The sequence below is a fragment of the Oncorhynchus clarkii genome, chromosome 9 (genome assembly GCF_045791955.1).
Source record: "Oncorhynchus clarkii lewisi isolate Uvic-CL-2024 chromosome 9, UVic_Ocla_1.0, whole genome shotgun sequence".
In the NCBI taxonomy this organism is placed as follows: domain Eukaryota; kingdom Metazoa; phylum Chordata; class Actinopteri; order Salmoniformes; family Salmonidae; genus Oncorhynchus; species Oncorhynchus clarkii.
Genome location: NC_092155.1, coordinates 52,914,906 through 53,203,263, shown reverse-complemented (window position 1 = coordinate 53,203,263; position 288,358 = coordinate 52,914,906). Strand labels below are relative to the sequence as shown.

Below are 288,358 nucleotides of genomic sequence, written 5' to 3'. Positions count from 1 at the left end.
TCTGATTCACAGGACATTCTCTGAGGCTAACCAGCCACACTGTGATTCCTAGGCTGGCGTTTAAGCACAGTATTATTGGTTATATCACTTCTGAGAATGTTATACCAGTGCCAAATTCCAATCCTAGAGTAGAAATGGACAGCAATGTGATGCTGTTTCTAAAAGCAGAACTATCTATGCTCTTTTCCTATTATCAGTCCTCCAGTATCTCTTTCCCTCACTCTACTAAGCCTCTAAGTTCGATAGATATTAGCACAGAATAAACTGCCAGTTCAGTCCAGTTGCTCTTGCTAAACAGGTGGGCCTCCTGCGTGCCTGTGTTCTTGGTAACATTCTAAGGGGTATTCAGTCCATTCTGTCCCTAGCTAGGCTAAATGCCTCAGATTTGGGCGAAGAGGGCCTTCGAACCAGTTGTCACCTGTCATAAAGTTGGAGAGTTATGGGAGCAGTGGAGCAGTTGCTCGTCTCTCCTGAGGTGAGAAATGTTCCAGCAGCTGCCCTCAACTCCCTCCTCCGCCTCCTGTTTTTTTAAGGGGAGGATATTTTTTTTGTCATTTCCAATAAAGCAATAAATGAATGTTTGTGGCAACTGGGGCTGTAAGGGAGTGAATTCCAGCGTCGCACACTGTCACTCATAACCCTGTCCATCACCAGTCATAAAAACACACAAGGATTATTCCTTTTTTAGGAACGATTGGTCCATGCAGCTTCTTTTAGTTCCTGCTCCTTTTTACTTGTTTACCTAGCTGAAAATGACTTATTCCGTTCGTGCCACTAGCCTTGTTGTCTTTTCTTTTCTCTAACGTAGTGACACACCTCTGTGTATGTAGCCACTCTTCTGCTTCTCTGCTGCCTCTCTCTTTCCATCTCTCTCTCTCTCTCTCTCTCTCTCTCTCTCAATCCATCTGCATCATGTCAATCTGTCAGACTGCCAGTGTCTGTTCCAATTAGATTCCACTTAATACATGTAACCTCGATTAACATGCAATCAAGCCCAGATAAATCACGTCCTTTAAGTCCCCCCCCCCCCCCCCCCCATCCTCTCCTGTGTTGCTTTGCATCATTCTGTTTTCATCAACTAGCTTTACAGCCCACAATGTTTTGTCACACTGTATAAGATCACATGTTGACAATACGAATAGCTAAAGCTTAGTCAACATTGAAAGAAGGTAGGAGAAAAGGAGGTACAGTATATTTCTCCTCCGTGGTGGTTGTTCATTTTGTTTTGCCCCGGCATGCAATCATTTCACACCTCTGTTTGCAGTAATGTAAAAACTTCCTCTTGTGGTTCAAACTCTTTTTTTTTGTGCCATTTCGGGCTTCAGTGGGTGTAAGTTTCTTGATTTCATCACTTAGTTCAAGCATACAACACACACTCGCTGGAGTTCTACGATGCTTGAGGATGCAGAGGCAGCACTGTACTATAGTCTAATCAGTGATCCCCGTAGCCTGAGAGTGTTAGCATCCCTAGATTGCTGGTCAGGGTACAACACAAACAAGGCCATAGTATCAATCCCCCCCAAAAATCACACGAATGAATGCAAAATAAATCAGGCAACTAAATGAAGAGATGCATGTTCTTTCTCTGCTGACAACTGAAATACTTATCTGCCTCTGTATTAGCAGTAAACAAATACACAAAAACGAACATTCACCAGGGGATTGGGTGGATAGATAATAATAATGTATCTAAGTTAATAATTCACACTGTTTATGCTAATACCGTGGGGGACTGTTGAATTAACAAAGACAGAAACCTAAAAATACAAACTGATGCAAAACAACCTGGGGCAGTAAACAAGCACACACAGCACTCTGGGGTCTTGTTTTATTAACCGGCGGCTAAAAGGGCTAACATTGACACGTGGAACAGATTAGTCCTTTAATAACCGGGGAGGGTCAAGATGGCGGTAGGATCGGTGAGAATATCCTTGTCTGAGACTAGCGGCCTCTGTGTTTTATATCCCCGACTCCTGCCTCCAGGGGCTAGCCTCATGCTAACTATAAACAATGACCTATCTTTTAGCTTTAGTCTGAGGAGACTTGAACCAGAGATTATAGCTTCACCTCAGCAATAGTTTTTTTGCAAGCAGTGGGATGGTTCCAAGCTTACAAATGTTGGTTCCCAGAACATTGTGGGGAAGTAATTTTTCAAATAACCGAAGGAGAACCTTTAGGGAACATTCTGTGCTAGCTGGGTTTACTATGTTAACTCCAACAATCATGACTTTAGAGTTTCAATGTACCAACACTATTCAGGATGGTCTGCCTGCCTGTTTCCTAATGATACAGTAAACTACATTTAGAGTGATGTATTATTATTGCGTCTCGGCTGTGTCCCGCTCTGTTGTATTTAAAGTAGAAGCTATAGTCTAGTTCGAGAAAAACAGCTTTGTTTCATTCATCCGGCCCTACATGCTCAGGGTGAAGCTGTATGCCATTAATCGTTTTAAATATCTCAATGCTCCTCCATAGTCGACACGGATTGCCAGTTTGCAGAGTGTAAATAGGGCTGGGATTTAAATTAAGCTATGAGAAAGGCTCAGGTTGATCCATTTCTTATCTGCTGAGTTGTCAGCCCCAAGCCTTTTATGGGACTTTGGTAAATCTTACATGGACAAGGAAATTCACCAGTCCTGGCAATGTATTAGTAGCCTTTACACTTGTTCCCTTATAAAGGGTGTATCTTGTTACGCCCAGAATTGTGTACTATCTACTTTTCAACTTTTGTCAGAAAACATGATGAACTACCATTTTAGTCTTTAATTTCATGTACTACATTTATGAACTTTTGGTAAGAACAGAAGTCGTTCTTTGTCTGATTGAGTATTCAGTGTTCACCCAATAACCTCTGTCTCTCTTTCTTTTTCTAGCTCACCACTACATCCATAACAATGTTGCACTGTCCCTTTAAAGGGGATGACATTTTTGACAAAAATTTTGGATTTTTTTTCTTTCTTCTTCTCGTTCCCAGAGAAAAATAGCAAATAACGCTGATGAGTTTTAGCAGCTTCAGCCAGGCGATGGGCAAATATAATAAGTGTTTTCGTAGACGTCACCCGTGATTATCTCATCTTGGCATTTTGGGTGAATGTGGTGGATTTAGAGGCTCGCTTCCCATTGTGCTGACATCACCCTTTAACAAACGAAATTAAATCATGGCTAAAATCATTTGAAACTCTCCCAGAGTCTGTCTCAAATGGCTAAACAATGAGTGTCTGGGACATTTTTAAGGGAAGTGTGTGTGTGTATTTAGGCATGGGGGGATGGGGTATACTGTGGAAATGGGGGCAAATTTAGCCTCACACTGAATAATTGGATGAGGGGGAGCCAATATTTAACCATTTCTGGGCTGTCGCAAGAGCATTTAGAGGACAGTGTTCTGGCGCAGTACTTTGTGCTTTGTGTGTGTGTGTGTATCTCTTTCTCTACTTATTATATTTATACTCATATAAATAGTTAACACTTACAGACATTTTATCAAAATAATTCAACTATAAAGACTACAAACTACCTTAGACTTAGTGTTGTAACAAATGTTGCTTTGCTATCCATCTGTGAGAAATATACATTATGCTAATATATAGAATTTTACATTGAAAGAAAAACAGTCGAACTTGATCCTACATCAATCAAATTGTCATAGACAATTTTAGCCTATGTAATGATTTTCATGAGAGTATATTATCACACATAAAAATGTGGTTTCTTGATACCGTACAGCTAGACATTTATAGATTCCTCAAATTAAAGGGCAATTTTCCAGTTGCTCGACCCAGTCTAAGGGCCCGACCCAGACTAATTAGTTAAATATTTGTTGCTGGGACATTTTTAGCTCTGATGAAACAATAATAGTGTCTTAGGCTATGCTATGCTATTAGCCTGTGCTAGCCTGGCTGAGGTACAAGCAGGCCAGTGGACTGTCCAGCCATCCATTCTCTCCCCTCGCATGCCGTGACTTGCCACCCGTGACCCAGGGAAGTGAGCGAGGAAGTAAGGGAGAAAAAAGGAGCCGGTGAAGGAGTGCAGTGGTGGAGTGTGGAGGTGCACCGGGCCGCTGTTCGAGGCCTCAGGCCGGCTGGCGTGGGCCAATGTGACAGGATTAGCCAAGCCCCGGTGAGCATGGCTGGTAGTGTGAACGTGTGTGTGTGTGTGTGTGTGCGTGGCCCAGGCAGACAGGCAGGCAGGCAGCGTGTACAGCAGAACAGGATCCAGAACTGCTGCTTGCCACCAGCATAGCAAAGACAAGAGAGAGCAACAGTGTATCCTTCCCTCACTGCCAATCCTACCACTCATTCTCACCCGCCCGCCCTCGACCAATGGCAGACTCCCAGCCCATGAGATAGGGGGTGGAAAGTGGGTGTGTGTGTGGGGGGGGGGGGTAAAGTGAATGTGAGTTGGGAAATTATCCTATTAAATTGAATTAAAGAGGCAGTCTTCATTTACCCCAAGAATGATGGATTTGGATAATTAACAGTGTTAATGGGGAATGGTTAAAAAGGGCAGGGGAAGTGGTTAGTGCAGACATGGAAATAGTGTGGGGTAAACCCCTGTATTGTATCTCTACTTGGGCCAGGCAGGACAACGGGTCCTTTTACGAGGAGCCAGCCAGTGGTCACTTGCGGGGATTGTTTTACAACGATTAAGCGTTGAGAGAGTGTCACGTACCATTAAGGGGTGAAACGCTACAAATCTAAGTTCCTCCGTTTTCCAAGGTGTTCCTTTCTCACCCTCTACTTTTCAAAGGACGAGATGGGGAAACTGTAAGGTGATCTTATCCCTTAGTCAGACAATAGGAGACCACATCAAAGCCAATTAGAGTTGTTGTGGTTTTACACAGGCCCTACAGTATATACAGTATTCATGTGTACAGGAAACCATAACACGCTCAGTAGGAGAACGGTCAGCAGCACTGCGTGTGTAGGCCTATGGGAGTGTTTTGCATGGCGGGCCAGCTATTGGTTTAAGTGTTGGTACTCTTTAGTAGTAGTGAAATACATCAGTGAGTGCATACACACACCCCACTCAAATCCACCATCACCGTCTCGGGACCTAGTTAAACGGCTAGGGGGTGGGTCCATGGTCAGTCAGCGCACAACACTGTATCTCTGTATCTGCATGTCCTTAATTCTTGATGATGTGCAGGCCTTGGGCAGTGTGTGTGATGGAGAGGGAGAACGCCCGCCTTCCGAGTTGAAATTATCGTGCGGGCCAGGGCCTCTAAAATGAAAAAAGATAAAAATCACGTTGTGTCCCCAGCAGCAGCTGACGAGCTCTGGCGCTACCACTGAGCCGAGGTGACACTACGGTGACACCCAGCCACAAAGAGGGGCCAGATGTATAGGCCACAATGTGTCATGGGTAATCGGCAGCTTTTCTACTGCCCGGTAAAGTAATAGCTAATCCCATGCTGAGGAACTAGTTAGCATGCGTTGACATTTACCTATTGGCTTGCTTCAGTCAAGCTTGGCAATTCTGGTCATCTTTCATAAACACATGGAATATACAATGTACTTAGATAGATGCCTTTTAAGGGGAGGGCAGTGAAAACTCTCTGTTACCCTGGATGCATTGCACCTATTTGCACACCTGAACTCCTTTTAGATGCGGAACATCTTAAGTGAGGGATCAAATCATTTTATGCTACTTTTCTCCTTTAAAAAAAAGTGAGAGAGAGAGTGGGAGAGAGAGAGAGAGAGACTAAAAAAAACAATCTCATCAAGCAGGAGGCCGTTTGCTTAGCAAGAGCTGACAGTCTTTGTGTATGTAAATGAAGAATTTAGACTAATGGAGTTGAACCATTTCTAATTTTGTGATGGCAAGAGGATTTTGATTGAAAGTAATTAAGCAAGCTAGCTGTAAAATTAATTAAAGCAAAAGGAGGGGGGGGGGACTTTTATTGGATTGGATAGCGATATAGCTGCTGTCAGGCAGGGGGACAAATGGGGGTGACCTGGATTCTCTGCCCTCCCTCCTCCCACACAAGACTTTTATGTCACTTTAATCTCCTGAGAGCGGCTGGTGTGCATTTGTTCGAAATAATCAAGGAAATATGGTCAGAAATTGTCAGCTTTCAGATCTAATTTACCTGACAGCCTCGCAAGTGAGTGGGTGTGTGTGCGTGTGTGCGCGCGCATGGCAGATCTTCCTCTTGTTTTTACCCCTCTCAGCTCTCTGGAAAATGCGTTTGACAGTCTTGAAACGTCTTGGTTTGTTGTCGGGGAAGAAAAGGAGGCAAGGCACTTGGTGTGGTTAACATGGACGTTTCAATGAAGCAAATTCATCCCAGCTTAACACCTCTGTCGTTTATACACATGCACACACACACACACACACACACACACACACACTCACACACACACACACACACACACGCATCATTGTTTCAGTGCCATCCTTGCCTCGCACCTCCAAACTTTCCTCTTGGGCTACCTACCATGGTGGCTCTGCTTTCCTTTGAGTTTCCAAGTAGCAAAGGAGCAGTAGATGCATGCTCTGATAAAGCTTGCTACATTCTACTGTAGTTTATATGCTACTTACATATATCATACAATAACCCTACTAATATCCTACGGCATCAATCTGACTGTGCTCTGTGTGAGAGTGATATTAAATAAAAAAGCACTACAGGGCACCTTGGCTTCCAGAGTGGATGAGAGTCACACTTCTTCCTCTCCTGGGTTGGAGATTTTAAGTGGCGTTTGTGACACGGGGCCTGCGCCCCACATGGCACTCTATTCCCTACGTAGCGCACTACCTTTGACCAGAGCCCTATGGGTCCCGTACCAAAAGTAGTGCACTACATAGGGAATAGGGTGCCATTTGGGACGGAGAGGGTCTCGGCATGGTCCTCCACACCCCCTAAAGAGACACTTAATTACAGACTAGCCCAGCCGGTGCTGCTAGGACTCCCCACCCACCGTTACTGCTGCTACCGCTACCACCATGCACCGCTAGAGCCACTCTCCAGGCACAAGGGCCTCTGGGAAGCCGAAATGCCGTAGGGCGACCGGGGGCCCCCCTAACAGGATTAAAACGCCCTCTAAAATAGGGCCTGAGCGCCTTTCTCCCCCTCTCCACCAGGCTCATCTGCCCTGAGGATCCTTCCTCCACCCCTTCCCCCCTAAAGCTGGCCCCACCCGGATCCCGTTTTATCAATCCATGTAATAAAAGGTGGAACAAAGAGCTTTCTCTCCCCCTTTCTGTAATTAGAAGTGGGGCTCTCCAGAGGACTGACATTCCTTGGGCCCTAAAACATGGTTCCCCCACCTCCCCCTCATCTCGCCACCGCTCATCCATAACACGGCTTGTGCCGATAATGTAAATGCAGTCTGCTAAGGGCTAACCAGCCCTTAGCAGACATTTGCTATAGTGTTATCAGAGTGCTACAAATGAAGGTTACATTTAAAGTGATACATTATTAACCCTAATTGATTACTTATAACACGTATATGTTCACTGTCACCTCCAGTTTCACTCCTTACTGGTGTGTGTGCCAAATCGCTTCTGTCACTGGCCCCCAGTCTAAAACGTTAAGTGTCAACCTATACTGTTAACAAAACCGTCGAAACCACCTGAATTGAGAATATCAGGTATATCCTGGTGTGTATGGCTGTTGAAGTGAGATTGAGAGAGAGACGCGCGAGAGAGAGAGAGAGAGAGAGAGAGAGAGAGAGAGAGAGAGAAAGCCGCGTTCACAGCCAGTCACGCTTTAAAGAAAAATGTGTTTTATACAATATGCAAATTTCCGGGTCTTTAAGTGACAGGTTGATATGTGATTAAAGGACAATTAGAGTGCTGGAAATAAGCGACGGCAGACGGGTCAAGTGCTGAGCTGCCGAGCTAAAAGGTAGCAGACTATTGAGGAAAAACATTCATGGGGGACGCTAGGAACAGGACCCAAAACAAATTAGATGCAAGAAAATGGTTAGCATAGTCTGCCAATAAACCCAGAGAAAGAGGGAGGGGGAGAAAGGGAGACAGAAATGGAGAGAGGAAGATCGAAGTCCATTCGGGTCCATATACCATATGAAAGTGATGCGTCAATTTTACTTCCGTATTCCTCGTTGGCTAAGAATGCATCATCAAAGTCATAAAAATGTGGTCATTTAATATATACGCTCAGTGGCCAGTTTATTAGGTAAACCCATCTAGTAACAGGTCGGACCCTCTTTGCCTCCAGAACAGACTGAATTCTTTGGGGAATGGATTCTACAAGGTGTGGCATTCAAACCTTGTTCAATTGATATCAAGGGACCTAATGTGTGCCAGGAAGACATTCCCCACACAATTACTCCACCGCCACCAGCCTGTACCGTTGACACCAGGCAGGATGGGGCCATGGGCTGCTCACACCAAATCCTGACTCTGCCATCAGCATGACTCAACAGGAACCGGGATTTGTCGGACCAGACAATGTTTTTCCACTCCTCAATTGTCCAGTGTTTGTGATCGCGTACCCACTGGAGCCGCTTCTTCTTATTTTTAGCTGATAGGAGTGGAACCCGGTGTGGTTGTCTGCTGCAATAGCCCATCCGTGGCAAGCACTGACTAGTTCCGAGATGCCATTCTGGACACCACTGTTGTACTGGGCCATTATTTGCCTGTTTGTGGCCCGCTGTTAGCTTGCACGATTCTTGACATTCTCCTTCGACCTCTCTCATCAACAAGCTGTTTTCACGCACAGGACTGCCGCTGACTGGATGTTTTTTATTTGTCGCACCATTCTCGGTAAACCCTACACAATGTCGTGCGTGAAAAGCCCAAGGAGGCCGGCCATTTCGGAGATACTGGAACCGCCGCGCTTGGCACCAACGATCATACCACGCTCAAAGTCGTTTACAGTTGAAGTCGGAAGTTTACATACACTTACATACCCAGTTTTAATGACTCCACAAATCCACAAACCCGAAACGTTTGGCCCAAATTAAACAATTTAAAGGCAATGCTAACAAATACTAATTGAGTGTATGTAAACTTCTGACCCACTGGGAATGTGATGAAAGAAATAAAAGCGGAAATAAATCATTCTCTCCACTATTATTCTGACATCCTAACTGACCTAAGACGACATTTTTACTAGGATTAAATGTCAGGAATTGTGAATAACTGAGTTTAAATGTATTTGGCTAAGGTGTATGTAAACTTCCTACTAAATTGTTTAACTTGGGTCAAACGTTTCGGGTAGCCTTCCACAAGCTTCCCACAATAAATGACAGAGCTGGTGTAACTGAGTCAGGTTTGTAGGCCTCCTTGCTCGCACAGGCTTTTTCAGTTCTGCTCACAATTTTTCTATGGGATTGAGGTCAGGGCTTTGTGATGGCCACTCCAATACCTTGATTTTGTTGTCCTTAAGCCATTTTGACACCACTTTCAAAGTATGTTTGTGGTCATTGTCCATTCTGGAGACCCATTTGCATCCAACTGATGTCTTGAGATGTTGCTTCAATATATCCACATAATTTTCTTGCCTCATGATGCCATCTATTTTGTGAAGTGCATCAGTCCCTCCTGCAACAAAGCACCCCCACAACATGATGCTGCCACCCCCGTGCTTCACGGTAAGGATGGTGTTCTTTGGCTCGCAAGCCTCCCTCTTTTTCCTCCAAACATAACGATGGGCATTATGGCCAAACAGTTCTATTTTTGTTTCATCAGACCAGAGGACATTTCTCCAAAAAGTACGATCTTTGTCCCCATGTGCAGTTGCAAACCGTAGTCTGGCTTTTTTATGACAGTGGCTGGAGCAGTGGCTTCTTCCTTGCTTAGCAGCCTTTCAGGTTATGTCGATATAGGACTTGTTTTACTGTTGATATAGATAATTTTGTACCTGTTTCCTTCTGTATCTTCACATTGTCCTTTGCTGTTGTTCTGGGATTGATTTGCACTTTTCGCACCAAAGTACGTTAATCTCTAGGAGACACAACGCGTCTCCTTCCTGAGCAGTATGACGGCTGCGTGGTCCCATGGTGTTTATACTTGCGTACTATTGTTTGTACAGATGAACGTGGTACCATCAGGCGTTTGGAAATTGCTCCCAAGGATGAACCGAACATGTGGAGGTCTACAATTGTTTTTCTGAGGCTTTGGCTGATTTATTTTGATTTTCCCATGATGTCAAGCAAAGAGGCACTGAGTTTGAAGGTAGGCCTTGAAATACATCCACAGGTACACCTCCAATTGATGTCAATTAGCCTATCAGAAGCTTCTAAAGCCATTACATCTTTTTCTGGAATTTTCCAAGCTGTTTAAAGACAGTCAACTTAGTGTATGTAAACTTCTGACCCACTAGATTTGTGATACAGTGAATTATAAGTGAAATAATCTGTCTGTAAACAATTGTTGAAAAAATGACTTGTGTCATGCACAAAGTAGATGTCCTAACCGACTTGCCAAAACTATAGTTTGTTAACAAGAAATTTGTGGAGTGGTTGAGTCCAACCTAAATGTATGTAAACTCAATTCAACTGTAGTTCAAATTAGATTTTTTAACTTTTTTGTCTTACTTCTTTTGTGTCAAATATTTAAATTGAATTCATTGGTTATGAGAAAATCAATACACTAATAGAAATATCATTTTCTATATCTTAAATGACGTGTTTTCATGAATTTGATGATAATGATAATAATCTTGAAGCGTATTCAAAATACCTGGGACATGACCCAGGAAGTACAGTATGACGTAAGATGAGGTCACTTGCACATCGTATTGCAATACCACGTGCAATACCATGTGATCTATTTGTTTCCAGTGCTTTCACTCGATTTCATTGGGCACATTTTCAACGTTCACTCAGCCTATTCATGACATCACCTTGTCCTAGTACGAGTAATGTCCTTAACCCCTTCATCTGAGGCCAACACGTGGTCCTGACCCAGCCCTGGTTCACTCCACTCTTACTTCTACAACTTAGGGAGGTATTGCTTGTGTCCCAAATGGCACCCTATTCCCTATGTAGTGCACTACTTTTGACCAGCCTGGTTAAAGGTAGTGCACTTCACAGGGATAAGGGTGCCATTTGGGATGGAGCCATGGTCTTGAGGTATTGTCTCTCTCTCACTCTCTGTGCACACGAGCCGAGACATAAAAGGGCTTGCGCCGGTTCTGGCAACAGATGGCCTTGTCCCCATAATCCCCTTTGATGCTGCGGTGGGCAGTTGCTCCTGAACATCTCGTGGAGCCAAATCTCCCCTGCAAACTTGAGCTACTTTTCCTTTAACTGACCCCAATTGTCAAGGAGCTGGCAGCTGTCAGAGTTGGTTAAGTGCGTCTTTGCTGGGAGACTGAAGGCCACAGGTTCCTCTCTCTCTCTCTCTATTGGCGAGCGGCAAGAGAGAGAGGCTTCCTTTTTGTTGTCAGTTGTGTCGGGTACATTCCACGGTTAAGGCCTGACTGCGAAAGCACGTTGACCTGGGGATTCCTACTTAAAGTCCATTTCTCCGTCCCTCTTTTGGAGAGTAAGTGATAGACAGTAGGAAGGTTCCCAGGGTGCAATATTGTGGGCACAGATGGCACGTGTTCAGCTAAGAGGCTTAGATTTCATCAGGGCTAACCTTCATTATTGTCATTTGTAAGAAATCAGAGTTGTTGTTTCTCTAATTCATGTCTTGGTTACTGTAATGTACGGTGTTTCAAGGGACAAACATAATGTTTGGCTATGTATTTTCAACATACATTCTGTGGTTTGAGAATTAAGTAACACAACTGTGGAAAGAGAATATGTGTATGAGTAAAAGGCAATATCCGTAAAGAAATATGTAGGTTTTCTATTTTCGTACCTGTTGTCTCTTTTGTCCTTTTCCAGTATTTCCTGTCCTCTTAGCCATCTAAATGGGTGCTTAAGTTTAGAGAGCTGTCCATTTGCAGCCTATGCTGATGAAATAAGTTTGGTTGCTCTAAAGAAAGTGGTTCTCCGATAAAATCCCACGTTAGCAAAGAGCTCACTAATGGAATTTTTAAAAGAATTTAACGAGTTCTCTTAACCTTCCTCTCCACATCTTCACTTAAAAGTAGATCGGTGCTGTCAGGATTCTGTATTCCGTTCTAAACACAGATATTGGAATATTGGGGGACCAGTATGAAAATGTACTAGTGTAAGTCGCTCTGAGTAACAGCATCTGCTAAATTACTGACATATAAATGTAATATACTTGGGTATTTAGGCAGTTATATGGATCGTGAGAAAGAGCAGTCCATTGCTTGATGTGACCTTAGATTTGTATTTTTTTTCAAAGCATTGGAAAAGATACAGGAAACACAGGTCCCTTTTGATTGCAATGCCTGGGTACAGACTTGTCCCTTTGATTCAATAAAAAATCACTCAGCCTTAATGTTTGAGTGTGCTAGCACCATTATCACCTTTAGCTCTTATTAATTCTCCTCTGTAAATAGAATCAGGGATGAACTTTGTCTTAACCCGTGACGTTTGCAATTTCCCTCTCCCCCTTGCTTGAAGCCCGATTCACAGCCTTCTAATCAGTGGACAACTGTTAAACTTCTACTTTGTAAGTAGAGACGATTGATTGTGATCCCGTATTCCGCCATGAAATGCCAGTGTTCGAAAACCAACAGGATGCAAAAATGTGCCCTTGCAGGCTGTACGATTTTGGAAGACTACCTTTCAATCATGTATTATTTTATCATGTATTGTTGTATTGAACACACAGGGTAATCATCGGTGAAATTTGCTCACGTTTCAGTAGGACTGCCTTCCAAAGTGCACCCTATTCCCTTCATAGTGCACTACTTTTGATCAGAGCAAAAGTAAAAAAGGTCCCTGGTCAAAAGTAGTGCACTATATTGGGAATAGGGTGCAATTTGGGGCGTAGATTAGGTCTTCTGAGATGCAAATACGTAATAGCTAATGGGATTCTGGGATTTTTTTCTCCCAAGGCGTTATGGGGCTGGCAGCTGAACTTGAACAGGACTCAGCGCATGATGCTGAGTCGTGTGCAGGACTATTTCAAGACTGAAATGCGATTGTTTTAATACTTTAATCCACCTGTCCTTGGCATTCGGGATGTTGCAGAACTCGCCTAATTATTCCAGTGCCCTCTATCCATACTGTGGAATATCATTCAGTAGGGCACCCCCCCTCCCTCTGAAATGCTTATTATTTCAGGCATTGTAATGAAATAGGGTTTTTTCTTCAGAAAACAGGCACAGGATGATTGTCCTCCTTCAGATAAAATGAAGTATTGTCTGTTTGCTTCTTTGAGAGTTTCTAACTGTTAATAAACTTGGTTCCCCATTTCTCTACATGAGCCTAATGGAAATGTTAAAAATGCATGCTAACGTAGAAGCCCTGAATTATTCCCAGAGCAAGTGATTAAACATCAAGAATGTGCTCAATCCTCCCAGGTTTCAGCCACGGTAGTATGCAAACACAAATATTTTATTTTCATTAAAAAGCCCTCCTCTCCCCATATCCACCAACTGCCCCACCCTTTCACACAAAACCCCAAATTCACAAAAGTGATTATTTTAATTGTTGCCCAGGAATGGATTTGTCTTGACTGGATGCTAATCTGTCAGGGCCTGGTTGTCAATTGCGAGTCGGGGACACCAGCAGTGATGGCTGCCCAGTGCAGTGATAGCCCCCTAAGGGACAGTTAACCCTCAAATCTCCTCCCTCTCTCCTTTCCTCTCCACACCATCCCAACCCCCTGTCTAGCCCAGCTGCCTGAACCCATGGTGGCACTGAGAGGTGTGGGAGGGGGGCTCGGGTTGGTGGTGTGTGTGTATTGGAGGGGAGGGTTATGAGATCAGGGGGCAGGAGCTTGATAGTAATGCTTGTTGATGGTTTCAGAGATACTTCATTTCAGAAACAGGGGCCTCATTAACTGCAGTCTTCATCAGCCGGCGAGCGGGCACATTAGGGGTCCACAGGAAGTCAGAGTACAGCAGGAGAGTGCATTAGGGAAGCATGGAGAGAGAGAGAGACGCTCTTTTCCCCACTGCGTTCCTTCCACGTTTCTATATCTTAATGTACCTTTCAGAGGAATTCAAACAAGGGTCAATAATGATGCATTATTCAAGCAGTGTCCCTCCCTTAATTGTGCTTTTTAAAGCCTTGGACATTGACAGCATCATGGTTTACTGCCCAGTACATCTGGGGCACAGATCGGCCGGATGATGGTTCACTTTTTGTGTGTGTGTGTGTGTTTCAGTGGATACTTGACTCTCGTCATTGTAATTAGCTGGTGCATAGATTGACAGACAGGCAAGTGAGGGGTTAAGAAAGAGGCCCAACTGGACATCTATCCCAGTCGTCTGTCCTGATGACCCCATTTCCGGAGACATTAGTCTCGGAGACCAACCTTAGCACTTTTCACAACAATGGATGTTAGAATGCTCTTCGTTTCAATTGAAATTGCAAATAATATGCTAATATGTATTTGTGTGACATTATATTGTCATATACTGCATATGGCATATTAACATGTATTATTTATATGAAACTCTTACATTTATTGTGAAATCTTTTGTTAAAGCTGCTGCCTTTGGGGATCCATAATAAGTACAATATAAATACAAAGGTCTGGCTGAGTTCAAAAGCCAAGTCCAAATGCCCAAACTAAAGCAAACAGTGCCTTTTCAAGCAGGAAGTGTTGGGCCCTGATCAGTGCAGTGTGAGCGTATTGCTATTAGAGATCTAGCCAAACGCAGGCTATAGTGTGGGAATGTTTAGTTTGGGACAGAAGCCTGTTATTTTTGCCACATTGATGAGGGGGGAGGACAAACTGCAAGGATAGCAAAAAAGTTCCCAACTTTTATTCAAAGCCGCCATGCAATGTTTTGCATCACACGATACATACCATCCAATCGTATTAGTCTTATTTTAGCTTCAAATGATAAACACATAAACCCTGTTTGTCTGTCATCAGGTGGTAATATTTATATTTATCGGCTTAGGGGAAGCATCGACAAACATGTTACACACCTGCAATTTTACAGTACATGGCTCTGCAGTGTGGTGTCAAGGAGGTGAGCCTGTACAGTACCGTTTTGCCGGGAGACAGAGAGAAACACTGTAATTACTGTCTTGCGATTCATCTAGTCTACTGCATAAAATAGTGTTTATCCAGTCTACCATGTTTCTGTCTTTGGCCGAGGGAGGGAGGGAGGGCCGTGTTTTGCACAATAGACAGCCAGGGCAATCAGGAGAAGAATCGTGACTCCGAAACGTTCAATCTATCTGCTCTCAGTTCGGTTATACGACGCCTGGAAAATGAGCTGCCCCCAACCCCCCCTTTTCCGACACACCCACACACAAATAAACATAAAAGGCTAATTTGTTAGCGCCCTCATTTCGGAGGCCCAAGCAGCGGAATATTGTGGTGGAAAAGTAATGCTTTGTCAAATGTTGACATGTGTACCAAACACAGGGCCCTCAGTGCTAGTGGCAGCCCTGCATTGGGAGAGAGGAGAGGGGTCCAGGCGAGGCACGCTGTCTGTCTGTCTGCCGGCACATGAAGTGAAAATGCTTTGAAATGAGATTAGCCTTCCAACCAACTCAGCCTCCCCTTATGCTACTGTGCATAATTGGAGATGAGTGCGTGTGTGTGTCTGTGTGCAGGGATGAACTGGGACCAAAAATCGGCCAGGGCATTTCTGACACACCAGCCCATTTTTCACCTGAAGGCCCCTTTTGCGTAAAACCCTCAATTTAGACAGGCCCACTGGGCTAAAAATGGACCAGCCCATCTGGCATTCACTAGAATTGCTCTATGACCAGTTCTTCCCTGTCTGTGTGTTAACACGTATGTGCGCGTGTACAACAGACCCATTGAAACGGTGGACATATTTAGTATAAACATTTGAAGTGTGGAAGTTACTCTCGTAGGGTGACAGGTCTCGTAGGGCAGTCATATGATGAAGACTGAGAACATTTTTTTTTGTTTTTAATTGATGTTGTCTCTTTTGGTGAGGGACCATGTCTCTCTCTTCTCATCCATATAGCTCCACCTTTTGTCCTCCTCAATGTCCATAAGGGCCCTCACCACAGTGTCTGTGACATATGTATAGAAAGACCTTTGTAGGCCCCTTCAGAAGCCATACTTCCTGCCACTAAACCTCCACTTACCTTGGTACAGGTCAGGGTGACACTGGACAAGGGGAGGGTAAAGTCCCCCCCCCCCCCTCCAAAAGAATACAAATTGAGAAACAACAAGCAAGGTCCTCCTAATACACGAGCACTGTGCAATATGCTGATGTTTTCTTTTGCACACTGTGTTTGCTAAATTGCCTTTGACTGTGTGCATCGTTAATGAAACTTTATGTCCTTGTAGAGAGGGCAGCAAGTCCGTTCCAGTTAGGACCGGGACCATCTTCCCCTGTCTGGCTTTTGTAAGACATTTTTATTATTTTTTTATACCCGTCCTTATGAATAAATGAAGCACACAAAGCCATTTTTTTCCATATTTGTGTAAATTGCTTTAAAAGCATTTTATCATGTCATAAAAGAGAGCAATTGATCTGCCGAGCTTAGCCCATTGGACAGCTGTGTGTTTTGTTAATGGCCACTTTGCTCCGAGCAGCTTATTAAAACATTTATATATAAATGCTAAAATTGCATAAATTATTTAAGCACAAAGTAAGCATTTTTTTTTGTTTTGGTCAGGTTACGGGTGGCGGGGGGGTATTAGTATGGAGATTTGCTTTACTTTATTATCTCCTGAAATATATTGTAAAATGTCTGCCCAGACACATATAGTGCCTTCAGAAAGTATTCATACCCCTTGACTTTTTCCACATTTTGTTGGGTTACAGCCTGAATTTTTTTATTCATTAAATTGAGATTTATTTTGTCACTGCCCTAAACACAATACCCAATACCCAATAATGTCAAAGTGGAATTATGTTTTTCCAAATGAATTAAAAATGAAAAGCTGAAATGTATTGAGTCAATAAGTATTCAACCCCTTTATTAAGGCAAGCCTAAAAAAGTTCAGGAGTAAACATTTGCTTAACAAGTCACATAACAAGTTGCACGGACACAGTCTGTTTGCAATAATAGTGTTTAACATGATTTTTTAGTGACTACCTCATCTTTGTACCCCACACATACAATTATCTGTAAGGTCCCTCAGTCAAGCAGTGAATTTCAAACACAGATTCAACCATAGACCAGGAATGTTTTCCAACGGCTCGAAAAGAAGGACACCTATTGGTAGATGGGTAAAAAAATAAATATTTGGTAGATGGGTATTTTTTTTAATTAAAAAGCAGACATTGAATATCCCTTTGAGCATGGTGAAGTTATTAATTACACTTTGGATGGTGTATCAATACACTCAGTCGCTGCAAGATACAGGCATCCTTCCTAACTCAGTTGCCGGAGAGGAAGGAAACAGCTCAGGGATTTCACCATGAGGTCAATGGTGACTTTAAAACAGAGTTTAATGGCTGTGATAGGAGAAAACTTAGGATGGATCAGCAACATTATAGTTACTCCACAATACCAACCTAATTGACAGAGTGAAAAGAAGGAAGCCAAAAACATGCATCCTGTTTGTAACAAGGCACTTAAGTAGAACTTAAACAAATGTGTTACAGCAATTAACTTAATTTATACAAAGGGTTATGTTTGGGGCAAATACAACACATTACTGAGTACCATTCTCCATATTTTCAAGCATAGTGGTGGCTGCATCATGTTATGGTTATGCTTGTAATCGTTAAGGACTGGGGAGTTTTTCAGGATAAAAAATACATGGAATGGAGCTAAGCACAGGCAAAATCCTGGAGGAAAACCTGGTTCAGTCTGCTTTCCACCAGACACTGGGAGATTAATTCACCTTTCAGCAGGACAATAACCTAAAACACAAGGCCAAATCTACACTGGAGTTGCTTTCTAAGAAGACAGTGAATGTTCCTGAGTGGCCAAGTTATAGTTTTGACTTAAATATACTTAAAAATCTATGGCAAAACCTGAAAATGGTTGTCTAGCAATGATCAACAACCAATTTGACAGAGCTTGAAGGATTTTGAAAGTAATTATGGGAAAATGTTGCACAATCCAGGTGTGGAAAGCTGTTAGAGACTTACCTAGAAAGACTCACAGCTGTAATCGCTGCCAAAGGTGCTTCTACAAAGTATTGAGTCAGGGGTGTGAATACTTATATGAATTGAACATTTTTGTATAAAAATACATTTAAAAAAGCAATAATTTCAGATAATACGTTTTCACTTTGGAGTATTGTGTTTAGATGGGTGAGAAAACAACAACAATTGAATCCATTTTGAATTCAGGCTGTAACAGAACAAAATGTAGAATAAGTCAAGAGGTAAGAATACGTTCTGAAGGCATTGTATGTGTCCTCCTCAGCACACTCACACATGCAGAGGGAAAAAAGTATATATTTTTTGATGACTTCGTTTCAGCAACCACGGAATGTCACCCATATCCTGGTTGATTGTACTTTCGAGTTTTATGATGTTTTTTCATTGATTTGTTTCCCCGGCGCAGCTGCCGACCTCTATTGAGGGACGAACGTAATCAGCGCTGACGCAAATTAGATGGTTATTCGTTTCGAAAATTGACAGAAAAACAATAAAAAAGATGAAATGCTCCCAAATCAATAGATATAATGAAATTCAAATAATCCGAGAGATGAGGTCTCCATGGCAACTGATAATGTGGAAAAGAAAACAATTTAATAAAGGACAGACACGCTTTGAAAACAGATTGGGGGGATAGCTGTAAAGCGGGGAGAAGAGAGCAGAGGAGAGAGGGAGGGAGGGGGCGAATGGAGAGACGGAGGGAGAGGGGGGATGTTTGTGGCTGTAGTGGTCGGTCCATAGCTTGTTTCCCCTCCCGCGTGTGAAGGATCTGTGTCTGTCCCAAGGACACGGGAATAATTAGAAAAGCTTTCAGGCCAGAAAGTGCAGATTCAGGTTTTAATACACAAAATTATTTCATGGGCAGTGAATCGGAAAACCATTTGTTGGTGACCTTCCTGAGAGCCCCCCCCCCCCCCCCCCCTTCAACCCCCGGTACAGGGCAAGATGGAGGCTGCGTGGCAGTGCAGCCTGAGTTATTGCATATTTGTATTTTTATAGTGGCAGGGGGAATGGAGTTGGTGGGGGGGTGTGTGTGTGTGTTTTGGTGGGGTGGGGGCCAGGGGGGTGGGAAGGTGTCAGATAGAGCTTCACTGAGGTGGGGGCATTGTGTGTGTCTGTGTTTGTGTGTGGCTGTTGGGTCCGGGTTGCTGGCAAGGGAGAGACAGAGCATAGGAGAAAGAGAGAGAGAGGGGGAGAAAAGGGGAAGTTGCAGATTTGGCTGTATTTACAGATCAGTTGTCAAAAGAGCCATTTAAGGGGAATGCAACCATCCTTGCATAATGGCAGGAGAGGTGTCTGTTTATTAAAAGGGAAAGACAACGGTAAAACACAGAGAGTCAAACAGGGTTTTTTATTATTGAAGACAGAGCAGCCAGGGAGGGGGTGTCAAGGGAAAGGAGTGGGTGTGGAGGGACTTCATTCTAGTCTATGGAAGGTATGTTTTAGGTGCCTTTTCACTCTGTTCACTTGTTACAGGGAGAATCATGAGATGACTATGGTGGCATTTTATTTATTTGAAAACATTGTTGTTTGGTTGTTGTTGCTTTCTCTATTTAAGCAGGAGGGTTGCAACTTATTTGTCTGTTGCAACCGGTAATTCAAACGCAAACAATGATAAGGATCGATAGTCTCCTGAAAGTACGATAAGGATCGATAGTCTCCTGAAAGTACGATAAGGATCGATAGCCTACTGAATATACAATAAGGATCGATAGCCTACTGAATGTACAATAAGGATCGATAGCCTACTGAATATACAATAAGGATTGATAGCCTACTGAATGTACAATAAGGATCGATAGCCTACTGAATATACAATAAGGATTGATAGCCTACTGAATGTACAATAAGGATCGATAGCCTACTGAATGTACAATAAGGATCGATAGCCTACTGAATGTACAATAAGGATCGATAGCCTACTGAATGTACAATAAGGATCGATAGCCTACTGAATGTACAATAAGGATCGATAGCCTACTGAATATACAATAAGGATCGATAGCCTACTGAATGTACAATAAGGATTGATAGCCTACTGAATATACAATAAGGATTGATAGCCTACTGAATATACAATAAGGATCGATAGCCTACTGAATGTACAATAAGGATCGATAGCCTACTGAATGTACAATAAGGATTGATAGCCTACTGAATGTACAATAAGGATCGATAGCCTACTGAATATACAATAAGGATTGATAGCCTACTGAATATACAATAAGGATCGATAGCCTACTGAATGTACAATAAGGATCGATAGCCTACTGAATGTACAATAAGGATTGATAGCCTACTGAATGTACAATAAGGATTGATAGCCTACTGAATGTACAATAAGGATCGATAGCCTACTGAATGTACAATAAGGATCGATAGCCTACTGAATGTACAATAAGGATCGATAGCCTACTGAATGTACAATAAGGATCGATAGCCTACTGAATATACAATAAGGATTGATAGCCTACTGAATGTACAATAAGGATTGATAGCCTACTGAATGTACAATAAGGATCGATAGCCTACTGAATGTACAATAAGGATTGATAGCCTACTGAATGTACAATAAGGATCGATAGCCTACTGAAAGTACAGCGTTTCTTTTCTTTTCAAAGTGCCAAACCAAATTCACTCCTATATTACCTTATCAACAAAAGTGTCTCGACCTTCGACCTCTTAGTTTAACATCCGTATCCCATTATTTAACATCCTATTTCTCTAATTGCTCATTGTCAATGTATTGGAGACTCCCTGAAAGGGCGGTGCGCAAGCTTGTCTGTCAAATGTGCTTACCTTCCATTTTTGTGTCATTAAAAGCGTTTGTTTGAGTCAAATAAAGGGCGATACACCCTCTGTTTAAACAATGCCAACCGCACGTCGTCCAGGATATCGTATCTTAACAACAGATAATCTTATCCTGTTCCACCCGAGCAATAAAAGAAAAGACGCCTGCATCATAAGGCTTTGGCTGATAATCCCCCCCCCCCCCCCCCCATTATTTGAATGACAGATGAGCTTAATTGGGACCTTTGTATTGCCTCAATACACGCTCGTAAAAATAGTTGAGCAATATTTCATATAAACTTGTAGGATCAGATTCTGTTGTTGTCAGCAACGTCCCTTCCCTTAATGAGAATTGGGCTGAAATCACACTAAAGATATAAACTGCCTGGCGCTCATATAGGACATCGTTCGTCTCATATCATATCATTAAGGGCCTTGTTTATGGTTCAATTGCAAGCACGTCGATTAACAATAGCGTGTCTAACTTATCTTTTTAGTTTTAGACTTATGTTAATGGTCAGTTGTAGTCCAGTGCTTGGTGTTGGGGATAGTTCCCAAAAAAGTATCATCATCACAGTTTTCTCTCTTTCTTGAAAACTTGACTGCTGACGTACCATGTTTTGGGATTTTATTAACAGTGGACTAATTAACAAAATACTAAAAGATCGTTTTTTCTGTGAACTATCGCATTAATTTGGGCCTAAGATTGTTAATTCCAGACTTTGACTTTCTTGTAGTTTACTTTGTCTCTTGCTTTTCTGTAGCAAAGCAACAGCAGCCCTCATTGTAATGAGTGAGTACTGGGGATTTGGCATTCTCTAGTGGGCCACCTAATATTCTCCCAGTGCTAGAAGTGCCCCACAAGTAAGAGAGAAACTAGAAATTCCCCACTGTAGAATTACAGAGAGCTTTCAGATTTAGCGTGCCTGTGTCAATGAAGGGTGTTTTCTTTTCTGTGTTTTTTTCCTAAATCAATCTCCCGGGGACATAAAATGGATTGAGACCTGAAACGTGAGACCTGATAGACGTCAACTTTCACTGTAGGGGAGAGTGTGTGTGTGTGTGTGTGTGTGTGTGTGTGTGTTTGTGTGTTTGTGTGTGTGTGTGGCACATGCGATCAGTATCAACAACAGCCGTAGCAGCAGTAGTCGCTGTGAGTCTGTGTTTCTGTCTGTGTGTGTGTGTGTGTGTGCGCGCGCGCCTGCCTGCTTCCTCCCTCCTCCGGCTGTTGGCTCTCACTGATACAGTGTAACTCAATCTGTGCCACCACACACACACACACACACACACACACACACACACACACACACACACACACACACACACACACACACACACCACTATGGGGGCTGTGCCAGGACTGAGCCGGGCCAAATAGGGCTGAACAGGGCCAGGGAGCAGGCCATGAGTTCACCACCCACTACCCACCTGCCACACACACACACACACACACACACACACACACACACACACACACACACACACACACACACACACACACACACACACACACACACACACACACACACACACACATACTCTGCACGGCACAGGCTCTCATTGTAAGCAGTGACAAGATGACGCTGGTTAAGTGGCTCCTCTCTCTTCCCTGGGCCTGCTTTTCCCACTGTAACTGTGGGGTGGAGAGGGTGGTGAAGGACCCCTACTGGTTAAGTGGGTAAACTCGCACAGCCTTGACATCTGTGCTGAGGGAGGGAGGGGGGAGGGGGAGGGGAAGGTGGAGAGGGGAATGAGAGCGAGAGAGAGACAGAGAGAGTGTGAGAGAGGAAGATAGAGAAAGAGAGAGGGGAGTGAGAGAGTACAGCCCATGCAGGCATTGAGCTGGTTGAGGAGAAGGAGGGAAAATGCCTTGCTTTGTGGAGAGAATTCTTCCAGAGCAGGAGGGAGAGGTGAGACATAACACAGAGGGCGGTCTCCTGCCAGGTCTCCTGCCAGGTAAGACACTCTCTCTCTTTCTCTCTCACACACAACACTCTCTCACAGACACTGGGGGTAAAGATATGTTGAGGTACACAGGTCTGGTACTGGTGGCTGTCAGTGTGAGGCACTCATGTGTAGTGACGGGAGGGGGGAGGGTGCGGGTGCGTGTGCGCGCGCGCGCGTGTGTGTGTGTATATTTGTTTTCAAGTTGTTATAAAGATTCTTAGTGTATAAGTTAGACTATGTAAGACCTGTATATTTCACCAACAAAGAGTATTTTCAGAATTGGCCAAAAGTGATTGAAGTTATGGAATGTGACTGGGTTCAATTCTTTTTGGGGATAGATGTTTGATGTTTAGTTAGTGTTACCTCTGTATTCCACAGGTGTACTTCTAACTAGATTACACTGTTTAACTTTTTAAAGGATTACATACAGTTTACATAGCCAATGGTTATCATTTACATTCATTAATAATGATAGAATGTTTGCAGTTTTCAGCAACATTCACAGGCTGTTGGGACACAATAACCAAAAAATCTAGAATTTCAATGTTTGCTGAGCTAAAGTGAGTGACTTGTGCTGTTGGGCTAGATGTATCACTGTGTTTACTGATGTACGGAGGAAAGTTTGTCAGCGGAGGGATTTTCTACAGCTTCGGGTGCAAACAGTGTCTGTGGAGAGGGTGAAGGACTCCTTTCTTTCTGTCCCTGCAGACAAGTATATCCTCCTCTAGTACAATAAAATGTTCCCCTTTTGGTTAAATAAATACTGGGTCTGTGAACCTAAACAGATTTGCATGTGGCCCTCTCTCTCTATCTCTTTCTCTCTCTCTCTTTCTTTCCTCCTTCTCCCCCTCTCTCTCCCCCTCTCTCTCTGTCGCTTTCTCTCTCTTTCTCTCTTTCCCTCTCTCTCTTTACACACACACTACATGGGCCTGACATCCCTCGACGAGGCCCTCACTCGACGAGGCCCTCAGAAAAGAAACAAGAGACAGAAGTTTGTTGGCTTTTATTTTCCCAATGGTTGTTTATTTGTTTTGATAACAAAGCAAACAGGCTGAAGGTGAAGTCACACAATTTAATTTGTCTTGCGTTACCGTGGCGATGTGGCAACCGTTCTTGCATCCCAGGAGGACTGCTATGGTTGCAGCTTGTGTGTGTGTGTGTGTGTGTGTGTGTGTGTGTGTGTGTGTGTGTGTGTGTGTGTGTGTGTGTGTGTGTGTGTGTGTGTGTGTGTGTGTGTGTGTGTGTGTGTGTGTGTGTGTGTGTGTGTGTGTGTGTGTGTGTGTGATTTTACTAAGCAGATATTTCCCCCTCTGTTTTCACTCTGACCCGGTAGGAGGTTGATGACTGAATTGTGGAGTACATGTTAACAGTAACTGGTGATTTATAGAAATACTTAGGGGAAGTGAGGCCGCACAGACTGGAAGGAAAAGCATAAAGCCTTTTAAGTTAATGCAAAAATACAGCCTTTTAAGTAATAATTGTTGTTACTACTGGTGAGCTAGGGTGGGCTAGAAGTTTGAGGTGAAGTATGTGTGTGAAGACCGATCTCTAAGGCTACTCTATTGAACAGAAGTCTCATTTTGGTCCTTTCTTATTTGACAATTATACCTAATTTTCACTTTTTAATACCTGTTTCTGAGCAATTTGCTTCAAACTAAAACCATTCCATTTTTGGTGTACCGGTCAACTACAGTGCTACAAAGCTTTTGGATGAAATACTGTCCTGCAACAAGTGTGCTCCTATTGATGTGCAGAAAGCTGCATAGCTACAATCCGTCACAAAACCTGCATGCAATTTCAGAGGAATCAGGCTCTTTCCTCCTTTTGGCTCTTGAATCCCCCAGATATGATCTACTTGGGGAAATATGCTACTATTCAAGTACTGTTTAAAGATTCAGGCCACTTGAATGTGCGCTACAGTTTTTTTATTCTTCCTTTTGTGGAGTAAGGAAAAGTGCTTACCTAGGAAGAGGGATGTCTTTTATTTTTTCAAGCCACCTTTTAGACTGAGTGAAATGTTTCCCCCAGTTCGCTCACGGACAACTTTATTTCTTACCAGGGATTTAACACTCACTCAGTCCCCCCATAAATACAGCGTCCCTCGGCTCTTAGCTAACCATAACTCATCCCGCTAACTCTCTGGCTAACTAAACTCAAATAGCAGAGCGGAGCTTGTTTGTATTTTTCTGTCTGTCTCCCCCTCTCTCTCTCTCTCTCTCTCTCTCTCTCTCTCTCTCTCTCTCTCTCTCTCTCTCTCTCTCTCTCTCTCTCTCACCTGATTAGTAAGGGATGCTGAGGTGCAGAATCTCCCTGACTACTATCGTCTCAACAGTTGGCCTTCTGTTGCTCCTCTGATATCTTTGGCCCCACTTGTGGACCAGGTTTTTTGGGGAAAATGCACATTTGAACAAGAGCCAATGCAATCTCCTGGAGGCTATTTAGAGTGAACCTAATGCTCAGGGAATGAACGTGACAACACAGGAGAAATATGGACGTCGTCTTTACATGTCGTGACCCAGCTCAGACCTAAAAAAGCCAGAGGAAAATCTTTGATATCTCTCAATGAAGATCTCTTTGTATGAAGCAAAGTTGAGTTGAGAGCCTAGCACCTGTTGAAGGCCCCAGTCCATGGAGTGGGGGAGACAGTTGAGAAACATATGCTTAGCTGCCAGTTGCTATTTAGGCCTGTCTTCCTGACAGTCTTCCTGAATATAAGTTGAAATCATAGGAGCGGAGAAATTCAGAGGACAATAGAAATGTTTACTGATCTCGTGCTGATCGACAGGTTGGAAGAGACATAGTTTTTCGCCGAGCTGCTGAATTGGTTATGATCTTCTCTGCCTGTATCTTCTGTTCTCAGCCGTTAGTCCCACTGGTTGGCAAGAGCTGACACTGACAACTCCTCATGCATCTGAAGGCCTCTTTAAAGTCAACATCGCACATTTTGATGTCTCGTGGCGGCTCCTCGTGTTTTGTTGTATTTGCGTCTGAAAACAGGGGCTTGCTTGGAGAAATCCCCTCCTCAGCGGCACGGGGAGGCAGATCCCTTTCTGTCTCACTCTCCTCCTCTCCTCCGCACTGTCCTTCTCTTTTTGATCTCACCATCAAATCTTTCTTATGACTGACACTCGCCGGAGAGCGGCTTGGGAAATGTGCTCGGGGAAGAAGACGTTTGAGAAAATGAGCCCAAGCAAGCCATCACCTTTGATAAAGACGCGGGTTCCAACAGGGGAGAAAAAAAATTAACATTGTTAGTAATGAAAATGCCATCCAAGAAGGCAGCAATCCTCTCATCTCAACCGATTACATTAACCGTGTACACACATAGTCAGTTGCATTTTGACAACATTTGGAAAATAATCAATTGAAGTATAGGCCTAGATATACATAAGAAATCATTTATAATGTTGAAATAGTTTAAAATCAAAATGTTCATTATATAATATTTAATATGACTCGTAGTTGATATGTCTGTGTTTTGGAGCATTGAGCGAATGGCTCCTAGGCAGTGCAGTGAGGTAACTCTGGGCCATGCTTACCGGCTCCACAGTTTGGCGGAGACCCCGGGGATTGATGTCTGTGGACCTGAGGGATCCTACTGTACCTTTATTACACATCAGCTGGGTACCAAACTAATTTGATAAAATGCCACTTAATCGCTGGCACACCGTCAACTGTGTCACTGGCTGGTAAACTGACTGGCACGGCATTAGAGTGTGTATCGCACAAGAAGGAGGAAAAGAATGGAGGGGGGGGGGGTGCAGGAGGAAAAGTGGAGAGCACCAGAGATGTTAGCTTTAGTAATTGCTACCTCCATGGAGGAGCAGGGGAGAGGACAGTGAGGCAAGCTTACAGAGAGGGCCCTGTGTACAGATAATAATGGGGTAGTATTGCAGCTCTGACAGTGTTAATATTAGAGCGTGCAGAGCGTTTCTCTCTCTCTGTGCGTGCGTGCGTGCATGCGTGCGTGTGTGTGTGTGTGTGTGTGTGTGTGTGTGTGTGTGTGTGTGTGTGTGAGTGAGTGTGTGGAGATAGGGTGCCTCTGATATTTACCCTGCTGGTAAGACTGTCAAGCCCACCTGACAACACAGTTTACCCACCCGGCTGTCACCCCCGCCTCTCCCTGCCACTGTAAGACACTCTCTCGAGCGCTCCAGTACGTCCTCGCCCTCCTTCCACACAACGCAACTGTGCTGGGATCAGCTATCAGCACCCATACTCATCTTCCTCTCTTCCAGAGGGGGGAAGAAAGAAGAAAAGGGAGCACGGGCCAACTTCTTTGGCTTTTTCTTTCTTCTCTCTTTCTTTTCGTCTTCTATTTGAAGTTTGCGAGGCACTTGTTAAAGCCTGGCTGCATCCCGACACACTGAGAAAGGTTATGAATATGCATCAAGGCACCATATGGCTCCCCTAGCGCTGGGACTAGGTGTGTCCAGAAGGTAGAGCGGGCGTTGATGCATTATTCGCCATTCAAATTACAGATGCCGGTGAGAATCCTGCAGGAAGTTAGAAGTACTAGTTCGACACCACTTTAGACAGGGTAGAGCGACTACAGTACCTATGGTACTAAATGGCGTGAAGCAACAGTAACGTAAAGCTGTGGATGAGCACAGTGGAGGGCCTAGGCTGCAATTCGGTTCCTTTTTAACAGAGTTCCGACCTGTACCCTGCCACCTGACACGAGTGTGATTAAAAGTGATATTTCTGACACGTTAGGATACGCACGGGAAGTAACCTTCTCTAAAGCGTTCATTATTAGATGCATGACAGACCTGAATATTTATAAAATAGGCTTTAATAATTAATAACAGCAATCTGCTACCGTAATTCATCAGATTTTCACTTCAACGGAGTATCCGTTTTCACTTTAAAATAATAATAAGAGGAATATTAATGCTGCAGAAATGTAAAATGGGCAGCTGTATAGCATTCAAACATGCAAGCTTCAATGTTCAGTTTTGTGGTGTTTTACATTTTTTTTGGTATCTATAATTATTTATTCAACATTACGTTACAACCAACAACACTATCCTTTCTCAAGACCTATGTGTTTGATGCTTGACATTTTGTCAGTTGTTTCTGGTGAAAGAAGCAGATGATGTTGAGAAAATTCAGGAAACCAGGTGGGTTTTGGTGTAGAATGCAAAAGGAGTTGTTGTGGTTTTTATCAAAAGCATATTATTTGTTTGAGTCAGCTAGCAACACTTCCTTTTGTAGCCTATTCTGTGTCTTGGACCAAAATAGAAGGCTCTTTTTCTCTGTAAAGCAGCTTTATACCCGCCTCATGGTTTCACAGTCACTTTTTGTTTCAATGCGACTTTCAAATCCAACCAAGACACATTGTTCTTTCAACAAAACTCTCAAAGACATGACTTTTCTGTTTTAGGTGAAATAGAAACATTTAGTTCTTCCTTTACTTCCACCTCTAGTTTAGTTTTAACCTGTGTTTAACTATACAGCATGTTGTGTTGTTGAATTGTTTTACTCTACCCATTTGAGCTGAACTGTGTAAACATGTTTCATGTGTGTAGAAGTGTCACTGTACATATTTGAGAGTGTGTGTGTCAGAGCCTGTGACGTGACCTACAGCCAGTAGTCAGAGGAGCAATGTGATTGGAGGGTACCATGTTGTCTAAGGGCATGCAGCCACCTCAGACTCTCTCTCTCTCTCTCTCTCTCTCTCTCTCTCTCTCTCTCTCTCTCTCTCTCTCTCTCTCTCTCTCTCTCTCTCTCTCTCTCTCTCTCTCCCTGCCAACTGAAACGTACACTATCGAACCCTGTTGTCTTTCTAACAACTGACAAACCCTAGCTGTGACTACACTCACCTCAGCCCCGTGCTGTCAGAGGTAAATAAGAGTCAACATACTGCAGTGTTCACTGAGGGGACCCGTCTCTCTTTAATATGCTCTCTGCATCCACACCCCAGGCCCCAGATTGGGACCTTCCACCAGTGTTCACTGAGGGAACCCGTCTCTCTTTAATATGCTCTCTGCATCCACACCCCAGGCCCCAGATTGGGACCTTCCACCAGTGTTCACTGAGGGGACCCGTCTCTCTTTAATATGCTCTCTGCATCCACACCCCAGGCCCCAGATTGGGACCTTCCACCAGTGTTCACTGAGGGGACCCGTCTCTCTTTAATATGCTCTCTGCATCCACACCCCAGGCCACAGATTGGGACCTTCCACCAGTGTTCACTGAGGGGACCCGTCTCTCTTTAATATGCTCTCTGCATCCACACCCCAGGCCCCAGATTGGGACCTTCCACCAGTGTTCACTGAGGGGACCCGTCTCTCTTTAATATGCTCTCTGCATCCACACCCCAGGCCCCAGATTGGGACCTTCCACCAGTGTTTGGTCTACTGGCTCAGACTTTTGTGTTTCGTTAGTGAGGCCCAGAAAAGAGACTTAGGCAAGCTTAAATGACAGGAATATCAATTCCCTTCAACCAAATATGATACTCATGGTCTTACAAAGAAGGCTATCTTTCTTTCCCTAAATATCTTTGACTGCACTGTATGCGAAGGGAAAAAATTAAAAATATTTTTTACTGAAAGCGTAAATGATAAATACCTTTCGCAGGCTTTCTTTTTACACAGCTTTCGCCTTTCAGATAGAGGCTACAGTAAAGCTACAGTAAAGGTCTTATCGTATATTTAGCTAGCTACCTGTGCTAGATGACATTTAGGGGGCACCTGTGATTCATTCCGCCGCACTTAAAATCCAAAAGAGGAAAAATCTGTCAAGCAGAGCAAATGCTTTAATGGTGGCCAGGGATCAATGTTGTCAGCGCAGGCATCCTATCTGGAAATGTACGCTTTTTGGTTAATGTCGCCTCCTCCCTCTCTCACAGTCTCTCGTCTCAAGGAGATCGGCAGGAAATCTGATGTGAACAATCCGAAGTAGGCCGAATTTGAGGAAATTGCTTGAAAAACATTGACTTGCTCTCTCTCGAACACTCACATACACACACTCACATAAACGAGGCCCCTTGTATCTGAAAAACAAATTTGAAAAGTAACCTTGGAAATCAATTAAGCCGTCCCGGGAGCTGTAACGTTTCCTTGAGAAAGACCACCTCCCATTTCTCTCCTCCCCCCACACTCACACTGAGTTGGTACCGGCCATTAAAATGCTGCCATATGCAACGAAGAAGCTTTGTCAGGCTCACTCGGTGTGGGCCTTTATTCATATTATTTTTTTAGCTGCAAAGTGCCTTATAGGCTGTCAAAATGTCTTAACAGTCTTGTTAAAGAAATGCCACAACTCATTTCAATGTAATGTTATTCATATGGCTGGTGTGAGAGGGGGCATGTCTGAACATCTAAACAGGCCTGCTTTTTAGGTTTCACATTAGGGGGTTATCTTGGAGGCCTTGTCATTGATTGACATTATCTGGCCTGACAGGGCCTCATATCAAGGTTAACCTCATGGACAAAAGCAAAGCGCCACCCGGACACACACACACACACACACACACACACACACACACAAGGCCCTCTCCCCTCCGACTTCCTGTCCAATGGGTGTGTGAGAGAAAGAGAGCGAAGGTGTCCAGGCCTCATCTGCGTGTGCGCGTGCGTATGTCCGTGCACCCGCAGTGGAGATTTCCGCACTCTTAATTGATAACTAATGGAGCGTCTTGCGCTGGGTTTCCCCTAGAGGACAGGCCCTCCTGATGGCAGTGGTAGGGGTGGGGAGGGGGAAGAGACTGACTTACTCAGCAGTGTGGTGCCGGAACCCGGTAAATTAAATATATCCCCAAAGATAATGACTTGGAGTGACAGACACCAGTCTGTCTGGGGGGCCTCCCTCTCTCCCGACCTCTCCAGCCGTGTGCCCTCGCCGTGGAGAAGAGTCTGCACTAACCCCCACACGCTTTCACACACACACACACACACACACACACACACACACACACACACACACACACTCACACTCACACTTTCCCTTCCCACAAGCCTTTGCAACAAAAGCAAAAAAAGATCCCCGTGACTAAAATACAACTCAAGCAGTTAATCTGTACAGATATTAGCTCAAGGGCCCTCAAGTGGCGCACTGAGCTCGAGCCCCCTTCTTCCAGCATATTACCCACACTGCCCCGGTGCGGCTCGCCGTGGTGTCAACCGTCACACACTGCCGCCATCAGGGAGAGCCAGAGTCGTCGCCTCGCCCACGCTAATTTTGACTTCTTATTCGGTTGTTGGTTTTTATTTAGAGACTCCCGATTTGTGGTCTAGCTACCTGGAATACAGAGAAATTGTCTTTATTTTAAACTACAGTGCCGGCTGCTAGGACAAATGTTATGTGCAATTTTAGAAAGGTACTGTAGATGTCAGTCTGCTACGCCACTAGCTGAGGAATCACCCTCTGCGGCAAACTGAATATAAAGTTAGCTGTTTTGGTTCTTCTTGCCTGTCAGAATGGCTCACGTCACCCACGTTATTTTCCTTGTCTGATAAACCGTTTGGCTCGTCTGTTTTTTGTTCTAGAAAATGTCTGTAATTACCGTTTGTGATCGAGCCAGGGGGCATATTTGTCCTCCCAAAAATGCAACGTTACTGCCTGATTGCACCCAAGTTCAGCGTCTTTCCCCTTCCGTTTGCACTCAAGATATACATTGTTTTCTGTATCCCTTGTCCTGTTTCCCGAGAGAGTGTGTGGGTGTGTCAAGACTCGTGTGTGTGTGTGTGTGTGTGTGTGTGTGTGTGTGTGTGTGTGTGTGTGTGTGTGTGTGTGTGTGTGTGTGTGTGTGTGTGTGTGTGGGTGGGTGGGTGGGTGGGTGGGTGGGTGTGTGTGTGTGCGCTTCTGTGTGTGTGCGTTTCTGTCTGCGTGCATACATGTGTGTATGTGTCTTTGTTTATGTTTGCGGCAGGCTGGCGATACAGGGTGAGTATTGGGCGCATGGCTGGAGGGCTGCAGTGTGATATCAGCCCAGGGGTAGTGCTGCTGTGAAGTCCAAACGGGTCCCTCAAGGTCAGTCCCTAAAAGACATCATGCAACATGCAAGGTCACATCCTAGACTAAAAGCAATAAGTGCTTTATTGATAGAAAAAAAGACAGCAAGCAAGCAGATGTGCAACCAACTGATTAATAATAAAATAGATTTGTGAGAGAGCGGTACCGACAAAAAGAGAAAGAGAGAGAGGAAGAGCGAGAGACAGGGCGGGAGGGAGAGCTTTGTCCTGCGTGTGTATGTGTGAGTGCATGTGTTTGTGTGTGTGAGACTAGTATGTGCTTGTGCTTTGTTCATTTTGCTCTAAAATAGCATTTAGTAAACTCTGGGTGGTTATTGTATTGACCTGGCGTGTATCTTTGAAGTAAAAGATTGATCCTGCACTGGAATCTAAACAAGAAAAAAATCCATTTCAATCCACTGGTAAAAAAGAACAGAATGTGACAATGTGACACATTAGTGCTCATGGCAGTTTTCCTGGTGCACGACCTTTCCTTTTTAAGGTCATCGCAATGTTTTGCGTCATTTTTTGCTAAGTGAGTGCTGCTTGAAAGGCCATTGGGAGGCACAGACCTTGTGTTTTCCGTTTACACATAGTTTTGTTTGACAAGGGAGACAAATCTCATGGAGTTTTTCCATGTATCTGCCTCTTGGAACAAAAGTGTGTTTTGTGCTGGCTAACTATTGTTGAATTATGAAAATGAGCTGAGGACAGTAGTGCATACAAGTCATCTCCTTTACGTCCTTTTATCTTTTATTTTCTCTCACTCCCTCTAACACAGCCTGGCAAACCTGCCTAGTGAGTAACGTTCTTGGCTAGCTGAGTGACTGCCTGAATAAATGAGTGGTAGATATCAGGTGGTGGGGAAAGCTCAGCCCAACCAACCTGTTTCTTCTACGCCAGGACCCCAGAGGAGAAGAATGCTGGGAAAATTCTGTCTGCCCTCCCCCTCTCTTCCTCTTCCCCCAGAGCAATCACCCTGTGATCCCCCATCCCCGCCTCACCCCCTCAACCCCTCTGGTACAGTACATCCCCTTCATCCACCTATATCCCCTCCTACATAAACTTCTCTCTCTCTCTCTCTCTCTCTCTCTCTCTCTCTCTCTCCTATCCCCCCCCCCTCTCTCTCTCTCTCTCTCTCTCTCTCTCTCTCTCTCTCTCTCTCTCTCTCTCTCTCCCGCTCTCTTGAATAGTTGGCAATGGCATTGTTTTTAATCATCAGAACCTCCGAAATTATTATTATCGCTTCTGATGCGGCAATTAAAACTTCAGGTCAGAGGCACAACGAGCGGTGATCAGCAGCCGAGCCGAGAAGTTTTAATTAGACGATCAGAACCATTAATGCACAAAAAAAAGGTGTGCGCTGGGAAATTAACGGGAACGTCTTAATCAGGGTTAGTGACTCCGAAGAGGAGTCAAGTGAACAGAGAGCAAAAAACAAATCATTTCCGCACCACTGGGACAAAACTCAATTAAATATGCATGCAGAAAATGGAAATTTGGAGCTTCGGCAGCACTGCACTGTTGGGGAAACTGTGGCAAAATCTCGCGGCGGAGGTCGCAGACCTGCTTATTGTTATTCTTGTGTAATAAAAATTAAAGAGGGGCCAGATGCAGGGGCCAGGTCTGGGTGCTGTGGCGTGTTTGTCCATCAGTGGCTTCTTTCTGCCTGGCTTCCCTGGGCTGCGGCAGCTCACCTTCGGCCGTGCGAAGGAGAGAGAGAGAGAGAGAGAGACAGCGGGGGGAAACGCTCTCTTCCTGAAAGCTGTAAATTAGCAAAAATAAAAACCAGAGGACTGTTTTCGTGTTAAGGTGCGTGTGTGTGTTTGTGACTGTGTGTGTGTATCGCACAATGCATTCAGACCCCCCCCCCCCCCCCCCCCCCACACACCACCCTGGAGAAACAGAGACACAAAAGGCTCACTCAGCCACACACCGGGAGTTCGGGCCTTGTCGATTAATCTGCCTGAGGTTTGCAAAGTTAGAACTGGTCTTTTTTTCCCAGGAGCTAAAAAACTGGGTTACATATTGAAAAATAATCCCGAGCTGTTCAGTCTTTTCCCAGGCCAGTTTTGGATTAATTAAATTCAAATATTACCAAGGTTTTTGTCCCTGTGTCAGTCAAGATGTTGGAACCCAGCAGGAACCTACCAAAACTCCTTTGCCAATGTTTGATTATACCTAAGGAGATAAGCTCCCGTTTTACAGGTCATATCTACTCTTCTCAGACTGGTTCTTAAGTATATCCTCCATAGAAATGTACAAGGCAGCATGTAATCCTTTACTTTGCAATACAATACATAGTTGGAGTGAGCTATATTCTTACCTAGACTTCCTATTGACCCTTTATAGAACATATTAGCTGTACAGTAGTTAGATATCTTCCAGTACTATAGATAAGAAATAAGCCAACATTTTGGTCAGCTCCCCCTGTGTAATGTGTACCCCCCCCCCCCCTCTTGTCTGTGTGGCAGAAAGGGGCCCTGCTTGACCCTGCCAATCCAGGCACCCATGTCCACATCTCTCTCTCTCTCTCTCTCTCTCTGTCTCCTCTCTGTCTACTCTCTCTGTCTCCTCTCTCTCTGTCTCCTCTCTGTCTCTCTGTCTCCTCTCTCTCTCTTCTCTCTCTCCTCTCTCTCTGTCTCCTCTCTCTCTCCTCTCTCTCTCCCCCTCTCTCTCTGTCTCTGTCTCCTCTCTCTCTTGCTGTCTCCTCTCTCTCTGTCTCCTCTCTGTCTCCTCTCTCTGTCTCCTCTCTCTCCCTCTCTCTGTCTCCTCTCTCTCTCTCTCCCTCTCTCTCTTCCTCTCTCTGTCTCCTTTCTCTCTCTGTGTCTCCTCTCTCCCTCTGTCTCCTCTCTCTCTCTTTCTATATCCTCCCTCTCTCGCTCCCTCTCTCTGTCTCCTCTCTCTCTGTCTCATCTCTCTCTCTGTCTCCTCTCTCTCTCTTTCTATCTCCTCCCTCTCTCGCTCCCTCTCTCTGTCTCCTCTCTCTCTGTCTCCTCTCTCTCTCTCTTGCGCTCTGGCAGCCTTTTTTACAGTCGTTGCACGTACATGCAAATAATGCACTTCCAACAGCGTTATTAGGATTTGAAACACCACTTGATTGGGCATGATATCATTCTGGCACGTAAACAGAGGGGCTCGGCATCAAAAAGACACAACAAGACACGCCGGGGTTCGGAAAGCTCAGTGCCGAGAGTAGATTTGAACGTGAGCCCTGTGTTGCATGTAGTCATCCAGTTCTGAGAAGAAACAGGGCTTACAAATTGCTTTGATGCACATCTTCTTGACTTGAAAAAGATCCCCTGTCCCAGTACAAATAAGTGGATGCGTTCAAAAATAGTTTCTTGACTTTTTCGTCAGGTTTTGGCCTTATACAGTCAACGTAGCCCCGCTGTCTCAGCCCTGCACAGTTTCCAGTAAAAAAATCTTGTCACAGTTACAGTAAACAGTAGGAAACATACGTTTCATTTGGTAGTGCTCCGATTCAACTCTTATTTGTCTTCCCGAGCTCTTAGTGTTTTGTGCGACCGAGGTGTGTGGCTTTGACAATTAGTAGTCTATTCTAAAACAGAGGAGCGATGCATCCAGTCTTGTTTTTCTCCCTGATATTCATTAATGGCTGAGATTGCTTACTGGACTCTTGGGAAGGGGGAGTTGGCCCCAAAGGAAAAAGTTGTTCTTTCATGTAGGTCCCCACTGATTTTATCTCATTGTATGCTGTCATGCACACAAATGACGTGAGGCCAGTGTAACCATAGCAATCCCTGTTGTAAGCAGTGGCAAAAGCTGCTGCGTGTGGACAAGCGTTCTCTACACTGAAAACAGCAAGTTGTACTGTAAAGTCCCCAGGCCACTCCAATCCACAAAGACTCTTAATTTCCAGTTGGATTCCCAATCTCTTCCCGTAGATATTTCGGTCTTTTAATAAAGGTCTCCATATGTATTGTATTAACCACATAGTTTTTTAGAGCATATCTAGTAATTAAAACATTCAGAAGATTTAGTGTGAAGCCTATTGTGCTTCTCAATCAGTAGGAGTTTACCCCAGGAGTCGAGCTCTATGTTGTTGGGGAAAAATGTACATAAATAGTCACTAATGGAAAGAAACAACTCGGCAGGGGTCATTTCCTACAAGGAGCAGGAGATTGCGATGCAAAGGAAATCGGTAGTTAAAGCATGAAATACTGAGCACAGTAAACAGAAAAATGACCTCCACTGCAACGCCCAAATGACCTCAATCTTCCTTCGGAGGGGTGTTTCTGAAAAAATACCCGAACATTTATGTCTTCCACTTCCTAATAGTTTTTCCAGCTGATTTTTTCAAAATTGCTGTCCTCTAAAAATGTGACCTTTTCACCCCAGCCCGCAATTGTCTAACACAAAATTGTACAGTAATGTGCCACTGATATACGGCGAGCTCGAGACTGCACATAATTCCACAAGTCATTGTTTCAAATGAGGAAGTCCACAATGTAAATAAAGTAACTGAGAAAGCATGTGTGGTGGGCAGCACTGGGTGCATTGTATACTGGCGAGGTAATATCTGTAAACTCACTCACACTAGGGCTGTGTTCCAAATGGCTCCCTATTCCCTATATAGTGCACTACTTTTGACCAGGAAACTGGTGCCATTTGGGAGGTAGCCACAATGTATCTTCGAATGAAAAAAATGAAAAAAGGATTTTAAGCGCTGTCTGTGATTTACATAATGCCAGCAATGGCTCACGCATAATTGTGCTTGATCTTCGCTTTATGGTCTAGATGTAATGAAGAAGCCTATACTAGCTCTGACTTTGCTGATAAATACTTTATTGAGGGAAAATGTACTTCTTACGACTGTGATATGTGGTTGTCTCACCTAGCAATCGTAAGATGAATGCACTAACTGTACGTCGCTCGGGATAAGAGCGTCTGCTAAATGACTCAAATGTCAATGTAATTATACACATTTTTATACAAAGTCAATTGAAATAGAACTTTGTTTCCTCTCCCATAGTAATATCTTATTTTTTCCTCAACAAAAATAGCATACCCAGTAAAGTACAATGTATTGATAATGATAGTGACAGACTTTTGAGTAAAGAGAAATACAGTTTCAGTATTTGGTACAAAGAATACAACTTAAAGTGGACGACACTGCAGAAGATTTGACCTTCTCCTTGTTTATGTCAATTGAAACATTGACAACTTTGAAGAGTTGGGCACCAAACTAGCCCTGGTGGTCTTTTTAAAATGGCAGGAAATAATTCCAAAAGTGGTTAAGATGATGGACAGCATATTATTCACTAACGTCTAAGCTTTGCCCGTGATATAAGTTATTTACAACATGATAAAGATCTGGACATGATTTTTTTGCCTGGAACATCTGCTCAAGGTGAACTTTGGTGGCTCTTTTCATCAAGTGAAAGGTAACAGTGTGCAGTTTCTGCCCTAAAAAGGCAGCTCTTAATATGGAATGCTAGAGGCAGCTGCACTTGCTTTAGCCGAGGACATGTTTTAAAGATTGCCTGGGCTAGGTGAAATAATGCCACCCACTCCTACCCCTAACAGTCACTCTGTCACTGTTATTGTTCAGTGGAGCTTCTTTAGAGAAATAGAGATTATACTGTATCTCTCAGTTTACAATGTGTATTTTCACTACGGAAACAATGACAAACAATTTTGGTAAACATACAGTGCATTCGGAAATCATTCAGACCCCTTGACTTTTCCCCAAAAAAATGTACATTACAGCCTTATTCTAAAATGTATTCATTGTTTTTTCCCCCTCATCAATCTATACACAATATCCAAAAATGACAAAGCAAAAATGGGTTTATAGAATTTTTTGCAAATGTATTAAAAATAAACTGAAATATAACATTTCCATAAGTATTCAGACCCTTTACTTTGTTGAAGCACCTTTGGCAGTGATTACAGCATCAAGTCTTCTTGGGTATGACGCTACAAGCTTGGCGCATCTGTATTTGGGGAGTGTCTCCTATTCTCTGCAGATCTTCTCAAGCTCTGTTAGATATGATGGGAAGCGTCGCTGCACAGCTATTTTCAGGTCTCTCCAGAGATGTTGTTTCTCATGGTCTGAGTCCTTTAGGTGCCTTTTGGCAAACTCCAAGCGGGCTGTCATGTGCCCTTTACTGAGGAATGGCTTCCTTCTGGCCACTCTACCATAAAGGCCTGATTGGTAGAGTGCTGCAGGGAATGTTGTCCTTCTGGAAGGTTCTCCCATCTCCACAGAGGAACTCTGGAGCTTTGTCAGAGTGACCATGAGGTTATTGGTCACCTCCCTGACCAAGGCCCTTCTGCCCCGATTGCTTAGTTTGGCCAGGCGGCCAGCTCTAGGAAGAGTCTTGGTGTTTCCAAACTTCTGCCATTGTGTTCTTGGGGACCTTCAAAGCTGCAGACATGTTTTGGTACCCTTCCCCAGATCTGTGCCTCGACACAATCCTGTCTCTGAGCTCAACGGACAATTGCTTCAACCTCATGGCTTGATTTTTGCTCTGACATGCACTGTCAACTGTGGGACCTTATATAGACAGGAGTGTGTCTTTCCAAATCATGTCCAATCAATTTAATTCAGCACAGGTGGACTCCAATCAAGTTGTAGAAACATCTCAAGTGTGATTATTGGAAACTTGATGCACCTGAGTTGAATTTCGAGTCTCAGAGCAAAGGGTCTGAATACTTATGTCAAAAAAATCTAAAAAATTCGAAAAACTTGTTTTTGCTTTGTCATTATTTGTTATGTTTTTTTTATTTTACCTTTATTTAACTAGGCAAGTCAGTTAAAAACAAATTCTTATTTTCAATGACGGCCTAGGAACAGTGGGTTAACTGCCTGTTCAGGGGCAGAACGACAGATTTTTACCTTGTCAGCTCAGGGGTTTGAGCTTGCAACGTTCCGGTTACTAGTCCAAAGCTCTAACCACTAGGCTACCCTGCCGCCCATTATGCGGTATTGTGTGTAGATTGATGAGGAAAAACATAAATGTAATCAATTTTAGAATAAGGCTGTAACGTAACAAAATGTGGAAAAAGTCAAGGGGTCTGAATACTTTCCGAATGCACCGTATATTTGAGTGGACGAGAGTATTTTCAACATACTTGTTGTCATGTTGGCTATGAATTCACCTGCAGAATGAAAACATTTCACCTATACATCTAATCAGCAACAAATGCATGTAAATGTATATTTGTTGTTTTCATGGCCAGTGCACCTACCGCCTTACCAGTAATATTGTTTGATAACGGCCAACAACACAAAGCAACAGGCAGCAGCAGTGCAGCCTACTGAGTGCAGAGGAGAGGACCACTATACCAGGCGGTGTCAGAGAAAGGCCCTAAAATTTGTAAAAGACTCTTGCTACCCAAGTCATAGAATGCTCTCTCTGCTACCATACGGCAAGCGGTACCGGAGCATCAAGTCTGAAGGTTCCTTAACAGCTTTTACCCCCAAGCCATAAGACTGCATAACAGTTAATCAAATGGCTACCCGGACTATTTGCATTGACCCACTATTTTACACTGCTGCTAATAGCTGTTTATTATCTATGCATAGTCACTTTACCCCTACCTACATGTACATACCTCAATTACCTAGACTAACCTGTACCCCCGCACATTGACTTGGTACCGGTACCCCCTGTATATAGCCTCATTATTGTTATTTTATTGTAACTTTTTTTTAAACTTTAGTTTATGTTTTAGATTTTTTTTGAAAATATTTTCTTACTTAAAAAAAAAAATCTGCATTGTTGGTTAAGGGCTTGTATAAGTAAGTATTTCACACCTGTTGTATTCGGCTCATTTAAAATTTGATTTGAGAAGAGAAGAGCAAAAGAGGAGTTTAGAGTTTGCTGACTAGCTAGCTTACGTCTGCTAAAACTACTAGGAGGGCTGGAAGTAAAGCATGGACTCTGTTTCTACCCCTTGCCTGTCAGGGTTAAAACTAAGCAGCCCCCCACTCATTGGCAGAACCACAGCCTCTTTAGGTAAAGGGGAAGATTGGAAGATAACATTTCAGGAGGGTCTCTACAGAGCTGTCATGTGAAGGATTATGTAGCTTGTGTATTGGCTGCTTGTAGTACCTTAGGGGGTCCGATACTGATCTGGATGTGGTTTTCCTATTCAGCTCTCAGAGAGTTTTTTCCTTCTTTTTTCTGCAGCGGCTAATACGTTAAAACTCTGACTAAACTGACTGTCAGTGGTTTGGCTAACATATGCCCACTGTATGTATGTATCTATCTCTTTGTCCCTGCAGTCTTGTGATTGCTCTTATTATTTTTTTTTAAAGGCACTGCTTTGGGGCTATTTATAGGAGCTGTTAGACTGTTTTTTCCATGGTGAAGCTCAAATAATCACGTGAATGACACTTGATCGATGGCCCTTTGTTGATGAAGAGAGCTGGCCTACAGCTCTCACCTGATAAACGTGTTCATTGAGGGAAATGATGACATTTGAATAACACAAATATAATTCCATGGTAGAACGTTTGATAATAACATATGGTGGTTCTTAAACATGTGAATTGACATTCAACAATTTTCCTTTCTCTCTTTTCTTTTTCTCCAACAGCTGAAAGGACTTTATGCACTGAAAAGACCTCAGGAAAATCCAACATGGCCGGCAAAAGGAAAGGTGGCCTAAAACTCAACGCAATCTGTGCCAAGCTGAGCCGTCAGGTGGTGTACGACGGCAGCTCCCAGCATGCTGAGGGAGACCACAGTGTGGCGGAGAACAGCGAGCGCGGGAGCTCCCATTATGACGACAGCGGCGAGCGATTCGAGACCAACTTCCCAGAGGGTCTGAGTCTCGGCCAGAGCCTCGAAGAGGACCAGAAACGGCGCAAGGCCATTGAGAAGTGGGTCAACGGGGAGTATGGGGATGAACCACCACCCTCTGCCCTAGACTGTGGGGAGGAACAGCAGCAACAGCAGGGACTCAAGCCCAACAATGGTGAGGACGGACCCCCCGAGGGTGTGTACATGGTACAGCCCAAGGGCTGTAGTGACGAGGAGGACAATGCGCTTGATGAGCCCGAACCCATGTTCGACTCTCGGGACGGCAGTTACCACGACGACAAGGATTCGGAAGACGGGCCTCAAAAGGACGTCTACATGCCGTTGATAAGTGAGCCCCCAAGTCGCCAAACATCTTTCTCCTCTCCAGGTACAAGGCTCTCTTTCTTTTCTCGTTGTTCTGTTCTTTTCTCGTCACTCCTCTCGATGAATTCTGTTCTCGCTTTAACTGCCCTTCAAACCTTCCATTCCTTTCACTAAAGTGTTAAGTAGCCAAGATATATTAGATGGGGGACATAGCCACATCCAAGACCTGTCCTGAACCTGTCCCTGGAAAGAGAGACTGTAAGGTTACAATGAGATTTCATGGGTTGCAAAACAATATTGTTTTGAACGTTCGTTTTAGGACTGATACCTAACTGAGTGTTCTGCCCAATGCATTGTCAAATAGCGCTGATTAATATTTCATCAAAAGTGCTTTACAGAGGCTTGGAAACATGATGAGGCAAATAAAAGTAGGGAAACCTTTCGTCATCATTGTGATGGTGCCAGATTGACTATAGATGCAGTATAACTTAAGCTAGCTAGATAATATTGAAGGAACAGCACCGAATTTTAACTAGCTATCGTTAACATTGCGAGCTATTTTTGACAAACTTTGCTAGCTAATGACAACATTGCTAACTTGACGACATCATAATGATGGAAAAGTTGCTTCCTACTAATTACTTGTGTACTTTAGCAATGTAATCATATTTTCAAGCCAGTATAGTGTAAATTAGATCTCTTTCAGAAGGACTGGGCATTAGTCATCAGTCGGGCATCAATATGCGGCGTCTGCAGAGCGTTGATAACAATGGCAACGACGCGACCGAGGGACAGAGGTGCATCCCATGATTAGCCAGTGACGGTATTTCTCCACAGACAGATGGAACTGACTAACAGGCTATTGGGAAAACAGGAACCTGTGTTTGTGTGTGTGTGTGTGTGTGTGTGTGTGTGTGTGTGTGTGTGTGTGTGTGTGTGTGTGTGTGTGTGTGTGTGTGTGTGTGTGTGTGTGTGTGTGTGTGTGTGTGTGTGTGTGTGTGTGTGTGTGTGTGTGTGTGTGTGTGTGTGTGTGTGTGTGTGTGTGTGTGTGTGTGTGTGTGTGTGTGTGTGGTTACAGTAAGTGAAACAACAAATTCATCCGGTATTTGGAGTAGGCTTACACTGCCTGCTCACTCTGTGTAGGCCAAAAGAGTTTGTCAGTCCAAGGATAAGCTTCATATTACACCCAGAATTACATTTAGAGTTTTAGATTTTTCCCTAAGCTCACTAAACTTAGTCACTGCCCAAGCCCACTATTACATACAGTGGTAGCCTAGTCTGCATTGGAGGAGCATAGGTCTCCATCGTTGCTGTGGAACGATTAGCTCTTAGCACTCGAATCCAGATAATCGGTTGTCAAATAAAGTCTGAAATAGAATAAGAACCTATTTCTTGCCATCTCCATTGAATCACAGTTGAGGGTACATTATTGTTCATGAACTTAACATTTGATGAAAGCAGATATTCTGTAAGTGTATTTGCTTTAATTAATTTATTCATCAATTGATTTGCTGTGCATTAGTGGCTTACAGCAACAGCCTATTAAATTATCTGTCTCTTTTTACATGATGCTCCTCTGGTAGCACTGAGGGACAATCAAATAGATTAGGTGGCATATACCCTAACGGTGTGGTCTTGATGTGGCAACAGCAACGTGTTAACTGCACAAACAATCTCCAGAGAATGCACCGTTTACAGACTTGAACTTGGAAACCAGGAGGAGGCACATTGCTATCTGAGAGACTGGGCTATATAGCTACAGTAGAATTCAAAACACAGAGCAGTAAAAAAAAGAGAGAGAAAAAAGACAGAGACAGAGAAAAGATTAGTTTCACAGATAACCACAAAATAAGTGACAGAACAAGACACAGTTGGAGTCGTGTTGTTGTCGTGTGGTACAAAACAGGTTTTGTTTAGGTCTGTTTTCTGCTTGCTCACCTCACTTTTCACAGACATTTTTTGGTCTTTCATCTCGTGTTTCAGTGTCATGTACATATGCTGCAGAAGGTTTTTTTTCGTATTATTATTCTTTCCTTTTTTGTTTACACCGGTGGAGCAGCAGTGGCTGTGGCCTGTCAGAGAAGTGGGGCCAAGGGCTTCTCAGAAAAATATATTTTTTTCCGGCAAATGCAGGGGCTTTGTGGTTTTAATTAGTCATTTTGTGTTTATTTGGTGCCTGTAAAAAAAAAAAAAACTGTCTGTAAATGTGTGTTTGCGTTGTGAAACAGGCTTACACCTTTCCCTCCGTTGGGTCCCTGCTACTTTACATCTCACAACAAAGGCAAACTGTTTGAAGACTGTGGAGAGAGCATCCTGCATTAGTAGCAACTCTTGTCTTTGTTTTTTTTTTGCATTGCTCTTTGTTGATTGTAACTAGGGCATCTATATTGCCATGTTTCTGTGGCGCTCACAATTAAAACATTTTCCCCCCCTCTCGCCGCTGTCTTTCAAAGGCTGATGCGGAGCGCGCATAATTATGCATATAAACATAGTGGCTTAATTATCTCTCACAACATCAGTGACAATGTAATTAACAAACATTGCAAGATCAATGAGAGAAACTGCGACCTTCAAAACATTTAACTCCTCACATCGAGGCACCGTGTGGATTTCCTATCAGTGCAAAACCCCAGAATACTTTTCCTAGATCATTTAGATGTTGCATTATTAGGCCTCTCATAAGCTATTCAGTGAAAACAACTGAATAAAAATGATGAAGGCAATGACAAAGATGCTCATCGAATCAAACACAACTGACCATGACTTCCAATTGCACTGCTATGTTCTCTGTCAAAGGTTATGGATCATTTTCAAAACATTCTATTCTATTTATTTTATATTTATTTATTTCAAAATAGCAAGCATGTTAACTTGCAAGAATTTGAGGAATCGTTCTGCAACTCATTAGTTTCTCAGTCATCCCAGACATTTGATTCCACTTTAACAAAATGCTCAATTCAACAAACCTACAATGCACTGTCACTTCACCCAGACGAGAGCTCAGTAAAATCAAAATTATTTTTTTATTCCAGTCAACATTGTCTAAGTTGTCACATTAAAGCTCATTAAAGCGGTTTTTCCTCAGGCCAGAGGTGCCAATACCATCATCCTCATTCCATGTAAGGACTTGAGACATCAGCTCAACACATAGAACTCTAGAGTTCAGGTGATTTCGAAAGAATGATTGACCGAACGATTAGCATTGGAAATGTCCTGCTCTAAAACCCTAGGTGTATTTAAAGTGAGATTATAGGCCATATATAGTCACAACAGCAAGCTGAAGCCTTATCATCTCCAGCACCTCACCGTACTCTATCTGTGACCCTCAGAAGACATGGTGGCATGCTGATATCCGTGTTTGGTCAGCAAAAAGGAGATATAATGCCCATTTGTTGTCACATCAGGGGAGGAGGGAAATGTGGTCCTATATTGCCTCAAACACAGACAAGGCCCTGGGTCTGTGTCACGTGTTGCAATTTGCCAGGCATGAAGTGCAGAGATTACACCCACTTCTTTTAATACTCTCCAATGACACCACAGTGAGAGAGGGGGAGAGGAAAGAAGAGAGGGAGGGGGAAAAAAAGACAGAAAGCACAGTAGCAGCAAGGGCCAATCTCACCTTAACCTGTAAGCCCCGGTCTCCCTCACAGGCATTCGCATGACATCATTAAGAGGGTGCGAGATAAGGCTGGAGAATAAAACTCATTTACATGGTGTTTCACAAAGGTTATCTGCTGTCGGTTCCAGGCGTAATCCTTTCAGTTCAAGTCCAATTATTGGCCTGCCATTGATAGTCCGTCACATGGTCTGAGAGCGGAATAATGTGACTCGGCTAATTTTAAGAATAACTTCTATAAAAAAAACAAAAATAAATAACAATAACTTACATTATAAACCTACTACTGCTAACACTGCAACTATTACTACCACTACTGCTATCTGCTAACTACTTAAGCAATAAGGCATGAGAACTCAGGGATTATCGTGTGTTATACCACAGCATTGTTGAGTATTTGTTTCTGTTTGGCTAGAAGGGCATTCTAGAATGGACATTAAAACCAGATAACGTGACAGTTGGAAAATATATCGGGACACCTTGATATCATGACGCAATATGCGCCTACACATGCAGACCGTACTTGCTACAAAGTTACAGAAAGCTAAACAACTAACTTTATTTTAATGAGTAAATGAATTTGATTTAATCTTTCCACCAGACGATACAGTCCAGGCAAAAGTTCTGAGGTTCTGAAGTAGCTAACGAAACAGGCTGGCTAATTATTTTTGGGATGTTTTGACCCAGTCGTTAATTCTATTCATTCCACGTTGCTATGCTAAACAAATCACTGGCATATAGCTAGCTAGCGGAAGTTCAATGATGACAAGAGTCAAGAACTTCAATAAATAATGATTGAATAAATTATGTATAAATAGGCAGCAAGAACTACAGCAAATAATGATTTGATCCCAGGCTTTGTCACAACCGCCCTGCCCACACATCCTATAGTGTGGAGCACAATTGGCCCAGTGTCATCTGGGTGAGGGGAGGGTTTGGCCGGGGGTGCTTTACTTGACTCATCACGCTCTAGTGACTCCTTGTGGCGGGACTGGCGCCTGCAGGCTGACTTCGGGTGTATGACTCGACCTCCGCCTCTCCCGAGCCCTTTGGGGAGTTGCAGCGATGAGACAAGATGGCGGTGGGTTTCTGGTATGGGCAGGCATGAGCTACGGACAACAAACACAATTGCATTTTATCGATGGAAATTTGAATGCACAGAGTTACCGTGGCGAGATCCTGAGGCCCATTGTCGTGCCATTCATCCGCTGCCATAACCTCATGTTTCGCAAGTGTCGCAAGGATCTATACACAAATCTTGGACGCTGACAATGTCCCAGTTCTTCCATGGCCTGCATACTCACCAGACATGTCACCCATTGAGCATGTTTGGGATGCTCTGGATCAACGTATATGACAGCGTGTTCCAGTTCCTGCCAATATCCAGCAACTTCGAACTGCCATTGAAGAGGAGTGTGACAACATTCCACAGGCCACTATCAACAGCCTGATCAACTCCATATGAAGGAGATGTGTCATGCTACATGAGGCAAATGGTGGTCACACCAGATACTGACTGGTTTACTGCTTCACACCCCTACTTTTTTTTAAACGTATCTGTGACCAACAGATGCATATCTGTATTCCCAGTCATGTGAAATCCATAGATTAGGGCCTACTGAATGTATTTAAATTGACTGATTTCCTTATATGAACTGTAACTCAGTAACATTTTAGAAATTGTTGCATGTTGCATTTATATTTTTGTTCCGTATAATATACTACAACCACTGCAAAACAATGCTAATAAAAGTACTACCTTAATAATAATACTAAAATAACAAATTAATAGTATAGATCATTCATGACAATCATCATTTTTTGAATTAGAGGGTTTGTTATTTAAAGTACATGAAGTCTGAAAAAAGGATGCAAGTGTAAGGTTGTGTTTTTGTCATCATAATAATAATCAAATAAAAATGATATTAAAAGATCACTTTTTGAATCAAGGCTGTGAAAAGCAATAGTAGGCTATGTGCTAAAAATACTTTTACGTATTAGGACTATGAGAAAGACAATCTGAACAAATGTGTTTTAAGCCCCATTTTAAAAGCTCTGATTGATGGAACGGCTCTCCGGCGGCCATGGAAATGCAATGAAATGCCTACACAGAATATTGCTTACCTCACAATAATAGTAGTAAATTAAAAAGATGCATTACAACAAGAAATGAACATCAATAAATACACATACAAGACATCAACTATTTAAGATACAGTGCAGTGCAACCATATTATAATTAGCTGTTTAGCAGACTCACCACTTGGGGGTCAAAGCTGTCCTTTTACTTGGGGTTAAAAGCGGTCCCCAGCTGAACATTTTGTCATTGAAACGTTTTGACTCATATACTACTATTCCTGGAACCAGTGGAATGTCTTGTCCCTTGCTTCGAAGATGTGAAGACGGTCCTATCATTAGAGCTATATGATATGACCTGAGGCGGCCTGGCTAACCATGCTAGACGTCATGACCCTGCTACAGTAGAAGCCCATGGATGTAGAGTACAGTAAACGCTCCCATGACTAAACCACACACTAATGTCAAGGTGTATCTTAGGACAACACATTTGGTACATGTCTGTATAAGTAGATAATGATATGATCATGTATTTAGCAGACACTTACAGTAGTTAGTTCATACGTTTTCATATTGGTGATCCCAGCAGGAAACCAACCAGGATCTTGGATCTACCAACTGAGCCAACAGAATTACAGATATGATATTATTTTGTATGGAGGTCCTCCTGAATTGAGAAGTAGGTGAAAGTCAACGGGCTGCTTGATAAACTCAGATAAATCTAGTGCTCATTAATAAAGTACTATCTTATCTATGTTATCTTGTCTAGCTCACTCTGTCGTCAAACACAAATGTACAAACATGCTGGATTGATCAGATGATATGTGACAAAACAGGCAGGAATTTCCTCTCAAATAGAAATACCTGATCCATTTCTCTTACATTTTTCATGCCCTTTCGATCCGCCAGATCCCCTTTCATACCAATGTGCCACAGAGAGCAGTAACCCCGGCGACGCTGATGGAAATTTGGGGATTATTTTACACTCCGTGAAGGAGATGTGAAAAGGCATGTGGGGGAGAGGCGACCGATTTAGCAATAACACAGAAATCCGAGACGAGAGCTGAAATCTTTTTGTATTAATTACCAGGACGGCGGCTGGTATTACCGCTGGCCCCGCCTTGTGTGTGTGCGTTAGCGATGAAAAAAGCAATCAAATAAATTAAGAAAAGGTCTGGAGGAGCGGGGTCCTGGGCCCGTGGCCAGGATGGAACCAAGAATGCCAAAAGTTTTACATGACACCTAAGTGAAGTTGTCATCTGGAGCGTAGTGGCTGTGTTCATGATATCTTATCTGACATCCAAACTGACACCAGGCAAGATTTTTGGAATAGATCTGGATCAGTAAACACTACTGTTAAGAAAGGAAAAGCTGAATGCCCAAGGGTTTCCTCCTCTCTGTATCATATCTCTCTCTCTCTCTCTCTCTCTCTCTCTCTCTCTCTCTCTCTCTCTCTCTCTCATCTCTCTCTCTCTCTCTCTCTCTGTATCATCTCTCTCTCTCTCTCTCTCTCCCGCTCTCTCTCTCTGTATCATATCTCTCTCTCTCTGTATCATCTCTCTCTCTCTCTCTCTCTCTCTCACCCTCCCTCTATCTCCCTCTCTCTCTCTGTGTGTCATGCTCTCCCTTTCTCAGACACACGCATACACATATACATACACTCTCTCAATCTCTTTCTCATACGTACACACACACACACACACACACACACACACACACTCTACTGCTAGTGGCGTGTCTTAATAAGGGATAGCTATGCAGTGCTCTTTCTTCCCCCTCTTTTTTTCAAGCACATTTTTTTCCTCCCTTTCCCCCAACTTGCTGACCTCTTGCGCTAACCTGGATGAAAGTTAATGAGCCAGAATTAATCTCCACATAATGCAATTAAACTATACATTTACTACATGTCCCCATGTCCTTGGGGAGGTTGTTCAATTTAATGGACTCTTAAAATAAAAAAGTGGCGTTTCAGTTCACAAATATGTAAAAGCACATATGTGGCTTCCGTAGATAGAGACGCGATGGACTTGAAATAATGTTTTTTACTAAAGGGAACACGTTTCTGGAATGTTGTCATAATCAGAAGGCCCATTAGTAAGGTCTTTCACTGAGAAAAATGAAACCTTGTAACCTATTTCAAATTCTCAAGCATTCAACAATATACAAGAGATTAAATGGTATCTTCTCTTTCCATGACATCGACTGACAAGTAAATCCAGGTGAAAGCTATGATCCCTTATTGATGTCACTTGTTAAATCCACTTCAATCAATGTAGATGAAGGGGAGGAGACAGGTTAAAGAAGGATTTTTAAGCCATGAGACATGGATTGTGTATGTGTGTCATTCAGAGGGTGAATGGACAAGACAAAAGATTCAAGGGCCTTTGAACAGGGTATGGTAGTAGGTGCCAGGCGCACCAGTTTGTGTGTGTCAAGAACCGCAACGCTGCTTGTTCCCATGTGTATCAAGAATGGTCCACCACCCAAAGGACATCCAGCCAACTTGACAGAACTGTGGAGTCAACATGGGGAGTGCTTTCGACACTTTGTAGTTCATTCCCTGACAAATAGAGGCTGTTCTGAGGGGCAAACTCGATTTGAGGAAGTTTTGTACAATTGGTGTATATCTAAAGTGTTAGGTGAGTATAGCAGTACAGGTAATTTCCAAGTCAGAAGACTGACTGGGGAAGTCCCATGGAATGTTTTGGTTCATTTCCATTACGTTCGGCTTAAAATGACTGACAAAGAATCAGCCCTTTTCAGCTTTGTACAGTGCTTTTGCTTCCCCTTTCTTGGTTTTATGATTTTTGGATAGAAGAATCTATTGACGGTCAATAGAACAAAGAGGTCATACAAAAACGGTGTATCACATATCTTACCTAAGGGCTCTGTTCTCTCTGCTCCTCCCTGTTCTGTGCAGGAGAGGCGTCCACTCTGCGAGACTACGCAGCCAACACAATGAACGAGTTCCTGGGCATGTTCGGCTACGACGACCAGCAGGTGAGGGACGAGCTGGCCAAGAAGATCAGCTTCGAGAAGCTCAAAGCCGCTACCTCAGGCTCCGACCCATCCTCCCTGAGCAGCGAGGAGGCCACGCGGCGAGCCCGCTTTTCCAAGTATGAGGAGTACATCCGCAAGCTGAAGGCTGGCGAGACCCTGCCCTGGCCCATCCACACCAACCCCAAACAAGAGGACCTCAACTCCAAGCTTGCCCAGGAGAAGAATGCCCTGCTCCAGGCCCAGATGGCCGCCTCTGGGGGGTGCCATTCCGGGGCTGAGGGCCAGATTTATCACTCCAGCCTGGACCACAAGCAGGGGCAAGGGCAGGGGCACAACCTTGGGCACAATCCCCCACCAACCAACCCCACCTCCCACCTCCAGAACATGGCCTCCCGAGCCTCTAAGTATGACTTCTTCATCCAGAAGCTGAAGATGGGTGAAAGCCTGCGGAGCCAGCAGAATGGCAATGCTTACAAGAAGCCATCCAAGTACGACCTGGAGAATGTTCGATACCTGCACCTCTTCAAGCCCGGCGACGGGAACACAGACATGGGGGGCGCCATCGCCTATAAAACGGGGAAGGTGGGCCGCCCGTCCAAGTATGATATCAAGAACATCCAGAAGCTGATGCCGGGGAGGCCCGAGTCCTCGCTGATGCCCAGCGTTCTGCCTGCCACACCTGGGAACCCGGGGACACCCGTGGCTGCCACCTCGGCCTCCTCCGCTGGGGCCACGGGCCCCCCAGGACTCATCATGGATCAGACAGGCCACTTGGGCTTCAACACCTCCGACTACATGAAGTCCAGCTTCTCCAAGACCGACTCCATCACCACGGGCACTGTGTCCTCTGTCAAGTAAGAACCTCTTCAGATGACTTAAATGACACTTTAGCTGAACGACACCAAATAGGTACAGAAGATCTGCATGAGAAACATGCTAAGCTTTTCTCACACAGCAATATTAATGTGTGTATTGTATACTATATACTGTATATTACGCGTTTATTCAAGTCATACATTTTCTTGAATGAGTTGTGAGATCCCAGTAGTGAAAATTGGTCGCTCATGACAAAAATTGTCCAAGGAAATAATGAAAATCTCTCACAAAATGATGTCATTGCACCAAAAGTTGCCTATGCAAACCTCCCTGAATTATTAAATCAAATAACCCGTCAACTGAATACCCCCCGATTTATTTAGCTTGTGTTTTGAAATGATTCCAGGTTTTAATATTGTACAATTCTCCTAAATTGTCTCTGTGGGACACCTGGGAGATAATGGGCGTCTCACATACACTTAACTGCCACTGCGAGTCAGTTAGCCTAACGCAAAGGTAATTGCCACCTCCACAACAGCCGATGCGAATGTAGTGTGAAATAGCGCATGGTGCCAATAGATCCACGATGTGATGAGTAGCGAAGGCCCATGAAGTGTTTACCTGCTGGGCGCTCTCTTCGGAGACTGATTTAGCACAGTCATCGCAAAGTGACTGACTTCCTCCTTTGGCTGGGGTGGAACAACTGTCCCTTTAATGACTTTGCAGCTGTGACTAACTTACCAGAGAGTCACAGGGCCTAGGCTGAACACTAAAAGACACTACATGGTCAATCCACGTCTGAGGTGACCATACAGCGTTGAGTGCGATGCAGCCAACTCAGACTTCAGGGCTTTCATATTTATTGCGCTTAGCAGAGCAGAGCTATTGGGAAAGAAGTTGTCAGGAAGTGAGTTTGTGTTAATACAGGACGTACCGCCCCCACCTACCATCAACCAATCATGTCAATGTGGAGCTATACGGAGCCCTCCGCATTGTTAGTGCTAGCAAACGAGGGGGTTTGGGAAGCTAGCCCTGGTTAGCGCTAGGAAAAAAGTGGGTCCCTCTCAAGGCAGGTCACATTTCAGTAGGAACCATGTAATGTTTAAACTTAATGTGTCTCTGATGATTGGACTCAGTTCATTCACCTCCCCCCAGTCTAGTTCTATTGGTTCTACCCAACTTGTCGCTAGCTGAACCAATGCCTTCTGTTCCATCGAACCCTGTCTTCTCCTTCTGTTTGAACTCAGTCCATACTCCTGATGAGACATGACAACAGCCTTTGGAGGCAGGGTGCTTAGGGACCTTTAGAAAAGATTTTGCCTATCCCCATTATCTAGATTTGCATATGAGCACTCTCCAAAATAGCTATTTTCCACTGCCTTTTGCCTTTCATTGTTGGAAAGCCATGCAAAAGTGTGTTCATACCTTCCTGATTCAAACCCATGTGAAAACCGCTGTCGCGTCACAGAAAATGTATATTAATTGCGGTAGTTTGAAACAGATTGTAGGTAAATATTGTGGCTGTAGTTTTTATTAACAGTGCACCCAATACCCCATTAATCCTGTCTCTTTTTGTGTTTGCTTGTATTAGGAATGGCTTACCACCTGAGAAACCTGTCACAGAGGACGTCAACCTGTACCAGAAATATATCGCCAGGTATGCAAATCCTCCGTCTCCGGTGAAGCAAATGTTGTCCCGGACATTGAGACAAAGCTTTTTTATTAACTGATGGCGTATTTTACACTATGATGAAACTAGATTTGTAAAATAGTGGTAGAGGTCAAGTTCTGTGCTGCAAAGTGAGGGAAATAGTAAGAGGCCGAGTTTATGGACTGAAAGGAAGTGGAATTCTGTTAGGAGGAACAAGGCATGAGATGGTTTCTATGGTGGTGAGAGGTGTGCTGACAAGATGGTTGTACTTACTCTGTTTGAGGTCGAGAGTTTCTTACAAAGTTACTACAGTATACTGGAACACTTTGCATGTCAGTCTTGAGTAGTTCAAGCGTACTGTGCGGCGGTGAATGTAACGAATATAGAGTGAAACTGTTGGTTACATGGCTGCATGGTCTCTGAATTGTCCTCTTTATCACTCACAAAACACGGAGGCAAAACATTGCAAGGTAGTCTCATATTTCAATAGACAACACAGTGTCCCATTCTCCAGTCATTTTGAACTCCACACTAGAAAGGTGATTGTCACTTGTTTATTTCTTCACTTTAAAAAGAAAGGAAAAGCACTGTTTCAAAAGCCCAAAGTGGCATTGGCGTTAATGATTACTTCTCCAAACCGTAACATGAAGGGCACAAATCAAAAGCACTGTCACTGACAGACACACACATTTTCATCATGCACACACATGCACACACACACACACACACACAAAAACCTTCCTTGGACTGATTACATTTTGCAGATTTAATTAAGGAATTTTTAATGAGGCTTCTGCTGGCACTGCCAAGAACTGTTTTGATATTTGCGCTGCATAATGCATAAAATTTGTCTAAACATCTCGGTAGTTGATGCACGGGGAGGCTGCAGATAAGCCCAGATACAGTTTCAATTTCCGTGTTGGGGAGAGAGAGCGAAAAAAAGAAAGGGAAGAGGAGGGAGGAAAAAAGACAGAAAAGGAGGACTCATAAAAAGGGCAAATGTAGACTGGGGGGAGGGGGGTAGGGGTAGGGGGAGGTTCATCTCTCTGGAGCCACAACTAATGAGCGCACATTTATGCTAAAAACCCAGCTTTGTAAATGTTGTTGACTCCCACCTTCCACCCCCCTCCCCCTCACCAACCAAGGGGGGAAAAGTTATTTATCTCCTTGCCGCGCACCAGTTTGATGTTTTAAAGAGCTTCCCTGGTAGTGTTTAGTCGCAGTTTTCCCTCTTTAAATGCTTTCATGCACCCACTATTGCCGCGGCACTTTGATCTGCGTTGACTCTATTGTAACAGGAGATGTGCCGCAATCTCTGTATCGTTGTGATATTAATATTTAATCTGCAGCTGAATAGCAGCGGCCCATTAGGCCCCCTGACGCGGCAAGTGGGAATTGTCCATAGGCAAAGTGATACAGCTGGGCAATGAGCAGAGGGGTGGGCCACAGTCCCAGGGGGGCTGTGTGTGCGTGTGTGTACGTGAGCGTGTGCGTGTGTCCGAATACGTGTGTACATGCACAGTCCATAGAGGAGTAGGGCTGAGAAAAGCACCGATGGTGGGAGAGTTGGTTGGTGTGTGTGACCGTGTGTGTGTGTGTGTGTGTGTGTGTGTGTAATGTACTCTACTGTTAGCTCCATTTCTGTTTTTTTTTTTTTTTCTAAAGAAGCCGTCAAACCTTCCCGAAGCCCCTACCACCACCACCACCACCACCATACCCTGAGCCCCCCACCACACCACCAACTTTTAAAAGGTAGTGGATTTGCCGTTCAATTAGCCTAATGAACTCCGCAAAGTGATCTGTAAATGCAGCCCTAGGATACAGGCTACAGGCAACAACAACAAAAAACAGAGAGAGAGAGAGAGAGAAAGAGAGGTAGAAAGAAAGAGAACGAGTGAGGGAGAGAGCAGATGGTGCTCTTGGCAGCGGCAGTGCAAATGTTTATTTGTGTGTTTTCAGTCGTAATTGGAGGTTTTTTAACAGTCATCAGTAAACGCACAAGGAAAATGGTGCCCACTCTTTTACCTGGATAAGTCTTTACCGAGTCAGACTCTTACAGTCAAGAGGAGGAGGAAGGGGACGGGAGGGGGCGGCAGTAGCGTGTAGATCCACTCAAGCCTCTCAGCAGAACCTAACCTTCCTTTGATTAAAGCAAGCGCCGTTAACCTGAGAGAGAACTCCACAACATTGATTTGGCAAGGTTTAAAAGGCAAATGAGGGGAATCATGCGTGGGGTTTACAGTTTAATAAGTGTCTGTGTACCGGCTGCTTTTGAAATAAACGGAGCTAATTTGAGTCGAAATTGGTGTGACAGGCGAGTCAATTGTGGCGGTGTGCGGAAAACAGACGTATTTGCGTGACGAGATGAGTTGTTTTGGAGGTATGGTTAGGATTAGGAGGTAGTTCTCTGTGAGGTGATTGGATTTCCTTTTGGTAGTGACAGACACCTTGAATGTTAAAGGGGGGAAATTTGGGTTAGGTTAAGTTTCGGGAATAGAAACAGGTGTTTCCCTCCATGAAGGTGATGTTTTTGTCCATTTGCTCACTAATCGCCAGAAGAAAAGGAAGGATGCACCCAAGAGAATTAGGGAGGGAGTTTATATTCAGACAATACTATCATTGCAAAATAGCATGCATGATTTTATACCACAATAACATAATTTTTCAGCCCCTTTTTTGTGAAGATAACGTCTGCTCTATGACTGTCTTCTATGAAGAAGCATTGGAGTGTCCACAGCTTTTACACCTGTACCTTGATTAGTCATGACACAATCACTCAGTGTAAAGTCCACATGGCCCGTGATGTAACTCTGTACCCTTTTTCTTGTCACTTGACTTCCAGGTTCTCGGGGAGCCAGCACTGCGGACATGTGCATTGTGCCTACCAATACAGGGAGCATTACCACTGCATGGACACGGAGTGCAACTACCAGGTGAGTAGCTGTGTGCTGAACGTTATACATTTTAGGACACCCCTTCAGCACTATGACAAAAGTCCCTTGCTATGACACGTTTTGTGAGAATGTCCTACAATGTTCACCATACACCCTGGTGAACAACTCTAAGGTGTACGTTTTAGGACATTCCTATGACTTAAGTCCCTACTCCCTCTGATAAAAGTCCCCACTCCCTATGACAAATGTCCCCACTCCCGATGACAAAAGTCCCTATTACTAATACAAGGTTTTGTAATGTTGACCTAAAATGGACACTATACACCCCCTATTTAGGTGGCCTAGTCAGACACATGTTTGCCTTGTTTCCCCATCTCCCACAAATTGCAGGCTTCCCCTCTCTCTAGTCTAGGCCTTGCCTCGTGTCACCATGACAAACGAGATAACAGCAGCGGGGGTAATGCTGTACTCTTAACAGCCATGGTTCAGTGCCTCCAAATGTACTGCGCTGTGCTGTACTCTACTCTACATCCCCTACTGTCTCAACTTCAGCTAGCGAGAACCCATAGAGACGGTGTCGCTGGGTGATTCAGAGACGTCTCTATAACTCAGTGTCCCGTTCACAAATATGGGGAAGTGTATGAGCACAGAGTTTGAATCCTCTTCCGTGTCTTCCTGACCTCTTGACGGGGAAAACTAAGGGTTCTAGGATATACAGAGATGAATAATATGTCATCACTTCATCTCTGCTCATGCCCAACAAAGGCATGCACAGATGAAACGTTGTTGACGTGTGTCCACCGAACAGGTTATGACTGCTGGCACTCGTCCAATTGAGAGCAAAGGCTTTTTTTCTCCCCCTAAGCTGATTCCGTGCACAGTTGGTCTTTGACAATTGGCCTTTTATCCTGGGTTAATTGTAAATATGCTTGAAATATGGTTCCTTTTCCATGTGTTTTTTTTATCATTTTCCTGGAGACATCTGCCGTTGCTCTGGGTCTGCTTTTAATCCCCTTTCACGTTATTAATCTTGTCCCGGTCCCAAGAGTTGTCATGTACGGCACAGGGAGGGAGGTAAAAGAGTGTTAAGGAGATCAGACTACCGGCCTGTGTGTTTGCCTTAGCATATGGTCTAAAAGAGTTAGACAAACACACGTGTATTTGTCAAAGACGTCAGATCCTCACGCAACTTGAGCGGTATGTTTTTCCGTCCTTCCGTCCGTTTTTCCGAATGAAGGCATCTGTAGCTCCAATCACAAAGCATAACATCTAGACTTGTCACAAGTCATGCTTTCACCGTTCGACAGGATGGACACTTGGCTGAATGTAATGGAGAGAAAAAAGGCTTTGAAATGATTTCAAGTCGTCCTTTAGAATTTTCGTTGGGGTTATCAGGTCAAGTCCCCATCTGTCATTGACTTGAAGTGCAGAGCTCAAAATCTAGACATTTGGGTGTACATATCCGGCAAAAACCGGCCTAGCTAAGATAAGCACCTCCTTTGGTAGTGATAATTCATGAAATGTTACATGACACACTCCTGGAATATTATCCTGCTGCCAGGCTCAGTGGCATTCTCCTTTCATGGGCCTGTGTGTGCATCCTCTACAGTGGTGGGAATCCTAAAATACATGGTGCATGTCAAGTGGCTTCCAGCTCCCAGACTCCAACTGAAAAGAGTCTCTTCTACCCTAGTCAGCTATCACCAGGCTTATTTTGGCTTCCATAGCGGATCAAACGCAGTGGGACATCCGCAGCTCAACTTCTCATCTCGTCCTCATTTACTGCCAAAGATAATCATTTCCAGAATGAAAAATGTTTCTATGGAAAATCAATAGATCAGTTATTGGTGACAAATCCTCAGCCAGAATGATACAGTACTACTGTAAGTTACAGGGTTGCAGAATATAAAACTTCAGGGGTGGGAAATGGGTCAAGAACTAAGGATTGGCAACCAGCTGCCATTCATTTGGGCCTTGGTGATGCAAATGCTTGATACACCAGGAATTACCATACTTTGTAGAAGCAATTGTATGTGTTTTTAGAATGATTGAATTACATTTTTCCCCTGATCTATCTCTCTACTGTACATAAATATGGATATAAGTAGCTCCAGAGTCATTGATTCAGGCTTCTCTAGTTACAGTTCCTGTAACATCAGCTTAAGCCCAATTACTGCAGATTTGGTTGCTCTAGGTCTCTCCAGAGTCCCTTTTCTGTTTTTCTTCTCCGCTCCTCAGTGTAGGAGGCTTTTTCATTTTGAGGAGGGTATCGTAGCATATTCCCTCCTTATTACAGCCAAAGCCGGCGCGAAAACTGCACTGTTAATGCTTTAATTAAAAATGGAATCATATCTCGGTGAGGGAATTGAAAGGGAAAACGTTTTTTTTGGTTAGCTTGTTTGTTTGTTTGTTTTGTTGTCTATTTTCCCTCCAGTTGCACGTCTGAGAAACCATCTGCACGGAACATAATTTTGCAAAAGCCAGGAACATCGGAACTGTGATCTTGCATGTCAAGTGATCCATCTTCATTTAAACAAAACGGAGGAAATGGAAAATAATAGAGATACGAGCCGAAGACTTTCCACTTCTTAAATATGTCTTTGTTGCTACCTATCAGTGCCACATACATAGCCCTGGACATATAGAGGCCATGTATGTAAATATGAATAAAGTCCTGAGAGAGTCTGGCCCTCTCCATTACAACACACACAGCCTCCTACTTTGCAAGTTGGCTCCTGCGCTTTGCAGCTGTTTCCAGAGCAATAGTGACTTGATTTTGTGACTATTTAAATAAACACCAATCTGTTGCCGTGCGTTTTGTCCCTTGGCAGAGGTTCACCAGCAAGCAAGACGTGATCAGGCACTACAATATGCACAAGAAGAGGGACAACTCCCTACAGCATGGCTTCATGCGCTTCAGCCCACTGGACGACTGTAGCGTCTACTACCATGGCTGCCACCTCAACGGGAAGAGCACCCACTACCACTGCATGCAGGTAAACACACATGCACACATACACTCATACACACACACCAAACACACACGCACACTCGAAAGATACGCTGCTTGCTTAGCCAGTACTACTTCCTCCTGATTGGGCTTCCACTGAGGCTGGAACCCAGGACTTCTGCTTTGCTAGAACATGTGACCGCCCTCCTGAAGAGTCTTACCAGTCGGCACCATGCAAAAAGCTAGCTATTCGCTGGCGCTAGTGGGGACATTTCAGGCTGAGGAGTAAGTTCCACACATCCCAATGTGTGACATTCACCCCTCAAACTTACTCAACAGTGACCCCAGCATTGAGCTGAGCACAACTGTACATCTGGGTCACGGCATCAACTATAAAGGACGTCACACTGCTTGCTTAGCCAATACCGCTCCCTCCTGATTCGGCTCACAACGAGGTTCGAAACCAGGACCTCTGCTTTGCTAGCACATGTGACCGCCCTCCTGAAGCGTCTTACCAGTCGGCGTTACGCGAAAAGCTAGCTATTCGCTGGTGCAAGTGGGGACACTTCAGGCTCTGGAGTAAGTTTCACACATCCCAATGTGCTACACATATACACACTCTTGTTTCACACACAAACACACATACACACGCACACACACGGCACTCCACCACACACATTACAGACCCATGACCATTGTCACCTATGGAGATCTGAGGCTTCTTGTGAAATGGGATTTTGCAGAGTCATGCATAATTCATTGATGTTGCATTCCAGAGCCACACACCACAGTACCGGATATACAGTACATACTGGAGTCATTTTCTAGAATTGGCTAGCTATACAGATTCAGTGTGTCTGTCCTTTAAAGGGATAGTTCACCCAAATCTACCAGAAGCCTATAAGGAAAATGATTGTCATTTTATTTCTCGAGTGATACCATTTAGGGGAAAATTTGGGGTGGCATGGAGAGTATAGCATAAACTCCTCCCACCAAAAACATGAAAAAATTTGTGAGCAGAGACATGGCCCCCATGCCAAGCCCAGGGAAAACCAGGCCACTCAGGCATGACAAGATGCACACCGATGAGCTCTCCGAGTCTTGAGAGCTCTGCACTTTAACTGTATCTATAAAAGGGAATTACACTTCTTCCACTTTTTCCATTAAGCCCAAATTGCCATTTAAGAGCAGTTTTTGTGCGTTTAACAAAAGGTGTCATAAAGTAAATAAAATAAAAATGAAAGGGATGAACCCATGTCGTTGCAGCAGCGGCGGCAGCACTCTTCTCTCCCTCCCCTACTCTCTCCTCGCTCCTTAATTGGCATGGGTAAAAATTCAGTTAGTTGTTTATATTAACTGAAAATTTTTCATCTTTTAGTACCAAGCGACGAGTTGAAGATTATTCCCCCCACCGGATTTGTTTAATTTTTTTCCACATCTGCTTATTTTCAAGGTGTCATCGCGCCGAGTGCTTTCTCACCGGCAGGCCAGCAGCCCAGGGCTTGGATGGCCAGAGATATATTCTTTTTTAAACCCCCCTAACGGCGTAATTGTTATTAAGACGTTTCAGCCCTTGTTTTAACAGGCCTGAGAACCTGCAGATGTTGGCATCAGGCACCTCTGATTTAGTGGGGAAAAAACAGAGTGGCATTTTTTTCATTGTTTGACTCAATATGGAGAAGTTGCCCCTTTTGCGCCGGTTAAAAAGTGCCAGGGATGATATACAATTGCTGCTTTTAATTCAAACATTAGCTGTATTTTCCTCCGGGCCCCGAGGGCTCCTGAGTACCAGAACATTTTAAACTAAAGAAAGTGACAATCAACCTGCCCACCTCTTACCCCCTCCTCCCCTCAAGTTGCTCTGTGAGTTACAGTTAGGTTGCGGTGATTGCATACTGTAGCGCTCCGAATATGAATAGCATCAGCTTAAAAGAAAGCCTTAAATGGAAGGTATTTTGTAACCACACACGACCCTGGTAGTTATACCACTGTCTCTTACTTAAGTTTGTCACGTCGCAATGTTTCAAACAGAGCAGGTTTGCCTTGTTCTACTTAACATGATGTTTGATAAGGTCTCTCGACTTGTCACACAGACAAGTAGCCTAACTTGAAAAAAATACCTCCGTCCGTCTTACAATTTCTAGGTCACCAGAGACTCTTTCTTACCACACTGAGCTCATTTCTCAACAGAGCCTTTCTCAGTTCTCTTAATGGCCCCGCTGTGTAAAAGTCTGACTTAGTCACTGTCCTAAACCACTGCTATTTGAACGAACAAAAACAATGTAAATCAATGCTAGGTTGCCTCTTAAAGATTGGTGTCAGAGATTTATTCATTGATGTCAATACCTCTTTTAGGTTCTTATGGTAACAAATGATGTTCTCAATACCATACCTGGTTAAGTAAAGAATAAGTTGATGAATGAATCATTAATATGTCGATTTATTTGCCTATTACTGAGAAGCTTCAATCCCACACTGCCCTCTCTGTCTGCAGGTGGGCTGCAACAAGGTATACACCAGCACCTCTGATGTCATGACTCACGAGAACTTCCATAAGAAGAACGCCCAGCTGATCAACGATGGCTTTCAGAGGTTCCGCGCCACTGAGGATTGTGGGACGGTGGAGTGCCAATTCTACGGGCAGAAGACCACCCACTTCCACTGCAGGTCAGGAGATCAGAACAGAGTACCCCCTGTAATCGAGATAGAGATTGTATTTACAGGTGTCTCTTTTCACCAGGTCTCAACACTGTTTGAGTTTAACTCACACCAGCCACTTTGTTTAATGTGTGCATCCATGTTTGCCCAAAGAAATCGGAATCAATGTATTTTTTTCATAGACTGCAGTTTGAATCTGCTTCATACTATGGGTTCGATGAGCTGGTAGGCTCCACATAAAAAATTGGATTGTAAGAATTGAGATTGAAATCGAAAACATGTTTGGTTTTGCCGAACAGTCATTTGGAATGGGTCCTTAGCTGGCACAGTTTAAAACACCTCTGGTAAGTTGTGAAAGCGATGATATCTCAATGGAGGTTTATTGTGTCACCTTCCTCCTTTAGGAAGTATTTTGATTATGTGGCTTCAATCCACGACTGCCTCAAAACTTTTCCACTGTACAGTAAAGGCCTTGTAGCATCTTAGGTGACATCTTTTGAACTTTTCTCCCTGCTTCCCTCCCTCCTTCCACAGGCGCCCGGGGTGCACCTTCACCTTCAAGAACAAGTGCGACATTGAGAAGCACAAGAGCTACCACATCAAGGATGACGCATATGCCAAGGATGGCTTCAAGAAGTTCTACAAGTATGAGGAGTGCAAATACGAGGGCTGTGTCTACAGCAAGGCCACCAACCACTTCCACTGCATTCGCTCAAGCTGCGGCTTCACCTTCACCTCCACCAGCCAGATGACCTCCCACAAGCGCAAGCACGAGCGCCGCCACATCCGCTCCTCAGGCGTGATGGCCCTCTCCTCTGGCGGCTCCTTCCTGATGCCCAAGGAGGAACCCGGAGACGAGTCGAGCAACGACGACCTCATGGACTTCTCGGCCATCAGCAGCAAGAACTCCAGCCTGAGCGCCTCGCCCACCACCCAGCAGTCGTCCAACGGTCCCGGCACCCACTTGCTTGCCACACCCACCACGGTGATGTCGTCCTCCGGCGGTGGCCACAGCGGCCTCAAGCCCACCTCCTCGCTGCCGCACTCGGCACGCATGTCAAGCCTGCTATCCCAGGCGCTGCCCAGCAACATGCCTGTGGCACTGGCGCTGTCCAACAGTGCCCTCGCCAGCGTCAACAATCCCTTCTTCCCGCTCATGCCCCGGCTGCCCATGCAGCTGCCCCATTCGGCCGCCAGCCTGATCTCGGCCGTGTCGTCTGGCACCCACTCCATGCCCACCGACTCACTGTCCCAGGGCGGCTGCTCCTCGGCGGGCAGCGATGGCGCCATGGCATCCACGCCGACCTCCTACGCCTCAGCCTCTTCCATCATGGAGAAGATCTCTGCTAGCAAGGGCCTCATATCCCCGATGATGGCCAGGCTGGCAGCAGCTGCCCTCAAGCCCTCTGGCAACCACCAAGACACAGGTGGGTGTTTTTATAATGTTGTAGTGTCCCATGTGGCTCAGTTGGTAGAGCGTGGTGCTTGCAAAGCCAGGGTTATAGGTTCGATTCCCACGGGTGACCAGTTTGAAAAAAGTATAAAAAAATGTATGTACTTACTCTAAGTTGCTCTGGATAAGAGCATCTGCTACATGTCTAAAATGTGAATATTTTGTGTCTATGGTAAAGGAATGTGAGATGGCTCAACACATTATTACACAGCTTGTTGTGATAGTAGCAATGCTCTCGTTCAGTGTTTCCCAAACTGGGGACCCCAAAGGGTGCATTTTTTGGTTATTTTGGTTATTTGAATCAGCTGTGTAGTGCTAGGGCAAAAACCAAAACATGCATGCCTTGGGGTCCCCAAGACTGACTTTAGGAAATACTGCTCTAGCGTATGTCGGCCATTTTTTTTTGCTCTTTGCGTTTATACCTCTTTTCTGGGGGGGGGTTGAGCTAGCTACTGCACAGTTCTGTAAAAGTATAAACACTTTGCTCCTCAAAAAGGGATGTAGCTAGAGTCTGTCTTTCTTCACGACGTTTGTGGGGAAGACGCAACCCCCCCCAACATTAGTGTGGAGTCACTCTACTGCAGCAAGAGCTAAAAGAGTGCACACTTAGGTCACCTAACCAATATCACTGGCCCACGGTGGATGAGAATGTAGCAGTCACAAACTGCTAGTTCCAGGCTTGAAGGGGCATACTGAAGGCGTGGTTCACTGCTCCACGCTTGTTATTGTGCCGATGGTTAGCTAGATACCTGCAATCCATTTGTAGATAAATGCGCTGACAGAGAGGAGAGTGGGCCCTGTAAAAGTCTCTTACGGCGTTCGGAGGGGGCTCCCGGGGCTTGTGTTGTACATGTTTCCTCATCATTGGTCTCTTATCTGTGCGTGCGCTCGTTCCGAGCAAATGGAGGTGGAATGAAATTAAGTTCAGAAATTGCAAGAACAAAACCCATTTTTTTCTCTTGCTCTCTCTCTCTCTCTCTCTCTCTCTCTCTACAAACTGATATAAAAACAGAAATCGCTCAGGCAGAAATGACTCAGCGCACCAGAGCATTCAGAGAGAGGGTGGTTTTTTGCAGAATGCAAGAGCAGACACAGATACACACACAGGCACACACATGCACACAGGCACACACATACAATTTGGGCTCACAAACAACAACCTCATTGTCATGCATGCATACTCCAAAACACACACTCACACACACACACACACACACACACACACACACATTCACACACTATTTGGGCTCAGACACAAACAACCACTACTCATTACAAAAGTAGCAAAAATAGTAAATAAAGATGTCTTAAAAGACCATAAAACAGTCTCACACTGTCACAACTGAGCAAAAAGAAGACAAGGCTACAGGCCCGAGCTGAGACTTTAGCAGGTGCGGTACAGATTGGAAAATTGGGCTAAGACAGGAGAGCGTCTCCGCATGCTGGTGGGCTGGAGGATTAGTTGCCTGGTGGTGTTGTTGGAGAAGGACGGGGCCCTGGGAGAGAGCGGGGCAGCTGCTCGGGGGAGGTGTGATCAGGTAGCACAGGCTGTCAGTCGGAGCTCCACCTCTGGGCCTCCAGGCAGCAGGTAACAGGGAGAGAGAGAGATTGAGAGAGAGAGGGCCTGACTGGGAAGGAGGGCCTCCTCAGATGGGGCTGGCTCCCCTTCCGTCTCTCCACTGCACCAGAACATGAGGGGAGCTCAGCACACACAGGGCTACGCGTTCACTTTTTAAACAGCAGTAATAGAGAATATAGACGTTTTCAGTGGCACTTAGGTTGTTAGGTTTTCTCTGAAGTTGAACTTATTGTTCGTAAAATATGTGTGAACAGGGCATTTGGGCTAAATTGAAGAGGAAGTGGTTATGGCTCACAGTGTCAAAAATGTTTGAGAAACCTTTTAGCGTGTGGCTATTTTTATATGTTTTTTGTGTGTGTTTTTACGGGGCCTATCTCTTCCGTGGTAAACTATGTATTCTTTTTTCATGGGTTCAGTATAGACTGCTTTTTATCAGTGTTTCTCACCAATTTACCCCTAAATGTTTTTTTGTTTTTTTAAGATCCAGGCCTCCGAAGGGTTTACTAATTAAACACAGAGTGCAAATGATCTTTCACGACCTCTGTAACTTAGCCAGAGTAATTACATTGTGGTCGTTATTCCTGGAGAACATCCAGAAAAAACACCACGTTGAAATCTACACATTTTCTTCCTCCTTTTTTTCATGACAAGAATCTTTGCCGAGAATCTTTGCCGAGAATCTTTGCCGAGATCTCTAAGCATTTCTTTTGTTGTTGATGAACATTCACTACTAACTTTTCTTTGATGTGCTTAACTAAATGTCTATGTGTAGGTCATATATTCCTCCATATGATGTGATTAACTAAATGTCTATGTGTAGGTCATATATTCCTCCATATGATGTGATTAACTAAATGTCTATGTGTAGGTCATATATTCCTCCATATGATGTGATTAACTAAATGTCTATGTGTAGGTCATATATTCCTCCATATGATGTGATTAACTAAATGTCTATGTGTAGGTCATATATTCCTCCATATGATGTGATTAACTAAATGTCTATGTGTAGGTCATATATTCCTCCATATGATGTGATTAACATATATTCCTCCATATGATGTGCTTAACTAAATGTCTATGTGTAGGTCATATATTCCTCCATATGATGTGATTAACTAAATGTCTATGTGTAGGTCATATATTCCTATATTCCTCCATATGATGTGATTAACTAAATGTCTATGTGTAGGTCATATATTCCTCCATATGATGTGATTAACTAAATGTCTATGTGTAGGTCATATATTCCTCCATATGATGTGATTAACTAAATGTCTATGTGTAGGTCATATATGATGTGATTAACTAAATGTCTATGTGTAGGTCATATATTCTCCATATGATGTGATTAACTAAATGTCTATGTGTAGGTCATATATTCCTCCATATGATGTGATTAACTAAATGTCTATGTGTAGGTCATATATTCCTCCATATGATGTGATTAACTAAATGTCTATGTGTATGATGTGATTAACTAAATGTCTATGTGTAGGTCATATATTCCTCCATATGATGTGATTAACTAAATGTCTATGTGTAGGTCATATATTCCTCCATATGATGTGATTAACTAAATGTCTATGTGTAGGTCATATATTCCTCCATATGATGTGATTAACTAAATGTCTATGTGTAGGTCATATATTCCTCCATATGATGTGATTAACTAAATGTCTATGTGTAGGTCATATATTCCTCCATATGATGTGATTAACTAAATGTCTATGTGTAGGTCATATATTCCTCCATATGATGTGATTAACTAAATGTCTATGTGTAGGTCATATATTCCTCCATATGATGTGATTAACTAAATGTCTATGTGTAGGTCATATATTCCTCCATATGATGTGATTAACTAAATGTCTATGTGTAGGTCATATATTCCTCCATATGATGTGCTCTCATCAGGTCTTTGACTTGATGTAATGTCCAATGACAATTTGTCTGGCTAGTTAATCACTGGGTTTCTTTTTTAGGGGAGTGACCTCACCCCAGCCACAAAACGGCCTCTCTTCGACCCCCTCCTCCTGGTTTCCCCATCCCCCCCACCACCACACCATTGTCAGCTTAAAAGGCTATGACACTGACACATCCCCATCTCCGTCCCTTAGCTTTGAGCTGACAAGGCCCAAGACTGGCTTTTCCACTCGCATTGCCTTTGATATGTCTCTGGGTCATTTTCTAGTCAGGGACGCTGGTTCCAACTTCCCACTCACATAGCTGCTTTCTTGCAGGGCACATAGTTGGCCCTCCGCGACCTTGCCCGTCACAATACGTCACTACCAGGCCCTGTTTCCTAAACAACATGGCCCCACACAATACCAATCACAGGCGATGCACTCACTCAGCACAAGGGCCTAAAAGCCCTTGCCAGGCACTCCTTCACTCTCATTCGTTCTTCTTTTTTGAAGAAAATACCACTTACTGTCTACCCAAAGCCCGGCTTTCTCTATATCGCCCGAGGAGAAATTAATATTTCAATCACTTGGGGATTGGGGGGGGAAGCTCACCTTCCTGTCAGCAGTCTTTGCCCCCGCCCCTCTCGTCTTTATTTATTTATTTATCATGCCGTTGCTGTCCTCACTCACGACATCATCTGCTGAATACCTATTCAGAGGAGAATCCGATCTGGAGGTCACGCTATTTGAACTGATCTGATTGGCTGTCAGCTCCAATCTGACCGACATAGCCCTGTTCCTCTTGGGCATGCTCAGTTGGCATTGGCTGCCTGCCGTTGTCAGGCCAACAAGGACCAGGGAAGGAAGGAAGGGAAGGGAAGGAGGGCGGGGGGGAGGGCAATCGGAGACTGCCACTTTCTCTCAGCATTAGCATCCGACTTAATGACCAGTTAAGAGGCAGCCTAGCAAATGAGTTGTGACAAGTGCTGCTGAAAAAGGAGTATTTTCCCCTCATATCTCCTGCCTCTCAATCACCATTTAAAGGCCTTGACGGCCTGACATCATTTCGCAATAATTATCACTCTGAGTATTCTTTTCGGCTGGGACAGGAGTCAGATTGGATCTTGTCACAGGGTAATAATGCTGACCAACAATAACTTTGTTGTCGCTCTCTCTCTCTCTGGCTTCTCCTCAGGGAATGGGCTGGCTGGTTCTTCAGCGAGTCTGTTCAATCTGGTTCAAGTGAAGCAGGAGCCAGTCGACCATACCTCCGGGGCCTCCCAGGACTCCATCCAAGAGCACAGCCTGGACCTGAGCAAAAAAGACCACAGGTAGAGTCACAGGGACACACTCCTAAGGTTTACCCCTTAAAAAGTGGGTTTACTCTTAAAGAAAGTAGGTTTACTCCTAAATAAAACAGGTTTACTCCTAAATAAAACAGGTTTACTCCTAAATAAAACAGGTTTACTCCTAAATGAAGCAATGTTACTGTATGAGAGTTGGTGTGAGAGTACTTCATAGAAATTATGAAAGTGTGACTGCAGCTTTGCGAAGGGGATGCGATTTGTTCACTGACTCGTATTTCTGAAAGCAGTTTTGACCCCATTATGATTATTAATTTACTTTTTATTTTTTATTCCTCAAAAAGAACTATGTTATCTCGATTTGCATCTCAATATATGGCCCCCAACACGTTTCGCCATCTCTCACTGATCTCACACCTCGGATGTTGACATAAACCACAACTCCAATCTTCCCTGCAAATTTGTTTAAAAGCTGCGTTTTTGCTCTTCATTAAACATGCACACCCTCCTGTGATAAATAATAATATTTACTGTTCTTATGCAAATCTTGACTAAACATTGTTTATTTTCCTTGTTCCAGTAATGAATCAAACGGACACCCTGTACCGGGAAATACATCTCTTTTATCCTCGCTTATGAATAAGGTAAGATCCATCCATCAAACGCTTTTCATCCCCAAGACAAATTAGTGGGACGCACAGAGCCTCTGTTTGTTTTTTAATGTTTCACTGCTAATAAGATGAGTTTGTATCATTTACATTTTCCAGCCATTTTTCATGTGGTGTAATTCCACCGTACCTCTCACAAATTAATATAATGAACCAGGAGCTGGGTGCCATGCCAGATATATAGAGATGTTTGTTTTTTGATGAGCTGTTTTGAACTCGACATCCATTTTTTTCCCCTCCTCCTTTCTCCTTTTTTCTTCCTCGGCTTCCTATCACTCTATATTTATTCATGGAGTTTGTAAATTATTTGATTAAAAACTCGGGGGGAAAAAAAAGAAACAGTCACCCTCATTTTTTAAAAAGAGTAAATGTTTGCTGAGGGATATTTAAATGTGTGATTTTGTGAAGATTGAAATGGACATTGTTTTAATCATACATATTTTCTGACTAATACAAATGTGCGGGTGGTTCCCATTACCTTGATGATTTAAAGAGTTTTCTGGCTCCATTTTTTTGGCAAACTCACTCACACTACCGGCTAAGGGGGTTTTCTTGCCCTTCTGCTTGTATTCTTGTATCAGGAACACACTCAAACACACTCATGAGTGGTTTCCACAAAGCGGCCGTTGAGGCCTGACGGGAGAGGGGCTTGATGATCAGATGTCCTACAGCTCTCCCCTTCATGTAGGCCTTTTGGGGTCCCGTTCCAAGTCACCACATCACATAAAGCACGCACAATCGCTCACAGTGGACACTTGGCATGCGCACTTGGCCTGTGCTCAAGCAGAAGCCGTCTGTTTGTAAACTCGGCTGAGCTTCCGCTCTGCCAAAGTGTGTGTGTGCCTGTTTGTTCGCGTGAGATTGTGTGTGTATTGTGTTTGCACTCCTGTGTGTGTGTGCGTGTACCTATGTACATTCCGTGTGTGTGTGTGTGTAGGCCCGCGCTCAGCTAACACTGCCGTCGGTGGTGCTTATGTGCTGTGTGTTTTGCAGATGAATGCCGGCTTCTTCAGTGCCCTGAACCTGAAGACGGAGATGGAGATCGGCCAAGGGGCCGACACCTCAGAGGCAGCACAGTACCTTAGCCGCATCATGAAGAGGCCCATGCCAGACAAACCAAGCGAGCTCTGGAGGACATATCTGCGCAGGTACTTGAAGAGCTCAAATATAATGCTTCAGAGGGGTAAAATGTCATTGTATTTCTTGAATTATTTTCCCCTTATTTTATTATTAGAAAAAAATGTTTTATACTAATTGTATCTCTTCTCTGTTTTGTTGCTGGGTGCAGGTTTGACACGGAGGACTTCTGCGAGGCCCAGTGTGACTTCCTGCAGAAGGTCCACTTCCATTGTCTAGTGGAGGACTGCGGGGCGCTCTTCAGCACGATGGACGGAGCCATTAAACACGCCAAGTGAGTGTGGTGGCACCGCACCAGAAGACTAGTCCATGTGATACACTGTGCCATAGGCATGTTTCTTCTGGCTGTGCAGATTCAGAATCAGCATCAGCCATAGGGCTCATCAAATCAAATCAAATTTATTTATATAGCCCTTCGTATATCAGCTGATATCTCAATGTGCTGTACAGAAACCCAGCCTAAAGCCCCAAACAGCAAGCAATGCAGGTGTAGAAGCACGGAGGCTAGGAAAAACTCCCTAGAAAAGGCCAAAACCTAGGAAGAAACCTTGAGAGGAACCAGGCTATGAGGGGTGGCCAGTCCTCTTCTGGCTGTGCCGGGTGGAGATGATAACAGAACATGGCCAAGATGTTCAAATGTTCATAAATGACCAGCATGGTCAAATTATAATAATCACAGGCAGAACAGTTGAAACTGGAGCAGCAGCACGGCCAGGTGGACTGGGGACAGCAAGGAGTCATCATGCCAGGTAGTCCTGAGGCATGGTCATAGGGCTCAGGTACTCCGAGAGAGAGAAAGAAAGAGAGAATTAGAGAGAGCATACTTAAATTCACACAAGACACCGGATAAGACTGGAGAAGTACTCCAGATATAACAAACTGACCCTAGCCCCCCGACACATAAACTACTGCAGCATAAATACTGGAGGCTGAGACAGGAGGGGTCAGGAGACACTGTGGCCCCATCCGATGATACCCCCGGACAGGGCCAAACAGGAAGGATATAACCCCACCCACTTTGCCAAAGCACAGCCCCCACACCACTAGAGGGATATCTTCAACCACCAACTTACCATCCTGAGACAAGGCCGAGTATAGCCCACAAAGATCTCCGCCACGGCACAACCCAAGGGGGGGCGCCAACCCAGACAGGAAGATCACAGCAGTGACTCAACCCACTCAAGTGACGCACCCCTCCTAGGGACAGCATGAAAGAGCACCAGTAAGCCAGTGACTCAGCCCCTGTAATAGGGTTAGAGGCAGAGAATCCCAGTGGAAAGAGGGGAACCGGCCAGGCAGAGACAGCAAGGGCGGTTCGTTGCTCCAGAGCCTTTCCGTTCACCTTCACACTACTGGGCCAGACTACACTCAATCATATGACCCACTGAAGAGATAAGTCTTCAGTAAAGACTTAAAGGTTGAGACCGAGTCTGCGTCTCTGACATGGGTAGGCAGACCATTCCATAAAAATGGAGCTCTATAGGAGAAAGCCCTGCCTCCAGCTGTTTGCTTAGAAATGCTAGGGACAATTAGGAGGTCTGCGTCTTGTGACCGTAGCGTCTCATGCATCTCAACGGTCAACCCAACCCATGTTGATACAATAAAATAAAAGAATAATAAAAGAAGCATACTGTATATTTAATAATGAGGCAAATATATTTTATCATGATGATCATTGTAGTATTGGTTGTTTATTACAGTCCATTGTGTAAAAGCAATTTTGCTTAGAAAGCTTTATACAAATGTTAAGCCGATAATTTGAGTCGATGACTGAATGAAAGATCTGACTTAGTGTGTCCCCACCATGTCCATCTGTTCAGCTTCCACCTACGAGCCACGCTGAAGGTGAAATCAGAGCCTCACTTCAACAAAGTCAAGGATTGCGGCGACGGAGCATCCCACCAGTCCACCGCCCCTGTCTCCATGGCTAACAACCCCGCCATGGACGTGGCCAACATGTCATCCTCGTCAGGCGGCGGCTATGGCTCCTCCCCCTCGCTGCTGGCATGGAAGCAGCTGACGGGCAGCATCCCACAGCTCAATGCCTCCATGCCTAACCTGCCTGCCAATTCGCCGCTGGCCACCACCTCTCTGGAGAACGCCAAGCCACAGGTCAAACCGGGCTTCCTGCAGTTCCAGGACAAGTAAGGGACCGTGAGACTTGCAAATAACACGCATGAAACACTTTGACTTGAGCACCTTAATTGAACACGTTCAGGCAAAATCACTGACCACCGACATGACAAGTTGTATTTTCATTAGGCTACACAAAAAATACAATTATAAAATTAAAGAATGTTTTAAGAATCGTAGGTTTAAGCAATGTAGGTTGTCATAACCTGTCATGGCAATATACTTTAAATGAAATGTTATAGATGTGTGGATTTTGATATTCTTGGACATTGGAGATCCTGTATTCCAGGGCTATTCAATTACCAGCCCTCGAGTGCCAAAGTACGGCTGGTGTTCCTATCTACCTGGTAGTTCATTCATCTGGTATAACTAATAATGATAAAATTGATTGGTCAGAGAGTCCACTCCCCTGGCGTCCCAGGTCCCTGATTAGACGGACAGAATGAAAACCAGAAGCATTTCATCCCTCCATGACCGCAGTACAGAATCCCTGTCCTATTTCTGTTTAGAAAAAGGTATTGAACATACCCCCCTTTCTTTTATGTTTTTTGTTCATACAGTGACCCTTGCCTGGCCACTGACTGTAAGTACTCCAACAAGGTCCACTTCCACTGTCTCTTCGGGAACTGCAAGTACGTCTGCAAGACCTCGGGGAAGGCCGAATCCCACTGCTTGGACCACATCAACCCTAACAACCACCTGGTCAACGTTCGAGACCAGTTCTCCTACTTCTCCCTCCAGTGTCTATGTCCCAACCAGGTAGGTCCCCACCTTCCCTCTCCAAGCACCAGCAAAGGACTGTCATATCATCAAGTTTTCTAACCATGAAGTATACAATCTATTAGACCTGTATTTGAGGTGATTTAACTCCAGTCTTTCAGAACCGCTCCTCGTCTGTCTTCTGTCTGCTGGGAGACGACAGTCGACTCACCCCGTAATGTCTGTTTATATGTCAATGATGTCATTTTGACTGCCGCATTCTCCCCTCAGAAAAGGCCAATTTAGCTGATATTACCTAATAAATCATTGTCAGCCGCACAATAAACAAGGCTGTCTTGAATAGGGCAAAATTTGGCAAATGTTTCTCAAATTAAACCCCTTAATGGAGGCTCCTGCCTGCCTCTCGTGAGCCAATATTTGGAGGATTTTTTCTATTTTATTTCATTAATAATATGTCTAAAATTATCCTCTCACTTAGCCCCCCCCCCCCCCCATATCCACCTCCTCCCCTCCCTCCCCCTACCCACCTGAACTGAGATAATCCTATATAGCCTGGCTCCTATGGGGGACACAGGCCAGAAACACATAGTGGTGTGGAGACAAGTTTTAAAAAGGGAGGGGTGGGTTAGAGAGTATTTGATAGACCGATCCTTCCAAATGTACAAGGGGGTAGTTGGTGTCATGGTGTGAATTGTTGGTAGAGTAGAGTAAAATAGATGTCCATTTGAGCAATCAGCAGCACCCCAAAATCTGTTTATTGTAGGACCTGCAGTAACTATAAATAAATACAAATAGGAAAACAGAAGATTCGTTGATCAGACATCAGAACAGAAACTGGTTGGGAATTCAGCAAGCTTATCTCGCAACATTTTGTTCTGGAGTTTGTATCCACAAGTCAAGTCGATCTGCAGCAACTTAGGTTTAAAGTCATTGTTCTAGCCTGTTTCCCAGTCTTACATTAGGATGACCACCCCTCTGTCTCTCTGCCTTCCTTCCTCCAGCACTGTGAGTTCAGAATGAGGGGCCATTACCACTGTCTGCGATCCGGCTGCTACTTTGTCACCAACATCACCACCAAGCTTCCCTGGCATGTCAAGAAGCATGAGAAGGCAGAGAGACGCGCCGCCAATGGCTTCAAATACTTCACCAAGAGAGAGGAGTGTGGCAGGCTAGGTAAGCTTTCAATTTAAACTAGTCTCTTTTTCTCTGTCTCTTTGTCTCTCACTCTCACTCTCTCACTCCCTCTTTCTCTTTCTCATTCTCTCTGCTAGGCCAGTGAGAGATGTAAGGGTTAAGGGTGTGAAATCAAGAGAGATGTAGTGATGTTTCCACATTGATTTTCTGTGGACGCTCCGAGCAGATATTCTCTCTATACGCCTCAACTGTCACAGAGAGAGCTGCTCCCAATCCTGGCAAACACATTGTCACGCTATCACAGAGCAATTCACATGGCATAAAACAAGTCTGGCTCGTACTCAACTTTTTATGGAATGTTTTGCATAGGCACTATGAATGTGAAACCTTATTTTCCTAGTGATTACATTGTCGGCACTGTAACATCTATATTTGTTGCTTTCTTTCTCATATAACTTAAATGTTTGGCTATATGTTATACTAGACTTGAATGCATATGTATATATTTATAAGGGACAAACCCACTCAGGTTGTTTTCTTTCTTTTTTCTTGTCAGAAATGAGCGATTACATACTTGTTTGTGTTTGCTGTGTACTTTTCTCAGTCTCCCCTCATCATCATTCCCAAATTATTTTAAAAGTCATGTCTTATTTCTGGCTGTTCTAAAAAGTTCTTCTGAACACAAATGAAAAAGACAAAAAAGGAATTCCTGTCCTCTATCCTGATCAGCCCCGTTGTATTGTTTTGTTTTGAAAAGGTAAAAGGGATCACTAAAGCAAGCACTCAAGTTATAAAACATTTATGGGTTTGGTGGTATCCATGGCAGCAACATTCAACTGAACACGGCCGATTAAGTTACCTGGAAGGGTCTCATAAAGGCCCTGAATGTCAGTGGCTACAGTTATTGACTCAACTTTGCATGGTTAAAGTATATGTGCAGTGTTACTGTGTACAAAAGCTATTGTTTCGTGCACCTGGTCCCATGGTTACTGACATGCTAGCACCTGCCCAGCATTTTGCTCTTTCAATTATTTCTGCCTGCTTTTATATAATGATATTTGGAGGAGCCGACGTTTCATTTGAAATCATGAAGCAATTCGAAAATGGCTCCCTAAAAGTGAGGAAAAGAATAAAAGAGGAAGAATCCAACAACAACACAACAGTGCCATGGCACAAAAAATGAAAAGACAACAATGGCTCGATTTTGAAAAATGAATTTAATATGGGAATAATTGTATATTTACTTTGGTTTGCAGGGGTGTGTGCATTATTGGCCTACACTGCATAGGATAATGTATTTATGTAAATTCCTAATTGAATAAAGGATGTCACTGTAATAAAAGAGCTCCACAGGTTTAGTCCACGGCAGCCTAGACTGGCTCAGTGTGACACTGGAGTCATCTAATCTAATATGCCTCCTACATATACGGTTGTTTTTGTCCCTGCTATGTCATGATGCTGAATCTAAACCAAAGTAGAGCTTCTTAAAGACAGGATTTTACCAGGTTTTCAGAGATAGTTAGAGGACATCTTTAAATGGACACTTACACTTCACCTTATACAATAACTGACATTTACAGTTGCTTTGAATTGTAGTTTGGGCGAATCTCTGAAATGTGCCAGGCAATACCAAATTCATATGTGAAAACATCACATTTCTCATGTAGCATTGAGTTAAACTCTGTGAAAACGTCATATGTAAAAAAAAAAATTAAAAAAGTTGATTTCTTCACCTTGTGATAGAAACCGTGTCATTGTCTCTTTGCAGGCTGCAAGTACAACCAGGTGAACAGTCACTTCCACTGCATCCGCGAGAGCTGCCAGTTCTCCTTCCTGCTCAAGCACCAGATGACCTCGCACTCCCGCAAACACATGAGGAGAATGCTGGGAAAGAACTTTGACAGGGTTCCATCCCAGGTAACGAAAAGTGTGTGTGTCTGTGTGTGTGTGTGTGTATGCGCGCGCCACATAATGTTCTGAACAGTGCAATTATTAAGACAAATATGTGGGGAGTTTCCATAGAACCATTGCCGGTGATAGTTTGCATATTGAAAGTATGCAAAAACACGCAGTTCCTCACACACCCTTTCACTGAAAAATGTGACTGTGGCAGATCATGTCATAAGGTTTTGGGTTTTATAATTTTCCATTGTGCTTCCTGATTCCTGAGTCAGATGCATGGATAATGAGTAATGAACACCTTTGGTGACACTGTGCATGTTTTATTTGTTTTAACCTTCATGTTACAGTGTATCTATGGGATTTGCCGCTAATATGCTGTCGTTCTCAAAAAAAGTATCATGGAGGTACATTTTTTCCACTGAAAGTGTCTCTAAAGAACTGTGTTTTTACATACTTGCAATATGCAAACCACCGCCAGCAATGTCATTGTTATATCAGTACTCTATGGTGATGTAGTGCCAGTATACTTATGCCTGACAGTTGGTGCCCTATGAGAGAATATCTTACATAAATGGGGAATCCCTACATTTAAATATGTCAATAAATCTAATGTTTAAAAAAGAAGAATCCTATGTGAGGAACATTCCCTACAATATATATTCCCCCCTGTGTGGTCCTCTATAGGTGGTGTCCCATGGCCAGAGGGCCGATGACATGCAGCACTTGTCGGGCATGGGCTCGGGCCTCATGGGCAGCCACCAGGGGATGACCCATGGGTTCTCCAGCATGATGGATGAGACGGATGACTACATGGACTACATGGGCGGGGGCAGCCCCCTGTGCCTTTCCTCTGAGTCCTCCAATCAGGACCGCAGTTGCAGCAGCACCCCCGTGGGCAATGAAAGCTCCCCAGCAGGTGAGTTGAGGAGCGGGGGCAGGATATAGAGGCTAGGGTTAGCCAGACTGGTTGAGGAGTGAGTATTAACATTGTGGCCATAGCAACCTGCATACAAATGCATACTGTAGAGTTGATAACAAGAAAAACAATGGATTTATGGACGGTGTTGCTTAGTGAAATGATGGCGATATTGTTTAATTTCAGTGAAAAGTAAATTGTCTATCAAGTTCTATTAAAGAAACAAGTAAAACTTGGTTATGAAGTTAGAATGAAGTAGTGTTTTTGTATTGTAAATCCAGCGTCATTTACAGTACCATTAGAACTCACAGGACACAGCCATGTCAATTCATGTCCATATCTCATCAAAGTCATAATTTCCTGATTTCGTAGTGGATTCCATTTTTACACAAAAAAAAATCTAACAATAGGAAGAGTGGGAAACCAATAAAAATCCATAAAGTAACTGTTCTCTTATTCGGAGGCCATTTATTTTCTATTATTCATTTTCTACAGTAATAACTTATGGCAATGTAAGTTTGATATAGTAGACTACATTTCCCTTTTACCTGAAAGCTATCCCTGTGGCAACAAACTTCTCAGATTCTCTGCTTTTCAAAATCTGATCTTGCCTTCATCAAATGAGTTTCACATTTCCATTATTTTGTGTCAAATGTTATCCACCATTTTCATCATTGTTGCTTTGGCTGGTGTTTGCTTTCTTGATTCGGCTTCATTTTGTATCATTCTCTTATCTTTTCCCTTTTTCCCTTCCATCCCTGTGTGTTTGAATGGGTCTGTGTGTGTTTGCGTCTACCCGTCTGTCTGTTTCCCTTCCTGTCTTTCTACACTTCCTGGTCATCCTGTCTTTCCAGGACCAGGCTGCCCGGTCACTACTGCTCCCTCTACCCCCGCTGACACTAGCGCTCCCCAAAACGTACCTCCTCCACCACCTCCTCCTCAGCCTGGACTTCAGTCTCAGGCTCCATCTTTCCCTCCTGCCCTCCTCCGACCTCCTCTTCCCTCGCTCCCATATCTCGTCTCTCCATCCTGTCTGTCATACTCTCTGCTCAGCGCCTCTCTCGGAGCCACTCGGAGTGTTGTCATGCCAACCAACACACCAGCTTTCAGCCCCATCATTGCCACTCCGTCTCCGGTTAAAAATGACGTCCCTATAGTGCAGGATGCTGCAGGTACTTATCCCGACGCAAACCAACATTGTAGCTGTCAGTGTCAATTGGTGTAGATGTAGTCTACTTCAGTGTGTACTTGTTTGATCCAGTATGACTTCTCCAAATTGTTGTTGAAAATTGAAAGAAAGTCAATGGGGTCACCATACAAACATTATTTGGGAAAACTGTGAAAAAGTGAACATTTGGGAAAACATCTGTAGGTTAGCCTGAAAAAGTCAGGATATACGGTCTAGATGAGACATAGAAACGTCTTTATTTTCCATTTGAGCCATTCCCTTATTCTCATGGAGCTTGGTCTTACGTCTCCATTACACACAGGTTATGCACAGTGTCCCCCTTTGGTATTTACAAGGCTGTGGAAACAGCACTGTAAATTCAGCACCTGTAGTCCAAAGCCGTGGCCTTGTTTAGCTTCCATTAATGGGCAGCGCATCAGCCGCCTCTTATTTTAATCGTGCCCCCACTTTTATCGAGGCCCCTGCTTCCTGTCGAGCCGAACAGGGATCACATCATTAGCAGTGACTCCAGGGGACTCGGCAAGGTAGGCTACCCCTCGTAAACCAAAGGCAGATAAGAGGGGCCGCCAAGATCCACATCTCTGCCACTGTTTGGAGGCTGTAGACACCCAGTAAAAATGTCAAGTACCGATTAGCAGCAAAGTCAATCTATCATTTAACCCCCCCCCCTTCCCTTCTTCTTCTTCAATAATTTGTAAAGACAAAACAATATACAATTGGGAATGTAGTACAGCCTCTCAGAAATTCTGCAAAGGAAGATCTCCCCTTGGCCCAGCTTGTTTAGTGTGCTGTACCACTAAAAGTCGATCAGTTGTGGAGTCCTAATGTTCTTTCCCCTCTCTGTAGGCAACACCATCTCCATCCCTACGGCCACCGGCGCCAAGAAACGCTTCTGGATCATCGAGGACATGTCCCCCTTCGGCAAGCGGCGTAAGACGGCTTCTGCTCGCAAAATGCTGGACGAGGGCATGATGCTGGAGGGCTTCCGCCGTTATGATCTGTACGAGGACTGCAAGGACTCCGGCTGTCAGTTCTCTCTGAAGGTGACCCACTACCACTGCACCCGCGAGAACTGCGGCTACAAGTTCTGCGGCCGCACGCACATGTACAAGCATGCGCAGCACCACGACCGCGTGGACAACCTGGTCCTGGACGACTTCAAGCGTTTCAAGTCATCGCTCAGCTGCAACTTCTCCGACTGCCAGTTCTCCGGCAACAGCACCCACTTCCACTGCCTGCGCTGCAGCTTCCGTTGCACGGACAGCACCAAGGTGACTGCCCACCGCAAACACCATGGCAAGCAAGATGTGATCAGCGCCGCTGGCTTCTGCCAGTTCAGCTCCAGCGCTGACTGCGAGGTTGTCGACTGCAAATACAAGCTCAAGTGCTCACACTTTCACTGCACCTACCCCGAGTGCAAGCACACTGTAGTCGGTATGTCCCAGATGGACTCCCACAAGCGCAAGCATGAGAAGCAGGAGCGCGGCGAGCTGCCGTCGGTGTCTCCCCGTCAGGAGGGGGCGCACCACATGACGGGAGGAGTGTCCGCGGTGCCCCACGCCTCCATGGGCCTTCTTCCAGCCTCGCCCGGTGGCCTCCCAGGACTCTCCCACCACCACCATCACCACCATAACAACAACCATGCCCCCTCCATGCTCTACCCCCCAGCCAGCGTGGCATCTGACTACAACCACCCCTATCCAACCTCCTTGGTCAGTCTGGACAGCTCCCTCAACCTGGGCACCGACACCAGCAGCTCCCTGTTCTTCCTGAAGAACGCCGCTGGCCTGGGCCTCAATGACTCGTTGGACCTGAGCAAAAAGATGCAGCATCACCATGACCCGAGCCTGACCATGGCTGCCGGGCCCAACCCCATGCCACCGCTGGGCTTGCCCGCTCCTCAGGATGACACCACGGGAACATCGGGCGACCCCGAAGATGACCAGTCACCCGAGGAAGAGGCCAATGCAGAGGAAGATGAGGAGGATGAGGATGAGGCGGAGGAGGATCTGAACACTGACTCGTACGAAGATTCGATGCCACAGCCCGACGGCGACAACAAGGACAATGACGAGAGTTTTGACGCTTCCTTAAACCACACTGACACTTCCCAACTGGAAAAGCAAGAGGCCGACCCATGAAAGATACTCTGACACTGAAGAAGAAGTATCCTGTATACTATGAACAAACAAATTAAAGTGGCCTCATTTATCAAGGTTAGAGACACTGCAGATGACAACAAGAAGACAACAACAACAACAACAAGAAATTATGGCCCAAAATGATTTATGATGATGTTTACAAGATGACCAACAATAGAAATTAAATTATGCATAAAAAAATGAACAGAGAAACAAACAAATTAGGCCCTGTTTTACACGTGGGGCAGCAATGTAAACATTTTACTACACAGCAGTCTTTTTGTGTGCGTGCATGTTTGACTTTTAATTTATTTTACTTTTATTTTTAACCTTTTTTGTGCGTGGAAAAAAACGATAAGAAAAAAAAATCTCTATATATAACTATATACGTAAGTGTGTGTGAACTTTTATATACAAAGGAAATTACTGGTGCAGTCTTTACATGAGCTGCAGGACCCTTGTTAACAATGAAAGGGAAAGACATCACTGTTAAATTACATTGAGGAAAAGTTCTGAAGCAGAATGTGTTTGAACATTTGATCCTATTTCTGTATTAATATTATTATTATTACTATTATTATTATTATTACTACATTAAGTGCAGGGGTCTGCATTAGTGTTTTGGCTTGTACCCTTCTCTCTTCATCCTTTGCAAGGTTCTTTTTCGTTCTCAATGTACATTTTCAAATAGAAGTGACCAGTGACTGTGTCCTCAGTCTCAACTGCAGATGGGCATAGATCTCTGAGCGAGCATTGCTCTGTGTATGCAGCTACCTGGGAAATTATGTTAAATTCTCACCAAAATCAAGCTTGTGGACTTGCAATTGTAACCCTTACCCCCTGTCGAGGAACCTATTAAGTTTGCATTTGGATAGTGCACTTTTATATAAACGATGATAGATATTCAAACATATTTTTGTTACCATATGCATCATTGCATTACGATTGCGTTATACTTGCATAGTAAAATCAGACGGCTCGGAATATTGATTTAGAACTAGGCGAGGAACCATCATGACTAACTAGCTGGGGGTCTGAATGAACTGACCAGAGGAAAAGATGAGTCACTCAGATGCAATGAGGAATGACAGAGGTAGCGTCAGGGAGTGTTTGTTTGAAATGTACAGACAGAAAGCAAAATGTGTCAATGTTGGACATTTTGTTTTCCATTTACTATGGCTGTGGTTTAGCGCCTATTGTAACGGTTTTATTTAATATTTATGTGACCTTGCAATGAGACATTTTTAGGGTGTTCTAGCACTTTTTTAGATTTATCTTCAGAAAAAATATGGCATGCATCTTTTAACAGGGAATTTGCTTTAAGATGTCGTTTTAGTTCACTTTGCTTTGATGCACAAATAGTTGTTAAGTGTGACAAAGAACTGTTGTTCTGTGTTTTATTTAAAGTAAGGACTGATTTTATTTGCTTCTGTGATTGGAGGATTTAAATATGAAATGGGCATGCCCGAGTTATGGTGGCCTAATAACGACACTAATAAGAAGAACTGTGATTTCAATTAATTATTAAAAACATGACAATGCTCAGATACTGTAGTACTAAATTATCACACAAAACACGTTAGTCTAACCTATCTTCAGGTTTACTGGGGGGGTGAAAATTGTTATGATGAATTATTTCTTGAATATGGCTTTGGAAAAAATAATCATAATATAGGGAATTATGTGTGTAGATTGTTATCCACAAAATATTGTTTAGAGAAGAAAAAAAGGTTGTACAGTATTTTCTTCTGTAAAAAGACTATATATGAACAAAATGCTCTTTGATGAACAGCTTCCTTTAAAAATAAAACAATTAAAGGAGAAATGGATAATAAAAAGTCAAACATTGAAATAACCCCACTATAGTTTGCTTGTGTGTGTGTGACCTTTTTTTTTTAAATATAATGTTTCTCCCCCCCCTTAGATTTCTAGAGGAAGTCAGTAAACATTGTTAGGACCCTTGCCATACTGTAGCACTGAAGGCAGTAAGGGGATTCCGTTTTTTACCTTGACATTTTCAAAGCTAATACAAAAAAAAACACTGATTTAGACCTACTAATGGATGTTTCTGGTTTATTTAACACTTTGTTTTATTCATTTTTCTGTTTGTCATTTTTGTGTGTGCTTGTAGTTTTTCCTTAATTTGATATTTTCTTTGACATTTTACTTTGCTGTGGGCATACATGCCTCTCTCACGGACTCAAATGCAAGGCAGTGCATCACTTTTTATTTATTTGAGTTTTTCTGACAACATTATGGGTATAGCTATTGGGCTGGAAGATATTGTGCACTTGAATACAGTTTATGTGTGTGCCTGTGTGTGTGTAAAATAGCAGGATTTGTAAAAAGTTGAAAATAAAGAAACCATAATTATTATAACGATACATATGTTCTGCTTAGTAGTGCTGTAGCCCGATGACGTCTGGGGTCATGTGTTGTGGGGGAAGTCCCAGAATACTGACACTATCAAAACCTCATGGGGAGAGAGACTAACCCATATACGGTAGCTGGAGCAAGTCATGAGGGCAGAGAACTGGTCTCTCGTTCTGTGATAATACTTAGTGTCTGGCTAGTCTCTCTCCCCCCGGATAGAGACTGCTAATAGCAGAGAGACCTGTGGAACTGCTCTGGTCGCTTAGAGCTACAAAGCCTCGCTTCATGTGACCTTTCCTCGTTCTATTCTTCCAAATGCTTTTGTCCCAGTAGACATTGAAGTAAAAGTTTGTCCCAGTAGACATTCAAGTAAAACATCTGCATCGTTGCAGATAGCAGAGAATCAACAATATTTGTTGTCAGGCCGCCCAATGAGGGCTCGCCTCTGGTCAGAGATTAACCAATCAGAACCAATACAATTCAGAGTTTGAAATGGGAATAGTCTGGGGATGAAAGGAGAAATTTGCTGGTGCCAACAAGATGGGTCTCTGTGTCTCTTCACGAAAGGAGTACACTTTTAGTTTCTGCTGGGTTTTTTCTTTGTGAGCTTTGTGCTGTTAGGTCCCTTCCTCTCGTTCAGTGACACACAATGACCAGCGCGCCGCTCTGGTGGTGTCTGTCCTCCCTCAGCCTACAGCTGTTGCCGTCTCTCCTCCTCCTCTTCCTTGTGATGTTTCTTTAAATAAAAAACGGGTAAAGGCATCACCATCTGTCAGCCAGCTGGCATCCTGTATATAATCTACGAGAAGGAAAAAAATAAACATGAAAATTATATTACACAAAAACCAGACGGAAACAACCTCCAAATCCTACATAGACTGCTGCTGAAACGACAGATTGCTTTACCGTTTTAATTAACGGGGAAAAAGATGACATGAAAACAGAAAGAAAAACTAAATGAGATGTCTTTTCTCTGTTGCGTAATAATGTACTCAAAAAGCAGTGTACTACTACGGCTTGGTGGCAGACAAATAGAGAAAAGTTGTCAAATATTTTGCACTCCAGGACTAAAAGCCATCTCTAGCTCATTTTCTTTTTGGTTTATTTCACAACCACACAGGGAGACAAATCAGACGTTTTGTATGAAAAGTAGACAGTGAAGTTAATGGAAAAGTATTTTAAATTACTTGAATTTGCTGCCCTCTGCACTGGTGTTCCTCACTGCATATTTACCACTTTGATTTAGTGCTGTTTAGTCCTTCAATGTGCTATATTCGTTTTTTTTCTTTCTGCATGTCTTATGCAAGGGTTGAGCTTTTCACTCAATAAAATAAAGATGTATTGAACAAAAATAGATGTATGGCCTGTTTCAATGTTGTCTTTTAACAGTCCAGTAAGAACATGAAACGTTATTTAATGATGACTTATAGGCTACAACGCTTGATTGCATGACATGTTTGGGCCAATGTGAGTGGAGCACATGCATGTATACACGTGTGTGCGTGCGTGCATGTGAGTGCATGTACGTGTGTGTGTGTCTTTGCCTCAGCTTGTCCCAGGTTGATGTGCCAAGAACAGTTTGTGCAAGGAGACAGCAGCAGTGAAGAGACGATCGGCCCTGGGAACGCACACGACAGGTGTGCAGTGCATATGTGGTCACATGATGGCTGTGAGGCAGATTAGGCCCCAAACAGATGAAGCGCTCCTTAATGGCAGCTTTTATTAAGTTCACAATGTGAGGGAGGCAGGCAGGCAGGGAGGGGGAGGGGGGGGGGGGGGGGCAGAGGAAAAGCAGGTGGCCTTGTCTCTACAGTCATGGATGAAGATACATCTTTGTACAGCCAAGTCCGAAGAGGACGGCCACTACCGAAAGATTTATTGATATTTGATTGCCCTGGTCTTACTGTCTGGTTGTCCTGAGTTCAGCAGTAATGGCTGTAAAGGAACTACTGCAAATGCTCTGAGAAAAATGTCCCATCTAAGAAATATTGCACTTGCCACTGATCATATCATGTAGCCCCATGTATGATGGAACACTAGCTGCACCATACACATTCTATATAAGTCGGACAAACCATTTACGAACAAGAGAGATTACATTGTGAAAGGAGCGGCTCATTTTCTTTCTCCACCCACCCTATCTTCTTGTTGCTTCTCTTTTAATCCACTGCCCTTTGCGTTCATTTATCTATTTTGGCACGTGTATGGGGTTATTTTCGAGTACCTCTGGTCATGGGGTAAAAAAGGCTTGGTGTGCATTCCAAATGCACCCTATTCCCTATATAGTGCACTACTTTGGGCCCTGGTCAACAGTAGTGGACTTTATAGGGAATAGGGTGCCATTTGGGACGTAGCCTCTGAGGAAGGCTGCTTTGCCATTGGTAGCAGCTGTTGCTATTGAGAGACCCCAGAGGAAATAGAGAATTGGACACACATTCAGCCAATTTAACATTAACTAGACCTTATTGGAGGCTGGAACACATGGCAGAACCATGCAGCGCTACCGTATGGGGTTCTGTTTATATATGCTCTTACTCTCCCTTAAGGAGTATTACGGGGTTGTGTGATGGCATTTAAAGATGAAAAAGAGATGTTGGAAAAGCGCACTTATAAGGTCACTAAGATCGACTAACAGGCAAAAGCAGACTGAATGTGTAAATGTGTAAAATAGAATCACAAATGTATATCTAAGACAAAAGTACACAAAAGAAACAGTTCAATTGTCAATCTGCATTTATTAATATACTTTTTCCTCGCTTGTGTATCCTTTTGACCTTCTCTTATTGAATCACATATAAGGGACTTGAAAGTAACCAAAATAACTTTGACTGCATGAACCTTGGAGTCTAATATGGAAGAATAAAAACTTTGAGCAGTTTTAAGATGAGATCATTTAAAATATCAAACACTGTTGTTTTACACTGATCTTAAAAGAGATTTCCCATCCGCTATTTGACATTTTTTCCACTGTTCAATCAAACCACAACATGAAATACTGTTTTTAAGGTTCCGTCTTAGCAACCATTGCTCAGAGGGATCGTGACTTTAAGATTCAGTATGATTTCATCCTGTAGCTTTAAAATAGATACAGTATATAATTATTTATTACAGTATGTATTATTACACATTTCTGGAAGTGTACAGTACATATTACATGTTATGTCCACAAGTTTTTAGGCTTATGCACAGTATATGTACTGCATTTAGAGCTGATGCTTTCTTAATTTTTTTTTGACAGACCTGAGTTTTTACAAGTTTCAGGTTGGGTAACATTTCTTTTCAGTAACATGACACATTCTCTGGGAGTGGTGAATCTATAAATATTTGCCTTTCAATGTATTGTTCTTTTCAGACCTCAAGATAACAAGACATTCTTTTCTCAGCTCAACTAGAATATTCTTTCAGTTCAACACCTGCATGTGTACTTATTTCCTTGAAAAACTGGAAAGAAATCTGTTAAGCGGAATGAGAGAAACATCAGAAAATCTACCAAAGTGTTTACTTTTTTTCTTGAAATGAGAAACAGGACAGAACCCTTCACTAAAAGAAGCATGAAGTGTGTTCCGTCATTTGGGTCGTTCCATGAAATGAGTTCCTTTTGCGTCCCTTTGATATTTTAAGTAGAAATTCCTTACAAATATAGCATTTTAAAAGCCTGTTATATTAAATGAAGTGCACTTTAATATAGACCACATGGATAATTCAATAAATCAGATTTAAAAATATATATAAATAAAGACTTGCTTAAGTAGGAATATTCAGCATTTTGACATGTCCCTCCGTCAACCCTGTGTCACTTCTAGGAACATTTCAATCCACTTATCCCAAAATGTCTCATTGCTGCTTTGACAGTCATTTCTGAAGATTATTATTTATTTTCATGTGATTAGTGATGCATTTTCATCTGTCCCTCATTTGAAGGTAAACCCTGTTATGCAAACAGTTAAACACTTTAAAATAATGTACCATTCTACCAAGTTAAATGATTCACAGCAGGTGACATCGTTTGGGTCTTCTGAACAGCATGGTGGAAAAGAGAGGAAGTCTTCTCTCTCTTTGGTCTATTTATAAAATAATGTATCTTTGACTGAGGTGGTTGAGCTCAACACGTCAACCCTGTTCGCTTAATTAATGTTAGGACTTTAATCATATGTGGAAAATGTGTATAATTTCATGAACACCATGTGGTCCCATGATTTTCATCACATGAGGAGTAGTGGCCGATCTTCACCTAAAACCTCAACCCTGTTATCGTCAACCCTGTTAGAGGCCCAATGGTAACTTTATCAGTTTGATGTGAGTTTATCTGTACAAGGCATACTTAAACAATGAGATGTTGGATTTATATCAAACAGGCTTTTAATTAATAGTCAGAAAGCTACATACGTATCAGTGACAGGGTTGACAGACAGTGTGGTAAAAGTGAAGCTAAAATGCTCTTAGTTCATAGGATTTTAATGCCTCAGACGGGAAAAGGTGTTTTTTTTCCCGTAAGTTAAACATATCCTCTGTGCAATTGAATGTTGAAAGAGAAATATTTGTAAGTTCATTTCTTAAATGTTTTCATGTCCAAAAGGCACCCATTTTGTGGAATGACCCATAGACTGTATGTTTGAAAAACAGCATTACGTGTTATGAGAGACCTGTGTAGGTTGTTCATAAGTAAATATTTAATTCCGACATCGATTGAATGTCCTTCTGCATCATGTCACTGCAGCAGATGAGAATGTACATTTGAGGATTCAGAAAAAAAGCGAGGCCATTTATCGACATGAGCAAAATATATTGTAAAAATTGATTATTCTTGCTGTTAACTTACACTATTATGTTAAAGAGCATACATGACTGTTCTTGTAGGTACAAAACCCTCTCACAGGCTCGCAATTCAGAATACTTAACTGCCTGTTGATGGGCCATCAACTGGATTCCCATTGTATTCAAACAGGTTGGGTAGGTTCTCAGAATAATCATACTTGGCCCAATGGGCAAATCAGCAAGCAGTTCACAAAGCAGTGGCAAAGAAAAGAAAACCATCACACAGTTGCAGTGTTATTCATAACATCAGGGGCGGCAGGGTAGCCTAGTGGTTAGAGCGTTGGACTAGTAACCGGAAGGTTGCGAGTTCAAACCCCCGAGCTGACAAGGTACAAATCTGTCGTTCTGCCCCTGAACAGGCAGTTAACCCACTGTTCCCAGGCCGTCATTGAAAATAAGAATTTGTTCTTAACTGACTTGCCTGGTTAAATAAAGGTAAAAAAAAAAAAAAAAAAAAAAAAAAAAATATGATATAGATATTGGTTCCAAAAACTACAGTGCCTTCAGAAAGCATTGACACTCCTTTTTCCACATTTTGTTGTGTTACAGCCTGAATTTAAAATGGATTGAGATTTTGTGTCACTGATCTACACACAATAGCCCATAATGTCAAAGTGGAATGATATTCAAAACATCATTATTTATTTATTTTTTACAAATGTATTAAAAATGAAAAGCTGAAATGTCCTGACTCAATAAGTATTGTTATGGCATGCCTAAATAAGTTCAGAAGTAAACATTTGTTTAACAGGTCACATAAGTTGAGGGGTGTTATGTTGCAGTGGGAGTATTTTATTTGGTCAACAAGCAGTTGTCCGCATCTGTCAAACACAAACACAATCCAATGGAAAGATTAGTGTAGAGGCCCTATAAACAGCATTTGAAAAATGAGACGCCTGTCAACTCCGTTACATAAATGTTTACCAAGGAATACCAAACATTGTGTTCTATTTGTTTTAGTTAGCCCGAAGTTTGCACCTCACCGTAAATTAGTTTTACCCAGTGTTCAACAGGACTTTACAAAGAGAGCAAACAACTAGCATCGAACAGCGATGAGAAACAAGCACATAAAATGGTTAATCCTCCGTGGCGAGGAGCCAAGGAGCCATTAAGTTTCAAGTAGTTTGCTTAAAAAATCTGACGGGAGGTCTCCAGAGCGGAAAGGAGAGTGTTTCATCACTTTATAACTCTGTCCAAAAAGGAGAGAGCTAGGAGCAACAATCAAATGCCCAGAGCTAGCAAGCAAAGAGCCAGAGCCATTCGCATTCAGCTTGAGCCGCCACAGCGCACCACTCACTGACGAGAGAGAGAGGCCCGGTTTCTTGGCAAAGGAAGAAGTTCTTAAGTGCTAAGCTGTAAATTTGCTTAATTTGACGTGAGTCCGAGGGGAATGGGATCGTTTTCTTTCAGGGAAAAACCCTGGCAGATTGGCTGACAATGAGCTGCAATGGTCCAACATGGTGTATTGCTGTGTGATGATGGGAAGAAAGCAGGACTGGCAGCATTTGACAGGGCAGTAAAAGACTTCGACCCTGGCACCAGCCTCTTATGACTCACTGGGACATGGATACTGTAAAAAACTGATCTGGCTAATTCCATAGTAAACAAACCTGACTATTTACTTCGAGTGGCTTCTTTCTGTAAAAACATTTCAAAATACTGCCATATCCATCATAACATGCTATGACAGTTTACACCGATATAGTTTTTACTACATACTGACAGCCTATTCTTAAACGATTTGTGGGCATCGATCGAATTTCGACTTAAAAAATGTGATATTTTTCTTCTAAGCCACTTTTCTCTTTGTCCTTGCCCAATATGAATCCTAAAACAGAGACCCATGACAAGAGCCTTTAAAAATACGGGTTTCTGTGACAGCTGTGTCCTTCATAAAAAAGTAGATGGACAACAGGTGAGCATGATGTGTGTGCTAATCTTCTACATTATGGCTGTTGATAACACTCTGCGTCCAGCAGCTCAGTTATTAAAACGCTGTAATTTAATACGGAATACATCAGCAATGTGACATTTGTATCATGGAAGAAGGAAAGGTTTCAAAGATTGGACTGACGCTAATAATAGAAAATGTCTATCATTGACTTTGGTTTCTGTTACCAAAGGAATTTTGCGAGTACCACGCTCCTTCCAAAGTCAGACGTTGGGCATCCAGTGAGGGATTGTGGGATTCTTTTTTTCACTTGCTCTGCCTCTCTCTGAGGGCTCAAAAATGAGGATTGTATTTCGCAGTGACAATCCATGCCAATTCTGTAGGACAAGGTCGTCAAATCTACATCCCTCCCCCTTTTCCTAGAGACCACCCTTCTCTACCCATCAGCGGTTTGAGAGGAGTTCAGGAAAACGTGGCATCCAAAACAACAAATTATTCAACAGTTATGATTAGGAAGACACTACTGTACAGTATATCAAGAAGTTAGCATCAGCAAGCTACATTTATTTACTACATGCCTACTACATTTAGAATACATTATTAGGGATCAGGTACAATATAACCAGAACAAGTTGTTGAATCCTGATGACATTTGGAATGATGAGTGGTGTTACTCATATCCTGAATAACCATATATGACTCTGGGTGTATTTATTGGAAGCAGTAGTTTGAGTGTGTTGCTCAGGTTGTTGTAGTGCTTTATTGCCTCTATGCAGAACATAGTCTCAAGGGGAACGTCACCACTACTGTGCATTGTGTGAAGAGGAGAGTCGTAAAGAGGGAGTATCTACTCCATTTTAATTTCCTCTTGTTCCCTTCCTTTTTATTTTTTTCCATCCCTGCCTCCCTCCCTCCCCTCGCTCCTGCCTGGCTGCAGTCAGGCCTTGTGATTAGTGTAATTTGCAAAAACGTTGGCGAGCGCCACACCTGTTGCCCCTGCGCTGCCTGCAGCCCTGGGTCCTCGACAGACTGACAAGCACACCCCTGGATAATCCATTCTTCTCTCCACCAGTGCAGGACAACGGCAATTTTTCTCCCCCCTCTCCTTCGTCTCAACCTCGTGTTCTCATATCTGCCACACTCCTGATGCCTCATTACTGGGCCATTCATAAATATCGCCGGCAGTATCCCCTACTTCCAGGGGCTTTCGGTGCTTGAAAGATTTATCGGCCTCTTTTACAGCACCGCTATTGTTTTTCCTAACACTTTCCTCTCTCTGTCGCTCTCCACTGCAGACACCTTCACTTACCTGCCAATAAAGCGACAAAAGCTTTCCACCTGGTTCACATACAGGGGCCCCGTAGCTCCCCCACATGACAACCCTAGCGGTATATGGTGTGTTCCATTTGGATTTGACACGGTGCCAGGAGGAAAATCAAGTGACACGGGCCACACAGGAGGGGAGAAATGTGATCCCACTCCATTGTGGAGAGTTTATATAACAAGTGATGACAAAGTACTTTATGACTTTGCAGTGTTTGTCGGGCTCCGACTGTGATAGAGGCCTTATACAAGCAGGCCCCCGGTGACCTTGACTTATCAAGCGTTCTCATTTTGATCAGAAAGAAGCCCGTGTTCAGCTGCTGTTGAGGATTGTTGTGCTGCTTTTAGAGAGACAGTGATGGCTACAGTACAAAGGACTTTTGGAGGTTACCGGGTTCTCCCCACCCTTTCACTTTGAAATACTATTGACTAGGAGCATGTCTGTCTGAGCAGGTAGAAGCTTTTGGATTGCTTCAATGATTTCAGGGGCTATGCCAAATTTACTTAGATATAGGATGCTCCCATGTGTCTCAACAGCCTATGCTGGGAAAGTGGCATGCAAATGTTACAGTACCTGCTTATATAAATAAAATAGTTAAAACACACGAAATTCATGTGCACTCCATACTGTTATTTCAATCTTCAGATGCATACGTCCCCGTGATATTCAATAAATTATAGGATTTTGTCATATTTTTGACTGTGTACAGTACCTGCTTATATCTATTCTTTCCATTATACTGCTTTTTTAAACATACGCACCTGTGACTAACATTTTGCATTAGGTAGTCAAAAATAACTATTTATTTAACAAAATTGTAACATTCTGTCATAAATAGTGGATGTTCAACTTCATAACAAACATGTTTTCCCATACATTTTTTGGGGTTGATGATTTAATCTTAAATCAGCCATTACTCCCCTTGTGATATGTGGAATGGAAAAGTGTGCAACAGGGAGGTGAAATAGAATGCAAGCATAATAAAAATATTTGAACTTGATTAAACATTTCTAGCCCATCTATGGGTCACAGGGTTGACGTGTTACGCCCGACGTACTTTGTTTTCCACCACAAAACACCAGTTAAATGGCCAAAAAGAGAAGGGCCATGATTCAATACGGTTGCTGAAGATTCGTGTTGTAGTGTGGTTGACATTTAAAGGTAATATCTGATTTATTCAGTATCTGCAGCGTTTACTTTGAATGTGATCTCTGCGACTGCGGTTACATTGCCTTTAATGGTGCATAGTCAAAAAGGGGGGGATCGTATTGAATCGCGGCCAACAACCAGCTCACCGGCTTTTACACTACAGATGTAGAATCTTAATTTGATCACCCTGTTGCAGGAGACCTTTCCTGCAATGCAGGACATTTAAAACATGTAGTGTATTTGAGGTTTTTAAAAGGCATCTTAAATTTGAAATGTCAGACTTGATTTCCTCTTGTATCAACCCACATAATGTATAATCCACATTTTCTGTTGCTGCAGGATTATTTTCCTGCTGTAGAAAACTGGCTCAAATGAAGATCCTACATTTGTATGATTTGACTATTAGATGTTTGTTTATTTAGATTTTATTTTTTAAGGAATAGCTTTACCATATTAAAACAATAGTTCAAATTCACATTACAGGGTTGACCTTAAGCCTGAGGGACAAATGTAAATTAATCACTAATCACATTCAAAAAGTAACAATCTTCTGAAATTACTTTCCCAAAGCAACAAAATAACTAGGGCTTTATAATGATGTTGAAAACTTGGTAAAATATAGGTTAAGTGGGGCTAAAATCATCCCAAAAGTCAAACAAACATGATGTGGGATATTCCAAAATGTAGATTTTGCTGAGAAAACAAATATTTATTTTATTGAAGATACACTGCAATTGGAATTCTTAACATGATTTTGTTCAGTTAGAGTGTAGATGTACAGGAACTGCCAAAATAATGGAAACACTTGAGCAAATGAGGGATACCTAGTATATTGAAAGCAGGTGCTTCCACACAGGCATTTTTCATTAGTTAATTTAGCAATTAACATCCAATCATGCTTAGGGTCATGTATAAAAATGCCGGGCAGGCCATTATTATGTCTACCGTGGCTATGCCCCCATAGGATGACATTGCCCCCATCCACAGGGCATGAGTGGTCACTGAATGGTTTGATGAGCATTAAAGCGATGTAAACAATATGCCATGGCCGTCTCAGTCACCAGATCTCAACCCAATTGAACACATATGGGAGATTCTGGAGTGGCGCCTGAGACAGCATTTAATAACACTTTATTTGGATAGTACATCTGTAGATGCTCTACAGAACATCAGCAACATTTCATCTAACTATCTACTAACCCTAACCTTAACCTAAACTTAACCTTTGTAAGCAGTTGCTTATCAACAGAATGTTTCTTGATAGTATGAACCTCTGTAGAGCATATGGACTATCCAAATAAAGTGTGAGGCAACAGGGTAGAGTTCCAGAAATGTGTAGAATCTACACTGAGTGTACAAAACATTAGGAACACCTTCCTAATATTGAGAATGACCCTATTAATAAGGACTATAAAAGAGTGCAGACCTTGTTTCTAAAGTCATTCTTCCCCAGAGAAAGCAGCATAGTGAATGATCTCATATTTTAAATAGCCTCAGCGTGCCCTTCAGATTACGATACAATCTACCCAAACACGGATTTCCCGGGTGTAAGAGGATTTTTCGAGAGGAGAGAGAAGCCCCCTGGTGATGAGAAGGGCCTAGATCCACATAAGTGTGAACATCAAAGAGTTCCAATTCCACCCTCTTGATGCTGCGATCCACATACATCTTATCTCAGAGGGAAGAGGAAGAGTATTCCACCATCACACCATTGGTCTGCATTGTCTGTGACCTTTCCAATGCAAAGTGTTTTAGGCCACTTCACTTGCACTGGTTTGTATTCATTAGACCATACCTTAGCAAAAAGCATTGCAACGGAAAATGAAAAAGAGCTGTTATGTTTCTTAACTTCGACAAAGTTCAGTTTTCTTCCATTTGGTGCCTAATGAACACAGTCCTGCTGTGGTAGATACTTCAAATTAGTGGATTCAGCTATTTCAGACACACCCGTTGCTGACAGGTGTAAAAAAAAAAATTGAGCACACCGCCATGCAATCTCCATAGACAAACACTGGCAGTAGAATGGCCTTAATGAAGAGCTCAATTACTTTCAAAGTGCCAATGACATTGGATGCCACCTTTCCAACAAGTCAGTTCGTCAAATCTCTGCCCTGCTAGAGCTGCCAGGTCAACTGTAAGTGCTGTTATTGTGAAGTGGAAATGTCTAGGAGCAACAACGGCTCAGCAGCGAAGTGGTAGGCCACACCTCACAGAACGGGACCGCCGAGTGCTGAAGCGCGTATCGTGTAAAAATTGTCTGTCCTCGGGTTGCAACACTCACTACCGAGTTCCAGGAAGCAACGTCAGCACACTAACTGTTCATCGGGAGCTTCATGAAATGGGTTTCCATGGCCGAGCAACTGCACACAACCCTAAGGGGGCGGCAGGGTAGCCTAGTGGTTAGTGCGTTGGACTAGTAACCGAAAGGTTGAATGTTCAAATCCCAGAGCTGACAAGGTACAAATCTGTCGTTCTGCCCCTTAACAGGCAGTTAACCCACTGGTCCTAGGCCATCATTCTTAACTGACTTGCCTAGCTAAATAAAGGTAAAAAAAAAAAATTCCAAGATTACCGTGCGCAATGCCAAGCGTCGGCTAGAGTGGTGTAAAGTTTGCCGCCATTGGACTCGAGTAGTGGAAATGCGTTCTCTGGAGTGATAAATCATGCTTCACCATCTGGCAGTCTGACGGACCAATCTGGTTTTGGCGGATGCCAGGAGAACGCTACCTGTTCATAGTGCCAACTGTAAAGTTTGGTGGAGGAGGAATATTTAATGGTTCAGGCTGCTTAGTTCCAATGAAGGGAAATATTAATGCCACAGCATACAATGACATTCTATACAATTCTGTGCTTCCAACTTTGGGATGAATTGGAATGCTGACTGCGAGCCAGGCCTAATCGTCCAACCTCACTAATGCTCGTGGCTGAATGGAAGCAAGTCCCAGCAGTAATGTTCCAAAATCTAGTGGAAAGCCTTCCCAGAAGAGTGGAGGCTGTTATAGCAGCGAAGATGGGACCAACTCCATGTCCACATACTTTTGGTCATGTAGTGTATGTATGGTAGCCAGAAGTGGATGGTGACAAGCCTTCTTCCAGGCTGATGTTGCCCATGGCCTCAGATCAGTTCAGCCGATCGAATCCTATCCTCAAATCAGTAGGATTAGAAAACAGACCTAATCCTGAATCAGTCATTAGAGACAGTCATCCACCAGCACTTCAGCAAAGAGCCTCCACAAGCAGCAGTCGTGTGTGTGTGTGTCTGACAGTGCGTGTGTGTGTGGCAGGCAGCACCACAGTAGCCCCCTCACAGACCAGGCTGGTAAGGGCTAACAACCCTCACATTGATCCGAGGAGACACTCAGCCCTCTAACCTGCTGAACAATGGAGTTCAGAGGCGCGTCGATACACTATCCTATTGAGTGCTCTCCGTTTAGCAGCAAGATTGATGAGGTTAAGTCTTCTAACCGGGTGCCAACCAGTGTCAAAACCAAGGTGCTGCTTGGACAACAAATTCGGAATTCCTAAATCTGGAATGCTAATGTGGCTGTTTGTTTGGGGATTCTAGACCCTTCACAGTTGTTCGCGTTATTTGGTGCTGGCAATTAACTCGTTTTGAAATGAGATGCAAACTGGGGTTGAGTGTGGCGACTGACGGACGGGCCAATGTCCCCTTCAGATGGAGATGAGAAATGAAGATTAGGATAGATGAGGGTTATGTCCCAAATGGTACCCTATTCCCTACAGAGCCTATGGATCTTGGCCAAAAGTAGTGCACTATGTAGGGAATTGGGTGTCATTTGGGACGCACACCAGGATAGACGAGGGCTTTCTGGGCCAGGAATGCAATGCAGGTCCCATAAGACACTAAATGACGTACAAGCGCATTTATTACAGTAGGCCTCTATAAATCTAAGGTTGGCCTGAACTCCAGGGAGAGGTTAATGGATTACAAAGGGATGCCGTATCGAGCCACCAAGAAGTTTCACCTCATCAATATGTGAAAAGCTATTGATCATTCAGACCTTGACAAATGAAATTCATAAACTTGATAATGCACTGGAATATTCGTATCACCTGAGGAATGTTTTTTTTTTTTAATAACGTTTTGTTGTTGTTGGGGGAGTCAGTATATTAATAATTCTGGAGATCAAATAGAAAATACTGATTAGGAATGATATATTTTATGTGCTGCATTGTAAACAGAGTAAAACACCACTCAGCATGGCCATGATTCAATCCAAGGCGCAGCGCACCAGACAGCTGACAATACGCCTTTTAAAGGCATTTTCCCTGACTTTCGCAGAGACTGCATTCACGGTAGTCTGCGCATTTTGTCTCGAGCGTAAATTACTTTTAAAAGTCTGTTAAAGTGTGCTGCTCTATGAAACCTGAAACACACAGCAAGGTCTTTTCAATACTGGGACCACTGTATATACTCTTACCACTGCTACACAATAAAAATAGACCTTTACATTTAGAAAATCCCACCGAGCCTAGAGGAACTGAACGCATCGATATGACTCAGAAACATTTATTCCAGTGCTAAAATTGACTGAAACATGTAAGTAGGATATTTTGGTCAGAGGCAGTATCTTCTAAAACGGAGGTCGTCACCATTTATAATTGGGTTGGGTTTGGATTACAACCTTGCCCACTAACATGAGATGAAACAGCTGCACTGATTGTGCCCTTTCCAATTGTAGCTTCCAGACAGTAAGACAGACCTGCCCACTGCGCAGCGGACTAGTTTACATAAGACAACACCTCGCCAATATTATGTTGAAAGAACTCTTGGCCCTTAAGCCCTTTATGGAGGGCCCACTTGCTGATGTGTTGGATAGGGATCACTCCAGTCTGCCATTGTTTTGGGTAAAATGAGAATTGAGACTATGCACACCTGCATCCCAACTGCCACTTGTCAATATTACAGAATTCTAAACCCATTCGCAAGTGACTTGTGTCCCTCCGCTACCTGTTTTGTAACATTATTCGCTATGAAACACTGCCAGACAGAAGTACACTCTGGTAATAGATAGAGAAAGTTGTAAAAAAACTAAATGGAACCGAAACTCGCCAGTGACTTGATAAACTGATTTAGTTTACGTGGTCTGCCTGCTCAATGTGCCTGCTAGCTACTACTAGCTAACTTCATTGACAAACACAGAGATGGAACTTAGCTAGCCATCTAGTGATAAACAGCATGTAGCAGCGTGTGCTTTATTTACAATAGTTTGACAGCTTGCTGATGATGAAGTTGTACACAGGTTCTCAAAATCAGTCCTGAGCACAGCCAGAACCACCTGACTCGATACTGTCTGCAGTGCACTAATCTCGGTTAACCCAGAACTAAAGTCTTGCGTAATTTGTCAGATGCTCAATTGAGTTCTGGGTCCATACAAGTTAAGATAATAGATAGAACGCGGATTGGAAATGGAACGAAGAGTTCTACCCTCTCTCTTTGCAAGTTAAGTATATGGGTCAAATGTTCACTCACCTTTCGAAATTCGAAAGATTCTAACAACTGCGAAATCGTGATTTGTCCAAAGCACTGAAACTAATCCTGCTCGTTATCTCATGCATCATTTAATTACAGATTTCTTGATTATCTTAATTCTGACTATTTTGAGGAAGTGGTAGTGGCTATGTTGTACGAAATGCGAACATAACACACCCACATGAACCACACACCCCCAAGACCAAAATAGTATTTTTCTTAATGAGCAGCAGAAGAAAACATGCTAACATGTTTGATTGAATTAATGTATGTCTTTGTTAAAAAGACATACGACTGGGGCCGGGATTCAATTTGATCGCCCTTGTAGACAATGCTGCTTTTAAAGGCAACGTTAACTCATTCACAGATGTCGCCTCAATTGGAAATGACCTTTTATATGACAAGGGTGTAGGGGTGTAACGGTTCGGTATGTATTGCGGTTTTGTGGTCACTGTTCGGTTACGGTACAGTGTGAACATTAAATGCCATTCAATGTTAAGTATTCACAATGTTCCAAGCATTGTCTGTTGTGAGAGGATTGTTGGGCCTCTGCATCTGCCAACACCTCAAATGTGTTGATACATTTACGCCAACATCACCGCAGTATACTGGAGCAAGATGGAAACGCAAAGAAACTACACAACATCGTCTCCCCTCTGCATTACAAGATCGATAGGTAGGCTATGTTTATATATTTTACAGTCTTTGTTTAATTGCCGCGGATATGTGCCCATTCTCGGGGGTTGAGAATAGGGGGTTTCGGCACATTGTGAAAGTGCTCAAGCCATGATATAAACTTCCCTTTTGCGCCAATTTCAGCAAACCGGTTGTATCCGCTCTATATAAGCAAACCAAAGCCGAGTTTTGCAATGAATTGACCAATTGTGTTATGTTTACTTAACAGTGACCGCCCATCACGTTACCCCGGAGTGGGAGATGTACGGTGCTCCAGACATGCCGCCTTTATGAGTCAAACGTGCGCATCTGGACTAAAGGAGGCAGTGTCATGATGCGTTTGTAACCAAGTGTGAATTTACCATTTGGCTTGGAAAAACCACTTGAATGGTCCTCAAACTGGTCATTTAAAGTGGGAAACTCTCCTTTCATCCCAAGAACCCACTTCTCCCACATGTTGACCTCTGACGTCATCTACTAAGGAAATGGCCTCTATAACAGCATTTTCAGCAGTTAAATGCAACAACAAAGCAATCTTTTTTTTTTTATTCAAATTTGTTTACAAGCATTATAGCTGATCTTTTTAGTTTATGGTTAATGCAGCTTGTTGGCCATTAGCCAATCGGCGTTTCTCAACGAGTTCAAATCACATGAATGTATCCAACTGGTATTTACGACTTTCACAACTGATAAATTCCCACCTCCCACATGGTTACAAAAGCAGCATCAGAGTGGAAAAGATGCATAGGCAATTTTCATTGAGAGTGGCGACATACTGTTAACATTTTATCCAATTTATTTCTGTCCATCGCCGTTGTAATCTACTGGGAAGCCAAAATGTTCCCAAACTGGAGATTAAACGATGATTGAGGATCCTCCAATTCTGGTTTATTGACCCCACCACTCGCCATGATCGTACAGAACTAGTTCTCGGCTGCGTCTCACAAATAGACAGTTTGAAATGCGGCAATTACGATTAGAATGATTTGCTTACAACCTGCGCATAAACTCTAGTTGTTTTAACGGAATAGCCTGAAATGTGTTTTTTTTTCTCAGCTCAGATTTACTCAAGAATCAGACATACAACGCAGTGTAGACATAGCCTATAGGCCTAGTGTTATTATTTTGTAATTTAAAAAATAATGTATTCATTCAGGTTCACAGTGCGAACCGAAGTCCCCTTACCAAACAGTTTGGTACAAACATGTGTACTGTACCCCAGTGTCAGATTGAATCACGGCCTAATTGATTCGATAAAAAAGTGGCAATTAAAGTAACTTGAGATAAACCAAATTTATTACAATAATATACATTTCTGTTTGATATCAGAAGCTCATACAGTCACAATTATAAGCTGGGTACATTTTATACATAGAGGACCAGTCAGTGAAACTGCAGTAGTTTAAAAGGCATGAGTGACACTTGGGGACCTCTCATTTTAGCAATTCTGCCCACATTATCAATCAGTGGTCTTCATTCGCAGACAAATTCATAGATCAGAATGTCAGATCATGTCCAATACAATTGCAAACAAAATAATCTCTCATGACAGTATCATACTTCAGATTCTTTACTACCCTGTTACTTCTATTCTAATAGACACAGCGTTTGCGGACTATGACTGCTGCCACTTAGAAAGGTTCACCTACCTCTACCGTTATTGTGTTACTTTGAAGGCCCTTTGATGCAAGTTAAAATACCACAAGAGAGCTGATACCCTCATTTTCACTCGTGGACCTTTTTTCTCTATCTCATCAGCTGGCGAGTGAGTAATTTAATAAGGTAGGTATTCATACATTACTTTCAGTTCCCCCTCCCGCCCCCACCTCTGCCTTCAGACCTAGATTCCCACCTGCCACAACATCCATGGCGACATCCATTGTTTTATACGGTTTAATTACAAAATATTGGCGCTGTTTTAGCGTAAAAGATTACTCACTGTAGGAGGCCTATATAATTTGGACCGGAGGGTTTGTCATGAAATAAAATATAATACAACAGGGCTTTCACGATTAGATTTCCGCTTTTAGCCTCCTTGACATTTCAAGCTGCATGAACTAATACATCTGTTATTTGTTGATCATTTGATTATTAACATACTTCATAAACCAATTCAGCTAGCCCTGCTGGAGACTGAGATGCAGCTGAAGAGGCAGGCTGGGATCTCTCTCACCACATACAGAGTGACAGAATGCACGAGGCAGCCCCTTTAGAAAGAGGTAAAAAAAACACATTTATCTTCCCTTCCTTTCAGCGCTCTTGAACGCTCGTGGAACAAAACCCGTCATCGTGTTCTAATCTCAAATTTCAAGGCTTTTATTTCAGCCCAAATGCCACCTCCTGGCCTTTCTGAATTATTGACAGACTGACACCAATGTGAGGGGACACATGAAAGATCCTAAACGTTGCCCTAGCCTAACGCTGCCCTAGCCTAACGCTGCTTGTCCTCTCCCTCGGCTCTGTTGACAGACTGCGTCTGAAATGGCACCCTATTCCCTATGGAGTGCCCTACTATTGGTCAAAAGTAGTGAATCGGATAGGGAATAGGGTTCTGTTTCAGACGCAGTCCCAGTAATATTTTCAGTGATCTCTGGAATGACTTTGAGACGAGTACAGGGGGACAAGCCGTCTGACTCCTTACATAGAACTGAAGAATATAGGGGAGCATACAATTTCTTTGGTGTCCAGAACAGGTTACTCAGCCTGAGTACCAAATGGCAACCTATTCCCTATATAGTGCAATACTTTTGACCAAAGTTCTACAGACCCATGTCAAAACATAGGGAATAGGGTGCCATTTGGGACACACCCTCAAATGATTCTTCAAATGAGCTCAGATACATTGGAAACCAAGCTCACTACACCAGGTGATTATTGTCAGTCATGAAAATTGACAGTACCAAGTGCCACACAAGGAATAAGAGAAAGCAGGATTGCAAATAATTTTTGATAGTAATTTGTATTGAATATTGCTCTTATCTCCCCCATCCTGCTGAAACTTCACATTACTTTCCCAGGCATGCAATCGTTTTGTTTGAATGATGAAAAGTAAATTGATGTAAGCCAGGTGCTTACAAGGGCCAGACACACCAACATTAACCTTTTTTTTGTTGCTATGTTTCTCAAACCTTCGCTCATAATTGAGATTGTTCACTATATAACAGAGGCAAAACAGTACAGTTACAGAAAGGATGGTCAAATGGGACCAGACTGAAACAGGACCTTCAAATGAAATGAGAACCATAAGGAAAAAGGGGTTTTGTTGTGCTTTGTGCTCACGGTCTGGTCTAATCCACCTCGCTCTCGTTGCTGGCCCCCTCGGGCCTCCTCAGCTTGTCCACCTGTTCGTTGATCTGTCCGTCCCCCCCTCGACGATCCTCCGCTGGCACGCTCAGATGCTCCTCCTCCTCCACATGGCTCACGTCATCTTCCTCTTCATCTTCTTCCTTCACATCCTCCTCTTTCTTCTCCTCCTCACCCTGCACCTCCATGCGGACCTGATCCTTAAGGTCCAGGGGGGGCAGTGTGGCTCCTCCTCCCAGCCCCATGCCATTCTCTCCGTTGAGGCCGTGGGCTCCGTCAGGACCTCCCAGGGCGTCTTGGGGGCTGTGGCGGCCATCTTTGATGGGGGAGGAGGAAGCCGACTCGTTGCTGACGGGGGAGATGTCGCTGCTGCTGTTGGTGTGGTTGATGGAAGGAGAGCTGGTGGAGATGGTGGCCGGTTTCAGGGGCATCTGCCAGGAGGGAATCTTTGGGACGGATGGTGATGCGGGGAACTGCCTCCTGGAGAGAGATAGAAGGCAGGGATATTCGTTCAACACACATCATGTCATCCAAATCAAATTGTTGTCATCACAATCAAAAACTTGTACACTGAAAATCGAAATAAGCACAGTGGAAAGATCACTGTTTCCCATAGTGGGAACACATATACACTACCGTTCAAAAGTTTAGGTTAACTTAGAAATGTTATTGTTTTTGAAAGAAAATAACATTTTTAGTCCATTAAAATAACATCAAATTGATCAGAAATACAGTGTAGACATTGTTAATGTTGTAAATGACTATTATTGCTGGAAACGGCAGATTTTAAATGGAATATCTACATAGGTGTACAGTGGACCATTATCAGCAACCATCACTCCTGTGTTACAATGGCACATTGTGTTAGCTAATCCAAGTTTATCATTTTAAAAGGCTAATTGATCATTAGAAAACCCTTTTGCAATTATGTTAGCACAGCTGAAAACTGTCGTTCTGATTAAAGAAGCAATACAACTGTACTTCTTTAGACTAGTTGAGTATCTGGAGCATCAGCATTTGTGGGTTCGATTACAGGCTATTCCATGCGAGAAATTGCCAAGAAACTGAAGATCTCGTACAACGCTGTGTACTACTCCCTTTACAGAACAGCGCAAACAGGCTCTAACCAGAAAAGAAAGTGTGGGAGGCCCTGGTGCACAACTGAGCAAGAGGCCAAGTACATTGAGTGTCTAATTTGAGAAACAGACGCTTCATTAAATAGTACCCGAAAAACACCAGTCGTCAACAGTGAAGAGGCGACTCCGGGATGCTGGCCTTATCAGTGTGTGTATATATAAATAAATAAGAGAAAAATAGGTAGTGCTTTTTTCAACAGCCAGATGTTCTCCACACCTGCTAAAGATTGGCCAAGATATTAAATTATATTCATTCATTCTTTCAAGATCAAAAAGAAATGGTTACGCCTTAAAAGGGATCTGCACTAAAGGAATACAAAATGTTTACTGCCTAATCAGGTCATTTGAAAATAGGGAAAGAGAGAGAACAAGTTTGGCGACAGATGGTGCTTCTGTGTTTTTCTTCGCTGATTAACCCCTTACGCAAAACTTATTGTGAAAGTCAGGCAAAGGAGAGTGAAACAAAATACTTAAAAGCTTATTAGGATGTACACAGGAAAACAAAACATGTACAACCTGACAGTTCTGAGGCAATTTTCATCTGGCTGATTTTTCCGACGTAAACTGTTGCTTTGAGCCTCATTAGCGGCACTGAGTACATAATCATGCATGCTAATGACTATTACAAAACAGAATCCATTTTCATGCTGTGACAGACAGACAGTGCCAAATGGGGTAGAGCTGAAGGCGCTGTGGAGGAAGGTAGTAGGATGAGCTTCGATAACGATTCCCTATATATTTTTTATTTTATTTAACAAGGCAAGTCCTACTACCTTTCGCCAGTAGTGCACTAGATAGGGGATAGGGTGCCATTTTAAACGAAACCACAGCGTTTGAGTTATTACCTGCCGAGAAGCAAGCCCTTCAATGACCCTATTTCAGCTTTCAGATCGCCGATGGTCTGGGTATCCAGGATGCGGTTGGTTGAAGAGGATGCCTATTGAAAGAAGAGGGAAGATAAACTATCACATACCATGGGTCAGGGAGCATACAGTACAGTCTAGGTCCATAAGCAACATTAAAAGAGGACAGAAAGCTACTTTCGTCAAGCATGTTGCTACATCTCTGTGATTTTCATTTGTTCATGCGACCTAACAGGATAACACTTTCAAACGAGAGAATGGTTGAGAGGCCAGCGATGTAAACAAACAGAGCAAATGCCTAATGCCACACAAGCTGGTGTGTAATCATATCACAACAGCTTGTGAGTCTACATACAAGTCCCCATGTGACGGGAGAGGGGTGGGGGCAAACAACAAGCCTCTGGACTAAAGTTCATCTTTGTAGACAGGATCGTCACAAAAAGGTAGTGGTATTTTCCCAAATGGCACCCTACTCCCTATATAGTGCACTATTCTTGATCAGAGCCTTATGGGCCCTAGTCAAAAGTCGTGCAGAAAAAAACTGGGTTTCACTTGACTGTGGATCATTCCAATTTTTACATAGTTTTCCATATTTCCCAAAATGGATTAGGGCAGGATGGCAGTTTTGGATAATGAACCTTATCCTGAACAATAGGGGCATTCATAAGGCAACCATAAGTTGACAGCTATTTTTCTTCTTTTATCAAAGGTGAGTGTTATCACACACAGCCTGGCATGGCATGAATTGCGACAGGGAATGACGGCTAATTGTAGTGGCCTCTGGCAATATTTGAATAGCAAATAATTTAAAAAAAAATCCATCCATTGTATTTCTGTTCCAAGCAGACGTATGAAGTCATTCGTCAAAAGAAAGACACAATATGTGAACATGTAGCCAATAGCGTCGATTTTGTTTGTTTCTATGACATTTCAGTCCTTCTATGCAACTGCAATAGCCAGCGTGAACCGAATTGCTTTTAGCTATCACTGTCTTAGTGAAAATCCACATTTTGGTTAAAGACAAATACACTTTAGCATTTGTAATGGACACTCCTCAAAATACTCTTAAAACCAGCCCATATTCACCTGGACAAGCAGGTGCTTTTGGACCCTTGGTAGTCTAACCGAACAGACCTGCACCCCTATCCTTTTTGTTTCTGAAGGGGAGAAGGGCGGTATATGGATGGGACCAGAGAAAAGGAGAAAAACAAAGTGGGGAAAGCAGGATGAAATAATACTAAAAAACTGTAATTAAGAACTCCAGACTCACTAGAGGCAGCTAGTTAGGAAGCTGAGACACCCTATCACGGTGAGACGGATAACTTGGTCTCTTTCAATTGTAATTACATCTAAGAGAAATTAATTGAATCACATCTGAGAGGGATCAGACTCATTTACATCGGAGGGAGGGAGGGTGCGGTGTTTTCCAGGGAACATCAAGGGCCGTATGTATCAAGCTTCTCAGAGTAGGAGTGCTGATCTAGGATCAGGTGCCCCCTGTCCATGAAATCTTATGAATTGTGATCTAAAAGGCAATACTGATCCTAAAATCAGCACTCTTACTCGAAGACGCTTGATACATAAAGCCCCAAAACCGTCCTGGGTGTGCATCGGTAGGAGCCTTGGTGAAGACATTCATGGTTCACCTCATTAGAAGCATCTTAATCCCAGGTCTCCCCAAGGCCCCCCACATAATAAGGTTGGAATGTGCTCCTCTCTCATTTTACCTTTGGAAATATATTTTTTTTATTGCTCCACAGGCTGAGGCTTCTTCTAGACTTCCAAGACGTAAAACTCTTACCTAAGAAACAGCGAAACGCTTCACAGTCATGACGCCTACTTAAAACTGTGGATACAACCCAAATGGCACCCTATTCCCTACGTTGTGCACTACAGCGAAGGTTGACGCAACCGTATGGTAGTTTTGTCCGCAGACATAATATTCCTGCATTATAACCACGCTTATTCATGGCAACATGACATATGTCAGCTGGCATTATACACCATGCTAACTGAACATAAGGTGTTATGTCATGTTGACATTGTGATTTCAGAAATAGCCATGTGGTCATTTCCTTTGTCAAGTGTGGCATGACACCATGTTCATAATAAAGTAATGTACAGAAAGCATTATAGCAGCATAGTAAGCATTACATGCACATAATTGAATCTTCTAATTCTATTCATATGATTATAACTGCCCCTATAATCACTTTGCGTACTCTGGCTTAAGAACGGAGACTTTGATCTATGACCAGTGCTGTTAAGCGCTATACAGTTTCCTCCTAACTGGTGTAATAGCTGTGTTCCTAATCTGTCTTGAGTGGTTGCTTGGGTGTGATAGGGGTCAGCCCCTTTCTGCTGCTTAACTAAGTGGTTCCAGAAAAATATATTACGAGCAAAAGAGAGAGAAAAAATCTAACAACTCCTCCATGGATGGCAATGCGTGAAATAAATGAAGATAAAATGCCTACGGACCATTAGCAACAGATAGGATCTTAACAAGCCTTGTTTCAAAATGTCTAAAGGCAAATTAATTCACAGTTACTCCACCAGCCGACTGTGTTGTCTTTTTCCTTGTAATGCATGTATATTTATGGTAGAATTAGCTTCAAAAGAAATCCCCGAGGAGCGTTTTCCAGGGAAAACACGGGCGCAATTGATTTCAGTCTATTTATTCTACTTTCCCAGTGCCGGAGTGCTTCTTCTGGTACAGAACAGCAGTTTCTTAATCTTCTATGTGCAGCCACTAATAAAGAGAACTATCACTGAATTGAGACAGCGGAGCAAACACAGTTAACTGGCAGATTTGTAATGATAATGGGACCAAAATAGGGGGCTACCCCTCCTGTTAACATTGGAGACGAATTACCCTGAAGCCTATTCATTCTTCACCGAAGCATTTAACAGTAGTGGTATGATGTAGCTAGGTGATCATTTTCAAAATAAGTCATGATTATAGAGTAAATACCCACAGAGTACATTTTGCTGGGCCCTCTGAGGTTTGTAGGCAGAAATATATAATATGTGTGTGTGAGTGTGTGTGCGCAATCTCTCACTTGTATAATGACATCCCCAGTCAGTTTGTGTTGGGGTGCCATATACATTGCAATTCAGCGGTTTCCAAACTTTAAGAACTGTTTACTTAGCAGCTGATGAAACAGAAGTCGGCATGTGTTTCGGGTTAAATGCACATTTCCGCGTTGAGAGGTATAATTGCCAAGAGTGGCGCACTTTGAGCGGCGAGGGGAGAAACCCAGAAAGCCGCTAACTGCAAACGATAAGTAGCTCGGCAGCTCCAACATGTGTTCTTAATCACACGCTCCGGACCTGAAAACAATTTCCCAATTTCCCATATGGCCTGGGAACAACAGGGCTTCTACGTCTCTCTGTGGAAAATTTAAGATCAACACTATAGCTATAAAGCAGAGTTTATGATTTGTTTAATGGGTGTTTTGATGTGAAATATACTTTTTATACACTGCCGCCTTCCAACAAGGCACTCATAGCAAATGAAGCGGGCACTTTTTAATCCAATCTGTGTTTTGGCCAACAAAAAAAAAACATCTCTTGTTCTCCAGATGTAGTTCATTGTTTAAAGTGGGCTTAACAGTGACTGGATCGGACTGGGGCTTGCCAGGACAAAGAAAAATGGTACACACAAAGTTCTGTTTGCATAGTGGCTCAGTTAGGGTTTTGTCCACCCCCTCCCTCCCTCCCTCCCACCCAAAAACACAACTATCCTTTCAACTCAGTTTAGGAAGCGGCGTGGGGGCAAGAGAGACTCACTCGAAAATGAGCTATGAGTCGGCGGTTTTGATTAACCTCATCCAGGGGAGAGATTCATATTTTTCTCTGCCGTTTGCAGAAACAGATGCGTACGCATATGTTTTCCTGCGCCATCCAGATGCTACAGACGAACACCCCATGTGCTTAACAAGCTGTGGACATAAAACATTGTCTGAGATGGTCTTGATTCCAAGGGAGTTTTTTGGGCCGATGATCATAAAACGATTTATGACAGCGCGATAAAGAACAAGTAACATTTCATACTTGCACTTAAGTTCACCAATTTTTTTTGACATGACGAGTTTTAAAACAATCATTCGGCCCTTAGCACCTAAACGGTTGTAACTGTGGATTGTGAAAGTGGACGATAAAATTTAAGCCAAGAACAGAGTTATGGCAGAAGATGATAACATCATGGATGTCATGATGAGATGACAAACTGAATTGCTTTCATGGAGAACTGGCCACACAATTTATTTTCACCAAAGTTGCTAAGAAAATGTTGTGATCCATTTAATAAAGACTAGAGACCAGCACAATTTATAAAAAGGTGTGGCAGTAGCAGGAACAGCGACATCTAGTGGGCGAACTTCGTACTTCATTTATGGAAAATAATGCAAGCAACTTCAAAGGATTATTTCTCTATAAAAGGGAGAAGAAAAAAAAGCATCACCAGATTCACAGGGAATACATTACATAGGATGAAGAAGCAATACTCCAAGCCACAGCACCATACTACTTGTGAGACTGAGAACTAATACGGTATACTGGTTGTTGGGTTGGGATTGGGGTGTGGGGGATCCGTGGGTGGATTTTGATCATTTTATTGGATTTCTCATGCGATACTCATTGTTAGGAAGGATTATGGTCCAAATCAGATGTTAGGTACTATATTTATTGAAGATTATATGAATCCTATAAATGAATATGAAAATGTTTTGTTCAATAAATTTGCTTAATTTTCTCAGAGATCAAATTATATTTTAACAAAAGAATGTTTCAGGAATGCTAATCTTATGTTTCTAACACATTTTGCACAATCTGAGATGGCGGTAGGGATATCTATCCAGATATCCAAACGGACGTTAGTAATCAATTACTTGAGTGAGTACAGTGCCTTGCGAAAGTATTCGGCCCCCTTGAACTTTGCGACCTTTTGCCACATTTCAGGCTTCAAACATAAAGATATAAAACTGTATTTTTTTGTGAAGAATCAACAACAAGTGGGACACAATCATGAAGTGGAATGACATTTATTGGATATTTCAAACTTTTTTAACAAATCAAAAACTGAAAAATTGGGCGTGCAAAATTATTCAGCCCCCTTAAGTTAATACTTTGTAGCGCCACCTTTTGCTGCGATTACAGCTATAAGTCGCTTGGGGTATGTCTCTATCAGTTTTGCACATCGAGAGACTGACATTTTTTCCCATTCCTCCTTGCAAAACAGCTCGAGCTCAGTGAGGTTGGATGGAGAGCATTTGTGAACAGCAGTTTTCAGTTCTTTCCACAGATTCTCAATTGGATTCAGGTCTGGACTTTGACTTGGCCATTCTAACCTGGATATCCTGGATATGTTTATTTTTGAACCATTCCATTGTAGATTTTGCTTTATGTTTTGGATCATTGTCTTGTTGGAAGACAAATCTCCGTCCCAGTCTCAGGTCTTTTGCAGACTCCATCAGGTTTTCTTCCAGAATGGTCCTGTATTTGGCTCCATCCATCTTCCCATCAATTTTAACCATCTTCCCTGTCCCTGCTGAAGAAAAGCAGGCCCAAACCATGATGCTGCCACCATCATGTTTGACAGTGGGGATGGTGTGTTCAGCTGTGTTGCTTTCACGCCAAACATAACGTTTTGCATTGTTGCCAAAAAGTTCCATTTTGGTTTCATCTGACCAGAGCACCTTCTTCCACATGTTTGGTGTGTCTCCCAGGTGGCTTGTGGCAAACTTTAAACAACACTTTTTATGGATATCTTTAAGAAATGGCTTTCTTCTTGCCACTCTTCCATAAAGGCCAGATTTGTGCAATATACGACTGATTGTTGTCCTATGGACAGAGTCTCCCACCTCAGCTGTAGATCTCTGCAGTTCATCCAGAGTGATCATGGGCCTCTTGGCTGCATCTCTGATCAGTCTTCTCCTTGTATGAGCTGAAAGTTTAGAGGGACGGCCAGGTCTTGGTAGATTTGCAGTGGTCTGATACTCCTTCCATTTCAATATTATCGCTTGCACAGTGCTCCTTGGGATGTTTAAAGCTTGGGAAATCTTTTTGTATCCAAATCCGGCTTTAAACTTCTTCACAACAGTATCTCGGACCTGCCTGGTGTGTTCCTTGTTCTTCATGATGCTCTCTGCGCTTTTAACGGACCTCTGAGACTATCACAGTGCAGGTGCATTTATACGGAGACTTGATTACACACAGGTGGATTGTATTTATCATCATTAGTCATTTAGGTCAACATTGGATCATTCAGAGATCCTCACTGAACTTCTGGAGAGAGTTTGCTGCACTGAAAGTAAAGGGGCTGAATAATTTTGCACGCCCAATTTTTCAGTTTTTGATTTGTTAAAAAAGTTTGAAATATCCAATAAAATGTCGTTCCACTTCATGATTGTGTCCCACTTGTTGTTGATTCTTCACAAAAAAATACAGTTTTATATCTTTATGTTTGAAGCCTGAAATGTGGCAAAAGGTCGCAAAGTTCAAGGGGGCCGAATACTTTCGCAAGGCACTGTACATTTGGTAGCAAAAAAAATGTGTATGCCTATTTGGACAATTGAAAAGCTTTGTTATAAATGTAATTACCATTGTGTCATTGTTACCTACATGGATATACCATGACATTTGACTTAATTTAATAAACAAACCTTTGAATGTAGTTTTTATAACGTCTTGAGCTAATACTGTGCATTTAGCCCTCCAGTCTGCCCTGACATCGGTATGCTATTTTCAGCGCTTCAAATAGCAATTACAGGTGTTCACCTAACCGAGTTTCCACAAGACTTGGCACAGAGCAATGCAAAACACTCATCAGAAAACCTTTTTTGTAATAGAATCAAATCAAAGTTTATTTGTCACGTGCGCCGAATACAACAGGTGTAGGTAGACCTTACAGTGAAATGCTTACTTACAGGCTCTAACCAATAGTGCAAAAAAGGTATTAGGTGAACAATAGGTAAGTAAAGAAATAAAACAACAGTAAAAAGACAGGCTATATTCAGTAGCGAGGCTATAAAAGTAGCGAGGCTACATACAGACACCGGTTCTATCATGGCGAAATTCAGACTTCTCTTTCCCCATAGTGTTTGGCTAAAACCAACAGTGAAAAGCAGCCTGTTCGCTGTTTACAATTGCCATGTGCATTTGAGTCAGTCTGATTGGTCAAGAGAGCTGAGAGTTTTATTTTTATTATTTAGACTATTCTGATATCTGAAAAAATTTCATGACATTATTTGAATTGTAAAATAATCTCAAATGCCCATCCCTTAGATGGTGTCGAAATTCTCTTGTGCTTTTTTGTTGTTGTTATTGTTGGTAAGGTTAAGTAAGCATTTCATTGTTTGTCTACACCGGTTGTTTTACAAAGCATGTGACAAATAAAATGTGTATTGAACCACCCTTTTCGATCTTGTCTCATCGCTGCAACTCCCCAACGGGCTCAGAAGAGACAAAGGTTGAGTCACGTATCCTCCAAAACATAACCAAACCGCACTTCTTAACACCGCCTGCTTAACTCGGAAGCCAGCTGCACCCCCAGGAAAAACTATTCAACTGACGACCGAAGTCAGCCTGCAGGCGCTCGCCCCGCCACAAGGAGTCACTAGAGCGCGGTGAACCAAATAAATCCTCTGTCTTGGGTCATGTTCATTAGGGCATGCATGGGAAAACATTTTAAAATGTTTCACAATGGAAAATGAAGTAGTCCCTCCCTGCGTCAGTGCGTTGTCTTTCATTTGGTGCCTTATGAACAAAACCTTGAACTTTCCACTAAAAACAGCAGACAGGTGTGTTCTACTTCTTTTTACCACTGGCTGTAGCCAGACCAGACCTGGTTCAAATACCAAGTCAAACACTTTCAAATACTTGTATTGCATTTGTTGTTTACCAAGTTAAACAGAACCAATGAAATTGTCCCAAAAGTTGCAAACAAAAAAATCAAGCACCACTCAAATACAAATCTACGTATTTGACCCAGGTCTGAGCCAGACTAGTGTGTACGGCACCAGTAGCCTGAGAGACAGTTGAGATTAAGCATATGTGTTTGAGTGTGTGTGTGAATATGATGATGTCGTACCTCAGAGGTAGATAGCTCCTGAGATAGGTCATGCATTTTCTGCTGCTGCTGGACCAGGAGGTCCTGTACTGTAGCCAGGGTCTGCTGGAGCTGGGTCACTGCAAACAGAGACAACAAGTACACTTAAAACGCTAGATGTCAGCTGATACTAAAGTTTTATTTAGTGGAAGCATAAAGTAGAGGAAGCTGGAACATTTTTACTTTCAGTTAAGTTAGTCCAGAGAAGTCCAACTAAAATACAATATCTGTAAAAACAATACAAAAAATAAAAAGTATAGGCCTAAGTCATTTATTAAAGTTGACCTATGATATTTATAATGATATCCAATAACCAGTCAAATTGGCCCCAGCTTTTCAGTCATAGATGCTTTGGGATATTTTTGAAGTGTAAAATAAAGATATTAATCTCTGGTGTCTGAACTTAAATCAAATAACAGTCTCTAACCTTCCATTATCCATGCAGACACTGGCTTCAAATGCATCTTAAATCCTCAAACGATCAACAAAGGGGGAAAAAATGCCTCATTTGGGTGGAGGCTGCCAGACAAAATGTCCCGCCTAATCCCAATAAATATTGCTCTTTTCTCATTGACTTTGAAGATTGAATTATTTCAAGTGTTGGTGTAAGAAGAGGGTGTATGATTTCAAATAACACGAGCCCCAGTTTGTTGGCCCCTTGCTTTCCAGTCGCACGTGTATTACCAAACAATGCATTAAGTTTCACCGACTGATTCTATTACCGAAAGACAATAAACATTCATATAAATCACTGTCGTGCAAAGTGTTAAATCAAGCCTAATCGCATTAACATCAACAGATATTGTAGCTGCCTACACTTGAGGTTGGTGTCAGCGAATGGTTAAAAGCTTGCCTACTGTGCAAGACTGGACAGACACCAATGTGCCAGTGCTGAGCTATAAGCATCCGTTTGACGAAAATGGGACCCTGTTAAGACATGACGGAAGAACTTTAGGTCACCTGACATACACTCTCCTCCATATGTATTTGGACAGTGAAGCAATTTTTTACATTTGGCTCTATACTCCAGCATTTTTGATTTGAGATCAAAATGAGGAGACAGTGCAGAATGTCATATTTAATTTGAGGGTATTCATACATGGTTTAGTAGAAACAAAAGCACTTAATGTATTTACTCAACCCATTTGAAGAAGTCATAAGTATTTGGATAAATTCACTTATAATGTATTAAGGTGGTCAAAAGTTTAGTATTCGGTCCCATATTCCTTGCACACAATGAATACATCAAGCTTGTCACTTTACAAACTTGCAGTTGGTTTTGGTTGTGTTTCGGATTGTGATTTGCCCAATAGGAAATGAATGGTGAATCATGTCATTTTGGAGTCACTTTTATTGTAAATAAGAATATAAGATGTTTCTGACCTGTTTCAGAACACTACAATAATGTGGATGCTATTTTGATGAGAAATAATCATGAATAAATTGTGAATAACGATGAGTGAGAAATGTACAGAGGCACAAAGATCATACGCCCCAAAAACTGTTAACCTCCCCTGTTATTGGTAATGGTGAGAAGTTAGCATTTTTTTGAGGGTATGATATTTCTTCATGATTGTGGGGGTATAATCATCATTATTCATGATTCAGTCATAATTATCAGTAATCATGGTAGCAGCCACATTAATGTAGAAGTTTTCAGAAACATCTTCTATTCTTATTTAGAATAAAAGTGACTCAAAAATGACAAAACATGAATCCCCACTCAGTTCCTATTGGGCAAAACAAAATCCAAAACACAACTGCAAATGCAAAGCAAACTGCAAATGCATCAAACAAGTTTTTAGTCACAAGCTTGATCTAGTCATTGCATGCTAGGAATATGCAACAAATCCTACACTTTTGACTACTTTAATACATAATACATGAATTTGTCCAAATACTTACGACTTCTTCAAAAGGGGGGACAAGATATATAAAGTGCTTTCATTTCTAAATGTTAAAAACAGACATGTATGAAAATACCCTCAAATAAAAGGTGACATTCTGTACCGTTGGAAAATTCTGGTTGAAAGACTCCTGGAATAATGTGGGAATAAGCAAGAAATCTAAAATCCTCATACCATTATTTTGGAAAAACAATTTCTGGGTCAATTTTCCAGAGCCCACAACCTTGTCCCCCCCCCCCCCCCAAAAAAAGTGTTAGTGACTTCAGGGTATGTAAACTGCACATTTAGTTGTCCAATGCTCATTACTGTAAATGGCTACTGCGACACCGCAATACATCAACAGTTCCAGATGTTGGAGTGAAGTCGCTAGCCACTACGACTATACTTTCAAAATGATCATTGAGACTGAGGCGCAGAGAGTAAACTGCTTGTGCAGATCTTGCATGCCGCCATTTTAGTCCATCCAGTTCTTAGCCACTGTGTATTGTTACCCCTCGCTATCGCAGATAGAAGCCAAGAATAATGAGGTCAATGACTTTGGCTGGCTTGAATCATCAGAAGGAGACTTTGTAGCTGGGCAAGAGCATGAATTTGAGAGACAGAGCAGGGGCTCGCAGCTGCTGCCGAAGTGGCCGACATTGTGTATTCAGTAAATTATTCAGTAAATACCTCCATATAATGTACACTACATATGTCCAGGCCTGTCTCCGCCTTTAATGGCCAGCTGGTCACCAATATGGTTCCCACTGACAAAGAGGGCCAAACAACCGCACAATTCCATTACAGGCTGTGTGTGCTGAAGTGCTTCCAAGACCCATTCATTAATTGTCCGTGTGAAGTTGTAGGGAAATCATAATGGGAGTCAAGGCCCTACTCTGGGCGAAGAGAGTAATGCAGTTGTATTCAAAAGGATACATCACTTCATTGCGCCCGGCACTAGAGCAATACATGAACTTTAACAAAAGGGGTTCAAGCAATTGGCAGCCAGGCAGTCGGACGCTATTACTCAGCGTTGTGAAGAGAAAGAGGGAGAGAAGGGGGGGGGGGGGGCTCTCAGTGTAATTGCAAACCCTCTCCCCAACTGTTAACTGCAACAGTCATTAACTACAATAGCAGCTTGGCTACTGCAGTCACAGCAAATTAGTTTGCCGTGGTGACTGAGGGAAACGACAGTGGGTTTTCCATGAGAGGTCTTAAGGTCTGGAATATCAGCTCCCTACGGAATACAAGGGACTCTTATCACGGAATCGGTTCTTTAACAATAAACAAAACAGGACTTATGTTATACGGAGGAAATGTGTTTGCATAGCTGGGGCCAAAATGACAATAAAATAACTAATTTGTTAATCAGATTGCGGGAGGCACACCTTGCACACAATCTCATACAATCGACACGCACCCTGCCAGCTATCCATCTTCCTAAAACACAATAGAACGGTAAGATTCGATCAAACTGACAGTATGAGCACTTTTCCATTCACATTCCTTCCTTGACTGTATGTAATACAGTTTGTTTGATTGGATGATATAAACTCAGCAACATCAAAAAAACGTCCTCTCAACTGCGTTTATTTTCATCAAACTTAACATGTGTAAATATTGGTATGAATATAACAAGATTGAACAACTGAGACAAACTGAACAAGTTCCACAGACATGTGACTAACAGAAATTGAATAATGTGTCCCTGAACAAGAGGGGGTCAAAAGTACTGCAGTGCATCTCCTCCTCATGGACTGCACCAGATTTGCCAGTTCTTGCTGTGAGATGTTACCCCACTCTTCCACCAAGGCACCTGCAAGTTTCTGGACATTTCTGGGGGGGGAATGGCCCTAGCCCTCACACTCTGATCCAATAGGTCCCAGACGTGCTCAATGGGATTGAGATCCGGGCCCTTTGCTGGCCATGGCAGAACACTGACATTCCTGTCTTACAGGATATCAAGCACAGAACGAGCAGTATGGCTAGTTGCATTGTTATGCTGGAGGGTCATGTCAGGATGAGCCTGCAGGAAAGGTACCACATGAGGGAGGAGGATGTCTTCCCTGTAACGCATAGCGTTGAGATTGCCTGCAATGACAACAAGCTCAGTCCGATGATGCTGTGACACACCACCCCAGACCATGACGGACCCTCCACCTTCAAATCGATCTCGCTCCAGAGTATAGGCCTCGGTGTAACACTCATTACTTCGAAGATAAACGCGAATCCAACCATCACCATGAGTGAGACAAAACCGCAACTCACCAGTGAAGAGCACTTTTTGCCAGTCCTGTCTGGTGCAGCGAAGGTCGGTTTGTGCCCATAGGCGATGTTGTTGCCGGTGATGTCTAGTGAGGACCTGCCTTAAAACCGGCCTACAAGCCCTCAGTCCAGCCTCTCTCAGCCTATTGCGGACAGTCTGAGCACTGATGGAGGGATTGTGCATCCCTGGTGTAACTCGGGTAGTTGTTGTTGCCATCCTGTACCTGTCCCCCAGGTGTGATGTTCGGATGTACCGATCCTGTGCAGGTGTTGTTACACGTGGTCTGCCACTGCGAGGACGATCAGCTGTCCGTCCTGTCTCCCTGTAGAGCTGTCTTAGGCGTTTCACAGTACGGACATTGCAATTTATTGCCCTAGCCAAATTTGCAGTCCTCATGCCTCTTTGCAGCATGCCTAAGGCACGTTCACGCAGATGAGTAGGGACCCTAGGCATCTTTCTTTTGGTGTTTTTTAGAGTCAGTAGAAAGGCCTCTTTAGTGTCCTACGTTTTCATAACTGTGACTTTAATTGCCTACCGTCTGTACGCTGTTAGTGTCTTAATTCCACAGGTGCTCATGTTCATTAATTGTTTAGGGTTCATTTAACAAGCATGGGAAACAGTGTTTAAACCCTTTACAATGAAGATCTGTGAAGTTATTTGGATTTTACGAATTATGTTTGAAAGACAGGGTCTTTTTTTGCTGAGTTTATACTGAACAGAAATATGAAAGCAACTTGCAAGAATTTCAAAGATTATATGTACTGTAACTCATTACAAAGGAAATCAATCAATTGAAATCAATTAATTAGGCCCTGATCTATGGATTTCACAACTGGGCAGGGGCTCAGCCATGGGTGGGCCTGGGAGGGCATAGATTCTCGCCACAAAAGGGCTTTATTATAGACAGAAATACTCCTCAGTTTCATCATCTGTCCGGATGGCTGGTCTCAGACAATCCCACAAGTGAGGAAGCTGGATTTGGATGTCCTGTGCTGGCGTAGTTACACGTGGTCGGCGATTGTAAGGCCGGTTGGACGTACTGACAAATTCTCTAAAATTCTCTGGAACAGCTCTGGTGGACATTCCTGCAATCAGCATGCCAATTGTACACTCCCTCAAAACTGAAGACATCTGTGGCATTGTGTTGTATGACAAAACCTCACATTTGATTGACCCCAGCACAAGCTGCACCTGTGGAATGATCATGCTGTTTAAATCAGCTTCTTGATATGCCACACCTGTCAGGTGGATGGATTATCTTGGCAAATAAGAAATGCTCACTAACAAGGATGTAAACAAAGGTATGCACAAAATCTGGGATATTTTATTTCAGCTAATGAAACATTTGCCATTTGATTAATTTGATGAATTGTTCAGCAGTCTTATGGCTTGGGGGTAGAAGCTGTTAAAGGAGCCTTTTGGTCCAAGACTTGGCACTCCGGTACCGCTTGCCGTGCAGTAGCAGAGAGAACAGTCTATGGGTGATCTGAGTTTTTGACAATTTTTTGGGCTTTCCTCTGATACCGCCTAGTATATTGGTCCTGGATGGCAGGAAGCTTGGCCCCAGTGATATACTGGGCCGTACACACTACCCTCTGTAGTGCCTTGCGGTCAGATGCAGAGCAGGTGCCATACCAGGCGGTGATGAAATTCGTCAGGATGCTCTCGATGGTGCAGCTGTAGAACATTTGGAAGATCTGGGGACCCATGATAAATATTTTCAGTCTCCTGAGGGGGAAAAGGTGTTGTCGTGCTCTCTTCACAACTGTCTTGGTGTGTTTGGACCATGAAAGTTTGTTGGTGATGTGGACACTGAGGAACATGAAGCTCTCAACCGGCTCTACTACAGCCCCGCCTTTTCCTGTGGTCCACGACTTGCAGTCCTTTGTCTTGCTCACATTGACGGAAAGGTTGTTGTCCTGGCAACACTCTGCCAGGTCTCTGACATCCTCCCTATAGGTTGTCTCATCGTTGTCGGTAATCAGGCCTACCACTGTTGTGTCATCAGCAGACTTAATGATGGTGTTGGAGTCGTTTGGCCATGCAGTCATGGGTGAAGAGGGAGTACAGGAGGGGACTAAGCATGCACCCCTGAGGGGGCCCAGTGTTGAGGATCAACTTGGCAGATGTGTTGTTGCCTACCCTTACCACCTGGGGGGGCCGTCAGGAAGTCCAGGATCCAGTTGCAGAGGGAGGCGTTTAGTCCCAGGGTCCTTAGCTTAGTGATGAGCTTTGTGGGTACTATGGTGTTGAACGCTAACCTCTTTATCCTACCCCCTCCTTTTTCGAACATTCTGTAAAAAATCGCGCAACATTTCAGCGTCCTGCTACTCATGCCAGGAATATAGTATATGCATATGATTAGTATGTGTGGATAGAAAACACTCTGAAGTTTCTAAAACTGGTTAAATCACGGCTGTGACTATAACAGAGCGTGTGTTTCATCGAAAAGCGCAAGAAAAACTGGTCACTGAAATCTGAAAAAAGTATCCATGCTCCCCTTTCATGGATTATTTAAAGGAAACCAAATTTAATATGGAGACGGATGCAATTCCTACAGCTTCCACACGATGTCGCCAAAAACGTCATTTTCATTGACAAAAATCCTTTGAGACATTACAAATAGATCCGTGATTCCATCCAGCCTACCTCAATCGATTTTGGAAGATTGAAAAATGGACAGTGTTTTCTTTTGTAGCTGCTATTGAATACAGATCGCCCAGTGATCAATTTGATCGCTTATTAACGTTTACAAATACCTAAAGTTGGGTTATAAAATAGGGTTGAAGTGTTTTGTCAAAGAATATAGGCAACTTATATAATTTTTAAACATGACGTTGCGTGTTGGAAGAGAGCTTTTTTCGTGATGCAGACAGGCTATACAAATGGATATTTTGGGCATTCATGGACGGATTTAATCGGGAAAAATACCAATTTGTGATGTTTATGGGACATATAGGAGTGCCAACAAAGAATATCATCAAAGGTAATGAATGTTTTATATTTTATTTCTGCGTTTTTGTGTAGCGCCGGCTACGCTAATTCTTTTGTTTACGTCGCCTTCAGGCATTTTGGGGTGTTGCATGCTATCAGATAATAGCTTATCATGCTTTCGCCGAAAAGCATTTTAAAAATCTGACTTGTTGGCTAGATTCACAACGAGTGTAGCTTTAATTCAATACCCTGCATGTATATTTTAATGAACGTTTGAGTTTTAACGAGTACATTTAGCATTTAGCGTAGCGCATTTGCATTTCCAGGTGCCTACTTGAGACGTCTGCGTCTCAAGTAGGAGCAAGAAGCTAAGCTGTAGTCAATGAACAGCATTCTCACATAGGTGATCCTTTTGTCCAGGTGAGAAAGGGCAGTGTGGAGTGTGATTGAGATTGCGTCATCTATGGATCTGTTGAGGTGGTATGCGAATTGGAGTGGGTATAGGGTATCCGGGATGATGCGGTTTTGGTGAGCTATGATCAACCTTTCAAAGACTTAATGGCGACCAACGTGAGTGCAACGGGACGGTAATCATTTAGGCAGGTTACCTTCGCTTCCTTGGGCACAGGGACTATGGTGGTCTGCTTGAAACATGTAGGTATTACAGACTCGGTCAGGGAGAGGTTGAAAAGTCCCGGTAATCTGTCTGGCCCCGCGGCTTTGTAAATGCTGACCTATTTAAAGGTCTTGCTCAAATCGGCTACCAAGAGCGTTATCACATAGTCATCCGGAACAGCTGGTGCTCTCATGCATGCTTCAGCGTTGCTTGCCTCAAAGCGAGCATAAAAAGGCATTTAGCTGGTCTAGTAGGCTCGCATCACTGGGAAGCTCGCGGCAAGGTTTCCCTTTGTAGTCTGTAATAGTTTTAGAGCCCTGGCACATCCGACGAGAGTCAGAGACGGTGTAGTAGGAATCAATATTAATCCTGTTTTGACGCTTTGCATGTTTGATGGTTCATCTAAGAGCGAAGCAGGATTTCTTATTAGTGTCCCTCTCCTTGAAAGCAGCAGCTCTAGGCTTTAGCTTGCGGATGTTGCCTGTAATCCATGGCTTCTGGTTGGGATGTGTACATACGGTCACTGTGGGGACGACGTCGTCAATGCACTTATTGATGAAGCCGATGACTGAGGTGGTATACTCCTCAATGCCACTGGATGAATCCCGGAACATATTCTCATCTGTGCTAGCAAAACAGTCCTGCAGTGTAGCATCCGCATCATCTGACACACACCCCCGCCCCTCGTCTTACCAGATGTAGCTTCTCTGTCCTGCCGATGCATGGAAAATCCAGCCAGCTCTATATTATCCGTGTTGTCGTTCAGCCACGACTTGTGATCATTGTTAGATGATAGAAAACTAACTAGCTGCTTGGCATCACTCTGCAAGAAGAGTTTGTCATATTAACAATGTACCATTGCTGAAGGACTGGCATTTAGAAAATTAAAGGGATAATCCACTCAAAAACTATTGTTACTTATGTTAATACAATCCCAACTGCATGTCAGCAGCAAGGTTGTTATAGTGTGTTTTTCTATCAGTTTTTATTTCTATTAATTTTAAGATTTTTATTTGAAATTCAGTTTAGTTTCAGTTTGTTTTCAGATAAACTAAATAAATAAAACAGTGTAAGTTTTATAAAAAATATATATATTTCGTTTGTATATTGTAAGATGGCGCCGATCTTTTTTTAATGTATTATTTCTTACATTGTTAGCTGAGAAAACCTTAAGGGTTATTACATACAGCCGGGAAGAACTATTGGAAATCAGAGAGACAACTCTCAGAGCACAATGACCAAGAATACGACTTTCCCAAAGCGGATCCTTGTCTTCACCTCCCAGGGCATTTGAACTGATTCCAGAGGCTGACCGAAAACAACGGCGTGGAAGAAGAAGGTACCGGAGCGGTCCCTAGTAAACAAAGTCAACGAAATTAGGGCAAGAGTTGCTTTCCAAAGAGATATCCGAGATTGTAACATACTCTGTTTCACAGATACATGGCTAGCTAGGGACATGCTGTCAGAGTCCGTACAGCCAACAGGATTTTCAGTGCATCGCGCCGACAAGAACAAACATTTTTCCGGTAAGAAGAAGGGAGTGGGTGTATGTTTCATGATTAATGACTCATGGTGTAATTATAACAACATACAAGAACTCAATTCCTTTTGTTCACCTGACCCAGAATTCCTCACAATCAAATGGCGACCGTATTATCTCCCAAGAGAAATCTCCTCGGTTATCATCACAGCCGTGTATATCCCCCCGCAAGCGGATACCAAGATGGACATCAAGGAACTTTATGCAAACTGGAAACCATATATCGTTACAGCCTTATTCTAAAATGTATTAAATTGTTTTTTCCCCTCATTAATCTATAGACAATCCTCAATAATGGCAAAGCAAAAACTGTCTATAATTTTTTGCACATTTATAAAATAAAAAAAAACTGAAATATCACATTTACATAAGTATTCAGACCCTTTACTCATTACTTTGTTGAAGCACCTTTGACAGCAATTAAAGCCTTGAGTCTTGAGGGGTATGACGCTACAAGCTTGGCACATCTGTATTTGGGGAGTTTCTCCCATTCTTCTCTGCAGATCCCCCCAAGCTCTGTCAGGTTGGATGGGGAGCGTAGCTGCACAGGTATTTTCAGGTCTCTCCAGAGGTGTTCGATCGGGTTCAAATCCGGGCTCTGGCTGGGTCACAAGGGCATTCAGAGACTTGTCCCAAAGCTACCCTTGCGTTATCTTGGCTGTTTGCTTAGGGTCGTTGTCTTGTTGGAAAGTGAACCGTCACCCCCCAGTCTGACCGTCATGAGCACTCCATTCAAGGAGGCCTTAGGCTAACTAGCCGTGCTGCCTGGAGTAAGGCCACTGCACCAGAGCGGCGGAAGATGGTAGTGCAGGAAGTACGCCATCAGGAGGAGGCTGCAAGGTGGGCCAAGGCAGTCTCTCTTGCCAAACAGGGACAGTGGACTCGATGGGACAGTGTGGAGAAGAGGAAGATCAGCTGGAAGGATATGTGGGCCATGGAAGCGAGGCGGTTGAGCTTTTCCATCAGAGCAACATATGACGTCCTTCCAACACCAGTTAATCTTCACCAATGGTATGGTGAAGAACCGGACTGTGCCCTCTGTTCCATGCCAGCCAACCTCAGGCACATTCTCACAGGGTGTAAAACAAGCCTCACCCAAGGACGCTACACTTGGCGTCACAACCAAGTCCTTAAAAACCTTGCGTCCGCCCTGGAGGACAAGCGAGCTGCCACCAACTCCCTACCACCCCCAGCAGCATCACACCACTTACGGACAACCTTTGTCCGCGATGGGGCTAAACCACCGAAGAGCGGCTCTACACCATTAGAGCGAGACCAGCTGTGCTTGGCCCGCAACTGGAAAATGCTAGCTGACATTGGCCGGCAACTTGTGTTTCCTCCGGGGATCACAACCACCACCCTAAGACCTGACATGGTGCTCTGGTCCCGTTCGCTCAAGAAGGTCTTCATCATTGAGCTCACAGTACCCTGGGAGGACTCAGTAGATGAGGCTTATGAGCGAAAACATCTGCGCTATGCCGATCTAGCTGCCGAAGCACGGCATCATGGCTGGAACACAGAAGTCCGACCAGTGGAGGTGGGCTGCAGAGGTTGTGTGGCAACATCTACAACCAGACTGCCTAGAGACCTGGGAATTAAGGGCCAGAGCCAGCGTTCGGCAATCAAAGCTGTATCGGAGGCGGCAGAAGGCAGCAGAGGAAGATGAAGAGGAAAGACCCCAGCTGGGCCCCGAAGTGAGAGGGCCAGGAGGTATGCGGTCAACAATGCTCGACTCAGGGAGGAGGACACCCCTGCCATGCATAGTCCCATGGGATGTTGGCTATCAACAACAAGGCAACTCCTATGACTAATTGGGAATGGGACGCAAGCGTAGGATTGATCACCCTGTCGCTGGCCGCCTTTGGGGAGGGTGTATAGTGTGAAAGGCCGAAACACCCTAGGAACCAAAGGTACACTACTGACGATGCGCTCCCCAAAAATTTCACCAGGCTCACTGTTCATGAACTCTTGGAAGTGCTTGCACAAAGGATATCTGGAATCTGTCGATCCTGACTAGTCTCCCAGTGACTGCCGCTGAAAAATATCTCCACAACATGATGCTGCCACCACGCTTCACCATAGGGATGGTGCCAGGTTTCCTCCAGGCGTGAAGCTTGGCATTCAGGCCAAATAGTTTAATCTTAGTTTCATCAGACCAGAGAATCTTGTTTCTCATGGACTGAGAGTCCTTTTGGTGCCTTTAGGCAAACTCCAAGCGGGCTGTCTTGTGCCTTTTACTGAGGAGTGGCTTCCATCTGGCCTGATTGGTGGAGTGCTGCACAGATTTGATTTATTTAACTAGGCAAGTCAGTTAAGAACAAATTCCTATGGGAATTATGGGGCTCCCAAACACAATGTGATTTAGCCTGGATTTGAACCAGGGACTGTAGTGACGCCTCTTGCACTCAGATGCAGTGCCTTAGACCGATGTGCCACTTGGGAGCCCTTTAAATGACGGTTGTCCTTCTGGAAGGTTCTCCCATCTCCACAGAGGAACTCTGGAGCTCTGTCAGAGGGACCATCGGTTTCTTGATCACTTCCCTGACCAAGACCAGTCTCTCCCAATTGCTCAGTTTGCCTGGGCGGTGGTTCCAAACTTCCTCCATTCAGCTATTTCAGCCACAACGGTTGCTGACAGGCACACAGCCATGCAATCTCCATAGAACATTGGCAGAAGAATGGACTTACTGAAGAGCTCAATGACATTCAACATGGCAATGTCATAGGATGCCCCCTTTCCAACAAGTCAGTTTTTCAAATTTCTGCCCTGCTAGAGCTGCCCCGGTCAACTGTATGTGCTGTTATTGTGAAGTAGAAACGTCTACGAAAAACAACGGCTCAGGATGCCAGGAGATCGCTACCTGCCCCAATGAAGTGACAACTGTAAAGTTTTGTGGAGGAGGAATAATGGTCTGGGGCTGTTTTTCATGGTTCAGGTTAGGCCCCTTAGTTCCAGTGGGAAATCTTAACGCTACAGCATACAATGACATTCTAGACGTTTATGCACTTCCAACTTTGTGGCAACAGTTTGGTGAAGGCCCTTTCCTGTTTCAGCAGGACAATGCCCTGAGCACAAAGCAAAGTCCATAAAGAAATGGTTTGTCAAGATCGGTGTGGAAGAACTTGACTGGCCTGAACCAAGCCCTGACCTCAACCCCATCGAACACCTTTGGGATGAATTGGAATGCCAACTGCGAGCTAAGCCTAATCGCCCAACATCAATGCCCAACCTCACTAATGCTCTCGTGGCTGAATGGAAACAAGTCCCCGCAGCAATGTTTCAACATCTAGTGGAAATCCTTTCCAGAAGAGTGGAGGCTGTTACACAGCAGCAAAGAGTGGACCAACTCCATATTAATGCCCATGATTTTGTAATGAGATGTTCGGCAAGCAGGTGTCCACATACTTTTGGTCACGTAGTGTACATGTGATATTTGAGGCCCTCTCTCACTAAGTGAGGTACACAAATCCCAGCTAGCATATAACATTCTGAGAACCATATGTTTCTTAGAGATTGGTGAGAGTGTAGTTGTCCTATGGTTATTTTGTGCAGGATACCCAGCAAGCACATAATTTTGTGAGAACCATATATTTCATAGGTGGGAATTTCAGTACTTCAGCATAACCTTTCAAAAGCTTTCCCCATGGTTCTATTTAAAGGCATGTTTTCAGAAAGTTAAGAAACTATGTTTTTCTGTGGGAATTTCAGTACGTTTCTGCAGGTTTCTCAGAACATTAAGACAACTTTCCATAACAAACTAATTGGCCAAACCTGATCTTAACGAGTGCTTGTTTGCTTTGAAATGTGGTCTGTTTCAATAAACTAAAATTAACAGCTTTTCATGTGTACAAAAAACGTACATTGCATACTAGCTCCATCCTGGTGGCACAGTTGACTAATTCTATGCATAAAGAAAATATCATAGGTTTGAATGTCACTGACACTGTGCCACAATAAAAAATAAAATGTGTCTGCATGATTAATGCCTAAGAAAATGAATTTCCATGTGTCCTATCTGTGCTTGGAGTTCAAACAGTGAACCCAAACTAAGCTAATGGTGTTACTCAAAGTCTTATTGAACCATGTTCTCAGATCGTTATTTAAATACCTTCAACTAACCTATCATTTTTGCTCTTAGAACCTCCCTGCAACCTAAAAATAAAGGTTCCCAGAGCAGGAGAAATCCCTTTTGTTTCCCAGAACGTATTAAAACAAACGTTCATTTTTAACAGTCAGCAAACTTAAGGCTTCGTTCCCAGAACCAATGGGAAACCAAAAACTTGCGTTACAACAACTTCAAAGGAACCAAATGTGGTAGCTGGGATTATATTATGATTTCAGTTTGTGAGTGTGTGATATGGGTGTTAGATACAGTACATGTTTATTTCGACATTGTGAAAGAAACGCACACCTATTTAGGCGAGGTGCTAGCTAGCGGAGTGGAACACTTAAAAAATAAAGAAGAGACGCACACTCTAGGAGCACAGATGCAAAGTTTCGACAGACATTACAAAGAAAACATTTTTATAAACAATGCAGACCTGGGTTCAAATACATGTGTATTTGAGTATCTGGTATTTAAAATACTTTTTCTGTGTATTTGAGAATTTTCAAGTACTTTTAAATGCATGGGAGTGTATTTGAGTCAGTGTTTTTGATTATTTTCATATACATTAAAAGTCAGATAAAATATAAATCGGAATACTTTCTTTGAATGTATTTGGAAGTAATTGAAATATGATTTGAACCCAGGTTTTAAACAATGGCAACACTGCCATGTTGATCTGAGCCTTGCTGTTGGAAAACCACATTAGTGTCTTACTTTTGGCTGTAGCAGATGCACACACCCCGACTTCACTCTTGGACTTCTGTCTACATTCGGATACTTTAACCTTACCAATAAAATGCGGACAACATCTACGGTGATGCTTGTGGTAACGTCATCTGGCTGAGTCTACCTTTAAATGATAAAGTCAATCTCAATGTGACCAGCCAGATTCAGAAGCTGGAGAACCCCATTGAAAAACCCATTTGACCCCCCCACCCCCCAAAAAAACATTACAACATCATGTTTTTTATTGTAGTTAGTTTTGGAGTCAAAGTTAATAGTTTCAGTATAGTTTTAGTTTTTGAAACAGGTTTGTTAATTATTTTATTTCAGATAACTTTTTTTTAGGTGAATATGCAAGTAAAATAGTTGCACTGTAGAGCCCTGGTAAAGGGTTAATTGAATTGTCAGCAAACGTGAACTCTACTTGAAATAAACATACCCTTGAAATCTTGTTGTTGATTTGTGGTTGAACATGCACGTGACAACTTGCATTTTTTCAACCCAAAAATCCATTGATGTTCAATGTCAGTACGTTGACAATAAATGACATGAGGTTGATAGGTTGGTTCAACATACTTATGCCCTGTGTGGGTATAGCTTCTACTATGCTTTTGATTCATCAGTATCTCCTCTTCTCATGATTCAACCGCATACCTCTTACAGGACTATTTCACTAAGTGTGATCAACTCTTCTGTCTCAAACCAAGAGATCCATCTCGCTCAAATTAAAAGAGACGGGGAAAAAACAGCCCAGAGTTGAACAACGCTACGCTAATAAGACAAAAGTTGCTCTCTGAGGTGTCCCTCGTTCACGCTTCTTCCCACCATGTTTAATTACACTGACGCCGAGCGAGGGATGCATCTCTTTCTTCCCTCCCCCCAACGTTCTCTCACTCTCACACTCAGTTTCTGACAGCCAGGTTGAGATTCCTCACCTGTCCAACATGGGAGACGCACCTGTCACTGCACACTTAATCACTAGGCCCTGCGCTGAGACCAGCCGCCAAGCATCACACTTCCCAGTGCAAAATTAAAATGAACTTTCTCACCACCGAGAGAGAGAGAGAGAGACAGAGGGCGAGACAGCGGTATAGAGAGAGAAAGAGGGTGGGTGGGAAGGAGGGAGGTAGGGAGTGACAAAAAAAAGTTGTCATTTCCCAACCCCTCATTAATATTCTGAGGTTAAGAGCTTTTCAGCGAAACGTAATTAATTGAGGCCGAGCCTGACAGTAAACAAGCAATTTCAAATTAAAGCAAAATGACAGCAGAGTCGTTTGTTAAAAACACGCGGCGGCGATTTTGGCGACAGATAAATGACGGAAAATGTTAAGGAGGGAGGGAGAAGTGATGAAGATATTAATCTTCACCTGTCTGTGTCAGCGTGCCACTCATCTCGGCGATGTTGCTCTCGATTCTCTGCAGATGCTTCTTGTCCTCTTTGCTGCCCATAATGAGGGGAAGGATGTATTTCTGCAATTAAAAACATGACATGCTATTACACTTCTTGCCAGGAAGGGAGAGAAAGGGTGTGTTCTAAATGGAACCCTATTCCCTATATAGCGCACTACTTTTGACCAGGACCCAGGGGGGTTCTAGACAAAAGTAGTGCACCATATAGGGAGCCATTTGTTACACAGATTGAGAGGCAGGGGGAGGCATGTTAAGCAGTTTCAACTCTGAATGGACAAAGTCAACGTCTTATGTTATCACAGTGTGGCCTAAACTGTCTAAAGGTCAATGTTGTAGATTCAGATTTTCACCTGAAAAAAGGAATCAATAAACAAATTAACTGCAGACTGCTTAAGGAAATTCAACTATTGGTGTGGAAAAGGATACTGAGGGGAGGAGGTAACATCTGACAAAGTGACAGAAAAAAACCTACAGTATACCCAGAATATTAATTTCTCACCACTGTTTTAATATCGAAAGACATTATTGAATTGAGCGATAGCACATGTACAGTACCATTCAAAAGTTTGGACACACCTACTCATTCCAGGGTTTTTCTTTATTTGTACTATTTTCTACATTGTAGAATAATAGTGAAGACCTCAACACTATGAAATAACACATATAGAATCATGTAGTAACCAAAGAAAGGGTTAAACAAAAAGTGTGCAAAGCTGTCATCAAGGTAAAGGGTGGCTACTTTGAAGAATCTCAAATATTAAATATATTTTGTTTAAAAAATAAGAAATTGGTTACTAAATTATTCCATATGTGTTATTTCATAGTTTGTATGTATATAGTAAAAAATAAAGAAAAACCCTGGAATGAGTAGGTGTGTCCAAACGTTTGACTGGTACTGTGTTTCATTGCTAGTTTAGACAAATCTTTGTGATCCAATGTGAATGTGGTGGCCAGATGAGACATCAGAAGGCTGACTGTGTCGATGACAGTCATAGGTTGGCTTCATTATTAGACTACACAACGTTATAAAACGTTTGGCAACAGACGATGAAAAGCATTGAACAAGTCTAGCTAGTCCCTCCCTGTTTCAGTCTGTTTTATTTCATTTGGTGAATGAACACAACCCTAGAAACATGCACATGTTAAATGGGCCTCTAGACCAGGGATACTCAAATACACTGAACAAAAATATATGCGCAACATGCAAAGTGTTGGTCCCATGTCTCATGAGCCGAAATAAAAGATCCCAGGACATTTCCATACGCACAAAAAGCTTATTTTTCTCGTTTTGTTCACAAATTTGTTTACATCCCTGTTAAGTCAGCATTTCTTAATCTACCTGACAGGTGTGGCATATCAAGTAGCTGATTAAACAGCATGGTCATTACACAGGTGCAATAAAAAGGATGCTCTAAAATGTGCAGTTTTGTAAGATAACACAATGCCACAGATATCTCAAGTTTAGAGGGAGCGTGTAATTGGCATGCTAACTGCAGGAATGTCCACCAGAGCTGTTCCCAGAGAATTTAATGTTAATTTCTCTACCATAAGCCGCCTCCAACGTTGTTTTAGAGAATTTGGCAGTATGTCCAACCGGCATCACAACAGCATGTGTAACCATGCCAGCCCAGGACCTTCACATGCAGCTTCTTCACCTGTGGGATCGTCTGAGACCAGCCACCCGGGCAGCTGATGAAACTGTGGGTTTGCACAACTGAAGAACTTCTGTACAAACTGTCTCAGGGAAGCTCATCTGCGTGCTCGTCGTCCTCACCACAGTCTTGACCTGACTGCAGTTTGGCGTCGTAACCGACTTCTGTGGGCAAATACTCACCTTCGATGGCCACTGGCACGCAGGAGAAGTATGCTCTTCATGGCTGAATCCCGGTTTCAACTGTACCGGGCAGACAGCGTGTATGGCGTCGTGTGGGCGAGCGGTTTGCTGATGTCAATGTTGTGAACAGAATGCCCCATGGTAGCGTTATGGTATGGGCAGGCATAAACTACAGAAAAAGAACACCATTGCATTTTGTCCATGGCAATTTGAATGCACAGAGATACCGTGATTCTGAGGCTCATTGTTGTGCCAATTCATCCGCAGCCATCACCTCATGTTTCAGCATGATAATACACAGCCCCAAGTCGCAAGGATCCGTACACAATTCCTGGAAGCTGAAAACATCCTTGTTCTTTCATAGCCTCCATAACCAGACATGTCACCCATTGAGCACGTTTGGGATGCTCTGGATCAATGTGTAAGACAGCGTGTTCCAGTTCCTGCTAATATCCAGCAACTTCGCACAGCCATTGAAGAGGAGAGTGACAACATTCCACAGGCCACAATCAACAGCCTGATCAACTCTATGTGAAGGAGATGTGTCGCGCTGCATGATCAAATGGTGGTCACACCAGATAAGACTGTTTTTTAAATCCACGCCCCTACTTATTTTTTAAAAAGGTATATGTGACTAGATTAGGGCCTAATTGATCTATTTCAATAGACAGATTTTCCTTATATGAACTGAAATTTGGGGCGGCAGGTAACCTAGGGGCCAATTATTAATTATAAAAAAATATATATAGTGAGCTCCAAAAGTATTGGGACAGTGACAAATGTTGTTGTTGTTTTGGCTCTGGATTTGAAATGATACAAAGTGCAGACTGTCAGCTTTAATTTGAGGGTATTTTCATCTATATTGGGTGAACAGTTTTTGTACATAACATCCCCCCCCCCGGCCAATTAAGGGGACCAAAAGCATTAGGGAAAAAAATTACTTATGTGCACTAAAGTAGTCAAAAGAGTAGTATTTGGTCCCATATTCCTAGAATGCAATGATTACGTCAAGCTTGTGAATCTACAAACTTGTTGGATGCATTTGCTGTTTGTATTGGTTGTGTTTCAGATCATTTTGTGTCCAATAGAAATTCATGGGAAATAATGTATTGTCATTGTGTGGTCACTTTAATTGTAAATAAGAGTATAATATGTTTCTAAATACTTATATAGTCATGTGGATGCTACCATGATTATGGATAGTCCAGAATTAATCGTAAATAATGGTGAGTGACAAAGTCACAGATGCACAAATATCACACCCCCAAGACATGCTAACCTCTCACCATTACAATAACAGGGGAGGTTAGCATTTTTGGGGGTGTGATATTTGTGCATAACATTTTTTAAACCTTCAAAGTTTATGTTTAGGTAAGTCCCACAGATGGATTTACTGAAATGTCTTTCTCTTTGGAACGGAGCAAGTAGCCGTCAGGACCAGGTTGTCCCTGCAACACCTGAGGCTGGGTGACGCCAGTCCTAGTAATAAACACTTTTAAGTTGAAAAATATTAAATTAGTGTCAACAGCGAGTAATTAATAAGTAGGCTACTGGGAGGGCTGTGTTTACATGGCGCCTTTATAGCATAAATAAAGTATGGGCAGACGGAGCATATGGTGTGGCTAGCACTCCGCTCCTGTGACATGACAGCAGGACGCAGCTCCGTTAGGGAATCCCAACTCCCATGCTACGAGCTGGTGGGTCTCTCGCTCGATAGAGAGTAGGAGAGACTGGTACAGGTAGGGTGTGAGAGGGTGCGAGACAGAAAGAGAGAGAGAAAGAAAGATAGCTAGAGATATTTTTTAAAGTAGAGCGAGTGAGCAGGACAGCGGGTACGGAAAGGTAGGGTGTGATGGAGAAAAAAATAAAATAACCGAAGAGCCCATACTGTATTATAATGCTGGGCCTCTCACTAGATAGAGAGCAGGAGGGGCAGGTAGGGTGAGAGATAGATGGCCAGAGGACAGGTAGGATGAGACACAGAGAGGGCCAGAGGACAGGTAGGGTGAGAGACAGAGAGGGCCAGAGGACAGGTAGGGTGAGAGACAGAGAGGGCCAGAGGACAGGTAGGGTGAGAGACAGAGAGGGCCAGAGGACAGGTAGGATGAGAGACAGAGAGGGCCAGAGGACAGGTAGGGTGAGAGACAGAGAGGGCCAGAGGACAGGTAGGGTGAGAGACAGAGAGGGCCAGAGGACAGGTAGGGTGAGAGACAGAGAGGGCCAGAGGACAGGTAGGGAGAGAGACAGATAGGGCCAGAGGACAGGTAGGATGAGAGGCAGACAGGACATGTAGGGTGAGAGACAGACGGCCAGAGGACAGGTAGTAGGGTGAGAGACAGAACTAGACAGAAGGAGAGTTAACAAGACACCAAACTATTTTATAAAACTGTAGATTATAATTTCATGAAGTGCTACAAGTGGAGACATGTTATATGGATGCTACTGGACAAGCTCAATGTAGAATAGTGATCATTACATCGTAATGGAACATACTGTAGCTTAAGGGAACTTGAGCGTAAAGTAGTCACTTGAAGGAATGTAGCAGAATATAGGATAAACTAGTCTTCAGATAGCATTACTGTACTTGTTAATTTCACCTCTATAATTAGAGAATATATTGAAATAGAATAAAACCCCAGTACTCTATTAAGGAAGGTTATTTTCAGATTTCCTTTGGTTCAGAGTAGTAGATTTATTATGGCATATAGATCATGTACTGCTGGGGCTGGCTCCATAGACAACTCCATGGATGTGTCCCAAATAGCACTACATTTGACCAGAGCCGTATGTGCCCTGGTCATAAGTAGTGCACTACATGGATAATAGGGTGCCATTTGGAATGGAACCCATTTACACAAACTCCTGCCATGGCACCCGCCATCCACAAGAAACAAGTCTCAGGCCCTACACCCCCAGAGTCATGACATCATGGGAGCGTTGTGATCCAGCAGCTACACACACACACACACACACACACACACACACACACACACACACACACACACACACACACACACACACACACACACACACACACACACACACACACACACACACACACACACACACACAACTAGTATGACCAGCCATCGTGTAACGGCTACTGCTAAACTCTCATCCACCTATAAAAGAGAGTAATGGCTTCCACATGCCACTCACAGCAATACGAACAGCTACAGAGGGATTCATGTCAGTGAGGAACAAGGAGCCTCCCAAGCCCATGTTCAGGGGCTCTGGAGCATGATAAAAAACCAAGGGCGATTATTTTTGGAGGGCGTAATATCAAAAGAGGGTTGTGTGCTGTGCTGGCAACTTTCTTTTTTTGCAATAAGGAAAAAATGATTGAGAGAGAGAGACAGAAATAAATATAATTAAAAAGAGGGGTTCAAATGAGATCATGTGATTGGGCAAGCCAGACATGAGCTTTTAACAACCAGGCAAGACTGATGTACGGAGCGTTTGGCATTAGAATCTAACAAAGTTACAATTGACTGATGTACCAACAAACCCCACTAATATAAATGTAATATTGGGGCAAACTGCGTTGACAGAACTCACTGGACTGTGTAAAATAAATGGTTGGATGAAATAGATCCTCTAGATCAGAGTCTTGAAATCCGGAATACTGCTAGTTCTTTTCTCCCTGGTAATTATTTGATGAAATGATTGATTAATATCACTGATTGGCCAAAGAAACCAGTGGCGCTGCAGACCTTGAGGCCCAGTCTAGATTATGGAATATGATATCAGCCACCTTTCAACCTTTAAATCCTTTGATTTCAACCGGAATGTCAATAAATGCTTACTCAAGGAATAAGCTGACAGAATGCAATCAAGGGCTGAATGACCACCCAATTAGGAGATAACAGAACAGGTGCTTAAAGTAGGTATGTTTAAAGGTACAGTCTGGGATCTGGGAATCTGTTCAACGGCCTCTCAATTCTTGATATTTACCCATTGATTACTGAAGATCATAATCATAAGATCATAATCATATAAGAACACAACAAAACGTAGCCAAACATTGTATATCTTCAAAAGATGGTTTAACTATACTTTTGATCTCATGGATTGTCAATCCTTGCATCCACAGCTCCATCTAAGAATTTGAGAATGGTTACATTTCTCCAGCCCCAATTCTCAACTGTTTACCAAAACAAGTGGCAGGGCGTATGCTCCCCCCAGACAGTAGCTTTCACTTCTAGCCTACCGGAAGAGACATTTCTGGACCGAATTAAAATGGCGTACCTTGTAGAGGTGATGGAAGCCAAAGGCCATGCCCATCATGATGACAGTGAGGGCACCGTAGTCTCTCCATCTGTAGCCACGGGGACCTGAGGAGAGACAAAAACACAACATCAAATCCCTGAGTAACGGTTACACCCTGTCATGGTGAGAAGACCATGTGCTTGTACTGAGGTAACAAACTCATGGTAGGTTGAATTCAGTATTTTAATAGTTGAAATCAAACCCAAAAGATCTTGAAAACAGGGATGGAAATCTGCAATGTTTCCAATCAGAAATTGAATAAAACATTGCAGTTAAATCAATTCTGAAAACAAACCAACCAAAAAACATTGAACTAGCTAAAAGTAATCTCTCAAGTCAAGACAATGCCATACAAAACACTTACGTTATATGTGTATGGGTTGAGAAATCAAATCACAGAGCAAAAAAAAAACATATTGGATTGTGCTTCTATAAACATCTATGAGAGGAAGAACCTGTAAGGGTTGAAAGGTGAGTGTGTCTGTGGGACTGGAACTAGACAGTGTGTGTCTCTGGAGGACAGAGTGAAAGTGTGTAATTGTTTCATTGTTTGAGCTGTCATTTGGGTGGGCCTGCTGTTTCGCTGAGTGGAATTTCCCACATCACAGCAACATTCAACTGAAAATGTCCCTAAACTACAACCAGTAGAGTGTTGTTTCCCCTAGATGTTTTTCTAGGTGGGAAACAGAAATCTTAAAATGGAGGGGATGAGGACAACTAGGCTAGTTCAACAAACGTGTGTGTGTGTGCGTGCGTGCGTGCGTGCGTGCGTGGTGAGGTGAGCGAGTGTGCTGGGGGAGTCATGTACCTGTATCTATAGTACATCAAGATTAACCATTGACCTAACATTCAATTCCAAATTCTATAGCAAGACTAAAACCCCGTAGGACATGACTGTAAATACCATATTTCACTTAGGTGTATCACCAGGGCCTGCGTTATGGGCATGCCTTAGGGGACCTGGCTCGCCCTACCGTACCTCCTTGCCCATCCAAATAAAATATTGATAATTTATTTGACCAAGATGCGGCGACAGAAAGACCCATCAATCTCAGTTAAAGCATCGGAGCGAACAAAACAGCGCCCCTCTGTCTCAGTATGTGTAGACCACGTATCTGATGCTGTCTGGACCAATAGAGTATGGCATGTAATACTATTTCTGTCCAGACAGCATCAGATACATGGGCTACATAAAGAGGGGCGCTGTTTCACTCGCTCGGATGCTTTCTCCAGGGATATAGGTTCAGCAGAGAGGAAGAGGCGCTCTCACCAAAATCTGTCCACTATAAGCCCAATGCGTTTCTATAGGAATAATATGCAGACCTAAGCTCGTCGCCTGCATTCCCGCCTTTGTGACAAAGACTCCTGAGCGTATTTGCAATGTGTTTACACAGCGGGAAATGCAGAAGTATTTTCTTTTTTTCTATGATCAGCTTGTCAAAAAAAATTGACTGTAGCCCGAGTGTCCATTCCATATTGTCCATTTAACTTTGACCTGTCCTGTTTTTAGGATAGGCTGTTTTTTGTTAACATGTAATCACATTTTTTATTTGATTGGGTGCCATTGAGGTTAGGTATTTGATCAGAGAAACTTGTATGGATAGAAACATTTCTCATGACATTGTCTCTCCAGCCTGTAGGCTACAGAAAAGGACACATGCTCTTTCTACCATATGCTATATCTGCTACATGATTTACGTTTGATAATTTTTTTGATGGAATGTTGGTGGAGTGTACAGCGATGAATCTCTCCAACAGCACCATAGAGAGGCACGCTGGGAATGGACAAGATAAATATTTAGCGTCCCAGCCACTTGTTGAGAGAAATGTTCATTGTTTTTGGGAAGAATTATGTGAGGTTTTATAATGTTGCTGGAGCTCAGAAAATGCTGCTCTCATCAATCTGCCACCATGGGAGGCCGCCTAATCCTCCCTAATGAGTGCGCCGGTCCTGCACCCATTTAAAAGATGCGTGCACACATAGGAGGTCCCGTGAAAAATTGGTCCCACCTATGGAAATGAAATTCCCGTCCAACTGATTGGTTCTGGCGCCGGGTCTGTGTATTACACATTAAATGATCAGAGCATCCAGTTTTCGTGTCATTCTACAAGGGATTTGATTGATCTTATTGCTTTGCCACTTGTGTGATTTGCATGTAAAAAAAACCACTGCTGGTCTACTGTACATCGTCAAGGTGAAAAGGACGGCCCTCTCCTTGGTCAAGGGCACACGTCAACACAAATGCAGTGACGACAGGAAGAACCGGCAACCTTTCCCATCAAAAATTCAAAATCACTCTCCCATTGTCCATATGGTATACCACATACATTTGAGTCATCATCAACATTATGGCTCCAGTGGATCGTCGCGTCTCGCTATAGCGTGCCTCTCGGCAGGCGGAAGAGTCCTTGACGTGGATGGTTGACCCTGGCTACCCAGTAAACCTCTGCATCAACTGGGGGGTCTCGCCATTCACCAGTCTCTCTTCCACCTCTTAGGTCCCCCCATTACCTCTCTCTCCTCCTCATACTCTTTTCCCACCATCTCCATCTCTCCTTTTTTATTTGGTCACTTAAGCCATGGATGGAGCTCGAGTCTCCATCCCCCGTTTTTCCAATCTCCTCTCAAATTTATTGGGTTCAGAGGAGGCCTTCCTGTCCTTCCGCCGGTTGGAAATAGAGATCAGAGGATCCATTACTCCGACAGAGATGGATGCAGGCCCCTGTGTGGCGTCCCCATAACAAGGATATCAAAGAGAGGTAGCCCCCTCTTTTAGGCATGACCCCCATACAAGACTCCCCGGCACTCACCTCATTATGCAGCTTCCCTTATAGCCATTTTGATATAAAAAAATAAAAAAACAGTATGGAATGGTCCGAGCCACAGCCCCTAACTACATGGCCATCCCATCAACATCACTTCCATTACAAAACATGAGATGCCGGGGGAGTCAAGGACAGTGCAGTAATAAATGAGGGTGGAATACATTGGGAATCATTGTCATACGGGTTAAGCATTATGCGGACTTCATTCTGCATTGGTAAATCAGTGGACAGCACTCATAACCCATGCAGTAATAAAGATATAGGTTGTACCAGGGCCTTGCTTGGGGTGAAACCCCCTGGTATGAAACATCATTGGGAGAGATTTCCCGTGATGGAGGGGCGACGATATTGGTGAAATAATTACTACGCGAGGCAAATGTGTTGCTTCTGCTACTGGTAAGCACACTTATCATTGGATTGAGGGTAAAAAGGTAAGAGTGCATGTTGACACAATGAATATTACATGTTGTGTAAAAGGCGGTTTTACACCCACATTCACTAACTTCCATCCACACTCCACTTTTACTGTAGCATCTTGTCATGCAAATGGTCTTCTGTTTGCAGTTCATGGTATGTAAAGCGCCTCTTTTTTTCAAATATCACAGAACATTGAATACTGTGAGTTACTGAGTACAGAGTAGTAGTCAGTAGTAGAGATTGTGTATATATACAGTTGAAGTCAGAAGTTTACATACTCCTTAGCCTAAATACATTTCAACTCAGTTTTTCACAATTCCTGACATTTAATCCTAGTGAAAATTCCCTGTTTTAGGTCAGTTAGGATACCCACTTTGTTTTAAGAATGTGAAATGTCAGAATAATAGTAGAGAGAATGATTTATTTCAGCTATAGTTTCATTCATCACATTCCCAATGGGTCAGAAGTTTACATACACTCAATTAGTATTTGGTAGCATTGCCTTTAAATTTAACTTTGGTCAAACGTTTCGGGTAGCCTTCCACAAGCTTCTCACAATAAGTTGGGTGAATTTTGGCCCATTCCTCCTGACAGAGCTAGTGTAACTGAGTCAGGTTTGTAGGCCTCCTTTCTCGCACAGGCTTTTTCAGATCTGCCCAAAAATTATCTTTAGGAAGGAGGTCAGGACTTTGTGATGGCCACTCCAATACCTTGACTTTGTTGTCCTTAAGCCATTTTGCCACAACTTCGGAAGTCTGCTTGGGGTCATTGTCCATTTGGAAGACCCATTTGCAACCAAGCTTTAACTTCCTGACTGATGTCTTGAGATGTTGCTTCAATATATCCACATCATTTTCCTCCCTCATGATGCCATCTATTTTGTCAAGTGCACCTGTCCCTCCTGCAGCAAAGCACCCCCACAACATGATGCTTCCACCCCTGTGCTTCCCGGTTGGGATAGTGTTCTTCAGCTTTCTTTGGCTCCCCCTTTTTCCTCCAAACATAACGATGGTCATTATGGCCAAACAGTTCTATTTTTGTTTCATCAGACCAGAGGACATTTCTCCAAAAAGTATGCAAACCGTAGTCTGACTTTTTATGGCGGTTTTGGAGCAGTTGCTTCTTCCTTCCTGAGTAGCCTTTCAGGTTATGTCAATATAGGACTCGTTTTACTGTGGATATAGATGCTTTTGTACCTGTTTCCTCCAGCATCTTCACAAGGTCCTTTGCTGTTGTTCTGGGATTGATTTGCACCAAAGTACGTTCATCTCTAGGAGACAGAACGCGTCTCCTTTCTGAGCGGTATGATGGCTGCAGGGTCGCATGGTGTTTATACTTGCGTACTATAGTTTGATGAACGTGGTACCTTCAGGCTTTTGGAAATTGCTCCCAAGGATGAATCAGACTTGTGGAGGACTACAATTGTATTTCTGAGGTCTTGGCTGATTTATTTTGCTTTTCCCATGATGTCAAGCAAAGAGGCACTGAGTTTGAAGGTAGGCCTTGAAATACATCCACAGATACACCTCCAATTGACTCAAATGATGTCAATTAGCCTATCAGAAGCTTCTAAAGCCATGACAATTTTCTGGAATTTCCCAAGCTGTTTAATTAAAGGCACAGTCAACTTAGTGTATGTAAACTTTTGACACAGTGGAACTGTGATACAGTGAATTATAAGTGAAATAATCTGTCTGTAAACAATTGTTTGGAAAAATTGTCCTAAATGACTTGCCAAAACTATAGTTTGTTAACAAGAAATTTGTGGAGTGGTTGAAAAACAAGTTTTAATGACTCCAACCAAAGTGTATGTAAACTTCCGACTTCAACTGTATATATGTGTGTGTGCATGGAGGGGATGGTGTACTCACTGTAGGGTATAGGTGCCAGCTGGGGGGCAAGGAGAGGGTACTGGGGTCCCACAGGGGTAAGGGCCAGGGGCTCGTCAGTACTGCCCGAGCGCTGGATGGCAAGCTCAATCTCCTTATCATTCAAACCTGGAACAGAACAGACATTTATTTACCACACAGGGTTTCATCAAAATGAAAGAAAAGTTATCTTGCAAATTCAGCAGGCTATGGTGTGAAATAGGCTATTAGAAGCGCTGTCTTTCTTTTATTACATATCGTTAATGCAGTCTTTGGTGTGCTTATCAATGCACAAGCACCTTTTCCCCCCCACTCCTATCAATAAAATAAATATATGATGTCATACAAAAGTTTTACTGTGCGTGAAGCTTCAAATGCATTCGGTCATCACTAAATGTGTAATGTGATAGGTATTTTAATATTACTATTTTTTAACACAAAAAACATTTGATTGCTAAAATATTTTGGTGTTCCTCAAATGAAAGGAATGATGACGCAATCTTTGCAAGAGGGAGGGAATCTGAATCCATTGGTCCTCAACTCACGGCTCAGACACTTCATTCAGGATGAATGGAGTTAGCCCTGAGTTAGCCAACGCTTCATTGTCATAGAAATGTACCTGGCCAAAAGGAGAGCAACATTCATGTGACTGGTTGAACTCAGAGTTGACCAAAGTTACCTCGCTCAGTAGGCCTTTCCACTCACAGCCCCGGTCAGTCCGCATAGGGGTTGAAAATGGAAGATTTGGTCACCGATAAGCGCATAAATAGAACATGTTTCATGACCTGAAATAAAAGATCCCAGAAATGTCCTATATGCACAAAAAAATATATAATAATATTTTTGTGCACAAATGTGTTTACATTACTGTTAGTGAGCATTTCTCCTTTGCCAAGATAATCCATCCACCTGACTGGTGTGATTAAACAACATGATTATTACACAGGTGCACCTTGTGCGGGGGACAATAAACGGCCACTAAAATGTGCAGTTTAGTCACACAACACAATGCTACAGATGTCTCAAGTTTTGAGGGAGCGTGCAATTGGCATGCTGACTGCAGGAATATACAGCAGATAATTTAATTTTAATTTCTCTACCATAAGCTGCCTCCAATGTCGTTTTAGAGAATTTGGCAGTACGTTCACCCGGCCTCACAACTGCAGACCACGTGTATTTTTTTATTTCATTTATTTAACTGTGTGGCGATGTGTGGGCTAGCGGTTTGATGATGTCAACTTTGTGAACAGAGTGCCCCATGGTGGTGGTGGGGTTATGGTATGGGCAGGCTTAAGAATCAACAATGAACACAAGTGCCTTTTATTGCTGGCAATTGGAACGCACAGAAATACCGTGGCAAGATCCTGAGGCCCATTGTCGTGCCATTCATCCACCGCCATCACCTCATGTTTCAGCAGGGTAATGCACTGCCCCATGTTGCAAGGATCTGTACACAATTCCTGTAAGCTGAAAATGTCTCAGTTCTTCCATGACCTGCATACTCACCAGACATGTCACCCATTGAGCATGTTTGGGATGTTCTGGATCGACGTGTACAACAGCTTGTTCCAGTTCCTGCCAAATTTACCACGGAACCCGCACTTGAATGCATTCATGACTCCCATTCTAGGCGCACGAAAATTACAAATAGTGCCTTGTGCCTTGTGAAAGCCTAACACTGTAAGATCGCATTTTATGACTTAGCTAGTCATGTTGGCAATAGAATAAGCTTTCAAATGATGCCCACCTGACCCAGATTGCGATTTATAGTGTATTTTGATTGCGTAAACAACAACAGTTATTGTGTGATCGAGGGGAGGCATGGCTATGTTCTAAACAAAAAACTATAAGTGTGCTTGCTTCAGTTCCTCAACGCCACAGCTAGGAGAGCAAATAAATAACAATAATAATAATAATTTAAGACTCTTTCTTTGAGTCATAAAAGTGCATTGAATTACTTAGGAACTGATAATTTCCCCATAATCTCCAAAGTGTTCTCTTTCAATTGCTACCATGGTTATGCATATGCTTTCTATATTTATTCTGTTAGAAACATTTCAATTTGGCACTGTCCATGTAGGCCAATTCCCAAAAGAGTAAAGGGTTAACGCTGGGTTATGCTTCCACCATGGTAGCTGGAATTGTGCAGTAAAGAATCATGTAAAAAATAAAATATCTTAGCTAGCACAGTACGGTTAGGGTACACCCTATAGTGTGAATCAGGCATTGGACAGCACCTCTTCAGTTACCCAGACATCTGCCTACAGCAGACAGCAGAGCAGGATCAAACAAAGAAAGCTGAAACCTCGTTCTCACTAACGGCCACCAAAGGCAAAGAAAATCAGTCTGTCCACTTCTCCAGTTATATTTCCCAGGTGGAGATCTCATACACCCCAGACAGAGAAAATGCATTATTTTAATTTCCTCATTGTGATGTAAATGTATTACATAATTTTGCAAATGCCAATATAACTTAATCTTCAGATCTTTTTTAATGATTTTAGTGATGATTAAATTGCAAAGAGCTCCCTAATGGAGAATAGGAGGGGGCAGGGGTAGGGGGGAAGTCTTATTTTATTTTGTGGACTGAAAGGATTTTATTTCCGTCGCCATATGCTTCCATGGGTATGTGTCTCGTCTTTAATGAGCATCATAATCTAAACAAAGACGAATAATTACAACTTTCAATGAGCGTCTGAAAAAAGGCTGGCATTGTTCATTCCGAGATCAACCAAAACACAACAGTGGAGAACTAAAATCAAATATACTGACGTGACTCACTAGACAAAAGAACAGGGTCGTGTTCAGTAGTACATACTGTAGCAAAACACTTTGCAGCAGAAAACGAAAACAAGCATCTCTTATTGGATACGTTCAGTTAAGTACCTCCCAATTTCAAAACTTTTCCTCCCTACTGACCATGACTTTAAACACTTCCAATCAGCTGGCTCCATTGAGGCTTGTTGCTGGGGAGAGGTATAAGGGCTAAGGTGTGGACCATAAGGAACTTTCCTCAGTATTGCAATGTGTAGCATCACTGGCTTGCTCCTGCTACCATTTTACCTCCATTTCCCCATGTGATTTCCCTGAGTGTGCTACTGGGCTTCCTGGGTTTCCCTTCCTCCTGCCTTCTGACAGAAAATCCCCATTGCCGAGATGGCCTTTTAACTTGGGCCATTCCCCTGGGCTTTGGACCATTCTACTCCACACAGCAGGCCTCCCTGCAGTGCTGTGTCATCCCAAATGGCACCCTATTTCCTATTTAGTGCATTACGTTTAGGGCGCTGGTCAAACGAAGTGCACTAAATAGGGAATAGGATGCCATTTGGTATGCACAACTGAGATGCAAGAGAGCCAAGGGGGATGAGGTTTGCTTCATTTGAGACCGCTATTCTTATTTGCTGTACTATACAGGGCTGTGGGAATGACGGAGAGATGAGAAGAGGGTTGAGAGAGGAGAAGAAGCGATTTGTTGAGCCATCTGTATACACATCAGAGTCTGAAATCCATGTGGAGCTAATCATTACAATATCAACATGTGTTGTGTGACATTAACACACACACACACCATTTCTTCTATTAAATGTCTATGAAATGAGAGAGCAATGACTGCCTGTTAACCAAATCATTTGAGAAGCATTGTGTCACCCAAGTACCTGTGTGAGTGCGATGCAGAAGACTCATAATTGCGGTCCCAAAAGATGTCATATGAGCATTTACTGCCCATCTACAAACCCATCTTGATGAACAAGAATCAACTACAATCTAGCCCTCTTTTTGACATCTTCATGAGGGGCTCTAAAGGTTCTTGGAGAATCAACATGTGTGATGCTGAGCGGCACCTACAGTATTTAAATGCACCAAGGGCTTCAAATGGCCATGAAAATGGTTGAATAATTTAAGGCAAATATTGGCCAGCCTGTCGTCAATGGCGGGCCCTGAGTGCCAGGAAGTGGCCACCGCCATGTGCTGAGCTCGTGCAGTCAGGCTGCACTGTCCAATAAGCAATAATATGTCCCTGAACTCCGGATTCATCTGACCACAGCAGACACAACAGTGGCAGATTATTGAGTGAGACATGCAAGGGTTGCATCCCGAATGGCACCCTATGCACTAGTTTTGACCAGGGTCCCTACAGGCTCTGGTCAAAACTGGTGCACTATACTGTATATAGGGAACAGGGTGCCATTTGGGGCACAAGCCCATATTTCCATTTCACCATAGAATCATTCTATCATTCTAAAAACATATTTTAGTACCCTGGGAGAGGTTCCCATTTTCCCTTTTCACCTTGAAATGTAGAGTTTCTCCAAAATAACTTTAGAAAATGTCCTCTTAAAAATATGTGCATGTTAATGGTGTTGGACCTCTTTAATGTTGTTGTGTGCGCAGCACTATGAAAGGGCTTATTTACTTTACATCAAAATAAAATGCATGGAAATTCATAAAGCTGTTAGGTTTTCTTGTCGAATTAAAGCTTGCTCCACTATTGTGTGCTCTGATCCGTTGATTGTTCAGAAAAAGGCGACGACAAATGAAAGACACCTCATATCCATTTAGAAAAGAGAGAACAAGGTGAAACAGATTTTTACATATAAAAGGAAAAGCCTACAAAAAAGGATTGCGGAAATTTATTACGGGTTTCCAAACCTGTGGAATGACCCCTGGACCCCCATTTCGGATCGACCTGGCGAGGAGATGAATTTTTTAAGACATAAATTACATCTAATGACGACACCGTAAAAAAGAACAATAATGGAAAGCTATTCTGTATTTCATTATACTGTATTTGGTGCACCTGATACACGCCGCGCCTGTTTATGAGTCGCCGTATTAGCAGATGCTCAGCCGAAGCATTTGCTGTGACCTTGCCATTCTCATTGGGGCATGAAATTACGGTGCTGGCACCTCGATATTACAGCTATAAATACTGTAAACCGCATATCTGGCCTACGTTTTCTATTGTCTTTCAACATAAACCTGATCGGTATTTATTTAAAGGAAAACCCATTGCTCGTCACATTATTTACGCCTCTATTTTCAGTAGGCTCTTATTCTCAGGGCATTTTTTTTAAGGGCAAAGGAGGCGGCGAGGCCCAGCCACCATAAAACACATTTTTCCAATTCTGGCACATCTGAACTTTATGGGTTAAGACCCGGCCCGGACAGCCAATTACAAAAATTGCTTACTAAAATATTTTGGGTGCTAAAAGGTGAATGCTTTTTTACTGTCCTACAAGGTGAATTATTAAGTTGCCCTTGAATGAAAATTACTTACATTATGAATATGAATTCTTTTAAATATATGTCAGGGGTCATAAATAGATGGAGGTCAATGGGTTATTGAAAGCCGGAGTGCAACTTTAACCTGTTTCTCATGCTGTGCTGGAGGAGATTCTAGTCATGTCATTTGGTGTCCCCGAGAATGGCACTATTGCTGCTTGAAAATGGCATGCCCTAAATAATGACCACTCTCATAGCTTATTCATTTATGTATTAAAAAAGAAGACTCTCCTCTCATTTCCCTGCTTTATCGCCTTGTACTGATGACAAAGTGGGAGAGAACCGGGGCTAGGTGGCGCCGTGGAGTAATTTATAACCACATCAATCCCTTTACCTTCTATGCAGGCCTTGGTCATTGCCATTTTTGTCCGAGAGGTGAGTCGCATAACCCCACTTGCAAACAACATCCTATTAATATCTGGAATGATGAACCTTATCCTTACCCTTCATATCAATAATGGTAATCAAATGTTCCCCATGACCCTCTATCAATGGCCCACTACTCAGGGTGAAACCTATTATATATAGTTACCTGCTGTATTACTTCTTCAGCATATTGAGCCAAACAACTACTGGAAGCTTATTTCCAGAATGAAAATATTTTTTTTACACACTTATTTTAAAAAGTCTATATGATTATTCTGAATATGATGCCACAGTAGACATATCCCCAGTCTACCAGTCATTTTGCAACGTAATCAGGGCAGTTACTGCTTCCCTTCTGGACATGTATCAGTGTCTCAGCTAAAGGCCTGCTTTCAAAACATGTCGAAAGAAGGCTAAGGGGTGTTTTCACTGTTGCCGAAATGAGATTTTTTTTTGTCGTTACATGTAGCCTACGTGTGCACTTGCTAGTTGCAAAGGGAAATCGTTGTGCCAAAATGAGGCACAGAGCTCTTCAGGTGCTGCAACTGTTAATTGTGGGGCCTAGATAACACAACAGCCAATATGAGTCAGGAATACATTACCGCTCATTACAAAAGAGAAAACATAACTTTTAGATGGCAATTTCCCCCAAATCGTGCCTGTTGTGATTGGAAAACAACCATTGATGCGGACTATGTGGACTTATTCATCTTGACCCAAAGGGGGGTCGTTAAGCCGATGTACTGTTTATGGCACTATATAGCTTGGCACTGATTATATCCCTTATTTTGCATGTAAGTATGGACAACATGAGTGGTCTATTATTCACTATATCAAGTCAAACGAAGGTGGAAAGGATCCTTTTGAAAATACCCCTCTGTAGCGAACATGCATAATTACATATTGATCTAAAAAATACCTATTTTTACTAGTTCTGGAGTGTCTAAGTTTCTAACATCTCCTAGAATAAGATATTTTAGACACTTTATTAATCAAAGAGTCATATCGGGGCTGTGAGAAATATTGACCGTATGCAAAACACAAAATGACATTTTTTTTCTATGCATATTGAAATAGACCACATTATTACGATCTCCTTGGGGAAAAAAAGCTGAGAAATAACAAGAGGCATCCTTCAGCGTAGATTAGGGCACAAATCTGCAAGGAAATAATAATGTGGAGGCGAGATTATTGTGTAAAGAATCTGCAACATGCAATCAAAGTGTGCCCTGTTTTCCCCTTCATCAGCTGGCCAGCATAAGTACTGGCAGAGAGAGGAATCCAATTTAAATTCCACTCTACCGGGTGATGGTATTGTTTCATTTTATGTGTGCTTTGACATTTCTGCCTGTTAATATAGAGTAAAATCGGGAAGTATTTACATAAATATGACATTAAACTCTATTAGAAATTAAGAGTGACATATATTTGTGCTCATAGCAGAAGGGAGGAGGTAATTGAGTTCCAGGGTCAAAAGGTTGAGAGAAGTGTTTGGTAGGCTGTGGATACATGGAGAGAGGAGGAGGAGGCAGTGACTATTGGACTGTCATCTTGTCCATCATCATGTTTGCCTTTGCTCGTAAAGGATGAGACAGACAACGGGCCAATAGTCACCACATTTATTGGTATGGGGTGTGGCCTTCTGCAAATTAAATAGGGGTTGACTCATTTCAATGCTGCTCTTACATGTGAATGTAGGCCTATTCATGAATTGTTTTTAGGAGAATAAGTGACAAACACCTTTAATAAGAATATACAGTTATTATGAAAGTATATTCTCTAACTGAACATAACTAAGATAAAAAATCTCAATGAACAGTTCACCTTTATTTAACTAGGCAAGTCAGTTAAGAACAAATTCTTATTTTCAATGACAGCCTAGGAACAGCGAGATAACTGCCTTATTCAGGGGCAGAACGACAGATTTTTACCTTGTCAGCTCAGGGATTCGATCTTGCAACCTTTCGGTTACTAGTCCAACGCCCTAACCACTAGGCTACCTGACGATCCTTTAAAAAAAAAAAAAAATCATTAGCTTGCTTCTGACTTACCTAGGATGTTGTCTTTTCAACCAAACCGTTTTACATATCTGTTAGTTGGTTATTTAGCAAAATCCAGAAGAATCTGTTTAGCATTTTTTGAGAATTTAGCAATGCTAGTGAAAACAGATTGTACCAGTTAGTGAGGCATTCAAAAGCATGATTCAAGCAGGAATGGTTAAAATCTGCGTTTCGTACTACTGAAAGCAGAGCTGTTTCTCCACGCTTTTGAATGAACCACTAACTGATGCAATCCACTTCCAGTAGCATTGCTACATTATCCAAAAATGTTAGCAGGAGATGCTGGACATTGTTGAACCAACTAACAAATGTAAAAATGGTTTCGACAGTAAGTCAGTCAACACCCTAGGTAAATAAGAGATACATTTTTTTTTTAAAGTTAACTATCACCATAAACTTTAAATATGCCTTTGAGCAACATTATCCAATTGTTAGCTTATTATTTTAATCATATCAACAACAGTAGGCGCCAGTGCCTAAAATGTTGTAAGAGAATTCTAAATTCTAACCCACTGACTTTGAATTGAGTCTGTTCTTCGGAACATTCCAGATCAACATCAATTGACATTTGGAAATGTTCTTGATATGATTTCAAATTCTAATAATAGAGAAAATAGTGAACAATTAGTACAGTTTATTTTTTCCCTATCATGATGGGAAAGGATTCAAAACGACATGACAATGATTTGAGATTCAAATATGTTTTAGTCTTACATCAAACCATTTGATATACAATAGGACATATCACATGAAAGACACATTTTACCCCTTGAAGAAAATGTACTTTGTAATAATATGAGAATTCTACCTTGTGTTGATAAGGTTTTAATAACCTCTGCATTCTGCATACCTAATCAATGAGTCTTGCAAATAATGCAGGCGACATCATGAAAGGCAAGCCTATTATGCAGACCTTTCTGGCTCGGAGCCTTCTTTATTTGAAACTCTACCCCCCAAAATATGTGCTAAATCTAACAAGAGCGAGAATAATGGGCATAACTCATTGGGAAGTCTTCTGCAATAACATGAATAAGGGCAAGGCGAACTTGCTTCAGTGAACTCAGCAGGACCATGAAAAAAGGAACATTTTATATGAAATTTAATAAACTGAAATTGGTTTAAGATTAGTCAGCACTTTGTCTAGAAGATTAGTTTCCCTCCTACCCTTCAACACATGCAAGGCGCTCACAAAGTGATACAGCATTGTGACATAATTACATTGTTCAAGGTGAAGCTCAGTAGAAATGGCTTTTTGCTTACAAGGCAATTTGAGAACATGCACATTTACAAATATCATAGTAACCTGGTGCTATTCAAAGGCAGTCCAGGGAAAAGAAACCAAAAGAAAACAACACTTGCTTCAATCCAATTTTGGGGTCACAGGGAAAAAGAACCCTGGACCAACTGATGTCTGCTTTGCGATATTACAGTCGGGGTGTGAATTGGCTGAAGTGCTCTCTATTGGTAACATTACCATATACACTGAACAGAAATATAAATGCAACATGCAACAATTTCAACAATTTTAAGGAAATCAGGCAATTGAAATAAATAAATTAGGACCTAATCTATGGCTTTCACATGACTGGGAATACAGATATGAATGTGTTGGTCACATATACTGTACCTTTAAAAGGTACTTGATTGTGGCCACACTCCTCTTCAATGACTGTGCGAAGTTGCTAGATATTGGCGGGAACTGGAACACGCTGTCGTACACGTCAATCCAGAGCATCCCAAACATGCACAATGGGTGACATGTCTGGCGAGCATGCAGGCAATGAAAGAACTGGGACATTTTCAGCTTCAAGGAATTGTGCAAAGATCCTTGCGATACGGGGCTGTGCGTTATCATGCTGAAACAAGAGTTGATGGGGGCTGATGAATGGCATGACAATGGGCCTCAGGATCTCGTCACGGTATCACGGTATCTGTGCATTCAAATTGCCATCGATAAAATGAAATTGTGTTCGTTGTCCGTAGTTTATGCCTGCTCATACCACAACCTCACCGCCACCATGGGGTAGTCTGTTCACAACGTTGACATCAGCAAACCGCTCAACCACATGATGCCATACAGGTACAGTTGATACTGCGATTCAACCGTAAAGAGCACACTTCTCCAGTGTGCCAGTGGCTATTGAAGGCGAGCATTATCTCCCACCGAAGTCATATATGACGCCAAACTGCAGTCAGGTCAAGACCCTGGTGAGGACGACGAGCACAGATGAGCTTCCCTGAGACAGTTTGACAGTTTGTGCAGACATTCTTCAGTTGTGCAAACCCACAGTTTCATCAGCTGTCCGAGTGGCTGGTGTCATATGTTCCCGCAGGTGAAGAACCGATTGTGGAGGTTTTGAGCTGCCGTGATTACACATGGTCTGCGGTTGTGAGGCCGGGTGGACGTACTGCCAAATTCTCTAAAACGAAGTTGGAGGCGGTAGTAGAGAAATTAACATTGCATTTTCTGGAAACAACTATGGAGGACGTTCCTACAGTCAGCAAGCCAATTGCACGCTTCCTCAAAACTTGAAACATCTGTGGCATTGTGTTGTTGCAAAACTGCACATTTGAGAGTGGCCTTTTACTGTCCCCAACACAAGGTGCACCTATGTAATGATCCTGCCGTTTAATCAGTTTATTGATATGCCACTAGTGTCAGATGGATGGATTATTTTGGCAAAGGCGTAATGCTCACTAACAGGGATGTAAATACATTTGAGAGAAATAAGCTAATGTGCGTATGCAAAATTTATGGGATCTTTTATTTCAGCTCATGAAACTTGGGACCAATATTTTACATGTGTTTATATTTTGATCAATATCCCTCAAGCATGTCCAAATGACTATTTTGCCCAAAGATGAAACGTGCCAGGTTGTGTGTTTTATGTTTTCTCCCAATCTCTTGTTCATCCATGTGCCTTTACTATTTCAGTACTTAAATGACTAAAACCAGATAAAAGTATGAAGAAAAGATAATGGACCTATATATGTTTTAAATAAGATCATATTTGAGAACTAATAATCACCAAAATACAAACTAAATAGTCAAGGAGAATCTAAAATGTTACAATGTTTATAATGTGACCCATGCCAAAATGTGTAGAATTGCAGGAAATTCGTTTTAAAACCGCCAAAATGCGTCACTGCAGTCAACTGGAAGGCCTCTAAAATGTTACGTCAGCGACCATTACCATTGGCCAGGCCCATGACCCTGTCCCCAAACATTTATTTATTGCACAGAATAGAATAGGCTGACCTTTGTACTATGGGGGATAGTACAGTCGTGGCCAAAAGTTTTGAGAATGACACAAATATTAATTTTCACAAAGTCTGCTGCTTCAGTGTCTTTAGATATTTTTTTCAGATGTTACTATGGAATACTGAAGTATAATTACAAGCATTTCATAAGTGTCAAAGACCTGTATTGACAATTACATTAAGTTGATGCAAAGAGTCAATATTTGCAGTGTTGACCCTTCTTTTTCAAGACCTCTGCAATCTGCCCTGGCATGCTGTCAATTAACTTCTGGGCCACTTCCTGACTGATGGCAGCCCATTCTTGCATAATCAGTGCTTGGCATTTGTCAGAATTTGTGGGTTTTTGTTTTTCCACCCGCCTCTTGAAGATTGACCACAAGTTCTCAATGGGATTAAGGTCTGGAGTTTACTGGCCTTGGACCCAAAATACCAATGTGATGTTCCCCGAGCCACTTAGTTATCACTTTTGCCTTATGGCAAGGTACTCCATCATGCTGGAAAAGGCTTTGTTTATCACCAAACGGTTCCTGGATGGTTGGGAGAAGTGGCTCTCGGAGGATGTGTTGGTACCATTCTTTATTCATGGCTGTGTTCTTAGGCAAAATTGTGAGTGAGCCCACTCCCTTGGCTGAGAAGCAACCTCACACATGAATGGTCTCAGGATGCTTTACTGATGGTAGCGCTCACCTTCTCTTCTCCGGGCAAGTTTTTTTCCGGATGCCCCAAACAATCGGAAAGGGGATTCATCAGAGAAAATGACTTTACCCCAGTCCTCAGCAGTCCAATCCCTGTACCTTTTGCAGAATATCAGTCTGTCCCTGATGTTTTTCCTGGAGAGAAGTGGCTTCGTTGCTGCCCTTCTTGACACCAGACCATCCTCCAAAAGTCTTCGCCTCACTGTGCGTGCAGATGCACTCACACCTGCCTGCTGCCAATCCTGAGCAAGCTCTGTACTGGTGGTTCCCAGATCCCGCAGCTGAATCAACTTTAGGATGCGGTCCTGGCGCTTGCTGGACTTTCTTGGGCGCCCTGAAGCCTTCTTCACAACCATTGAACCGCTCTCCTTGAAGTTCTTGATGATCCGATAAATGGTTGATTTAGGTGCAATCTTACTGGCAGCAATATCCTTGCCTGTGAAGCCCTTTTTGTGCAAAGCAATGATGACGGCATCTGTTTCCTTGCAGGTAACGATGGTTGACAGAGGAAGAACAATGATTCCAAGCACCACCCTCCTTTTGAAGCTTCCAGTCTGTTATTCGAACTCAATCAGCATGACAGAGATCTCCAGCCTTGTCCTCGTCAACACTCACACCTGTGTTAACAAGAGAATCACTGACATGATGTCAGCTGGTCCTTTTGTGGCAGGGCTGAAATGTAGTGGAAATGTTTTTGGGGGATTCGGTTAATTTGCATGGCAAAGAGGGACTTTGCAATTCATCTGATCACTCTTCATAACATTCTGGAGTATATGCAAATTGCCATCAGCAGACTTTGTGAAAATTAATATTTGTGTCATTCAAAACTTTTGGCCACAACTATGTAAATCCCGACTTCAACTGTATTTTTCACACTACCGTTCAAACGTTTGGGGTCACTTAGAAATATGCTTGTTTTCCCACGAAAACATACATGAAGTGAGATGCAAAATTAATAGGAAATTTAGTCAAGATGTTGACAAGGTTTTAAATAATGTTTTTTTATTTAAATAATTGTGTCCTACAAACTCTGTTTTCTTCAAAGACCTTTGGCGTTCTAGTTGTCAATTTGTTGAGGTAATCTGAAGAGATTTCACTCCATGCCTCCTGAAGCACCTCCCACAAGTTGGATTGGCTTGATGGGCACTTCTTACGTACCATACGGTCAAGCTGCTCCCACAACAACTCAATAGGGTTGACATCCGGTGACTGTGCTGGCCACTCCATTATAGACAGCATACCAGCTGACTACTTCTTCCCTATATAGTTTGGAGCTGTGCTTTGGGTCATTGTCCTGTTGTGGAGGAAATTGACTCCAATTAAGCACAGGCCACAGGGTATGGCATGGCGTTGCAAAATGGAGTGACAGCCTTCCTTCTTCAAGATCCCTTTTACCCTGCATATATCTCTCACTTTACCACCACCAAAGCACCCCCAGACCATCACATTGCCATGCTTGACAGATGGCGTCAAGCACTCCTTCAGCATCTTTTCACTTTTTCGGCATCTCACGAATGTTCTTCTTTGTGATCCAAACACCTCAAAATGAGATTTGTCTGTCCATAACACTTATTTATTCCTCTGTCCAGTGTCTGTGTTATTTTGCCCATCTTAATCTTTTATTTTTATTGGCCAGTCTGAGATATGGCTTCTTTTTTAAAAACTCTGCCTAGAAGGCCAGCATCCCAGAGTCGCCTCTTCACTGCTTTTTGCGGGTACTATTTAATGAAGCTGCCAGTTAGGAACTTGTGAGACGTCTGTTTCTCAAACAAAACACTAATGTACTTGTCCTCTTGCTCAGTTGTGCACCAGGGCCACCCACACTTTCTATTTTGGTTAGGGCCAGTTTGCGTTGTTCTGTGACGGGAGTAGTACACAGCGTTGTACGAGATCTTCAGTTTCTTGGCAATTTCTCACATGGAATAGCCTTCATTTCTCAGAACAAGAATAGACTGACGAGTTTCAGAAGAAAGTCCTTTGTTTCTGGACATTTTGAGCCTGTAATCGAACCCACAAATGCTGATGCTCCAAATACTCAACTTATCCAAAGAAGGCCAGATTTATTGCTTCTTTAAATCAGCACAACAGTTTTCATCTGTGCTAACATAATTGTAAAAGGGCTTTCAAATGATCAATTAGCCTTCTCAAATTATAAACTTGGATAAGCTAACACAACGTGCCATTGGAACACAGGATTGATGGCTGCTGATAATGGGCATCTGTACGCCTATGTATATATATATATATATATATATATATTTTTTTTTTTAAATAAGCAGTTTCCAGCTACAATAGTCATTTACAACATTAACAATGTCTACAATGTATTTCTGATCAATTTGATGTTAATTTAAAATCTTTCAAAAACAAGGACATTTCTAAGTGACCCCAAACTTTTGAAGGGTAGTGTATAGAAAACAGTGGACTTCCTTTGGACTTTACCCTTTGCCAAAGTTTTTTTTAAAAGTGCATTGTTTAAGAGTGTAAGGGTAAGAGCGAATTGAGTTATTGCACATGTGCACTTCACACAGCAGGTGTTCCCTAACGGAAATATTCAAATAAATGCTAGAACGCGCCAATTGGATCGCACTAGCTCGTGCTTGGCACTGCCTACCTCCTTGCTTGTTATGCCCACTATGATTAATTTGCTCCCATTGGAAACAACAGGCTCTCAGCTATCTCGGGTTAGTTATAAAAATCTTTGGTGCGAGCATCAAACAAACAAAGGATTTTAAAGAAGAAAAGAAAGTGGATACATTTATTCTCATGAAGAGTGTAGTAAATGGCACTGGATTAAGAATAGTCCTTAGTTGCTGCTAATGAGAAGCACAAAGCAAGTACTTTTCAAAAGATATTGGAAGTCATTACAGCCTGCTGATGTGTGTAGTAGCAGCCGGTAACAATGGATTTGGTTTCGGGTTACCTCTGGTCATGGAGCTTTTAGGCTCACTTTTCACTGCTTTGCTGCTCTAATGATAGAAGCCAAATCCCTGAGCTCTTACTATGAATTAGTCCCCAAGTAAACAACTGTTTTGAAAAGAGGGCTCATAAAGAAAATGGGCTCATAAACAAGCAGTGATCAGTTGTAGAACAATCTAAGCCAATGTCCTGGGTGCCACTGCCAACAATTCATGAACTACTTAAGAGTCCAAGCCATCTCAATCATTAAAAAGTCAGTGCAGCTTGTGAAGTTGGGGTGTCTTTCTTATTATGTGATTTAAATATTGACTAGCTATCATCAAGCTGCCCACTCAGGAAAAAACTACAAACCGTAACCAGTGCCTGCAACCTGGATCAGGTTGTCAGTCAACCTACCAGGGTAGTTACAAACAGCACAGAAATTACATCTTCAACATGTATTGATCACATCTTTACAAACGCAGCAGATATTTGCTTTAAAGTAGTGTCCAAATCCATAGGATGTAGTAATCACAATATAATAGCCATATCTAGGAAAAGCAAAGTTCCAAAGGTTTGGCCTAATGTAGTGTATAAGAGGTCATACAATAAGTTTTGTAGTGATTCCTATGTTGATGAATATTTGCTGGGCTGGTAGAGAGAATTATTTTTTTCAGATTTCATTTCTTTCATCACATTTCCAGTGGGTCAAGTTTATATAAACTAAATTAGTATTTGGTAGCATTGCTTTTAAATTGTTTAACTTGGGTCAAATGTTTCGGGTAGCTTTCCACAAGCTTGCCACAATAAATTGGGTGAATTTTGGCCCATTCCTCCTGACAGAGTTGGTGTAACTGAGTCAGGTTTGTAGGCCTCCTTGCTCGCACACACTTTTTCAGTTCTGCCCACAAATGTTCTATACGATTGGGGTCAGGGCTTTGTGATGGCCACTCCAATACCTTGACTTCGTTGTCCTTAAAAACTTCTTATGGCTGAAATCCCGTTAACGGGATCGATTGGACAACAGCCAGTGAAAGTGCAGGGCGCCAAATTCAAACAACAGAAATCTCATACTTAAAATTCCCCAAACATACCCAAGTATTATACACCATTTTAAAGATAAACTTGTTGTTAATCCAACCACAGTGTCTGATTTCAAAAAGGCTTTACGACGAAAGCATACCATGCGATTATGTTAGGTCAGCGCCAAGTCACCAAAAACACAGCCATTTTTCAGCCAAAGAGAGGAGTCACAAAAAGCAGAAAGAGATAAAAATTCATCACTAACCTTTGATGATCTTCATCAGATGGCACTCATAGGACTTCATGTTACACAATACATGTATGTTTTGTTCGATAAAGTTCATATTTATATCCAAAAATATCAGTTTACATTGACGCGATATTTTCAGTAATGTTTTGCCTCCAAAACATCCGGTGATTTTGCAGAGAGCCACATCAATTTACAGGAATACTCATCATAAACGTCTTATGCATAGAATTAAAGATATACTTCTCCTTAATACAACTGGTGTGTCAGATTTCAAAAAAGATTTACGGCAACAGCACACCATGCGATAATCTGAGTACAGCGCTCAGCCAGATACCCGCGATGTTGTTGGGTCAACAAAAGTCAGAAAGAGCATTATAAATATTCCCTTACCTTTGATGATCTTCATCGGAATGCACTCCCAGTTCCACAATAAATGTTTGTTTTGTTCGATAAAGTCCATAATTTATGTCCAAATACCTCCTTTTTGTTTGCGTGTTTAGTCCAGTAATCCAAATGCACAAGGTGCGGGCACAAGGTCCAGACAAAAAGTCAAAAAAGTTCCATTACAGTTTGTAGAAACATGTCAAACGATGTCTATAATCAATCTTAAGGATGTTTTTATCATAAATCTTCAATAATATTCCAACCGGACAATTCCTTTGTCTTTAGAAATGAAAGGGAACAGAGCTCGCGCTCACAGGCGCACGCGTGACTAAACTAAACTAAAGGCTTTCAGCCAAACCTCTGGTTGAAACAGCTCTTATTCGCTCCCCTTTCATAGTAGAAGACTGAAACAACGTTCTAAAGACTGTTGACATCTAGTGGAAGCCTTAGGAAGTGCAATCTGACCGCATAGACACTGTATATTGGATAGGCAATCACTTGAAAAACTACAAACCTCAGATTTCCCACTTCCTGGTTGGAATTTTCTCAGGTTATTGCCTGCCATATGAGTTATGTTATACTCACAGACCTTATTTTAACAGTTCTGGAAACTTTAGAGTGTTTTCTATACAAAACTGAGTAACAGGCAGTTTACTATGGGCACGCTTTTCATCCGGACGTGAAAATACTGCCCCCTTGCATAAGAGGTTAAGCCATTTTGCGACAACTTTGGAAGTATGCTTGGGGTCATGGTATTTTATGAAGTGCACCAGTCCCTCTTGCAGCAAAGCACCCCCACAACATGATGCTGCCACCCCGTTCCTCACGTTGGGATGGTGTTCTTCGGCTTGCAATCCTCCCCCCTTTTCCTACAAACATAACGATGGTCATTATGGCCAAACAGTTCAATTTTTGTTTCATCAGACCAGAGGACATTTCTCCAAAAAGTACAATCTTTGTCCCCATGTGCAGTTGCAAACCGTAGTCTGGCGGTTTTGGAGCAGTGGCTTCTTCCTTGCTGAGCGACCTTTCAGGTTATGTCGATATAGGACTAGTTTTACTGTGGATATAGATAGTTTTGTACCTGTTATCCTCCAGCATCTTCACAAGGTCCTTTGCTGTTGTTCTGGGATTGATTTTCACTTTTCGCACCAAAGTACGTTCATCTCTAGGAGACAGAACACGTCTTTCTGAGCGGTATGATGGCTGTGTGGTCCCATGGTGTTTATACATGCGTACTATTGTTTGTACAGATGAACGTGGTACCTTCAGGCGGAAATTGCTCCCAAGAATGAACCAGACTTGTGGAGGTCTACAATTGTATTTCTGAGGTCTTGGCTGATTTCTTTTGATTTTCCCATGATGTCAAGCAAAGAGGCACTGAGTTTGAAGGTAGGCCTTGAAATACATCCACAGGTACACCTCCAATTGACTCAAATGATGTCAACACTAACTCAAAACTGCAACACTAACTCAAAAAAGTTATGGGACACTGTAAAGTCCATGGAGAATAAGAACACCTCCTCCCAGCTGCCCACTGCACTGAAGATAGGAAACACTGTCACCACTGATAAATCCACTATAATTGAGAATTTCAATAAGCATTGTTCTACGGCTGGCCATGCTTTCCACCTGGCTACTCCTACCCCGGTCAACAGCACTGTACCCCCCACAGCAACTCGCCCAAGCCTTCCCCATTTCTCCTTCTCCCAAATCCAGTCAGCTGATGTTCTGAAAGAGCTGCAAAATCTGGACCCCTACAAATCAGCCGGGCTAGACAATCTGGACCCTTTCTTTCTAAAATGATCTGCCGAAATTGTTGCCACCCCTATTACTAGCCTGTTCAACCTCTCTTTCGTGTCGTCTGAGATTCCCAAAGATTGGAAAGCAGCTGAGGTCAACCCCCTCTTCAAAGGGGGGGACACTCTTGACCCAAACTGCAACAGACCTATATCTATCCTACCCTGCCTTTCTAAGATCTTCGAAAGCCAAGTCAACAAACAGATTACCGACCATTTAGAATCTCACCATACCTTCTCTGCTATGCAATCTGGTTTCAGAGCTGGTCATGGGTGCACCTCAGCCACGCTCAAGGTCCTAAACAATATCTTAACCGCCATCGATAAGAAACATTACTGTGCAGCCATATTCATTGATCTGGTCAAGGCTTTCGACTCTGTCAATCACCACATCCTCATCGGCAGACTCGACAGCCTTGGTTTCTCAAATGATTGCCTCGCCTGGTTCACCAACTACTTCTCTGATAGAGTTCAGTGTGTCAAATCGGAGGGTCTGCTGTCCGGACCTCTGGCAGTCTCTATGGGGGTGCCACAGGGTTCAAATCTTGGACCGACTCTCTTCTCTGTATACATCAATGATGTCGCTCTTGCTGCTGGTGAGTCTCTGATCCACCTCTACGCAGACGACACCATTCTGTATACTTCTGGCCCTTCTTTGGACACTGTGTTAACAACCCTCCAGGCAAGCTTCAATGCCATACAACTCTCCTTCCGTGGCCTCCAATTGCTCTTAAATACAAGTAAAACTAAATGCATGCTCTTCAACCAATCGCTGCCTGCACCTGCCCGCCTGTCCAACATCACTACTCTGGACGGCTCTGACTTAGAATATCTGGACAACTACAAATACCTAGGTGTCTGGTTAGCCTGTAAACTCTCCTTCCAGACCCACATCAAACATCTCCAATCCAAAGTTAAATCTAGAATTGGCTTACTATTTCGCAACAAAGCATCCTTCACTCATGCTGCCAAACATACCTTTGTAAAACTGACCATCCTACCAATGTCATTTACAAAATAGCCTCCAATACCCTACTCAACAAATTGGATGCAGTCTATCACAGTGCAATCCGTTTTGTCACCAAAGCCCCATATACTACCCACCATTGCGACCTGTACGCTCTCGTTGGCTGGCCCTCGCTTCATACTCGTCGCCAAACCCACGGGCTCCATGTCATCTACAAGACCCTGCTAGGTAAAGTCCCCCCTTATCTCTGCTCGCTGGTCACCATAGCATCACCCACCTGTAGCATGCGCTCCAGCAGGTATATCTCTCTGGTCACCCCCAAAACCAATTATTTCTTTGGCCGCCTCTCCTTCCAGTTCTCTGCTGCCAATGACTGGAACGAACTACAAAAATCTCTGAAACTGGAAGCACTAATCTCCCTCACTAGCTTTAAGCACCAACTGTCAGAGCAGCTCACAGATTACTGCACCTGTACATAGCCCACCTATAATTTAGCCCAAACAACTACCTCTTTCCCTACTGTATTTATTTTGCTCCTTTGCACCCCATTATTTTTTATTTCTACTTTGCACATTCTTCCATTGCAAATCTACCATTCCAGTGTTTTACTTGCTATATTGTATTTACTTTGCCACCATGGCCTTTTTTTTGCCTTTACCTCCCTTATCTCACCTCATTTGCTCACATTGTATATAGACTTGTTTATACTGTATTATTGACTGTATGTTTGTTTTACTCCATGTGTAACTCTGTGTCGTTGTATGTGTCGAACTGCTTTGCTTTATCTTGGCCAGGTCGCAATTGTAAATGAGAACTTGTTCTCAACTTGCCTACCTGGTTAAATAAAGGTGAAATAAAATACAAATAAATAAATAAATTAGGCTATCAGAAGCTTCTAAAGCCATGACATCATTTTCTGGAATATTCCAAGCTATTTAAAGGCACAGTCAAGTTAGTGTGTATAAACTTCTGACCCACTGGAATTGTGATACAGTGAATTATAATTGAAATAATCTGTCTGTAAACAATTGTTGGAAAAATTACTTGTGTCATGTGCAAAGTATATGTCCTAACCGACTTGCCAAAACTATAGTTTGATAACAAGACATTTGTGGAGAGGTTGAAAAATGAGTTTTAATGACTCCAACCTAATTGTATGGAGACTTCCGACTTCAACTGTACACACACACACAATATCATACTCACTATACATACACATGGATTTAGTACTGTAGAAATTAGGTTGTGGTGGAGTAGGGGGTTGAGGGCACAGTGTATTTTGAAATCTGTGAATGTATTGTAATATTTTTTTAATTATATAAACTGCCTAAATTTTGCTGGACCCCAGGAAGAGTAGCTGTTGCTTTGGCAGCAGCTAATGGGGATCCATAATAAATACAAAAATGTAGCCTATGGATTAGGGGTAGTGCATATTAAAAAGAGAGATAAGACAACTCGCTGATGCTGTTCGCTGGGAGCATAAAATTACTTACAGTAGACAAACAGACATATGATCATATCTAATAATCATCATGTATTGTACTAACAAACTGATGAGCCGGCAAACGGACTCCCTCTCCCTACCTAATTCCACCTTCTAATGTCGTACCTCATATTTATGGTAACGGCTAAATTAAGTAAAAGGCTTAAAAATGCTGAAAGGTAATATCATTGGCAATTCCAGTGTAAGTGCAGGAGGGTTTGTCAATATTAATTTTCCTGAGCCCAAAGAAGCGTCCCGACTGGTGGGTCATTTATCCACAGAGCTTGAATCATGCACTCCACAGCAAAATCGACCACGATCTGACGCCCAGGGCAAAGAGCTATGGCCTTGACCTTTGACCCCTAAAAGCCAACCAACCTCCCCAAAAAAGAACATTGCATGAACACCTCTGGCCAATGTCCATCAGATTCCCGGCTTCAGCATCAACATGCATTGTGTGAACATCAATGCATATAAAACGGATATACTGTAGAGGCCCTGTTGGGACTGATTAGGCTTTTGCGTTTACATATGGTATTGAACAAATTTGAGAGACATTACTGGGGATTTTCAATACAGCATTACAACAATAATTAACTAGTATTTACATCAAAAACAAAATGCGCCACAAACGTCACTCACCTTTTTTCTTCAGGAAAACTTTTCTGGTTTCCAGTGGACTTTGACGCACTTTATGGTTCTGTAAAAATTTCACAGCTGTGGCTATCTGTGGAAAACAAAGAAAGAATGTAGAAAAGGTTGGATTTCAACTTCAAGAATACAAAGATTATCCATCTTATGGCTGTATACAACAGCAAACAAACATTCTCACTCAGTCTAGACAGAAGTGGTAGCCTAGGTTTGTTAAAACCCAGACATGGTATAAATTGATTTGTTTGAAAGTCACTTCTGAAAACTTCCCTGCATCGAGTATTAAGACCACCTGACCACTTTCTAGATAATTCCGGAGAATGACCAAATCAGCTGTTATAAAATTAGCCCATCAAAGAGTGCTGGACAAATGGAGTATGGAGCTTAATTCGCTATCATCCTCTTACAAGACAAACTTCCAGTCTTAAGTGCGTGGGGGAAGAAAATCTATACTTAATGCAGAGGTGATCATTTGTATCTAATAACTTAAGAATCCTTGGCTGAAAACTTCTGTAATTCTTCCAGTTAAAAACGCACCATGATCAAATCACTAAAGCCTAAATGTTGTAATGACTCGAGACGTTAATGCACTAGAACGTTAAATGGCATCAGAACATCAGTAGTTTCAAGTGCACGGCATTCATCAATTCTATTATGTTTTCCTTCGAGATGCACCTTAATTTACCCCACTCCAGTTTGCTTTTCCAAGAATTAGAGAAAAAAAAAACATCCTTAAATGCTATTAAAACATACATTTGAAGTGGGCGCCTTGAAGTGGTGCCTCTTAAAACAGATAAACATTAAATAACATGGAGAACGGGGGAAACACACACTGGCAAGGAGGGCTTAGATGACTTGTTATCTCACCTGTGGTCCCCTGTGATTCAATTGTAAAAGTCATCCCTCTAATAGGTTAAAAGGTTTTGATTACCCTTCCTTTTCTTGGAGTGTTGAAAGAAAAAAAAGTGATTGAGCACACTGCCAGTGGGTAATTCATTTTGGGTAATGCATTGCATATACTAAAGACCTGTTTCAATCCAAAATAATTACATTTTTAAACTCATCTAAAAAAGGGGCAGCTATGGCAGGGAAGCAGTCTAAAAAGCCATATTATTCTGTGACAAAACACAGTGTGGTGTGGGTGTGATGAAAACATACTACTCCTCAACATCTAAGTTTTGCCACGTGAAATGCATCCAAACTCAAATGATAGTGATCTATTATCAGCCTTAGACATCTGTATTGTATGTCAGAGAGGTTGAGAGATCTTTGAAAACATGACCATTATTGTTTAGTTATTCCTACAGTGGCATAACATGACTTATTATAAAATACTAAGTTTAAAATGGGGCCAAGTTGTATCATTTTATCAAAGGAGTAGACAAACCGTTCAGAAATATTTATTATCCATTTATTCACCATAACATTAGCATGACCTTTGATGTACACACGGGTTGCACAAGGGGTGTGGAAATTCCTGGATCTCTATATGCTGAGGGCTTATTAAAGTCAGTCGCCCGGAACCTTCATTGTGACAAGCAGATTAAACCATTTGCATGGTGAACCACCGACTGATGTTTGAGGAGAACATATATCTGTGTGATAACAAGATGGAAATATTCTGGCTTTTAGGATTCTGAAAGATCATTTACTGATTCAGTGAGTGAAAAGGCCATAAAATGTGCAGCTAAATTAATCCAGGACAATAGGTAATGAATGAAAACTAGAAAAGAAACTAGAAAAGAATGGATAACATATTGCTAATAAACTGAGGCTAACAAGGCTATAGATAGAACCGCATTAATTGTAGTGACTGAAAGATTGAGACGTGAGAGGAAAATAACCTAAATGTGGAAGAATACGCTACATTTGTTTACATTATTTCCTTAAACTATAAACTAATAAACTATAAATAAATATAAATATCTATGTTAAAACTAGAATGTTGTAATCTACAGTATGTGTCGACATAAAAAAAAAAAGAAAGCACAACATCAAAAAAAATCAAAAAACTAATAAGTCAAAATGTCAATTTTAGTAAAATGGTTGTAGTGTATCTTCAGGGAGGGTAAAAGTGCTGTTCTTAGCAGATGACATAGCTGGTTTGCACAAGTTCCACCCAGACATCTCAATCAATTATAACCACATTGCACAGATTTCAGTCTTGTCTTGTTATTGACTTATAGATCATCCCTGCTATAGTGTACGGTAGCACATAATTGGGCTTTTAAGGGGTGGGCTGTATGTTAGTACAAGGCACATTTGGTTTGGCAGGATAAATATCAATTGAAATTAAAATGGTGGGTGTGTCTGGCTTTTCCGAATACCGGTAAATACCTTTTGGTTAGTTGAACAATCATTTTCTAATGCTTCTTGTAAAGCTAAAATTGCTAATGCACCAAAGTGCTCCATGTACTGACCAATAATCTTTACAAATGAGATAACCAATAAAGTGTCAGGTACAGCCGAAAAAGAGGCGAAAACTCAATCATAGGAAGAGATGAACACTAACCAATGTGCTTTAAGAGAGTGAAGTTGATGAGCGGACAAGATTACAGCATCATTATTGAGTTTGAATTGGCACTTCTTTTTTTTTACCTTGAATCTTTACTTTAACATTTTGAAAAATGTCTAGCAAACCTAATCATGTTTGAACTAACCAGTAGAATGTTTTTTTCTCTCACTAGTAACAGCATTGAAGTAAAATATTGGTATAAACCTATGAAAATTTACCAATGCACTATTATTAGTTACATTTTTGAAAAATAAAACACTTGGAAAATACTGACTAACTGGCTGGGAGGGCACTGTGTTTTTATTTAATCATTTCCTTTTTGTTGGTGGAGGTTTTTTGATGTTTAACTGTATGAATATATGAAACCATAAAATATTTTTTTAAAGGGTGCGTTGCTTAGAAATGCTGCCATACAACGACCATATTGAAAAATAGGATTTCCTGAGTGACTATATTTAGAGGTCAAGTGGGGTTTAAAGAGTTTTCATTTCACTTTTTAGTTTTCCAAGAGAAAAAGCACTCTTACAAAAGCTGAGAAGTGTAAAAGACTTAACACAGAAAACTTAAGGGATCAATGTTACAAAAGTAGAGGTGGAAGTATGTGAAGATTGAGTAAGAATTGTCATATAGAATGAACAGGAACAGATTGTTTCCAAACTGATGGTAGTCTATACTAAAGCTATATCATACCCATGAAGGCACAGATGCAAAGTGAGGGAGGTGCTGAATTGATTTCATTATCAAAGTAAGACCACCAATAATGTGAACTTCGATAGCAACAATTCCACAGATCGTTGCTGTAAATGAGAATGTGTTCCTAGTCAACTTACCAGGTAAAAAAAGAAAGAAATGCCCAACATTGTCACTGAGCGCTACTGTAACTAGCTAATGTTAAAGGACCATCGTATCACATGCTTCGTAAAGAACAGGTGTAAACTAACAGTGAAATGCTTACTTACGGGTCCTTTTCCAACAATGCAGATTAAAGATTTTTTTTTTTTAAACATTGAAATAGTGACACGTGGAATAAATACACAGTGAATAACAAATAACAATAATGAGTAAAATTAAGATGGTTATATAGAGGGAGTACCAGTACTGATAGTCCTGAATGACAGTTCAGAATGAATCGTGAATAGTGATGAGTGAGAAAGATAGACACACAAATATCTTACCCCAAAGCCATGCTAACCTCTCACCATTACAATAACAGGGGAGGTTAGCATTTTTTGGGGGGTATGACATTTGTGTGTCTAACTTTCTCACTCATCATTATTACGATTAATTCAGGACTATCCGTGATCATGGTAGCATCCACATTAATGTATAAGTGTTTAGAAACATTTTATTCTTATTTACAATAAAAGTGACTCCAAAATTACACAACACATTATTTACCATTAATTTCTATTGGGCAAGTAGCCAAGTGGTTAGAGCGTTGGGCCAGTAACCGAAAAGGTTGCTTGATCGAATCCCCAAGCTGACAAGGTAAAAATCGGTCATTTTGCCCCTGAACAAGGCAGTTAAACCACTGTTCACCAGGCGCCGAAGACGTGGATGTCGATTAAGGCAGCCCACCGTACCTCTCTGATTCAGAGGGGTTGTGTTAAATGCGGAAGACACATTTCAGTTGAAGGTTGTTGTACAACTGACTAGGTATCCCCCTCTCCCTTTCATTCAATGGGCACAAAATAATCTGAAACACAACCAAAATAAAAATTTGTCCCAATGCATCCAACAACTTTGTAAAGTCACAATCTTGATGTAATTATTGAGTGCTAAGTGAATTTGTCCCAATTCTTTTAGTCCCACAAAAATGGGGGGACTACGTACAAAAAATGCTGTAATTTCTAAACAGTTCACCCGATATGGATGAAAAGAGCCTCTAGGGCTGGGCTGTATACCATATAATGCTATTGATGCATGGACCGGTTTGGGTTTTTACTTTATCTTCAATAACAGTATTTGAATGCTTGGTTTGTTAAATGTGATATGCCGTGTGTAACTTACATTTTTATAGTTTAATACACTACTTGAGTCATCTCTCTCGGCTCCCTCTCTACATGCTGCTTTCCACACAGACCTAGCCCGTCACTCAAGGAGCGCATTTGTTGTTACTTCACCACAAGACACTTGCGTTCAGTCTGCATGGTCAATGCAGCACATGCAACAATGTTGATGACTACAATGCTGTTTACACTTGCTTCTTAGCCGCTAATGATAATCGCTAGTTAGCTGGTCAGAGTAAACGTAGCTAGCTATACAGCCTGATACCAATGAGGGTGTAGAACTAAATCAGCATGTTGTCTGTGTAACAGTATCTTCTAAATCAAAGAAGAATATGCAAAGCATGAATATGTTAGCTACATGAAGTAGATAAGAGAAAACATTTAATGTAGCCAAAGAATATAAGGTCCCCTAGGAAACGCTGACAAACACTTTGGTTCCTACCCTGTCACATTAACTCCTCCCTGGCATTTTTAGTCATTGTGATGTAAAATAACACTGTTTTTAAAGTGCCCACTATTACACTACATGGCCAAAAGTATGTGAAACACCTGCTCGTCCAACATGCCATTTCAAAATCATGGGCATTAATATGAAGTTGGTTCCCCTTTTTCTGCTATAACAGCCTCCACTCTTCTGGGAAGGCTTTCCACTATATGTTGGAACATTGCTGTGGTGACTTGCTTCCATTCAGCCACCAGAGCATTAGTGAGGTCGGGCACTGATGTTGGGCGATTAGGCCTGGCTCGCAGTCGGTGTTCCAATTCATCCCAAAGGTGTTTGATGGGGTTGAGGTCAGGGCTCTGTGCAGGCCAGTCAAGTTCTTCCACAAACCCTTTCTGTATGTCCCTCGTTCTGTGCACAGGGCATTGTCATGCTGAAACAGCAAAGGGTCTTCCTCAAACTGTTGCCACCAAGTTGGAAGCACAGAATCGTCTAGAATGTCATTGTATGCTGTAGCATTAAGATTTCCCTTCACTGGAACTAAGGGGCCTAGCCCGAACTATGAAAAACAGCCCCAGACCATTATTCCTCATCCACCAAACTTTACAGTTGGCACTATGCATTGGAGCAAGTAGCATTCTCCTGGCATCCGCCAAACCCAGATAAGTCCGTCAGACCGCCAGATGGTGAAGCGTGATTCATCACTCCAGAGTCCAATGGCGGCGAGGAATACACCACTCCAGCGGACGCTTGGCATTGTGCATGGTGACCTTAAGCTTGTGTGCGGCTGCTCGGCCATGGAAACACATTTCATGAAGGCCCCAAGTGAATAGTTACTATGCTGACGTTGCTTCCAAAGGCAGTATGGAACTCACTAGTGACTGTTGCAATGGAGGACAGAAGATTTTTTACAAGCTATTCACTTCAGCACTCAGCAGTTACATTCTGTGAGCTTGTGTGGCCTACCATTTCGCGGCTGAGCCGCTGTTGCTCCTAGGCGTTTCCACTTCATAATACCAGCACTTCTAGTTGACCGGGCAAGCTCTAGCAGTGCAGAAATTTGGTAAACTGACTTGTTGGAAAGGTGGGCTCCTATGGCGGTGCCACGTTGAAAGTCACTGAGCTCTTCAGTACGGGCCATTCTACTGCCAATGCTTGTCTATGGAGATTGCATAGCTGTGGCCTCGATTTTATACATCTGTCAGCAACGGGTGTGGCTGAAATAGCCAAATCCACTAATTTGAAGGGGTGTCCACATAAACTACATGGCCAAAAGTATATTTTCAACTATAGAATTAGAATAATCATTATTTTTCCATTATTCCAACCGTTCACTCAAGGGTTTTGATCTAAATCTCAAGTCAAATCGCAATTGCAACATTTGGTTAAAAATATTTTGGGTTTTTGGGTTGAAGTTTAACTGAGCAGTATAAAACAATCAAAATGGAGAGAGACCAATTGAAATCACTTAGAATATTCAGTGCATTCGGAAAGTATTCAGACCCCTCGACTTTTTCCACGTTATTACGTTACAGCCTTATTCTAAAATGAATTTTAAAAAACAAATCAAATCTACACACAATAACCCATAATGACAACGCAAAAATGTATTTTTATACATTTTGCAAATAAAATAAAACTTCACATTTACATGAATTATTCAGACCCTTTACTCAATACTTTGCTGAAGCACCTTAGGCTTTTTTGGGGGGTCTGAAAACTTTCCGAATGCACTGTACATGTTGCCATCCTAGGGTTACGCACTACTCAAAACAAATTTTGAACTGTTATTATTCACAAACATCAAATACAGTCAATAATTTTAAAAACTGTGATATTATATATTTCATAGTTTAGAATTTATTTTATTATTAAACCTTTATTTAACTAGGCAAATCAGCTAAGAACAAATTCTTATTTACAATGGTGTCCTACCAAAAGGCAAAATGCCTCCTGCGGGGATGGGGACTGGGTTAGAAAATAAATGAAATAAAAGTATAGGACAACACACACATCACGACAAGAGAGACAATACATAAAGAAAGACCTAAGACGACAACATAGCATGGCTGCAACACGTCTTCACTATTATTCTATAATGTAGAAAATAGTAAAAATAAAGAAAAACCCTGAAATGAGTAGGTGTGTCCAAACTTTTGACTGGTACTGTATATATAGTTAGGCTACTTCAAGAAGAGGATCTGCTGATTTCCGCCTAAGTAGACATACCCAAGCTATTTACTTACATTTTAATTGAGATTTCCATAAACAATAACTGGTAATGTTGCATAGTCTTAGAAAGGTCTGGAACTCACCTTTCTTGCAAAAATGTTTAATAAATTGCTGAGGTGTACTTTTGAGGACACAATCTCAAGTACATAGTGCAAATACTATAAAAATATGAAAAAGCATATATTTTTTCCTATTCAACAAAAGTAGGGCAATAGGGCTTGAAATGACTGAAATGCTTTCTAAATATAGTAACAATCAAATGATAAACAACTTACTGTAAGATTTCACATTTCTTGCAACTGTCAAATAAATATGATCGTACTTAGTGACTACATCATGTGCACTATTCATATAAGTGACAAATGTTCTTTCTCCTTAACGTCAACTGAGTGGCACAGAGACACAGTTCAAATGTGTGCAGACTAGTTATAACTTCAGCTTTAAACATGAACAGATTTTGTCAGTCTGTGACAAAGAGAAAGTGGTCTTGTTTCAATTCTATGAAATTATTTCATATTTTTTTGAGAGCTCTAAATCCAGCTGAGAACATCACAGCGAGATGAAACCACAACGGCTGGGTGGAGAAAGAGAAAATGTATTATTTGTCTGGATAGGAGCAAGAATTTGACACGTCACTCACTATGCAAATGTTGGGTCCGAAACCTGACACTTCAAGTCAGCTCCGTGGAAATGGAGAGCAGACCGATGGGGATTTCTGGCACTATAAGGTACGGGACTCCACGGCATTCCCAGAGCGCTTTGTACACCAAAATGTCAGTAGGAACTGGTCCCGAACCGCTCAACATCTAACAACACCAGCACCAAATTGAGTTACACTAAAACACTAGTCGTACTTTTCAGAGCAAATGTTTGGCCTTTTTTTTCTCCAAATAGTGGAGGTTTAGCATAACTGCCCAGGTCTAAACCACATAAAATCTGCTCAAGTCATGGGGTAAATAAACAAGATGTAAGAGGCATTTCAGTAAGTGAAAATCAATTCATAAAATGTTTCATTCATTAGAAGTTAACTTGCTCACATTAAACTCTGAGCCAAGTCATATATTCTACAAAAAAGGTATGTGTACATTTATCTGCAATTATGAACACTATGAGAAGGACAGAACAACTAGCGGCCAGGGGGAGCAACAATGGAGGGCTAAAATGAAATCATTAGCAAGTATAGGATTCAGTCTCAGTGCGAATCAATTCATTTCAAATTGGCCTGTACATTTGTGGAGAAGCACCCCTGATACTATAATAGGCTAATAGACATGGACAAAATTGTGTTAGGCTGGTCTCAAATTTCCCCCAAACAATAGTTTGCAGGACTGAAAAAAAGAGAAAGAAGGAGAGGGAGAAAAATTAAGCTTATATTAATTAGGCTATATGCTTTCAGGGGCGATTCACTAACATGGATGGTTGTCTTAAATGCTTAACCCAATTGCTTTGTGTTACCAGAACCCTGCTAAAAGGAATGAGGTTTAATACAATTAAAGTATTTCCTTTTCTGTCTTAACCGGTTGATATACCCAACAGTGCTTTAACTCCATTTTATAACTACATCTTTAAATGCCATTCTAATTGTTACATCTTTCCCGCCTACTGTGACCTTTAGCTAAGGAAGCAGAGCCTCATGGGAGCAGCTGTGTGAAATCAGTGACCCTGGGAGACATGGAAGAGTGTGGCGAAACAGAACCATCTATGTGGATATCAATGCCGGCGCCACACAAAGTCAACATTACCTACAACAGTAGCTCTTCCAAAGTTTAAACATCCGAAGTGTCAGGCAATGGCAATACCGGGATCTTTGAAATTGGACCTTTGATTTCATGTTCTGCGTTAAACGCAGAACAGAAACCAACAGTTTAACTGTTCGGTGTCAGCTTGTTTGACTGTTTTGGATTGTTGAGGCATTCCCCATTATTCCCTGTTGTTACCTCATATACAGTGCATTAGGAATGTATTCAACCCCCACCCCTAACATGTTGTTGCTTTACAGCCATATATTTTAAATGATGAAAAAAAAAATCTTCATCAACCTGCACACAATACCCCCAATGACAAAGCCAAAACAGGTTTAGACATTTTTGCAGATGTTTTAAAAATAAAAAACAGAAATGCCTTATTTACATACAGTAAGTATTCAGACCCTTTGCTATGAGACGCAAAATTGAGCTCAGGTGTATCTTGGTTCCATTGATCATCCTTAAGATGTTTCTACAACTTGATTGGAGTCCACCTGTGGGTATATTCAATTGATTGGACATGATTGGGAAAGGCACATATCTGTCTATATAAAAGATCCCACAGTTTAGAGTCCATGTCAGAGCTAAAACCAAGCCATGAGGTCAAAGGAATTGTTTGTAGAGCTCCTAGACAGGATTGTGTTGAGGCACAGATCTGGGGAAAGGTACCAACACATTTCTGCAGCATTGAATGTCCCCAAGAACAGTGGCCTCCATCATTCTTAAAAATGGAAGAAGTTTGGAACCACCAAGGCTCTTCCTAGAGCTGGCCGGCTGGCCAAACTGAGCAATCGGGGGAGAAAGGCCTTGGTCAAGGAGGTGACCAAGAACCTGATGGTCAATCTGACAGCTCGACTAAACAGGCCTTTATGGTAGAATGGCCAGACAGAAGCCACCCCTCAGTAAATGGCACATGACAGCCCACTTGGGGATGCCAAAAGGCACCTAAAGACTCACCATGAGAAACAAGATTCTCTGGTCTGATGAAACCAAGACTGAACACTTTGGCCTGAATGCCAGGCATCATGTCTGGAGGAAACCTGACACCATCCCTACGGTGAAGCATGGTGGTGGCAGCATCATGCTGTGGGGATGTTTTTCAGCGGCAGGGACTGGGAGACTAGTCAGGATCGAGGAAAAGATGAACGGAGCCAAGTACAGAGAGACCCTTGATGAAAACCTGCTCCAGATAGATCAGGATCTCAGACTGGGGCGAAGGTTGACCTTCCAACAGGACAACGACCATAAGCACACAGCCAAGACAACACAAGAATAGCTTCAGGACAAGTCTCTGAATGTCCTTGAGTGGCCCAGCCAGATCCCAGACTTAAACCGGATCGAACATCTCTGGAGAGACCTAAAAATAGCTATGCAGCGACACTCCCCATCCAACCTGACAGAGCTTCAGAGGATCTGCAGAGAAGAATGGGAGAAACTCCCCAAATACAGATGTACCAAGCTTGTAGCGTCATCATACCCAAGAAGACTCGAGGCTGTAATGGCTGCCAAAGGTGCTTCAACAAAGTACTGAGTAAAGGGTCTGAATACTTATGTAAATGTGATTGCAAATGTATTACAATTTTTTTTTTAAATAACACTTCCAAAAACCCATTTTTGCATTGTCATTATGGGGTATTGTGTGTAGACTGGATTAAATGTTGTTTTTCTCATCATTTCAGAATAAGGCTGTAACGTGACAAAATGTGGAAAAAGTCAAGAGGTCTGAATACTTTCTGAATGCACTGTATGAATCAAAACTGAAAAAGGGGTAACGACCAACTTGTTTAAATGTGTAACATGCTCCCCTGCTAATGACAAAAGTATAATATAGTTCCCGTTTTACATCTGTTAAGATGCTCAAGAGGTGGGGTTGGTTTTCCAAGATATAGAATTTTCCAAATGTGGTTAATCTTTATTGAATAATCTTAACTTCTGAAATTAAAATGGTCAGCGTGAACGTTTCAATGCACAAAAAGGGCCATGGAAAACTTCATTGACGTTTGGTTGGCAAAGGTTTAAAAATAACAGACAGGCTGCATGTGTGACAACTTTAGCCCCATGGGCAAGGCTACAAACATGACATCAACATCACATTACGCAATTTTAAAGGGGGGTGGTGGACGGAAATCAGTCTCTTTTGCGACCAGTGCACATTCAGACCAAACTTTCCATTCATAAGTATTTGCCTATCAGATGTTCTTCGTCACAACTAGGCCTAACAGTTGAATTGGTCAATGCAATGGAACTTTGCAGGCTGGAACTCGTGTGAGGCCAGGTCTAGACCCTTCAATCAAGCTGTCCCTCACAAAATAAAGCTTTTAGATCAGCACAGATTATATCAGGCCTGTTTATGATGGACTCTTATTCTAGAAATCACAATTTTTTTATGAAATGTGTAAACACCCCCATCCCATTCATAGACATATTTCCTTACGAAAAAAGAACAGGGATATATCTACACTTGAAGATAGAAGTTTACATACACCTTAGCCAAATACATTTAAACTCAGTTTTTCACAATTCCTGACATTTAATCATAGTAAAAATTCCCTGTCTTAGGTCAATTAGGATCATCACTTTGTTTTAAGAAGGTGAAATGCCAGAATAATAGGAGAGAGAATGATTATGCTTTAGTTTCTTTCATCACATTCCCAGTGGGTCAGAAGTTTACATACACTCAATTAGTATTTGGTAGCATTGCCTTTAAATTGTTTAACTTGGGTCAAATGTTTCACAAGCTTCCCACAATAAGTTGGGTGAATTTTGGCCAATTCCTCCTGACAGAACTGGTGTAACTGAGTCAGGTTTGTAGGCCTTTCCAGTTCTGCCCACACATTTTCTATAGGATTGAGGTCAGGTCTTTGTGATGGCCACTCCAATACCTTGACTTTGTTGTGCTTAAGCCATTTTGCCACAATTTTGGAAGTATGTTTGGTGTCATTGTCCATTTGGAAGACCCATTTGCGACCAAGCTTAAACTTCCTGACGGATGTCTTGAGATGTTGCTTCAATATATATCCATATAATTTTACATCCTGGCCATCTATTTTGTGAAGTGCACCAGTCCCTCCTGCAGCAAAGCACCCCAACAACATGATGCTGCCACCCCTGTGCTTCAGGTTTGGGATGGTGTTCTTCGGCTTGCAAGCCTCCCCCTTTTTCCTCCAGACATAACGTTGGGCATTTTGGCCAAACAGTTCTACTTTTGTTTCATCAGACCAAAGGACATTTCTCCAAAAAGTACGATCTTTGTCCCCATGTGCAGTTGCAAACCGTAGTCTGGCTTTTTCATGGCGGTTTTGGAGCGGTGCCTTCTTCCTTGCTGAGCGGCCTTTCAGGTTATGTCGATATAGGACTCGTTTTACTGTGGATATAGATACTTCTGTACCCGTTTCCTCCAGCATCTTCACAAGGTCCTTTGCTGTTGTTCTGGGATTGATTTGCACCTTTCGCACCAAAGTACGTTCATGTCTAGGAGACAGAACGTGTCTCCTTCCTGAGTGGTATGACGGCTGCATGGTCCCATGGTGTTTATACTTGCATACTATTTTGTACAGATGAACGTGGTACCTTCAGGCGTTTGGAAATTGCTCCCAAGGATGAGCCAGACTTGTGGAGGTCTACAATTGTTTTTCTGAGGTCTTGGATGATTTATTTTGATGTTCCCATGATGTAAAGCAAAGAGGCACTGAGTTTGAAGGTAAGCCTTGAAATACATCCACAGATACACCTCCAATTGACTCAAATTATGTCAATTAGCCTATCAGAAGCTTCTAAAGCCATGACATCATTTTCTGGAATTTTACAAGCTGTTTAAAAGGCACAGTCAATTTAGTGTATGTAAACTTCTGGCCCACTGGAATTGTGATACAGTGAATTATAAGTGAAATAATCAGTCTGTGAACAATTGTTGTAAAAATTACTTGTGTCATGCACAAAGTAGATGTCCTAACTGACTTGCCAAAACTATAGTTTGTTAACAAGACGTTAACAAGACATTTGTGGAGTGGTTAAAAAACAAGTTAATGATTCCAACCTAAGTGTATGTAAACTTACGACTTCAACTGTATCTATTAAGGGACGTGTTTCAGCAGGTTGAAGACATGGCATCTCATGATGTTAGGATCATTACATTGAAACTTAGGACAAAGTGTCTGAAGTTCTCTCTTTGTCAGTTACAGTTCACATACATTGAATCATTCACCTCCTAAAAATTGTGTAAGTTTGATGAGAAATATTGATAAACAATCAACATTTTGATGATCCGGTTAAGTTACACATTCAAAACAAAATTGGGTATCTACTATAACATTTTCAAAAGGTTTACATTTTGGACTAGGCTATAACCCATAAAAAATGTCCATCTAAAATCTACAGTTCCTTGAGTAAACAAAAACTACAGTATTCAAATAAAACATCCCTCATGAAGTATTAACTTTATATTAATGTTATTTTTTTCCAATGGCTGCATAGGGTCGAGTTAGCCTCACCAAAACACAAACATATGACTGCTTGGATAAATACATCCACATAGTGGTAGGGGCTGGGTCTGGTGCCGCCCCCATGACTAAAGACCACTACCCCTATCTGTGACACTTCACTTTCACTCACTTTGGCCAAAAGACCGGCATATATATCCCACAAATTTATTTTAATTCAGGTAAAAGGCCTAAACAAGAAGGCTGGGGCCGCTCTGACAGATAAGGGTCATCAGAGATTAAACTGTGGCACTTTAGCTGGAGAAAGCAGCAGTGGTGTAGCACAACAAAACTACTCAGCCACCACAAACATTCAAGCCCCTTCTCAGCAGCAATCCAGTAATGGATACTTCCTTGGCTTCTCTATTGGTCAAAATGTTTTCATACAATAATTTAATTCAGAAACACTTTTACAAAGCAGGAGTGATCAATTTTAATTAGTTGATTTTTTTTCTCAATCGCATAAAATGTAATGTACTGCCATCGATCTCCTTTGTTCTTTAATGCAGTGCCTCTTTCCTGTAATTTGAAGCTTTATTTTTTTTTTTACTCTTACAGTCAATGATGACATTTTGTGACAAGCAGCTCCACTTGTCTTTTATGAGCATTACCGGAAACAAAGACACATAAACGCAAATAGAAATAATTTAAAAGAATACAGTAAACTGAATGTGTTGCCACAATAATAATTTCAATTTTAAAAACATAAAAAGTGCTCACAGGAATACATATACACTGTACAACAGGGGTAATCAACCTGGGATCCGCGGCCCCCTAACTTTGAAATGCATACCTTCAGTAGAAAAGAGGATAGTATTTCCTTTCTAATGATTTCAACTCCTAATATTGAACAAATTACAATCACTGGAGTATCTGACATACTGTGCAGCGCGTTCAGAAACTATTCATACCCCTTCACTTATTACACATTTTGTTATGTTACAGCTTGAATTCAAAATAATTGATTAAATATATTTTACACACACAATAACCCATTATGGCAAAAGTAAAATGAAAAGGAAATACAGAAATCTGATTTACTTAAGTATTCACACCCGCGAGTCAATATTTTGTAAAAGCTCCTTTGCAGTTTTGAGTCGTCTTGGGTATGTCTGTATCAGCTTTGCACATTTTCTCAAGCTCTGTAAAGTTAAATGGGGATCTGCGGTGAATGGAAATCTTCAAGTCTTTCCATAGATTTTCAATGGATTCCAGTCTGGTCTTTGGCTGGGCCACTCAAGGACTTTCACATTCTTGTTCTGCAGCCATGGGGTCATTGTCCTGTTGGAACGTAAATCTTTGTCCCAGTCTAAGGTCGTTTGCACTCTGAAGCAGGTTCTCATTTTATTTATTTCACCTTTATTTAACCAGGTAGGCTAGTTGAGAACAAGTTCTCATTTGCAACTGCGACCTGGCCAAGATAAAGCGTAGCAATTCGACACATTCAACAACACAGAGTTACACATGGAATAAACAAAACATACAATCAATAATACAGTAGAACAAAATTAAACAAAAAGTCTATATACAGTGAGTGCAAATGAGGTAAGTTAAGGAAATAAATAGGCCATGGTGGCCAATTAATTACAATATAGCAATTAAACACTGGAATGGTAGATCGGCAGAAGATGAATGTGCAAGTAGAGATACTGGGGTGCAAAGGAGCAAAATAAATAAATAAATACCAGTATGGGGATGAGGTAGGTAGATAGATGGGCTGTTTACAGATAGGCTAAGTACAGGTGCAGTGCTCTGACAGCTGGTGCTTAAAGTTAGTGAGGGAGATGTGAGTCTCCAGCTTCAGAGATTTTTCCAATTCGTTCCAGTCATGGGCAGCAGAGAACTGGAAGGAAAGACGACCAAAGGAGGAATTGGCTTTGGGGGTGACCAGTGAGATATACCTGCTGGAGCGCGTGCTATGAGTGGGTGCTGCTATGGTGACCAGTGAGCTGAGATAAGGCAGGGCTTTACCTAGCAGAGACTTGTAGATAACCTGTAGCCAGTGGGTTTGGCGACAAGTATGAAGCGAGGGCCAACCAACAAGAGCGTACAGGTCGCAATGGTGGGTAGTGTATGGGGCTTTGGTGACAAAACGGATGGCACTGTGATAGACTGCATCCAGTTTGTTGAGTAGAGTGTTGAAAGCTATTTTATAGATGACATCACCGAAGTCGAGGATTGGTAGGATGGTCAGTTTTACGAGGGTATGTTTGGCAGCATGAGTGAAGGATGCTTTGTTGCGAAATAGGAAGCCGATTCTAGATTTCATTTTGGATTGGAGATGCTTAATGTGAGTCTGGAAGGAGTTTACAGTCTAACCAGACACCCAGGTATTTGTAGTTGTCCACGTATTCTAAGTCAGAGCCGTCCAGAGTAGTGATGCTGGACGGGCAAGCAGGTGCGGGCAGCGATCGATTGAAAAGCATGCATTTAGTTTTACTTGCGTTTAAGAGCAGTTGGAGGCCACGGAAGGAGAGTTGTATGGCATTGATGCTCGTCTGGAGGTTAGTTAACACAGTGTCCAAGGAGGGGCCAGAAGTATACAGAATGGTGTCGCATGCGTAGAGGTGGATCAGAGAATCACCAGCAGCAAGAGCAACATCATTGATGTATACAGAAAAGAGTGTCGGCCCAAGAATTGAACCCTGTGGCACACCCATAGAGACTGTCAGAGGTCCAAACAACAGGCCCTCCGATTTGACACACTGAACTCTATCAGAGAAGTAGTTGGTGAACCAGGCGAGGCAATCATTTGAGAAACCAAGGCTGTTGAGTCTGCCAATAAGAATGTTGTGATTGACAGAGTCGAAAGCCTTGGCCAGGTCGACGAATAGTCATCAAGGATTTACAGGGGGCTGCAGGGGTGCGTGCTACGCAACTGCTTATAACTAACTAGACGTTAAGTATAACTATAAGAAATCTAAGACATGTTAAATAAAAAGACATCCAGCTCAGGAATCCAGCTTTGTTAACTTGTTAGCTAAGAGGCCAGAAGTCAAGATCAAACTTCTTGGTTGCAGCAGAGACAGTCTAGCCTGAGTACCAGTCTCTTAAGCTAACATTTCTCTCCTTGCCACTCATTGTCAAAGAGACTGGCATATCTACTACCATCTTCAAATATGAACATTCTATCATTAATGAGCTTGAGGAGAATAGAGGATTCGATAACCCTCACAGCTATCCTCCAACAATTATCCAAATATTGGAATGTTATCACTTTTCCTTCACAGAACACGTTGGTATCTGGTTGCTAAGCAATCCATTTTTTGTTTGTCCAGATGAAACTAGTCTGTCAAAATTTGCTAGCTCACGTCTAAATACATACTGCAATTCCAACCACAAAATCTATTTGCTTTGATTTTAAGCCTCGAAATACAACTTGCCTAACAGCTAAATGTTTGTTTTTGACTTTGTCATAATTATAATTCTATGAGGCTCTACATGTTGTCAAATGTTAATGTTATTTCCAATGAGCAACTCCACCGTAAATCCAGCTGCATATTAAACATTGAGGTTACCAAAGAGACTGGCCGTTTGGCAATGACAATGGACTGGCAAAGAGTGGAATGTTAGCTAAAAAAGACTGGTACCCAGACTAGACATTCAATCCCTCCTGGATCGAGATCCCTGTTGATCACTGTCCCAAATTGTTTTGTAAGTAAAAAATTATGATTAAAATCATTATTTTTATAGCACCCATTGTGTGCACATTTGGTAATACCGTATACCCTGGTATAGTACAGAAACGGTATGAACATCTGGATACCGCCCAACCCTAGTGGACTCCAAGTTGTAGTGACATCAAGGATGATCAAATTAAATTGGATGCGCCTGAGCTCAAGTTGGAGTGTCATAGCAAAGGGATATGAATACTTACAGTACCAGTCAAAGTTTGGACACGCCTACTCATTAAGGGGTTTCCTTTTTTTCTACATTGTAGAATAATAGTGAAGACATCAAAACTATGAAATAACACATATGGGATTATCTAGTTACCAAAAAAGTGTTAAACAAATCAAAATATATTTGAGATTTGAGATTCTTCAAAGTCGCCACCTGTTGCCTTGATGACAGCTTTGCCAACTCTTGGTATTCTCTCAACCAGCTTCACCTTGAATGCTTTTCCAACAATCTCGAAGGAGTTCCCACATACGCTGAGCATTTGTTTGCTGCTTTTTCTTCACTCCGCGGTCCAACTCATCCCAAACCATCTCAATTGTGTTGAGGTCGGGTGATTGTGGAGGCCAGATCTGATGCACCACTCAATCACTCCCTTTCTAAGTCAGATAGCCCTTACACAGCCTGGAGGTGTGTTGGGTCATTGTCCTATTGAAAAACAAATGACAGTCCAAGTAAGCGCAAACCAGATGTAATGTCGTATTGCTGCAGAATGCTGTGGTAGCCATGCTGGTTAAGTGTGCCTTGAATTCTTTAAAAAAAATCACTGACAGTGTCACCAGCAAAGTACCCTCACACCTCCATGATTCACGGTGGGAACAACACATGCAGAGATCATCCGTTCACCTACTCTGCGTCTCACAAAGACACACGGCAGTTGGAGCCAGATTTCCACTGCTCTAATGTCCATTGCTCGTGTTTCTTGGACCAAGCAAGTCTCTTCTTATTATTGGTGTCCTTTAGTAGTGGTTTCTTTGCAGCAATTCGACCATGAAGGCCTGATTCACGCAGTCTCCTCTGAACAGTTGATGTTGAGATGTGTCTGTTACATGAACTCTGTGAGGCATTTATTTGGGCTGCAATCTGAGGTGCATTTAACTCTAATAAACTTATCCTCTGCAGCAGAGGTAACTCTGGGTCTTTCTTCCCTGTTGCGGTCCTCATGAGAGCCAGTTTCATCATAGCACTTGATGGTGTCGGACGACCGCACTTGAAGAAACGTTCAAAGTTCTAGAAATTTTCCGGATTGACTGACCTTCATGTCTTAAAGTTATGATGGACTGTCGTTTCTCTTTGCCTATTTGAGCTGTTCTTGCCATAATATGGACTTGGTCTTTTACCAAATAGAGCTATCTTCTGTGTATCAGCCCTACCACAACACAACTGATTGGCTCAAATGCATTAAGGAAAGAAATTCCACAAATGAACTTTTAACAAGGCACACCTGTTAATTGAAATGCATTCCAAGTGACTACCGTTGTGAGAATGCAAAGCGTGTTCAAAGTTGTCATCAAGGCAAAGGGTGGCAACTTCGAAGAATCTCAAATATAAATATATTTTGATTTGTTTAACACTTTTTTGGTTACTACATATTTCCATATGTGTTATTTCATAGTTTTGGTGTCTTCACCAATATTCTACAATGTAGAAAATAGTAATAATAAAGAAAAACCCTGTAGCTGTGTACAAAGTTTTGACTGGTACTGTACGTAATGTGATATTTCAGAATTTGATTTTCAATACATTTTCTAAGATTTCTAAAAACATGTGTACACTTCGTCAGTATGGGGTATTGTGTGTTATTTTTATCCATGTTGAATTCAGGTTGTAACAACATGTGGAACAAGTCAAGGGGTATGAATACTTTCTGAAGGCACTGTAGGCTATGAAAAAGGACCAGCAAGAAACATTGGCTGCTAGTAAGCTTTCTTGACTTGACATTTTTGCCAACAGATGGTTAACCTTTGCTTAACCTGCTAAACATGTGCAATTAGCGAGAACGTGTTTAGAGTTAGCTTTCAAGTTAATAGGATATGTAAGGATAACCCTAAATAGGAAAATATTGCAGAAAATTAGCTTTAAAACAGCAACATTTTCTCTCAGCCTCGTGGAAAAATGCGTAGAATAGCATGAGATTAGCTAAAAATCTTCAAATGTTTCACGCTGCCCAATGGAAAAATTTGTAGGATAGGCAAATTGACATCATTTGAGTCAATTGGAGGTGTACCTGTGGATGTATTTCAAGGCCTACAATCAAACTCAGTGCCTCTTTGCTTGACATCATGGGAAAATCAAAAGAAATCAGCCAAGACCTAAAAAAAAAGAATTGTAGACCTCCACAAGTCTGGTTCATCCTTGGGAGCAATTTCCAAACGCCTGAAGGTACCACGTTCATCTGTACAAACAATAGTACGCAAGTATAAACACAATGGGACCATGCAGCCGTCATACCACTCAGGAAGTTCTGTCTCCTACAGATGAACATACTTTGGTGCGAAAAGTGCAAATCAATCCAAGACATTGTGACGATGCTAGAGGAAACAGGTACAAAAGCATCTATATCCACAGTAAAACGAGTCCTATATCGACATAACCTGAAAGGCTGTCCAGCAAGGAAGAAGCCACCGCTCCAAAACCGCCATGAAAAAGACAGACTACAGTTTGCAACTGCACATGGGGACAAAGATCGTACTTTTTGGAGAAATGTCCTCTGGTCTGATGAAACAAAAATAGAACTGTTTGGCCATAATGACCACCATTATGTTCGGAGGAAAAAGGGGGATGCTTGCAAGCCGAAGAACACCATCCCAAACGTGAATCACGGGGGTGGCAGCATCATGTTGTGGGGGGTGCTTTGCTGCAGGAGGGACTGGTGCACTTCACAAAATAGATGGTATCATGAGGTAGTAAAATTATGTGGATATATTGAAGCAACATCAAGACATCAGTTAGCAAGTTAAAGCTTGGTCGCAAATGGGTCTTCCAAATGGACAATGACCCCAAGCATACTTCCAAAGTTGTAGCAAAATGGCCTAAGGACAACAAAGTATTGGAGTGGCCATCAAAGGTATTGGAGTGGCAATCACAAAGCCCTGACCTCAATTCTATAGAAAATGTGTGGGAAGAACTGGAAAAGCATGTGTGAGCAAGGAGGCCTACAAACCTGACTCAGTTAGACCAGCTCGGTCAGGAGGAATGGGCCAAAATTCACCCAACTTATTGTGGGAAGCTTGTGGAAGGCTACCCGAAACGTTTGACCCAACTTAAACAATTTAAAGGCAATGCTACTAAATACTAATTGAGTGTATGTAAACTTTTGACCACCTGGGAATGTGATGAAAAAAATAAAAGTTTAAATAAATCACTCTACTATTATTCTGACATTTCACATTCTTAAAATATAGTTGTGATCCTAACTGACCTAAAACAGGGAACTCTTACTAGGATTAAATGTCATGAAATGTGAAAAACTGAGTTTAAATGTATTTGTCTAAGGTGTATGTAAACTTCCGACTTCAACTGTAGCCGTTTTCCTATAAACAAATGCTTTCTTAAAACTTGCTCGGACCGTACGGGGGGCAAATACTGCCCCACACCACTGAGTTAACACTTCCTCTTCCAATTATGAAGTGGGATGATCAAAACAATAAAATATTTACCATATCTTTTCAACAAATCATTTAAAAATGTTGACTACGTCTCCCTGCCAAGCCGTGACAAAAAAATGTGTTTCGGTAACATATGATGGGGGTCCCTGGGTTGCCACTTTCCCTGGGCGGTGGTCCCTGGGTTGCCCCTTTGCCTGGGCGGTGGTCCCTGGGTTGCCACTTTGCCTGGGCGGTGGTCCCTGGGTTGCCACTTTGCCTGGGCGGTGGTCCCTGGGTTGCCACTTTGCCTGGGCGGTGGTCCCTGGGTTGCCACTTTGCCTGGGCGGTGGTCCCTGGGTTGCCACTTTGCCTGGGCGGTGGTCCCTGGGTTGCCACTTTGCCTGGGCGGTGGACCCTGGGTTGCCACTTTGCCTGGCCGGTGGACCCTGGGTTGCCACTTTGCCTGGGCGGTGGTCCCTGGGCAAGTAAAAGTTGAAGACCCCTACTGTACAAAAAACTACAGTAATATAAATTGTGATCATCACAGGCAGAAAACAGTTTGTAAAAGTGAAATTCCAAACAGAAGAAAAACAGCTGCAAAATGCACTGCATACCTACATTAACGTATAAGATTAATATGACATAAGTAAAGTGAATATGCAACAGTATAATTGTGAAAAATATATATATATATTTTTTAAATACATAAATACAACAAACCATTGCACACAAACAACATACTTGCTTATTGTCCAACACATCATCCAAACAAACACAATGGCATTTTTTAACTGCCACAGTATCTTGTCCTTCACATCATCAAGAAACTATAACCCTTCACATGCAATTAGTTGATTGAAGCAGAACGTAAACGGCACCAGTGGCAAACAATGTGGAGCTTGTGTCCAAGCGACGCACCACAGAAGTTGTTTTGTGGCGGCACAAGAGCCACCCTGTCACATGCAACTAACAGTGACAAGCCTATCCCCCTCCTCCGTCAGCCCCCTGAAACGCACACACGCGCGTGCACGTGACACCGATACGCACACATGCATGCATGCAAGCACACACACAAACATACAGTACACACACACACAGACACATTGTGATGGGCATATAAAGCATAGTGCATTGCTGGACACGCACGCAGCAGGTTGGCATCAGTTTGGGACGAAGTAGCCTGGCCTGCCAAGACGGCTAATAAACATACAATGGAGGGGCAATTGACAAGAGAGGTGTCGTGCTATTGATCATATGATTCCTTTCTGAAGGGCATCGTGACACTAGGATGAGGGGATGCCCACAAAGGCGACGCACTGACAGATTGTGACATTCCGGTTGACATAATCTTGCGTCTCCCTCGCGAGTCAATAGCCGAAGATGCTAATCGTGCGCCGTCTTGGATCAACAATTTCACGGTCTTCAGAAAGGGGAAAGGAATTGGTGGCATGACCCTCCACGCAGGGGTGAGAGCACTTCTCCTCAGGGAGAGCCACAGAGGGAGAAGGATGGAAGCCAGGCAGGCAGGCACATCGGGGCCTGGGCTGCGCCTGAATAGATTAATATCGCCATCTACTGGTCAGGAGTGGTTGGAAGCCGAAACTGGGAGGCCATGACGGCTCAGTCTCTCAGTAAGAGCCGTCAGAAGCGGTTAGGCACTCACTAAGACAATGGGCCTCGCATTATAATACGTACCTGGACAAAAACCACAGCCACACCATCAGGGGGGAAACCCAGGCAGTAGACCTGCCGCAGCACACTGAAGTAGTGAGCAGGCTAGGTCTGTTCCTAATCAAACTAACTGACATGGAGAAAAATGTTGGCAAAGTCTCATTTCTGGAGGCTTCTCAACTGCCAGTGTCTAACCTTAAGCGTTGGATTAGGAAGCAAACATTGCCATGTTTGAGACAAATGAGATGACAGCATCTGAGGAAAAGCAACAATCAGAGTCACAGTTATGCTAGTCCTTGCTTCTCAATCAAGATAAATTGGGTCATTGCATGCCTAAAAGGCTTGTGAGCATTAAAGTACACCCCTTTTGCCCTCAGAACAGCCTCAATTCGTCGGGGAATGGACTCTACAAGGTCTCGAAAGCATTCCACAGGGATACTGGCCCTTGTTGACTCCAATGCTTCCCACAGTTGTGCCACAATTTGGCTGGATGCCCTTTGGGTGGTGGACCATACTTGATACACACAGGAAACTGTTGAGAGTGAAACACCCAGCAGCATTGCAGTTCTTGACACAAACCGGTGCACCTGGCACCTACTACCATACCCCGTTTAAAGGCACTTACATCTTTTGTCTTGCCCATTCACCCTCTGAATGGCACACCTACACAATTAATGTCTCAATTGTCTCAAAACTTAAAAATCCTTCTTTAACCGGTCTCCTCCACTTCATCTATACTGAACAAAATTCTAAACAGAACATGCAACCATTTCAAAGATTTTACTGAGTTACAGTTCATATGAGGAAATCAGTAAATTGAAATAAATTAATTAGGCCCTAATCTATGGATTTCACATGACTGGGAATACAGATATGCTTCTGTTGGTCACAGATACCCTAAAATAAATTGGCCTCACAATGGGCCTCAGACTCTTGTTACTCGTTACATTTTTTCTGTGTATTCAAAATGCCATCCCTAAAATGCAATTGTGTTCACTGTCTGTAGCTTATGCCTGCCCATATCATAACCGCACCGTTAGCATGGGGCACTCTGTTCACAACGTTGACATCAGTCCACACGACGCCATACACGTGGTCTGCAGTTGTGAGGCCGGTTGGACGTACTGCGGAATTCTCTAAAACGACGTTGGCGGCGGCTTATGGTAGAGAAATTAACATTCAATTCTCTGGCAACAGCTCTGGTGGACATTCCTGCAGTCAGCATGGCAACTGCATGCTCCCTCTAAACTTAAGACATCTGTGGAATTATGTTGTGTGACATAACTGCACATTTTAGAGTTGCCTTTTATTGTCCCCAGCACAAGCTGCACCTGTGTAATGAGCATGCTGTTTAATCTGCTTCTTGATATGCCACACCTGTCAGGTGGATGGATTATCTTGGCAAAGGAGAAATGCTAACAGGGACGTAAACAAATTGTGTGTGTATGGAACATTTCTAGGATCTTATTCCAGCTCTTGAAACATGGGAGCAACACTTTGCATGTTGCATTGATATTTTTGTTCAGTGTACATGGAAGTGGATTTAAAAAAAGGGACATCAACAAGGGATCGTAGATTTCACCTGGATTCACCTGGTCAGTTTAGGTCATGGAAAGAGCAGGTGTCCTTAATGTTTTGTACACTCAGTGTATACACTCAAGTTGAGTATTAAAACCAGTCCACGTAGCATGCCAAAGCTGAAGTGATACTCATAAAAGTGTGATATTGGAGGCGGAATCTCATTTTTCCCCTAAATTCAGCCAGAATACTCCTGATTTACTATATACTTTCAGAAAGCCTGTAGGCCTAGACAATGGTGCCAGCCTACTCTTTCCACCACAGTAATAAGATTATAAAATCAGCACTATTGCTTCTGTACTTGATGCGTCTAACAACTATCAACTTGAACTGGCATCTCCACCTCTATTACATAAAACTGTAGGAGTATATTGTAAGGTAGCAGATTGAGCATATCATTTGCAATAGCACTGCGGTTGACGGCACAAGGCGAATTTTGACAGTCACCCGCCACGAATTCAGCACACACTGTTGGTGAAAGTACATGTTAAGATTTCACTGGGCCTCAATAGTATGAGCCGAACAGACAGCCCAGCCAGCCACTCTAATATCACACAGGGTGGCATGTTACAGCAAAGGGGCTGAGTTGGCAAGACGCTCGACAGCAGACGCCCCACCTGTTCTGTCATTGTGTCGACCTAGACACATAGTAACACATCAATACCACTCTCCGCATTTCAAAAGCAGAGGCATTTGACGAACCCCCCCACTTCCCTTTTCCTGCCGCCCGATACTTAAAACCACTTTCTACAGGCTGGCGGGGGCAAAAAGCATGACAGGCTCACACAGAAATGGGGAGGGACACACCAGGGAGAAGTCACATACTTATAATAAATTAGTCGGTCAAACAGGTTCTTGTTGAGCTGGTGGGAGAGATGGATAGAACAAAAAAAATGATTTAATATATAGCCTGATCTACATGCATATCTTGGTTTCATGATCAAAATTCTGTGTCAAAGATTGATTTGCTTTGTCGGGTGCAGAGTGTTGAGGTGAAAAGTTAGAACAGATAGCGGTGACAGGAGAGGGGCAATGGAAAAACATGTCTTTCTGTCAAACCTTCAATTTTGAAGATGACTCGCACCAGAAACACTGCCACTGGGGCCCAGGGAAGTGAGCCAGTCCAGGTGTTTAATAATTGCGCAGTCGTGCCAATGGGTTGAAGAATGTGTCAGCCTTTGTTTATCTGCTGGTCTGGACTTGTGCCACACCTTAATGACAGCTCTTAACACTGCTCTTTCCCTATAGACTGCCTGTGGGCACATACATCTCCTGACAAGAGTCAAGTAGTCTACACTGAGAGTATAGTGGGTCTACCATATTATGGGGTGGCTGGCTGATAATGATGTCATGTCGGGCTACTGATAATGTCTGCTCTTCTCTATGTCCCCCAAAAGTGTGGGAAAGTCAGGTTATCAGTGTAGATGTACATTTAAGGTCCAGAGAGAGGACGGGTCAAGTTTAACAAAATGAGACAGCTCCCTGACAACAAAGATCCAGCCTAAGCTAAGAGAATGAGACAGTTTTCAGAAAGCAAGTCTATACAATGACCCTGTCCGACTGAAAACAAATTATTTGGAACTGTCAGAAGTGACTTTGCCAGAAGAGCCCCAAGTGCTTCGTTCCAACAGTGTAAACCAACAGACGCTTAACTTCAAACTTTTGAATTTAATGTAACGCAGATCACCTCATGGTACAGTGAGTGTTCAATACGTACAGTATCTTGTCTATTGGCCATGGTAGCCTAATTAAGGTAAAACATTCAAAATATTCTATTTGGAATGTTTGCATTCATTTTAAACAGCAGACCTGAATTTCTACTCATTTATAGAGTGCTATCTTATTCTGATACCCTTGATAAAGTCATAATCTCGGGGCACCACACACAGAGAAACTCCAAAATCCTATTAGCGTTTCCCTTTCATTATTTTTCATCAAACTGAGAAAACTGACACGTATTAATTAATATCCATTACGTGTTTTTTTTTCTCCTCTCTCCCCGAGAAGACGTTGTGGGGAAAAGAAGCAATTAGCTTAACAAAATAATCAAGAAAATATGTTTCAGAAATCCCTGATAAATGTCCTATGAGGTCCCATCTAAATGTAAGAAGTGTAATACATTCTTGCTGTCATATTCCATTAAACTGCTATTACAGTCTTGATAGAACTATTAGTCACTACATTATTAATAACATTAATGTATTTACATTTTTGGTGTACAAGCCTGCTTTCAAGCAATAATTTATGAACTCGACGTCAGATATGTTATAATGTTCCCCATCTACGGTCTTTTGTGTTTATTATTGATTGTGAAAACAGTCCGAATTCTAAGTTAAATCCCCCACCCGACTCCCCCTTTGTCTTAATGTATTGGAGTGGGGTCTTTACATTAAGGGACTGAAATAAAGTGCATTTACATCTGAAGCATAACTTCATAATTTACATTCCAACATTTATTAGAGGTGACAAACGAGCGTTTGGTCCACTCATGCTTTTCCACAATGCAGCACTCATTCAATCCATATAAATTACAGCTGGGGTAGTGAGTGCAAGTGCAAATTATTTCATTATATTTATGCAGCACATGTATGAGTCTGTAGGGGGTTACCAGCATGAACAGACTCTGGGCTCTAGTGAGACTAACAAGGGCATTTCCCTTAAGTCATTGTGTAAATCTAGTAAAGACTGACTGATATCTGACTTTTAGATGGGGCCTGCATGGTCTAAAAAGACAGTTGTCCTACATGGTGTTAAAGGGGTAGTCTTAATAAAAAGGCAGTCTTCTCAAATTTCAGTATTCTTTCAAAACTTAATTTAGAAATGTGTGGATTTTGAGATAATGGGTTACTATATCATTTGCAATATGGCAAGCCTTTGGCCTTTAGTTAGCAACATATGATCTCGCTTCTGAACATACATGTCAATTTTCCTGTCTGGAAAACACTTTAAAGGGATAAGACTAGTTCAGCGAACTTACATATTTAGATAGTGTACCTAAATATGTCATTATACTGAACTATCCCTTTAAGTGAAGTGACTTTTTAGCTCTCCTTATTCATAGCTCGCCCTAATATTCTCCCACTAACCAGCACAAGCATTGCGTTACGTAATTAGAGAGAGCTCAGCAGCATTTTCCCAAGTATACAGTAGTTACAATTGCACTGAGGGAATCCCACCATTTAAACAAATATCTGGCGCTGCAGGGGAGCTGGCAGACAAATTAACAGCTAATAACTCACTGGGAAGCCAGATAAAAAATATGAAAAAAAATCCCTGAAGTGTAAATTACTAATCATTTCTCTTATTTCCACAAAACTGAAAAAAGCCGTGCAACAGTGTAGTACAGGCAAAAGGCAGCTTTCAAGATTATGCTTTTTACACACTTGATCAAACCATCAGAAGAAACAGAATTCAGCATCAGTGGAGGGATTTGGAATATGGCCTGCAAAACAGTTTGGGCCTCCCCTACTGACAATGCTTTCAGGCCAGAGAAATGAACGAATGAACGAGAGAGAGAGAGCTTCAATCACCCTCCTGTTCATTAAAATCAGAGGACATCGCCAAAATGAAAAAGATGCTGACAAATCAAAGGGTCTCAGTACCTGAATTACCATAGTCATTTACTTATTAAAGCCAGGATGCTTGCTGTCAATCAAGAGGCATCACATCCCCCATTTGCGGCGGAAAGCCAGCGTAATTGCATCTCATACTAATCAACACAACTTGTGTAATTATGCCTTGAAAGTGACATTGGAGGCTGAGAGCGATGTGAGCAGTCTTGACAGCGTAGACATCTCTGATTCATCTGGAGATTTCAAGTCTCGCTGTGAGAAACGAGCCACTCACAGACCCAAGTTTCCCTGCTCTCCGATTCTGCACACAAATGTGACGCAAATGGTAAATCAAGCCGAAATAATTACAAAGTGGAACAGTAGTGAGTGTTAAAACCCAACTCAATGATGATTCTTTCCCAAGCATATTGAGACAAACTAACTACGCCCTAATTAAAAATGTTTTAAAATTATATAATGTTAAGCAAACATATGACAGCTCACAAATTTATGAGAGAATTTGGAAATTATAGCTTTGTTACCATGTTGTTTGCATTAGTGTATTCGCTATGATTAACATTTCTACAAATAAATTCAAAAGCACTAATTAAAGTTGATGGAATTCTTCATAATCATAGACTTCAATGTTTGAAAATTGAACTTTCCAGAAAGTGTAATTCTTTTGGGCTGCATCTGCCATTGCACTGTAACTTAGCCCACAGGTCAATGTGAGGTCAAAACTACTACAGCGAACAAGAGGCTCTGAACAGTTTACAATACGAAATCAATACAGCCTTACAATCAATCCTTTACATGAACAATGAAATATATGTGCTAATTATTAGCTTAAACATTTTCACAGTTTAGAAAGAAAAGAGGCAGCATTGGGGGAAAAAAAGTGTCCCACTGCATTAGAGGGATACTTTGGGATTTTGGAAATTAAAAATCCACATCCCTAGAGATGAACTCATGGATAACATTTTTATGTCTCAGCATCCAGTATGAAGGAAGTTGGAAGTAGTTTTGCGAGCCAACGCTAACTAGCATTAGCGCAATGATTGGAAGTCTACAGGAACAGCTAGCGCTATCGTTAATTAGCAAATTTGTTCAAACTGCACGCAGAGACATAAAAATGCTATCCACAAGTTCATCTGATTCTGGGTAAGTAGATAAAGGGCCTCGTTGCCAAAATCCCGAAGTATCCCTTTAAAGGAAGTGAGGAACACAGTTCTGGTGCAGCAGAGCAGAAACCACAAAACAGTAAACATTTGGCTTGGACTCCTCTCTACTTATCCTTTTCAAAGAGCAGGGTGGAACCATAAGAAAATCACCAACATCAGAAAGACATTTGGCACACAGAAATAAAGAGGAAAGATTTATTAACAGACCTTTTTATAAGCGCAAGAATCCTTGTCTGTGTCATCCCTTCATCATGACCTCAATATTTCTCACGTTCAAGAACCCGCTGGAGAAAGAGCATTTTGTGGCCAAAAGGGATGGGGGTGGGGAAGCCTGTCTGATTCACCCACATTCTGGTCTAATGAGTCAAAAAGTGTGACCTGCACTTAAAAGGCCTAATTCAGTCAAAAATGTGATTGTGTTTTATAAAAATGTATTTTATATATACACATTTCCACACTACGAGGTTGGAATAACACTGTAAATTGTGAAAATTATGGTAATGCCTTTTTAGTGTAAGAGTTGTTTGAAAAGACCGCCTGAAATTTCAGCTTGTTTTGGTGGGATGGAGTTTTGGCCTCCCTGGTGACATCACCAGAAGGAAAAGTTAATAGATCAATAACAAAAAAATAATAAATCACACCTCTCTGCCAATAACAGCTAGTTCTCAGGTTACAATTCCTTCTCATTACACAAGTCCAATAAGGCCACTCACTCAGACTACTCAGACTACTCTCAGAAATTGGTCTTTGCTAAGAAGCTATTTTTGTTTCTTTTTAACCATTTTAATAAAAATAAAAAACTCACAGTAAGGTACTTAATTGTTACTCAGAAATGATTTCATATTGAGATAAAAACTGCTGCATTGGACCTTTAAACAAGAAGTCCAAGCCAGGAGCAGTAAACTCATTTTGAGAAGCCAGCAGTGTCGGCAGACCTGGAAGATGTGCTCCGAGCATGCACGATAAATCTGACGTGAAATCATAATCATAAAAGCAATTAGCTGACCCTGCGCCACTCGTCCTTGGACATGACAGTGAGAATTCATACAGAGTCCTCTAAGGAGGCTACCAGGGGGGTGAGGGGGGAGGAAAAAAGTGCAACACAGCAACAATAAAACAGTGGGTCCTTCCTGTATCATTAACCACTGACACAAACACATCGAATAGATGCACAACAAGAGCGACTCAGAGAAATTGAGTCTCAGAGACAGGTTCACCAAGACCTAAGAAGTACGCTCAACTAAGTGGACAACTTTGACAAGTGTTACAAAATGCACTGAAAGAAATGAGATTTTTTTTTTTTTTCACAACACAAACTCCATATGGTGTAATAATATAGCATTATGGTATATTGTGTGCCCCACAAAATACCATAGATTGTGTTCCCTAGGGAGGCTCTGCAAAATAGTTTTTTTCTGTTCAATGTGTATGAAACCCCCGAAAGAGGACCTCCACTCAATACGAAGGACAGATCTATAAAGCAAACACTAACATAGCTCGTCAGAACAAATGTCAGACGTACAATACATAGAGCATGAGGCGTCAGGCGTTATTCAGATGCTTTTGCACTGAATTTTGATATTTTTAAGCTCGGAGAGTGTTTGGGTAGAAGCAGCTAGAACCACCAGCTAACACACATACTCAGTCTCTCACACAATCATCAATTCCCAACCCAGTAATCACAGTAAGGCCGAAATACTGGCTGCCACCTAGTGACCGTCTTCTCCAATAATCATGAAATATCTCTGTGGCTCGCGCCCCCACTCTGACCATAATTCTCCTTTACTGCAGACAGCTCCAATAAAGGATTACAATTACAATTAAAGTAATGAGCAAAGAGGAAAAAAGAAAAATCTAAAAGGAAGGTTCCCTAGACAAACTAAATTGCAGCAGTTTTCTGACAGACTAAGTAACACCCTACTGGACCCATTACTGAATATCATTGCTTATTCTGTCGGAATAAGGAATATGGAGTGTTGTAACAGTTTGTTCAATATGAAAACGCATAGGCCTTTCTAAATAAATGTGACATCAGTGAGAGGCTTCTTGTTTTCAGACATGTTGTCTTATGTTTTTTTTATTAAATCGAGAAGATTTTCCTCCATTACAAAACTAGTACTGTAGCCTAGTAGTTAGCTAAATGTGGCAAGCTAGGTGACTTCAATGTGTCAGCTATTATTCACCCATATCTGATTGGTGTCAGATTTGTAGTCCTCAATTTATAGCTTGCCGCTTTAAAAAGTTGTCAAATGTTTTACACATTTCAACAATTCTTCATTTGCATTTTGTTCAAATGTTGGCTATGGAGGACAAATATTATTTTTTAACTACTTGGGGGGGGATCACAAGTTAGGCTCCTGGGGACCTCATGACTTCCTGATATCACTATCATGTCACATGGGACTTACACCCCCAACAGAATCAAAATGTTGTTTTCAAAACAGGCATTTGAAGAACATACATGGCCTTCAGCACGTATTCACATTTTGTTGTGTTAAAGCCTGAATTTAAAATGGATTAAACTGAAAAATGTGTTACTGGCCTACACTCCATAATGTCAAAGTGGAATTATTATTATTTTTATTAATACAAATTAAAAATGAAAATCTGAATCGTCTTGAGTCAATAAGTATTTAACCCCTTTGTTGTGGCAGGCCTAAATAGTTTCACGAGTAAAAAAAATGTGCTTAACAAGTCACATTAAGTTGAATGGACTCACTCGGTGTGCAATAATAGTGTTTAACAGGATTTTTGAATTACTACCTCAACTCTCTACCCCACACATACAATTATCTGTAAGGTCCCTCAAGTTGAGCAACAAATTTCAACCACAGATTCAACCACAAAGACCAGGGAGATGTTCCAATGCCTCACAAAGGGCACCTATTGGCAGACATTTAATGGCTGTGACAGGACAAAACTGAGGATGGATCAACAACATTGTAGTTACTCCACAACACCTAACCTTATTGGCAGAGTGAAAAGGAAGCCTGTTTGCAATAAGGTATAAGTAAAACTCTAACATTGGTGGCAAAGAAATTAACTTTATGTCCTGAATACAAAGTGTTATGTTTGGGGCACCACTTCATATTTTCAAGCATGTTGATGGCTGCATCATGTTATGGGTATGCTTGTCATCAGCAAGGACAAGGGATTTTTGGGTGGGATAAAAAATAAACAGAATAGATCTAAGCACAGGTAAACTCCTAGAGGAAAACCTGGTTCAGTCTGCTTTCCAACAGACTTTTTTAAATATTTTTTTTTATACCAATGTTAGAATTTTTCTTCCACTTTGACAGAGTAATTTGTGTAGATTGTTAACAAAAAAATAATATATTTGAATCCCACTTTGTAACAACAAAATGTGGGGGTAAAAAGGGGTGTGAATACTTTCTGATGGCACTGTATGTCTGCCAGGGCTCATGGGAACAGGGAAGAATAGCAGAAGAAAAGGGGAAAATGAGGAGGAAAGAGGTAGAGATAGACCAGGGGGAGCAGAAGCAGTCTTGACCCATGCCACTGGCAGTACTTCCAACATATACGTTGGCATCTCTTCAGCCCCCCCCACCCAACTCCTGGGCTTTATGCATTTTCATTTTCTCTCTCTCTAGCTAGCTAGCATGATGGTGATAGCAGAGGGGCTACGGAAATTCAGAGACTGCTGAGCCAAAACAGATCACTTCAAAGCGCCTTATTTAACGCTCGCTAAATTTTTCATCACAGTCGCTTAATATCCTGGGGAAGGGGAGCTTTTGAAGTTGTGTGAGACCGGGATGTTCTTCTTACAACTTTCCCCCCTCCCATTACCTCCCCCCCTGCTCCTCCAACCCAGCACCCCTAAACACACATGCGCACATAGGCCTACTGTACACACACTATACATGCACCCACACACATAGTTGCATACACACACATACACACACACCCCCCCCCCCCCTTGGTTCCCCGAGGGCAAGCTGTACACAACACTTCCACAGCATCATGTAGAGCCCCAGCCTATGCAGAGACACAGTATGGGAGACACAGCAGCCAGCCAGTGAGATTGAAACAACCTGCTCCTCTTCTCTTTCTTTCCAGAGGTCATGCCCATTAGCATATCCACATTGAATGGTGCGAGCTGGGGTTGACAAACAAACATGGTTCTATTTTTCTGATGACAACGATTGGAGTTTTTTTCAGAGAACTAGATAGAATTGGGAGGGGGAAGGATAGATTTGATGGGGGGCAATGAGGGTAAAAGAAGCAAGATGGCGAGAAGGAGAGGCAGTGAGTGGCAAAGCGAGGACAGGGACGGGCGAGTGAATGAGAGGGACAACCCCAGCCCCCAAGGCAACCGCCCGCGGTAGCTGGGAGCGACTGACTAGTACTCCAGTGAACCGGAGGGAGCGCTCGGTCTGTGCCAGCCCGCTGAGAGAAAAACTGCAGGTCCAAACCTGCTCCTTCTCAGTGTCTCACCCTGGCCGAGGCGGTGGTGGCAGTGGCTTCACCCGAGCTACCGAGCCGTTCGGTAAGCCAGGGCCCGCTGATCGGGCGAGGTGAGTCAGAACCTGTTAACATTGACTGGTGTCCCTAGCCTGACACTCACACACACGCACACACACACACCTAGAAGCCTCCTCCCTCCAACCCCTGCCAGCAGTCCCCTTCCTCTCATCCAGATAAAATGCTTTCAGACACAAATTTCAATTATTCACCTCATCCAAATAATGCCATGTGACAAGAATTATCCCTACTGTAATAATCCACTTAACTGGGAAAGAGCAGCTCATCAAAAAAAGAAAGGAGAAAAAGAGGAGGGGGGGGGGGGGACATGTCAACCATGTCTTGAACCAGGACCTTCATAACAAGAATATATCCTCTTTTTAAGAATGGGGGAGAGGGGGGGGGGGGAGGGGGGGTAACACACTTGGATAAAGATGAATTAAATTGAAATAAAGCCTAGGAGAAAACTACAACAATCAATGACCCCATGACAGGATTAAATCAGCCTCGGTAGTAGCGAATGAGAAAGGTAAGAGCGAACACTAAGACAATGTGTCACAGATGTATTCAAGAATACATATCGGATCCCTGTTATGAGGCGCACCGGTGCGTTGACGTGTGTGTAAGATATTAGGCTACTAGTGCCACTAGGTTACTAGTGCGGTGGGTACAGTACGCGGACCCATAGCAAGCACCCAGAGTGCCAAAACAGTCTCACAGACTTCAGTCATGAGCTTATCTAAAGCAGTTTAGACCTTTCACACCACTTTTGGCCAATTCCACAGTAACAGAATGATGTTGAAACTCAGATTGGTTTGTTTAAACAAACAAACAAAAAAACGATTATTGCAAAAAATTGTGGAATTTCTGTGGAAGTCATTAAAAGTAGTCCTTGTGCATCGAGTCGTATGGTTTGTTTAACTTTGCAATCAACGTTCTTTTGTTTGAAATACATTTTTTTTTTAAAGGGAAAAATCTGTCTCTGCATCATTCTGTTACTGTTTAATTAATCTTACTCACACATTAGAACCACATTCGGACCACAATGGTAGAAGATCAAAGCTTTGTACAACAATTCAAACATCCAATCGACCCCTGACTTTAAAGAGACGTATCAATGTAGCAGAACAGTTCAAAAAGTCCCTTTTTTTATTCCTCAAAGACAAAACACTAGAAGTATCATCTTATTAAGAAGCCTATTAGATAGTCACTGGTTCCAAAGTGACTGTCAGATAATTGGTCCCCTTGAACAATGAATGATAGCTGGACAATCTTCCATCTTACAAGCCACAACAAAGTTCATGATAAGAATGAACATTCACTGCTTTTTTCTTTTTAAGTGGACTGATATGTGGACTGATATGTGAGCTGCATAGCTCACATACTGTATCTGTGTGACAAGGTTTGTCTTAACTTAAACGTATCCTGTAAGTGACACCTTGTGTGGACAGGAGGCTACCTAAACAAGAATGACTACAATCAATATCCTTGGATACAACATTTGAAATGCAAGCAATATCCTATGTGGTTGTTTGGTGTTGAAATGACCATTGCCATGTTCAAGGTTTACCATTTTATTCCACTGTATTTGTTTTAATGGCCAATTCATCATGCCATTAAATTGTTGCACATCATGCCATTAAACTTACAAAACAAAACAGTACTTTAACAGCATTCTGAAAGGTTTGAAAGGAGCACAGATTCTGATGCAAAATAAAATGAGGCCTAACGGACATATTTGTTAAGAATAAACTAACTAGCAAGGAAAACGCTTTTCATCTGTGGTTTAGGAGGAAAATCATACATGACATAAGGGAATAAAAAATGGAAAGATGCAGGGCGTGGTAGTGGGCAATTAAAATGTAGGCCTACAGCCCCTTTGAAAGAGACTTACAACAGCTAATAAAAAGATAAGCTATTCAATACCAATCTGTAACACACGTTTACAGAAAATAAGAAGCATTCTTCCAGGAAAGGGTCATTTAATTTCACATTGCTTCATTTAAAGTCAACAAAACAGTGTTGAACTATCTAAACATGTTCATGAAAAACAGTATTTCTTTTACTTATCTAAAAAAAAAAAAATCCTGTTTAGCCTTAGTTTTGATTGAATAGGGCTTTGTGTTCACTCTCTGCCTAGTGAAAATAGGACTAGAAATAAGCTGGTAAACAGTGGAGGGTTTCACTTGGTTAGTTGTGCAGAACACAGTGACGTCATCTTACCAGTGCTTCTCTGGGGGCAACTTCATCTCTGGACGGAGCACGAGGCTGAAAACATGAACAGATGCTTGGATTAGAGCTCCACCTACTGGCAATGTGGAGTGTGCGGGTTGGATTTGTCTAATATTTCAGCAAATGATACTCAGAAGTACACTGCCACAGGGGATATTCATGTAGCCTGAATAGGCTCTCTCTGTACACAGTCGGCACATGCTTGAAAATCCAAGATGCCAAAGGTTAGATGAACATGTGAATTACAGCAGCCTGAACAAAATATCTATATAGTATAGATCGCAAATTGTATAGAAAAGCAGGTTAAGGACCATTAGATCTTTAGTATATTAGTCAGATAATAATAAATAGCTTAGGCCTACACCATTTGAAGACTAAAAATCTTAGTACAAAATCTAGGCCTAATTTATCAAAAGGGTTTCTAAAAACAACATTAGGCATGGGCCAACAACTATCAATAGCCTAATTAGAACAACTTTGTATTAAGAGGATATTGACATAGTACAATGGTAACATTCACAAAATGGAGAACAAAACATCCTTAACATTGTCAGGACATTTTATTTAGTGTATAATAATACAAATGTAATATGTAAGATATGTCAGTTTCGAGAGTCCCATGCCCAGAGGCCCAGGTCTGCCTGAAGGGTATGATAGGGTAGAAGACGACATTTAAGATAAGGTCTGAATAATTTACATTTCGGAAATCAAATTATGTTATCTTGTCTGTCTCAGTTCCGCATGTAGGCCTGACACTGTTAGTTCGGTCTTCACAGCAATGGATGACAAAGCAAATGTTGCACTAATTCCTGGGTTGCTGATGTAAAGTAAGCACATTATTGAGGGCCTAAAACATTTAGGCTAATCTAGTTGAATCAGTTGGGGGAAAAAAATCTTCAGACAGTTCCATTCACTTGTCACATTTCGGCCATAAACCTGATAAACTCCTGTAATACAGCACCAGCTATATTGTATTTGTAGTTCCTGAAGCATAGGCTTAATCTCCATTTTGACATTCTGTAGGAAACTGTTAAATGACACGACTACGGCTCGGACCCAGGTCCACTCCAGGCAGGCTACAATACAGTGTATTCAGAAAGTATTCAAACCCCTTGACTTTTTCCCACGTTACATCCTTATTCTAAAATGGATTAGATTCCCCCCCCCCCCCCCCCCACCCTCATCAATCTACACATAACTCATAACCAAGCAAAAACAGGTTTATAGACATTTTTGCAAATGTATTACAAATAAACTGAAATATTACATTTACATAAGTATTCAGACCCTTTATTCAGTACTTTGTTGAAGCAACTTTGGCAGCGATTGCAGCCTCAAGTCTGCCACTCCTACATTGTCTCGGCTGTGTGCTTAGGGTCGTTGTCCTGTTGGAAGGTGAACCTTTGCCCCCAGTCTAAGGTTCTGAGTGCTCTGGAGAAGTGTTTTCATCAAGGATCTCTCTGTACTTTGCTCCATTCCTCGATCCGGGCTAGTCTCCCAGCCCCTATCGCTGAAAAACATCCACACAGCATGATGCTGCCACCACCATGCTTCACCGTAGGGATGGTGCCAGGTTTCCTTCAGATGTGACACTTGGCATTCAGGCCACAGAGCTTAATCTTGGTTTCATCACACCAGAGAATCTCGTTTCTCATGGTCGGAGTCCTTTAGGTGCCTTTTGGAAAACTCCAACGGGCTGTCGTGTGACATTTACTGAGGAGTGGCTTCTGTCTGGCCACTCTACCATAAAGGCATGATTGGTGGAGTGTTGCAGAGATGGTTGTCTTTCTGGAAGTTTCTCCCATCTCCATAGAGGAACTCAAGAGCTGTCAGATTGACCATCGGGTTCTTCATAACTTCCCTGACCAAGGCCCTTGTCCCCCGATTGCTCAGTTTGGCCAGACAACCACCAAGGCTCTTCCTAGAGCTGGCTATAAACTTATTTTTAAGAATGGAGGCCACTGTGTTCTTGGGGAACTTCAATGCTGCAGAAATGTGTTGGTACCCTTCCCCAGGTTGGTGCCTCGACACAATCCTGTCTCGAGTCTCTACAGACAATTGCTTCGACCTCATGGCTTGGTTTTTGCTCTGATAGGCACTGTCAACTGTGTGTGCCTTTCCAAATCATGTCCAATCAATAGAATTTACCACAGGTGGACTACAAATCAAGTTGTAGGAACATCTCAAGGATGATCAATGTATACAGGAGGTACCGGAGCTCAATTTCAAGTCCCATAGCAAAGGGTCTGAACACTTATGTAAATAAGGTATCTTTGAATACTTTTTTTTGACTTTTAATCCATTTTAGAATAAGGCTGTAAATTAACAAAATGTGGGAAAAGTATATACAAAAGTAGGTGGACACCCCTTCAAATGATTGGATTTGGCTATTTTAGCCACACCCATTGCTGACAGGTGTATAAAATTGAGCACACAGACATGTAATCTCCATAGACAAACATTGGCAGTAGAATGGCCTTACTGAAGAGCTCAATGACTTTCAACCGTCATAGGATGCCACCTCCAACAAGTCAGTTCATCAAATTTCTGCCCTTCTAGAGCTGCCCCGGTCAACTGTAAGTGCTGTTATTGTGAAGTGGAAAAATCTAGAAGAAACAACGGCTCAGACGCAAAGTGGTAGGCCACAAACTCACAGAACGGGACCACCGAGTGCTGAAGCGCGTAGCACATAAAAATCGTCTGTCCTCAATTGCAACACTCACTACCGAGTTCCAATCTGCCTCTGGAAGCAACTTCAGTACACAACCTGTTCGTCAGGAGCTTCATTAACTGGGTTTCCATGGCCGAGCAGCCGCACACAAGCTTAAGGTCACCATGCACAATGCCAAGCGTCGGCTGGAGTGGTGTAAAGCACGCCGCCATTGGACTCTGGAGCAGTGGAAACGCATTCTCTGGAGTAATGAGTCCCGCTTCACCATCTCGCAGTCCAATGGACGAATCTGGGTTTGGCGGATGCCATGAGAACGCTACCTGCCTGAATGTATAGTGCCAACTAGGGTTGCACATTTTGGGGAATATTCAGAGGTGGAAACTTTCCGTGGGAATTAACAGAAATATATGGAAAATAATATGAATATAATTTAAATGTAGATGTTTTTTGCATTGGATATACTTGCCATATCGTATGGAGACAGAAACAAACATTTTACCTTACCAGTAGAAATAATTGCAAATGATTAAATCCTTCCAATAGAAATAAAAAAAACTATTTAGTTATGGATTGAACTTTAATTAAATGAATTGACTCTTCACTTGGGATGATTTCACTGAACAACAAAAAGGAAATATTGAATTATCCCCAATGATCCATCGCATCTCCCAAAAATGTTTTCAACATACATCTGTAAAAGGAAAATAAAGCTTTGGTTGTCTTCCTCTCAGGCTTCCACGTCTGCTCCCTGGACATCCTCAATTTCCACCTCTTGAACATCAGACTCGGAGGCCTCATCTTCACTGTCACTTTCCAACCTTGTTGAGGATGGCTATTTGTCAGGCTCAAAAAGCCTCAAATTTGCCTGGATGGCCACCGATTTTTCAACCCTTGTATTGGTCAGCCTGTTTTGTGCTTTGGTGTGTGTGTTCCCAAACAAGGACCAGTTGAGCTCTGAGGCGGCTGATGTTGGTGGGATTTGGAGGATGATGGAGGCAACAGGGGAAAGAGCCTCAGATCCACAAAGTCGCCTCCACCAGGTGGCTGATGAGATATGTTGGCACAACTGCCATATTGCATCTCCATCCCAAAGCCCTTGCTTGAAAGTGTACTTTGCCAGACTGTTAAGAACCTTGCCCTCATCCAGGCCACAGTGGTGAGACACTGTAGTCTCTTTTTCTTCTCACTTTGCTTGGTGAGGTAGATTGTTGCTATCACTTGCTTTTGCCAGCATACTTGGGGTTCAACATGTACGCTGCGGCGTGAATGAGCTCCAGGCAGGAGTTTTAGGCTGCTTACCACTCTCTCCCGAAACACATCATCCAGGAGGATCCTCTTGATCACCCGACCCATTTTGGCAGACTGTGATATGGCCATTTCTTGGAGACTCCTTCCCCTCCTGGAGACTGTCAAACATGATGACAACACCACCCCGTCGGGTGTTGCTGGGAAGCTTGAATGTGTTGCTCTTTTTCTTCTCACTTTGCTTGGTGAGGTAGATTGCTGCTATAACTTGATGACCCTTCACATACCTAGCCATTTCCTTGGCTCTCTTGTAGAGTGTATCCAATGTTTTCAGTGCCATGATGTGCTTGAGGAGCAGATCCAATGCATGAGCAGCACAGCCAAGCAGCCTTCATGTTCGCATCATTGTCTGTCACCAGTGCAAATACCTTCTGTGGTCCAAACTCATTGATGACTGATTTGCTTGACCTTCACTTGAACTCTGTTGAACTCTGCATGCAGCAAATGAGTAGATAAAGCATGTCTGGTTGGAGGGGTGTATCCTGGGCAAAGAACATTCAGAAATCTCTTCCAATACACATTGCCTGTGAGCATCAGAGGTGAACCAGTTGCATATACAGCTCGAGCAAGACAGTCATCAGCATTTCTCTGACTACGTTCCTCCATTTCTCTGACTACGTTCCTCCAAACTTCTGATTCCAGGAGGACCATGAGCTGTTGCTATCGATAAGGTGTCTGATTCATAATTTTCACCTCGAATAGAAGTAGAGGGACTTTTGTCAGAGGTTGCTTGTTGTGAGCGCTGAGGGAACTTCATGCACTTGGCCAGATGATTCTGCATCTTTGTTGCATTCTTCACATATGATTTGGCACAGTATTTGCAAATGTACACAGCTTTTCCTTCTACATTAGCTCTACATCAGACTGTGGCACTTCCCTGTAAAGATTAGAAGACAAAAATTGTAACAAAACAAATACAATTCCATGTACAGACAAATAGTTAAGAAGTTAGATTAAACAACTCCTTTGTAAGATTAATGTTTTAAAATTAAACATGTATGGAAACAGGTGAATTAACACTCCTCAGTTAGCAGGCTCAAGCAAGCTAAAACCCACATGATGGCAAAAAACTAACTAGCAGAAATTGTTAACAAGTTATAAATGATTAAAACATTTTTCTGTAGGCTACTATCTACTAGTTAACAAAAAACCATGTATGTCATAACATATACTCACCCAGTATTGTAATCAAAACTTACCAGAAAGCGTGTAGTCCTTAGCTCAGACAGTGTAGCAGTATCTCATTTGTGTGCAAGATCTTGAGAATCAGCTGTACATGTGAAGGAAGAATCAGCTGTGCATGCAGAGGATTGCAATTCCATTGAATTGGGGATAGTTTATGCCACAAGACCTAGAATTGCCTTGTGTATCCCACAAAAAAAGGTTCCCTGTTAAGCTATTTTTTTTTTTAAATGAATTTAAGCAAAATTCCAGGACTCAACTTCCCATGGAAAATTTCCATAAAAACCCTAGAGCTAACTGTAAAGTTTGCTGAAGGAGGAATAATGGTCTGGGCCTGTTTTTCATGGGCAAATCTAAACACTACAGCATACAATGACATTCTAGAAGATTCTACGCTTCCAACTTTGTGGCATCAGTTTGGGGAAGGCCCTTTCCTGTTTCAGCATGACAATGCCCCTGTGCAAAAAGCGAAGTCGATACAGAAATGGTTTATCGAGATCGGATAGGAAGAAATTGACTGTTAGCATGTTAGCATTAGCGGCGAACCATTAGCGCCTCACAAGATTTAGGGCAACTTGCTAAGAAGAGACAAACTTGCTGATGTAAGAAACACAAACTAATCGTGTTATTATAGAATGCTAGTGGATTTAAATTAAGAAGCAAAGTGAAAACAGCATTGTTGTCATCAACATTGTTACATGTGCTGCATTGGCCATGCAGAACGAACGCAAGTGTCTCGTGGTTGAGTAACATCGAATACACTCCTTGAGTGACAGGGTAGGTCTGGTCTGTGTGGATAGTGGCACGGAGAGAAAGAGTGGAGAGAGATGACTCAAGTAGCGAAGTAAACTATGAAAACTGACACATGGCTTATCACATTTAACAAACCAAACCTTCAAATACCTCTATAGAAGGTAAAGTAAATATCATAAAATACAGTATACAACCCAGCCCTACTGCACAGAGATGTTTTCTAGTAATGGTATTGAAAACAATAAGACTGCCATGTTCAAATTAAAAATTTCAGCCACTAGTCCATTTCTCCATCGAAGTCTTGGGCTTGTAGGACATTTCTTCTTATGAGTATTGCACCATTGGAATAGCCCTCTCAGAGAGCTGGCATTTATTAGACTATTCAAGGGGAGTTGGGTTGAAGCATTTAAGGTTGATAAGGTAAAACTTAAAAACAATCATCTCTAGCCGGCTTCCACACAGTACCCTGCCCTGAACCTTTGAGACTGCGAATGTAATAGTTTAGCTTCTGTCCCTCTCCTCGCCCCTACCTGGGCTCGAACCAGGGACCCTCTGCACACATCAACAACCACCTACCACGAAGCATCGTTACCTATGGCTCCACAAAAGCCGCAGCCCTTGCAGAGCAAGGGAAACAACTACTTCAAGGTCTCAGAGCGAGCGATGTCACCGATTGAAAGGCTATTAGCGCGCACCCCGCTAACTAGCTAGCCATTTCACACCGGTTACACTAACCTATGTACATAGAGTCGTTGATCAGTCACTTTAATAATGTTTACACACTGTTTTACCCACCACTATATGAACAGTACCAGACACCTACTCATTCACAGGTTTTTCTTTATTTTTAGTATTTTCTACACTGTAAAATAATAGTGAAGACATCACAACTACGAAATAACACATATGGAATCATGTAGTAACCAAAAAAAAAAAAGTGTTAAATAAATCAAAATATATTTGATGACAGCTTTGCACACTCCTGGCATTCTCTCAACCAGCTTCACCTGAAATGCTTTTCCAACAGTCTTGAAGGAATATTGCTGCAGAATGCTAAGGTAGCCATGCAGGTTAAGTGTGCCTTGAATTCTAAATAAATCACTGACAGGGTCACCAGCAAAGCACCTCCATGCTTCACGGTGGGAACGACATGCGGAGATCATCCATTCACCTACTCTGCATCTCACAAAGACACAGCGTTTGGAACCAAAAATCTCTGGACTCATCAGACCAAAGGACAGATTTCCACCAGTCTAATGTCCATAGCTCATGTTTCTTGGTAGCAAGACAACCATGAAAGCCTGATTCATGCAGTCTCCAATGAACAGTTGATGTTGAGATGTGTCTGTTACTTGAACTCTGTGAAGCATTTATTTGGGCTGCAATCTGAGGTGCAGTTAACTCTAATGAACGTATCCTCTGCAGCAGAGGTATTTCTGGGTCTTCCTTTCCTGTGGTGGTCCTCATGAGAGCCAGTTTCATCATAGCACTTGATGGTTTTTGCAACTGCACTTGAAGAAGCATTGAAAGTTCTTGAAATTTTCCGGATTGACTGACCTTCACGTCTTAAAGTAATGATGGGACTGTCGTTTCTATTTTCTTACTTGAGCTGTTCTTGCCATAATATGGACTTGGTATTTTACCAAATAGGGATATCTTCTGAATATCACCCCTACATGATCAGAACACAAGCGATTGGCTCAAATGCATTAAGGAAAGAAACTCCACAAATTAGCTTTTAAGAAGCCACACCTGTTAATTGAAACGCATTCCAGGTGACTACCTCATGAAGCTGGTTGAGAGAATGCCAAGAGTGTGCAAATCTGTCAAAGGCAACGGGTGGCTACTTTGAAGAATCTCAAAGATAAAATATATTTTGATTTGTTTAACACTTGTTTGGTTACTGCATGATTCCATATGTGTTATTTCATAGTTGATGTCTTTGATGGCTTTTGACCATTTTTGGGAATTCCTCATGTCTTAATTATGGATGTTGGGTACTATATTTGTTGAATATCATACGAATCCTTTAAATTATGATGGCCAATTTGGGTGCAATCAATTTGCTTAATTTCTAAAAGATCAACCTATATTTCAACAACACACTTAATCAATGTGATTTCTAGCTGGGCAAGTGGGAGTGCGGTGGTAGCTCACCTATTCGTTTGCTCATCTATCACTGATCAGAAATATTTAGCATGCTATAATGTAGCCTAAATCAAGTGTAGGCCTATCATTTTGCTGGATCGCCTATAGGCAACTCCAAAATCATGCGGATGGTGTGAAATATCAACATGAGACTAAAATGTGTTAGAAAATTATAGCAATCTATACTTTCAATCTGTATCTTCACGAAGATACTCTCAATGTAAGACCCTACACCACAAAGCAAAGTGAGGGTAGGAAATAGAGGTTGACCGATTATGATTTTTCAATGCCGTTACCGATTATTGGAGGACCAAAAAAGGCCGATGCCATTTAAAAATCGGCCTGATTTTTATATATATTGTAATAATGACAATTACAACAATATTGAATGAACAATGAACACTTATTTTAACTTAATATAATACATAAATAAAATCTATTTAGTCTCAAATAAATAATGAAACATGTTCAATTTGGTTTAAATCATGTAAAAACCCAGTGTTGGAGAAGAAAGTAAAAATGCAATATGTGCCATGTAAAAAAGCTCATGTTAAAGTTCCTTGCTCAGGAAATATGAAAGCTGGTGGTTCAATATTCCCAGTTCTTCAATATTCCCAGTTAAGACGTTTTAGGTTGTAGTTATTATAGGATTTATAACGCGTCAACTATTTCTCTCTATACCATTTGTATTTCATATACCTTTCACTATTGGATGTTCTTATAGGCACTTTAGTACTGCCAGCCTAATCTCGGGAGTTGATAGGCTTGAAGTCATAAACAGTACTGTGCTTCAAGCATTGCTAAGAGCTGCTGGCAAATGCAGTAAAGTGCTGTTTGAATGAATACTTACGAGCCTGCTGCTGCCAACCGCCGCTCAGTCAGACTGCTCTATCAAATATCAAATCATAGACTTAATTATAATATAATAAACACAGAAATACGAGTTTTTGGTCATTAATATGGTCAAATCCGGAAACTATCATTTTGAAAACAAAACATTTATTCTTTCAGTGAAATAAGGAACCGTTACGTATTTTATCAAACGGGTGGCAACCCTAAGTCTAAATATTGCTGTTGCATTGTACAACCTTCAATGTTGTTGTTAATTATGTAAAATTCTGGCAAATTAGTTCACAGTTCGCAACGAGCCAGGCGGCCCAAACTGTTGCATATAGCCTCTGCTTGCACTGAACGCAAGTTGAAATTGAACACAATTTCCTGCTAACATTAATTTCTTTAAACTAAATATGCAGGTTTAAAAAAATATACTTCTGTGTATTGAGTTTAAGAAAGGCATTGATGTTTATGGTTAGGTACATTTGTGCAAAGACTGTGCTTTTTTCAGCAATGCGCTTTTCTTAAATCATAACCCGTTTGGCAAAGTTGAAGTAGGCTGTGAATCAATGATAAATTAACAGGCATCGCATTGATTATATGCAACGCAGGACAAGCTAGTTAACCTAGTAATATCATCAATCATGTGTAGCTAACTAGTGATTATGTGAAGATTGATTGTTTTTTATAAGATACATTCAATGCTAGCTAGCAACTTACCTTGGCTCCTTGCAACCTACTAGGTCCTTTTGACGCTGCACTCGCGTAAAAGAGGCAGTCAAGCCTGCCACACAGTTTCCTCGTGGATTGCAATGTAATTGGCCATAATCGGCATCGAAAAAGGCAGACTACCGATTGTTATGAAAACTTGAAATCGTCTCTAATTAATCGGGATTAATCGGTCGACCTCTAGCAGGAAAGAGATGAAACGTGGATCAAAAAGGCATGGGCTTGCCTTGGGCTCTGTTTCAACATATCCTTTTTTTATATGACAGGGGTTCCACACCTGTGGGAAAAATATTATTTGTATTTAATTTTTTATCTTTCCATTATATTCTTAGCCTTTGGTGTTGACTGTGATCAGGTTAGCCTAAGTCTGTCTTGTCCATTTAATTAACAAAATAACTATTGATTTCATGTGAATATGCCATTCTATTCTTTTGAAAATACATTTTACTATCGTGTTTCTTAGGACCTGCCTAAAATGAATTAATAATGGATTTTTTTGGTAATGGTGTATATTCAATGGATTTATTAAAATAGTCCACCCACAAGGGACTACATCTCCTCCCACTCCTGCCAGTATATGCATGGAGATATAAAATTATTATCCTGGCAAGAATGTGGTAAATGAATTGGGCTCTAAAAAAAACATTGACCGATTATACTTTTTTTTTTTTTACAGGCAACATGCCGTAAAGTCTGTCTGTAAAGGGCATACGTGTGTCTTTTTTATTTTAAAGATTATTTCTCGCTGATATGAAAGATAAGGGGCATGTCAACATATGTTTAGAAAACCGGTTTGAAAGCTTTGACTATTTGCTTTTCTAAAACACAACGTCGAAATTGTAGTTCGCATGGGGCCAAAATGTGGGAAAATGTAAACGCTGAAAACCCTATATACGGAGAAGGATTTTCGAGCGCTATTACTTCGCTAGCTAGAGCATTGATAATTGCGATTCTCGTTGAACTATTACCTACCTAGACACCATGATAGCTACATGACTTTCACATGTATAGAAAGTATGGGTAGTGTCGTGGCCTTCACCTGTCAACACAGAAACATTGAAACTTTTTCGAGCTAGCAAGCTAGACCAAGCTAGCAACTAACGTTAGCTGTCTAGCTTAATCATAGCTAATTCATAGGTTCAAGCAAATGTAATTCATAGGTTCAAGGAAGTGCAATATGCAACTACAAACCATTATATTAGGTATGAAAGTATAAATAGAGACCTGTGTTTGCGGATCAGATTGTTCAGAAGATGCCATCTTTCCCAGCCTACTCCTCTTCAAATCGATTCATTCGGGAACGATTGCTTAGGCCTGAATAAGGACGACTGGACTAAAACTCCGACATTATGTTTTTAGTTTTTTTTCGTTCCTTCTATTATGTTGAGGCAATATAGTAAATATTATTTTCTGATTAGATCGATATAGATATATAGATATAGATATATAAATCAGTGGAGATTGCTGAGGGGAGTATTTGATACTATTTGATACTACTTGATACTATTTGATACTCTATTCTACTCATTCCTCTCCAGCCATTACCACGAGCCCGTCCTCCCCAATTAAGGTGCCACCAACCTCATGTGATATATATATATATATATATATTTATATTTATATTTATATATTTATTTTTTTCCTTATTCAACTTTGTTCAAAATCAGGTCAGTTTGACTTTAAATAGCAAAACACTACATTTCCCATGAGGGCTTAGTTCCAAGCTCAGGACTTCCGTTTTTGCGGATATGTCAAGAAGGTGCATACCGTAAACGACTGCTAGGTTTGGTTTGGTTTAGATATATATTTTTTACATTTTATTTTATTTTTTATATGCATTTATTTTATTACAATTTCAAAATCAGAACTTTGACTTTAAATCGCATAACACTACATTTCCCATGACATCATGTCAGGACTTCCGTGTTCGCATTTGAATCTGCCAAGAAGGTGCATGCAGTAAACTTCCGTAAGGTTATTTTACTTTCGGCATAACAAAAGAGTGATGTCTGAACTAAAACCTTGTAAGGTGTGTAATTTTACGCGACAACAATCATACGGTTTGGTTGTTCCTTCTCTGGACCAACTAAAGATTAAAGGTACGCTAATGAATGTTGTAAACAGCTGTCTAGCCAACCACAACTAGCTAAGTTAGCTAGCTACAGAAAAGTTAGTTATCTTTGCGTGTGTTATAATAGTTTTGGTAGCTACTATAGATATTATTCCTGATGAGCTGGGAGCATGCATTCCTCCTTAATGAAGACAAGTCATTGTAACTACGTGTCATATAAATAAAACCCAAATGCAGAATACATTTTGCTAGCCTAGCGCCAGGTAGGTAGGTATCTGTATGTAGCAGCATACGTTGCCACTGTATCAGCTGTTAAATCATATAATGTTTACAGTATCTATTATTCGTTCATTGGGAAATCAACTGGCAGTCAACTATGATCTCTAATCTTCGTGAATCATCACTACATTCTGGAAACTGTATGAGCAACATTTTGCTCTGTGTGCTTTACATATTCGACTTGTACAAACTTGATTGAATTAGATATGGCACCTCAGCAGACCGAGGTAAAATTAGTTGTATACTGGATATTCGGTGTATATCTGTTTTCTCTAGTCAATGGCTATTGAACCAACCATGCCATGACTATGAAGACAGTATATTCGGAATCAGGGGTGGACGGAGAACAATCCATACTTTTTTTCTTGTTTGTTTTTTGGGATATCGCCAAGGTCCTATCTGATAAGGAATATTTTCTAAGTAAGAGAACATTACACCTTTTAATTTGTTTTTACATTTAACCTGTCTTCTCTTGAGATGAAAGTATTTTACTGCCACAATTATGTTTGTTCTTAAAATTATGTATTTTTTTAAAACATAAATAAAGTAAATAGCCTGAATTATCTTGAAAAAAAGTTACATTTTTAAATCATACAAATAGGAAAACGTGTCTCTAAAATAAACAGTTGTTCATTTAAGTTCTAGGCCCATACATGTTAAAGGGAAATGTTTTTTTTTTTTAAAACGTAATATTCATAATCTCCAGTACCACCCCAACATCAACATCCAATGACATCGGTGTGCATAGTGTGCTTTTAACCAGTTACAAGTAGACATTGCCTACTAATTGTCTGCTAATTGGTTTATATCATTGGAAGCACTTGTCTTCCTCTCTTGTTTTACTACAAAACATAGACATGTGCCACTTTAACATATGTTGATGTTGGGGTGGTGCTGGAGATGACAAACATTAAGTTGAACTATTTAGAATTTTTTTTTATTTTATTTCACCTTTATCGCAACTGCGACCTGGCCAAGATAAAGCAAAGCACTGTGACACAAACAACAACAGAGTTACACATGGAATAAACAAATGTACATTCAACAACACAATAGAAAGTCTATATACAGTGTGTGCAAATGGCGTGAGGAAGTAAGGCAATAAATAGGCCATAGTAGCGAAGTAATTACAATTTAGCAAATTAACACTGTAGTGATAGATGTGCAGATGATGTGTAAGTAGAAATACTGGTGCGCAAAAGAAAGTAAATTAAAACAATATGGGGATGAGGTAGGTAGATTGGATGGGCTATTTACAGATGGGCTGTGCACAGCTGCAGCGATCAGTTAGCTGCTCTGATAGCTGATGTTTTTTGCCATTTGTTGAATTGTAGTATGTCATTTATACAACATTTTAAAGAAAAACCTGTTTAACAACTAACCCACATTTCTTCTTAAAGAATCTTGTAAGAGTCTGCTGACTAACGCAGGCTTCAAGCTTCCTTTTAAGTAATTTTTTTGCAGGTAATCGCCATAAAGACTACCAGTATGCAAATTAGGCAGTCAAATGAATGACTATCTTACCGATGCGATTTGTTAGGCTACTGACGAGTCACTAAAATAGCAACCAAAAAACATCATTGTGTGTGTTTGTGGAAAGAAAGACAAAGATCATAGACCATAGCTATGATTGTAGCTGCTTGTCCTTGTTATGGGGCAGCACTGGATAATTTCCATAGTCATGGCACGCCATTTATATAAGAGCTATTAACAATTTGAAATCTTAAATCTTACTTTTTTTATATTTGATGTAATAAAAACATTGTGAATTGTTTTCCATCCATCCCTGAATCAAAATATACCATCTTCATAGCCATGGATTACTTGGTTCAATAGCTAGTGATGAAGTGAACCGAAAATCCAATATAAAACACATTTTACCTCAAACCTCTATGGGACATCCCTTAAATTCCTAAAATGCTACTCACTAGGCGTGGTGCTGTCTTAACAAAGCTCACATCCCTGGCCTGGACACAAGATCTAGAATACTACTAGATAATAAGTATAATCATGTGTTTTGTGGAAATACATACAGTGCCTTCAGAAAGTATTCACACTCCTTGACCTTTTCCACATTTTGTTGTGTTACAGCCTGATTTTAAAATGGATTAAGTTGAGATTTTGGGTCACAGTGCAATACGTGTTTTAATATGATTTTTGAATGACTACCTCATCTCTGTACCAGACACATACAATTATCTGTAAGGTTCCTCAGTTGAGCAGTGAATTTCAACCACAAAGACCAGGGAGGTTTTCCAAAGCCTCGCAAAGAAGAGCACCTATTGGAAGGTGGGGGATTGTTATTTTAAACAACAGACATTGAACATCCCTTTCAGCATGGGTGAAGTTATTAATTACACTTTGGATGGTGTATGTATACACCCTGTCACTATAAAGATACAAGCATCCTTCCTAACTCACTTGCCGGAGAGGAAGGAAAACTGCTCAGGGATTTCACCATGACGCCAATGTTGACTTTAAAACAGAGTTTAATAGCGGTGATAGGAGGAATCAACAACATTGTAGTTAGTCTACAATACTAACCTAATTGACAGAGTGAAAAAAGGAAGCTTGTAAAGATATTCCAAAACATGCATCCTGTTTTGAATACAAAGCGTTATCTTTGGGTCAAACACATCACTGAGTACCACTCTTCATATTTTCAAGCATGGTGGTGGCTGCATCGTTATCAAATGTATTTATATAGCCCTTCTTACATCAGCTGGTATCTCAAAGTGCTGTACAGAAACCCAGCCTAAAACCCCAAACAGCAAGCAATACAGATGTAGAAGCACGGTGGCATCATGCCAGGTAGTCCTGAGGCATGGTCCTCAGAGAGAGAGAAAGAGAGAATTAGAGCGAGCATACTTAAATTCACACAGGACACCGGGAAAGGCAGGAGAAATACTCCAGATATAACAGACTGTCCCTAGCCCCCCGACACAAACTACTGCAGCATAAATACTGTAGGCTGAGACAGGAGGGGTCAGGAGACACTGTGGCCCCATCTGATGATACCCCCGGACAGGGCCAAACAGGCAGGATATAACCCCACCCACTTTTCCAAAGCACAGCCCCAACACCACTAGAGGGATATCTATAACCACCAACTTACCATCCTGAGACAAGGCCGAGTATAGCCCACAAAGATCTCCGCCACGGCACAATCCAAGGAAAGGAAGACCACGTCAGTGACTCAACCCACTCAAGTGACGCACCCCTCCTAGGGATGGCATGGAAGAGCACCAGTAAGCCAGTGACTCAGCCCCTGTAATAGGGTTAGAGGCAGAGAATCCCAGTGGAGAGAGGGGAACCGGCCAGGCAGAGACAGCAAGGGCGGTTCGTTGCTCCAGTGCCTTTCAGTTCACCTTCACACTCCTGGGCCAGACTACACTCAATTATATGCCCTACTGAAGAGATGAGTCTTCAGTAAAGACCTTAAAGGTTGAGACCGAGTCTGCGTCTCTCACATGGGTAGGCAGACCATTCCATACAAATGGAGCTCTATAGGAGAAAGCCCTGCCTCCAGCTGTTTGCTTAGAAATTCTAGGGACAATTAGGAGGCCTGCGTCTTGTTACCATAGCGTACATGTAGGTATGTACGGCAGGGCCAAATCGGAAAGATGGGTAGGAGCAAGCCCATGTAATGCTTTGTAGGTTAGCAGTAAAACCTTGAAATCAGCCCTTGCCTTAACAGGAAGCCAGTGTAGGGACGCTAGCACTGGAGTAATATGATCACATTTTTGGTTCTAGTCAGGATTCTGGCAGCCATATTTATCACTAACTGAAGTTTATTTTGTGCTTTATCCGGGTAGCCGGAAAGTAGAACATTTTATTTATTTTATTTATTTTTATTTAACCAGGTAGGCAAGTTGAGAACAAGTTCTCATTTACAATTGCGACCTGGCCAAGATAAAGCAAAGCAGTTTGACACACAGAACAACACAGAGTTACACATGGAGTAAAACAAACGTACAGTCAATAATACAGTATAAACAAGTCTATATACAATGTGAGCAAATGAGGTGAGATAAGGGAGGTAAAGGCAAAAAAAGGCCATGGTGGCAAAGTAAATACAATATAGCAAGTAAAACACTGGAATGGTAGATTTGCAGTGGAAGAATGTGCAAATTAGAAATACAAATAATGGGGTGCAAAGGAGCAAAATAAATAAAATAAATACAGTAGGGAAAGAGGTAGTTGTTTGGGCTAAATTATAGGTGGCTATGTACAGGTGCAGTAATCTGTGAGCTGCTCTGACAGTTGGTGCTTAAAGCTAGTGAGGGAGATTAGTGCTTCCAGTTTCAGAGATTTTTGTAGTTCGTTCCAGTCATTGGCAGCAGAGAACTGGAAGGAGAGGCGGCCAAAGAAAGAATTGGTTTTGGGGGTGACTAGAGAGATATATCTGCTGGAGCGTGTGCTACAGGTGGGAGATGCTATGGTGACCAGCGAGCTGAGATAAGGGGGGACTTTACCTAGCAGGGTCTTGTAGATGACATGGAGCCAGTGGGTTTGGCGACGAGTATGAAGCGAGGGCCAGCCAACGAGAGCGTACAGGTCGCAATGGTGGGTAGTATATGGGGCTTTGGTGACAAAACTGATTGCACTGTGATAGACTGCATCCAATTTGTTGAGTAGGGTATTGGAGGCTATTTTGTAAGTTACATCGGCGAAGTCGAGGATTGGTAGGATGGTCAGTTTTACAAGGGTATGTTTGGCAGCATGAGTGAAGGATGCTTTGTTGCGAAATAGGAAGCCAATTTTAGATTTTACTTTGGATTGGAGATGTTTGATGTGGGTCTGGAAGGAGAGTTTACAGTCTAACCAGACACCTAGGTATTTGTAGTTGTCCACGTATTCTAAGTCAGAGCCGTCCAGAGTAGTGATGTTGGACAGGCGGGCAGGTGCAGGCAGCGATCGGTTGAAGAGCATGCATTTAGTTTTACTTGTATTTAAGAGCAATTGGAGGCCACGGAAGGAGAGTTGTATGGCATTGAAGCTTGCCTGGAGGGTTGTTAACAGTGTCCAAAGAAGGGCCAGAAGTATACAGAATGGTGTCGTCTGCGTAGAGGTGGATCAGAGACTCCCCAGCAGCAAGAGCGACATCATTGATGTATACAGAGAAGAGAGTCGGTCCAAGAATTGAACCCTGTGGCACCCCCATAGAGACTGCCAGAGGTCCGGACAGCAGACCCTCCGATTTGACACACTGAACTATATCAGAGAAGTAGTTGGTGAACCAGGCGAGGCAATCATTTGAGAAACCAAGGCTGTCGAGTCTGCCGTTGAGGATGTGGTGATTGACAGAGTCGAAAGCCTTGGCCAGATCAATGAATATGGCTGCACAGTAATGTTTCTTATCGATGGCGGTTAAGATATCGTTTAGGACCTTGAGCGTGGCTGAAGTGCACCCATGACCAGCTCTGAAACCAGATTGCATTGCAGAGAAGGTATGGTGAGATTTGAAATGGTCGGTAATCTGTTTGATGACTTGGCTTTCGAAGACCTTAGAAAGGCAGGGTAGGATAGATATAGGTCTGTAGCAGTTTGGGTCAAGAGTGTCACCCCCTTTGAAGAGGGGGATGACCGCAGCTGCTTTCCAATCTTTGGGAATCTCAGACGACACGAAAGAGAGGTTGAACAGGCTAGTAATAGGGGTGGCAACAATTTCGGCAGATAATTTTAGAAAGAGAGGGTCCAGATTGTCTAGCCTGGCTGATTTGTAGGGGTACAGCTTTTGCAGCTCTTTCAGAACATCAGATGACTGGATTTGGGAGAAGGAGAAATGGGGAAGGCTTGGGCGAGTTGCTGTGGGGGGTGCAGTGCTGTTGACCGGGGTAGGAGTAGCCAGGAGTAGCCAACATTGCAGTAGTCTAGACCTAGAAGTGACACAAGCATGGATACATTTTTCGGAATCATTTTTGGACAGACAATTTCTGATTTTTGCAATGTTACATAGATTAAAATAAGCTGTCCTTGAAACAGTCTTGATATGTTCGTCAAAAGAGAGATCAGGGTCCAGAGTAACGCCGAGCTCCTTCAGTTTTATTTGAGACGACTGTACAACCATCAAGATTAATTGTCAGATTCAACAGAAGATCTCTTTTGTTTCTTGGGACCTAGAACAAGCATATCTGTTTTGTCCGAGTTTAAAAGTAGAAAGTTTGCAGCCATTCACTTCCTTATGACGGAAATGCAGGCTTCCAGCGAGGGCAATTTTGGGGCTTCACCATGTTTCATTGAAATGTACAGCTGTGTGTCATCCGCATAGCAGTGAAAGTTACCATTATGTTTACGAATGACATCCCCAAAAGGTAAAATATATATTTAAAACAATAGTGGTCCTAAAATGGAACCTTGAGTGACACCGACATTTACAGTTGATTTGTCCGACAGATAAGATCTAAACCAGGCCAGAACTTGTCCGTGTAGACCAATTTGGGTTTCCAATCTGTCCAAAAGAATGTGGTGATCGAGGGTATCAAAAGCAGCACTAAGGTCTAGGAGCACGAGGGCAGATGCAGAGCCTCGGTCTGACGCTATTAAGAGGTAATTTACAACCATCACAAGTGCAGTCTCAGTGCTATGATGGGGTCTAAAACCAGCCTGAAGCATTTTGTATACATTCTTTGTCTTCAGGAAGGCAGTGAGTTGCTGTGCAACAGCCTTTTCTAAAATGTTTGAGAGGAATGGAAGATTCGATATAGGCCAATAGTTTTTTATATTTTCTGGGTCAAGGTTTGGCTTTTTCAAGAGAGGCTTTATTACTGCCACTTTTAATGAGTTTGGTACACATCCGGTGGATAGAGAGCCGTTTATTATGTTCAACATAGGAGAGCCAAGCACAGGAAGCAGCTTTTTCAGTAGTTTAGTTGGAATAGGGTCCAGTATGCAGCTTGAAGTTTAAGAGGCCATGATTATTTTCATCATTGTGTCAAGAGATATAGTACTAAAACACTTGAGTGTCTCCCTTGATCCTAGGTCCTGGCAGAGTTGTGCAGACTCAGGACAACTGAGCTTTGGAGGAATACGCAGATTTAAAGAGGAGTCTGTAATTTGGTTTCTAATAATCATGATCTTTTCCTCAAAGAAGTTAATGAATTTATTACTGCTGAAGTGAAAGCCATCCTCTCTTGAGGAATGTACTGCTTTTTAGTTAGCTTTGTGACAGTATCAAAAATACATTTTGGATTGTTGTTATTTTCTTCTTCGATACTGCACGGTACTGTCTTTCCAAGCTAGTCGGAAGACTTCCAGTTTGGTGTGGCACCATTTCCGTTCCAATTATCTGGAAGCTTGCTTCAGAGCTCGGGTATTTTCTGTATACCAGGGAGCTAGTTTATTGTGACAAATGATTTTAGGGGTGCATCTAGGGTATTGCGCAAGGTTACATTGAGTTCCTCAGTTAGGTGGTTAACTGATTTTTGTCCTCTGACGTCCTTGGGTAGGCAGAGGGAGTCTGGAAGGGCATCAAGGAATCTTTGGGTTGTCTGAGAATTTTATAGCACGACTTTTGGTGATCCTTGGTTGGGATTGGAGCAGATTTGTTGCGATTGCAAATGTAATAAAATGGTGGTCCGATAGTCCAGGATTATGGGGAAAAACATTAAGATCCACAACATTTATTCCATGGGACAAAACTAGGTCCAGAGTATGACTGTGGCAGTGAGTAGGTCCGGAGACATGTTGGACAAAACCCACTGAGTCGAGGATGGCTCTGAAAGCCTTTTGGAGTGGGTCTGTGGACTTTTCCATGTGAATGTTAAAGTCACCAAAACTACAAGGTCCAATAGGAATTCAGGGAACTCAGTGGGGAATGCTGTATATGGCCCAGGAGGCCTGTGAACAGTAGCTATAAAAAGTGAGTAGGCTGCATAGATTTCATGACTAGAAGCTCAAAAGACGAAGGCATCTTTTTTTTCTTTTTTTGTCAATTGAAATGTGCTATCGTAAATGTTAGCAACACCTCCACCTTTGTGGGATGCGCGGGGGATATGGTCACTAGTGTAACCAGGAGGTGAGGCCTCATTTAACACAGTAAATTCAACAGGCTTAAGCCATGTTTCAGTCAGGCCAATCACATCAAGATTATGATCAGTGATTAGTTCATTGACTATAACTGCTTTGGAAGTGAGGGATCTAACATTAAGTAGCCCTATTTTGAGATGTGAGGTATCACAATCTCTTTCAATAATGGCAGGAATGGAGGAGGTCTTTATTCTAGTGAGATTGCTAAGGTGAACACTGCCATGTTTAGTTTTGCCCAACCTAGGTCGAGGTACAGACACGGTCTCAATGGGGATAGCTGAGCTGACTACACTGACTGTGCTAGTGGCAGACTCCACTAAGCTGGCAGGCTGGCTAACAGCCTGCTGCCTGGCCTGCACCCTATTCCATTGTGGAGCTAGGGTTGTTAGAGCCCTGTCTATGTTCGTTATGGGTATGCTTGTCATTGAAAAGGACTAGGGAGTTTTTTTAGGATAAAAATAAATGGAATAGAGCTAATCACAAGCAAAATCCTAGAGGAAAACCTGGCTGTCTGCTTTTCAACATATACTAGAAGACAAATTCACCTTTCAGCAGGACCATAACCAAAAACACAAGGTCAAATATACACTGGAGTTGCTTCAAGACAACATTTCATGTTCCTGAGTGGTCTGGTTACAGGTTTAGCTGAAATCGACTTGAACATCTATGGCAGACATGACAATGGCTGTCTAGCAATGATAAACAACCAATTTGACAGAGCTTGAATAATGTGAAAATGTTGTACAATCCAGGTGTGCAAAGCTCTTAGAGACGTACCTAGAAAAGACACACAGCTGTAATCGCTGCCAAAGGTGATTCTAACATGTATTCACTCATGGATTTGAATACTTATGTAAATGAGGTATTTCTGTATTTGATTTTTCAATACATTTGCAACAGTTTCTAAAAACATGATTGTCATTATGGGGTATTGTGTGTAGATGGGTGAGAAACAAATCTATTTAATCAATTTGGAATTCAGGCTTAACACAACAAAAAATGAGGAGTAAGTCAAGTGGTATGAATACTTTCTGAATGCACTGTAGCTAGATAATAATGCAAGTAAGTACTGTACCAAACTAACAGTGATGTAAATAGGGGCGGCAGGTAGCCTAGTGGTTAGAGCATTGGGCCAGTAACTGAAAGGTTGCTAGATCGAATCCCCAAGCTGAAAAGGTATAAATCTGTCGTTCTGCCCCTGAACAAGGCAGTTAACCCACCTAGGCCGTCATTGTAAATAAGAATTTGTTCTTAACTGACTTGCCTCGTTAAATAAAGGTTAATAAAAAAATAAACTGGGGTGTAAACTCTGATGGCTGGTCTGCAAAAAGTAGAAAATTGATGTGCAAAAAGAAAACGTTGGTAAACTGCGTTTACCCTCCGCTACACAACTGCAAACTACAAATGAAAGATAGCAACACACTTCATCTAGGCCTATTACACTCCAGTGAGCATGCAGCAATGCAGAAGTGCAATGTTCCTCTTAACTGTCTCTCAGCCACAAATGGTGCCCTGTACTGCTTCTGCATTCATCCCTGTCCGGTGCTTCTGATATCAATAAGTTAGCAAAGGTTAGCTTAAAGGGCTATGGGTTTCAGGGAATCCCCCTGGGGTAGGTTTTGCCTATTGTGACTTTTGTCATCACACTATGTTTTCTGACCATTTATATTCATGAAGTGCTCATGACACTCATGCAGGTGGTATAATCAGGGTGTCAAGGCTAAATACTGCTACGCATATAGATGTCATTACATTATTACATTTATCATTTCTAAGTTATGAGCGATGCATGCTATTGTTATGGTGGCAAGTTCAAGTAAAGTGTCAGTAATCATTCATTCCATATACATGTACTTTTCTGTAATTCTACCTCCCAGGAAGCGAATCTCTTGGGTTTAGCCCAAGTACCTCCGTCTCTGTGGTATTAGAAGATGATGGGACAATAGTTGAAGATGAGGCCTATTTCTTGTGCTTACCTACAAACACAAAGTTTATGCTCTTGCATGAAAAAGAGACGTGGGCCCCACTACGAAGAAGTAAGCTTTTTCTGTTCTGTCAATGCAAATATGTATTGTCATATTAGGCTATATTCATTGTTTAAGCCGACTATTGTGTGATCCGTCATTTTGCGGTTTCTAAGTTGATCTATCTGCAGTTTGAGCCAACCTCTTGGGAAAGCACATCCTCTGACATTCTATGCCTATATTCCAAGAGTATGTTTGTTTCTTTGCTTGTTTTTTGGGCTGACTAGTTAAAGACCAAACTCTGTTCTTTGATTACCTGGCATTGGTCATCTGTCTTAGCTCTCCCAGGTTGCATTCCCATACTAACGCATAGTGATTTTATACCATGCTACTATAGTTGATGGCGGCACAGCTTGGATGACCAGGGAGTCTGTGAATCTTGAGAGTGATGCTGTGGACAGCTCAGTCAGTGGGATCGAGCCCTGGTTCTACCTGGCCCAGCAACTCAAGAAGGACCTGGCCAGCATCATACTGATGTCGGAGGCAGAATTACAAGTAGGGTAACTTCAATAACATTTCCACCTCCATCCCCCCTTTCACATTTAAATGTATGAATATAGAATATCTTGTTAAAGTTAGGTCCTATTCCATCAGATAAAAACAACATTTATGGCTACAGCAGGTATGGTATAAATATTGTTTATACTACTTCAATACAAAGCCCTCTTTGCATTATGTTTATGTGCTTGCTTTATGTGTAATAGCGAGAATAACTATACATGTTGCGTATTCCAGACCCTAGTAGACGTGCCTTGTTTAGAGCTGGCCTCAGCCCTGGGCTTCCCGGAGAGGAAGGCGCTGAATCTCCAGGACACTCTACAGAGAGTGTTGGACCGCAGGGAGGAAGAGCGACAGTCCAAGGAACTGCTCCAGCTCTACCTCAAGGCAGTGGAGAGAGAAGACAGTCAAGAGGCAGAGCCTAGAAATGACGGTGAGAGCACTATCAGGAATAAAATGGGTTCAATCTGTTAGAAGATCCACCTATGTGAGTGGAAATGCCATTTGAAGTGAGGGAAGGCATTTTAACTTCAACTCAAAAGTTGTGGTAGTTTATGTAAAAGCAGTGTGTGGCTTTTTTGTCACTAGATGGAGCCATTCTTTAAGCAATAGACAACTAGCCCTGAAATATTGCCTCTAAACCTCTGGCTCAGCCAAGTTGTGTTGTGATCGTGTTCTACCATAACCCATGTCTCACAGGGTCAGGTGATGGGGATGTGACAGACGGGCTGGCGGTAGATTCGGCATCAGGATTCATGTCCAGAACGCTGATGGTTCTCAAGGGTAAAACGAGCCCTGAGACCAGGCTCTCCAATGAGGAGCTGCAGGTATGTCACAAAGACCAACGGCTAAACGCTGCATTTGGTTATACAGGATCATATTAATAGACTAAAGTGGACCCCTCTCCTTGTCTACTCGCTCCTTGTCTACTCTCCTTAATCTGCATTGATATGAAAGGGCATGCATTGTGAAAACAAAGTCCCTGGTAGGTATCCACAGTATCACAGTGATATGTCCTAAGTTATTCAGTTTAGTGCACAGAAAAAAACGAACAGGAGAGAAATACTTTCCATTATTGAGATGCACTGGATTGCGTCCCAATTATCCTGAAAGGGTTCACTTCTCCCCTCGTATTTTAAAGCATTCGATTAGTGTAAGCATAGGTTAGAGGGAGTTTATTACACAGCTCCTTCCATTTCAAATCCATGAAGGTAAGTGAACAAACGCACAGTTAAGGTAGAAGGGTAGAGAATTTGGAAGCATGAAATTGTTTCCTTTCCACCACATGAGGGAAATGGGAAGGCTACAACTACAGTATATGTGAGAATTTCTATATTCTGTCCACTTGGTGGCACTATCCCTCTGCACTCTTGATTTCAGTATACACAGCATGTGAAAATGGACTGCCTAAGTACATCTTTTATCAAGCTGTTAACTCTATCACCAAACTACATACATTTATTTTTTTAGTACAAGTGTCTGTAAATATGCCAAGTAATCCTGACAACAAAAAATAAGTTTAGAGCAGTTCTAATAACATCACTGTATACCAAGGAATTGCATTTCTTATATTGAATACCATTTTTGTCCCAACTGTATCTGTTTGAAATCCAAGATCAAGGGCTTTTCACACCACTAAGTATACTTGGAGCCTCTTATCTCCCAAGTCAATTATCTTTGAAAACAATATCAATTACATTGAACATAATGAATGTAAGAACATTTACTTATTAAGTCTGCATTATATTATTCCAATGTGGTCCATTGACATTCATGAACCATGAGCAACTAATGCAAATCTCTGCCATGTCTATACAGCGCAGAGACTATCCTATCCCCCATCTCTGCACTTCTGTCTTTCTCAGAATAGATTGCGGTTCTGATTTTAGCTGTATACAACATGAAATAAACCAAACCAAAATGTTGTCAACTGCAGATGGTGGTGAACAAAGGTGCACGGGCCATGGAGCAAGTCCTGGGCTGGGACTCTGAGAGGACATTGGTGCTGCTGCAGGCATGCGAGGAGCAACTGAGCAGGCGGCTCCAGCAGGTTCAGGCCATGCAGTACCTCCGTAGCCACACACAACAACAGGCCAGCACGCAGCCCTCCGACAAGAGCCAAGCCACACAAGCCAAGCGCAGCAAGTAAGGACTGGGGGAAGTTGCCACTACACGCTGATCTTTGGTGATTTTAGCGTTTTCCCACTTATGGTTAGGATTAGGGAAGGGGAAACTGATCCTAAATCTGTACTTAGGGAAACTTCACCCCAGAGCCAGCTAGTAATACCCCTCTGTCTCTGACCACAGAACACACACTATCTGCCTTAAGACTGAGACGATAAGTATTTGGATGGTAAAGCATTTTTTCTTGAAATCGAACAATGACCATGAGGTTAAAGTGCACACTGTGAGCATTAACTTGAGGGTATTTATCTATATTGGGTGAACCATGTAGAAATTCGGTCACTTTTTGTACATGGTCCCCCCCAATTCACTTATTTGTGCATTAAAGTAGTAAAATGTTAAGCATTTGGTCCCATATTTGTAGCACACAAAGACTACATCAAGTTTGTGACTACAAATATGTTGGATTATCCTGACTGAATTGTGAATAATGATGAGTGGGAAAGTTAAAGTTACAGGGGGGGGGGGGGGGTGGTATGATTTTTGTGCATCTAACTTTCTCACTCATTGTTCACGTTTCATTCAGGATTATCCATAATCATGGTAGCATCCACATTCATGTAAAAGTGTTAGAAATTCAGAAACAAATTCTGTTTTTATTTACAATAAAAAAGGACGCAATACATTATTTACCATTAATTTCTAATGGGCACAAATAATCTGAAACACAACCAAAGCAAATGCATCCACCAAGTTTGTAGAGTCAAAATCTTGATGTAATTATTGCGTGCTAGGAATATGGGACCGAATACTAAACTTTTGACTACTTTAATAAACATATAAGTGACTGTGTCGTAATACCTTTGGTATCCTAAAATGGGGGGACTACGTACAAAAAGTGCTGTAATTTCTAAACAGTTCACCCGATATGGATGAAAATAACCTCAAATTAAATCTGACAGTCTGCACTTTACCTCATAGTAATTGCTTGATTTCAAGTCCAAACTTTGAGTATAGAGCCAAAATAAGAATAAATGCTTCACTTTCCCAATAATTACGGAGGGCACTGTATATCGCCTCCTGGTATCAATAAATGCTCATAAACGCTGACATTATTTGCCAAATGGCTTTGGTGCCCCTTTTGTGAGTAAACCACATGATGTCTATCTCTTTAGGTACATTAAGTAGAAGTGTTATTAGCATAGGTAGATGTTAATGGCCAGAACAATTAGGAATGGACCAACTGTGCAACCCTTTTGATATGTTGTCTTGGTCTACTCCTCCGGTACTTTACCTACTCAGGAGCAAAGTGTGACACAATACCTGATTCTTGCCCCTGGAAGCTGTAACAAAATTATGGTTGATGTTAACTTAACTTGTAAGCAAATACCTTGGACAATCCATTTGTGGTCAAAGATTAGTAACCCAGTAATCTGTTGACATTATATTTAATCCTATTTTCCTGAAGATTTAAAATGAGAGCTAATTGTTCCATTCCTGTCAATTTTGTATACTGAATCATTGATATGCCTCCTAAAACCTTGCCAAATACTTAGCCTATTTCTTCTGCCTATTTTGCTTTCCCTTTTGACTCTACTTGTTTTGACTGCTCTACATATTATTAACCAATATACATAAAATATAACTTAGAATTCTTTTTGGGAAACAACCAGAATTGGTTTATCTATCTGTACTTAAACCCTGTATATTTAGGAATGTTAATGTAAGAAAGGATATCAGATTTGATATGTAATTGTGATGTAATCGTGCATCCGTGTAGTGTGGGCCCATGTGAGCTATCTGGTTGTATTGACAGGACATCCTTGTTAATGGAACAGACTTAAAGGGCTGTAAGATCACATTTGAAACCAGTCGTTTACAACAAGGACATGGGGCCAGCAAGGAGGCACATGTCATGACAATGAGATGTCAACAGATTTATATATACAGAAAAGTGTATTGAAGGCATTTATGGTGACAAATGGATGGAGAAACATGTTATCTTCACCCGTGTTATGATGTGATTCTTGTACTCCACGTGAATATTAATTGCAATGCTCTGAAGTCCGTTACGCACTCGTTATTGCTTCCAATGTTCCTTGAAAGAAAAAGGTGTGTGTTCAGTTTGAAATGGTGCATCTTGGGAGCCCTCTGTATGAAATTAATGAACATGTACGGACTGTACATATATTTTATCATTGAGCCACAGAGTTGTGTAATCAAAGTTTTGCATTGTGATTAATGAGGCTTTTATGGAGCTGTTTCAAATGGAACTGACGTGGCAAGCGGAGTGTGTTAAGTATGACAGCTTTTCTACAATAAAGCGCACAATCCTGACATCACTGTGTTTTCATTCACAACTTTTTCATTTACTGCTTGTTATTTTTTCCAGTGTATATAAAAATGTGCTTCCCATCCATGGACAGGAGAATGTAATGCTGTGTGTTTTTTAATGAGCTAAAGGCTATAGAGGATTGCCTCAGGAAGACTAGAGGAAGGAAAGGACATTTGATCCACCATTAAATGGTCAACTTAACTCACGGCTTGTGATGCCAAGATACTCTTCTCCGTATCGTCGATATATATTGGTCCAGAAAAAAAAACGTTATGGATTGTTGATATTCAATGAAGTTATTTTATATGTCATGGCGTGTACATTGTTTGGCCCTAAGATACAATTGTAAAGGAATAATGATGGGTGTGAGGGGAAAAGAGGTGACTGGCTATGTACTGTTGCTGTATGTGTCTGGACAGTCAGTTGATTTATGGTGTGCGCAATTCCTGTGACATTACCTCCGCTTAACCAGTGTTCCCGGAATGAGCAGAAGTGACGTGTGAAGTGTCTCAGCATTTTGGGGGGTTTTGATTGGGAATTGAATATTTATATTATATTCATTTTATTATCATTATTTCAGAATATTTCTTTGTTTTGCATCAACAATCAATCTGAATGTAAACCAAGTCTTTCAACCATGTTCTTTAGTGGTAGATATTAAACAAAACAATTATGGCATTTGTGAGTTCTGAAATGAGATGAGTGACTTAAAGGAGGCCTTCAAGCACAATAGATCCTTTTCTTCAAAATGTCAAGGTAATGTCATCTGATGGGTCATTGTCCATGAGAACTCGCGCAGCTTATCACAAGAAACTGTTGGCCTTCAAATTATAAAGTTAGGCTCATGCTAGAAGCAATTTGTGAGAACTACAGTTTTCTCTCCTTCCAAAAATAGCAGTTCATTTAAAGGGGCAATCTGGGATTGATACATCCATTTTTGGACTGTTAAGTTAATGATAGCCTATAGCCATTGATTGTGGATAGAAATGATAAATGCATCATGAGCTCAATTCAACTGTCTTACACTCTTGCAACCCACAATTTAATAGTTTTACACATTTTTCTGTAAACAATGTATTTAAAAACACACTGCTTTGATTCACATGATTTAAAACTAATTTGTTCTCATAGAATAGAGATGGTTAATTCCTGCATCCATAGTTGTAGCTATGAATTTGAGTGATTACATTTATCCAGCCCCATCCCTTAGCTGCTTGCTAAAGTGTCTGAGAACAGGCAATTTCATCAGACTGAAGCACCGTAGAATATCAGTTTTTATAGATGAGTAGCTAGGGAGCACGAAGAATAAATGCATATTGTATGAAGGTTAAACAACGACAAATCATTGCTTCTTAGACGGAAGACATAGCAGCAGCTGATTTGACTTTTAAACTACTTTTACTGCATTAATTTAATGCTTCGAGTGCCTGTTTGTGTGGAAAATATCAGACCGAGTAACTGTTTGCATATAGTAATTGTGAAGTTCTGGCTTTGAGGGTCACTACAATATCTGCTACCTTCGGAAAACCATTGGATATTACAAGGACAGTATTACGGCAATATTTTTATTTGGGAGGTACATGTTATATCAGAAAACAGAGGGCAAAATTGTGAATATGGGTATTTATCTGAATGCATTGGAACTATTTAGAGGTGTCCTGCAAGGATGCCCAGTGTCTCTTTAGTTAGTCAACATCTCAATAGCTAGTATAATATCTCTTTGAGGAACTCATTTATAGATATGGCCCAGAGTTTTTTGTGGTAAGGTCATGTGATCGGGTAAAACTCTGGGGCCTTTGCAGTAACATTGGATGTTCATTGAAGTCTAGGTAAAAGTGGGCACGTCTAGGGTGCTGATGTGCTTTGATCCGTAAGATTTTGTTCTCCTCTGCTTGGCAGGGTACTGCATGACAGCACCCCATTTCAACGAGTCCTGTTAGTCTGTCTCCAAGTCATTGTTGCACTTATATTGTTTAGTCTTTCTTCTGACCTCTGCATCTGTACAGGCACACAAAGATTGCTCTAAACAAAATGCTTTTAAAGCTACAGTCTGGGATAGTAGTAGACTGCCCTGACTGAATCTGTGAAGATGCCTGGGGGAACAACAGGACAGAAGTTGCGTCTGTAGCATCACATTCATAATCTTCATAGGAGATTAGCCTCCACCTTGGTCTCCAGAGCCTTCACTTTGGTCTCACTGGCATTCAGTATGTCCTTCAGAAGTATTAGGATCTTCAAGAGGACCTCAGGTTACTCCTCTAGGGCTTTGAACCGGACCTGAAGGAAATTGGGATCCTCAGCCTTCACCCCACCGACACAATACTGAACAGCAACAACAGCACAGCTACCACTGACTTCATAATCACATTATAGAATATAATTGAGTAGAATAGATTAGAATAGTCCAACAACAACAACCTGGGGATAGGGGGGTTGAAAACCCCAACAGCAATCACAAACACACACTACTAATTATCAAACTAAGCAACAGAAAGCACATGTGATAAACACACCATTTCACCATCTGCCAGAGTACAAACAACATTCAAAAAGAAATGTAGTACTGGGGGAATGTAGTACTGCAGGATGTAAGTTAAAGAACTGCTCACGATTACAGTAAACCCTAAAAAACAATACCAGAGGGGTATCCTATGAAGCACGCTAGATCCACTCAGGATTTTATTACCTATTGTTTATGCCGTCTTTGGTGTGGTTATCAATGCATGAGCACCTTTTTTCCCCACTCCTATCGATAAAATAATTTCATCATAATCATTTTATTTTTCAATCAAAAGTTTTAATGTGCGTGAAGTTTCAAATGCATTCTGTCATTACTATCTTCTTCAATGAAGGTGATGATGACAATATTTTTGCGAGAGCAAGGGAATCTGATTTCATTGGTCTTGGGTAAATGGAGTTAGCCCTTAGTTAGCCTGCCCCAGAGCAGGTTAAGGATTCATTGCCATAGAAGTGTACCTGGCTAAAAGGTGAGCCACATTCGTATGACTGGTTATACCAAGTTGAACTCAAGAGTTGGCCAAAGTTACCTTGCTAACTCCTCAAACCTGATTCGTAAGATACCACTCTGGAAACAAAAAATAGTCAATGTTTTGATTGATGGGAAGTTAACTTATCTAATTATGACTAGAGGGTAATGCTCTATTTGAAAGGGAAACCTACTTGCCAATAGTTTCCTGTAAATTACTGGAAAATTCACAGTAAGCCCTTTACAGTGTTATGTTATTAACACTGGAGTTTGCTTGATGAATTAGGCCTTTTATATCATGTGGATTATCAAAGATTTCAGACAAGGTATCACATAGAACTTAAATCACATGCTACTATTCTTTTTGAACTCCCAAGCTGGTATACTTAATCTTCCATCCCTTGTTTTTCCCTGAGAGGTCCGACCTGAATGAGACATGTACTTGGTAACTGCCCGTGTCTATCTTGCCAGGAGGAGATGCTCCACAGAACGGTCCGTACTCTTGTCCTTCCGTAAAGATCTTGGAAGAGAAGGAAAACTTGGTCAGGAACTCTAAGGCCATACATCTTCCAAGGGGGGACAGCAGACAAAGACAAGTTGCTTCTAGAGCATGAGTAGGAATACATTGTGTATTCATCAGCCCTTGTGTCTTTGATTGGTTATTTTAAAGGATGGCCCTACGCTAGTATGCACCGGCTGACCTTCAAGACATCATATGGACAGGGGACATCTGAGTGGCCCTCTACGTCAAACGGTTCCTGGAAGTCCAGTAGCACTCTGAATCCCTCTGGTAGGAGTATGGTGTAGTTACAATGACTCATTGTGGGGTATGGACTGGGGTAACCCGGGCTGGTCAACTCTCCTGACCTCTCCGTCAGCACCTGACCTCTGCAAGGCACTACAGAGGAAAAGACACAGATCAAATCAAAGTCTTTATTTATTTGTTTATTTTAAAGCAGTGTATTCTCATTATTTGAAGCACTTCTAAAAGACAGACTAGTTAATAAAAAATGGATAGTAAGTGCAAAAACATTGAGAAGCTTTCCATTGTCTTGTCATAATTCGTCCTTATTATCTTTTAGTGGACGCAAAATCCTTCTGGCATAAGCAATCGGGCTCATTTAAACTGAATTATTACTCTAGTAAGTACACAGATGTTGTAATAGACAACAACAAATCGATATCTCAAAGAGGCAGAGTTGCTGTAATTTATATAATTTGAGAAATTTGAAAGCGGATAATTGTTTTTGTCTATTCATCCCCTGATATGTGGTGTCACTTTATCCTCTGGCTAAGAATAACAATTTAAGGCACGTCCACGTCGGTAATTGTGATTAATTACCTAGCATCAGTGCGCTATTAGCGTTGAAAACAGGTATCAATTTTCGACGCCTTTTCCAGGGAGCTTTTCCCTTAGGAATCTCTAGTAATTAACCTAGCCTTGCGCCAGCTGGCAGAGATCAACTACTTTCTACAGCTCTGTGCTTCTTCACTCTGAAATTACTTTGTAATCACTCCACTATGCTGTAATGAGCTGCTGTGTGCGTACTTATTTCAAACACGTGGCAGCAGTGTGCCCTGCTCTGAAAGTGCTGTAAATTATCTTTAGAGATGGACATAAAGTATGTTCTGTGTTCATGGGGTAAGTGAAGGACAAATGGACAGTCAAATGACTATCCTCGGGTACACTCCCAATTTTCTGTTCTTTGGGGCCATTAGAATTCAGAAAGTAAAACATACATTCAATATTGTTTTTCTGTTTTCTTGTGAAGACATATTTCCCCTCGGTTTCTTTGTGCTGTATTCTGAAACATTGGAGAACTTCTTTAAGTGGTATGGATAGGAAAGCCTTTTAGCTGTGTAATGGTCTAAAGCCAATTCTAATTAAATGTGCTATCTCTTTGTAGTATTCATGAATATATACATGTATTCATGTTTGAAACCATTCCAAGCCGAGAGGAAAGCATTGCATTTGTATAATGAATTAATCAAAAATGTAGCCTAAACTATAGGTTCGCAAACACTGCTATCAGTATTAGACCATCAAATCGTATGAATAATACTCCCTCATTCATTGGATTTCCTGTTTTTTTTTGTCTAGTTTAAATCACCCTTACCAGTGCAGGACCTTTTGTTGTCATGGAGCAGGTATCCCAACCTGCAAGTGCAGTAATAACCACCAACATAATTGTGACAATAATGGTCACACACAGACTCCCCATCTACCGTGCTGAGGCACTCATTGATGTCTGTGAACAGGGAGAGAGAAGCCAGTTAATATAGACCTACAAGAATAATGTTACATTTGGGTTGCAGATACAAACATACATTCAAAGATGGGTTCCAGGTCATTGAGGATGCATTGCTAACATTTCAGGTATACATAATTATGTATCATTGATAATTAAGGGGTTTTACAAGCAGTTTTAGAATAAACGTAATTATTAGTGTATAGATGATACAAGTAGAAAAACAAGTAAAGTGAAGTTCATATAATGAATTTAAATTAATTTCCAGAAGTAATCATTTATATTTCACATTCATAGGCACATTTATATTGGTCCAACGCAGGACAATTAAGTACTGCTATATAGGCAATAGTCTGAACAGTCATCTCGGGTCAGGGGCCTTTTTTCCTGATTCCTCTACTGAATTGGGTATTCTGAGATCATTATACCTACTGTTTTATATTGCTAGTTGGTCGTTGTGAGGAAAATTCTGAAGATTTGGGGTTCTCTGTATATACGTATCTTCTGTAGTCTGTCCCCAACAGCAATGGTCTGACAGCACCATTGTCAACATTCCTCTACTAAAGAATATTTTTTTTTTTAAATAATTGTTTCCCAAGAGGTTGTGCTTGAATTATACCAATGTGAGTTATCCAGAGTCTCCTGTTTCTTGACCCAGAGTTAGCCCTCAAACATTTCTCCTCTATCTTTATTCCTTTGGTGGATAAACACACACCTTTTTAAACAATTTAGAGTCAAGAACAGATCAAACCCTCTGATCTTTCAGAGTTTATTCAGATGAGGAACCAGGTTTAGGCAAAAGCAATGAAAACTGACTAACAGATTAGCAATCTATCAGAAAATGTAGAAACAGATGTATTATCTCGATTAAGAAAGCTAAATCCAGCTACTTTCTAAGCTCCATCTCTGCTGGTGATCCTTCTAAATTTTGGGAAACAGTTAATTCACTGAAGTGTACAAAATCCTCTTCTTCCCTACCTATGCAGATTCTGTCTATATATGGGATGCTTTTAATCATAATTGCATCTCATCTTCTTGGTAAGCAACTCCAGTGTAGATTTTGCCTTGTGTTTTAGGTTATTATTCTGCTGAAAGGAGAATTAATCTCCCAGTGTCTGGTGGAAAGCAGACTGAACCAGGTTTTCCTCTAGGATTTTGCATGTGCTTAGCTCCATTCTGTTTCTTTTTTATCCTGGAAAACTCCAAGGTGCTTAACGATTACAAGTGTAGCCATAACATGAAGCAGCCACCACTATGCTTGAAAATATTGAGTGGTACTCAGTAATATGTTGTGCTGCATTTGCCCCGAACATAACACTTTGCATTCAGGACAAAAGGTTAATTGCTTTGCCACATTTTTTACAGTATTGCTTTAGTGCCTTGTTGCAAACAGGATGCATCATTTGGAATATGTATATTCTGTACAAGCTTTCTTTTAACTTCTTGGTCCTACTTGAGACGTCTGCGTCTCAAGTAGGCACCTAGAAATGCAAATGCGCTACGCTAAATCCTAAATGTACTTGTTAAAACTCAAACGTTCATTAAAATAGACATGTACGGTATTGAATTAAAGCTACACTCGTTGTGAATCTAGCCAACAAGTCAGATTTTTAAAATGCTTTTCGGCGAAAGCATGAGAAGCTATTATCTGATAGCATGCACCCCCCAAAATACCAGCACGACACGTAAACAACAGATTTTGCGGTAGCCGGCGCTACAAATTGGTCTTTTTCCCGATTTAAATCCGTCCATGAATGCCCAAAATATCCATTTGTATGGCCTGTCTGCATCACGAAAAAAGCTCTCTTCCAAGACGCAACGTCATGTTTAAAAATGATATAAGTTGCCTATATTCTTTGACAAAAAACTTCAACCTACTTTTATAACCCAAATTTAGGTATTTGTAAATGTTAATAAGCGATCAAATTGATCACTGGGCGATCTGTATTCAATAGCAGCTACAAAAGAAAACAGTGTCCATTTTTCAATCTTCCAAAATCGATTGAGGTAGGCTGGATGGAATCAAGGATCTATTCGTAATGCCTCAATGGATTTTTGTCAATGAAAATTACGTTTTTGGCGACATCGTGTGGAAGCTGTATGAATTGCATCCGTCTCCATATTAAATTTGGTTTCCTTTAAATAATCCATGAAAGGGGCGCATGGATACTTTTTTCAGATTTCAGTGAGCAGTTTTTCTTGCGCTTTTCGATGAAACACACGCTCTGTTATAGTCACAGCCGTGATTTAACCAGTTTTAGAAACTTCAGAGTGTTTTCTATCCACACATACTAATCATATGCATATACTATATTCCTGGCATGAGTAGCAGGACGCTGAAAAGTTGCGCGAGTTTTAACAGAATGTTCGAAAAAGGAGGGGGTAGGATAAAGAGGTTCCAGGTTAGCATTGTGGAGTAACTACAATGTTGTTGATCCTTCTTCTGTTTTCTCCTATCACAGCCATTAAACTCTGTAGCTGTTTTAAAGTCACCATTGGCCTCATGGTGAAATCCCTGAGCGGTTTCCTTCCTCTTTGGCAACTGAGTTAAGAAGGACGCCTATCTTTATAGTGATTGGGTATATACATACACCATCCATAGTGTAATTAATAACTTCACCATACCCATCGACAAATAGGTGCCTATTTTTGCGAGGCATTGGAAAACCTCCCTGGTCTTTGTGGTTGAATCTGTGTTTGAAATTCACTGCTCGGCTATTGCACACAGTGACTCCATGCAACGTATTATGTGACTTAAGCAAATTTTTACTCCTGAACTTTTTTCGGTTTGCAATAACAAAAGGGATGAATACTTATTGACTCAATACATTTCAGTTTTTCATTTTAAATTAATTTGTAAATGTTTCTAAAAACACAGTTACACTTTGACATTTTGGGGTATTATGTGTAGGCCAGTGACACAAAAATCTAAATGTAATACATTTTAAATTCAGGCTGTAACACAACAAATTGTGAAAAAAGTTGAGGGGTGTTAATACGTTTGGAAGGCACTGTATATGAATGCAGCTGCCACTTCATTAAAGCTGTTAGATTCAGTTTATCATAGAGCTTTAATACTGCCTACCGGTTCAATACACATCCCTGCAGTATTTTCCATGAAGTAGGCTGGCTCTCTTTGAAGTCTCATAGGTCAATTGATTCACTGCTATTTTTTTCTTTACAAAGCTCTTTTTCAAAAACTCCCGCAGTACCTAACATCATGATAAACCTTTAAACATATCAGTTACCATACCTGGTCTCAGGGATGGCTAACTCTAGAAATTCCTTCAGTTTCCTCAGTTAGGTAAAACAGCTTTTTGTTTCTTTGCACCCCATGAATGGAACAATCAACAGAGTTCCCTATAACTGGATGTAGTGGTGCCTCTCGGGCAGTTCAACATGTTGATTGCGAACCTCTTTGCTGAGGAATGTGATTGTTTTACTTCAATGTGTTTTGTATATTTGTATTTTATTGTATTTTGTCAATTGTGTTTACGCAGGGTTTCCTTGCGGAAGAGATCTTGGTCTCAATGGGACTCCCTGTTAAAGTAATGGTAAAATAAAATTCTACTTCACCTTCTGAGGTGTAAAATGCTTGAAAGCCAGTGAAACGCCCCTCATTGGAGTAGTCACTTCTGAAGACTACTGACATGATGTTCCCGGCCGACAGGATAACTGTGTTACTGGGGGCGTCTACATACTCTTTCTCCCCTTCGCCACAGAAACGCAATGTCTCATTGGCCTCTGCAAACACCTAGTTCAACATGAGCACAGACAGATTTCTAACAATTATTATTATTAAGTGCATGCAGTTCTTGAGGGTGGTTCTCAGGACCAGTGGAGGCTGATGGATGGAGAAACCGGAGAAAGAGCGCATTGTAATGGCTGGAATGTAATAAATGGAGCAGTAGCAAAACATATGCAATAAATAAATCATCTATGAACACAACTTATTATAAATTATCATGTGTGAATGCAAATGTTTAATACCGTTCATTCCAATGTAGCCATTAGAATGAGGTATGCCCTCCCAATTTCTCCCTTCACCAGCCTCTACTGCTCAGGACTGTTTACCTGAATATAATCATATTCACAGTGGTGGGAGGGTTCCAGACTGAAGTGGGTGAAGTAGAGTTTAACCCTGTGGCTTTCTGGGACGGAGATGTTCCACACTGTGTGATGGTTGTTGGGGTATGGGCGAGGGAAGTTGGGGGAAGTGAAGCTGCCAAACAACCCCGTCATTTCCACGCTCAGAGATACAGGAAGCAGGACGGCGAGGACAGATACACAATACGCACTGTGTACCAAAGTGAGATGAAAACAACATTCAAGCTACAGTATGTAAGATTTTCAGCTAATGAAATATACAAGTTCATTTTTAAGAATATGATTTATACCTTAATAAGATCAGTAAAACTGCCTTACTATATCATAACCAAAACAATAGACCAATTACCCTATTGTTTATGTTTTTTGTTGTCATTGGAGACTGTAAACAAATTATGTGAAACTTCAAATCATAAAAAAAGTGATGTTGCTTTCAAGTAATGCCATTCCTTGAGCACTGCATGTTAAAATGTTATTGTGGGATGCATTTGCTCCGTTGTTGATGTTTTCGTTGGTGGTCCTCTCTGTCATATTCATGCACTTTAAAGGGGATAACTGAAGTTGCCTCATATACATTTTTGGACTTATACATTCATTGTATGTACTCATTGATTTAAAAATATACTTATATTACTTATTAATGCCTCATGAGCTTAGTTCAACTGTCGTATCTCATCAGAACCCAAAATATAAGCTTGTTTGTAAACAAATTAAATGTAAACCAATATTACAGCCTCAAAACATGGTTAAAATCATAATTTTGATATCATGGATGATCCATCCATAGCTCTGTCTATGGATTTGAGATTGATTACATTTCTCCAGCCCCATCCATAGCTTTTTACAGAAACAGGGGCGGTGAGATCACTTTGTTATTGTTTCAACTGTTGATTGCCCATTTAAAACAAGTGTGGCTTTAGACTACATTCTTCAGATCTATTCATTTGATTCCTAATGAAGAACTCGCAGTGATAACTTACCAGTTCATCTCGCCTGCAGAAGATTCCAGAGGAGCAGTGTCATAGGTTTTGTTCAGTGTCTCAGAACGTTTGACTATCTTTGAACCCTTGTGCTCTCAAGGTTAATGAACTAGCGTCCTGACTAGCCGACTTTGGGAAAACAAACAAAGCATGATGGACTCATGATTTGTTCTATCTACAACACCCTATAACTCTGTTGACTTTTACAGCATCAATCTGGTGCCAACAACTGTTCTTAGACTATTCCTCACTTTATATATATATATATCTACTGTACCAGTCAGTACCTGTCGTTGCTGTATATGTTCAGAGCCATATTCCTATAAAAATGAGAGAGGATCAAATGTTGTTTAAGTGTTCACCTGCCTCGTCTTCTTTTGGGGTGCTGCTATAGGCGACCAATTGCAAACAGTCAGTATTTGGATAATATGTGTGCAATGCTTGATAGTGTGTGATGTTAACAGAAAAGTATATTTTATGGGTGACCTGAACATTGACTGGTTAGCAACTTGCTGTCCTCTCAATAGGAAGCTTCTAACTGTGACTAATGCCTGTAATTTGAGCCAGGTTATCACTCAATCAACTAGAGTGTAAACCAATAGTGTTGGATCTATTGAAAGGACAGCTTTTTTCCATCTACGTAACATTGCAAAAAATCTGAAACTTTCTGTCCAAAAATGATGCAGAAAAATGTATCCATGCTTTTGTCACTTCTAGATTAGACTACTGCAATGCTCTACTTTCCGGCTACCCAGATAAAGCACTACATAAACTTCAGTTAGTGCTAAATACAGCTGCTAGAATCCTGACTAGAACCAAACAATTTGATCATATTACTCCAGTGCTAGCCTCCCTACACTGGCTTCCTGTCAAGGCAAGGGCTGATTTCAAGGTTTTACTGCTAACCTACAAAGCATTACATGGGCTTGCTCCTACCTATCTCTCTGATTTGGTCCTGCCATACATACCTACACATACGCTACGGTCAGAAGACGCAGGCCTCCTAATTGTCCCTAGAATTTCTAAGCAAACAGCTGGAGGCAGGGCTTTCTCCTATAGAGCTCCATTTTTATGGAATGGTCTGCCTACCCATGTGAGAGACGCAAACTCGGTCTCAACCTTTTAAGTCTTTACTGAAGACTCATCTCTTCAGTGGGTCATATTATTGAGTATAGTCTGGCCCAGGAGTGTGAAGGTGAACGGAAAGGCTCTGGAGCAACGAACCGCCCTTGCTGTCTCTGCCTGGCCGGTTCCCCTCTTTCCACTGGGATTCTCTGCCTCTAACCCTATTACAGGGGCTGAGCCACTGGCTTACTAGGGCTCTTTCATACCGTCCCTAGGAGGGGTGCGTCACTTGAGTGGGTTGAGTCATTGATGGGATCTTCCTGTCTGGGTTGGCGCCCCCCCTTGGGTTGTGCCGTGGCAGAGATCTTTGTGGGCTATACTCTGCCTTGTCTCAGGATGGTATGTGGGGGCTGTGCTTTGGCAAAGTGGGTGGGGTTATATCCTTCCTGTTTGGCCCTGTCCGGGGGTGTCATCGTATGGGGCCACAGTGTCTCCTGACCCCTCCTGTCTCAGCCTCCAGTATTTATGCTGCAGTAGTTTATGTGTCAGGGGGCTAGGGTCAGTTTGTTATATCTGGAGTACTTCTCCTGTCCTATCCGGTGTCCTGTGTGAATTTAAGTATGCTCTCTCTAATTCTCTCTTTCTCTCTTTCTCTCTTTCTTTCTCTCTCTCGGAGGACCTGAGCCCTAGGACCATGCCTAAGGACTACCTGACATTATGACTCCTTGCTGTCCCCAGTCCACCTGGCCGTGCTGCTGCTCCAGTTTCAACTGTTTTGCCTGTGATTATTATTATTTGACCATGCTGGTCATTTATGAACATTTGAACATCTTGACCATGTTCTGTTATAATCTCCACCCGGCACAGCCAGAAGAGGACAGGCCACCCCACATAGCCTGGTTCCTCTCTAGGTTTCTTCCTATGTTTTGGCCTTTATAGGGAGTTTTTCCTAGCCACCGTGCTTCTACACCTGCATTGCTTGCTGTTTGGAGTTTTAGGCTGGGTTTCTGTACAGCACTTTGAGATATCAGCTGATGTACGAAGGGCTATATAAATAAATTTGATTTGATTTTATCTGTGACATCCACTTGTATTGATCATAGCTTTGCTCCCAAGCAATATCTGTTTCCATTGGCTGTAGTGACAGTAACATTGTGGTAATAACAAGGAAAGCCAAAGTGCCAAAGGTTGGGCCTAGAGTCATTTATAAGACATCATACAAAATGTTTTCTCGGGACTCTTGTTGAAGATGTAAAACATTTATGTTGGTATGATGTGTATGAGGAAGTGAATTCAGATGCAGCATTGGAAGTATTTGTAAAATTATTAATGCGAATTGTTGACAAGCATGCACCTGTTAAAAAACTAAACGTGAGAAATTAGAGCCCCCTGGATTGATGGTGAATTGAACAATTGTATGGTTCAAATAAATAATGCAAAAGAGGTGGTAAACAAGACCGGCTGCTTAGCTGATTGGTTGACATACTGTAAATTGATAAATGTTGTGACTAAACTTAAAATAAGAAGAAATGATATTACCAAACAAAGATAAATCACATAAAACACAATCAATTTTTTTATTATAATCTGGGCATTGAAGTTGATGTGTCATTTATAACAAAACCTTTTGATATTGCCAATCATTTCAATGACTATTTCCAGAGTTGTGGACTCAAGTGACAAATTTGATGATTTGTGACTAGACTTTAATAGAAAATAAAATAACTTGAGACTTGATTTGGACTTGGAGCCTCAAGACTTGGGACTCGACTTTGACTTGACACTGATGACTTGAATTCATCTGGCCAGGTTTGATAATGTTTTGTCACTTATTATGAGGCAAAGAGTCTACGTGGATTACTCTACACGCAGCCAGAGACAGTAGCCGCAGCATCGCCCTTGCAAAAAACCTGCAACAGGTTGGATAGTAAAACGCACACTCTGCACTCTGATTGGACCAGCAAACTAGCAGTCAACACAGGTCAGGTGGTGAGCTAGTGCTTTTTTCTCTTGTTGAAATTTTTGCTCTTGCTTTAAATGCATAGGCCCTATGTGGTACATCTATATTCTATCTAATACTTCAAAAAATGCTAGCGTTTCATAATTCCATCCCCTATACCATTTATTGCAACACGTAGAAATTTCAGTTTCATATTTGATAGGCCTACGATACATTTTTATTTAGTCCTACCATTTCTTACCCTCTGAGTGGGAGCTATGTTTATTGTGTACATGAACGTTCACAAGACTCATGAGGAAGAAATGTTGTTTATTTAATTCAATGTATGGTTAACTTTGTTCATATTTCATGGGTTATGTCAGAGTTCCTTGTGTCTGTGTTTTATGTCTCTGTCGTTCTGGTTGTGGATAATAGACGCACATAGAAATAGACTACCTAGCCTGCGCTAGAGTCAGAACATTGAATAAGAGAAAATGATTTTTCCATGTATGTGTTGAAATGTCATTAATAATCATTAAGTCTGATTAAGTGAAATATACTGTACATTGGAAATGGCCTTTTACATTGTAGAATCAGTTTATTGGTTGTAATTGCCAATTGAGTAATTGTATGGTCCTGGGGGCAAAGTGCTTATATTATGTAGGCCTACCTGTTTGAGCTCCTGTTAGACAGATTCCATTTGGTTTCTCAAGTGGAGGCTGTACAGTCTTAACCTCTACCTGTGTCCGTTCAGATATGATAGGTTAAGCCTGATACAACGGCTATTTCTTTTGGGCTATTGCCCGTGTATACTTGATAAATCTACTTGTATATTTTGTATGATATGGCGCTTTCACAATTGGATCACCAAGACCTGTGAATACATCTACACTCTGAGCACGTCAACCTTCCTTGCCTTCTGCTGATTTCATGCCCTTACGACTGCTACACGGCCCCTATTTTACAATTACATAGGCTAATCAAAGTGTGTTGTAGACAAAATAATGAAATGGGCTGTCTCGTAGCCTCAATAAATATAAAAAGATTTGTAGTGGAACAAGTCGTTGCATGTATAGATTTATTTTTTACTTGACTTGAGAACTTGTGACTCGACTCAAGTTGACTTGCTCTTAGAATATATGACTTGGACTTGACCCGTTCTACTTGGAACTTGACTTGAGACTCTGACCTTGTGACTTGAGACTTGCTTGTGACTCGAATAATAGTGACTTGGTCCCACCTCTGACTATTTCACTAGTAAAGTGGAAAAACTCTGAAGTGAAACGACAACATTTTACAGTGAACCATCATACTTTTGTAAAAAAGATCTGATAATGAAAGAGAAGGATTGCGGTTCTGAATTTGGTCAAGTTAGTGTGGCGAGGTGGAAAAGCCACCAGGTATAGACAACCTTGATGGGAAACTATTTGAGTTGGTAGCAAACTGTATTGACACCCCAATTTGCTGGATCTTTGACAAAAGCCTAAAGGAGTGTGTGTGTGTCCGTTTGAAAGAAGCTAAAGTAATTACACTATCTAAAAATAGTAAAGCACCCATGCTGGCTCTAACAGCCTCCCAATCATGCTGCCTGTTCTTAGTATACATATGGAGAGGATTGTGCTTGACCAAATACAATCCTATTTTTCAGAGAACAAGTTAACTACTGACTCTCAGCATGCATAGAGAAGGGCACTCAACTTGTACTGCACTGACTCAGATGACTGATAATTGGTTAAAATAAATTGATAATAAGATGATAGTTGGAGCTGTATTTCGTTATTTTGTTAGATTTCAGTGCAGTCTTTGATGTAATTGAAAAACTCACTTGTTATGGCTTTACATCACCTGCCATCACATGATTGGAGGGTTATGTATCCAATAGAGCGCAGAGAACATTCGCCAATGGAAGATTCTCGAACATCAGATATGTATGTACAGTGCGGTGTCCCTCAGGGCAGTTCCCTTAGGCCGTTACACTTCTCTATTTTTATAAATGATTTGCCACTGGTTACACAAATCTAGAATAACTATGTATGTGGATGATTCCACACTCTACATGTCAACACCAAAAGCCAGTGAGCTCACTGAAATTCTACATAAGGAGTTACAGTCGGTATCCGAATGGTTGATTAATAATAAACTGGTCTTAAATACATCTAAAACTAAAAGCATTGCATTTGGTTAAAAACATTCTTTAAGACCTGAACCTCAACTGGAGTTGTACATAAAGGGTGTGACCATTGAGCAAGATGCGGAAGCTAAACTCCTAGGTATAACATTGGATGTTCAATTATCAAGTCATATTGTTAAAGTTGTTGTGAAGATAGGGAGGAGTATGTCTGTTATAAAAATATGTTTGGTGTTTTTTACACAAAATCAACAGTACTGTGCTTTTACCCCCAAGCAATAAGACTGCTAAATATACTGAACAAAAATATAAATGCAGCATGTTGGTCCCATGTTTCAGAAGCTGAAATAAAAGATCCCAGAAATGTTCCATATGCACAGAAACCTTAGTTCTCGAAAATGTTGTGCACAAATGTATTTACATCCCTGTTAGTGAGCATTTCTCCTTTGCCAAGATAATCCATCCACCTAACAGGTGAGGCATATCAAGAAGCTTATTAAACAGCATGATCATTACACAGGTTCACAATAAAAGGCCACTCTAAAATGTGATGGTTTTGTCACACAACACAATGCCACAGATGTCTCAAGTTTTGAGGGAGCATGTAATTGGCATGCTGACTGCAGGATTGTCCACCAGAGCTGTTGCCAGAGAACTGAATGTTTATTTCTCTACCATAAACTGCCTCAAACGTTCTATTAGAGAATTTGGCGAAATTTACCTCACAACTGCGGGATCGTCTGAGACCTGACTACCCACACACTCACAAATACTTACACTCAAACACATACACACACACAATACATACACACAGGCACACACATAGTTACACACTCATCACCCTGCTGCTACTCTCTATTATCTATCCTATTGCCTCGTCACTTTACCCTTACCTACTGTATATTTATGAACCTTTATTTAACTAGGCAAGTCAGTTAAGAGCACACTCTTATTTTCAATGACAGCCTAGGAACAGTGGGTTAACTGCCTTGTTCAGGGGCAGAACAATCGATTTTTACCTCGTCAGCTCGGGATTCAATCTTGCAACCTTTCGGTTACTAGTCCAAAGCTCTAACCCCTAGGCTACACGTTGAACCAAATTGTATATGTACATATCTACCACAATTGGATACCCCTGCACATCAACTCAGTACTGGTACCCCATGTATATATAGCCAAGCTATCATTGCTCATTGGATATTTATTAATTTTTATTATTATCATTAAATTCTTCATTGTTGGGAAGTAAGCATTTCACTGTTTTTTTTACAAAGCATGTGACGATTAAAAGTGGATTTTATGATTTTTGTTGTTCAGTTGTTTAGGCTCTGGTCTTAATTCATCTTGAATAAGTCTGATAAGATGGTCGTGCAGCAAAGAAAGACCTAGCAAAGCTGCAGCTGGCTTGTATTTAAAATGTGTGCGACTGTCCTTGCATCAGTGTTTTGTTACTTGTCATGTTTTGTGGTTTTTGTGGACCCCAGGAAGAGTAGCTGCTGCTTCTGCAAATGCTAATGCTGATCCAAATATACAAATAAACCTACCCACTGGTCACATCAATGTTGTTTTCCCACGTCATTTCAATTAAATTATGTTGAACCAACTTGGAATAGACGGTGAATTGACATCTTTACCCAACCTGCTCTATTGTGTTGTTTTCCCAAATATTTTAAAATATCTATTATAATGACATTAATTTATTATGATCTTACTTGCTTGATTTGGCTGTACATTTATTTTTAACCTTTATTTAACTAGGCAAGTCAGTTACGAACAAATTCTTATTTACAATAATGGCCTACCCCGCTGGGCCAATTGTGTACCACCCTATGGGAATCCCCAACAGAGCTGGTTGTGATACAGCCTGGAATTGAACCAGGGTCTGTAGTGACACCTCTAGCACTGAGATGCAGTGCTTTAGACCGCTGCGCCACTCGGAAGCCCCAATAAGTGATTTATTATCGATGAAGTGTAAAGCAATCAAGAAAGCATTTTCATTAACCATAACGAACCCAGTTTTTTATTCAAAAGTTCACAGTGGTTAATGTCAACCTATCACAATATAAGTATATGACTCTGCACTTGTGAAAATAACAAACACCTAGCATTACCTGCAACATGCATCAAACTCCACAGAGAGTTTTTACTATCTATAATCAGACACTGACAGTGATCAAACAGGACTTGAGTGGCTAATTATTTTCGACCCTGCTATTATAATTGCAGGGCAGTGTGATGTTTTGATAAAATGTGAGAAACAGAAATGCATTGTCCCCTAAAATTCATCACCTAAACATGTTTGTTTACATCTCGTTAGCACCAGGGGAGAGCAATCAGTGTAGATTTAAAAAATAAAAAAAATAAAAAAACAGAAAGTGTGTTTCAAATTAATTTGACCAGATTACATCACAGAGGGAGAAAAAAAGCCCTGCACCTGTACTGTGGCAATTACCTTAAGAGCTAAATCTCTTCTAAAGGCTTTTGTAATGCGAGAGCTATTCACTCCTACATTGTGGTGCCTTCCAATAACACTGAATTTTATCTGCCATTAAAAATTATGGGGACCTTTCGACGAGCAACAAATGTATGATAAGTAAGCTTATAATAAGCCCTCCATTTCCAATGCTGTACACTGCTAATGGCTGGTGTGAATTATAATAATTATCCACATAAACGTCAATGGTCATATTTCTTTGCAAATGACCTGTCTGATTGTGCTCTTCACAAATGTTGCTGTAACATATTCCTCTGTTTCTGATTGAGGTTTGGTTCATAGGTTGTTGAGCCACAGTTGAGGTGAACCAGAATTGCTACTTCAACATTGGTGTTGATGTACTACAATGAACTCTTTCCCTTCCCATGGCTGAACATGTTATGTGAACAAGATAAGGGAGACTCATTTGAGTCTAATAATGAGTTGCAAATGACACTGGCCAACTCCATTGGACATAGGCCTACAGTGTCTGCATCAAAACAAGGAACTAATCAACTAGTTATGATATCCATTTAAGGTGACGTTTTCATAAAACTGCAGGAATTGAACTACTGTCTACTATATCTCTTTTGCGTGTCTTCGTGTGTACCATGATTCCAAGGTAAACAGGCAACAGTGTTTCTCTCTCTCGAGACTATGGCCATGTCCGAAATCTGTCTTGCCTCCTACTTACTAAAACTACATACTATGTACTAATTGTACTACATACTATTTAGAATGTTCTGTTTGGTGAAAACGAATACAGTAAGCAACAAATATCAACAAGCCTAGCGGTTAAGAGCGCTGGGCCATTAAATTAAAGGTAGCTGGTTTGAATCCCAGAGCCGACTAGGTGAAAAATCTGTTGATGTGTCCTTGAGCAAGGCACATAACCCTAATTGCTCCTGGGTGAGAGCATCTGCTCAATGACTAAAATGAAAAATAATTTGAGGACTGATTTGGTTTGACATTCATTGTCAAATCTACATTTGGAACGGTTCCACATTGCAAATATATCCTGACGAATGACTTCTGTAGCCTTGGAGAGAGAACTTCTGTCACTTGTTGTATCAGCTTCGTATGCATGTTGTATATGAGCAGTACATCGCTGCCTTGGCTGTGGGCCTCCCTGTTTGGGAAGTTCTCAAGGATTTTGGTTCTTCAGATTGGTTGAGTGAATGCGACCAGATACAGCCGTGCCAAGTTCTTGTAATTTCCTGATGTATATATTTAATATATCTGCTCATTTGAAGATAGGTGCCACGTGACCATCCATTTCCTTAGCCTCTATGAATGATATTAGTATACCATTAGTATGCCATCCCTGTAATCACTTTCATTTACCGTGCGTGCTCTGATATACAGTGAGACTAAGCACTTGTTGTGACTCTATGCCTTTAGTGCAATCATATCAACTTCATAATCATCATCTCCAGAACCACCCCAACATCAACATGTGTGTTTCTATGTCTTGTTGACATCAACCAATTAGAAGACAATAGTAGGCAATGCCTACTCATAATTGGTTAAAATCACATGATTCACACCGATGATACCATTGAAAACACTTACAGTGCATTCGCAAAGTGTTCAGACCCCTTTACTTTTTCCACATTTTGTTACGTTACAGCCTTATTCTAAAATGGATTTTAATTTTTTTTTAAATCATCAATCTACACACAATACCCCATAATGACAAAGCAAAAACAAGGATTCACACCCTTTGCCATGAGAATCGGTATTAAGCTCAGGCTCACCCCGTTTCCATGAATCATCCTTGAGATGTTTCTACAACTTGATTGGAGTCCACCTGTGATAAATTCAATTGATTGGACATGATTTGTACAGGCACAAGGTTGACAGTGCATGTCAGAGTAAAAACCAAGACATGAGGTGAAAGGAATTGTCCGTAGAGCTCCAAGACAGAAGGATTGTGTCAAGACACAGATCTAGGGAAGGGTACCAAAAAATTTCTGCAGCTTTGAAGGTCCCCAAGAACACAATGGCCTTCATCATTCTTAAATGGATGAAGTTTGTAACCACCAAGGCTCTTCCTAGAGCTGGCCGCCCGGCCAAACTGAGTAATCAGGAGAGAACGGCCTTGGTCAGGGTGGTGACCAAGAGCCCAATGGTAACTCTGACAGAGCTTCAGAGATCTTCTGTGGAGATGGGAGAACCTTCCAGAAGGACAACCATCTCTGCAGCACTCTACCAATCAGGCATTTATGGTAGAGTGGCCAGACAGAAGCCACTCCTCAGTAAAATATACATGACAGCCTGCTTGGAGTTTGCCAAAAGGCAACTCTCAGACCATGAGAAACAAGATTATGTGGTCTGGTGAAACCAAGATTGAACTTTTTGGCCTGAATGCCAATTGTCACACTTGGATTCAACCTGGCACCATCCCTACGGTGAAGCCTGGTGTTGGCAGCATCATGCTTTGGGGATGTTTTTCCTTGGCAGGGACTGGGAGACTAGTCAGGATTTCAAAGATTTTGTTACGGTTCATAGAAGGGAATCAGTCTATTGAAATAAATTCATTGGGCCCTAATATATGGATTTCACATGACTGGGCAGGGGCGCATCCATAGGCACACCTACTGGGGAGCCAGGCCCAGCCAATCATAATGAGTTTTTCCCCACAAAAGGGCTTTATTACAGACAGAAGTACAATCCCGCAGATGAAGAAATCGGATGAGGTCTGCGGTTGTGAGGCCTGGTGGCCATACTGCCAAATTCTCTAAAACGACGTTGGAGGCGGCATATGAAAGATAAATAAACATTTAATTATTTGGCAACAGCTCTGTTGGACATTCCTGCAGTCAATATGCCAATTGCACACTCCCTCAAAACTTGAGACATCTGTGGCATTGTGTTGTGGGATACAACTGCACATGTTAGAGTGCAATTATATACATTTTGCTATGACTTATGCCATATTAATATGATATCTGAGTGAGTGACTAACAAAATGAATATGGGCCCCCTGGAAGTCAGGGCCTCTAGGCCATGATTACTACAAGTTTAGATAGCTGGCGAGACTATCTAGACTAATTTACAAATCACATCTTTTTTTTTTACTGGCACATGGGATAATTGTGTGACTGTCAGTGAGTGGCATTTTTGTATTTTATTATGGATACCCATTAACTGCTGCCAAGGTAGAAACTACTCTTCCTGGGTTCCAAACAAGATTAAGGTAATTACAGTGCCTTGCGAAAGTATTCGGCCCCCTTGAACTTTGCGACCTTTTGCCACATTTCAGGCTTCAAACATAAAGATATAAAACTGTATTTTTTTGTGAAGAATCAACAACAAGTGGGACACAATCATGAAGTGGAACGACATTTATTGGATATTTCAAACTTTTTTAACAAATCAAAAACTGAAAAATTGGGCGTGCAAAATTATTCAGCCCCCTTAAGTGAATACTTTGTAGCGCCACCTTTTGCTGCGATTACAGCTGTAAGTCGCTTGGGGTATGTCTCTATCAGTTTTGCACATCGAGAGACTGAATTTTTTTCCCATTCCTCCTTGCAAAACAGCTCGAGCTCAGTGAGGTTGGATGGAGAGCATTTGTGAACAGCAGTTTTCAGTTCTTTCCACAGATTCTCGATTGGATTCAGGTCTGGACCATTCTAACACCTAGATATGTTTATTTTTGAACCATTCCATTGTAGATTTTGCTTTATGTTTTGGATCATTGTCTTGTTGGAAGACAAATCTCCGTCCCAGTCTCAGGTCTTTTGCAGACTCCATCAGGTTTTCTTCCAGAATGGTCCTGTATTTGGCTCCATCCATCTTCCCATCAATTTTAACCATCTTCCCTGTCCCTGCTGAAGAAAAGCAGGCCCAAACCATGATGCTGCCACCACCATGTTTGACAGTGGGGATGGTGTGTTCAGCTGTGTTGCTTTTACGCCAAACATAATGTTTTGCATTGTTGCCAAAAAGTTCAATTTTGGTTTCATCTGACCAGAGCACCTTCTTCCACATGTTTGGTGTGTCTCCCAGGTGGCTTGTGGCAAACTTTAAACAACACTTTTTATGGATATCTTTAAGAAATGGCTTTCTTCTTGCCACTCTTCCATAAAGGCCAGATTTGTGCAATATACGACTGATTGTTGTCCTATGGACAGAGTCTCCCACCTCAGCTGTAGATCTCTGCAGTTCATCCAGAGTGATCATGGGCCTCTTGGCTGCATCTCTGATCAGTCTTCTCCTTGTATGAGCTGAAAGTTTAGAGGGACGGCCAGGTCTTGGTAGATTTGCAGTGGTCTGATACTCCTTCCATTTCAATATTATCGCGTGCTCCTTGGGATGTTTAAAGCTTGGGAAATCTTTTTGTATCCAAATCCGGCTTTAAACTTCTTCACAACAGTATCTCGGACCTGCCTGGTGTGTTCCTTGTTCTTCATGATGCTCTCTGCGCTTTTAACGGACCTCTGAGACTATCACAGTGCAGTTGCATTTATACGGAGACTTGATTACACACAGGTGGATTGTATTTATCATCATTAGTCATTTAGGTCAACATTGGATCATTCAGAGATCCTCACTGAACTTCTGGAGAGAGTTTGCTGCACTGAAAGTAAAGGGGCTGAATAATTTTGCACGCCCAATTTTTCAGTTTTTGATTTGTTAAAAAAGTTTGAAATATCCAATAAATGTCGTTCCACTTCATGATTGTGTCCCACTTGTTGTTGATTCTTCACAAAAAAATACAGTTTTATATCTTTATGTTTGAAGCCTGAAATGTGGCAAAAGGTCGCAAAGTTCAAGGGGGCCGAATACTTTCGCAAGGCACTGTATATACTAAATAAAACAGTACATCACACAACACATTATTAAACAATGCACTACCCAAACATATCTAAAATGCATAATCCATACAGCAATATAACAATATTATAATGTACGTGTGTGTAGAGTGCGTGTGTTACCATGCGTATTCGTGTGTGTCTGTGTCTCTGCACAGTCCGCACTGTTCAATAATGTGTCGTTTTTTCATTTTTTTTAAATTCTGATTTTACTGCTAGCACGAGTTACTTGATGTGGAAAAGAGTTTAATGTAGTCATGGCTCTATGTAGTACTGTGCATTTCCCATAGTCTGTTCTGGACATTTGGGACTGTGAAGAGACCTCTGGTGGCATGACTTGTGGGGTATGCATGGGTGTCTGAGCTGTGTGCTAGGTCAATGTCAAAGGTGTTCATTCCATAGACTCGTATTTATTCTTGGTTCAGGGATTTTAGCTATAAAAAAGGGAAAACTACTGATGCAGAACCAAGTTTCGAAACTGCACCTTCTGTATTCTACTATTCTAACTCAAGACTAAGTTGAGACCCTGACTGAGTTCCTCATAAAAAAAATAAAAAAAATAACACTTTAGATTTTTATTCTAAACAAAATGTGAAGGCAGTAGTAGTGTGGCTGTTAGTGTTGTAACAGAGTAGCAGGTCAAACAATGCACTTCTTGTCACTTTACAATATATATAATATATACTTGACAATATATTTAATCATATAAAAGGTAAACTAAAGTAGCATTTCAAATCATGTCCTGCGTAATCAATTTTTGCTTTTCTGCTCCCTTCACTGGCCTTCAGCTTTGGATGACTGTAAACTACCAAATGATAGTGGAAAAAAGATGTTTATCAGTAGTACATTGTAGTTCGAGGAGTAACATATCCACAACCTATATTTGCATGACCTATATTCATTTATGCTTAGAGCGATTCACACTGGTTTCTCTCATGCCTGTCACTTAACCTTAATTGTCCACATGTGAGTACTGTAATTTAGACATGTTGTTGTGTTTAAACATTTTAACAGTGTAACTTCCTATCTTTTTGACTGGAGAAACATTTCTCAATCACTCTCCTCTCAGAGGATAGTTTACATATCAGTTTGAACAGTTTACATATCCACTGTAGGACCAAAGGTTTACATCATGAAGGGGTATTTGACGCATCAATTTTTGAAAACATTTCTGAGAAGAAACAACGACATGGCTTGATGGCAGGGATGAACATGGCACTTTATAATGTTCAGTACGTCCATTCAGACATCAAAGTACACGGCCTAGATGCCCCCCTCCCCCATTAGATCACAAGTCAACATTACCGTCTGAAAGTATAACATCAATTGCCATCATAGAAGCCAAAGACCTTGGGCAAATGTGGAAATTTGATACCCTGTGTCATGACATGCCTCTTCCAGTTGAAAATATGTAGCCTCCACGGTCGATATTGAATGTTAACCTGTGCACAGCACATGCACACAACCATAAACGCACACACAAACGTGCATATACACAAAAATGGCATGGCCCTTTTGATTTCGGCATGATCAAATCTCGTCCCTTACTTGCGCAAGACAGAGCTCTCCATGCCCGAGTTCTCTCACTCTTGCTCGCTGTACCAAAGGTAATGAAGTGCTTCCTCATAAGAAGTCAGCCAGTCATTAAATCGAGAACATGGCCGCATGTGATCAATTGAAAGGAAAGGACTACAATGACAGCAATGTTCTGATGTAAGCCAACAAAAAGCAGTCGAGAAACAGCGAGTGAGAGGTTAGGATCAATGCGAAGCAAATAACAGGTTTCAGGGACTAACAATTCTTTGAGGATGCACTCAAGCGGAAAAGGAGGTGCTGGCCCTGTGGCGACCTTACAGAATCTTTCACAGTATCATCCTGACATTTCTGTGAACATCTGAGGCCAGGCACAAATGATACCACTAAATGCTAATGTTTTACAGGCAGAGGATATGGGTTCTTCTCCTCCACTCTCCCTCTTGTAAGAAGCAATCACGGTAGTGTCAGCCACCCACACACAGTAGTGTAAGAGCGGATGTGTCACCTCATTTGAATAACGATGAACAATACAGAGTTAATCTACTGCAATTTAAGTTGCCTACTCTGTATAAAAAGATACATATACTGTTAGGTGTTATTTGGTATGTATAATACACTGAATGTACAAAACATTAAGAACACTTTCCTACTTTTGCGTTGCACTCCCACCTCTTGCCCTTAGAATAGCCTCAACTCGTCAAGACATGGACTCTACAAGGTGTCAAAAGTGTTCCACAACAATGCTGGTCAATGTTGACTCCAATGCTTCCCACAGTTGTGTCAAGCTGGCTGGAGGTCATTTGGGTGGTGGACCATTCTTGATACACACGGGAAACTGTTGAGCATGAAACACCCTGCAGCGTTGCAGTTCTTGACACAAACCAGTGCCCCCTGGCACCTACTACCATACCCTGTTCAAAGGCACTTAAATATTTTGTCTTGCCCATTCACCCTCTGCATGGCACACATACACAATCCATGTCTCAATTGTCTCAAGGCTTAAAAATACTTATTTAACCAATCTCCTCCCTTTCATCTACACCGATTGAAATGGATTTAACAAGTGACATCAATAAGGGATCATAGCTTTTACCTGGTCAGACTATGTCATAGAAAGAGCAGGTGTTCATAATGTTTTGTACACTCAGTGTATATGGTGTAAGGTATGTAGAAAATGTTGCCAATGCAGCGTCATTGACTCAGACCCACATTGGGTATGACACACACAAATGTAGGCAATGGAAACAGTTTCTGTCTTAATTACTTTCCCTCAAAGAATCCAGTGGTCTCCCCTCTGTATTCTCTAAAATAATTCTGTTCTATCGAAGGAATTGCTTTTGTCTATGGCCCAAGGCCAGATGTCCGTGACCAAGGGTAAATCAAATAGAATTGATTTGCAGCCTTAATATTCAGAGTGAATTAGCATTTCTTTGTTCTGCACATAATAACTATATTCACATTCATGTTTTCTTTAATGTTACCGCCACTGGGTCACCACAAGTTTTGTTTTTCAATTATTGTTGCATTTCAGAATGAGTGTTGTTTTGAACTTTTTTTATTAAATGGAATGACAACTTTCAGGCAATGATTGATTCATTGAACAGTAAACTTGCACAATCTTGTCACAACCTTTTTCTGACGCAACAATCGAAATGTAGCATTAATGTTTCAAACATCCATACCCAATGACTCATCTTATTTATTTGGAGGGGTGTAAGGAGACTACCACACCACACTATGAACATTAAACCTCATTAGGGCACACCATAGACAAAGGTTTTACCAAAAAAATTAGGGTTTCATATTGGACAAGTTCAGATAGTACTTACAGTACCAGTCAAACATTTGGAAACACCTACCCATTCCAGGTTGAATTTTTTTACATTATTTTTTACAACTATTTTCTACATTGTAGAATAATAGTGAAGACATGAAAACTATGACATAACAGACATGGAATCATGTAGTAACCAAAAAAGTGTTAAACAAATCCAAATATATTTTATATTTGAAATTCTTCAAAGTAGCCACCCTATGCATTGATGACAGCTTTGCACACTCTTGGCATTCTCTCAACCAGCTTTATGAGGTAGTCACCTGGAATGCATTTCAATTAAAAGGTTTGAATTGAAGGAATGATGGATGGCGCTAAATACAGGGAAATTCTTCAGGGAAACCTGTTTCAGTCTTACAGAGATTTGAGACTGGGACGGAGGTTCACCTTCCAGCAGGACAATGACCTTAAGCATACTGCTAAAGCAACACTCGAGTGGTTTAAGGGGAAACATTTAAATGTCTTGGAATGGCCTAGTCAAAGCTCAGACCTCAATCCAATTGAGAATCTGTGGTATGACCTAAAGATTGCTGTACACTAGCAGAACCCATCCAACTTGAAGGAGATGGAGCAGTTTTGCCTTGAAGAATGGGCAAAAATCCCAGTGGCTAGATGTGCCAAACTTAAAGAGACATACCCCAAGAGACTTACAGCTGTAATTGCTGCAAAAGGTGGCTCTACAAAGTATTGCCTTTTGGGGGGTGAATAGTTATGAATGCTCAAGTTATCAGTTTTTTTGTGTTATTTCTTGTTTGTTTCGCAATAAAAAATATTTTGCATCTTCAAATTGGTAGGTATGTTGTGTAAATCAAATGATACAACCCCCCCAAAAAAATCTTTAGTTCCAGGTTGTAAGGCTACAAAATAGGAAAAATGCCAAGGCGGGTGGATACTTTCACAAGCTACTGTATCACAGTCATAGTAAGAAAACATTTCCTCAATAAAGTAGCTACTGTATCAGCAAAGTCAGAGCTAGTAAGGAGAAAATAAAGTCAAGTGTGAGTGTTTCTTTTTTTCTCCTGTTTTTGGACAGTTTTCTTACGTTCTGTGCTTACTGAACATGACCCAGGAAAATAAAGCATGAGCACGCCCAAGAGGAAACACAATCTATTCCAGCTGCATCCAAGTGCCCCCCCCCCCCCCAACATTCCCCATCACCTGTAAACCAAAAGCTAATGATGGAGAAATTTCTCCTGATAAATCTATGTTGAGCCTTTTGCATTGAAGTTCATCCCTGACGTCAGGTGCCCAATACTCTTTCAATTTGGTTCCTCTGTGCCTCTTTTTTCACAGATTACAAACATGGCCATTTCCTTGCTGTTTCAGCCTGGCTTCAGTGCACCGACATAATTCAGCAGACCGGTCAATGATGTGGGGCGACAAGGCAATGATGAGAAATGGCACACAGGTTCTGCACTCACCACTAGCTTCTCTTCATTATCATTCAAAGAGTGGGGCCTGACAGGATAAAAACAGATTATTAAATGATGCCAAAATATTACAGGTAACAGGGAAATGGAGCAGCCAAAAAATGTCTACCTTGTTTCACAAATGGGTGTGGGACCAACTTAGATTTATTGTCCATGTTACATCAAACAATGGACATGTCTTCTGCTTTCATAACTCAACTCCTGCATATAGCACATCGCACACACACAAAGTTGAAAGGCTAAGGAAGTTTTATTCTCTTTTAGTGAACATTCTCACATTAAACATGATGCAACAGTCATATTGGTAACACTACCTAACATCAACAAGTAGATATAATGCATTATGATGCAGTTATGTCCTCCTTTTAACGTCTTAATATCATATAATAATCCTGACTAAATATGATTAGGTTAAAAGTTACAGTATAGAAATGCATAATAATATAAGCCCCACAGTATAAAGTGCATACATGCATCTAACAAAATCATTTTCAACTGGTCCTTTGCAATTTTAGTAATGCTAAATGGATATTGAATGCCTCATTGTGCCTACCTCTAGATAATAGTATGTATCCCACCTTGAATAGCCGTTCAAACGCTGACACACATCCAAGCAAGAACACATTATATTTGAGAAGTAAGCCAGAGGGCTGGTAAATATTCTGTAGAATACAAGGACCACCAAGCACGAGCACATTAAAGGCTATTTCTCATAAGATGTTCAATCATAATTGTGACTGTATAGGACATAATGTGTATTTAAATATTGATTATAAATTATATTTAAAGTGTCACACGTGGATCTGTCATCTGACAAATGACCTTTTCTGCTGTGAGGATTCCACATCATTAAACAAAAATCATGGACACTGTCAGCAGTATACATACTATGTTGACATTTAAAATTAAAATTGTTCACACCCACAATTGTTAATTTTCTCCCCTATTTAACAGTGAAATTTGACCCGAAAGGATTGCACATTGTTAGAGTGACCACAATCAGGTGTAACATCCCACAAGTCCCAAATTGTCTTGAGTAGTAACTGCAGGTTGGGGGATAATAAGATTCTCATCCGCTGCTGCGGCAACAAATCTATCACAGGTTCAAAGGCCCACAGTGCCTCAACTAATTCCATGCTCTAATCGTGAGAGAGGCAGCAACAGTGTGACAGTGTAGGTCATTGCACACATCATTCAGGACATCACTGCGCTTAAACAAGATGGTCGATATCATCTAGTGGCTCCCTTCGTTCCATTTTCTGTAATGGCACTATGGAAAAAAAGTGTGACTAATGAATTAATGCACCCGCAGGCTTTTTATTTGTAGGCTAGGTCTTGTTTATGAGTCATGGTCAAAGACATTAAATGTTGAATGAGAGCATTGGGCAAATAGAAGATAAGGATATGATTGTTTGAATGAGCTCGCATATCCAGAGTTCAAATCACAGTAGGTCTTTGGGCCCTCGCACAACAAATGAAGACAAACAAATTCACAAATACTAGCGCGGATCCCCGATAAGCGTTGAACATGATCATGCAGGTCCAGTCCACTTAGGGTACCGCCAAGAATCAGATTATTGCAAAAAACACATTACTGGTACAGTATATGTTCACAACGTTACATTTTTTGTCCACATCATGGATTTTTTGACATAAGGAGTACAAAAACCATTATGTTTGACGACTGAACATCTAATGAGCAGTAGGATTAACTGTGGAAATGAAATAGCTTCATTATTGACCACAAATAAATCACACAAAGGACTAAAACTAAAACAAATTCCCCACCCAAAACGTATCAGCAATGAATGAAATGTACTTAAAAGGTAACATTTCAAATGTTGGACCTTTTGCACAATGTGCCTGTGGCAACGAGAGCAATTGCAATTCCCCCCATGCTTTGCAAGCATTCTAGACTGACAGGGCTGTCTGACGGAGTGCCTGCTTAGAAATGAATGGACTCAAATCAAATCAAATGTATTTATATAGCCCTTCTTACATCAGATGATATCTCAAAGTGCAGTACAGAAACACAGCCTAAAACCCCAAACAGCAAGCAATGCAGGTGTAGAAGCACGGTGGCTAGGAAAAACTCCCTAGAAAGGCCAAATCCTAGGAAGAAACCTAGACAGGAACCAGGCTATGAGGGGTGGCCAGTCCTCTTCTGGCTATGCAGGGTGAAGATTAGAACAGAACATGGTCAAGATGTTCAAATGTTCATAAATGACCAGCATGGTCAAATAATAATAACAACAGTAGTTGTCGAGGGTGCAGCAAGTCATCACCTCAAGAGTAAATGTCAGTTGGCTTTTCATAGCCGATCATTAAGAATATCTCTACCGCTCCTGCTGTCTCTAGAGAGTTGAAAACAGCAGGTCTGGGACAGGTAGCACGTCCGGTGAACAGGTCAGGGTTCCATAGCCGCAGGCAGAACAGTTGAAACTGGAGCAGCAGCACGGCCAGGTGGACTGGGGACAGGTGGACTGGGGACAGCAAGGAGTCATCATGCCAGGTAGTCCTGAGGCATGGTCCTAGGGCTCAGGTCCTCCGAGAGAGAGAAAGAGAATTAGAGAGAGCATACTTAAATTCACACAGCACACCGGATAAGACAGGAGAAATACTCCAGATATAACAGACTGACCCTAGCCCCCCGACACAAACTACTGCAGCATAAATACTGGAGGCTGAGACAGGAGGGGTCAGGAGACACTGTGGCCCCATCCGATGATACCCCCGGACAGGGCCAAACATGAAGGATATAACCCCACCCACTTTGCCAAAGCACAGCCCCCACACCACTAGAGGGATATCTTCAACCACCAACTTACCATCCTGAGACAAGGCCGAGTATAGCCCACAAAGATCTCCGCCAAGGCACAACCCAAGGTGGGGCGCCAACCCAGACAGGAAGATTACGTCAGTGACTCAACCCACTCAAGTGACGCACTCATCCTAGGGACGGCATGAAAGAGCACCAGTAAGCCAGTGGCTCAGCCCCTGTATTAGGGTTAGAGGCAGAGAATCCCAGTGGAGAGAGGGGAACCAGCCAGGCAGAGACAGCAAGGGCGGTTCGTTGCTCCAGAGCCTTTCCGTTCACCTTCACACTCCTGGGCCAGACTACACTCAATCCTATGACCCACCGAAGAGATGAGTCTTCAGTAAAGACTTAAAGGTTGAGACCGAGTCTGCGTCTCTCAAATGGGTAGGCAGACCATTCCCATAAAAATGGAGCTCTATAGGAGAAAGCCCTGCCTCCAGCTGTTTGCTTAGAAATTCTAGGGACAATTAGGAGGCCTGCGTCTTGTGACCGTAGCGTAAGTGTAGGTACAGTGGGGCAAAAAAAGTATTTAGTCAGCCACCAATTGTGCAAGTTCTCCCACTTAAAAAGATAAGAGGCCTCTTGGACTCTTGTGGAGGAGAATTGTTAGCAGAAAAAGCTGCTTAGTTTGATCATGGAAATGTATGATTTAAAACACACATTAGTTAGTAAAACCAGCGCCGCCTGGAGTTTGGTAAATGCATTGGCACTTGGATTGGAACCCGTGCTATAGTCAGATGACATGAAAATAGAGCTCTTTGGCCACACACACCAGTGGTGGTTTTGGCGTTGAAAAAATAGACCCATATGCAGAAAAGTTCCTAAAACCTACGGTAAATGGTGGTTGATCTTTGATGTTATGGAGCTATTTTGCTTCCACTGGTCCTGAGGCCCTTGTTAAGGTCAACGGCATCATGAACTTTACCAAGTACCAGGACATTTTAGCTAAAAACTTGGTTGCCTCTGCCAGGCGAGACACTTGGCAGCAAGTGGGTTTTCCAGCAAGACAATAACCCCAAGCACTAATCAAAATCCACAAAGAAAATGTTAATTCCCCACAAAATCAACGTAAAAAAAAACATTGGGGTAAAAATGATTGCCACCTCTGTTTTCAATATTGTAGCACCCTCCCATTGTGAGGATAACTACAGTATTGAAAACAGGGATGGTAATATTTTTACCCCTATTTTTGTAATTTTTTATTATTACTTGTTAAACTAAATCTATTTCTCTAAACAATTGTATTAGTATAAAATCCAATTGTTTCAAATATATATAAATATATTGCTCCGTATTTGAATGATTTATTTTATAATGTATTTTTTGCTCATCTTTATGAGGTTGCCAATGAAGAAATTAAGAATGAAGAAATGTTACAAGTTGTACCTTTTAAGTTTTATATGAATGCCCCAAATCTAAAGCCGGGTTAAATTAGTCAGTTGAGTTTACTCACGGGCATTATTCTATCCGTCTTAAAGTAGGGCCATCTGTAATGACTGGGGTTACTATGGTGACCAGCATCCCGCATCCCTTCCTCATGGCTGTGACACCTCATTTTCTCAGCCGTTGCTTTAGCATTGAGAGTGCAGATGGGTGAAATAATGCGCTTTTAGCCAGCACCAGGCAGCCAAATAATCACACCACAAACCATCAGGCATTATTAGCGCATGCTGTGGAAAATAATAGCATTTTATTCCTCTGGTGCTCAGTAACACACAACTTGTTGGGAGAAATACAACAGAAGCAACCACATTCAAGACCCCTAAGGTCAATTGCAATGAACGTTATCATGGGTAAAAACAAATAATAAAAAAAGAGAAATCTCCTTCCGTCTAAACTTGATCGACTACAACCTAAGTAGAAATTATAATAGACCTTCACATGTTCTAATAATTTAAACTTTGAGAACTCTTTTCAAGGCTGGTTTGGTTGCTCACGCCATTGTGTTCACCACAATCATGGGACTTGTCTTAAAGCAACAGCATAGTAAACATTTAAAAATTATTAATTGTGTACAGCTCAATGACAATCACTAAAATAAAAGCTAGACAGTCACGGGGCATTGACAATTCCCCAAATTATGAATGAAGGAGTATTTCTTGCTGATTTGGGCAGACAGGAATTATCCCTAATTTGCAATGCAGCCCCCTGAACTTTCATGAAGACTGAATGTACAGTATCTCCGGGGAAAAAAATAGTTTGACACTGCAGACATAAAACATTGTGCTTTTACTATGGATAGAGGGAGTTCAACCTCACCGCTGATGGACAATCTATTATGAACTCTTGACAGAATTATACATATCTATACAATACTTTTAATAAAGTATATTACTGGTAGCAATATCCTTTTCTTGATGGAATTTCATATTTTTTTATTTAAAAATGTCTTAACTAGTCATCCATACTGTGTTTGTACAGTGCTCTCCAGCCAACCTATCTCAAATGTCACAACTGAACAAATTGTGCACGAGAGATAAATAAGACTGCTGTGGGCACTGTATCCATACTCTCCGGGTTAATGAAGTATGAGAACATATGTAGACTGAAAACAAGGATCCAACTTGTCCAACACAAGTTGGATCCTTGTTTTCAGTCCACATATGTTCTCCCTCTACGTGGTCAGTAGTTTACCTGTTGCCATACTTTTGTAAACCATTTTCAGGTCTGTTTACCAACATTAGTTGTCTCTAATAGTGTTCTTATCCATTCCGGCAGTCCAGTAATGAGAATGAGCACAGGAATGCTTGTTTTTCTTCAAACTGGTACCTTAAATGCGTAAGACATTCCATTTTAGAATTTGTCAAATGTGATAACCAAAATAAACCACAATGTTTCTACCCTTTGAAAAGTAAACTTAGTGTCCTCTCAGGCCTTTACCAGCACAGTCCATTTGGAACCCTCTTCCCCATAGCTGAAGTTTCAAATTGCATTCTGCGTATGTGTTCTTTTATCTGTTGAAACTACGGATATTGCAGTAGCACAAGCAGGACGCAGTCTACACATTGCAGTTTGGCAAAACCACACATTTGTGGTAATGTGTTGATATCATCACTCCCTTCTGACAAAATAACATGAAATTGCTTCTAAGACTGCCCGTTTGTGTTGTGCTTATGTTTGCAATAGCCTACTGTTACAACACGCAAAGAAGTTTGTTGTACAACATGCCGATGTTTGTAGGCTACACCAGACAAAGACTTCCGATCATCGCCACGGGGTGAAAGGAGGGGGAAGCAGCAGCAAACAGCAAATCAAATGTTATTTCTCACATGCGCCGAATAGACTTTACCGTAAAATGCTTGCTTAAAAGCACTTCCCAACGATGCAGAGTTAAAAAATAATAATACAAAATAAAAATAGTAGCACAAGAATTAAGCTATATACAGGGAGTATCATTACCAGATCAATGTGCAGGGGTACAAGGTATTTGAGGTAGATATGTGCATAAAGGCAGGGGAAAGTGACTAGGCAACAGGATAGATAAGAATAAGAATGAAGAACAGAGTAGCAACTGTGTGTGTGTGTGTGTGTGTGTGTGTGTGTGTGTGTGTGTGTGTGTGTGTGTGTGTGTGTGTGTGTGTGTGTGTGTGTGTGTGTGTGTGTGTGTGTGTGTGTGTGTGTGTGTGTGTATGTAGTGTATATGAATGTGTGTGGGTTTTGTGTGAGTGTCAGTGTAGTGTGTGTGTATATAATGTGTATATATACAGGTAGCCTCGTCGAAAACCTAAAACGGGAACCTAGGCAAGTCCATGGTAGAGAAATATCTAAATATTGGTGGGAACCCGCTGTAAATCAGTGACTCCACACAACACGTCAAACCAATCAAATGCCTTGCTTGGGCAGAGCTCCAACGGTGCTCACTAGTTTAGTGTAGTAAGTACAAGTAAGTGAGGATGGCCAGAAAATCAGCGATTAAAACCTCATCAAAATATGTTGACGTAAGCCGATTTTGTGTTCAGTTTAGAATTCAGTTTTTCCTCCAGGTTTTCTTCCATTTTCTGAAATGTTGCAAACTAGCACAGGAACAACTCTCTACAAAATGTGTCCTACCTGGTCTGAAAGCAGTGACGAACATAACACACTGCACCAAGACCCAGCACCAAAGGGCATGTGGGTTGTCACTAGTTACCACAATGTCAAAAATCTATGACTTAAAAAAAAAAATTGCGCTAATGATAGTTAGCAACTTCCTTCAAGCTGCACGCAGAGACATACAAATTGTATCCACAAGTTAATCTGGGAAGTAGATAGAGGGTTTCATTGTCAAAATCATGATGTATCCCTTTAACATAGTCTACGCCACAGGAGGATGGTGGCACCTTAATTGGGGAGGACGAACTTGTGGTAATGACTGGAGCGGAATCAGTGAAATGGTATCAAATACATCAAACACATGGTTTCCATCTGTTTGATGCCATTCCACTAACTCCATTCTAGCCATTATTATGAGCCGTCCTCCCCTCAGCAGCCTCCACTGGCCTACGCACACACACAAACAGTTGGGCATGACAGCGCCTCTTCTCTCTCAGGAGGCTGAAAAGATTTGGCATAGGCCCTTGGATCCTCAAACAGTTCTACAGCTGCACCATTGAGAGCATCTTTACTGGCTGCATCACCGCTTGGTATGGCAAATTCCCCACCCTAGACCACAAAGCTCTACAAAGTGTGGTGCGGACGGCCCAGTATATCACTTGGGCCGAGCTCCCTGCCATCCAGGACCTCTCTATCAGGCTGTGTCAGAGGATGGCCCGAAAAATGTAGATAAGACTTCAGCCACCCAAGCCATAGACTGTTTACTCTGCTACCGTCCGGCAAACGCTACTGGAGCATCGGCTCTCGGTCCAACAGTCTCAGAGACAGCTTCTACCTACAAGCCATAAGACTTCTAAGTAGCCATAAGACTGCTAAATAGTTAATTAAATGGTTACCCTGACTATCTGCATTGATCCTATCAGCTGCCAAAATAATGTAAACACTTGAGTAAATGAGGGATACAAAGTATATAGAAAGCAGGTGCTTCCACACCTGTGTGATTCCTGAGTTAATTAAGCAATTAGCATCCCATCATGCTTCGAGTCATGTATAAAAATTCTTGGCAGGCAAGTTAGTATTTTGGCTACCATGGCCCCTATAGGATGCCAATGCCCCCATCCATAGGGCACGAGTGGTCACTGAATGGTTTGATGAGCATGAAAACGATGCAAACCATATGCCATGGCCGTCTCAGTCACCAAATCTTAATCCAATGGAACACTTATGGGAGATTCTGGAGCTGTGCCAGAGACAGCGTTTTCCACCACCCTCAACAAAATAACAAATTATGGAATTTCTTGTGGAAGAACGGTGTCGCATCCCTCCAATAGAGTTCCAGACACTTGTAGAATATATGCCAAAGTGAATTGAATCTGTTCTGGTTCGTGGTGACACTACCTCTGGTAAGACGAGGGGTGGGAGTGTGTGTCTATTTGTTAACAACAGAGTACCTTATGATAAGCTGTAGACCATACTATCTATCAAGACAGTTCTCATCTATATTATTCATAGCTGTCTATTTATCACCACAGAACGAAGCTGACACTAAGACCGCTCTCAACCAACTCTATAAGGCCATAAGCAAAGAAGAAAATGCTCACCCAGAAGCGGGGCTCCTAGTGGCTGGGGACTTTAATGCAGGCAAACTTAAATCAGTTTTACCACATTTTTACCAGCACGTTACATGTGCAAATACAGAAAAAAAAATCCTAGATCACCTTTACTCCACACACAGAGATGCATACAAAGCTCTCCCCCGCCCTCCATTTGGCAAATCTGAACATAATTATAACCTCCTGATTCCTGCATACAAGCAAAAACTAAAGCAGGAAGTACCACTGACTCCCTCAATACGGAAATGGTCAGATGACGCGGAGGTTACACTACAGGACTATTTTGCTAGCACACGTGGTCGTCGTCCCCACAGTGACTGTAAGTACATATCCGAACCAGAAGCCATGGTTTACAGGCAACATCCACATCGAGCTAAAGGCTAGAGCTGCTGCTTTCAAGGAGCGGGAGACTAATCCGGACGCTTATAAAAGAAATCCCGCTATGCCCTCAGTCGAACCATCAAACAAGGAAAGCTTCAATTCAGGATTAAGATTGAATCCTACTACACCAGCTCTGACACTCGTTGGATGTGGAAGAGCCTGAAAGGTATTACGGATTAATAAGAGAAACCCAGATGTGAGCTACCCAGTGATGCGAGCCTACCAGACGAGCTAAATGCCTTTTATGCTCGCTTCGAGGCAAGCAACACTGAAGAATGCACAAGAGTACCAGCTGTTCCGGATGACTGTGTGATAACGCTCTCGGTAGCCAATGTGAACAAAACCTCTAAACAAGTCAACATTCACAAAGCCGCTGGGCCAGACGGATTACCAGGACGTGTACTCAAAACATGCACGGACCAATTGGCAAGTGTCTTCACTGACATTTCAACCTCTCCCTGACCGAATCTGTAATACCTACACTTTTCAAATCAAATCAAATGTATTTATATAGCCCTTCGTACATCAGCTGATATCTCAAAGTGTCTGTTGACTCTCTCTCCCCTCCCTCCTCTCTCTTCCCCCTCCCTCCTCTCTCTCCCCTCCCTCCTTCACCCTCTCTCTTTCCTGAGGAGGGAGGGGAGAGAGAAGGAGGGAGGGGGAAGAGAGAGGAGGGAGGGGAGAGAGAGTCAACAGACGTACAGAAGTGGGAGAGAGGAAGGAGGGGGAGTGATAGATTAAAGGAGGGGAGGGAGGGAGGGGAGGGGGGAGATAGCAGTGAGATATGAGGGAGATGGGGAGGGAGAGGGCGAAGGAGGGAGGGGAAGAGAGAGGAGGGAAGAGGGGAGAGAAAGGTGGGAGATAGGAGGGAAAAAGAGAGGGAGAGAAAGAGAGAAGGGTGAGAGAGGGGGTGAGGGTGGCGGGGGTGAAAGAAGGGGGAGCGAGAGAGAAGAGAGAGACAGGAAAAGGGGGATTAGAGAATAGAGAGAGAGACATGTCTGTCTGTGAGTCTCATCTTTCTCCATTTTCCCATTGACTGGAATGTATTGACATAAGCCTCAGTGGAGAAGGTGGAAAGCTTCAAGTTCCTTGGCGTACACATCACTGACAAACTGAAATGGACCACCCACACAGACAGTGTGGAGAACAAGGTGCAACAGAGCCTCTTGAACCTCAGGCTAAAGAAATGTGTCTTGTCACCCAAAACCCTCACAAACTTTTACAGATGCACAATTGAGAGCATCCTGTCAGGCTGTATCACCGCCTGGTACAGCGACTGCACTGCCCGCAACTGCAAGGCTCTCCAGAGGGTGGTGCGGTCTGCCCAAAACTTTACCGGGGGCAAACTCCAAGTGGACCGCCACCGGAATCCAGCTCCTCACTATCGTTTCGGGCAGATGGTATGACTGTCTACACGGGACCTTCCCCTCCGGGTGGAGCCCCGTGAACCTTCCCCCCATTTTGTTGGTCCTTTCCCCATCTCTGAAGTCCTTAGTCCCACTGCTGTTCGTATTCTATTATCCCCGTATACATCCCACTTGTCATATGTCCAGGATTAAGCCCTTGTCTCACAGCCTTTTTTCTTCTGTTTCCAGGCCCACCCCTCCTCCCTGTGTCATCAATGACCACCCGGTGTACATGGTGAGATGCCTTGGGGCAGGTGTTTCCAGTACCTGGTTGACTGGGAGGGTTGCTGGGTCCCCGGTAAAGACATCCTGGACCCGGCCCTCATCGTCGACTTTCACCGCCGATAACCCGGTCAACTAGGTATGCACCCAGGTAGGACTCCAGGTGGTGGGAGGGGGGGATACTGTCACACCCTGATCTGTTTGACTTGTCCTGTGCTTGTCTCCACCCCCACCAAGTGTCTCCCATTTGTTCCCGTTATCCCCTGTGTATTTATACAGGTGTCTTCTGTCTGTCTGTTGCCAGTTCGTCTTGTCTAGTCAACCAGTGGGTTTCCCGTGCTCCTGTTTTTCCAAGTCTCTGTGTTTATAGTCCTCTCGGTTCTGACCCTTTAACTGTCCTGACACTGTACCTGCCTGCCTGACCACTCAGCCTGCCCTGACTTCGAGCCTGCCTGCTGCCCTGTACCTGGTTTATGAACTTCTGCCTGTCCTCAACCTGGCTCTTGCCTGCCCCTTATTTTTCAATAAATATCAGAGACTAACTATTTGCTTCTGGTGTCTGCATCTGAGTCTCGCCCTGTGCCTTTATACACAGTCACTACAAAGATACTGGCGTCCTTCCTAACTTATTTGCCAGAGAGCCAGGTCTCTTTGCGAACCAAAATAGCAGGGCTCGTATCATGCACCCAGACATAAAAAAGGTCCATCTTTGACATCAATCTTTGCTTGTTTAAGTGCAACAGCCAAAGCCCTCTCCGTGATTTGAAAACTGAGGGGGTCTCCATATTTGTGGAATTGATGTGGTAGCCATGCTGGTTAAGTGTGCCTTGAATTCTAAATAAATAATAGACAGTGTCACCAGCAAAGCACCCCCACATCATCACACCTCATCCTCCATGCTTCACGGTGGGAACTACACATGCAGAGATCATCCATTCACCTACTCTGCGTCTCACAAAGACACAGCGATTGAAGGGCCCCACATACCGGGTGCTCAATTTTCGGCAGTAAAGGTGGAGGGGAGGTCCCTGGTGGATAATGATCACCAGGATGGAACACGGGGCTCACTACCCCTGCCGGTCCTGGCAGTGACTACTAACGAACCTCCCCAGCTCCTGGTTGATCCTCTCCACCTGCTCGTTGGACTGATGTGAGGCTGTACACGGATGTGAGACTGGCCGTGGACCACTGCTTCTCCATGAAGGATCTCCATACCCGCGACGTAAATTGGGGGTCACGGTCGGAGACAATGTCCTCCAGAAGGCAATAGTGTCTGAAGAAAGAGAGTGATAAAACGGCAGGATTTAGAGAATCTGTCAACAACAATAATAGCAGTGAAACCATCAGACGCAGGAAATCAGTTACGAAATCTATGGACAGATGGGACCAAGGCCGCTGAGGCACAGGAAGGGGAAGGAGTTTCCCTGCTGGAGCGTGCTGGGTATAGTTGGTTTTGGCACAAAAGACAATAACAACAGATCATCCAGGTCTGAGTACAGCTATTAGAGATCTAGCCTAGGCTACGTGTCCATGTTCTTCAACATGAACTAGTCACAAGCTGCTACTAGAATTGGGATAATTTGCATAAATCTGTTTTACCTGATAACTACAACAAAAACAGTGGCTAAATGGAACAAATGTATGTCCTGTTTAAATTAAAATCATTAGAAAATAGGAAACTAGAGTTGTATGGAGAGTCAGTCAGCCATGGCATTGGAAACATTCTTGTTTGGTTTGCTAGTTAGCTAACATTAACATAACTAGCTAGCTACTTCTGTGCAAATTAAGTTTTAGCTGTTAGTAAGACATATTTGGGAATGTGTATTTGGGAATGTGTTTTGGTTGAACTTTTTATGAAGTTTCCTTAAAAATTGTTGCTCAAACCTGCGCATGGTGCAAAGACAGACAGCACAGCGTCAGCAGCACAGTCGTCACTAGTTAACACAGCCACAAAGTCATAAACCCTGTTACTATTTATCTTCTTCAAATCTGATGTTAAACATAACCCCAACCACACTGCTAACCTTATGCCTAACCTTACATTGAGACCAAAAAGCAAATTTTAGTTTTCATACTGTAATGACCTGACTAGATCATAAAGGAACAATTGTCCAGACATTGAGTTTACGAATTGACGATTTATTAAACCAACTTTACACAGGCTACTGTTTGGCCGTAGCCCACGCCAAATAAATTAAAGATAACCCACAAGCCAATCGTGACCTTGTCTTGTGAAGCCCAGACGTAAGAGAGAGAACAAAGGCTAAACCTGGTCTTAACTTCCAATGCTCCATCCCCCTTGCCCAACCCCCCTCCATGCCACTCCGCCAACCGCCAGGATGCCCGGCATCAGAACATTCCAGGCATTCCCGTGTTTGGCAGATAGCAGGTTGATTGGCATGTCGGACCCGCGAACACTGGGTACTGGTAAGTACAACACAACCACCTACTAGCCTAACACATAACACACAGCTGTCTGTGCGGGTCGCTACAATACATTTTTACTACAGCCAATTAAGACTTTGTGGCTGTGTTATCTCGTGGAAACCCAGCAGCATCGACAAACATTTTTATAACTAAACCTTTCTGTGGCAATGAGCTATATTGAAACAGTCAGTAGAGCTTGTTGTGTGTTGGCTTATGGTCCGTGCAGAAACACGTGTGGTTAAAAGGGACCGGGTGATGAAGAATAGAGATGTGATTAACAGTGTCAAATAAATTTACGGTGTTAGAAATGTAACGCATTACTAAGTTTGGCAGCCCTAGTCAAAACACATGTTCATTTCGCAGGAGCTACACTACAGGAACAGCAAGTGTCAAGGGGTTTCCCAGTTTGGCCGCTGCTTAAGGGGAAACTTCAACACTAGACACTATTTTGGGTGTTTTCCCAGTCTCCCTACATAATTATGAGTGATGAGAGGTGCTTCAGACATAATTTTGCACCATAGTGGTATTTCTGAATTTGTGCACCGGAAAAGTACAACCAATGTCATCGGTTGATTGACACTGCAAAGACCAGCATACATTTCATGCTGGTTTATGCTGGTCAGTGCTGGTCTCATGCTGGTCTGACCAGCATGGTCTAACTGGTTCTGCTGCCCGACCAGCATGATCTAGCTGGCATACTGTACCAGCACTCGCTGCGTTTTTGCTGGTTACCAGCCTTCGCTGTGTTTTTGCTGGTGACCAGCCTTCGCTGTGTTTTGGACACTGGTGACCAGCATAAGCTAAAGCAAAACCCATATCAAGTCACATTATTCTAGCTTGCAAAGTAATGTTTAAATCCTATTGGAATCCAACCACAATGTGGATTGTGGAGTGGATTTCCACAATCTGCATTCAGAATGACTGCCAAGGTTAGAAAGATGAATGAATGAGACGACCTAAACCATCTAAAATGGAACAACCATTTCAGTAACAGGTGCAAGAAGTCCAACTACCAGATTGGGTTAGTTTAGAAAAATGTATTTTATTCATCTTTGTGCAGCACAAGATAAATTAATTGAATTGTGCCCACAGAGTATTTTGCCTCAGGCTCATTGCAAAATGTGTAGAATAGCAGAACATTTGCTTTAAAAATGCTACATTTGCTCAACCTCATTGTAGAATGTATAGAATAGCATGAGGTTAGCTATAAAACTGCACATTTTATTTATGTCCCATTGCAAAATGTGTAGAATTAAAACAGCAACATTTTCTCTCAGCCTCATGGCAAAATGTGTTGAATAGTATGAGATTAGCTATACCTTGCTCCGACCTTGCAAGTTATACCTTGCTACGCCACTGTCAATTAATGCACATGCAAAAACACAGAAAGAAACCATTCTAAAAATCGAACTGCATTAGAGCAGTTAGATGGGAAATATCATAATGATGGGTGTGGTTTTGCAGACCAGCAGAATTCTGAGTACTTGGGAGTCAACCTCATTTGGGATTTGAACTCACATCCTCTTAGTCAATGGCGTAGCACACACCCCTGCACTCCGTAGCTCCCGCAAGGCCTCCCCTCCACAAGGCCTCACCCCCAGTGTTGGTGATCATGTGCCTTATCTTCTTAAAATCTGATGTTACACATAACCCCAACCACATTCCTGTCAAGCTTAGAGAGGATCTCATGTTAATACTGTTGAAGTAATATTGCTACAGGTTCATATGTCTCCCCAACTGCTAACAGTCAGTATGTAGATAACATGTGTGAAATGCTTGATAATGTATGTGATATCAATAAAGAGGTATATTTTATAAAATGGCACAGAAGAACATGGCGGATGTTTTACATTCTCCCAACCAATTGTGCTATTTTTTTGCGTTTAGTGTAGCTTATTTTTTTACTTATTGTGTACATAATGTTGCAGCTACCGTCTGTTATGACCAAAAATAACTTCTGGACATCAGAACTGCGATTACCCACCGCGGACTGGAAGAAACCTTTTTCTTTAACGAGTCCAACGAGAAGGATATCCTGCTTTCACTAGAACAGTCCCAGATCCACGCCTTTTGCGTGAAGAAAAGACGCAGGAAAAGGGGCCACAGATCGGGCAGCCTTTTGATAATCTATACGTGAGTGAGTAAACTCCCACTGCCATCCGTTTTTCTTGCTAACGTGCAATCATTGGAAATAAAAATGATAACCTACGATTAAGATGATCCTACAAATGGGAAAACTGTAACATCTCATGTTTCACCGAGATGTGGCTGAACGACGATACGGACAATACAGAACTAGTGGTATTTTCCATGCACAGAGATGCTACCTCTGGTAAGACGAGGGGTGGGTGTGTGTGTCTATTTGTCAACAACAGCTGGTGCGTGATGTCTAATAAATAAGTCTTGAGGTATTGCTCGCCTGATGTAGAGTACCTTATGATAAGCTGTAGACCACACTATCTACCAAGAGAGTTCTCATCCATATTATTAGTAGCCGCAGAGAAGAAAATGCTCACCCAGAAGTGGCACTCCTAGTGGCCGGGGACTTTAATGCAGGCAAACTTAACACGCTTAAATGTTTTACTCTGTCGGCCACAGAGAAGGAGAGCCCACAGTCCTAGCTAGCGGGCCACGTCGGTGGCACTGTGTTATCATCAAAGCGTGTGAAGAATGTGTTTAGCCGGTCCGGAAGCAAGTTGTCGGTCTCGGCGACGTGGCTGGTTTTCCTTTTGTAGTTCGTTATTTTCTGTAGTGCCTGCCACATACGTCTCGTGTCTGAGCAGTTGAATTGCAACTCCACTTTATCTCCATAATGACGTTTAGCTTGTTTGATTGCCTTGCGGAGTGAATAACTACACTGTTTATATTCTGCCATATTACCAGTCACCTTGCCATAAATGCGGTGGTTTGCTCTTTCAGTTTTGCGTGAATGCTACCATCTATCCATGGTTTCTGGTTAGGGTAGGTTTTAATAGTCTTAGTGGTTACTACATCTCATATACATTTCCTTATAAACTCAGTCACCGTATCCCTGTAAGCGTCTAGATTATTTTTGCAATCTACCCGGAACATATCCCAATCCAGGTGATCAAAACAATCCTGAAATGTGGATTCCGATTGGTCAGACCGGTGTTGAAAAGTACGAAGCACGGGCACTTCCTGTTTGTGTTTCTGCCTATAGGACGGGAGGAGCAAGATGGAGTCGTGGTCAGATTTGGCGAAAGGAGGGTGGGGGCAGGGCCTTGTAAGCATTCCAGAAATTTTAATAGCAATGGTCGAGAGTCTAAGTAGCACAAGTAGGACAGTTGATATGTTGATAGAACTTCAGCAGCCTAGTCCTCAGATTTGCTTTGTTAAAATCCCCAGCTACAATACATGCAGCCTCAGGATATGTGGTTTCCAGTTTGCGTAAAGTCCAGTGAAGTTCTTGAGGGCCATCGAGGTTTCGGCTTGAGGTGGGATGTAAATGGCCGTGGCGATGACGGAGGAGAATTCTCTTGGGAGATAATATGGTCGGCATTTAATTGTGAGGTATTCTAGGTTGGGTGAACAAAATGACTTGAGTTCCTGTATGTTCCTAGAATTACACCATGAGTCGTTAATAATGAAACACACCCCTCCGCCCTTCTGCTTTCCAGCGAGATATTTATTCCTGTCTGCACAATGTACTGAGAATCCTGCTGGCTTTACCGACTCCGACAGAGTTACGGCCCTATGTCTCTCTGGAAATAATTATTTTCTCTCAGCTCATCAACTTTGTTATCCAAAGACTGAACATTAGCGAGTAATATACTCAGAAGCTGTGAGTGGTGTGCGCGCTTCCTATGTCGAATCAGCAGGCCGCCTCGAGTGCCTCTCCTCCGTCAGTGATGTTTTGGGTCGACCTCTGGAGTAAGTTAAATTGCTCTTGGGAGAGTGAACTAAGGATCTGCTCCAGGGAAATCCAGGTAAGCCTGGAGTAATGAGCCCATTCCAGGACCTGAGACTGGGACGAATCAGGGACGAACATCCGGTTAGCCGGGTCCCCCCCAGGGTCCGGCTGGGAACGTTGTGCCTTGTGGACGAGGGTCTCAATACCACAGACAACTGAAGATGCAAGACATGAGGTAGGGAGGATGGTCTCAGAGTCAGAGGGTGTGGCAGCAGAACTGTACAGGCATCCGGCTTCACATTCTTGGACCCTGGGCGGTAGGAGATGGTGAAGTTGAACCTGGTGAATAACAGAGCCCAACGGGCTGCCTATAGTTAAGGCGCTTGGCTGTGCGGAGATATTCTCAATGTTTATGGTCTGTCCACACCAAAAATGGATGTTCTGCCCCTTCCAGCCAGTGTCTCCACTCTTCCACTGCCGTCTTGACCGCCAGAAGTTCCCGGTTCCCTACGTCATAGTTTCTCTCCATGGAGTTGAGGCGATGGGACAGGAAGGCACAGGGATGAAGCTTTTGGTACTGGGCAGACCGCTGGGACAGGACGGCCCCCACTCCAACATCGGAAGCGTCGACCTCAACCACAAACTGACAGGACAGGTCTGGATTGATGAGGATGGGAGGACGTCGGAGGACGTCCCAGGGGAGGCTGCTACGCCTTAAGGCAATGTGAGTGGCCCAACGCAGGATAGAACCTGACCCAACCCAGGATGGAAGCAGTGGTCCAGTCAATAACAAGGTTGTGCCTCTGGAGCCATGAAAATCCCAAAACAAGAGGGATGTGGGGAGATTCAATGAGGAGAAGCTGTATGGACTCACTGTGAATGCCTGATACCCGCAGGTTAATTAATGGGAACTGTGCTGTGCGTGACTCTGCCAATGGAACGTCCGTCCAGTGCTCTGGCGTCCATGGGAACAGAGAGAACTAGCTCAGATACCAGAGTAGCGTCCATAAAACTCTCATCAGCCCCACAGTCAATGAGCACCCGGAGAAACTTAGACCGGTCACCCCACAGCAGGATAACATGAAAAGGTAATGGGAGTTAGAAAACCCAGTCTGGTCCACCAGCGTACTCGTACCTACTGATGAGCCTGGTCTTTTACTGGGCAGATGGCTATGTAATGCCCCGCAGCACCACAATACAGACAACTGTTGGAGCTCAGCCTACGTGAACATTCCTTAAGCGATAATCTAGCTCTTTCCAGTTGCATAGGCTCCGGAGTGAACGAGTCTCCCGTCCCAGATGATTCCCGAGGGATCTCGGGTGGCTTCGGCTCCTCTCGGAAGTACAGACTTCGGGGACTTCCGGAGCTCTTCGGAGATGAGCAAGCAGCAGTGGATGGGTGAGCGTGACCGAGACCAGACCTCCTCTCCCTCCTGTGTTCCCATAGATGCCTGTCAATCCTAATGGTTAAGGCAATGAGGGAATCGAGGTCCAAAGGTAACTCCCGGGCTGAGACCTTGTCTTTTATCTTCTCCGACAGTCCATGAAGGAAGGTATCAAACAAGGACTCCGGATTCCAGGCACTCTCGGCGGCCAACATGCGAAAATCTAATGGGAGTCTTGACGTAATACAAGTAGTGTTTGGGTCACCTCTCCCCGGACACAGGAGAGTCGAACACTTTCCTCACCTCCGCCATGAAATCTTCCAGATGAAGGCAAATGGCGGATGTTTGCTCCCAAACTGCCGTATCCCAGGAAAGTGCCCTTCCAGACATTAGCGTAATCAAATACGCTATCTTCATCCATGCTCATAAATGAGGGAGCACTGGGAAAGAAAAGCCCGCAGGTTATAGGATCCCCAGCATAACGAGGAGGTAAGCCGGGGTTCTCAGGAAGCCAGTGTAGGCTGTACAAACCCACCACTGGTAGGGGGATTACTGAGTGTCTGGGAGGTCACCATTGTGTCTTGCTTCCTGTGAGATAGTCCACGGAAATGCTCCATTAACGTCTTGAAACCCTGGTCGTGGCGTTCCGCCAGTGAATGGAGCACTTCCATTAGGTTCTGAAGTAGCTCCTCATGTTTTTTAATGGTGGCTCCCTGTAAGGAGACAGCGTGACGGAGCCGGTCCAAGTCTGCTGGGTCAGTCATGGCCAGTTTGTACTATAACGGCACAGGGCAAGACCCAGATGCAGACACCGGAGGCAGATGTTTCGAGTCTCTGATATTTATTGAAAAACAAGGGGCAGGCAAGAGGCACGTCGAGGACAGGCAGAAGTTCATAAACCAGGTCAGAGTCCAGAAGGTACAGGGCAGAAGGCAGGCTCGAGGTCAGGGCAGGCTGAATGGGCAGGCAGGCGGGTACAGTGTTAGGGCAGGCAAAGGGTCAGAACCGGGAGAACTAGAAAAACATAGACTGGGAAAAACAGAAGCCCGGAAAAAAACTCATTGACAAGACGAACTGGCAACAGACAGACAGAAGACACCGGTATAAATACATAGGGGATAACGGGAACAAATGGGAGACACAGGGGTGGAGACATGCACAAGACAGGTGAAACAGACCAGGGTGTGACACTGTGCATTTAAACACAATTCAAAGTGTCATTATTAACTTAATTAATTAATAACCATGATAAAATGGATTTTCAATGTCTGCTTTTAATTTTTTACCCATCTACCAATAAGTGCCCTTCTTTGCGAGGCACTGGAAAACCTCCCTGGTCTTCGTGGTTGAATCTGTGTTTTAAATTCATGCTCAGCTGAGGGACCTTACAGATAAGTGTGTAGGGTAGAGAGACGAGGTAGTCATTAAAAAATCATGTTAAACACTATTATTGCACACCAAGTGAGTCAATACAACTTATTGTGTGGCTTGTTAAGCACATGTTTACTCCTGAACTTATTTAGGTTTACCATAACAAAGCGGTTTAATACTAATTGGCTCATGATATTTCAGGTTTTAATTTTTATGAATTTGTAAACATTTCTAAAAACATAATTCCACTTTGACATTATGGGGTATTGTGTGTAGACCAGTGAAAAAAACGAAATTTAATCAATTCCAAATGTAGGCTGTAACACAACAAAATGTGGATAAAGTCAAGGGGTGTGAATACTTTCTGAAGGCACTGTATATGTTAAATCAACTGTTGTGGCATCATGTTCTATAAGTGTCACTATCCTCAAAAAGTTTGAGTGTTTGGTTATAAACGGGCCTTATGCCAAAATACACATTTGTTTGTAGTGGGGATTTACCGCCCCCCTGCTGCAATGACAGATGCTGTTGATACTATTTCTGAATATTTAAAACCTTTTCTGTTATCTGGATGGGTAACCCCAACCTGTGCTCATTTGAAGAATATTTGTCTTGACTTTAACCTGACTCAACTAATCTCCAAAACAACAATGATTAATGTAAGAGACCCATCAAACTCCTCGCTGATTGATCAAATTGACACATAGCCCCCACAAGTATTTATCAAGGCATTTTACAGTACCAGTCAAAGTTTGGACAAACCTACTCATTCCAGTGTTTTTCCATTTTTTTATGATTTTCTTTATTATATAATAATAGTGAAGACATCAAAACTATGAAATAGCACATATGGAATCATGTAGTAATGAAAAAGTGTTAACATGTGTGCCTTGTTAAAAGTTATTTTGTGGAATTTCTTTCCTTCTTAATGCGTTTGAGCCAATCTGTTGTGTTGTGACAAGGTATACAACAGATAGCCCTATTTGGACCAAGTCCATATTATGGCAAGAACAGCTCAAATAAGCAAAGAGAAATGACAGTCAATTATTACTTTAAAACCCGTTTGGGCGCATGAACCGCTAGCGGGACACCTACTACAACATCCGGTGAAATTGCGGAGCGCAAAGTAATATTAAACAGTCATGAAAATACAAGTGTCATACATCATTTAACATCTTAACTTCTTGTTAATCCAACCCCGTTGTCAGATTTTTAAAAGGCTTTCCCGCGAAAGTGTACAATGCGATTATCTAAGGACAGCGCCCCACACCAAAATACTTTTTCAACCAGCACAGGCGTCTCAAAATCCCAAATAGCGATTAAATATATCACTTACCTTTGAAGATCTTCCTCTGTTTGCAATCCCAAGGGTCCCAGCTACACAATGGATGGTCGTTTTGTTCAATAAAGTCCTTCTTTATATCCAAAAAGTTCAGTTTAGTTGGCGCCAATGATCTCAGTAATCCACTCTTTCAACATACATACACACGAATCTAAAAAGTTACCAGTAAAGTTCATCCAAACAAGTCAAGTGATTAATCCTCAGGTACTCTAATATCTAAATAAACGATCATATTTAAGACCGAGAATAGTATGTTCAATAGGGAAGATAAATAAAGAAGAGCGCACACCTCATTCATGCGCCAACAAGACTACATTTCTAATGAGAGACACCTTGGAGTTTTTCCAACTACTTACTTATGTTTCAAAAAACAAGCCTGAAACCCTTTCTAAAGACTGTTGACATCTAGAGAACTTTCGGATTTCAATATGATGAGAAATTAGAATGCTAGAAAAACTGACACGGTAGCTGATTGGCAGCGTTTCAGGCAATTGAGAAAAATATGTACAGTACTTCCTCAATTAAGAAAGCTAAATCAAGAGACTTTCTAAATTCTATCCAAGACTCTGCTGGTGAGCAGTCTAAATTTTGGCATCATTACTGAGAAAAAATTGATAATGAATGCTTTTAATCAGCATTTTTTTCTCTACAGGCTTTTTATTTGAAATAAATTGTGGTTTAATTGACCCTGGTCAGTCAATCAACTGCTCTTCCCTCTCCCAACCTCCAGCTGTCTTGTTGGAAGATGAGTCAACTTCTAGTGAATCTTTATTTTCATTTCAACAACTTTCGACTTGTGATATGCCCAATGCCTTGCTTTAGATTGATGTAAAAATAAATCCACTGGGGCTGATTGGCTTGATCCTTTCTTCGTGCAGCTTTCTGCTCCCCTGATTGAGGAGTCATTGACACCTATTTTTAATCTGACGGTTATCTCGGGTGCTTTCCCCAGTGTTTGGAAGGCAGCACATTTACTCCCCCATCACAGAGGTGGTGACCCCTCCAACCTAAATAATTATTGCCCTATCTCGAAATTGTCTTGCCTAGAAAACATTTTAGAATCATTATCAACTGTCAGCTAAGATCCTTCCTAACTACGAGATGTATTCTCAGTGTACACCAGTCAGGTTTCAGACCGGGCCATAGCATCATCTATGCTGCAATCTTGGTGTTAAATTACTGTTTGTGGTATTGATAGGAGAAAGCACTGGGCGGCCCTGTTTACTGAATTATCGAAAGCTTTCGATACTGTTCACCACTATTTATTGATTCAAAGACTGTCTGCAATTGGTATGGATCAGGCGTCATGTAAATGGTTCGAAAGTTACTTGATAGAAAGGACACAATGTGATTTTTCTGATGCTGTTAAGTCAGGTGTCATTGTTATTATGAAAGGTATCCCACATGGATCGATTTTAGGTCCTATGCTTTTTACTGTCTATATAGACAATGTTGGTCCATTGGCATTTTTCTTTTACATAAACACCTGTATGCAGATGACATTGTTGTGTATGCTATTGCCCCCATGGTTGACCAGGCTGTTTCAGAGCTTCAATCTGCCTTCATTGCTTTGCAGAAAGCCTTTGTGGAACTGAAACTGGCACTTAAAATGATTTGGCATGTTTTTTTGGCTTGCTCTTCAAGAAATACCCGGTTGGCCATGACAGAAACCAAACGTGAGTTTGGGTGTGTGGTTTAATGTGGGCTTGGGTGTGTGGTTTAATGTGGGTGTTTCTTGCGTGTGTCCTTGCCACCATCAAGACACACTCATCTGGCAGAACCTTGAGTGCAGCTGTTTCCCCCCACTCAATCACAAAAAAAAAACTATTGCAGATTGAGTTCAATAACTACAGGCAGATGTATGGTGAGAGGCCGGAGGAAGCTTTGAATAGGTAGCCTACAGAATAACATGAGAAGAATGCAATTGCTGAATTTATGTAGATATCATAACTAAGTGTTTTGATCACTGTCAAATGTAGGAACAGGTCAATGTGGAATAAACACCCTTTACATAATAACATAGACGCAGTGTTCTGCTAATATAACAAAGTGCACCTTTCATCTTTAATTGTCATTCCCAGCCATTACAAATACTGTGCCTATCTGCATTTTGTCTGGGGGTAATGGGGCCACCTTGGCAAACATGTCAGAGTGGTCAGACCTTCTGATTCAATAATAAAAAAATACAATAAAAGTTGTGTCTAGTACCATGTTATTGCAGAGTGCCAGAACTCTCTCCAAAGACATCAGTATCAAGCCCATCTGTCAGTCTGGACTTCATCACATAATCTTGCAAGTTTCATACATGTTTCTGTAAACATACGTCACTGTTCTATTACCGATGATAGGTAACATCTGACACACAAAAAGGTACTATGTTGAAGTTTGAACAGGTCAGATAAAACGTACCTAATTATGGTCTCCCCATCAAACGTCTGGCAAAATCATCTCCAGTCAATCTGTAGAAATAGGCAGAGTTGAGGCATTAGTGTCACATGGAATGAAAAGGATGTTGCTATTACTGGACATGTGTGCTGCTGTACTGTATTATTAGTAAACACCTCACTGTGGGTGTGTTAAGTGCCAGATCTCTCTACATCTCATGTGTCTGTGAACACATACACACAGTCACTGTTCTATTACCAATGGCAGTTAAGGATAGGTGATATCTGACACACAAGCACATACTTTGTGTAAGTCAGACTAAACTTAACAAATTCTGTTCTCCCCATCAATGACCAGGGAAGAGGTAAGGTCTTTGCAAGAGCCCCATTGATGGGCATAGTAACATAATTCAGCTCCTGGCTCCTTATCAAATATACTGGTCACACCTTGTCAGCTCGGGGATTTGAACATGCAACCTTTCGGTTACTAGTCCAACACTCTAACCACTAGGCTACCCTGCCGCCCCAGGGTTGTTATGATTAGCCTGGTGGAAACAACCTGATCACTGCATTCACCTTTCTATTTCACTTCAGATATCATAAAATGCGAAGTGAAATACAATGGTAAACACAGCAATCAGGCTGTTTCCACCAGGCTAGGTCATGCCCTGGATATTATATGCCTCTAAGAAGTGGAAGAAAAAACCCAGAATCATGTCAGTTTACATAAATTATGTTTCACAATTGGGTTATCAAATGTATCAAAGTAATGAAGTGGGTTACCTTTTGTATTTGTACAAATGATGAGCCTGTGAAAGCTGTTGCTTCTGACAGTGGAAGGTTGCTGGCTGATACTTGCCAACATGTGGCCCACAGCAAAGGCATTACATTTATATTTTAGTCACTCTTATCCAAAGCGACTTGCAATTAGTGCATTTATCTTTTAAGATAGCTAGGTAAGACAACAACACACCACAATCGTATCAACTGCATTTTCTCTCAACAAAGTATTTATCAGCAAAGTCGGTGCTCATGGCAAAAGATAAGTGTTTTTTTAGAGACCAGAGGTGGATGAATGAAGTGCGCTGGTTGGGATGTAGGGTTTGAGCATAGCCTGAAGGTAAGGATGTTGTAGTTCCCTTTGCTGCTCCGTAGGCAAACACCAGGGTCTTGAAAATGATGCAAACTTCGACTTGAAGCCAGTGAAGTGTGCAGAGGAGCGGGGTGACATGGGAGAACTTAGGAAGGTTAATCATCACCCGGGCTGTAGCATTCTGGATAAATTGAAAGGGTTTGATGGCACAAGCGGGGAGCCCAGCCAGCAGAGAGTTGCAGTCGACCAGACGGGAGATGACAAGTGCCTGGATTATGACCTGCTCCGCTTCCTGTGTGAGGAAAATTTGTACTCTACGGATGTTGTAGAGCATAAACCTGCAGGCACGAACGAGTTACTGCTTTGATGTTTGCAGAGAATGACAGTGTGTTGTCCAGGAACACGCCAAGGTTCTTTTCACACTGGGAGGGGGACCCTGTGGAGTGGTCAACTGTGATGGAGAGGTCTTGGAACAGGCACTTTTCCAGGAGGAAGAACAGCTCCGTCTTGTCGAAGTTGAGCTTGAGGTGGTAGGCCGACATCCAAGCTGAGATGTCTGTCAGGCACCTAGATATGTGTGTATACACTTAGTTGTCAGAAGGGGGGAAAGAGAAGAATAGCTGTGTCATCCGCATAGCAATGAAAGGAGAGACTATGTGAAGATATGACAGAGCCGAGTGACTTGGTGTAAAGAGAAAAGAGGAGAGGGCCTAGAACCAAGGCCTGGGGGACACCAGTAGTGAGAGTACGTGATGCAGACACAGATCCTATCCACGCCTCCTGGTAGGAGCGACCTGCCAGATAGGATGCAATCCAGGAGTGTGCAGATCCTGAGATGCCCAACCCTGAGAGGGTGAAGAGGAGTATCTGATGGTTCATGGTGTGGAAGGCAGTGGATAGATCTAAGAGGATGAGAATAGAGGAGAGTCAGTCAGCTTTGGCAGAGCAGAGTCTCTGTGACACAGGGTTGGTCAGAGAAAGCGCGCTTAAGTACTTTAGAAAAGAAAGAATCAAATCAAATATTATTTGCCACATGCACCGAATACAACAGATGTAGACCTTACCGTGAAATGCTTACTTACAAGCTCTTAACCAACAATACAGTTCAAGAATCGAGTTACGAAAATATTTCCTAAATAAACTAAAGTTTTAAAAAATCAAATGAATCAAATAGTAACACTATTTGGTCAATGTAATATGCCTGTTGGCCATTTGATTGGTTTAGTTGTTCAGCAGTCTTATGGCTTGGAGGTAGAAGCTGTTATGGAGCCTATTGGTCCTAGACTTGGCGCTCCAGTACCACTTGCTGTGCGGTAGCAGAGAGAGCAGTCTCTGACTTGGGTGACTGGAGTCTTTGACAATTTTCTGGGCTTTTCTCTGACACCACCTATTATATAGGTCCTGGATGTCAGGAAGCTTGGCCCCAGTGATGTACTGGGCCGTACACATTACCTTCTGTAGAGCCTTACGGTCTGATGCCTAGCAGTTGCCATACCAGGCGGTGATGCAACCGGTCAGGATGCTCTCGATGGTGCAGCTGTGAAACTTTTTGAGGATCTGGGGACCCATGCCAAATCTTTTCAGTATCCAGAGATGGAAAAGGTGTTGTCGTGCCCTCTTCACAACTGTCGTGGTGTGTTTGGAGCATGATAGTTGGTGATGTGGAAACCAAGGAACTTGAAACTCTCGACCCGCTCCACTTCAGTCCCATCAATGTTAATGGAGGCCTGTTCAGACCTCCTTTTCCTGTAGTCCACGATCAGCTCCTTTGTCTTGCTCACATTGAGAGAGTTGTTGTCCTAGCACCACACGGCCAGGTCTCTGACCTCCTCCCTATAGGCCGTCTGTGATAAAGTTCGTCTCGGTGAGAGGTGTAGGAGTCAGGCGCAGGAGAAAAGGGATTTTTTTGAGAAGCGTGTTTAATGTACACCCGTCCCGCTGGACACTGTGGTGGAGTAGGCTCAACACCTGATGCTCGCTCAATGTCTGCGTCCACCTCCCACCTCACAGGTGCCACTAGACAAGAAGCCGGGAGGATGGGCGCAGGATCAATGGCCCGCTCCTCCGTATCATATAGTCGGGACAGTGCGTCTGCCTTAGTGTTCTGGGAGCCTGGTCTATAGGAGATGGTAAACCTAAATCGGGTAAAAAACATGGCCCACCTTGCCTGACGAGGGTTCAGTCTCCTCGCTGCCCGAATGTACTCTAGATTACGGTGGTCAGTCCAGATGAGAAAAGGGTGTTGGGCCCCCTCAAGCCAATGTCTCCACACCTTCAGGGCTCTGACAACAGCTAGCAGCTCCTGATCCCCCACGTCATAGTTTCGCTCCGCCGGGCTGAGCTTCCGAGAAAAGAAAGCACAGGGGCGGAGCTTCGGTGGCGCACCCGAGCGCTGGGAGAGCACGGCTCCAACCCCAGCCTCGGATGCGTCCACCTCCACTATGAATGCCAAAGAGGGGTCCGGATGCGCCAGCACGGGAGCTGAGGTAAAAAGAGCCTTCAGGCGACCAAAAGCCCTGTCCGCCTCAGCCGACCATCCCAGACGCGTCGGCCCCCCTTTCAGCAGTGACGTAATGGGCACAGCCACCTGCCCAAAACCCCGGATAAACCTCCGGTAGTAGTTGGCAAACCCTAAGAACCGCTGCACCTCCTTTACCGTGGTTGGAGTCGGCCAATTACGCACGGCTGCAATGCAGTCATCCTCCATCACCAACCCCGATGTGGAAATGCATTACCCAAGGAAGGAGACGGCCAGTTGGAAGAACGAGCATTTCTCAGCCTTGACGTACAGGTCATGCTCCAACAGTACCCTGAGCACCAGAGACACATGCGAAGCCCGTGTAGCGGAATAGACCAGAATATCATCGATGTAAACCACCACACCCTGACCGTGCAGGTCCCTGAGAATCTCATCCACAAAAGATTGGAAGACTGCTGGAGCATTCTTCAACCCGTGCGGCATGACGAGGTACTCATAATGGCCGGATGTGGTACTAAACGCCGTCTTCCATCTCCCTTCCGGATACGCACCAAGTTATATGCACTCCTGAGATCCAGTTTTGTAAAAACCGTGCTCCGTGAAATGACTCAATCGCCGTGGCAATGAGAGGTAGCGAGTAACTATACCCCACCGTGATGGAATTTAGACCTCTATAGTTAATGCACGGACGCAGACCACCCTCCTTCTTCACAAAAAATAAACTTGAGGAGGCAGGTGAGATGGAGGGCCGAATGAACCCCTGCCCCAGAGATTCCGATATGTATGTCTCCATAGCCACCGTCTCCTCCTGTGACAGGGGATACACGTGACTCCTGGGAAGTGCAGCGCCTACCAGGAGATTTATCGCACAATCCCCTCGTCGATGAGGTGGTAATTGGGTCGCCTTCTTTTTACAGAAGGCGATAGCCAAATCGGCATATTCTGAGGGAATGTGCACGGTGGAGACTTGGTCTGGACTCTCCACCGTTGTAGCAACGATGGAAACTCCTACACACCTGCCTGAGCACTCCTCTGACCACCCCTGTAGAGCCCTCTGTTGCCATGAAATCCTGGGGTTGTGACGGGCCAACCAGGGGATCCCCAACACCACCGGAAACGCAGGAGAATCAATGAGGAAGAGACTAATGCTCTCCTCATGACCCTCCTGCGTAACCATACCCAGTGGAGCCGTGGCCTCCCTGACCAGTCCTGACCCTAATGGTCGGCTATCTAAGGCGTGCACTGGGAAGGGTTTGTCAAGCTGAACAAGGGGAATCCCTAACCTGTTCGATAAACCGCGGTCAATAAAATTCCCCGCCGCGCCTGAGTCTACTAGCGCCTTATGCCGGGAAAGAGGGGAAAATTCAGGAAAAACAATCCATACATACATGTGACCAACAGGGGGCTCTGGGTGAGCCTGGTGCCGACTCATCTGAGGTGTCCGGGCAGTGCTCGGCCTGGCGTCTCGACTCCCGGGGGGACCCCCCCAGCACCGGTCTGCAGTGTGCCCTCTGCGACCACAGCTGGCACAGGAAAGGCCCCCTCCTCCAGTCACCCTCGCTGCAGCACCTCCTAGCTCCATGGGTGTTGAAGTGGTGGAGCTGGGGGATGGAACTGACAGAACCTGATCTGGACGTCCGCGGGTCGCCAGCAAGTTATCCAACAGAATGGACATGTCGATCAATTGGTCCAAGGACAAGGTAGTGTCTCTACAGGCCAGCTCCCTACGGACATCCTCACGCAAACTACACCTATAGTGATCGATCAAGGCCCTGTCGTTCCATCCCGCACCAGCGGCCAAGGTCCGGAACTCTAGAGCAAAGTCCTGAGCACTCCTCTTCTCCTGCCTCAAATGGATCAGCAGTTCACCCGCAGCTCGACCCTCAGGTGGGTGATCGAACACGGCCCGAAAGCGGCGGGTGAACTCTGGGTAGTGGTCCCTCGCCGAGTCAGGATCGTTCCATACCGCGTTGGCCCACTCCAGGGCTTTACCTGCGAGGCAGGAGACGAGGGCGTTCACGCTCTCACCCCCCGAAGGAGCCGGACGAACAGTCGCCAGGTATAGGTCCATCTGGAGTAAGAAGCCCTGGCACCCGGCCGCCGTCGCATCGTACTCCCTCGGGAGGGCGAGTCGAATCTCACTGTGCTCAGGCAACGAAGGAGAGGGTAGTGGTACTGGTTGGGGTGTGGCTGATAACGGTGTGGGAAGGCCACCTCTCTCCCATCTCTCCATCGTCACCATCACCTGATCCATGGCGGTCCCCAGCCGGTGTAACACTGCCGTGTGGTGTTGAACTCGCTCCTCCACGGACCCTGGGAGCGCGTCTGCTCCTGCTGACTCCATAATTATTGGTGCAGGATTCTGTGATAAAGTGCGTCTCGGTGAGAGGTGTAGGAGTCAGGCGCAGGAGAGCAGGGATTTTTTTGAGAAGCGTGTTTAATGTAGAGATCTGTACACATAGTCCACCAATACAAAATTGGCCCAGATGAATGTCCAAACAACGCGCTCGAAGGAATGCAAACTCGTGTCAGTACACGGAGGAACAACCACAGTTCCGACACTACATACACATACGTCAATGCGAAAACAATAAACAGCATAGAATACTGAACGCTAATACTCACAAACTTAGTCCTGCACGAATTACGGCAGGTAACAGGTGCCCTATATACCCACAGAAATCAAAGCAATTGGAAACCAGGTGTGAAAAGGAACACAGACAAAACAACCAGAAAAAGAAAAAGGGATCAGTAGTGGCTAGTAAACCGGCGACGCCGAGCGCCAAGCACCGCCCGAACAGGGAGAGGAGTTACCTTCGGTAGAAGTCGTGACACCGTCTCATCATTGTCGTGATCAGGCCTACCACTGTTGTGTCGTCAGCAAACTTAATGATGGTGTCATGCTCGGCCACACAGTCGTGGGTGAACAGGGAGTACGGGAGGGAATTAAGCACACACCCCTGAAGGGCCCCAATGTTAAGGATCAGAGTTTTTGATGTGCTGTTGCAAACCCTTACTTACCCCCTGGGGGCGGTCGGTCAGGAAGTCCAGGATCCAGTTGCAGAGGGAGGTGCTTAGTCCCAGGGTCCTTAGCTTAATGATTAGCTTTGTGGCCACTATGGTGTTGAACGCTAAGCGGTAGTCAATGAAAAGCATTCTCACATAGGTGTTTCTTTTTTCCAGGTGGGAAAGGGCAGTGTGGAGTGCGATTGAGATTGCGTCATCTGTGGACCTGTTGGGGTGGTAGCTTTCTGTCGTTTTTGACATCAGAGGGGTCAACTATCGGTTTCTTGAGGGGGGAGCGACCCTGGCCATCTTGAAGTCAGAGGGGACGCAGCCAGTGGTCAGGGATGAGTTTATCAGGGAAGTGAGGAATGGGAGATTTCTCCTGAGACGGTCTGGAGAAGGGGGGAGGTGATGGGGTCAAGTGGGGAGGTTGTTGGGCGGCCGGACATCATTAGTCACAGGATTTCATCATGCATGTCTGCATAATTCTGATTAGGGCCCCCTTGCTGGTCTTCTCTATGCTTCATGTTCGGCTGCAAACTGTACATCTCTCGAACAACTGCAGCAGGCAATCTTATGAGGTGGTGGGCAGAGGGTATGCTGACTTCCTCTTGCTCAGGAAAGAGCGGGAGCTGACATCACAAGGAACACTCGATGGGTGAGAGACCAGTGGCCAGCAGGGAAGGGTGTTATACTCCACCCACATGAGTTGCTGGCTCCAGGTGGTGGGGTTGACGGAGACGAGGCAACAATGAGCCGTCTCCAGGTCCTGATTGTCTCACTCCAACTGGCCGTTAGTTTGGGGGTAAAAACCAGAGACAGTCTGGCAGACGACCCAATGAGGTTGCAGAACTTCTTCCAGAACCCGGGCCGAGAACGATCGGCCGGAGGTCCATGGATCCGGAATACGTGCTGCACCATGAGCTGAGCCGTCTCCTTGGCTGAGGTTAACTTGGGGAGGGGAATAAAATGGGCAGCTTTAGAAAGCCTATCCACCACCGTCAGGATCTTGGTGTTGCCATCTGACGGAGGAAGACCAGTAACAAAGTCCAGGGATATATGGGACTAGGGGTGGTGAGGAACAGGGAGTGGTTGAAGAAGGCCAGCCGGAGCATTCCGCTGAGTCTTATTTTGTGCACACACAGTGCAGGCAGCGACGAATGCGGAGAAATCAGGAACCAAGGAAGGCAGCCAAAAGCGTAGTCGGATGAAAGCCAGGGTCCGACGGGAGCCTAGATGGCAGGTCAGTCTCAAGGAATGTGCCTATTCCAGGACCGGGAAATGGGCAGAGTCTGGGACAAACATCCAGCTGGGAACGCAGCACAGACGTGTGCAGACGCTAGACAGGCAGGAGGTAGGAGGATGGTCTCGGGATCAGACGGTGTAGCAACAGGTCTATACAAACGTGAGAGTGCGTCATGCTTTACATTCTTGGACCCCGGGCGGTAGCAGAGAGTGAAATTGAATTGATGAATAACAGGGCCTCACGAGCCTGCCTAGAGTTGAGGCACTTGGCAGTGGAGAGATATTCCAGGTTCTTATGGTCAGCATACATTACGAATGAGTATTCCTCCCCCAGCAAACCAGTATCTCCAATCCTCCAACGCCGTTTTGACGGTGAGGAGTTCTCAATTTCCCACATCATAGTTCCTCTAAGCAAGGGTAAAACGATGGGAGAGAAAAGCGCAGGGGTGCAGCTTTTGGTCCTGGGCAAAACACGGGGACGGGACGGCCCCCACTCCGACATTCTAGGAGTCGACCTCCACCACAAACTGACAGGACGGGTCCAGATGGATTAAGATGGGGACTGTAGTGAATCGATGTTTGAGGTCCGAGAACGCCCGGTCAGCTGCTGGAGACCACGTGAATGGATCCTTGGGAGAGATGAGTGTTGAGTAACCCTGGATGAAGCAGAGGTAGAAGTTAGCAAATCCCAGGAAACATTGCAGCTGCACTCTGGATGTGGGTTGAAGACAATCCACCACCGCTCTCACCTTGTCTGGATCTATCTGTATATGCCCTGCAGCGATGACGTATCCTAGGAAGGAGATGGTGGAGCGATGGAATTTCACATTTTAACGAAAAGCTGGTTCTCCAGGAGATGCTGAAGGACCTGTCGGACGTGCTGAACGGGAAAAGATGTTATCGAGGTAGACACACAAACTGGTTCAGCATGTCCCGGAGCACATCGTCGACCAGGGCCCGGAACACAGCGGGAGCGTTGGTCAGTCGGAATAGCATAACCAAGTACTCATAGTCAAGTGCGTGGAGCATGTACAGGTGGCACCGGACTGGTGACAGGCACTTCAGGGCGAGTGTGGGGAGCAGGCACAGGACGTACCGGGCTGTAGAGGCGTACTGGAGGTCTGGTGTGTAGAGCCGACACAAATTGTACCGGGACGATGACACACTTCGCACGGCGAGTGCAGAGAGCTGGTACAGGACGTACTGGGCTGTGAAGTGAAACGCACAAAACAATAAAGAAAAAATGAAACGTGATGTCAAGGAAGTGCTCACAGGCAACAACACAAAAACAAGATCCCACAAAGCACAGTGGGGAAATGGCTGCCTAAATATGATCCCCAGTGTCACGCCAGTGTCTCTATTCAAATCAAATCAAATCAAATCAAATTTTATTTGTCACATACACATGGTTAGCAGATGTTAATGCGAGTGTAGCGAAATGCTTGTGCTTCTAGTTCCGACAATGCAGTAATAACAAGTAATCTAACTAACAATTCCAAAACTACTGTCTTGTACACAGTGTAAGGGGATAAAGAATATGTACATAAGGATATATGAATGAGTGATGGTACAGAGCAGCATAGGCAAGATACAGTAGATGGTATCGGGTACAGTATGTACAAATGAGATGAGTATGTAAACAAAGTGGCATAGTATAGTATAAAGTGGCTAGTGATACATGTATTACATAAGGATACCGTCGATGATATAGAGTACAGTATATACGTATGCGTATGAGATGAATAATGTAGGGTAAGTAACATTTATATAAGGTAGCATTGTTTAAAGTGGCTAGTGATATATTTACATCATTTCCCATCAATTCCCATTATTAAAGTGGCTGGAGTTGAGTCAGTGTCAGTGTGTTGGCAGCAGCCACTCAGTGTTAGTGGTGGCTGTTTAACAGTCTGATGGCCTTGAGATAGAAGCTGTTTTTCAGTCTCTCGGTCCCAGCTTTGATGCACCTGTACTGACCTCGCCTTCTGGATGATAGCGGGGTGAACAGGCAGTGGCTCGGGTGGTTGATGTCCTTGATGATCTTTATGGCCTTCCTGTGACATCGGGTGGTGTAGGTGTCCTGGAGGGCAGGTAGTTTGCCCCCGGTGATGTGTTGTGCAGACCTCACTACCCTCTGGAGAGCCTTACGGTTGAGGGCGGTGCAGTTGCCATACCAGGCGGTGATACAGCCCGCCAGGATGCTCTCGATTGTGCATCTGTAGAAGTTTGTGAGTGCTTTTGGTGACAAGCCGAATTTCTTCAGCCTCCTGAGGTTGAAGAGGCGCTGCTGCGCCTTCTTCACGATGCTGTCTGTGTGAGTGGACCAATTCAGTTTGTCTGTGATGTGTATGCCGAGGAACTTAAAACTTGCTACCCTCTCCACTACTGTTCCATCGATGTGGATAGGGGGGTGTTCCCTCTGCTGTTTCCTGAAGTCCACAATCATCTCCTTAGTTTTGTTGACGTTGAGTGTGAGGTTGTTTTCCTGACACCACACTCCGAGGGCCCTCACCTCCTCCCTGTAGGCCGTCTCATCGTTGTTGGTAATCAAGCCTACCACTGTTGTGTCGTCCGCAAACTTGATGATTGAGTTGGAGGCGTGCGTGGCCACGCAGTCGTGGGTGAACAGGGAGTACAGGAGAGGGCTCAGAACGCAACCTTGTGGGGCCCCAGTGTTGAGGATCAGCGGGGAGGAGATGTTGTTGCCTACCCTCACCACCTGGGGGCGGCCCGTCAGGAAGTCCAGTACCCAGTTGCACAGGGCGGGGTCGAGACCCAGGGTCTCGAGCTTGATGACGAGCTTGGAGGGTACTATGGTGTTGAATGCCGAGCTGTATTTTGGTTAGGCCAGGGTGTGACTAGTGTGGGCATTCTATGTCCTTTTTTCTATGTTTTGTATTTCTATGTCTTGGCCTGGTATGGTTCTCAATCAGGGACAGCTCTCTATTGTTGTCTCTGATTGAGAACCATACTTAGGTACCCTTTTCCCCCCACCTGTTTTGTGGGAAGTTAACTTTGTAGTTGTTCAGGGCACATAGCCCAAAGCTTCACGGTTGTTTTTTTGTTCTTCGTTTTGTCGCCGTCATTTTTAAGTAAAGTTCAAATGTACGCTTACCATGCTGTACCTTGGTCCAGTCCTTCAGCCAGCCGTGACACCCAGTCAGAGACAACGACCGACAGCTGCCTCTGATTGGGAACCATACCATGCCAATAAACACCTAAACAACCTAGATTAGAACATCCCCCCTAGTCACACCCCGACCTAACCAAAATAGAGAATTAAAAAGGCTCTCTGTGGTCAGGGACATTTACACTTGTTGTATTCGGCGCATGTGACAAATAAAGTTTGATTTGATTTGGCGAACATTTAGTGACGAGGGACTACCATAAGCTTCATAACAATGTGACAGGTGAAATGAAGAACACAATATTCTTTATCTCCTAACATATTGCACAAGTTGACTGCAGGTATTTACTTAAAAAGTAACTACAAGTATTGCATTTGATAAAAAATAACTTAAATAAATAGTTTCAACGGTATTGACGGTATTGAAAAACCATCCTGTGACTTTTTCTAACTACCCCGGTATACAGTATATATGGTATACTGCCAAAAGCCTATTCTATACTGATCAACAATATAAACGCAACATGTAAAGCATTGGTTCCATGTTTCATGAGCTGAAATGAAAGATTGCAGGATTTCTTCAAAGCTTATTTCTCTCAAATTTTGTTCACAAATCTATTTACAAAACCTGCTATTGAGCATTTCTCATTTGCCCAGATAATCCATCCACCTGACAGGTGCGGCATATCAAGAAGCTGATTAAACAGCATGATCAGGTGCAACTTGTGCTGGGGACAATAAAAGAACACTATAAAATGTGAAGTATTGTCACACAACATAATGCTACAAATGTCTCAAGTTTTGAGGGAGCGTGCAATTGGCATGCTGACTGCAGGAGTGTCCACCAAAGCAGTTTCCAGATAATTGAATGTTAATTTATCTACCATAAGTAGCCTCCAACGTTAGTTTAGAGAATTTTGCAGTAGGTCCAACAGGCCTCACAACCACAGACCTTGTGTAACCACGCCAACCCAAGACGTCCACATCCGGGTTCTTCACTTGTGGGATCGTCTCAGACCAGCCACCACAGCTGATGAATGTGTGGGTTTGCTCAACTGAAGCATTTCTGCAAAAACTGCCAGAAACCCTCTCAGGGAAGCTCATCTGTGTGCTCCTCGTCCTCACCAGGGTCTTGGCCTGATTGCAGTTTGGCGTTGTAAATGACTTCAGTGGGTAAATGCTCACCTTCAATGGTCACTGGCATGCGGGAGAAGTGTGCTCTTCACAGATTAATCCCGGTTTCAACTGTACCGGGCCAATTGCAGACAGCGTGTGTGGCATTGTGTGGGTGAGCGGTTTGCTGATGTCAGCGTTGTGAACAGAGTGCCCCATGATGGTGGTGGGGTTATGTTATGGGCAGGCTTAAGCTACGGACAACGAACACAATTGCATTTTATCAATGGCAATTTGAGTGCACAGTGATACTGTGACGAGATCCTGAGGCACATTGTCATGACATTCATCCGCCGCCATCAACTCTTGTTTCAGCATTATAATGCACAGCCCCATGTAGCAAGGATCTGTACACAATTCCTGGAAGCTGAAAATGTCCCTGTTCTTCCATGGCCTGCATACTCACCAGACATGTCACCAATTGAGCATGTTCGGAATTCTCTGCATCAACGTGTACAACAGCACGTTCTAGTTCCCACCAATATCCCGCAACTCCAGCAACATTCCATGGAAAACAATTACCAGCCTGATCAACTCTGTCACTCTGTATGAGGCAAATGGCTGTGACAATAGACACTGACTGGTTTCTGATCCACGCCCCAACCTTTTTTTTAAGGTATATGTGACCAACATATATGTATTCCCAGTCATGTGGAATCCATAAATTAGGGCCTAATGAATATATTTGAATTGACTGATTTACTTATATGAACTGTAACTCAATAAAATCTTTAAAATTGTTGCATGTTGCATTTATTTTTGTTCAGTGTACATGCTCTAACTAACTAAACTGGCTAGTTTGCCTGTCTGTAAAGAGAAGGGTGGGCTGGACGTTGATCCTGCTGCTCTGATTGGATAGAGTGAAGCTGTATATCCCCATCCACTCGCTTCATCATTTCACCCAATCAATTTTCCTCGCATGTTTTCGTTCTGATCATTTAGATTGCTGCTGCCTGCTACTATGATAAATCACAGGGTCAGGACTTTTGCCATCAAGCTATCAATGTGCATAACTTGGTGACAGCAAACTTGGCTGCTCGCTGCAAGTTGAGGACACATGTTGCATTCATAACAACTGTGAACTGGGACCTCGGAAATATCCGACTTTAGTGCGTACAAGACAACTGGGAACTCTCAGAATTCCAAGTTAGGAACTCAGGCCTCTTTCTAGAGCTCCGACTTTCCGACCTGAAGATCACCGACGTGATGATTTGACCATGTTCCATTTGTTTTGAAAGCACCAACAGACACACATACAGACCAGTGGCGGTCAGAGCCGTTTAAGATGAGGGAGGACAATTTCTTTTTTTTTTGAGCGTGGCTTTATTTCTATTACAGCGTATTGGATGACTGTCATTCATATTCCATTCACCCAGCTCAATGTAACATCAATAGGTTTAGACTACTACATGATACTCAAATTGTCCCTGGACTCATCATGAGGTTGCTACAACTTAGCCTATGAATGCAAGTTTAAAATCCAGCTGCACAGATCAACAGAATTTTGAGGAATCGAGGTGACAGACAGTGACACATTCAATACCATCTTGCACACTCTTGCCTGCATCTAGCTGATCTAGGGTGTAATCATTAGTCCAACAGTTGCAAATTAGAATGTCTATTGGACAAATTCAGGTATGTTTATCCTCATTTAATTCCGTTTGCTTCTGTTTAAGAAATGTGTTTCAACAGAATCGGAAGAATGAATACACCCCTGATCAAACGTAAACACAGTTCACTTTCATAGCATCCATTTTGGGGTGAGAGCGTTGGACTAGTAACTGAAAGGTTGATGGATCAAATCCCCAAGCTAAGGTAAAAATATGTCATTCTGCCACTAAGCTAGGCAGTTAACCCACTTTTCCCCGGTAGGCTGTCATTGTAAATAAGAATTTGTTCTTAACTGACTTGCCTATTTAAATAAACAATATTTTATAAAATAGCATGATCACTTTGCTCGTTGTGTATATATAATTCCTTGTTGCAACTACCTACGCGCTCTCCTCATTTAATCTTTTCCCTACGCTTGTGGACTTCTGTGCACAACACATCAGCTGTCTGTGACAAGGTGAAAAAGCCTCATCAGAGGATGCTGGCCTTCTAGGCAGAGTTGCAAAGAAAGAGCCATATCTCAGACTGGCCAATAAAAATAAAAAACTTAGATGGGCAGAAGAACACAGACACTGGACAGAGGAACTCTGCCTACAAGGCCAGCATCCGGGAGTCGCCTCTTCACTGTTGACGTTGAGACTGGTGTTTTGCGGGTACTATATAATGAAGCTGCCAGTTGAGGACTTGTGAGGCGTCTGTTTCTCAAACTAGACAATCTAATGTACTTGTCTTCTTGCTCAGTTGTGCACCTGGGCCTCCCACTCCTCTTTCTATTCTGGTTAGAGCCAGTTCATGCTGTTCCTTGAAAGGAATAGTACACAGCGATTGTACTAGATCTTCAGTTTCTTGGCAATTGCGAAAGGGTTTTCTAATGATCAATTAGCCTTTTAGAATTATAAACTTGGATTTCCAAACACAATGTGCCATTGGAACACAGGAGTGATGGTTGCTGATAATGGGCCTCTGTATGCCTATGTAGATATTCCATAAAAAATCAGCAGTTTCCAGCTACAACAGTCATTTTGTTACGGTGCGTGAATGAGGACCCAAAAGCGAATTAACTTAAACAGAGCTTCTTTAATTACCAAACATAGGTAGGCTCAGACGGACCGGCAGATTCCGACAGGACAAGACAAGGTTACAGCAAACATGACGACAGTCTGGTTCAGGCATGAAACACAACAAACAAGAATCCGACAAGGACAGGAACAAAAACAGAGAGAGATATAGGGGACTAATCAGAGGGAAAAGGGGAACAGGTGGGAGAAGGGGTGACGAGGTAGTCAAGAGGAGACAAGGAACAGCTGGGGGAAAGCGGGGGAGAAAAGGTAACCTAACAACGACCAGCAGAGGGAGACAGGGTGAAGGGAAAGGACAGAGACAAGACACAACATGACAGTACATGACAGTACCCCCCCACTCACCGAGCGCCTCCTGGCGCACTCGAGGAGGAAACCTGGCGGCAACGGAGGAAATCCTCGATCAGCGCACGGTCCAGCACGTCCCGAGAGGGAACCCAACTCCTCTCCTCAGGACCGTACCCCTCCCAATCTACGAGGTACTGGTGACCACGGCCCCGAGGACGCATGTCCAAAATTCTACGGACCCTGTAGATGGGTGCGCCCTCGACAAGGATGGGGGGGGGGGGGGGGAAGACGAGCGGGGGCGCGAAGGACGGGCTTGATGCAGGAGACATGGAAGACCGGGTGGACGCGACGAAGGTATCGCGGGAGAAGAAGTCGAACTGCGACAGGATTAATGACCCGAGAAATACGGAACGGACCAATGAACCGCGGGGTCAACTTGCGAGAAGCCGTCTTAAGGGGAAGGTTCTGAGTGGAGAGCCAAACTCTCTGACCGCGACAATATCTAGGACTCTTAGTTCTACGCTTATTAGCAGCCCTCACAGTCTGCGTCCTATAACGGCAAAGTGCAGACCTGACCCTCTTCCAGGTGCGCTCGCAACGTTGGACAAAAGCCTGAGCGGAGGGGACGCTGGACTCGGCGAACTGAGATGAGAACAGCGGAGGCTGGTACCCGAGGCTACTCTGAAAAGGAGATAGCCCGGTCGCAGACGAAGGAAGCGAGTTGTGGGCGTATTCTGCCCAGGGGAGCTGTTCTGACCAAGACGCAGGGTTGCGAAAAGAAAGACTGCGTAAGATGCGACCAATAGTCTGATTGGCCCGTTCTGCTTGACCGTTAGACTGGGGGTGAAAGCCGGAAGAGAGACTGACGGAAGCCCCAATCAAACGGCAAAACTCCCTCCAAAATTGAGACGTGAATTGCGGACCTCTGTCCGAAACGACGTCTGACGGAAGGCCATGAATTCTGAAAACATTCTCGATGATGATTTGTGCCGTCTCTTTAGCAGAAGGAAGCTTAGCAAGGGGAATGAAATGAGCCGCCTTAGAGAACCTATCGACAACCGTAAGAATAACAGTCTTCCCCGCTGACGAAGGCAGTCCGGTGACAAAATCTAAGGCGATGTGAGACCACGGTCGAGAGGGAATAGGAAGCGGCCTGAGACGGCCGGCAGGAGGAGAGTTACCGGACTTAGTCTGCGCGCAGACCGAACAAGCAGCCACGAAACGACGCGTGTCATGCTCCCGGGTGGGCCACCAAAAACGCTGGCGAATGGAAGCAAGCGTACCCCGAACGCCAGGGTGGCCGGCTAACTTGGCAGAGTGAGCCCACTGAAGAACGGCCAGACGAGTAGGAACGGGAACGAAAAGAAGGTTCCTAGGACAAGCGCGCGGCGACGGAGTGTGAGTGAGCGCTTGTTTTACCTGCCTCTCAATTCCCCAGACAGTCAACCCGACAACACGCCCCTCAGGGAGAATCCCCTCGGGGTCAGTGGAGGCTACTGAAGAACTGAAGAGACGAGACAAAGCATCAGGCTTGGTGTTCTTAGAGCCCGGACGATAAGAAATCACGAACTCGAAACGAGCGAAAAACAGCGCCCAACGCGCCTGACGCGCATTAAGTCGTTTGGCAGAACGGATGTACTCAAGGTTCCTATGGTCAGTCCAAACGACAAAAGGAACGGTCGCCCCCTCCAACCACTGTCGCCATTCGCCTAGGGCTAACCGGATGGCGAGCAGTTCGCGGTTACCCACATCATAGTTACGTTCCGACGGCGACAGGCGATGAGAAAAATACGCGCATGGGTGGACCTTGTCGTCAGAGAGGGAGCGCTGAGAAAGAATGGCTCCCACGCCCACCTCTGACGCGTCAACCTCGACAACGAACTGTCTAGAGACGTCAGGTGTAACAAGGATAGGAGCGGATGTAAAACGATTCTTGAGGAGATCAAAAGCTCCCTGGGCGGAAACGGACCACTTAAAGCACGTCTTGACAGAAGTAAGGGCTGTGAGAGGAGCTGCCACCTGACCGAAATTACGGATGAAACGACGATAGAAGTTCGCGAAGCCGAGAAAGCGCTGCAGCTCGACGCGTGACTTAGGGACGGGCCAATCAATGACAGCTTGGACCTTAGCGGGATCCATCTTAATGCCTTCAGCGGAAATAACAGAACCGAGAAATGTGACGGAGGAGGCATGAAAAATGCACTTCTCAGCCTTCACAAAAAGACAATTCTCTAAAAGGCGCTGGAGGACACGTCGAACGTGCTGAACATGAATCTGGAGTGACGGTGAAAAAATCAGGATATCGTCAAGGTAAACGAAAACAAAGATGTTCAGCATGTCTCTCAGGACATCATTGACTAATGCCTGAAAGACAGCTGGAGCGTTAGCGAGGCCGAAAGGAAGGACCCGGTATTCAAAGTGCCCTAACGGAGTGTTAAACGCCGTCTT

General features: G+C 42.5%; 4 protein-coding genes across 20 annotated transcripts in view; 2 read left to right on the top strand and 2 right to left on the bottom strand.

Annotated features, from left to right (window-relative positions):
- The window catches only part of LOC139416532 (castor zinc finger 1), a 256,197-nt gene extending 173,780 nt beyond the window's left edge, over positions 1-82,417 (top strand). For 3 of the 16 annotated variants that reach the window (XM_071165248.1, XM_071165241.1, XM_071165242.1), the window contains 19 exons: positions 40,330-40,923; positions 49,472-50,405; positions 51,959-52,024; positions 53,684-53,770; positions 54,861-54,951; positions 57,744-57,908; positions 60,357-60,529; positions 61,055-61,947; positions 66,655-66,790; positions 67,344-67,407; positions 68,425-68,579; positions 68,720-68,842; positions 70,389-70,712; positions 71,253-71,460; positions 72,423-72,594; positions 74,324-74,472; positions 75,142-75,373; positions 76,228-76,545; positions 77,409-82,417. In XM_071165248.1, coding sequence (XP_071021349.1) covers positions 40,374-40,923; positions 49,472-50,405; positions 51,959-52,024; positions 53,684-53,770; positions 54,861-54,951; positions 57,744-57,908; positions 60,357-60,529; positions 61,055-61,947; positions 66,655-66,790; positions 67,344-67,407; positions 68,425-68,579; positions 68,720-68,842; positions 70,389-70,712; positions 71,253-71,460; positions 72,423-72,594; positions 74,324-74,472; positions 75,142-75,373; positions 76,228-76,545; positions 77,409-78,703 — 6,135 coding nt within the window. In that variant the 5' untranslated portion in view covers positions 40,330-40,373 and the 3' untranslated portion in view covers positions 78,704-82,417. Of the gene's footprint in view, positions 1-22,719; positions 22,811-32,657; positions 32,779-40,329; positions 40,924-49,471; positions 50,406-51,958; positions 52,025-53,683; positions 53,771-54,860; positions 54,952-57,743; positions 57,909-60,356; positions 60,530-61,054; positions 61,948-66,654; positions 66,791-67,343; positions 67,408-68,424; positions 68,580-68,719; positions 68,843-70,388; positions 70,713-71,252; positions 71,461-72,422; positions 72,595-74,323; positions 74,473-75,141; positions 75,374-76,227; positions 76,546-77,408 lie in introns of those variants that run through there. The other 13 variants (XM_071165253.1, XM_071165239.1, XM_071165238.1 and 10 more) reach the window with 13 other exon arrangements.
- A 15,285-nt stretch (positions 82,418-97,702) lies between these two features.
- LOC139416531 (peroxisomal biogenesis factor 14) lies at positions 97,703-204,238 on the bottom strand. Its single transcript, XM_071165237.1, has 9 exons — positions 203,879-204,238; positions 193,024-193,068; positions 157,643-157,727; positions 136,535-136,660; positions 131,400-131,485; positions 125,275-125,377; positions 109,816-109,913; positions 101,709-101,800; positions 97,703-100,207 (listed from the first exon to the last, which is right to left on the bottom strand). The coding sequence occupies exons 1-9, from the start codon at positions 203,912-203,914 to the stop codon at positions 99,712-99,714; spliced, it is 1,167 nt and encodes a 388-aa protein (XP_071021338.1). The 5' UTR covers positions 203,915-204,238; the 3' UTR covers positions 97,703-99,711.
- A 339-nt stretch (positions 204,239-204,577) lies between these two features.
- Positions 204,578-220,020, top strand: LOC139416528 (DNA fragmentation factor, alpha polypeptide). The gene is made up of 6 exons (XM_071165230.1): positions 204,578-204,753; positions 214,910-215,068; positions 215,394-215,551; positions 215,792-215,987; positions 216,254-216,381; positions 217,491-220,020. Exons 1-6 carry the CDS (start codon positions 204,660-204,662, stop codon positions 217,701-217,703), a joined length of 948 nt encoding a protein of 315 aa, XP_071021331.1. The 5' UTR covers positions 204,578-204,659; the 3' UTR covers positions 217,704-220,020.
- A 1,544-nt stretch (positions 220,021-221,564) lies between these two features.
- On the bottom strand, positions 221,565-230,455 carry LOC139416529 (MBL associated serine protease 2). Of its 2 annotated transcripts, XM_071165232.1 has the most exons (7): positions 230,336-230,455; positions 229,323-229,545; positions 228,825-229,002; positions 225,117-225,248; positions 223,701-223,897; positions 223,425-223,519; positions 221,565-222,290 (listed from the first exon to the last, which is right to left on the bottom strand). In XM_071165232.1, the coding sequence occupies exons 1-7, from the start codon at positions 230,341-230,343 to the stop codon at positions 222,272-222,274; spliced, it is 852 nt and encodes a 283-aa protein (XP_071021333.1). In that variant the 5' UTR covers positions 230,344-230,455; the 3' UTR covers positions 221,565-222,271. The 2 variants fall into 2 exon arrangements, with proteins under 2 accessions (XP_071021333.1, XP_071021332.1); XM_071165231.1 differs by lacking the exon at positions 221,565-222,290 and having other exon boundaries at positions 222,789-223,519.
- Positions 230,456-288,358: the final 57,903 nt, after the last annotated feature.

Bases quoted from the DNA above. Each gene is read 5' to 3' on its own strand.
- LOC139416531 (XM_071165237.1), bottom strand. From the start codon at position 203,914: ATGGCATCTTCTGAACAATCTGATCCGCAAACACAG. The intron at 157,728-193,023 runs GTAAGATGACGT...TGTTTTCCACAG, and splicing joins TTGCCCCCAGAGAAGCACTG to ATAGCCACAGCTGTGAAATT. The intron at 131,486-136,534 runs GTGAGTACACCA...GTCTCTCCTCAG, and splicing joins GCTGGCACCTATACCCTACA to GTCCCCGTGGCTACAGATGG.
- LOC139416528 (XM_071165230.1), top strand. From the start codon at position 204,660: ATGTCTGAACTAAAACCTTGTAAGGTGTGTAATTTTACGCGACAACAA. The intron at 215,552-215,791 runs GTAGGGTAACTT...TGCGTATTCCAG, and splicing joins TGTCGGAGGCAGAATTACAA to ACCCTAGTAGACGTGCCTTG. The intron at 215,988-216,253 runs GTGAGAGCACTA...CATGTCTCACAG, and splicing joins GGCAGAGCCTAGAAATGACG to GGTCAGGTGATGGGGATGTG.
- LOC139416529 (XM_071165231.1), bottom strand. The intron at 229,003-229,322 runs GTAAACAGTCCT...ATGTTGAACTAG, and splicing joins GTGAATATGATTATATTCAG to GTGTTTGCAGAGGCCAATGA. The intron at 223,898-225,116 runs GTAAGGGTGATT...TTTCCTCTGTAG, and splicing joins CAACAAAAGGTCCTGCACTG to TGCCTTGCAGAGGTCAGGTG.